Source organism: Podarcis cretensis (assembly GCF_951804945.1).
Source record: "Podarcis cretensis genome assembly, chromosome: 13".
Taxonomy (NCBI): Eukaryota; Metazoa; Chordata; class Lepidosauria; order Squamata; family Lacertidae; genus Podarcis; species Podarcis cretensis.
This window is the reverse complement of record NC_137182.1, coordinates 43,359,118-43,640,800: the sequence shown is the minus strand read 5'-3', so window position 1 is coordinate 43,640,800 and position 281,683 is coordinate 43,359,118. Positions and strand designations below refer to the sequence as shown.

The window sequence follows — 281,683 nt, the reverse complement described above, 5'->3', positions numbered from 1 at the left end:
CAGCGTGATTAATCAAATCTTGATGATTGCGTAATAACATGTTTTGGACATAAGCAGTATAATCTGGCTGCAATTTATTTGTTTTTCAGTTTTCTCTCTATGCTATTATGTACCCAAGGGTCTTCTGAGCAAGCAGTCTATAAGTTTTTTTCAATAAGTAAATGAATACATAAATCAATAAAGGTAAAATGCATGGAACCTAATCACTAGTTATATGTCATATCTGATACCTAATTAGAAGAAATAGGTACTTCTCAATAATAATCATATGTAAGTTAAAATGAAGATGGAAGGAGGTTGGCTGTACTTCTGCCCTCCTTAAAGACCATGGCTACTCATCATTTGATTTCAATGGAAACAGAGAGAGACAGGCAGGCAATACTTCTTAATGGTTTGCAACAGTGCTTCTCTTCTCTTGTTTAAGATGGAGCTGGCCAATGGGAGCACAGTTGAGGAATTCATTTTGCTGGGTTTTCAAACTGGGCAGCAGAAGCGACACTTGCTCCTTGCCATTTTTGCTGTGCTCTACATCCTCACTTTGGCTGAGAACATCACCATAATCACGCTGGTCCATGCAGATGTTCAACTGGCCCGGCTACCTATGTACATCCTGTTGAGCAATTTCTCCTGGCTAGAGATATGCTACATCTCCACCACTGTGCCCCGGATGCTCTTTGACCTGGCATTCCCATGTGGCGTCATCTCCTTCCACGAGTGCTTCCTCCAATACTACATCTTCTTCTCTCTTGGCCAGACAGAGTGCTTCTTCCTGTCAGCTATGGCTTTGGATCGGTACATGGCCATCTGCCACCCACTGCGTTACCCACAAATGATGTCCCGAGACTCCTGCTATGCCTTGGTGGCCACTTGTTGGGTTTTGGGCTTTCTATGGCACATTGTTCCTGTTACTTTGATCTCCAGGTTGTCCTTCTGTGGCCCCAACATCATAGACCACTTTATGTGTGATGCTGGGACAATTCTCCTACTTGCTTGCCCCCCAATCAGAAACATTCCCATCATCTACCAGTTTTCCATGGATGCTGTGGGTATTTTAGGCAACCTGTTCTTTGTTGTGCTCTCCTATGGTGCTGTGATTCTCACCCTGATGAAATCTTCTAGAAGAGGCAGTCGGATGAAAGCTTTCTCCACCATATCATTCCACCTAGTGGTGGTCACCCTTTTCTATGGCACAGTGGCTGGGATGTATGTAGCTCCAAGTGGAGAAAGCCAATCACAGGCCACCAAAGTAGTAACGCTCTTCTATACAACAATCACACCATTTCTGAATCCTCTGATCTATTGTCTGAGGAATGATCAGGTGAAGGAGGCAGTGGGCAGGTTGCAGAGGAGGAAGATGGGACTGGTGAAGAGAAAGTTGACTTGGTAAAAAAACAAAAAAACACCATGTTAGCCATTTTAAGACCTTGACCCACTGCTCTTCATTGACCTGTATCATGATTTTACTGGGACATTTTATAAGATTATGAATTTCTGTACATGAGATTTACTGTAGCAGACCTTAGATAAATATTTTTATAAAGAAATAAAAGAATACCAAAATGTGTTTACTAGGTGAAATACTCCCTAAAATGCCGGTGAATATTAAACAGGATTTAGATATAGGTAGACAGATAGATGAGAGAGAGAGAGAGAGAGAGAGAGAGAGAGAGAGATGATAGATGATAGATGATAGATAGATAGATAGATAGATAGATGATAGATAGATGATAGATATAGATAGATGATAGATAGATAGATAGATGATAGATAGATAGATATAGAGATAGATAGATAGATGATAGATAGATATAGATGAGATAGATGATAGATAGATAGAGAGATAGATAGATAGATAGATAGATAGATAGATAGATAGATGATAGATAGATAGATAGATAGATAGATAGATGATAGATAGATGATAGATAGATAGATAGATAGATAGATGATAGATAGATGATAGATAGATAGATATAGATGATAGATAGATAGATAGATGATAGATAGATAGATAGATAGATAGATAGATAGATGATTAGATAGATAGATGATAGATAGATGATAGATAGAGATAGATAGATAGATAGATAGATAGAGATAGATATAGATGATAGATAGATAGATAGATAGATAGATGATAGATAGATAGATAGATAGATAGATAGATAGATAGATAGATAGATAGATAGATAGAGATAGGGGCCACAGAAAGAGATTGATATAGATCAATTTTTGAAAACAAATGGACTACAAAAAAATCTCTCATGAAAATAAGCTAATTTTGAACTACAGAATAACAGAACAGGAGGTAGAAGGTGCCATACAGAATATGCAACTGGGTAAATCTCCAGGGCCTGACGGCTTAACTTCAAAATATTATAGATCTTTGAAAGATTGGATAATTCAACCACTTAAGGAAGTTTGTAATGGAATTTTGGAGGGGGGGAAAGCACCGGAGTTGTGGAAAGAAGCTTATATTACACTTATACTGAAAACTGAGTCTGAGAAGACACAACTTAAGAATTACCGCCCCATATCTCTGCTTAATGTGGATTACAAAATTTTTGCAGACATTTTGGCTAAAAGATTAAAAAAAGTAATAGTGGAAGAGATACATAAAGATCAAGCAGGCTTTCTCCCAGGCAGACATTTGTCTGATAATACAAGAAATATAATCAATATCTTAGAAAAATTACAAGTGAACACTAATACTAAAGCAGTTTTGATATTTGTAGATGCGGAGAAAGCCTTTGACAACATTTCTTGGAGTTTTATGAAGAAAAATCTTCAGGGGATGGGGGTTGGTCAAGGCTTTGGAAATGGTATAGGTGCAATTTACTCAGAACAAAAAGCTAAATTAATTGTTAATAATGTGGTGACGGAGAAATTTAAGATAGAGAAAGGGACACGACAAGGGTGCCCAATTTCCCCATTGCTGTTTATTTCGGTCCTGGAGGTTCTCCTAAATATGATTAGAATGGACCAATTGGTCAAAGGTATACAAGTCGGAGCTAAACAGTACAAATTGAAAGCATTTGCAGATGATCTAGTATTGACATTACAGGAGCCAGAATCTAGTACCAAAAGAGTACTTGAACTGATTCAAGAATTTGGTCAGGTTGCAGGATTTAAGTTGAACAAGTTTAAAACCAAGGTTTTAGAGAAAAATCTAACTGTGATTGAGAAAGAGAGGTTTCAGAAAGAGACAGGCTTAACGCTGGTTAAAAAAGTAAAATACCTAGGGGTTAACATGACTGCTAAGAATGTGAATTTATTCAAAGATAACTATGAAAAATGCTGGTCAGAAGTGAAAAAGGATTTAGAAATATGATCAAACTTGAAGCTTTCCTTGTTAGGCCGTATTGCTGCTGTAAAGATGAATGTATTGCCAAGAATGTTGTTTTTGTTTCAATCATTGCAAATTCCGGACAAAATGGATTATTTCAAGAAGTGGCAGAGAGATATTTCTAGATTTGTCTGGCAGGGCAAGAAGCCAAGAATAAAATTTAAAGTACTAACTGATGCAAAGGAAAGAGGTGGATTTGCCCTGCCAGACCTTAAACTTTACAATAAATCAGCCGCATTTTGCTGGCTGAAAGAATGGCTGCTTCTTGAGAACACAGACATTTTGGATTTAGAAGGCTTTAATAATGTATTTGGGTGGCATGCATATTTGTGATATGATAAGGTCAAAGCACATAAATTAAGAACCATATTGTCAGGAAAGCATTGTTTAATGTTTGGATAAGATATAAAGATCTACTTGAATGTAAAACCCCAAGGTGGTTGTCACCGATGGAAGCGAAGGCTCAGAAAAAGCTCAATATGGAGGCCAAATGGCCGAAATATTGGGAGATTTTGGAACAAGGAGATAAATTGAAATTGCAGAGCTTTGAGAAATTAAAAGATAAAGTGCGAGATTGGCTTCACTGTTATCAAATAAGGGAGGCTTATAATCTGAACAAGAAAATTGGCTTCCAGGTGGAAAAATCAAAATTAGAAACAGAATTGTTAGATTCCAATACTAAGACACTGTCAAGAATGTATAACTTGCTGTTGAAATGGAATACTCAGGATGAAATGGTGAAATCTGCTATGATAAAATGGGCACAAGATGTTGGACACAACATTATGTTTGCTGACTGGGAACAGTTATGGACCACAGGTATGAAATTTACAGCATGTAATGCCTTAAGAGAGAATATTATGAAAATGATATACAGGTGGTACATAACACCAGTCAAGCTTGCAAAAATATATCATTTGCCCGATAATAAATGTTGGAAATGTAAGGAAAATGAAGGTACATTCTTTCACCTTTGGTGGACGTGCCCAAGGATTAAGGCTTTTTGGGAGATGATTTATAACGAAATGAAAAAGGTATTTAAATATACTTTCTTGAAAAAACCAGAGGCCTTTCTCCTGGGCATGGTCGGCCAATTCGTGTCAAAGAAGGACAGAACTTTCTTTATGTACGCAACAACAGCAGCAAGAATACTCATCGCGAAGTATTGGAAGACACAAGATCTACCCACCCAGGAAGAATGGCAGATGAAGGTGATGGACTACATGGAACTGGCGGAAATGACTGGCAGAATCCGAGACCAGGGAGAAGAGTCGGTAGAAGAAGATTGGAAGAAATTTAAAGTCTATTTACAGAAACACTGTAAAATTAAGGAATGCTAGAGGGAGGTTGGAATGAAGCTAAGTGGTTTTAGCAATAAGGTGGTTAAGGGGTACTGTACGTAAAAATGGATTGTTAACATGTAAAAATGTAAAGTTATAATATATTACGATAAAGTATTAAGATAAATGTAAAAAGGGTAAGGACTTGCTGAAACAACAACTGAACTAGAATACAAAAGAGGGAGGTGTGAGGAGGTCAGGGAAATAAGTAAATGAAAGACAAGACATGGAAAGATTGAAATGTTTTTAATTGCTTTTTTACTTTTTCTGTATTTTGTATTTTTTGTTTCTCTTTTTCTTTTTTCTTTTTTGTAATTCTTTTGAAACTTTAATAAATATTATTATAAAAAAAGATATAGATAGATAGATAGATAGATAGATAGATAGATAGATAGATGATAGATAGATAGATAGATAGATAGATAGATAGATAGATGATAGATAGATAGATAGATAGATAGATAGATAGATAGATAGATAATACATAGATGATAGAAAATCGCAAATTCCTATGGAAATGTGGAAAACTGAATTTAAGGCTGGAGCGATGAGAAGCCAAATTGGCATCCTTACAAGATCAAAAAGAAGGTGAGAGGAAATAGAGGAAGATGAGCTTCCCTGCCATTGTGTTATCCCTTTTCAAAACCATTGTCTCATTTATCTTCCCCAACCACATTCTGTGATTTGCATGTTGTGTAAAAAGTTCGCTTTCCCCCCAGTTGCCACACTAAAGAACAAAGCTTTTTCCCATCTACACGACTACACACATTGCATGGCTGTTCATGCTGGCTTTTCATACTGGAAGCTAGCAGCAGAGTACAAATTAGGGGCCACCATCTCTTTAGAGATGAGAAGAGGAGAAAGCAGTGCTGAAAATGGCGGAGCTCTTTGTACGCATTGACACTGTTGCTTCTACTGGGACTAATTCTGTGTTGTTAGCTTCCTTTGTTAAGTCCCCTGCACAACGATGGCACCATAACCAAATAAAACAATATGGTTGTTTTCTGTGTGGTTATACTAAACTTAAAGAGCCTTGTCTATAATTAATCATAATCATAATATTTGTACCCCACCCATCTGACTGAGTTGCCCCGGCCACTCTGGGCAGCTTCCAACATATATAAAAGCATAATATAACATTACACATTGAAAAGCATTCCATCAATTTAATTGCTCAAAGGTGTTTAGCAAAAGAGAATCCAGGTAAACAAGAAATACCTGTAGGAATTTCCTGTGTTTCACCATGGCAGAGGCAGGCCGCAAACCCCTAAAGAGATGGTGTTTCGGTGGATAATGACAATGTTATAAGGGGCATATTCCCCAGAGCCACCAAATACTTATCAGAGACATTCTAGCTTTTATCTGCACTTTCTTACCACCCAAACAATCCCATGATTGCCTGTTATTGCAGAAGGACAAGGCATGTGATGTCCCCACAGCTGGCTAGATCGAGAGTTTGAAAGCTACTGAGGTACTGAAATGGGACTGCTACCAAGCCAAAGGAAGATGGGTTGGAAGAAGGAGAACACTGAGGGATGGGTTTGAATGGGTGACACTTGCAATGCTCAGATTTTGGTTTTTCAAGGAAATGTAAACAGGCTATTATAAAGTTTTGCATGGAAAGGGAGGGAGAAATAAGAGTAGGGGGAATGATGATGATGATTACCCCACCCATCTGTCTGGGTTTCCCCAGCCACTCAGGGCGGCTTACAGCACATAAAAAATTGTAAAACTGTAAAACATTAGACATTAAAAATTTCCCGATGCAGGGTTGCCTTCTTCTAAAAGTCAGATAGTTGTTTATTTCCTTGATATCTGATGGGAGGGTGTTCCACAGGACGGGCGCCACTACCGAGAAGGCCCTTTGAGCATAGAATCAAGATTTCCCAGCTGCACTCCTGATACTAATTCAAACCTGTTTTCCTCAACTCAGACCCTGAGAAAAAATTTCGAAAAATGCTCGCAGCAGAGGTGGTTTTAGGATAGCATGGCTGCTGGGAAATCTCACTGGGTGCCACACTGCAGGGGTGCCAAAACAATGTTGTAGAATGGAGCACAAGAGGCAGGGGGCACCAAATTTTAGTGGCGCACAGGCACTGCTGAAATTTGAGAGCCCAAAGTCCACCACTGGCAGCAGCCACCTTGGCAATTAAATGGTATATTAATTTTTTTATTAAGCAGCAGTAGCATCACCTTAGTCTTGCATAAAGTTGCAATGTATTGTTTAGTTTTCTTATGAACAACATTTGGAAAGACCCACATTTCAAGGAAGTCATTTAGTGGTCCTGCTTAACCCTCACCTCAAGAGAAAGCTGGGTAGACGATCACTCTGGGTAAGGCATTTTCATATCCTGATCACCCATTTTCCTGCACAAAATCTAAAGTTGTTGGATATTGTTAGCATGTAGAATCATAGAATCATGACAGATGGTCATCCAACCTTGCTTAAAAACCTCCAAGGAAGGAGAGTCCACCATCTCCCGAGGGAGACCATTCCAACCGTTCCACTGTCAAGCAGAAAGCTTTTCCTGATTTTTAATTGGAATCTCCTTTCTTGTAACTTGAGTCCTACCTTCCAGAGCAGGAGGAAAAAAGCTTGCTCCATCTTCCATGTGACAGCCCTTGAGATATTTGAAGATAGCTATCACCTCTCCTCTATTCCAGGTTAAACATACTTAGTTCCTTCAACCATTCCTCATAAGGCTTGGTTTCCAGACCCTTGATCATCTTGGTTGTCCTCCTCTGCACACCTTCCAGCTTGTCAACATCCTATGTAAATAGGACATGTAAATATTTCATTTTCTCGCTACCTTTTCCAGAATATTTTGTCCTGCTTCTGTTTGCCCCACTCCAAGCTGATCTTCTCCTAGTTGATTTTGCCACGCAAAGTCTCCTAGTTGACTCAGCCATTTGAAAAACATAGGAAACTGCCATATACTGAGTCAGACCATCCATCTAACTCAGCATTGTCCACACTGACTGGCAGCTGCTCTCTAGGGTTTCAAACAAGGGTCTCTCCAGACCTACTTGGAGAAGCTAGGGATTGAACCTGAGACCTTCTGCATGCAAAGGAGATGCTCTACTATTCAGCTCCAAATATCTGAAGGGCTATCAGATCAAAGAAGAAGCAGACTTGTTTCCTGTTGATCCAGAGAGCAGAGCTAAAATCAGTGTGTGAAAATCACAGGGAAACAGAACAATAGTAGAGGCTGGCCCATTTTTATTATATAAGTCTGCCGAGAGAAAGTTGCAGGCGACTTTTGACATCTTAATCTTCATCATATTTTGTCTTCTTCTCTTCTTCTTTTGGACAAAGCCAGAGAGATCATGCTGGTAGGACTTTGCAAAGTAAATATTCTTTAGAAAGCATTTCAGACGTGTTTTTGCTTATCAAAATGACCTCTATTGTTCTATGCTCTCTTACCACATCTTTTTATTATGCAAATATATATTTTGATAGCTTGAAGGAAGCTAAGTTTTTATAAAGACTTCTCTCTCAAACAGTTGTATTCACATTTAATGGCTCTACAATACCCCCCACACATGCACAAAAACAGGTGTATGTTCCCTATGGATAATCTCACACATTATGGTAAACACAACTAACTCGGTGTAGGCTTAGCTACCAGGGTTTAAAAATATATCTGTAAGATGCATATGGTGACAAAATGTGATCTGAAATATATGGGAAGCGGGTTACAACAGTCCCCTCTCTCACTCCACCTAGTAGGCATTTCTGCATAGCTTTTGTCCTCCAGACAAGGAGACAGGCAGCTGATGCTTGCTTATGGCATGGGCTGATGGTTCTATTATTCACTTGCAGATGGAGATGGCCAATGGGACCACCATCCAGGAATTCATTTTGGTGGGCTTTGGAGATGGGCAACAGAAACGTTTCCTGCTTCTCGTCTTTTTCACCACCCTCTACATTCTCACTTTGGCCGAGAACCTCATGATTATCACACTGGTGGTCCTGGACACCCATTTATCCCGGCTTCCCATGTATGTCTTGCTGAGCAACTTCTCCTGGCTGGAAGTGTGTTATGTGAGTGTAACTGTGCCCCGGATGCTCTTTGACCTGGCGTCCCCTCATGGAGGAATCATCCCCTTTCGCGATTGTTTGGCTCAGTTCTACCTCTTCTTTTCTCTTGGAAGCACTGAATGCTTCTTCCTCTCAGTCATGGCCTTGGACCGCTACTTGGCCATCTGCCACCCACTGCGCTACCCACAAATCATGTCCCTGGATTCCTGCTATGCCCTGGTGGCTACTTGCTGGGTCCTTGGCTTCCTGTGGAATGTTGTCCCAGTGACCTTGATCTCCAGATTGTCCTTCTGTGGGCCAAACATCATTGATAATCTGCTTTGCGATCCTGGGCTGATTATGTCCCTGGCCTGCCCCCCACTAGGAAATGTTCCTTTCATCTGTCAGCTTTCTATGACTTCTGGGGTTTTAGTCAATATCTTATTTGTTGTGCTCTCCTATGGTGTTGTGATTCTTACTCTGGTGAAAGCCTCTAGCTGGGGAAATCGTAGGAAGGCTTTCTCCACAATATCATTCCATCTAATTGTGGTGACACTTTTTTACGGGTCAGTAGCAGCCGTCAATTTAATTCCACGTGGAGAAAGCCAGTCAGATCTCAATGCGGCCGTGACGTTGTTCTACACCGCTGTTACTCCTTTTCTCAACCCGCTGATCTACTGCCTGAGGAATGATCAGGTGAAAGAGGCACTGGGACGGTTGTTGAGGAACACAGAGAAATGGCAGAGCAGAATTGTGACAGAGTGAAAAAGTGAGAAGAAGAAGAAGAAGAAGAAGAAGAAAGAGGATGCAATACCGAATCAGTCTGTTGAAGAAACCATGGGTGTGTTTTGTTTTGACCAGAAAAATGAACATCCCTCCTCAACCACATTGTAATGTTCAGTTAAGATTCCTCAAAAATTGACCAGCCCTAATACTGGGCAAAGTGAGATCGCTGCTTCAGGCAATGGGTGCTGGATGACAGGGAGTGTTGGTGAGATGTTGGAGCCCAGGGCTGTGTCACCCCCTACATGATTCCACTGTCACTGGGACAACTGGAGGATGCTGTCCTGTCGCCAGTAATTTAAAAAGGTTATATTGACAGTCAAGTTTGTGGGACAGGGGTGTGTGTCATCCTGTCCACAGGCAGAAAAATGTCTTGGACCAGCTCTGCTCCAAAAACTAAGCTGGGGAGAAGGTCAGGGATGGGAGTATTCATTGCCTGTCAACCACAAGACACTATAAGAATGTCTATTTCTTCCTTTGAGAACTAGAATGCAAGGGTCAAACATTATCAGCTCAGAATTATTTGATGTATCTATTATGTAATAAACAAAATTAAACTGATTAACAGTTCCTTTATATAACAACATGACTTGGGGGGCGTTGTGTGTGTCTTACGCTTAGGAATGGGGGAGAAAAATTATTTTTGTTGCATTTTTAATGAGAAATTACCTAATTTCACTTTTAAAATTAAATTTAGTTACATTTTGAAATAAGAAACATGGCAAACTAAACACACATGCCCTTTTTACTCAACCTCAAGGCATTGTTCAGATTTAGATTTTATAAACACTGAATTGGAGAGAGTAAAAATTGCTAATGCTAATATAAAATAATATTAAAAACTATAAAAAATTGTCCAGTAGCACCTTGGATACCAACTAGGTTTGTTCTTGTTATAAGCTTTCGTGTGCATGCACCCTTCTTCAGATACAGTACACTTCTTCAGATACACTTCAGATACAGTGTATCTGAAGAAGGGTGCATGCACACGAAAGCTTATACCAAGAACAAACTTAGTTGGTCTCCAAGGTGCTACTGGTGAATTTTTTTTATTTTTTTATATATTTTGACTGTGTCAGACCAACATGGCTACCTACCAGAATAAAATAATGTGTTAACACAATGAGACATGGTAGATATGGTTTGTCCTGTAGAATCTTTGTTCATGTGCTAGATAAATGGATATCACCCATTTCTCTACAGTGTTATCCCATGAAGAACAGTTGCTTTTTTCCTTCCAAAAAATGAGCTTGTACTTCTTCTTAAAGGTAAAATATTTGTCTCTTGCTTTTTTGGATTGCTCTATGCTTTTAAGAAATGAGCCTCTTCAGCAGCGCAATGCAAGCCACACTTCAGCAAGGCTCTCTCCTATATCAGATGCAAATTGGGTTGTTCCTAAGAGGTAGCTTAGCACCATGATAAAAATAAGGGTCAAGTTGCCCCCCCCCCCCGCCCCCGGAGTGGGGAGGAGATCAGTGCCCTGAATTTGGCTGTTTTTAAAGATCTCCATTGGGGTAATTAGGGGAAGCAAGACAGTCAACCCATTGTTTGTTCCCATATTAGCTTGGATTTCAGTGCCTTCTTCAGGTCCAGCAGGGAAGGGAGATTAGTATCAGTTGCTTGGATAAGCAGCATTTCAGGAAAGGAGGGAAGGTCAAGCTTACTCACTGTCAAGCTATTTTTCTGTATGCAGGGAGATTTTTCTGATGAGCAAGTGGAAGTCCTCCTTCCCTCTTGAACAGCTTCTGCAGGACAACACTATATGGAACAGAATATTATTTTAACATAGTGTTGCAGATTTGGGGTACTAGAGTTTTGGGGTGCACAAGCTCCTGTAATTCTAAGCAGTTAGTGGATGTTAGAAATTACTGGCTGCTAGAAATTATTACATGCTTGGAGTCCTCCTCTGGGTGAGAGATAATTTAGCAGTGTAAAAATGCAGGCTAAGCTTATTTTTCACCTGGGATAGAAGTCCTCAAGCATGACAAAGGTGTCGTTGGACCATCAAAGGAACATTCTTGGATCTGTGAAATGGAAGTTGCCAGAGTAACTGTGGGCCTGTCACACAGGGAAAATGTCCTGAGGAAGGGGAGCCAGTGTTGATCACTCTGATGAAACCTCTAGCCAGGGCAATTGTAGAAAGGCTTTCTCCACCATGTATTTCCACTTTGTGGTGGTCACACTTTTCTATGGCTCAGTGGCAGGGGTTTACTTCACATGGAGAAAGGCAATCAGCTCTCACTAAGATAGCCACAGTCTTCTACACGGCTGTCACACATTTTCTTAACCCCTTGATCCTACTGTCTGATAAATAGTCAGGTAAAAGAGGCACTGGGCTGGTTGCAGAGGTGGTTGCTGGAGGGGAAAGAAACAGTTTAAATGTAAGAACATAGGAAGCTGCCTTATGCAGAAACAGATATTTCATACATTGAGCTCAGCACGCATCTACACAGACTATTAGTGGCTCTCCAGGATTTTAGACAGGTGACATTCTAAGCCCTGCCTACAGATGCAGGGATCAGGGGTGCCCGTTCCTGGGGGCCAAGCCCTTTTGCCCCCCCCCCCATATTTTGAAGGTCACCAGTCACCGAAAAGCACAGAGACAAAATAGAAAAACTAAATCATACATGGAGTCCATGTCTGGAGGAACATTATAAACAGATGCATCTGAAAATATCATAGATATTTCCAAATGAAATCATATTTGTTTAGAACAAAAGGTCCTCCACATGGCTGCAAAGTCCTCTGGCTCAGCCTTCTGCCTGAAAACCTTTAAACAACAGGTGCGTTTTTCAGACACGGCAAGGAATCACTTCTTCTTCTTTTTTGCAAAAAATTTATTAGTTTTTACAATATCAATGACAAACAAAAACATAAAACAAACAAAACATAACAAACATAAAACATATACTTATTGAAAATAACAGTTATTTACTTTGTAAAATGACTTCCTCATTTCCCCTTAGTTGAATTTCATTGCATATCCTTATAACGGTTTTCCAAATCCCAATTTTAATACCCTTTAAATTAAACATTAACATCTTTAAATCTTCTCCTTCTTGTATTAAACATATTATTTTATCAGTTAACATAGATACAATCCTAAGCCCTTTAAGTATCTGGAAGCTATTTCCAGTTATTTTAGCTTAACAAATTTAACTAAATAATCATTAAATTTCTTCCATTCTTCATGGTGTTCCTCCTCCTTCTGGTCGCAGACTCTTCCGGTTAGATCGGCTAGCTCCATACAATCCATCATCTTCATCTGCCATTCTTCTACTGTTGGTAATTCTTGAGTTTTCCACTTTTTAGCTAACAAAATACGAGCCGCAGTTGTGGCATACAAAAATAGATTAACATCTTTCTTGGGCAATTCCGAACCTGTTATTCCAAGAAGAAAGGCCTCTGGTTTCTTTATAAATGTATATTTCAACATTTTTTTCAATTCATTATAAACCTTTTCCCAGAAGTCTTTCACCTTGGAGCAGGTCCACCACATATGAAAGAATGTTCCTTCCTTTTCTTTACATTTCCAACATGTATTATCACAATTATGATACATCTTTGCTAATTTTACAGGGGTCAAATACCATCTATACATCTTTTTCATAATATTTTCCTTTAACAAAGTACATGCGGTGAACTTCATGTTATTCTAAAGCAGCAATGCAGCAGCAAGCAAAGGCTATAGCAGCCAAGTCTGCTGCTTGTGGCTGCAAAGCCAGACAGGATGTGTGTGACTGTTGCCATGGAAACAAAGGGGCAGTCCACTCTGTACTGAAGTGAAAGACAGGAATAAAGACAATGTAGATACATTTCTGTCTGAGTCTGATTCCCCTCCCTGGGGATATGCTGGAGAGCAGGGAGGAGGAGAGCAGTTGGTGTGTTTTTCTCACAGCCTGAGGAAGATCGCCGGAACGGACCTCGAGTGTTTTTCCTCCCGGGAGTCGCCGGAGGGAGGTCGAAAGAATTCAGCCGGTGCCTGGAGAGATAGGCACATACCTCTGACCGGCACTGAATTCTGACATTGGTAGCAGTTGACGGTTGCTACGATCCATGGGAGTCTGCATCAAGGAGACTGTATTCATCCCTCTCCAAGAAGCCTGAGATGGATGCTGATTCTCTGCAGCTAGAAGCTGACCAGAAGAAGCTGAAAGCCAAGCTACGGAGCCCAGGTATGAGATTTTCGGGCTTAAGAGTGTGAATGCAGATTGATTAATTCTCTGCTTCATGGGAGCAACGTTTGGGAAAAACAGCTCCGAGAGAGAAGAGTCTGCATTCCAAACATTCCTGTGGTTTTTCCTGTCCAAGGAAAGGAATGCGGTTGCTTAGCAACGTAAGATAAGGGCTGGATGTCAGGCTGTGCTCGGAGAAGGCACAAACAGCTCGTGTTCCTTTACAAAGGAACTGTTGGAAAGGGACTTTCCAAGCGGCTAGTGTTATTGCTGCCAGGTGCACAGAGTGTAAACGAGCCAGCTATTGGATTTTAGAGGCTTGTGTTTGAGAGTCAATGCAAGGACTCAAAATGGATGTCAAGAAGGGAAGCCTGCCTTCTCCACCCCTTTTGACCAGTGACAATTATGCATCTTGGTCTATTAAGATGAAGGCCTTGCTGCAGAATCAGAGACTGTTTGAGGTGATTGAGAACCCCATCCCTGCAGCACCAACGCCTGTTTGGGAGTCACAGGATATGAAGGCCAGAACTGCTATAATTCTGTGCGTGTCAGACTCTCAGCTTGTTCATATACAAGATTTACCGCACGCGAAAGATGTTTGGGACACGCTGAGAAGGACACATCAGAGAGATGCAGGTTCTTCAGCGTTGCTGTATTTTGAAAAGCTGACTAACCTGAGGCTTGCGCCTGATGGAGATGTTCAAGCGCACCTGACGGAAATGAAATTTCTGCGTCAGCAGATGGTGGAACGCAATTTCCATCTGCAGGAGGAAGTGTTTTGCTTCATGGTGATCAACAGCCTGAATCGGACTTACAAAACGGTTGCCAGTCAGCTGGGGTCTCTCCCAGCGCAAGATCTAACGTCGGACAGGGTCTTTGCCGTGGTTCTGAACGAACATGACAGACTTGCCGCCCTGGAGGTCAAGGACAGGGGGAGACAAGAACGGAGTTCAGACACCCCCACTGCTGTAGCTACTGGAGGAGACGCCGTAGCTTTGAACGTTGTCCGATGCCACAATTGTGGGCAGACTGGGCATCTTCAGCGGTACTGCAAGAAGCCACGTCAGAACAAAGGAGCCAAGGGAAGCTCCACGAAGTCTGAGGCGTCAGGCAGAAGTCATGCCAAGTCACAGGCGAAGCCTGCAAAGGCTTTGATGTCCCTAAAAGCCACACCACAAGTGGGGAATTCCTTCATTTTAGACACGGGAGCGACGGTTCACATGACCCATCGCAGGGATTTGTTTTCGTCGTTTAAGAAGCAAAGCTTCGTTGTACAACAAGCCAACGGTCGAGAGCTGGAAGCCACCGGAACTGGGACTGTGTATCTTAAAAGTCTGAACTTGACTATAAACAATGTTTATTTGGTTCCAGAGTTGAAGTACAATCTGCTCAGCGTTTCGCAGATTGCCAAGAAGGGACTAAAACTGTCCTATGATGATCAACACTGTGAGATCTACAAAGATGGAGAGTTGTATCTTTCTGCCAAAGAGAAAGATGGACTGTATTTGTTGACTTTTGATCAAAGTGATTACATGGAATGTAATTCTTGTGATTCTAACATGATTTCTTTTGCAGGTGTAGCCAAGAAGAACGCCATGCAGGTCACCTCGAGGGTCGACAAGGCATTTCAGCGGGTGTATGCTGATGTGATTGGTCCTTTAGCACCATCTAGAGGCAATGCAAAGTATTACCTAATATGTGTTGATTCTTTCACAGGTTTTGTCTGGATTTATCTTTTGCAGAGACCGAAAGAAGCCTTAGAAAGGTTTAAAGAGTTTTGTGACAAAGTTAAAAATATGCATGATGCTGACATAGATTGTCTTTGCACAGATGAGAAGCCAATTTTTCTCTTACAGGATTTCCAGAGGTTCCTGAAGAAGAAAGGGATAAGACACAAAATCGCTAGTTCCGAAGAAGCTTGGAACAGATGTGTTTGTGTTAGGGTGAACAAAGAATTGCAAAAGGGAATGCATGCGCAATTGCTAAGTTCACATCTGCCACATGAGTACTGGGCTGAGTCGCTAATGTCATTTTGTTACACGTGGTTGAGAAAGTTTTCAAAAGACTTGGGATGTTCTCCTTTTGAGAAACTGTTCCACAGAAAACCTTCTGTTGCCCATTTCAAGGTTTTTGGGTCTCATGTGAGGACAGAAGCTCCGGGTGGAGTAAAGAATGCCAGAGGCATTTTTGTGGGTTATGAAAAGGGTCTCTACAGAGTAATTTTGTCTGAATCTGGTAAGGTGATTCTCACAAAATTTCTAGAGAGTGCTCCTGAACAGGAGCGAGTGATTGTTCACACATTTCCCACAGGTGATGATGATGATTCTGATGATGATGATGATGAGTTTGATCTTATTGGGTTCAGTAGTACTGATGATGACAGCGATAGCTCAGACAGCTCAGTTGTCACAGTCATTGAGAGGAAATCTCACGTAATGACTAGACCCTCAGAAGAGGAGGATGAACCACTGATTAAGCTTAGTACTGGTTCTCCAGAGAGTTCAGAGGCTGAACCAGAAAGCAAGGGAGAGCAGCACCTCTTACGTAGGTCTGAGAGAGCAACGAAGGGTGTACCACCCAAGAGGTATTCAGAAGAGTTTGCCAACCAAGCTATTGCATGTGTTGCTGTTGTAAACGACCAAGGTCAAATTGAAGCTGTGTCTGAGTCAGAGACAAAGGCACAACAGAGAGTTGCAAACCAAGGTAATGCAGAAGCACTCATTCCTTGGAAGTCACACAACCAGAGAGGTACATTGGTAAAACCAGTGGTGGGTAGTTCCAAGGGTGGAACTGAAACAACAGGGGAGTGTTATAAGTATAACAACTGTTTGTTTTCTTCTCTGGATGACGCTTTGCTCGCTGCACGCATTGATACTTTAGGGGGAGTATGTTATTCTAAAGCAGCAATGCAGCAGCAAGCAAAGGCTATAGCAGCCAAGTCTGCTGCTTGTGGCTGCAAAGCCAGACAGGATGTGTGTGACTGTTGCCATGGAAACAAAGGGGCAGTCCACTCTGTACTGAGCACCGGATGTTAGCTCAGTGTGTGTGTCATATGACCTGTACAGGATGTACATGGGTGGAGTTTTGGAGTTTCTCTCTGTTTGTTGAACAGAGCAGACATGTTTTCTCTGTACTGAAGTGAAAGACAGGAATAAAGACAATGTAGATACATTTCTGTCTGAGTCTGATTCCCCTCCCTGGGGATATGCTGGAGAGCAGGGAGGAGGAGAGCAGTTGGTGTGTTTTTCTCACAGCCTGAGGAAGATCGCCGGAACGGACCTCGAGTGTTTTTCCTCCCGGGAGTCGCCGGAGGGAGGTCGAAAGAATTCAGCCGGTGCCTGGAGAGATAGGCACATACCTCTGACCGGCACTGAATTCTGACACTTCACCCCTTTCTCAGCAAGGTATTACTTATGTTGTTGGCCTCTATCTGTCTCAAGACAATGGAGTGTGCCTTCGGGGGTGAAGTCAAATTGCTGTGCTAGCAGCACCCAAGTTATGTCCCTGGGGCACATGCCTGGGCAGTGTGTACTGAGGTCCTGGGCTGCCAAAACAACAAGACCCCACTCTCAGCTTCACTGATGTGGTCCAAAGGAAAGCAGAGCAATACATTTGGCACCAGCGGGGCTGAAGAAGTTGCCAGAAGGAGGTGTACAAGGTGCCATCCAGCAGTCTTAGGGACTCCAGAATTGTGTTGGGTTTACTCCTTAGCCTTTTCTTCTGCTGAGGATGTCCTGCAAGGCAACAGAGCTTTAGTATCAGAATTTTCCTTCTCCTAGATGGGCTACCTTCCCAGGCTGATGAGCCTCACCTGCCCCTCATTTCCTTCTATAGCACATGCAGAAACCACCTTCTTGACTATTGGACCCACTATTGATTTTGTCTGCTCAGTTTGCCAGAGGCTGTCTTCATATGCACTCCTCCAAACAGCAAATCTACTGTCTCGTATAAGAATATTTGTAGTAGCACCCTAAAGGATGCCGTTCGCATTCCAGAGTTCAAAGCAAGGGCAGTCAGACTACAGAACCCATAGGAACCGTTTGGACTCTACCATTCTATTCTTCTGGGAAAGCTCACTCGCTGCCTCTTTCTCAGTGTGTCTCAAAACTGAAGCTTCTCTTTTCTTCCTTCTCTCTCTCTCTCTCGTTTACATTCACCCTAGGGATAGGGGGGAAATTACTGGGATTGCCATTTGGTAACATTCCTTGAACTAGGGGCCCAGAGAGCAGTGGCATAGCATGGTCATGGCCCCAGGTGCACAATTCTGGCAGGCAGGGGCCAGCTTCTGTGAGAATCCCCATCTTGCCCTGGCAAAGGCAGCAGAGCAACCCAGGCCCACAGTGAGCAGGCATGGATGGAGGAAGGCGGGAAAGGGGCAACCCCAGCATGGCCCGGTCCAGCGCTCCTCTGCATGGGCATTGGGGGGATTCGCCTGCCATGGGTTGCTGTGGCCTGCTGGGCTCCCTCTAGCAAGGGTAGGCTTGCTACTCAGCACGCCCCCACTTGGCTCCAGTGGGGAGCGGCTTGCCCAACCTGGGCACCAGCAACCCACAGTATGCTGCTGCCAGGGAGACCCTATTTTAATAACTCTCCTCTGTATCACTTGATAAATATGCTCTCGTAAACATGGCAATTAAAAAATACAGGTCTGTTTTTGTGCTGCACTCTGGAGATAACGTTCCACTGTGGCTTCATCCTATGATTTCAAGACATCAGCCTTCTTCTCAAGATGACATCTCCAGAACTCGATGGCATCTGGAACTGGGAGGCAGTAGCTGTGGACCAGGTGAGCCTTTAATTTCACGTTGGTTTTTCTTTCAAATAGCTCCCTTTCCAAATGGCTGTGCAGCTCCACAGCATTTTCTTCAAGGAACAACAAATGGTTTGGAAGACATGGGTGCCTAGGCATGCTTGAAGTGGTGGGTCTGAAAGGAGGAGCTTTCTCAGCATTGTGACTTGATATTAATAAAATTATACTAAGGGTTGTTGTGCATAGATTTAAAAAATGAACATGTTCCCACCTGCAGATGGACCATCTAAATAAAAATTTCAGCACAAAAGTGAAGGGATTATATGGCATTTGTGATTGAGTGCTGGACTGGTGTGTCTTGGCTCAATAATGGACTGGGTGAGAGCCAACAAACTGAAACTCAATCCAGATAAGAGTGAGGCAGTGTTAGTGGGTGGTTCCCTAGACCAGGTGGATGAGAGACTATTGTTCTTACAGTATTTTATCAGTGAACAGATACATGTGTTGGGGACACCACCACCTATAGGGAAACTGCTCCCTCGGTCCCCTTTTTAAAAAATTAGATATTTGTGGCTCTCTTCCTCACTGTGACCCTTTCCCACTGCCACCCATTCCCTTACAATGCTTTTTAAGCTTCCTTGTAGCTTGGTGTAATATGCTTAGACATGAGATGGACACGAACACTGGAGACGGGATGAACTAGGTGTGTTGAAACATGGGGAAAGAGGAGAGACATATGAACTGAAAAAGGAAAGGCCCATAAGAATAGACTCCAAATCCACAGATTTGTTTATTTACCTACTTACTTAATACAATTTATAACCTGTTCTTCACAATGATGTTGTGCATCTACAGGAGCGGCAAATGGATCTGTCCAACGCCACCGGCCGGAAAGTGACTGAATTTGTTCTCCTGGGCTTCCCCTCCCTCTCGCCCACATTCCGCTTGCTCCTGTGCTCCTTCCTTTCCGCCAGCTACGCTTTCACCCTACCGGGGAACCTCAGCATACTGTGGACTGTGCTCAGGGACACCCGTTTGTCCCGCATGCCCATGTACAACCTGCTGGGCAACTTCTCTGGACTGGAAATGTGCTACGTCACCTCCACGGTACCTCGGATGCTCATCGACATGGCCTCTCCTCCAGGGATTATCTCCTTCCGTGACTGCTTCTTGCAGTTCTATTTCTTCTTCTCCATGGGGGCAACGGAGTGTTTATGCCTCTCCAGCATGGCCTTAGACCGGTACCTGGCCATCTGCCACCCACTGCGCTACCCAATGCTCATGTCTCCCCAGTTTTGCAGCACCTTATCAGCTTGCTGCTGGATCTCTGGTTTCCTGTGGTTTCTGGTGCCCATCATCCTCATTTCCCAGCTCCCCTTTTGTGGCCCCAACATCCTGGATCATTTTGTCTGTGACCCAGGCCCACTTCTAGCTGCCTCCTGCAGCCCAGCACCCCTCACACAGATGTCCTGCTACGTCCTCAGCTCCCTCATCATCTTCGCAACCTTCCTCTTCATTGTAGCCTCCTATGGCACTGTTCTGCAGAAGGTACTGAAGCTCCCTTCCGCCGCAGGCCGCCGCAAAGCGTTTTCCACCTGCACCTCCCACCTGGCGGTGGTCAGCTTGTTCTACGGCTCCGTCATGGTCACCTATGTCAACCCAGAATCTTCAGGAGGGAGCAATAAGGCGGTGACTCTCTTCTACTCTGTGGTAACCCCTCTGCTCAACCCTCTCATCTACAGCTTGCGGAACAAGGAGATGATAGCGGCACTGAAGAGGACATTGCTTCAGGGATGCTGAAGGCCTCAAGTGCAGTTCTCAGGGAGCAAGTGATTCTTCCTCTGCGTACCCTACTGCACAACGGTTGTTGTAAGGGTAAAATGCTGTTTCTAAGCCTCCTGGAAATTGGGCTACAAATGCAACACCAAATAAACCAAGTGAATCAGAGATTCTGAGGAGGAAAGAACGTTACAGCTATGGTTAGCATCCGAGCCAATGGTTGGAATATAATGGACATACCCTATATCTTGTTCATTATTTTTATTTTCTCATACAACAACCCCAACCCTCCCCAGGAGATGAGATTACAGATAGCCATGCGGCCAGTACACCCTAAAATAATGTGTTTCTGGCCACTTATCCAAGTGAATAAACAAATTATGGTTTAAAATTATGCTAGCCAGTAAATTTTGTAGTATGGGGGAGGTTCTGCCCTGTCCTCTTTGCCTAATAAAAGTATGCCAGTCTGTTGTTTAATTTGCTAGTCATTTTTCTATCAAAGCTAACTGCCATACTTTCTTATACCATGTGGCAATTAATATTCCTCCCCCCACCCCAAATCCATTAGCTTGCTATTACTAACCCCATTGCCAACAGTAACTAACCAAAGGGATGCTTGAATATCTGTTTTAAACGTTTGATTCATTTTATCACTGTTTTTTAAGGCAATGATGTTTTTTATGTACATTTGTTTTTATCTCGACTGTGGACTTGGGTCATGTTTTAGCTCCAATTTCATGTGTACACCACTTGGTACCCCCCCCAAAAAAATCAGCTTTCTGCATTGGTTTTTAGTATTCCCTTTTAACTGCAGTTTCTTACTGGTGTTTCTGCTTCTCATTGAAAAGGAATGTCAGTGTAGATTATAAATGTTCTATGGCCAATATGTTCTACACAACCCACTTCACCCCAGTTCTCCATTGTAACCTTGGCCGTTCTTTGAGATACTGAAGAGGGCACTTAAGTGGTCAGCTAAGGCCACTTGTTTACAAATAAATTTATCCAACCAGTTCAGCAACCTCTTCTACTGGAGTCTAACCTTCGCTGGATACAGGATCACAGGCATGGAAAAGATTCAAGGGTATCATCCAGACTGACCCTCCCAAACTCCTAACAATACAGAAAATAGGCATTTGTGGCGATGGGAACTGTTTAATGATTTCTAGGAATTGTGTGTGTTTCTGACAGCTGCTTCATGCTGCAGTGGCACAAGGAAAAGAATGACCGAGGTCTTTGGATAATGCTGCTCTGGCTTGTATTCTGGCTTAGACATGTTGAAACTTATCTTTGGGGGATGCCAAATGAGGGAGACTGGGTAATTTGCTTTGGGGTGCAGAACTGTGAACAGGAGTGTGCACAAGGAGAAGGAGGGAGGCTGGAAGAGATCCTGGAGGACTGGAAACTTGCCTGAAAGGAATAATATGGTGTTAAAAGTGTAATTGTGTTTTATTATTGGTTTTTGATTATGTGTGTTCTAATTGCCTTTGCCAATTCGTTATTTTTCTATAGGGAAGTTGTATTTTGCTGCTTGTTTGTACATCTGGGGACAGATGCCTTGTTCTTGGGAATGGGTAGTGTTATGAGTTTGGGAGGGGCGGTAAACTGTATGCCTAGAGACTTTTAACCCCTGGATCCAGCAAATGTTAAAATATAAGCCAGGCTAGCTTCTTGGTCAGACGATCGCCTGGGTGATGGGCCATTGAGAAGAACATGAATGGTGATGGACCATTAAGGTGCCTGTGTGAGATGGCAAATGGCTGGGGCCCCTCCCTCAACTTGCGGATAGTTAGAAGAATAAAGTCAGAACTGGGAGTTTGGACTTGCAGTGATGTGAGCTAGATGAAAAGCAGCAAGCTGGAAAGACAGTCTGGTTTCTGCTGGAATCCAAGGCTGTGGCTCTGGAAGAAGTAAGGCCTTCTTGGGCTGTTAATACTGTGAACCCCTCCATTGTAGGACCAGGTGGTCTATATGTGTAAATAAACCATATATCATAAAGGTACCACAGTATCTGCAGTGCCTCATTTCCAAAGGGAAACACGAACCCTGGGTAAGTGCCTGGAATCCTTGGAATCTCACACCGCTCAGAGAATGGGGTGGTGCACAACAATATTTACTCTAAGAAATTGGCCTCCCCTGCCTTATTGTGTGAAATGTTTGTGCTGCAATTTTTTTTAGGATGCCAGCAAAAGGCAGACTTATTTCTGTCTCCCATCAGCTGATGGCGGAGGGAGAAAGAAACCTGGCTTTGGCAGGCATTGGCTGGTGCCATGTGATTGATGGGTGAGTTGTCCCACCCACCTGTCATTGGGTGGCCAATATAAATACTACTGATAAATACTACTGATAAGAAAAACCACTGTAAGCTCCTCAATAAAAGACATGGGAACATAGCACACTCCACAACCACCTTTGATGGGGAAAATAATAATATCCCATTGTTTGGCTTTTATTTTTACATTTTTAAACAGTCAAAGAGAAACTATGTCTACTGCAAAAAAAAAAGCCATTATAGCAGCAACTCCAAATGTGATCTGGTGAGTGCTCCAAATCTGGAGAAATCCTCCCTGGTTTCTCTCCAGCAAGCATATAATGTTCTTTCTTCCTCAGCTCACCTGTGGAATATTAGCACAGCTCTGATAAAGGGACTGCCACTATCCAGATCTTTGCATCCCCATCACCCTCTGGAGATAAGGGTCCCCTGAGGCTCTGGCCTGAGGAGCTGACATAACAGCCTCCTTTCACCGGCCAGTTCTTTGGAACTAAAGACGGGATCATGCTAGCAGAGAAGTATTCGGGAGAGGTAAGGTATGTTTGCTTGTTTGCACTCTCCCTCTGTCCAAAGCCCTCAGCCTAAGTAGGCAGCTATTCTGCAGAACGAGGTGGAGGGGGAAGGGGGTCTTCCCTATTCTAACCACTGTACCCTACTGTCCTTCATGGAAGCAACATAAAATAATGGACTCTGGAGGAATTGCACTTCTCTAACCTAGAAGATCATCCACTTTTTGTCTGCCAGAACTGTAAACAGAATTATTAGTTGTGCCTGCATCTGAGCATTCCTTGAAATTCTGAAGACAGGGGAGAAGGAGAGGGATAGAAAGCTCCAATGATGCATATCTAAAGCCTGTTTATTTTCATGCCCTAATTTTCTTCCACGTAGCCATAGAATTGTAGAGCTGGAAGGGACACAAAGGGTCATCTAGTCCAACCATCTGCTATGCAGGAATTACTTCTAATGGAGGAATCACAGCTTGGGTTCCATCATTTTTAGTGGTAGTGGTAGTAGTAGTAGTAGTAGTAGTAGTAGTAGTAGTAGTATTGCATTTATTTGTCACCTTTGCTCCAAGGAGCTCACATGATTCTCCCTCTCTTCACATTATCCACACAACAACCCTGTGAGGTATCTTAGGCTGAGAGCTGGTGACCGACTGAGAGCCAGTGTGGTGTAGTAGTTAAGAGCGGTAGACTCGTAATCTGGTGAACCGGGTTCGCATCTCCGCTCCTCCACATGCAGCTGCTGGGTGACCTTGGGCTAGTCACACTTCTTTGAAGTCTCTCAGCCCCACTCACCTCACAGAGTGTTTGTTGTGGGGGAGGAAGGGAAAGAAGAATGTTAGCCACTTTGAGACTCCTTCGGGTAGTGATAAAGCGGGATATCAAATCCAAACTCTTCTTCTTTTTCTTCTTCTTCACCCAAGGAGCTTAATGGCCAAATAGGGATCTGAACCCTGGTTTCTCAGGTCCCATCCAGGCACACACCCAACTGAAACTTGCTTAGCTTTAGCAAGGTGGTATCTACAGACCACTGGTCCTTATAAGCCTAGTCTGCACTGAAGTTGTAAACTTGAGAAGGTTTGCCTAGATCCAAAGCTCAGTGCATGTTTGACAACAGTAAAATACGAATTCATGCATTGTGTGTTTCTTGCTATAATCATATGCAAATATGTATGTGTGTAATTCAGTTGATTGCTATTTTCCCCTTTCCAGTTTTCCCATGCACTAGATCTGAATTTAACAAATTAACATGACAGATGTCGTCCTTGAATCTGCCCAAACATGCGGTAAGGAGTTTTGTTAAATACTTCTTTCTTGTCCTCAGCTGAGTATTGCTTTTCAGTCTTATTTGTAAATATAAAGTAGTCCGGCAATAGCAGTCAAACCAGATACTGCAATAAGATAAGATGACAAGATAAATCTTGATTATACATGAAATAGCCTTTTTTGTGTCCTCTGTGTACAAAGGCACAGGAGCTGCTTTAATCCAGATTAGACCATATTGCCCATTTAGCCAAAAATCGCTTACTCTGATTGGCAGCAGTCCTGCAGGGTCCAGTCAGAGATCCTTCCTAGCACCTGCACCAGATCCTTTTAACTAGAGATATCAGGAAGGGAAGCTGGTTCTTTCTGCAAGTGAAGCATGTTCCCTGTCAGTCAGCTATGGTTCCTCCCTGAATCAACTGATCGAGGCAGGAAACGTGTTTGGGGTTGTCTTTGACAGAATGGCCCCAAAATATTATCCCAAAAGATCTGATCATGGCTTGGGAAGTGGGATGTGGAGCCAGGGAGTGGCTTGGATGTCAAACTGTTGGAGTTAGACTGGGGCCACATCTATACCATACATTTAAAGTACTTCCACCGCTTTAACACTCATTACTTCCCCCAAAATAATCCTGGGACATGTAGTTTGCTGAGGGTGCTGGGAAATGTAGTTTTGTGACAGCTCCTAGCAGCTTTGGGGACGTTTAATGAACTACGAGGGTGGTCTAAACCACTGAACCTTGGGCTTGCCGATCAGAAGGTCGGCGGTTCGAATCCCCACAACGGAGTGAGCTCCTGCCAACCTAGCAGTTTGAAAACACGCCAAAAGTTCAAGTAGATTAATAGGTACCACTCCGGCAGGAAGGTAAGCAGCATTTCCTTGCACTGCTCTGGTGTCAGTGTTCCATTGAGCAGAAGCGGCTTAGTCATGCTGAGCACATGACCCGGAAAAACTGTCTGCGGAGTGGACAAACGCTGTCTCCCTTGGCCTGTAAAGCGACATGAGCACCGCAACCCCAGAGTTGTTCACGACTGGACTTTACTGTCAGGGGTCCCTTTACCTTTACCTTTAATGAACTACAGTTCCCAGGATTCTTTGGGGGAAGCCATGATTCTCAAAGTGGCATATGAGTGCTTGAAATGTATGGACCCCAGCTTCAAATCTCTGCTTAGTCACAAACCCTGCTAAGTGACTCTGGGCCAGTCACTGCCTCAAACTCCCTCACAGGGTTGTTCTGAGAATAAACAGAATGGGGGCCAAATAATAATAATAATAATAATAATAATAATAATAATAATAATATCTTATTAACTAAATAGCATGTTCTCAAAGAAAGAAGTAAAATTTCTGGAAACATTGAAAATGCTCTGTGTGTATGTGTGTGAGTGTTTGTGAGAGAAAAACACAGACAAACATAAATTCAATTAATAATAATAATAATAATCAGACGGACAAATAGAGAATTCTGTTTTCTTGAAAATTAGGTATTTTTTAAAAAATCAGCATTCACCTGACATCTAATGCCAGCATTGCCTATGTTTCTTTTGCCTCAGATTTCATAAGTACTTTTTTTAAAGTTCTGATTATCCTTTTAATATGTTTATGTAGTTCTTTACTATATTGCTGTAATTTATTGTTGCAGTCTATTCTGGAAAATCACTTTGGGACATTCTGTTGTAGGAAGTGATTCAGTAAACTAATTAAACAAACTGACCTGTCCGAATATCACCATGCAAGTTTAAAACCGCAACAGCAACAGAAGCAATCTCAGATTTGTGTAATAGCAACTGAAACTTTAATTCTTCTCAGAATTAGTTCATTTTAAGTCACTTTCAGGGCCCCTTTTAGAGCTAAAATGTGGCAAGAAAATGTTGTTATGAATGAAAACTTTAAAAAGAATGTTTAAGGCAGTTCCCACCTTCCATACAAGTTTGAACATTTTCTGCTTTTTACTATTATTTAGTTTAATGTACGGACGTATTTGAAATATTTATTTTTTGTATTGTATGCAATATCATTTTTTTAAAATCAAAGCACTTTACTATAATGTCTATATATAATTAGCACATATAAAATGTTAAAATCAGAGGCAATCAACTAACTATAATGGTAAGATGGTGATGAAGATGATAATAATCGGGGGCGGGGGTTGAGCAGGAACTCAAGAGAACTGAGTTCCCTTACCTTTTTTAAATTAAATATTTAAATTTTTTTTGTCTGGGGGCGCTGGAACAGATATACACCCAATGCCTGAGCCAAAAATCCACCTATATCTGTAATCAATAAAGTTGTGGCCATTTCTAATCCAGATCATTGACGGCTTGAGTTTATTAATCACATCTTACATTTAGCCACTGCAATAAACAAACAAACTTTGTGGTGAGTTCCCCTACCTTTTTCCAGAAAAAAACACAGATAATAATAATAATAATAATAATAATAATAATAATAATAATATCATTGCTACAAATATGTAATAGGCAATGTACAATATTAATTAGAGAGAAAAGAAGTGAACAATAAGAAAATGAATATATAATTATAATGCATATTCTCCACCTTTTTCTTCCCTCTGCCCTTCAGATTGCTAACCCTATCAATTCTCAGTCCTATCCTCACAATGTCTAGACAAATCCTGTTTCATTTTTGTTCTCTTTGAACAGTTGCCAGCTTTTTTTTCACCCTAACCATATAATCTTGCCTGCACACATCCGGAAATTGGCAGGGAGGGGGGAAGCAGAAGAGGACTGTGAGGTCAGTGTGTGTATCATTTGGCCAGGCGAAAAACCTTCCCTAGCAAAAGTTAACCATCCCCCCCCCCCCCGCGCGCTCTGTGCCAACAGGGGCAGCACCCTTTGGACCAAGCCAACGACACCAGCTTGACGGCAGGGTTTGTCCTCTTGGGCTTCCCGTCCCTCCCGCCTGCCTCCCGCCTGCTGCTTTGCTCTTTGCTGTCCATTTGCTATGCCTTCACCTTGGTGGGGAACCTGTGCATTGTGTGGGCCGTCCTCCGGGACTCTCGCCTCACCCGCTTGCCCATGTACATCCTCCTGGGGAACTTCTCCAGCTTGGAGATGTGCTACGTAACCACCACGGCGCCTCGGATGCTGTGGGATCTGTCCTCCCCGCTGCCAGGCATCATCTCTTTCAACGGATGCTTCCTCCAGTTCTACTTTTTCTTCTCTATGGGAACCACCGAGAGCTTCCTCCTTGCAGCAATGGCCCTGGATCGCTACCTGGCCATCTGCCACCCGCTGCGTTACCCGATGCTCATGTCCCCCCAGTTTTGCTGCTCCCTATCAGCTTTCTGCTGGGCGTCCGGTTTCCTGTGGTTCCTGGTGCCCATCGTGCTGATTTCGAAGCTCCATTTCTGTGGCCCAAACACCCTCGATCATTTCATCTGCGACCCGGGCCCACTGCTGGCTTCCTCCTGCATGCCAGCCCCCACCACAGAGATGGCTTTCTACAGCCTCAGCTCGATTGCCATCTTTGGACCCTTCCTCTTCATTGTGTGCTCCTACACGGCGGTCCTCAAGGCGGTCATGCGGCTGCCTTCAGCCGCCTCGAGGCAGAAGGCCTTCTCTACTTGCACCTCCCACTTGGCGGTGGTGGGCCTTTTCTACGGCTCCATCATGGTCACCTACGTGGCTCCCGAAGCTTCAGGGGGCGGCAACAAGGTGGTGACCCTCTTCTATTCTGTGCTGACCCCTTTGCTCAACCCAGTTATCTACAGCCTGAGGAACAAGGAGATGAAAGACGCCTTAAGGAGAACACTGTTCCAGGGAAATTAGGGGCTTTGATCCGCGGGTGGTTGGTTTGGACCTTGGTCAAGAGATCGGGACCTTTCCCTCTGTAGGAGCTACCATGGCTGGCTGGCTGGAAACAGGAGAGAGGGGCGAAATCCGGTTCAGTCGCCATTTAAAGGCAAACTTACCTCATTCCTGTTTCCCGAAATAACATCATGTGAAACCAAACACAACTAGCTTTTGAAATCCACATGAATTTTGCAGTTCAGCTGTCCATCCAGAAACATGTCCATAAATGTGAAAGTGTTGATGAAATGCATATGCTAAGTAAAAATAACTAACAAAATGTTATTATAAAATATTTAAAATGGGAAATAGATGGCCAAAGGTGTACATTACTAGCAATGCACACTAAAATGCTAATGATTTTTCATGATGACATTTTTTCTTAAAAAATAGAATAAAATTGCAAACTGACAAAGAAACATGACAATCAGAACCTAATATTGGATAAATGAGACGCTCAAGAAACCATCCATCCCTAGCTGCAGGTGATGAATTTGAGATACTGGCTACATACAAACACCTTTGAAGCACATTGCTTGCCCCAGCTGTAGTTCACTCCTCAAAGAACTACAGTTGCCAGCACCCTTAACAGCTCCCAGTTCCCAGACAACAGTTTCTTTGCTGGAACTCCCATATGTCAATTGCGATTTAAATGTGTGGTGTGTACTCAACTGCTATATATTGTGGTGATATCTGTACAGTGCCGTATCCTATATATAATAATGTTCAGTACTTTATTATTTATCATTTCATCATAAGCTGATTCATGATTTGCTTGCAATATAGGGGTGAGGGAGGCTTCCAACAATATGTAATATATAAACATATGTCAAGGTGGCATATATAAACATATATAAACATATGTCAAGATGGGAGTTGGCGAGCAGGTCAGCAATAACTCACAACGTGTCTGTGAAGCTAACTCTTCATTCAAAGAAACAAAAACAGTGAGCACAGCAGCTCTTCCCAGTAGGTCTTGCCCAAATGAGGCAGTTGTGAGGACTGAAGGTCCCCGCCTTCCCACGCTCTCTAAGTCTCCACCTTCTCTGGTTCCTTCCTGTGGGATGTAATCCATTGGTGCAGTCAAATGCAACATTCCTTATTTTCCTAGAGTGGGCACAGACAGGGGAACATCTTGTTCCCCTGATTTAGAGCATCCTCCCCCTGCATGTGACCTGGGAGATGGGCATGGCTCTGGCTGACTCCATAAAAGAGCCAAGTCACGCAGCCATTTTCTCAGTCGCAGTCTAGTTTTTGTCTTTCTTTTGTCTTGCTGTTCTTTTGCTGCCATGCTGCTCTCCTGCAGCCATTTTGTTGTCTTAATGTAATTTTGCTGCCTGCTGGCTCTCAGCCAGCAGCACATGAGTTCAGTCTCCCTATGAGATGAACTCACCGTTTATTATGTAACCGCTAAGCAAAGCCTGCCTTTCAGGGATCATATCGTGAACTGAAATGTGAGTAAACTTTTTGTTACTTTACTCAGAAACACTCTTGTGTCTTTGTTCTTTTGTTCTTTGTTTGTTGTTTAGTCGTGTCTGACTCTTCGTGACCCCATGGACCAGAGCACGCCAGGCCCTCCTGTCTTCCACTGCCTCCCACAGTCTGGTCAAACTCATGCTGGTAGCTTTGAGAAAACTGTCCAGCCATCTCGTCCTCTGTCGTCCCCTTCTCCTTGTGGCCTCCATCTTTCCCAACATCAGGGTCTTTTCCAGGGAGTCTTCTCTTCTCATGAGGTGGCCAAAGTATTGGAGCCTCAGCTTCAGGATCTGCCCTTCCAGTGAGCACTCAGGGCTGATTTCCTTCAGAATGGATAGGTTTGATCTTCTTGCAGTCCATGGGACTCTCAAGAGTTCTTTTAAGGGGGATTAAAGGGGACACCAGGAAATAAACTTAACTAAGAGATTCAAATGAATCTGCAAACTAGCTTCCAGCTATATTGAGGGGAATCTGCTCCGATACATCATTTACTAGAGTGAGTGAAGGAAGGATAACACTTATTCAATATATCCTTTCCTACTATTCTTAACATTCCCACATTTCCCAGGCAACCTGAGACTTCTTCACATTGTCTGCCTCTGCTCCGCCCTCTTCATGCCTCTTCAGGTTCTGTGAGACCAGAGGAGAGGGGAGCTTGTCCTATACACCGAACCTAGGAGGTGCTTTCTAAATTGCATTTGTTCAAGAAAGCGGTCTCTCCTCAGCAGAGAGGGTCCTATAGCTGCTGAGCAACTAATGTCTCTGTGACTCAAAATGTGGCCCTCTTTATGCTGGTGGCAAGAAAAATCAGGAAGAATGAATTGGATAAAATGTCAGTAAATTGTAAGGTAGATTAGGAGGTCTAAATAGAATTGCATGGCATGTAATCATGGAGGCGCCCCATTTGCAGTCTCACTTGCAAAACACCGTTCTGATGGCTTATGCAGAGGCTTTGCTTACATATGCATTCTTTTTTAAATTGTATTTCTGATTTTCAGTTTTACAAATTTCAAGAATTTTACAATTGTTTTAACATTTCAAAACTTGACTTCCTTCCCCCTTCTTTCTGTGGTTCCTTATATTTAATATTTTCTGCATATCCAAAATTGCTCATTTATTCATCTACCTTAAATATATACTCTTAAAAAACTGCAGGTTATTACAGCAATCCCGCCAATGTTCTTATCTGTTTGTAATTTGTTTGTAAATATTCCATAAACAATTTCCATTCTTTTATTAAAAAGTTTGTTATTTTGATTTCTTATTTTTCTGGTAAATTTTGCCATTTCTGTGTATTCCATTCTTCTTTTGTTGGGACTTCTTCTTCTTTCCTTTTTGGGGCAAATAACATTCTTGGCGCTGTAGTCACATACAAAAATAATTTCTATACAGTTTGGGTAGTTTACACATGTATTCCTTTGTTAAGTGTTTGTACAGTTTTGTTATGGCCTTTGGTTAGTACAATAAAAGCTTATTTTCTTTACATTAAACTCATTCAGAGGTTTGAGCAGGTCCGTATCTCCTGGCCTAATGTACGTAAAGAGATGAGTTGTAGAGCACTTTCTCCTAAAGAAAACAAAAAAAGACCACAAAAATTGCCAGCAATAATTCACTATCTGTCCCAAGCACTTATTTCAGTTCACTGCAGTGCTGAGGTATCTTTTCCCTCAGGCCATCACACTCTGTACTCATCCCAGAAGTAACAAGGATAAGGACCAAACGTATTGGCTTGAATCTACCCTTTTCCTCACATTCTTCTAAGCAGCAACTGCACACATCACTCCAATTCCCAGTTTAGACGGCCATTTCCTCAGGAGGATTCAGCTCCAGAAGCTTCCGTCAGTTAGATCAAGGAAGAAAAACTATATTGGCCTAATTAACTGGTGCCTGGATATGAACTTTTCTGGCAAGCTTTGTTGGGCTACCCTGCGGGAGCCAATTTAAAAGATGATCTGTAACTGCAACATTTAGTGGTGCCAAAGTAGAATGATTTTAATAGAGGAGTCGAGATGCAGTTCACCCACTCAATAGGTCACAGAAAAGTCACCTTGCTCTGTCGTCAGTTGAAGAGAGGGGATTGGTGGGGTGAGTTCTGCTCAAAGGAACTCTTTGAAATTGAGGAAAATATCAGTCACTTTTCCCAGCAGAGAACAGGTGATAGAAGCTAAATTTATCCTCTATGCATCAGTTTTGTTCTGCATGGGGAGGCAAGCTAGTATTTAGAGGGATGATTTTCACTAGTGAAATGGCATGGGGGGGGGGGAGTTAAACCTCTCCTCCACCAGCCATCATATGCCCAATTCAAATCTTCTTCTCTCCCCAACTGTTTTTAAAGGCTTTAAAAAGTGTAGTTTGGACCTTAGTGTAATGGGTTAAAAATGTTCTCCCTATATAATTTCTGTTAAATTGAGGCACATTTTTAAAATAAAACTTTGTGCAGACACTAGGGGGCGATAGAACATAAAGGATGGGGGATACGGGAGAAAACTTGAGCATTAGTAACATGCAAAATATCTGCAGGTATTTTTTAAGTCTCATAGACATACTCAGTTTTGCAAGCCACACCCAATCATGTAAGCCTGTAGTGAAACTCCGAAGTCTACATGCTGGACTGTGGTAATTATGGGATTAGTGCAGGTGATAGACTATAAGAGTGTTCCTTCAGCAATGCTCTCCAACCCGTTTGTTTTTTATAACAAGGAAGGTCAACATCTGTACTCTAGGACTACTCAATTCTCCACACAGCTGTTCAAGGGCTGAAGTGCATTTTACCTCCATTGAGATCACCCACCACAATAAAGCTGTCGCCATGTTAGGGCTTCCTACATAAGGAGCCCATCGTAAATACGTACCTGTGCACAGGGCACATGTTAACACTGCTTGATTTTCTATGTTACATGAGTCAAAGAGAAAGATGTTAACATTTCATCATCATCATCTTTTATTTGTATCCTGTCCTCCCCAGCCAAAACCAGGCTCAGGGCAGCTAACATCCAATATATAACATTGGTATAAAATTGAACATTAATTAAATTACCTCCTAAAAGCAAGTCAGGATCAAATTAAAATCTAATTAGATGGCTTTCCACAGGATTAGGGATGGGAACAGTAAACGCTCACCAGGCCCAACTGTTTACGCTGTTCTTATATGAGCCTGTGAGAATGATGGGAGGCCTCTTTCATACTAGTTCTTATACAAAAAGAGAAGGGGAGTCAGGCTGAGCCCTGACCAAAGGCCTGGTGGAACAACGCCGTCTTGCAGGCCCTGCAGGATGTCAAATCCAGCAGGGCCCTGATCTCTTGTGGCAATCTCCCCAATTCTTACAACCCTTCTTTCCCTTCAGAATGGACATGTGGGCAAACCTTTGAACTATTCCTCAATCAAAATTTGGTAGGTCCATCAGGGACTAAATGGCACTCCTTCCAGGAAAGGTGGATCAGCAAGGCAACTTTTACCCATCCTTCTTCTATAGCAAGGAAAGCTGGCCATACTCCCATGAGGCAAGTTGTCACTGCTCAGCCGTGGTGTCTCTCAGTCTACCCTAGACTGTGAACCTGAAGGAGCTTCTCTACCCCCATCATCCAGCCCAGAGACTGAGGTCTAGCTCTGGGGTCCTTCTTGCGGTTCCCTCATTGTGAGAAGTGAAGCTACATGGAAACAGGAAGGGCCTTCTCGGTAGTGGTGCCCACCCTGTGGAATGCCCTCCCATCAGATGTCAAGAAGATAAACAAGCATACAACCTTCTCTAGACAAGTATACAACCTTCTGTTAAATTAAATCTGAAGGCAGCCCTATATTGAAACGCTTTTAATGTGTGGTATTCTGTTGTTTTTGTATATTCTGTTGGAAGCCACCCAGAGTGGGCTGAGTCAACCTAGTCAGGTGGGTAGAACTCAAAAAATAAAGTAACAACCACCATGCAGGGCTGCTATGAGGATAAAACTGGATCATGTGCTTTACCCTGCTTTGAGCCTTGCTAATTGAAATCTTTTTTAATCTTTGTTATGGGAACCAAACACATTGCCCAAAAAGCAAAGAATGCAGGTTTTTATTGGTTAAAGTAGGGAACAGAAAGCAGAATATGTATAAAAATTACAAAGTCGAACTCAAAACATTGCCAAATAAATACGGATGTTATTATCTCCTGTATATATATATACACACACAATAAAAGACAATGGGGGCTAGTGCTCAGCCAACTGGGATCTACGAAAGACAGAAGAGCCAAACAAGCTCAAATGCCCAAACTCAAGTGAAATGGAAGTTAAGGTAAGAAACGGGCAACAGGGTCGCCCTCCCTAACAGTAGAGATGGGGCAGGCCTGGTGTTGGAAAAGTGGGAAGAGTCTAGGGAAAGACATGGGAGTGAGCTGAGCAGCCCTGCTGATTTTTCAGACTCACTCATGAAGGCTAATTCTTATTACTGCAGAGGATCGAGGCTAGGCTGATGCATAGAGAAGTAGAACTAGAGGGAGCAAAACTAGGGCTTAACCCTGGAGCCCTGCAGTTCCCTCTCTTGTCTCTCACTCCTTCAACCTAGTGTCTTTGAATGTATGATAAAAACAAATCCAACCTTGCTGGGCCCTAGATAGCCAAGGTAGTGTCCTCCAGATGTTGTTGGACAACAACTCCCATCAGCCCCGGCTATCATAGCCAAGGAGGAGAAATGATGGGAGCTGTCATTCAGCAACAGCTGGATGACACCGCCTTGGCTAACCCTGCCCCAGGCCTTTGATTTTCTAGATCCTCTGAGAGGTAGCAGGTTCTGCCTGAAGGCCAAGCACCACCAGGCAGGAGAGCAGTCCCCCCCACTTGCCATCTCCTCCTCCTGCCCCCTCACTTCATTCACTTTGTGCCTGATACGCAATGGTGGCTGCAGCCTGGCTCTGGGATCCTTGCACTTTGCCATTCACCACTAGCAGGAGAGGCGTCTCCACCCGGATGCTAGAAAAAGTAAAACTCTGAAAAAGAGGAATGGAGAGAAGGTTACAGTGCGGAGGAAGGAGTCAATCTTAAGGCCTCCCTCCCTCCCTCCAAACCTTGCCGACTGTAACAGGGACTATTTTCAGGCAAGTTTTGCTCACATATTGGCAAGTTCAGGCAGCATAATCACAGCTGATGAAGAGAACCTTGCACAACAAAACCAATGTCTCCAAAAGACCTGACATTTTGCGACAAGGAAAGTGACAGGAAAAATGCACTGGGACAGTGTTAACACTTGCTTAGGTGTAATGTCTAGCTTTCCTGAAAACAAATCAAAATGAACTACGCATGAAATAGCTGGCACTGTCTAATCTCCTCTACAGGCAAATCAGGACAAATGCTCAAATAAGCCAGTTATCTGAAAACACCCACCCACCCAGATTTACATAACTTCCAACTGAAACGAAGTTTTTAAAGTGCCATTTTTAAAAAGACATAGAGGCTTCCTCTCCACTTGGAATCTTTCTCCCAGAATGACTGATCTGGGAATGGGTGGGGAAAAATACATAAGAACAAGGGGGTGCCAAGACAGACAAGATGACGCCAGTAAGCCTTGAATTGTTGCCTCTGCTTTAAACTGTTTCCACCACTTGTGCATTCAAGTAATTCTGTGCTGTCTCTTCCAACTACCTCTTTGGAGGCTCTGGTTGCATCACGAGCAACATGGAAACAGGTACATAATAGAATTCGAAAGGGCCAAAGAAAGAGCACAGGCGCAACTCACCTTGCCTTGGTGCTGGATGTGATGATGCCGAAGGTGAGGCTCAGGGATGGCCACCGAGTCCCCAATCAAAACCCCCCAGCTTTGCGCCATGTTGTACACAGTGACAGCAAAACAGGGGCCCTCGGTGGAGTCAGTCAGGCCAAAAGTGCTGTTTGAGTAAAGAGAGGAAAGAACAAAATATGTTTAAAAAGAAGCATTAGTCAGGTTGCTGGATGGGTAGACAGGCAAGTGGAAAGATCAAGAGATGAGCAAGATGGATACTTGGCCCACGCAGTGGAGCCCAAGGAGATGGTCATGGTTGATAAAGCTCAAGGACAGACTAATCATCTTGTAGGTGTCAAAGTCCCTAAGATCAACAGAGAGTTCCCTGTTATCCCATCAAAGGTAGTTTCTCCTTATTAGAACTGCCTTCCTCTACAGCAAGGATGGACAACCTCCAGCCAGTGAGCCAATCTCAGCTTGTGTGGTCGTTTTCCCCAAAACATGGCTACCACTCATAAGCCAACATCAGTTGTGATGTCAGCTGAGTTGGCAGGTGGGTGAGTGAATTTGGCCAGCAAGGCCAATCCTGATAAGGATCTGGCTCATAGAGCCAAAAGGTTTTCCACCCCTGCTCTAAAGAACCAACAATACATCAAGCTGAACACATTTCAGAATCAAGATTAAGGTATTTACTTCTGTTTAAGCAAGCGTCTGGTGGCCTCCATAATGATGTGCATTTGTGGGATAAGCTTCCACAGCTTTTTGCTACTTTTAAATAATTATTGAAACCTATCCCAAACCTATCTTCCTAGGGAAGAATATAAGCCCTAACAAACTATGAAGAGAGCGGGATAAAGCTAAGCAGGAAGGAAAAGGTGGATATAGTCCGGGGGGGGGGGGATAGGAAAAGATTCCAAGGCAGGATTTTGGCAGAAACTCACAAGGGCACCTTTTCCTCTGTGGTCAGACTGAACAGCACCTTCCCCAGCACCACAACACCAGAGTTAACGCCAGACCTCAAGGTGCCCAGGGGGCGCTGTTCCAGTTGCACCTTCTGACCCGAGGGCCCTTGGTAGCGCCCATCCCCACACGGGCCCAGCTGGGAGGTACGCAGGCTTCCCAGCATGCTCTGCAGCTTCTTGCCTTTCACTTTTCCCTGCAAGGGAGAAAAGCAGCACGGTGAGTCACCTTTGCATTGTTGGACGATGCTACGTTTGCATGGGTCAGGCAGTGAAAGGACACCAAGTCTTGTTGCCGTTAATAATACCTTGTTTTCAAGGAGGCTGGTTAGCCGCTCCAGGAAATCTACAAGTTGCTGCTCCCGTTGGCGTGGTTCCGGGCAAGCTGGATCAAGGGCTGCTGCCTGTGCAAAGCCCTCCAGAGCTTCCATGTAGTTTTCTTCATACTTATATAGCTGCCCCCAAAAACAACAGAGCAGAAGGTGATAAGCTAGGGTCACGTGGAACATACACTACTATGGAAATAGGAAACTGCAGGCACAGATCAATTAAGTCAGAACAGGGGCAGAGATTGAAAATCGACCCCTTGATGACTGCTTAGATGGTAGCCTTAAGATGTATTTCACTTGGAATTGCCAGCCCCCCATCCTCTAACCCGTCCCACACTTTTCAGAGTTCTCCGCGATAGGTCAAGCACAAGCCAGCCAAACCTATCTTGCCCCATGACCCTCACCGTGGCTCGATTAAGATGTAGATCTGGATTACAAGATGCCGTGGGGTCCACCTTCTCCTACAGAAAGAAGACCAAGAGAAATGCATGAACATCCACCATCACTTCCTCTGTGAGGACACACTCCTCCTGCTCCCCAAGCACTTTCCACCACAGTCATTTTTGCTTTTACCAGCTGCAGCCCAAAATCCCCATCCACCCACCATCTATAGCACACCTTTAGCTACCTCATTTTCTTTCCCCTTAATCGGTCCAGCTCACAAAATCCACAGAACAGTTACATAAGTAACCAATCCTGATATGTGTTGTTCCAGGCATTTATATGCTCACAGGATCACTCTGGAAAGTTATTGCATGAGTACCAAACTTTTTTCCTAGGCTGCCTCTAACTATCCCTATTGGGCAACTTTTGCCTTCATTTTGATCTCTTGCACTTTTCCACTATGTTGGTGGGTCTGGCTGGGGACAGCAGCTGAGCTGAGCAAGAACCACTTTACAGATATGCCACAAAGTCACGATTTAGAAAACCAGGCATTCTTCTACACCAACTACTGTCTGCCTCTATCCTATTCAAAGCAGAGGAGCACAAAATTATGCACCATGATCTGAATGTGCACAGAGGTTTTTCTCTCTCACACACACAGTACTAGAACCCAGGGTTACCCAGTGATGAGGAATATTAGCAGATTCAGGACAGACAAAAGAACTTCACAGACTGCAAGGTTAAACTTTGATACTCACTATTATAATATTTAGCTTTAAAACAGGATTAGAAGAATTCACGGAGAATACAGATCTCAGGGGGTACTAGTCATGATGGTTATATATTACGATTCAGAGGCTGATGTCAGAATATCAGGTGCTAGGGATCACGACCACAATTGCACTCATGCCCTGCTTGTGAGCTTTCCGTGGGCATAACTGGCCACAATGAGAACAAAATGCTGAACTCAACAGGCCTTTGGTATGACCCAGCCTTTGGGCTCTTATTTCCAAATAACGTCTTTTGTCAGATGCTAAAAAATAACAGGAGGTGAATATCCTCATCATCCTGGGTATGAGAACTTCCCAAGAGCATGGCAAACTTATGCTAGTGAAGATTGCAACATCTTTATTTTATTTTGCAAAATGAATTAATTTGTTTTACATTAGAAATATCAAAGCAATTTATGAAACAGGAGGGACCTTTAAAAACAACATGTGTATCTCATTTTTGCCTTACAGCAAGTTGGTTAGGTAGACTAGATTGAGGTTAGGCGTGTATATGCAGCAAAAGGAAGTGGCAGAATGCCAAAATGCCACCTCAACCTGCAGACAGGAGGTGCCCTTTAAGTATCCTTGCCTGTGTAGACAGACAGTATGCTGTAGTGGTTAGAGTGTTGCACTAGGACGGAGGAGACCAAGGTTCATATCCCCACTCAGCCATGAAGTTCTCTGGGTGACTTTGGGCCAGAAACTATCTAACCTACTTCACATGACTGTTGTGAGGATAAAATGGGAAGTTGGGTGGGTGTGGGAAAGAGAACCATATATACTGCCTTGAGCTTCTAGGAAGAAAAGTGGGTATCAATCTAAAAAATAAATTAAAACAGTTACATAACTAGCATTCCATGAAAAGATTACAGCCAAGATTATAGCTCCAGCTGTGCAAGTTTCTCACTTGGAGAGAGGGTTTGCCATTTATTTTATTTGTGTGGTTTTACTTAGAAGAACATTAGAAAATGTGATCTCCCTGCATGCAGTCAGAAGTGACTTAGCCTGTTCCACCCCTTCAGAGTGCAACTTGCTCAGGTAACCCAGTAAGCTTTGCAGGCAAGAAAGGAAATTGAAACTGGGTCTCCCTGCATCCATTACCAGCCCTCTAAACTGCTACCTAGAACTAGCCATTTCCACCTCAGCTCCTGGCAATGTAGAATCTCCGGAAGAGGCTTAGCCTGGGCCCCCAGCCCCCTCCTCCCCACCATACCACAGGCTTCCTCTAGAGTCCCCTCCAGCACCTACTGCTTGGGCATAGGCACTCAGCGCCTGCTGGGAGATCTTGGGGTTCTGCCCTGAATTGAAGAACAAGGAGAGGTAGGCATTGCCCAGAACATCTGTGGAATACAGAGAGCATAATTAGCAGGTTGCACAGCCGGTTCCCTTCCTTGCTCTATCCCATCCCACCTCAGGACCACCTGAAAAGGGGTGCATGACAGACTCACACCAGGAGCGGCCATCGCGCACATCCATCTGCACCGCCAGCTTGGCCTGCCGCACGCTGTCCATCACATTGTGTGCATGCTCATCAGCAGAGTTTGTGCGCAGCTGCCTCAGCACCATAGAGAGATTCTGCAGAGAGGCCTTGTTCTTGCACTGAAGAGAAAAGGGGCAGGAGAAAGACAAGGCTTCTGCAATTAGCAAGAATTCAAATCCTACCTAGTGAAATGCAAAATATGACTCTCACTTCCCCGAAGTATTCCTTGAGGTATGTCCTTTGGCTTAATAGTCCTGGCTTGAAGCTGCCAAGCAGCTCTCCAAACTAGAATCACCGCCTGCCCAAGGGAGGACTGAGGGGGGACTTACATGGCTAAGCGCTCCAGAGAAGCAGGTGTGGGCAGCAGAGACATCACCCTTTTTCCAGTAAACTTCCCCTAACTGATTCCAGGCTTCTACCAGTTCTGGGTCCAGCTTGACAGCTTTGGAGAGCAGCTCTTCAGCCTGGGCATTATAATCTGGGGACACATTCAAGGCTTTCCCCTTCAGCATCAGTGTGTGAGCTCGACCCTTAGACAGGCCTAGCAGAGGATGGGAGAAAGAGAGATGCTGTAAGTGAACTGCAAGTCCATGAAATCCACACTGTGCTAGAAATTCAGTCACCAAGCTCATCCAAAAGAAATAATAATAATAATTTTATTATTTGTACCCCGCCCATCTGGCTGGATTTCCCCAGCCATTCTGGACGGCTCACAGTAGAATATTAAAAACATGGCAAGATATCAAACATTACAAACTTCCCTAAACATGATCATACATAACCACCCTAATGCCACCAGGAGCACAAATAATCAGGAATGCACAATAAAAAGGACACCTGCAGAGCCTCACAGCATATGAGGAAGGAGGAGGAGGGATGGTATACAAGTTGGAGAAAGGAGAATGCTGGTTCTGTTGAGATTTACCTTCTAATGCTTCCATTTTCTGAAGAGTCTTCTCCATCTCTTCCTGTACATCCTGCTGCTTTTTCGCAGCATCTTCCACCTTGTGGCTCTCAAAATAATGGTCTCGGAAATGATATAGCTGGTCAACCAGTTCCTATCAGGAAATCGCCAAACAGGGAACGTTACCATCAAACCAGAGCAACAACGTCTTGCTGATACACAAAATGCACCGAAAACAGAAGCTAAACACACACTTGTCTATCGCTACCTTGACATTTGATGGTGGTTAACGGATGCCAAAGGAAGCATGTATGGGAAATTTGTGCAAAATGAGGTGTCTTTAGTTTTCCATTCAATATCGTTCGTTTCCAGGTTCCAGCAGTCTAGAGTTGCTCAGGCACGAGCCAAAAAAAAAACCCCAACTTTTAAAGACATGGCTGAGCACTCCACACCCTTGATTTCAATAACTAAGCTCTGAAAGTGATAAGAAAAGGGGTTGAAATAAATGACCCTCAGGGAATTGGACTAGATGCCCCCCCCCCGCCAACGTACTACGAGTCCTGGTCCTCAGTGGCTTGAGAGGCGAGCAAAACCGAAGTACAAAGAAGAACGGGCAGAATCCTATGCAGGCAAAAGAAGGGGCAGGTTGCACCCCCTTCTCTGCATGGTTTCCACATCCACATTCCTCCAATCCCCCTCTCGCTACATCTCCTCCCTCATCGCTTGAAGTATTGTAATGGGGGGGGGGTGATTCCTGCTGGAGAAGCATATTCGGCAGCATATTCCCAGTAAAATGAGATCCGGGTGGGTCCTGACACAGTTAAAACACCTGCACGGAGCAGGATGGAACTCCTGGCTGCTGCTTCCATGTTTTGCCAACTCGGGAGGAAACTGTTCGGATAATATATTGACTTTAGCAGAGGTCAGAGGAAGAAGAAAAACGGTAGGCTTATGACACGGCGAGATGTTTTGCTCGCCCTACCTGCAAACCTTGCCGAGCTTGGGGGTTTTCCTCTTCTTCCTCAGCCATGATCGCTCGAGACTCTCCTCCGTTTCCTGTTATTCTCTTTGCTTGCAACCGCGGAGGCTCCTGCAGAGACATCTAAAGGACTGGAGGCCAAACTGCAAGCCACAAAGAGAGGAATCGACCATTCTTCCGGAAGCAGTAGGAATCATCCTGGCCGTGTTTAAATAAATGTTTTGCATTACACCTGCGTGACAGAGATGTACCTTCTTTTCTTATGCTGTTTCATTAAAAAGATAACAGCCGTTCCTTATATTCGTTAAAATAAAATACAAACAGCTTGTTCCCTGCCCAATGGAAAATATTCTGTACGTGCTCTGAGACACTGTTTCTGAAAGACGAAGCTGCAGCTATTCAAAAGGAAGCCTGTCATATTTTTCCTTGTGTATTTTCAGCTGTATCTTATGTGAATTGCTCACAGGTTTCTGCGATACAAATGCCATGAAATTACATGCTGTATTTACATTTCATATTAAAATGTTTTCACTAGCAAGACAGAATCCAATCCTTTGCATAGGTAGGGATGCTTAAACCCATTAACTTCAATAGTTTTGTGCAAAAATCATGAAACAGGTTGTGTCTGGGTGCTCAGTGAAATTTTATTTTTATTTTGTATTCCTCCTCTGCTTTCTTTCCCAAGAAATGGATGTTTGTAATTATGGTAATACAGACTAGTTACCCTTTATGCATCTTAATCACTCCATTCTATATATGGTGAGGGTGACATCAGAAGTGTGAATACAAAATCAAATGGTGATTAATGCAGGTAAAATGCATAGAATCAAAGGGGCTGGAAGGATCCAATTATCTGATTTGCAGAACAATACAAACTCATCTGAAGTCTAGTAAATGCCTAAAATTTTAAAACAGGCTTCCTTAACCTCGGCCCTCCAGATGTTTTTGACCTACAACTCCCTTGATCCCTAGCTAGGCAAGACCAGTAGTCAGGGATGATGGAAATTGCAGTTTCAAAACATCTGGAGGGCCGAGGTTGAGGAAGCATGTTTTAAAATGACTAAATTTAAAAAGCTAAAATAAAAAAATTCCTTCCAGTAGCACCTTAAAGACCAACTAAGTTAGTTCTAGGTATGAGCTTTCGTGTGCATGCACACTTCTTCAGATACGAAGAAGTATCTGAAGAAGTGTGCATGCACACGAAAGCTCATACCTAGAACTAACTTAGTTGGTCTTTAAGGTGCTACTGGAAGGAATTTTTTTATTTTGACTATGGCAGACCAACACGGCTACCTATCTGTAACTTTAAAAAGCTATTAGAACTTAGGTTGTATCCAATGCTAGTCCTACTCAGAGTACATCCATTTGAATTAATGAACCTGTTAGTCATGTCTATTCTACTCTAAGTAGGACTAGCATTGGCTACAACCCTAAGCTCTAACAGCAAAAACTGCTCATAGTGGTAAGTACCAACAAAAAGTGTGTGCACACTAATCAGAGGCAAACACACCAGGCATATTAGATTTTTCCTCCCCACCCCACAAAAAAACCTCAACCCCACCTGTTTCAATAAGCAGTGAACAAATTAAACACAGGCTTGCAAACATGTTTATGCACGTAATTGGAGAAAAAAGTACCATTACATTACAACACAAATGTGGCAGTTCAAAGCAATAATCGGGAGGAAAGATCACATAACACATTAGTTGCAACAATATAGTAATTAAACAATTAGGCTGTAATCCTGTACATCTGTACCCAGATACCACAGAGTTCAATAGACCTTATTACCAGGTAAGTATATGTAAGATTGCAGCCTTGGTGCCAGAAAAAAATGACATGGTGAAGCAAGCTTTCACATTTCACTTTAAGGAATCATAATTTGTGTGAGAGCCAGAGTCATAATCGTATGTTGCAGGGCAGGAATTAATCTTGCTGAGTAATGGAACAATTACAGCATATATGCAACAATATCTAGAGATGCGGGTGGCTATAGTAACCATTAGCAACAACTGGAACACTCTGCTGAGAGAAAGAAAGAAGCTTAGAAAGGAATTGGTTTTAACTGGAGCATTTACTCCTTTAGTCCTCACTGCAGGCTCTCTTCCTTTAAAATTTGCTACTTCTGAGATTTCAGGAAATTTAACGCACATTAGACTTCACTGAGATCTGGCCTGTGGGTTCTTTTAAAAGCCTCAAGTCTGCAACGAGCATTTCAGTCCAACAAGCATTTCATGCCTAACCTGGATATTCAAAAAGGCCTAAACTTGTCAACATAAGTTACAATTTATATTCTCTTAATTTTATATGCCTTGTTGCCTCCTGCTTGCTGTTCCAAACCATTGCCAGGAGAGGTAAAGAAGCTGTTGCCAGACTGGCCCAGTGGTGGAGAGGCAGCAAAGAAGGGTTTGAAATGGAAGTCCCCATCACCACGCCAGCCCTGGATAGGTGTTGCATTCTCAGAGAACCTGGCAGCATTACCTAGAACATGTGAACAAGAGATATTGTATTAGGGGGATTTAATCTATAAGTAAGCCAATATTACCCACAGTAGTATGTTAACACAGAGAATACTCAATATATGCCTACAGTTTTACTAGAGCAGAGTAGACTGATGGATTGATTGTTAAGCCTCTCTGGGAATTGTAGCTCTGTGAGGGAAATTTAGGGATCTCCTTTTGACTCCTTACAAACTACCATTCCCAGAAATTGAGGCAGGAGGCTATGGCAGTTTAAAGTGGCAAGATCCTGCTTTAAATGTATAGTGTAGATAAGGAAATGATTAGGGCATATTCAGTGAGGTGTGGCACTCAAGAGAATTAACCACAAAAATTGGGCAAAGTTCCATTTGCTTTGCTAGGAGAGACAGAAGAAATGAGTTGATAACATCATCACCATTGTCATCATAATTTATTATTTATATGCTGCCCATCTGACTGGGTTGCCCCAGCCACTCTAAGCGGCTCCATGTGTCTGGGGGCAAAACTATACTTTTCTAATATACATAGGATTTCCCCATCATGCCTATGTTTCTCTCATATTGCTCTTTGTGGGGAAAAAGTTAATTGCACTGAGTATGCTAGTACAAGTTTAACTACCCAACTGAAAGGCCCCTGTCCTTACCCAAAGAGAAACCAAACACAGGCTGGGGCATCATAGGAGGCTCTTGGCCTGCCTCCTGGTTGGCCACAGCAATGTTGCGCAAGCGTAGGCTGTCATAGAGGCCCTGCAGTTTCTGGTACTGCCGATTGCGCTCCATGAGTTTCTCTGAGAGCTCAGTGAATTTCTTTTTGTATTCTTCCAGTACTTTCTTTAGGGAGGAGACCTCACTCTTCATGGAAGTCAGCTCCACATCTTTGCTCTGGAGTTGCTGGGTGTAGACTTTCTCCATCTGCTTCAGGTGACCTTCTGCCTTGCTGTAGGTATATTCTTGGTATAAGCGCTCCTGATGAACCTGCAAGGATAGAAGATAGAGTAAGCAGGAGCATAAGAGCCACTGTGATGTCAGGGCTGAGCAATATGTGCTTGATGTATTCCCCCCTCCCTTGATTCTTTTATTCTTCCTCATTATTTTTCTTCCTTTCTCTTTCAGCTGAAATCTCTAGCAGAAGTTGAGCAGATTGGAGGCTAGAGTAGTAGTACAGTCAAATCTCAGTTGTCAAACGTAATCCATTTTGGAAGACAGTTCAACTTCTGAAATGTTAGACAACTGAAAACTGAAGCGGAAGCCTCAATAAAATAAGAAACCTCAAAATGGAAGTCACGTAACACGTTCGGCTTCCAAAAACCGGAGCAGTTACTTCTGAGTTTTAGGCGTTCAGGAGCCAAAACATTCCAAAACGGAGGCGTTCGGGGACCAAGGTTTGACTGTAGCAGTAGTAAATTTAATGTCTATACCTCCCTTCATCTAAGGATCACAGGGTGGTTTACACAACACAAACATGCATAACATAGTAACAAAACAAAGCAAAACAAGAAAAGAAAAGAAAAGAAAAGAAAAGAAAAGAAAAGAAAAGAAAAGAAAAGAAAAGAAATAACCCCCAACACATAGAGTTTAAAAGGCCATAAATTGTTTAATTAGCCAAAGGTAGTTTCTTAACTATTTTATGTCTGGTTTTTCTGTTACAAATCCACCCCAATCTGCATCTCCTATTGATAGTGAAAAGACAGAGTACAGCTAAATTTTCAAAACCTTAAAATTCCATTGGTGGAAACCTGTTCAAGGAGTGTTTACCTGGTATGTCCAGAAAGCCAGAGCCCTGGAACTGATGTCCAGAATAATCTCTGGTCGCAGTCCAGATAGGACCATGGCTTTGTATTCCTCAGAAGGACTGAGTTCTGTTCGAACAATATCCAGTTTACCAGAAAGAGCACTGGTGCAAGCAGGGCAGACTGCAGGTGAGCGGCTAAATTCCCCACTGCCATGTTGGTCACAGAAAATATGTGAGCAGGCTGTGACCCATGCGTAGCCTGAAAGTTTGACTCGGCATTTGCGGTAATTGCAAAGAAGCATATCCTCACAGACTGACATGTTTGATGGAGCCAGTGCAAAAGTTTTACAAGTACTTTTTATGCGATGGAAAGGTAGCACTCACCATACCACACCTATAAAATGAAATAAGTATTAATGCTAGGATTTTGAAATTGCTTATAGGCTATGGCTGCCTGGCGGAGAACTGGACTTAAGATCATTATATGTTCATTTAGCAGATCTGCAATTCAGATTACCTAAAAGATTGCCTCCTCCTATTACAATATATGTCTACCTGAACCTTAAGATAGTCTTCTCAGGCCCTGCTCCTGGATCCCCTAATTGAAATGAGTTGGATGGATTCCAAGGACAGGATCTATTCAGTGGTGACACCTCAGTTACAGAATAGCCTCCTCAAAAGATGTCTGGTGCCTTTTTCAGCACCACATTAAGACATTTTTATTGACTCAGGCTTTACTATTGCATTTTGAATTCATGCAGTAGCTCACCCCCAGCCACCTGAATTCAGTGGCATATTGCCCACAGCTATCATGGCCTTTGACAGTCAATAAATTTGTCCAGTGTCTAAGCTCATCTAAACAATTGACCATTGCCACATCTAAATCAATAAACAAAAATCATGTGACAGCAAATTCCATAAATTATGTGCTGGGTACTGAAGCATGTCTTCCAGACTTGGTTGTAGGAGATCGTTTTTATAGTATTAAAGTCTATAGACTAAAGTTTATAGACTAAAGTCTATAGACTAAAGTCATGGACTTTAGGGAGGATGCTAGGCAAGTCATTTTCTCTGCCTCAGTAAGATCCCCATCTGTAACATGGCATTTATTTTGTCCTGTTTCACAGGATTGTTACAACAATGAAAGCAGTAAGACTTTTAAGTATGTTGCAACTTTGACATACGATACGAAAAAACAATCCGTAGTACTTTCTTTACTGTCAGTGAGTTCTAAAGGGGGAATATATTGTCAATTGGGGGGGGGGGGGGGTTGGAATCACAAAAGGAGTTGTATCTGTTATTCAGACTTGGAATAATCTCAGTGAAACTAATGGATCAAAGGTTGTATCTGTCGAGTTCCACTCATGCAATAGGACTTCCCCTTCCACTCAAGCACCCCCAAAATCTCCAGAGATCCTCCGAAACGGGCTTTAAGGGTGCACAGGGGGCTGCTGAGGAGATGGAAGTTTTGTTGCACAAGTAGAACAACAATGCTGAATACAACCCGTGCTTTCTTTTCATTGGGTTACTCAAAGGTACGCAGTACCGGCACTTCCTTTTAGCCTCTTGGGTTAAAAAGTGTGACACTTAATGTAACAACTTCATGACAAATACAGGCACCAATGTTCTAGGTGGGAAAGCACTGGATACAACACATACTAAGTTCCATTAATTTCAGTGGGCCTACTCTGAGTAGATGCAGCCCAAGGAGTGCAAAACAGCCAAGAGACCAATCATCCAGTTCACGTTTTAAAGCATATTTGAAGCACACTGTCCCTTCCAACTCTGCAATTCTATTGTTCTTCTCCTTGAAGAATTCTAGGCACTGCGCTTTTCCCTACAGTTGCACTTTCCAACAAATAACAGTGCCCAGAATTCTTTGAAGGAAAGGATGCTCTTCACCCTCCACACCCCATGCCCATCCACAGAGGATTTTTTTATAATATTTATATACTTTAAAAACACACACACATTAAGCCCACTTTTTATTCGCAACACATCAGTTCAGTACTAAAACACTACCCATTCTTCTTTTTTCTTATAGTGGGAGGTAAGTCCCAGAAATTTAACAGACTTTAAATTTCCCTTCAAGGAGCATAAAATCCTGCTGGATCAGACCAAGCAGCCCCGTCTAGTCCAGCATCCTTTTTCTCACAGCAGCCGACCAGAAAATGCCTTTGGGAAGCCCATCGACTAGATAAGATTAACCAGATGTACTTCAGCCTCCCACACAGTTGTCACGGTGTGAACAAAAAGTGGCTCTCCTGAGTAAACAATAAAAGTTCAGCGAGTAGCTATTTTTGGCGGGGGGGGGGGGGCGGGGTGCAAAAACAAACAAAACCCTGTTAAAGAAAGCCAGGAAGTTGATGCTTTTGTGACGTAATATATTGAACTCTTTCGAACGAGGTATTTTACTGACATGAGTGCGCAGGCTTGTGAGGCAGTTATTTACAAATGGAAGTTAGAAAGATGGGGGAGGGGGAATAGGCAGCGAAGAAAAGGCGGGAAAATATGTAGCACGCCAAGGTTGGAAAAGAAGAAGGATGCTCACGCGCCGCCTCTTGATTGGTCCCCCCCCACCCCGCGTCTCCAACGGCCGGAGCTCGCGCTGCTCTTCAAACCTACTTTTAATTCCACCTCTTTTTGCCAACGCTTCCCCTGAGGCGCTAAAGAAGGCGAGGGGCGGGAGAGGGGGAAAAAGTGGATAGGAATGCGAAGCGCCAGGGGCATATCGCTGGCGGAAAGAAAAGCGAGCTAAGCACGGAACTGTTGTGTTTTTTGTTTTTAAGCTGGACCTCTCTACGTCCCCGTCACAAAAATTAAAATGCCCCTCACGTGCCAGTCAGTGAATTATAAAAGTTGCAAGCCGGAGTTCTGCAAACAACCAAAAAATGGTTGGATTGCGCGCGCGCGCACACACACACACACACACACACACACACACAGAGCCCTCACGCACGCTCCCCAGCCCTATGAATCCCAGCTTAGTGTGGTTGCTCCATTTCTGCTTTATATACAGTACTAAGAATAACTAGGCAGTGGAGAGTGTTTTAAGTCATTGCCTCTCTCGCACCCATGCAGTACTTAATCCATTTAAGGCAACTTCAAGCACAAAAACCATTGTCTGGAATGGACTTTATTAGTCAGACAAAAACAAATCACCAGTGCAAGTTTTAAAAGTCCATCAGAATTGTTCCCGAGCCTAGTATGTATTTTTATGTAACACAGTAGAAGCCACAGCCAACAAATAAGTTTGAAGTTTCCTGTCCCCACATCAGCCCTTTTCAAATTGAACTCTGTATCCATAACATCTCTTTGCACCTCCCAGTTCTAGTAATGTACTGAAAACCACCATTTGCCAGTCACAAAAAAAGTGTTATGGGCCGTAAAGGTATCATGTATATACACAGCCTAATTTTGATGCTTTTATTCCAGGCAAAGCTATGCGCCCTTTTGCTATAGCTTTAGTCCAAGGCTGGTAATATTCAGAAGACTGGATTCTTGTGTCTGTTTCAGTATGCGTGAAGCCTCCTAATCGCAGTACCAAGTGGCTGAAAACTTATAAAAACTGACCAACTCTTCACGGTGGAATATTTGTGGTTTGGACTTTTAACAAATCATGGCCCCTTTCCATTTTTAAAAGGCTTATTTTAGATATGCAGGTGGCATTGCTCCCATCCAAATAAAACTGAAAAATTACACTCCATTTCAGCTCACTGAGCACAAGCCATGTTCGTATTTTCACCAACCCAATAACACTAGGTAAACTAATAATACCCTGTGTGTTGCAATTCCAACTCGTTTCCTTGGTTCTCTCAGGAACATTATTCCAGCAGCACACTTAAAATTTAACCTGACTCCATTTAGACCAAACCTATGCTATCCTGCTACAAACCTGTATAGCCGTCCTCTCCCCTCTCATGGCTTTTAAGGTTTGCGTCTCAACTAAAGGGTAGACTATTTTAACTAGCCACTTGATATGTTGTGTCTCTAATAGACTTTGTTAATATGAATATTGCCAAGATGTCACAACTATAAAAGATGTCACATGCTTTGACAATGCTCTAAAATTAAAGTGTCAACTTAGAAGAAAAACTTTGTCATTGGCTACACTAAGTTAAGCGCTGTGGGTTAAACCACTGAGCCTAGGGCTTGCCGATCAGGTTGGCAGTTCGAATCCCTGCAACCGGGTGAGCTCCTGTTGCTCAGTCCCTGCTCCTGGCAACCTAGCAGTTTGAAAGCACGTCAAAGTGCAAGTAGATAAATAGGTACCACTCTGGCAGAAAGGTAAACGGTGTTTCCGTCCGTGCACTGCTCTAGTTCGCCAGAAGCGGCTTAGTCATGCTAGCCACGTGACCCGGAAGCTGTACGCCGGCTCCCTCGGCCAATAAAGCGAGATGAGCGCCGCAACCCGTCGGCCACAACTGGACCTAATGGTCAGGGGTCCCTTTACCTTACCTTACACTAAGTTATATTCAAGAGAAAACCCACTGAGATTATGGAACATAACTGATTAAGGTCTAATAATTTCAATGGATCTGGCAGAGTACAACTAACTCTGGAACAGTCCTACTCTGGCTTCTCCTCAGATCGTATAAATCTTTCGCCTTTTGTTTTCAACGTTGCAATGACTTGTGAATTTGTAAAAAAGAAAGCACCCTGTTCACAACTATGTACGGTATTTTGGGTGAGGGTATACAAAGCAGGTTTATGGTATCAAGATGGGAGTTTTTATCTCCAAATGTTGGTTTTGGAAAACAGCTTTTTCTCAGAGTAAGATACAACATGTGCTGGAGGGAGCTATTTTCCATGTACACTTGCTCACCCATCTTCAGATATATGGCACTCTGTTTTCCATAACCATATTGATGTAATTATACTCTAGCAACGAATTTGTGAAAATCTGAAACTCGACCATTTCTTAATATGAATTGTACACAATTTCAAAAGGCATTCAACATATACTCCACTTAGTAAATGTGGACAATAACGAGCTACAACTTAATTATTAGGACAATTTTTTTATTGTTGGTGGTCACACATAGAGAGTACACACATCAAGAGAGTAAGGAGCCACTATCTTGTTTTCACATGTTACAGCAAATTCATCCATCTTCTGTACCACTTTTTTCCATGGTGAAACAGGGAAATACTGTTCTCACTTTAATGCCTGTGTTCAACAAACCTGTGGAAAATGATTTAAACATTTAGAAATGTAATTCAAGCTTCCTGTTAAAAAGCTAGGCAATCACAGCTCAGTTATTCCATTAAAAAACACTCCTTTTGGCTTGCTGGCTCATGTTTTAAAGCTTCATGTTTGCGTTTTTCAAAATGTCTGGCCCCGCAAAATTCAATAGTGCCAACAGACAGCCAACCCATCCAAAGGCACATTGAGTGAAGAAAGGCCATCTTTAATATTTGATGACACAAAATCTCACTGTCTACGGCTTGCGACAGCAAGAGGAACAGTCATCATGCATTTACTTTTGAGCGCACTTACCAACCCCTACTCCACCCACCCCTATTTATACTTCAACCTTCCACTCTTATTTTGATGATCCACTCCTTTTAAAGAACCTGTTGCCCTCCTGAGGATGCTGGACTGTAACTCCCATAGTCCCTAGCAGCTGGTCATGCAAGCTGGAGTCTGAAAACATCTGGAAGGCCAAAGGTGCTTTAGAGACACTGACACTGCCTAGTTTGTTTGAATCCTGCCCATTAGATTTCATACTATGAAAGAAATTCTACTATATAAACAGCAACTTCTTACAAGACAGGAATCAGTGGTTTGGATGCAAATGTCTTCTGCTAAGTGGCGAGAGAAAGCTTCAGTCCTTACATTTTGCAGTGGCTCAGGATGGGGAATGTGCACTGTTGCTGTCTCATCTCTTTAGAATCATCTGCCCTATAAAAGAAAGAGTGGCAGATCTTTAGTTAGCAAGCATCCTTCTTTAGATCTGACTGGTTCTTGCTCCCCTCTCTACTGTAGAAAATTTGGTTACCGTGGAGTGGGTTAAAGTACCATGTCTCCATAAAAGCAATTTAAATTTTATTCCACTGTCTAATTTCTATTGACTGGGTGTCCGTCCGTCCATCCCCCCCCCCCCGTCTATAGCAGTGCAAATATCAAGCAAACTCCCCAACCTCTCTTCATAAGAGGGTGAGAGAAGACCATTGTCACTTGACCTACACAGGAAACCTATCACAAGATAGGAAGAACTCAGTTTTGCACATTCTTGTCTGGTGGAGTGGGAGGGACAACCCATATGAGGTGAGGATCCTCTCCTCCCTGCAGGAAAATAAGTCACTACGAACCAAACACCAGTCAAAACTTAAATGCTTTTTTCCTTACATCCCACGCCTTGGTGTTCTTGCTTCTGTTCAGCAGAAAATTAAGAAGTTTTGGGTTAGTACGAAGAGCTAAGGACCTGGTACAACTTCCAGTTTGAGGAAGAAATCAGCAACTAAAAGCTTGCAATCAGATTTAATCTAATTGGTCCAAATAAATCACCATCTTAACCATTTTTAGAGAAGTATGCCTAACACTTTGGGGGAAGTAACTCTTGAGTTCATCACATATATGCCTAGATAAATATATTTAGTTGCCCTATAAAAACAAGAATGGCATATATTTTATAAGATAAACAAGTCATTCAGGTATTGTTGCAATAGGTTACTATACTGTTTATGTTATCTAAACAACATCAAGCCTTAACAAAAAGAAAACATACACTCATCAGCATTTTTATGGAAATATTGCTTGTGCCAAGGAGAGATCTGCTCAGAGCATGTGCATAATCAGGGTTAATCAGGTGAAACACGGACAGAACATGCAGTTCATCATAACAGGCTCCCCAAGTCTCTTGCCATCTCCTACTTAGCAACCAAGATACCTCAATTTCTTACTTCAAGAGAAACCAAGGTCATACCTTTTTCTCAATATCAATTCCGACTTCCAGAAATCCTAGTATTTTCAGTGTTTGTTCAGTCCATTTTGTATTACAGCTGTTCACTCTATGCAACTCTTCAGGAGACGTATTTGGTGTTCATTTTCCTCCAAACACATGCTCTCTGAAATACAACCACTAGTTGTTATTACTGTTTGCATGTGTCTGGCAACAATATCCTTAAGCAGACATACACTCATCAGCATTTTAATAGAAATATCACTTGTGCCAAGGAGAGATCCGCTCAGAGCATGTGCATAATCAGGGTTAATCAGGTGAAACACGGACAGAACATGCAGTTCATCATAACAGGCTCCCCAAGTCTCTTGCCATTTCCTACTTAGCAGCCAAGATACCTCAAATTCTTACTTCAAGAGAAACCAAGATCATACCTTTTTCTCATTATCACCAAATGGACCAAACTCCATGACTTCCAGAAATCCTAGGAATTTCCTGAATTTGTTCAGCCCATCTCTGACTGCAACGGTTCCCTTCAAAGAATTCTTCTGAAGAAATATTTGCTGCTTCTCGAAACCCATGCTCTATGAAAGAAAACCATTATGAACTGAACATAACTTTTGTCAGCCTAAAAGTTGCAGATATGGGCAATGTATCATCATATTGTCCTCTTCTTAGCAATATGTGCACACAATTCAATGACTATACTGAGAAGCAGAAAACTGGAAGATGTTAGGCAGAGCATGGGCAAATTAATAACTATCCTTCTCCAGCAGAAACATGTGCTATTAACAATCAGGCCAAATCTAATGAGGCTAGAGGTTTTTAGCATCATAACTAATGGGTTTATTCCTTTTTTCCCCCTTTTAGGTATGATACTAACACATTCAATTTTTTTATCATAGAACTTCTATTCAAAATACAAAAAAACCACCCTTGAACCAACCTCTCCATTTTACCATTCTGTACTTTTAAATGAAAGTAATCCACATCATCTTTATGTGCCTCTCAGCCTTTCACCACATTGTTATTATATGCGCAGGCATTTGTACACAGCAAATGCTGGAAACAAATGTGTACTGCAAGCAAGTTCAATTTGCCATTTTTATTTATATGCAGGGCTGCATCTGAAGATAGTTGCTGATTTTTCTTTGTTCGTATTATGTATGCATTTTGTGTTTTTAGCTTGTATTTTTATGTTGCGAACCGCCCTGAGATCTAAGAATGAAGGGTGATATGCAAATTTAATAAATAATATTTACAGAATACACTTGCATAAAAGATCCCTAGGACTACATACGTCCTACCAAACCATGGAGTTGCAAGGGTTCAAATCTCCACTCTGCCATGAAGGTTACTCTCTCTCAGCCTAACCTCATAGGGTTGCTGCGAGGATAAAGTGGGGCAGGGAGAACAGCATATATGCTCCTTGGAAAATGCAGTGATATATAAATGCATTAAACACATACTTTCACAGTGCAAAACCAGAGGCACAAGAACTCCCCTTCACAAAAGGCTTACCCAAATGCACGGACAAGTGAGTGCATTCCAGAAGCACTGCTTTGATGATGCAGATGCTTAAGGTAGGAGCCGTCCATTTTTCTGCAGGCTGTAGAAAGCAAGAGAGATGGGGAGAGCATTAAGGGAGCACACAAGCAAGCCTCAACTCTCATTTGGAGAGGTTTGGCTCCAATTAAGTCATTAATGTAAAGTGGAGGAAGAACACAAGACTACAGAAAGGCTTAAGAAATACTGCCTTCTAAGGCCAGAGATTTAATTGCCTACTCCTACCAGGCCTTAAGAACCTTTGGCTTCTTTTTGCTATTTCTGGGGAATTGTTTATAATGAAGCATCTACACAACAGGCCCAAGCAAACCCACACTTATTTTTATCCTACTTTTGCACTAAAACCATTTTCACACCACCCATCAATAGGACCCAAACATGGCATTAAGCTTCCTAGTGTAGTAAACTTTGCTAGATATCTTGCCCCCCTGAAAAGACCCACCGTGAAGTTTTCCCCCCTCCTCATTACCAACTCAATGGGCCAGAAGAAAACTACTTCGGAGCGAGCGTGCCCAGTTTCCACCCCCGGACCAAACCCTAAAAGCTTCGTCTTCAACATGTTGCCCGCATTTCATATCACACCGACGCAATTAAGAAAACGAACACGTGCTCTCCGCGGAAGGGAACAGAAGAGCGAGCCTTGATTTCCACTAGGATCTTTTTCACGGGGAAACACTAGGCACCGACAGCGCTTTCAATGGTGCAGTAATCGGACAGTACCATGCTGCTTTGGAAGCAAGCCCCACTGAAATCAGTGAAGAGCATACTCACGAGCACTAATGCTAGAGTGGGGGGCAAACGATCTGAAAACAAAAATCTAGCAGCCCAGCCCCCACCCGCACCGTGACTCTTTCCAAAGGCATTACAAGAACGGATGGCAAGAACTAACCTGCGATTAAGAATGGATTCGATAGCACAAACCACAAATGCTTACCCAGCGCCAAAGAACCGCAAGGCAGAGGAAGCAGGTAGGCGGGCCAGGAAATACTGGCAGACCGCCTTGGCATTGGCTGAGAAGGCAAGCCAATCATCTCTCGAGAGACTGGGCGCTTTTGTAACACTAACGCAAGAATACAATTTGAGTGAAAGACTGTGAACGAGTCGTGATCTTACTGTTGCAAGTAGGTGGCGCTAATAAGGCCTTTCCTTGGCTTTGCTGCATCATTCAACCCAAGAAGAAGGATACAGATTGTAAAGAATGATTACTTTCCATCAGCATTCTAAGGGTTAACCGTTAAACTAGTGGCTGGAATCTGCTTTTTTTTTTTATACACAGCTGCAATCATAGCTATGTGGGTGCCTGCGGTAGTTTCCCAGAAAGACAAAAAAAATAAAATATCTTAACAGCACTTTTCATGATATTCTTAGTGCATAATAGAAAGCAGTTTTATTTGTATTATTGTTAAATTTCCACCCTGCCTTAATTCTAAATAGCTTAACACAGCATAGATCATAATATAAGAGCCTGCTAGATAGTATTTGAAATTATTTTATTCAGAGTTTCAGTCTGGGTTGGGGTGGGTTTTTTTAGGACAAGGAAAGAAGGGGCAGAGATCTAAGACAAAATGTTGTTCTAGTTCTGGTGTTTGTGCACATTTCAAAATATAGCATCCTGATGCAGTCAAGGACTGGTTGCCACATCTAGAAACTTTTCAAACCACACAATTCATAATGTCTCAAGATTAGATTAGATAAGTCATGTTCTCAAATATCTAAATAGCAATACCCCAAATGGTTGTAATGTTCTTACAGCAACTCCATACTGCTCTGGAAAATTGACTTACTTATAAACGTTGTTTCAAATGAATTCATTTAATTATTGTTTTCTTATGAAGCAAGGGCCTAGGCATGGACTAATGCAAACTATGAGTTCTATGTGTCAGTCTTATATGTGGTGTTGCTTCATTGCTTCTTTTTAGTGTCTAAGACAAAAATGTTGTTCCAGTTCTAGTGTTTGTGCACATTTCAAAATAAAGCATTCTGATGCATTCAAGGACTAGTTACCACATGTAGAAGCTTTCCAGACCACACAATTCAACAATCTCTTTAGATTAGATAAGTCATGATGGTCAATAAATAGCAATACTAAATAGCAATGCTTTCGCAAACCCCAAATGTTTGCATTGTTCTTACAGCAACTCCTTAATGATTTTATGACAAACCAACTTTAAGCAAGCATTTTCGAATTTGACCTTCTGGGTGTTGACATAAAAAGATCCAGCCCTGCTGGATCCAGACAGACAAAGGCCAATTTATAGTTGTGTCCACAGTGGTCAGCTAGATGCTGCCTGGAAGCCCCCAAAACAACATAGTGGCAATAACTGATATGATAAGGCTACAAGGTTAACTGGATGACCAATTTAAGCCAGGGTCAAGCAACAGAAAATGCGAAATACATCATCATTATCACAGTTCTATATCTGCAGGTGAGGCAATGGATGTGCTGAGCCTTGCCTTTCCTAACTAATGAACTAAATGAGAGCCAACAAATTGAAGCTCAACAATTCGTTCCATCTCTTAAAAAAAAAAAAAAAAGGCTCAACTTGTCCACAAATGCTCTGGAGGGTGGCAGATGGGAATGGGCCTTTTCTGTAGTGGCTCCCCATTTGTGGAATGCTCTCCCCAGGGATGTTCAGCTGGTGCCTTCATTATACAGCCTTAGGAGTCAGGCAATAGTGTTCCTCTTAAACCAGGCCTTTGGCTGGTTGACATCCGATACCCTTTTAAAGGTGGTGTGGGAGAGGAGGTTATTGGTTAAATATAAAGCATATTTTGGGGGCCCTTGGGGTCCCCCACACCTTGAAGCCCTTCTCTGTGCGCCCCCTCCAAAGGAGGTGCCGAGAGTGGCAACAAGAGAAGAGCCCTTTCTAGTAGTAGCCCCTGGTTGTGTCATGCTCTTCCTCATTAGGCTTGCCCGCCACTGATGTTATTAGCTTTTGAATGCCAGGCACATACATTTTTCTCCTGGCTTCTGATTCTTTGAATCAGTGCAATTTCTATCTATTGCTTTTTTTAAAAAAAGAAATTATATCCCACTTTCTACATCATAGGTCTCAAGTGGCCTGTAACAATTAAATGTACAATATACACAACTTAAAACATCACTTAAACTTCCAAAATGTAAAGTCTAAAGAATATAAAATCTCTCTCTCTCTGAAAAGAATATTAATCACTGGCTTTGACCAGTTTAACCGTCTGAGATGCATTCAGGATCCAAAGGCCTCCTGAAAAGAACAGTTTTGAACAGACCTCTTGAACTCAGTAGGGAGAGTGTGTGCCTAACCTCTTGTGGCAGGAAGTTCCACTGAAGACACATCTCCTTGTTGACACAAGACATGCTTGTGTTCCATAGAGAAGCACTAATCATGCTCCCCCAGTGATCTCAGGGATACCTCAGGCTATCTCTGAGGTACCCTGGACATAAAGTATTCAGGGATTTGCACAGAAGTACCAGAACTTTGAACCAAGCCCGTAGATGATGCAAGGTCAGTGGAGATCTTTTAACAGTGGTACCATGTGTTTGCCCCTTCATGGATCACTGCCTTGCCGTGGTGAAGGGGCTTGAAGAACTCAGAGAAGCTATGAACTATGCCGAGCAGGGCACCCAAGATGAACAGGTCATAGTGGAGAGTTTTGACCAAACGTGATCCACCTGGAGGAGGAACCGGCAAGCCACTCCAGTATCCCTGCCAAGAAAACTCCATGGACAAAGACAACAGGCATATAAAAGTTATGACGCTGGAAGATGAGCCCCTCAGGTCGGAAGGCGTCCAACATGCTACTGGGGAAGAGCGGAGGGCAAGTACAAGTAGATCCAGAGCTGATGAAGCGGCTGGGCCAAAGCCGAAAGGACGCTCAGTTGTGGATATGCCTGGAAGCGAAAGGAAAGTCCAATGCTGTAAAGAAAAATATTGCATAGGAACCTGGAATGTAAGAACCATGAACATGGGTAAGTTGGAGGTGGTCAAAAATGAGATGGCAAGAATAAATATTGACATCCTGGGCATCAGTGAACTAAAATGGATGGGAATGGGTGAATTCAGTTCGGATGACCATCATATCTACTACTGTGGGCAAGAAACCCATAAAAGAAATGGAGTGGCCCTCATAGTCAACAAAAGAGTGGCAAAAGCTGTACTGGGATGCAATCTCAAAAATGATAGAATGATCTCGATACGAATCCAAGGCAGACCTTTTAACATCACAGTAATCCAAGTTTATGCACCAACTACTGGTGCTGAAGAAACTGAAATTGACCAATTCTATGAAGACTTACAACACCTTATAGAAGTGACACCAAAGAAGGATGTTCTTCTCATTATAGGGGATTGGAATGCTAAAGTAGGGAGTCAAGAGATAAAAGGAACAACTGGCAAGTTTGGTCTTGGAGATCAAAACGAAGCAGGGCAAAGGCTAATAGAGTTCTGTCAAGAGAACAAGCTGGTCATCACAAACACGCTTTTCCAACAACACAAGAGACGACTCTACACATGGACATCACCAGATGGGCAGCATCGAAATCAGATTGATTATATTCTCTGCAGCCAAAGATGGAGAAGCTCTATACAGTCAGCAAAAACAAGACCTGGAGCTGACTGTGGCTCAGATCATCAGCTTCTTATAGCAAAATTCAAGCTTAAACTGAAGAAAGTAGGAAAAACCACTGGGCCGGTAAGATACAATCTAAGTCAAATCCCTTATGAATACACAGTGGAAGTGAGGAACAGGTTTAAGGATTTAGATTTGGTGGACAGAGTGCCTGAAGAACTATGGATGGAGGCTCGTAACATTATACAGGAGGCAGCAACGAAAACCATCCCAATGAAAAGGAAATGCAAGAAAGCAAAGGGGCTGTCCAATGAGGCCTTACAAATAGCGGGGGAGAGAAGGCAAGCAAAATGCAAGGGAGATCGTGAAACATACAGGAAATTGAATGCAGATTTCCAAAGAATAGCAAGGAGAGACAAGAAGACCTTCTTAAACAAGCAATGCAAAGAAATAGAGGAAAGCAATAGAATGGGAAGAACCAGAGATCTGTTCAAGAAAGTTGGAGATATGAAAGGAACATTTCGTACAAAGATTTCCATAATAAAGGACAAAAGTGGAAAGGACCTAACAGAAGCAGAAGACATCAAGAAGAGGTGGCAAGAATACACAGAGGAATTATACCAGAAAGAAACGGATGTCTCATATACCCCAGGTAGTGTGGTTGCTGACCTTGAGCCAGACATCCTGGAGAGTGAAGTCAAATGGGCCTTAGAAAGCACTGCAAATAACAAGGCCAGTGGAAGTGATGGTATTCCAGCTGAACTATTTAAAATTTTAAAAGATGATGCTGTTAAGGTGCTACACTCAATATGCCAGCAAGTTTGGAAAACTCAGCAGTGGCCAGAAGATTGGAGAAGATCAGTCTACATCCCAATCCCAAAGAAGGGCAGTGCCAAAGAATGCTCCAACTATCGCACAATTGCACTAATTTCTCACGCTAGCAAGGTTATGCTTAAAATTCTACAAGGAAGGCTCAAGCAGTATGTGGACCGAGAACTCCCAGAAGTGCAAGCTGGATTTAGAAGAGGCAGAGGAACCAGAGACCAAATTGCAAACATGCGCTGGATTATGGAGAAAGCTAGAGAGTTCCAGAAAGACATTTACTTCTGCTTCATTGACTATGCAAAAGCCTTTGACTGTGTCGACCATGGCAAACTATGGCAAGTTCTTAAAGAAATGGGAGTGCCTGATCACCTCATCTGTCTCCTGAGAAATCTCTATGTGGGACAAGAAGCTACAGTTAGAACTGGATATGGAACAACTGACTGGTTCCAAATTGGGAAAGGAGTACGACAAGGCTGCATTTTGTCTCCCTGCTTATTTAACTTATATGCAGAATTCATCATGCGAAAGGCTGGGCTGGATGAATCCCTAGCCGGAATTAAGATTGCCGGAAGAAATATCAACAACCTCAGATATGCAGATGACACAACCTTGATGGCAGAAAGTGAGGAGGAATTAAAGAACCTTTTATTGAGGGTGAAAGAGGAGAGTGCAAAATATGGTCTGAAGCTCAACATCAAAAAAACGAAGATCATGGCTACTGGTCCCATCACCTCCTGGCAAATAGAAGGGGAAGAAATGGAGGCAGTGAGAGATTTTACTTTCTTGGGCTCCATGATCACTGCAGATGGTGACAGCAGCCACGAAATTAAAAGACGCCTGCTTCTTGGGAGAAGGGCAATGACAGGCCTAGACAGCATCTTGAGAAGTAGAGACATCACCTTGCCAACAAAGGTCCGTATAGTTAAAGCTATGGTTTTCCCAGTAGTGATGTATGGAAGTGAGAGCTGGACCATAAAGAAGGCTGATCTCCGAAGAATTGATGCTTTTGAATTCTGGTGCTGGAGGAGACTCTTGAGAGTCCCATGGACTGCAAGAAGATCAAACCTCTCCATTCTGAAGGAAATCAGCCCTGAGTGCTCACTGGAAGGACAGATTGTGAAGCTGAGGCTCCAGTACTTTGGCCACCTCATGAGAAGAGAAGACTCCCTGGAGAAGACCCTGATGTTGGGAAAGATGGAGGGCACAAGGAGAAGGGGGCGACAGAGGACGAGATGGTTGGATAGTGTTTTCGAGGTTACCAGCATGAGTCTGACCAAGCTGCGGGGGGCAGTGGAGGATAGGAGTGCCTGGCGTTCTCTGGTCCATGGGGTCACGAAGAGTCGGACACGACTAAACGACTAAACAACAACAACACCATGTGTTTGTGATGTTTGTGGTGGTCATCATGTTTCAGGGCCTGTTCAGGTTTTCCTTTGCACCTCAGTCAAACCTAATGTACAGAGGTGTTGTGGGGAGAAAACAGAGTTGGGGATCTTCCTGGACAATGGAAGCTTAGATGAAAACTATGTTCTGCACATCCCAATCCCAAAGTGGGGAGAGACTCCTGTGATTCCTGAGCTTACCCAGGATTCAGTTTCCTTGGACTGTGCTGTACACTGTGCTGTACTGTATATACAACCTTAGCATAGGATGGGGGATCACAAAACATTAACACTTGAAGAGATCTTGCTCCCCCATTGAGTTTACTGGGAAGCCCCCAACTCAGCTTTGTGTCCTGCACAGAGCAAGACAGAGAATGAGAGAGAGACAGAGAGACCCAAGGATCTATGCCTTAGTCTAAGGTTTTCATTTCAACAATAACAATAACAATACAAGATAAACAAAGTTCCAACTCTATGATTCTATGGTTCTTTTTTTAATAAGTTTGAATTTTAAAATTACATTCTTAATTACTCATGCACACTGAAGCAAACACACTGGTCTGGCCATGGAAATCCCTCTCGAGATTAGATTAGGTAAGTCATGTTGGTCAATATCTAAATAGCAATACTTTCGCAAACCCCAAATGTTTGTATTGTTCTTACAGCAACTCCTTACTGATTTTATGACAAACCAACTTTAAGCTAGCATTTTCTAATTTGACCTTCTGGGTGTTGACATAAAAAGAGCCTTGCTGGATCCAGACCAAAGGTCAATTTATAGTTGCTAGATGCTGCCTGGAAGCCCCCAAACAATAAGGTGGCAATATAAGGCTATGAGGTTTACATGATGACCACCGTAAAACAATTAAATTATTCATCCAGTAAATCTCTGAGGGACAAGCAACAGAAGATGCAAAATAAGTCAATTTGTTAGTTGCTTTATCTTGCCCAGGGCAACACTCGCAGTACCTTTATCCATACCCGTATCAGATTATTTCATATCTATTTCCCCATGGCCTCCTAGGTCTCTTCCAAATCATCAGAATCAAATTGCATTTCAGTTGTCCCTTGCAAAAAGTCCTCCTTTTTGTTCAACATCAGTTTGAACCTAATAAAATTTGTTGAAAGTTCTACAGCACTGGTACATGCATCCATTCAAACGTAATACAATTAATGGGAAGATTACATCATTATGTCCCCCAATATCCTCTATGTGAGATGAGGGGTTGAGTACAGTGGTACCTCGGGTTAAGAACTTAATTTGTTCTGTAGGTCTGTTCTTAACCTGAAACTGTTCTTAACCTGAAGCACCACTTCCCGCTAATGGGGCTTCCCTCTGCCGCCACGCCACTACTGCATGATTTCTGTTCTCATCCTGAAGCAAAGTTCTTAACCCAAGGTACTATTTCTGGGTTAGCGGAGTCTGTAACCTGAAACGTCTGTAACCCGAGGTACCACTGTATTCCAAATATGGCCACAGCATACATGTGTAATAATGTGGTCAAGTATTATTATTATTTATTAAAATTCTGTATCACCCTTCATCCTAAGATCACAGGACAGTTCACTTTATAAAAAACAAAAAACAAACATGACATAAAGGTAAAGGTACCCCTGCCCGTACGGGCCAGTCTTGACAGACTCTGGGGTTGTGCGCCCATCTCACTTAAGAGGCCAGGGGCCAGCGCTGTCCGGAGACACTTCCGGGTCACGTGGCCAGCGTGACATCGCTGCTCTGGCCAGAGCCAGAGCCAGAGCCAGAGCCGCACACGGAAACGCCATTTACCTTCCCGCTGGTAAGCGGTCCCTATTTATCTACTTGCACCTGGAGGTGCTTTCGAACTGCTAGGTTGGCAGGCGCTGGGACCGAGTAGCGGGAGCGCATCCCGCCGCAGGGATTCGAACTGCCGACCTTTCGATCGGCAAGCCCTAGGCATACCAACAAACAAAACAATACCCACCCCATTTTAAAAGGCTACAGATTGTTTAATTAGCCAAAGTTTTGGGAGCAGAGGACTTAATTCAGATCTCTTTTATGAATAGATTTTACAGACCTGGGATTCAACTCTTATGGAAAAACTAACTGCAGTACAACAAGAATATCGTACCGAGGGGGGAGGAATCTTCTTTTCTTACGAAATGGTTTGATTTTATTGAATATGCACAATCCACTGAACATCCTTTCTGTCCATCAGCATCACATGGAATATCATGGAACAATTCATTTGTTTGACCACAACCCTAGAAAATGGTATATATTCTAAGTTCCGCTAATGCTATATTTTTGTTCCTGGAAGACTCTGCACTCTGAGAAGGGGAGTGGGAGCGTTTTCTTGTGACTGTTATCTTCGTTTATCATCTGAAAAGAATCAATAAATGTGTCTTTTAGTTCCAATGTAGGTGGAGCGGTGTATAGTTTCTCATTAACCCATAGCCTCTTCTATCCTATATAAACAGCAACTGTTCACACATTTCCTTCATTCTCCACCAAGTGAAGCAGTTGCCACCTACTACAAAACTTTCTGTGTGAATACCACGAATACCGGTAAGTCTTGGAGGGATACTGGGCAGGAACGGAGAGAAACTTCTTTAGAATTTGGGGCATAAGGGAGGGAGTATTATTTTGTGGACCTGCGGTCTAACTACCTCTTTATAATTATAAAGGATATTATCATAAACTCTAAGGTTTTTATTTCAGCAATAATAGTACAAGTTAAATGAAGTTCCTTTTAATAATCCAACAACCAGTCTACTAAAACAGACCATGTATTCTAGCAAAAAAACTTGAATCTAAAAATGACATTAATGCATATTCAAGCAGAATCTTTCTCTGCACAGCTGAAGCAAAATCCCAGGGTGTTCCAGGTGGTGCTTCTTTGTGGACCTGTAGTTTAACTACTTTTTATAATTATTGAGTGCCAATGATATTCCCTGTGTGATCAATATCACTTCACTTCAATGTCACTTCAATGACATGGAGCCTTCTCCAATGGCGGAGGAAGGGGGGCAGCCCCCCCGGGTGCCATCTCTGAGGAAGTGTGACAAGAGTGTTCGCCACTGAGTGTTTCTGAATAGCAATGAGTAGGGCTTCATGAGTCACCAGGAGACAATGGCTATCTCAATGCTTTGTGAAAAATTATTTCATAAGGGAGTTTTGCATTGTGTGGAAATGTATGTTCTTTTGCCTATCACTGACTCTGCTGTCAGGTTATTTTAATAGGACCTCTTGAGCTCTAGAGTTATGGCAGCAGAAGAGGGAGAGAGGAATAGCCACTTCTTTAGTGTCATGCATAATCTTATAAACTTCTGTTATGCCCCCTATTTTTATATTCCTGAATCAAAAACACCCAAATGGTGGGGTTTAGTGGCTGATCAGACTACCAACTCTTCTTGTGTAGGGTGAGGAAGAGATTCCTGAATCAATAAAGAATTGGGAAATCCCTTCTCTTCCCCCACATCCCCCATAGATGTGTACTTCCATCCTCTCCTAGCTCTGAACCTCAACAATCTGGCACTATAGTACTATTGCTGCAGTTCCTGTACTGAGGTTGAGGGTAGGCAGGTGAGTTTATCTGCCCCTTCCAGTGCTGTATGGGTGAAAAAATGGTGTCAGTTATGCACACAATGAGAATTTGCTCCTCTTTCCAAGATATTCTGAGCTGTTAGGCAGTCTCTTCCCATCACAGCTGAGATAGGAATTAATTAGAACAGCAGTTACCAGCATGGCACTCATGAGTGCCTGGGTGCCCTCGGATGGTGCCCACAAAAGGTCTCGGTAAATATCCCCTCAAAATCAACTGGCTCAGCCTTGGAAGGGGTGGGTGGGTCTCCTATCAAATGGAGAGATAAATAGATAGAGAAATATGTCTTGACAAGCAGAAGATGTTTGGTTCATCTTTCAAAGCACCTCACAATTAATTAGTAATCATTTACCTTTGGCATCATATTTGGCACTGGCAGGTATATTGTGTTAAAGCACTGAGACTGCTTCCCAAGAGGTCAGCAAATTCTGTTAAATCTTTCATTATTAAAAATAATATACATTAATAATAAAGTAATTACAAAGAGTAAATGAATGATCAATTTGTGAAATCTTACTGAATACATTGCTTTCTTTTCCTAGAATCAAGCACCATGCCAGAGATAGTCCCTAAGAACAAAGCCCCAGGGGTTGATTTCTGTGGGGTAGATGAATATTACTACATTGTCCGCTCAGACATGGGCTGCTACATGAGGTCCACCAATTTCAATGAGGGCAAAGACCTTGAAGTGTTTAGCCTGCACAGTTCCTGCATGGGAGGAGATCACTACTTAGCCCATGAGGATGACCTATTCTATATCATCAAAGGAGACAACTATCGCCGTGTCAGCAACATGAATAAAGACTTGGATGCTATAGTATACAGCCTCCATCCCAACTGCCGTGGAGGGGACCATTACCTCTCAGCCTTTGGATCCTTCTATATCATTTTCCAGAAAAGAGGTGTTTACCGTCGGGTCAGTAATATGCATGAAGATACAGATGCAGTTGAATACACACTTCACCCAACTTGCAAGGATGGTCTCTATTACTGGGGCATCAAGGATTACTATTACTTTGTAAAACCCCATGATGAATGGGGGGTCCAGTACTATAGATGCACCAACTTCCACGAAAATGTGGATGCTGAAACATACTCCTTCCATAGGGATGTTGTGAACATGCTCCCTGGAGGAATGGCTATTACCCAAGGCCCAGCTTATGGTAAGTGGGAAGCTATCAAGACCATCTCCAATGACTCCAACACTCCCATTGTATGGAATAAGAAGATCACTAAGAAAGTGGGATACAACAAGCAGAAGATGAGCAGTGTGGAGCACAACTGGAAGATTTCCATGACTGCCACATATCAGTCGGGTGCACTCACTGAAGCCATTGCCAAGTACCAGTTCTCTCTCACTGCTGAGTATGGTGGGAAGAGTGTCAACACAGAGCAGGAAGACTGGAATGAAGCCACTGAGATCGAAGAAGCTATTAATTTGACCCTGCAGCCTAATGAGAAGATGTACATATGGCAATATCAGCTGGGTTTGGGCAAGGAAACGGTTTTGTTCTGCCGTGATATGAAATTTACGAATGATTCTACTCCACCTACAGAGATTCCTTTGCCACCTTCCAATAAGTGAAAAGAAAAGTGTTAAGCCAAAAAGCACCTTCAAAGGCTTCCTCTCTATTATAACATTTAATTGATTACTATGGGCTAATATTTAGACAATCTTGAGCTCTCATAAGGGGTAGCTGAGTAGCATATAAACATGCATAAGCTAAACACGAAGTGAGATTAATGATTACTAGACATATTATATACTATCATATGGGCATACACATCCTGCTGGGCTACAGTTAGGAAAGCATATCCTAGTTTGTGCACGATGCAGTGGACCAAAGCTGAATGCCTTTTAGATAAGCTACTATTTCCCTGGTGCCTATGAATCACTTTGTCAAATTTGTGCCTTCATCTTAATTTGTACCTGCTGAACTCTGGAATCTGTCCCAGTGTTATACGAATCAAATAAAATGAATAATTAATGGTTTAAAAATGTGTTCTGTGCGCTTTTCACACTTGTGTACAAAATGATTTTCAACATATATTTTCCAGAAGACACAAATACAGTGGTGCCTCGTACTGTACCTTCTTCCTTTTGCAGAAGCTCTTTCCAAAGGGTATTGAGGAAGTTGGGAGCTCTATGTACAATTTCATGCTTGTGTGCCATCAGAAACCTTCACTTTTTTACATCATAGTTTTTAGCTGTCTCCAATTTTGAGGGTTGGCTTAGTTCAGAGAAGGGTCCAGGGGCCTGATCCAGCACCACAAGCACATTTTTATTTCCACTTCCCAACCAAACCCACAATCCCACTAATTTGGCGGCAGCAAAACCAATCTAAAGATCAGACACAGTGTTCAGGTGGTCAGATATATTTATGCATGTGTCCTGTGTTCACAGGCATGAGAGTGTGAGGTGACCAAAGCCACTTTGGGTCACTCACCAATGGCATGCTGGTCCTGGAGAGCTTCCTAGGGGTGAATGTGCCTTTATAGCTAAAAAGCAATAGCTCTTTTAACCCCGCCCCTCCCTGTCCTAGAGGTGCAAGGAAGGAACATTCTCTCTACTCTGGTTGCCAATTGATTACTAGCCCCTATTCAAATGCTGGTTTCGACTTACGTGGTTCAGATTCTCAGTACCGCAAGGACCTCCCCTTCCCATATCAACCTACCTGAACTCTGCAGTGATCACTGGAAGCCGTTCTCTGTGCCCCCCCCCTCCAACGGAGGTGCCGAGGGGGTCAGCAAGAGAAGAGGCCTTGCTACTGGTAGCCCCTGGTTGTGTAGAGCTCTCCCTCATTAGGCTTGCCCGCTAATGATGTCATTTGCTTTTGAATGCCAGGCACATACATTTTTCTCCTGGCTTCTGATTATTTGAATCAATGTGATTTTTATCTATTCCTTTTATTTCATTTATTTTAAGAAATTATATCCTACTGTACTTTCCACATCATAGGTCTCAGGTTGTCTTTAACAATAAAATGTACCATATACAGAATTTAAAACATCACTTAAACTTCCAAAATTTAAAACCTCAAGAATTTTAAATCTCTCTCTCAGAAAAGAAAAACAACCACCAGCAGTGACCATTTTAAACTTCTGAGAAGCATTCAGGAAGCAGAGGCCCTCTGAAATAAAACAGCTAGATTGGGGTGGGAAGCGACCCTAGAACACAGGAACTATTCCTCACTCTAAGGTTTTTATTTCAACAATAACAATGCAAGATAAATGAAGTTCCAACTCTGCAATTCTAAGATTCTATGGTTCCTTTTATTAATCCAACAACATGCCTACTAAGACAGATCATGTATTTCAGCAACTGAATTTGAATTCTATAATTACATTCTGAATTACTCGTGCACACTTAAGCACACACACTGGGCGGGCCATGGACTCCCCTAAGCTCTAGATATTAAAAATGGTAGGATTTTGACTTATTGGGATAGGACAGGATAAATACAAGCAGCAGAGGAATTAGCCTATGGAAAATGACCTGGCCTAGCTTGAACTATTAAGAAGCAATACAGGGCTATTCAGGGCCCTTGGGAAGGCAAGAGAACTGTACTTCCCCCGCTGCCCTGAGCTGTGACAGAGACAGGGGATTTGGAAGGTTGCTGGGGTCACTAGGTGTGATGCTGCAAGAAGAGTTTTGAGGGGGGGGGGGCTTTGGCAGAAGACCTCAAGTAGCAGCAGGGGAGGAGGCACCACAATTTGTGCTGGCTGGCTGAAGTTATTTTGTGAGAGTTGCCTTGGATTCCAATGCTGAACTCATGTAGAAAACAAGCCCCTATTGGAGCTTGTTAGGGGCTTGTTAGATGGACTCCCTCCAACTAAATTCCTCTGTAAATATGTGAATAAATCATGTTTCGTAAAGCTTTGGCAGCATCCGCCCTGTCTTCAAATCTTAAAATGAGGTTGAGGGCCAAGCAGATCCCATCAGCCAAGGTCACTCAGAGTCCATGGGTTTAGGCGATAGGGAAGTTGCTTGCCTTTGTTTAGCCCCATCAGAAGGCAAAGGGGGGAGGATTCTGGCCACCAAGGTGGGGTGGGTGTGGGTCAAGGAATTGTTCATAAAGTGCCCCCAGCTAAAGCCCGGTGGCAAGATTTGGATTTGGAATATGCGACAAGAGATGGAGTAGGCTGGACCACCAAGGGGAAGCAGCAGGAATCCTGAGCTTCTGTTTTGAAGTGGCCACAGAAACTCTTTTGGGACTTGTGGGTATGAGTTTGGAGACTGCGACTGTTATGTACTGAAGTTCTCATCCTGGGCCAGCAGGGGAATACTGTAGATAGTTATGCAAATGAAGGATCAAAGGTGACGTTCAGTGATTAGATAGTTTTTATGCAAATGAAGGATCGAAAGTGACGTTCAGTGATTGGATACTTTTAGAAAGTTGCTACAGTAACGTTGTACTGGAGCTCTATATAAGCAGGCTGACTGAGCCCTTCAGTTCAGTTCTGTTCTGGCCTCTGAATAAAGAAGAGCTGTTTGAAGAATCGCTGTGTCGTCTGATATGTTCACCCACAACTTAACAGCGACCATAATCCTACAAGAGTCCTAGGAAGACTGAATGTGGACTGGGAACTGTGGAAGGGATGTTTGATTTACTTAAGGGGAAGATTTCTGTGGAAACTCCAGGCAAACTACTGCAGCAAAGGGAATCTTTGTAGGCCCTGGCAAAGACCTCCTCCCCTCTTGGTGACAAAACGAGACCAAGGACTCACACATCACGACGTCTACTGGGATTTAAAATGGCCACAACTTTTATTATCAATTTCAGATGTAGGAAACCTTGGCTTAGGCATTGGGCATCTATCCCTCTCAGCCCTGCAGCCAGGGGAACTGAGGCACAGCAGGGTTCATCAGATCAGAGGGGGCACTGCAAAATGCATGTTTACACAGCAAGCCCCCCCCCCGCGTGCGCACCTTTGGGGCGTTCACTGTGCCAGTCACTCCCTTCACAAACCTCCTTTAATGGGGAACCCTGAAAACACTGTTGCAAGGGGGGAAGAGTCACCATTTCGCACTCCCCTATAAGAAAGATAGACTAAAGGATTCCGCCTAAGGTCTAAAACCACTAAAGTTGTGACAATTGCTATGGGGAAGATGAAACCTGCCATGCGGGGGGAATTCCTTCCCGGTCCTTTAACAGCAACCATCATAGGACCATAGCAACGCCTGCGAACCTGAAAAGGTTAACCTTTAATAAAGCTGGTGATCACAAAGAGGGCCAGGTGGGTGAAGCTCCAGAGCCAACTGCGCACTCAGAGCAGGCTCCGCCCCATATTCCAACCCTGGAGTGGAGCAGAGTGAAGCCTGCTCACCTGCGGTCTGCTCACCTGGCCCCGCCCCCAACAGCGCTGCGGATAGGTGTGTTTGATCAGGGGGTTTGGCGGAACCCCCAACGCTCCACGGCACCGGAAAGGTGGGCCATATCCTGCAAATCCCAGTGAGGATCGGGGTTTGCTGCACGCCAGGGGCCTCAAATAGCACACACGGAGCGCTTATTCGGACTCTAGGGACTGTGGAGTGATTTACATAGAGGCTTATATAAGAATTGCTTATACAATCTTTCTGTGTGTCCAAAAGTTGTTTGTGATACATAACAATCTGGCACATGTACCAGAGATGACAACTGGAGAAGGGGGAATATTATGGAATGATTCATTTTCAACAACACTAGAAAATTGTATATATTCCAAGTTCTGCTGATGCAATATTTTTGTTCCTGGCAAACTCTACACTCAGGGGAGTGGGAGGGTTTTCTTGTGGTTGTTATTTCTGTACATTGTCTGAAAAAATCAATAAATCGTCTATTTGGTTCCAATGTAGGTGGAGCAGTGTGTAGTTTCTCATTAATCCGTAGCCTCTTCTATCCTATTTAAACAGCAAGTGTTCACACATTTCCTTCATTCTCCACCAAGAGAAGCAGCTGCCACCTACTACAAAACTTTCTGTCTGAATACCACGAATACCGGTAAGTCTTGGAGGGTTACTGGGCAGGAACAGAGAGAAACTACTTTAGAATTTGGGACATAAGGGAGGGAGTATTTTTGGGGACCTGTAGTTTAACTACCTCTTTATAATTATAAAGGATATAATCATAAACTCTAAGGTGTTTATTTCAGCAATAACAGTACAAGTTAAATGAAGTTTCTTTTAATAATCCACCAACCAGCCTACTAAAACAGACCATGTATTTCAGCAACAGACCTTGAATCAAAAAATGGCATTAATGCATATTCAAGCAGAATCTCTCCCTGCACAGCTGTAGCAAAACCCCAGAGGGTTCCAGGGGATGCTTTTTTGTGGAGCTGTAGTCTAACTACTTCTTTATAATTATTGGGAGCCAATGATATTCCCTCCCTGTGTGATATTGAAGTGACATGGGGCCTTCCCCAATGATGGAGGAAGGGGGCGAGCCCCTCCCCGGGTGCCCTCTCTGAGGAGGCGTGACAAGAAGGCACACCTCAGGGGGCTCGCCCTGCCACTCCCAGGCGCGCACCTCCATCGTGCTGCCACTGACACGTGCGGACGATCCTCTGCTCGCGGCTGCACTCTCCTCCGCCATCCGTACAGCACCCGAGGGGTTCCATCGGCAAACCAGCCAGTGGCGCATGCGCAGCGCCGCTCAAGCACCATACAGTGTACCCTAACCCTCCACCACCGCTGCATCCGCAAGCGAAGGTTCCCTCTGATGACTCTGCAGCTGCGAGCAGAGGATCCCACCACCATACATATGATGTGCACGCATGCATGATATGTAACAGTGCACACATGGTACATAGCAGCACACGCGCATGCGCCAGCAGGCTGTTTGCCCCGCCCCCAGCCCTGGGTGCCTGTTTTCCTTCCTTTGCCACTGGCTTCCCAAAGGCTTTAGGCATTGGTATCTCTGATCCCTCCAGCAACCAGAACTCAGTCTCCACTAAATGTCATGAAACACCTTGCAGGATGAGATCATGATGTGATCCAGAGGCAGAATCCCCATTCCGACCAGATTCTGAACTCATATGCAACATCTTGGGTTTGGAAGGGACACCTGTCTTTGAGAATGCAGATGGAAGGGGGTTCTGGGTAGGGGAAGGATTCAGCAACAGAGAAGCCAGAGCTCCCTGGAACATTTCTTTTGTAAATAGCTTATCAAGATTATTTTATATTAGGAACATCCATCCCGACCTCCAGATCTCTTTCAGAATACAATCCTATTCAAACTGAGTGTTTCTGAATAGCAATGAGTAGGGCTGCATATAATCACCAGGAGACAATGGCTATCTCAATGCTTTGTGATAATTTATTTCATAAGGGAGTTTTGCATTGTGTGGAAATGTATGTTCTTTTGCCTATCACTGACTCTGCTGTCAGGCTATTTTAATAGGACCTCTTGAGCTCTAGAGTTATGGCACCAGAAGAGGGAGAGAGGAATAGCCACTTCTTTAATATCACGCATAATCTTATAAACTTCTATTATGCCCCTATTTTTATATTCCTGAATCAAAAACACCCAAATGGTGGAGTTTTGTGGCTGATCAGACTACCAGCCCTCCTTGTGCAGAGTGAGGAAGAGACCCAAAAACACAGGATCTATACCTCATTCTAAGGTTTTTATTTAAGCAATAACAGTACAAGTTAAATGAAGTTCCTTTTAATAATACAACAACCATTCTACTAAAACAAACCACGTATTCCAGCAGCTGCGTTTGAATTTAAAAATGACATTCATGCATATTCAAGAACACTTTCCTCTGCCGAGCTGTAGCAAGATCCCAAGGTGTTCCAGGGACTCACCCAGTGCTCCTTTGGAAAATTGAAGACATGGTAGAGGGGGTGCAGATCTTACAGCATGGCAATCCCAAGCAGGATGCTCATCTAGTCTTAACAATCTGCACCTCCTGGCCACGTTGGTGTTAGAAGGAACAAATCAGACGCCTCAAGAAAATAAGAGAAGGAATAAAGAATTGGGAAATCTCTTCTCTTCCCCCACAGCCCCCATAAATGTGTCCTTCCATCCTCTCCTAGCTCTGAACCTCAACAGTCTGGCACTATAGTACTATTGCTGTAGTTGCTGTACTGAGGTTGAGGGTAGGCAAGTAAGTTTATCTGCCCCTTCCAGTGCTGTATGGGTGAAAGGGTGGTGTCAGTTTATGCACACAATGAGAGAAGCAGCTTCAGATCTGAATTTTGCTCCTCTTTCCAAGATATTCTGAGCTGTTAGGCAGTCTCTTCCCATCACAGCTGAGATAGGAAATGAATTAATTCGAACAGCAGTTACCAGCATGGCACTCATGAGTGCCTGGGTGCCCTCGTATGGTGCCCACAAAAGGTCTCGGTAAATATCCCCTCAAAATCAGCTGGCTCAGCCTCTCCATTTAATGGGGCTTCAGTATTGAAGGCCCACTCTTTAATATGTTCTGAACAAGGAAGAGGTGCAAAGAGCTTCTCTTTGCGAGCAAGCACAGCAGTAATGGATATAGGTGTTTTAGCCACATTGAGCCTTCAAACAAGATTTTCTGCAAAATCTGGATCTTTCATTTCCCAAACAGCCATTCCCTAAAATCACAAGGCAAACTGCTTTTAAAACTGATCAGCCTGTCAAATACAATTTATATTCCTTGGAAGGGGTGGGTGGGTCTCCTATCAAATGGAGAGAGAAATAGATAGAGAAATATGTCTTGACAAGCAGAAGATGTTTGGTTCGTCTGTCAAAGCACCCGACAATTAATTAGTAATCATTTACCTTTGGCATCATATTTGGCATTGGCAGGTATATTGTGTTAAAGCACTGAGACTGTTTTCCAAGAGGTCAGCAAATTCTGTTAATTATTTCATTATCAAAAATAATATACATTAATAATAAAGTAATTACAAAGAGTAAATAAATGATCAATTTGTGAAATCTTCTGATCTAACTGAATACATTGCTTTCTTTTCCTAGAATCAAGCACCATGCCACAGATAGTCCCTAAGAACAAAGCCCCAGGGGTTGATTTCTGTGGGGTAGATAAATATTACTACATTGTCCGCTCAGACCTGGGCTGCTACATGAGGTCCACCAATTTCCATGAAGGCAAAGACCTTGAAGTGTTTAGCCTGCACAGTTCCTGCACGGGAGGAGATCACTACTTAGCCCATGAGGATGACCTATTCTACATCATCAAAGGAGACAACTATCGCCGTGTCAGCGACATGAATAAAGACTTCGATGCTGTAGTATACAGCCTCCATCCCAACTGCCGCGGAGGGGACCATTACCTCTCAGCCTTTGGAGCCTTCTATATCATTTTCCAGAAAAGAGGTGTTTACCGTCGGGTCAGTAATCTGCATGAAGATACAGATGCAGTTGAATACAAACTTCACCCAGCTTGCAAGGATGGTCTCTATTACTGGGGCATCAAGGATTACTATTACTTTGTAAAACCCCATGATGAATGGGGGGTCCAGTACTATAGATGCACCAACTTCCACGAAAATGTGGATGCTGTTACATACTCCTTCCATAGAGATGTTGTGAACATGCTCCCTGGAGGAATGGCTATTAGCCGAGGCCCAGCTTATGGTAAGTGGGAAGCTATCAAGACCATCTCCAATAACTCCAACACTCCCATTGTGTGGAATAAGAAGATCACTAAGAGAGTGGGATACAACAAGCAGAAGATGAGCAGTGTGGAGCACAACTGGAATGTTTCCATGAGTGCCTCATATGAGTCAGGCACACTCACTAAGTCTATTGCCAAGTACCAGTTGTCTCTCACTGCTGAGTATGGTGGTAAGAGTGTCAACACAGAGCAGGAAGACTGGAATGAAGCCACTGAGATCGAAGAAACTATTAATGTGACCCTGCAGCCCAATGAGAAAATTTACATATGGCAATACCAGCTGGGTTTTGGCAAGGAAACGGTCTTGTTCTGCCGTGATATGAAATTGAGGAGTGATTCTACTCCACCTACAGAGATTCCTTTGCCACCTTCCAATAAGTGAAAAGAAAAGTGTTAGGCCAAAAGGCATCTTCAAAGGCTTCCTCTCTACTATAACATTTAATTGATTACTATGGGCTAATATTTAGACAACGTAGAGCTCTCATAATGGGGAGTTAGCGGAGTAGTATATAAACATGCATAAGCTAAACACGAAGTGAGATTATTGATTACAGTACTAGACATATTATATACTCTCATATGGACATACACATCCTGCTAGGCTACAGTTAGAAAAGCATATCCTAGTTTGTGCACGATGCAGTGGACCCAAGCTGAATGCCTTTCAGATAAGCTACTATTTCCTGGTGCCTATTAATTCCTTTGCCAAATTTGTGCCTTCAAATTAATTTGTACCTGCTGAACTCTGGAATCTGTCCCACTGTCATACAAATCAAATAAAATGAATAATCAATGGATTAAAAATGTGTTCCGCGCACTTTTCACACTTGTGTACAAAATGATTTTCAACATATATTTTCCAGAAGACACAAATACCTTCTTCCTTTTCCAGAAGCTTTTTCCAGAGGGTATTGAGGAAGTGGGGACCTCTGTTTACAATTTCATGCTAGTGTGCCGTCAGAAACCCTCACTTTTTTTCATCATAGTTGTTAGCTGGCACCAATTTTGAGGGTTGGCTTCATTCAGAGATGGGTCCAGGGGCCTGATCCAGCACCACAAGCACATTTTTATGTCGCCTTCCCAACCAAATAAAAAATCCCCCGAATTCGGCAGCAGCAAAACCAGTCGAAAGATCAGACACAGTGTTCAGGTGGTCAGAGAGATTTATGCATGTGTCCTGTGTTCACAGGCGTGAGAGTGTGAGGTGACCACAGCCACTTTGGGTCACTCACCAATGGCATGCTGGTCCTGGAAGCTTCCTAAGGGTGAATGTGCCCTTATAGCTAAAAGCAATAGCTCTTTTAACCCCGCCCCCTCCCTGTCCTAGAGGCACAAGAAGGAACATTTCTCTTTACTCTGGTTGCCATTTGATTACTAGCCCTAATTCAAATGCTGGTTTTGACTCATGTGGTTCAGAATCTCAGTACCTCAAGGACCTCTTATATCAACCTACCTGAGCTCTGCAGTGATCACTTGAAGCCCTTGTCAACAGAGGTGCCAAGGGGGGCAGCAAGAGAAGAGGCCTTGCCAGTGGTAGCCCCTGGTTGTGTAGAGCTCTCCCTCATCAGGCTTGCCCACCGCTGATGTTCTTAGCTTTTGAATGCCAGGCAAATACATTTTTTCTCCAGGCTTCAGAGCCAGTGTGGTGTAGTGGTTAAGAGCGGTACTCTCATAATCTGGGGAACCGGGTTCGCGTCTCTGCTCCTCCACATGCAGCTGCTGGGTGACCTTGGGCTAGTCACACTTCTTTGGAGTCTCTCAGCCCCACTCACCTCACAGAGTGTTTGTTGTGGGGGAGGAAGGAAAAGGAGAATGTTAGCCGCTTTAGACTCCTTCGGGTAGTGATAAAGCGGGATATCAAATCCAAACTCCTCCTCCTCCTCTTCTTCTTCTTCTTCTTCTTCTTCTTCTTTGAATGGATGCAATCTTTATCCATTCCTTTTATTTATTTATTTTAAGAAATAATATCCCACTTTCCACATCATAGGTCTCAGGTTGTCTTTAACAATAAAATGTACCATATACACAATTTAAAACATCACTTTAACTTCCAAAATTTAAAACCTCAACAATTTAACATCTCTCTCAGTAAAGAAAAACAACCACCAGCAGTGAGCGTCAGCACAACAGCACTTTCTCAACCTCACGTTGGACCAGCCCTCAATTAAATATAGTGTGACCACCTCAAGGTACACCAGTTACAAGAATTTCTACAATTTACCTCAGATTATCTAGTGGGGGACTTTTGTGAGGTAAAACTTAATGATTTAGAGACTCAGGCAGGAGTTGATCCAACAAACAATAAAAGTTTTATTAAGCAAAGGAAGTTTATGACACAAAGTGGGTCGGGAAACGAGTTCTTTCAGGTAGAATTTAACTTATTTACTTTAACTATAAGATGTCTCAGGTTTAAACATAACACTTTAGGCACAACTCTTCTTAAACTTCAGTTACTAAACATCAGTTGGTTCACTTCAGGTAGATAAATATTCAGGTTTCCAGAAGAGATGGCAAAATGTTCAGTTCAGTTTCTGTCACTTAGATAATACAGTGACCGCTCCCCACATCAACTGGGGGGGCGCCTTTTGCGTGGTCGTGTACAGCCCCCCCCCATCCCAGTGCATCTCCCGGTAGTAGGGGCTGGCTTTGCCCTCCCCAGGCTGGATACCTGGAGGTCTCCGCCTACCTCAGCCAATCTTCCAATCCCACCTGGGGAGGTGTTGTCATTTTTTTTCTTTTTAAATGATATTTATTGAAGTTTAAAATAAAGAACATACACATACACATACGAAACATAAAAAAGAAAAGAAAGAAAAAACAAGTATAATTTCCATCCTTATTTTCTTAAGCCTAATTTCATCGACCTCCTCGTGCCTCCCCCGTCTGCATTCTAATTTCATTATCTAGTCAGCAAATCCCTTCCCTTATTTCCCATAGCTTTTAGCAATTCTGTTCATTTTCTCTAATAAAACCTCTGTAAACCACATAATTTTAAAATCCATATCCATTCTAGCTTTCATTAATTTTATAATATTTATTAAGATAGTCTTTAAATTTCTTCCAATCTTCTTCCACTGTCTCTTTCTCCTGGTTTCGGATTCTGCCGGTCATCTCTACCAGTCCCATATAGTCTATCATCTTCATCTGCCATTCTTCCAGTGTGGGTAGATCTGGTGTCTTCCAATACTTTGCAATAAGTATCCTTGCTGCTGTTGTAGCATACATAAAAAAGGTTCTGTCCTTCTTTAACACCACATGGCTAACCATACCCAGGAGAAAGGCCTCTGGTTTCTTCAAGAAGGTATACTTAAATACCTTTTTCATTTCATTATATATCATTTCCCAGAAAGCCTTAATCCTTGGGCATGTCCACCAGAGGTGAAAGAATGTGCCTTCACTTTCTTTACATTTCCAACATTTATTCTCTGATAAGTGGTAAATCTTTGCAAGCTTGACTGGGGTCATGTACCACCTATAGATCATTTTCATAATATTCTCTCTCAAGGCGTTACACGCCGTAAATTTCATGCCGGTGGTCCACAACTTTTCCCAGTCAGCAAACATAATGTTATGTCCAATATCTTGTGCCCACTTAATCATAGCTGATTTAACCATTTCATCTTGTGTATTCCATTTCAGCAGCAAGCTATACATTTTTGACAAGTTCTTAGTATTGGATTCTAACAATTCTGTTTCCAATTTTGACTTTTCCACCTGGAAACCAATTTTTCTATCCAGCTTATAGACCTCCAAAATTTGATAATAATGAAGCCAGTCTCGCACTTTATCTCTTAGAGTCTCAAAACTCTGCAATTTCCACATATTACCCTCCTGTTCTCAAATTTCACAATATTTTGGCCATTTAGATTCCATATTAAGTCTTTTGAAACTTTTGCCTCCATTGGTGACAGCCACCTTGGAGTTTTGTTCTCCAATAAATCTTTATATTTAATCCAAACATTATACAATGCTTTCCTGACAATATGATTTTTAAACCCTTTATGAACCTTAACCTTGTCGTACCACAAATATGCATGCCACCCAAAGAAATTATTAAAACCTTCCAAATCTAAAATGTCTGTGTTCTCAAGAAGCAGCCAGTCTTTTAGCCAGCAGAAAGCTGCTGATTCATAATAAAGTTTCAAATCTGGCAGGGCAAATCCCCCCCCCCTTTCTTTTGCATCAGTTCCACCTGGGGAGGCGTTGTCAGAGGATCGGCCAGGTAGGGGGAGGAACCGCCCACAGAACAGAACGTGAATCTTACCTGCGAAGCAGTGCCAGTTGGCTCCAGAACTTCTCCCACCCTGCCCTCCCTCAGTTTAGCCTCCTTTTGCAGGTTAACCTTCAACCTCTTCTCCACAGGTACGTGGGTGCTGCTACGTCATGGTCACTGTTGAAGGGCTGGAAATGAACTTTCCTGCATTGGCAGCTTTTGCCTTTCCTTTAGTCACAACCTTGGCGGTTTCAGGCCTTGGGCGGAATCCTTTAGTCTATCTTCCTAAATGGGGGGCGGGTGCGTGAAGCGGTGACCCACGGCCCCCATGCGGTGGTGTTCCCGGGGTTCCCTGTTAAATGGGTCTTGAGGGGAGGCATTGGCCATATGCCGAGAGGTTGTCATTGCTCTCCACTGCAATGGCGGCAAAACGAGGGGCGGGCTCTCTGCTTGAACATATTGTGGCGATCACACAGGGCCCCCGGACGTTTGACGGTCTATTGACCCTGTGCCACCACTGTGATTGCCTTCTTCGCTGCCACCACCCCGCTTCTCATGGGGACACATGGAGTCCAGACAGTTGTTAACATTAACAAATAATCAAGTTTATTTTTAAATGCAGGAACAAGTGTATGGTTTCAGTTTATTATTATCTTGTCAGTTTCTTAATCTTAGTTCCTAACAACTCCAAACTGATTACTCCAACTATCTATCTGACTCAACCTAACAATTCCTCTCACTCTCTCACAATACAACTCTATCAACCCACACCGAATCCTCCTTCTTCCTTCTTCAACTCTCAAACCTCAACTCTCAACTCCCAAACCTCAACTGACTCTCAAACAGCTCCCACTCTAACTTTTACTGCCCCCTTGCATTCTCACTGGCCAATTACATCACACCCATTTTAAGTATTTCTTTATGACCCATCCTAGGAGGCAAACGCCACACGTATGTTCTCCAGAGCCAGGCCAATCCCCACACATTCTGGATAACCCAAACGTCTCTCTGATCCCCGGCTGGGGACTGGGAAGGATAAACGCCCAATGCCTGAGCCAAGGTCTCCCTACATCCGAAACGTAATTAAGTTGTGGTCAATTTTATTCTCATAGCACATTGTCTTGAGTCATTATTCTGCTCGGGGGTCGCCTGGGGTTGGAGGGGACTCCGCCTGTCCACGCAACGCTTTCAACTCTATACCACTTCCTTCACAGCTTAATCCTTTGGCCAAAATGACACCCAGGTAGCCTGAATTCCCACAGGATCTGCCTCTCCTGGCTCAGACTTAGCCCTCCCAGGACACTCCTGTCTGGATATCTTCCCCACGCTTGTGGTCCATAGAGAAGCATTAACCATGCTTCCCCCGGTGACTTCAGGGATACCTCAGGCTATTTCTGAGGTATCCTGGATGTAAAGTATTCAGGGATTTGTACACGAGTACAAGAACCTTGTGTACAACAACTCTGAACCAAGCCCGTGGCTGATGCAAAGTCGGTGGAGGTCTCTTAACAGTGATGCCATGTGTTCATGGTGTTTGTGGTGGTCATCATGTTTCATGGCCTGAGACATTTTGGCATCTGAGGTGTGCCTCAAAATAGCCCCCTCCCCCAATTTCCACCAGGGAAGAACGGGTGAAGGAAGATGTACATCAGGGACAAGGGAGGAAGAATATTGACCCCTGCTGCCTCAGTACATCCTGCCGCCTGAGGCAGTCACCTCACCTTGCCTCATGGGTGGAACAGCTCTGTTCTGTCTTTGTGTTCCTCTTTCAGTTAGGGAAGGTGTTATGTACTGAGTTGAATAGGATCCAAACTGCAGCAGTCTGATTGGTCCTAGAACAATAGGATTCAGAATGCAGCAGTCTGATTGGTCCTAGAACAATGCAGCAGTATGATTGGTTGGCAGGAACCACCCAATCATGCTCCAGATTGAAGTGAATCCACAACCTGATTGGCTTACAGTAGAATTCCAGAATTAGCCAATCATGTGCAGCCCATTGTGTAAATAATGTATATAAAGCAGATACTTTGAGGAGACATTCATTCATTCCTCCTCACCACTATGAGCTGAATAAAGAGCATGAAATCACTTTGCGACTCTGAGTATATTTCAGAAGGATAGATTTCCTTATTGCATTGTTGGTAGATGAACACTTTTAATTTTTACATATTTTTAAATAGCATTTGGTTGATATTTATGGTGTTTTTCAACTAAAATCTCCCAGGGCCAAAAAACATGTGATGCAAAATAGAAAGCACATCAGGATTTGTACTTATTTATATAATAATGAAGTTAATGGAAATCAACATACATACATGGCCCCTGATTAACCTTAGGAAACAAATTTTCCTTTGTGCCTCAGACAAACCTAGCTTGCAGAGTTTATTTTTGCTTACAAATCCTGTCTTAATGGTGTATTTGTGTAGGAATAGGGTGAGCCTGTGACCTCGATTCAGGAATGAAAGTATTAACCACAACAAAACAATGGCCAGACTGCCCAGGTAATGCAATCAACGACCATTATCAGGTATCCTCTGCTGTAGACCGCCTCCTTCTGTGATGTATGTATGTTTTAGGGGGGTGGTCTTGGGCTACAGGGTGGGCAGTTTTAAAAGTTTATATAAAGACTGTGCCATTGTTCAGAGTTCCCCTCCCTCCTGTGTGTGGTGAGTGGGGACCCTGTTGCAACAGTTTAATAAAGATCAGGCTTACTAGCTGCTTTGCTTCTCAGTATACTCTGGTTGGCCTCTGTTATTTTCTCCCACCAATAGGGAACCCTCTTCAGGACTCTATACGGGCTCTTGGATACCCCATAAGGGAAAAGGAGCTGTTTTTTACTTATTACATTGGACTGAGGGGTACTGAACACTGTGGTGTACTGTATATACAACCTTAGCATAGGATGGGGGAACTCAAAACATCAACATTCCAAGAGATCTTGCTCCCCCATTAAGTTTTTAGAGAATCCCCAAACTCACCTTTGTGTTTTTAATTATATTTTTAATTACTCATGCACCCTTAAGCACACAAAATGGGCTAGCCATGGACCCCCCCCCCAAACTCTAGAAATTAATAAATGATAGGATTTTGACTTATTGGGATAGGACAGAATAAATCGGAGGAATTAGCCCATGCAAAACGGCCTGGCAGCTGTGACAAAGACAGGGGATTTGGAAGGTTGCGAGGGTCACTGGGTGTGATGCCACAGGAAGAGGAGGGCGGCTTTGGCATAAGGCCTAGAATAGTAGGGGTGGGGGAGAGGCAGAAAGATCTGTTCTGGCTGGCTGAAATCTTTTTGTGAGAGATTCCTTGGATTCCAGTGCTGAACTGCTCTTGGGGTTTATTAGGGGCTTGTTATATGGACTCCCTCCAACTAAATTCCTGTGTAAATATGTGAATAAATCATGTTTCTTAAAGTTTTGGCAGCATCCGTCGTGTCTTCAGTTCTTAAAAGGAGGTTAAGGGCCAAGCAGATCCCAGCAGCCAAGGTCACCCAGAGTAAATGGGTTTAGGAGATAGGGAAGTTGTTTGCCTTTGTTTAGCTGATGGGTAGGCAAACTAAGGCCTGGGGGCCGCATCCAGCCCAATCGCCTTCTCAGTCCAGCCCGCAGATGGTCCGGGAATCAGCCCGTTTTTACAGTAGTAGAAGGTGTCCTTTTATTTAAAATGCATCTCTGGGTTATTTGTGGGGAATAGGAATTCATTCCAACCCCCCCCCCAAATATAGTCCTGCCCACCACATGGTCTGAGGGACGGTGGACCGGCCCATGGCTGAAAAAGGTTTGCTGACCCTGGTTAGCTCCATCAGCAGGCAAAGGGGGGAGGGTTCTGGCCACCAAGGTGGGGATGGTGAAGGAATTTTTCATAAAGTGCCCGCAGGTAAAGTCTGGTGGCAAGATTTGGATTTGGAATATGCGGCAAGAGATGGGGTAGACTGGACCACAGAGAGAAAGCAACAGAAACTCTCTTAGACTGGGGGTATGAGTTTGGAGGCCCTGACCCAAACCCCAGGAGAGTTCTAGGAAGACTGAATGTGTGAATTAACCAGAATAGACTGGGAACTGTGGGCGGGACTGTTGGATTTACTTAAGAGGAAGAATTCTATGGAAACTCCAGGCAAACTACTGCAGCAAAGGGAGTTGTTTCTGGTTCTTGGGATTGTGGACTGATTCACAAAGAGGCTCTTCCTGCAAAATCAACAAGTATTTTGCAATGTTGCGAAGCCATTTTTGTATTTCCTTTTCTTGCATGCTGGTTTAAGGATTTCTTAAGAATTGCTCATATAATATTTGTGTATGCCTGAAAGTTGTTTTGAAATGCAGAACTGACTGGAGCATGCACCAGAGAGAAGAGCTGGCGATGGTATATTGGTGGACTGGAAGAAGTGGTTACTAGGTTAGTGATGATCTGTACCCAAACACCACCAGAAAGTTATTTGTGTTTAGTCAGAATCTCCTAAAGGAATGGATGTTACCCATGGTAGATGGGAAGCTATCCAGACCATCTCCAATGATTCCGGTACTCCCATTGTGTGGAATAAGAAGATCACTAAGAAAGTGGGATACAACAAGGAGTTGAGCAGTGTGGAGCACAACTGGAACATATCCGTGACTGCCTCATATGAGTCAGGCGCACTCACTGAGGCTATTGCAAAGTACCAGTTCTCTCTCACTGCTCAGTATGGTGGGAGCAGTGTCAACACTGAAGAGCAAGACTAGAATGAAGCCACTGAGATCGAAGAAGCTATTAATTTGACCCTGCAGCCCAATGAGAAAATTTACATATGGCAATATCAACTGGGTTTGGGCAAGGAAACGGTCTTGTTCTGCCGTGATATGAAATTGAGGAGTGATTCTACTCCACCTACAGAGATTCCTTTGCCACCTTCCAATAAGCGAAAAGAAAAGTGTTAGGCCAAAAGGCATCTTCAAAGGCTTCCTCTATTATAAAATTTGATTGATTACAGTGGGCTAATATTTAGGCAATGTAGAGCTCTTATAATGGAGAGTTGGCTGAGTAGTATATAGACATGCATAAGCTAAACACGAAGTGAGATTAATGATTACTAGACATAGTATATACTCTCATATGGACATACACAGCCTGCTAGGTTGCAGTTAGAAAAGCATATCCTAGTTTGTGCACGATGCAGTGGACCCAAGCTGAGTGCCTTTTAGATAAGCTACTATTTCCCTGGTGCCTATAAATCCCTTTGTCAAATTTGTGCCTTCATCTTAATTTGTACCTGCTGAACTGTGAAACATGTCCCACTATTGTTATACAAATAAAATAAAATGAATAATGGTTTAAAAATGTGTTCCGTGTGCTTTTCACACTCGTGTACAAAATTATTTTCAACATATATTTTCCAGAAGACACAAATACCTTCTTCATTTTGCAGAAGCTCTTTCCAAAGGGTATTGAGGAAGTGGGGACCTCTGTTTACAATTTCATGCTTGTGTGCCATCAGAAACCTTCACTTTTTTACATCATAGTTTTTAGCTGTCTCCAATTTTGAGGGTTGGCTTAGTTCAGAGAAGGGTCCAGGGGCCTGATCCAGCACCACAAGCATATTTTTATTTCCACTTCCCAACCAAACCCACAATCCCACTAATTCGGCGGAAGCAAAACCAATCTAAAGTTCAGACACAGTGTTCAGGTGGTCAGATATATTTATGCATGTGTCCTGTGTTCACAGGCGTGAGAGTGTGAGGTGACCACAGCCACTTTGGGTCACTCACCAATGGCATGCTGGTCCTGGAGAGCTTCCTAAGGGTGAATGTGCCTTTATAGCTAAAAAGCAATAGCTCTTTTAACCCTGCCCCCTCCCTGTCCTAGAGGTGCAAGGAAGGAACATTCTCTTTACTCTGGTTGCCAATTGATTACTAGCCCCTATTCAAATGCTGGTTTCGACTTACGTGGTTCAGAATCTCAGTACCTCAAGGACCTCCCCGTCCCATATCAACCTACCTGAACTCTGCAGTGATCACTTGAAGCCCTTGTCTCTGCGCCCCCTCCAACGGAGGTGCCGAGGGGGGCAGCAAGAGAAGTGGCCTTGCCAGTGGTAGCCCCTGGTTGTGTAGAGCTCTCCCTCATTAGGCTTGCCCGCCAGTGCTGTCATTTGCTTTTGAATGCCAGGCTCATACATTTTTTTTCCTGGCTTCTGATTCTTTGAATTGATGCAATTTCTATCTATTTCTTTCACTTTTTAAATTTAAGAAATTATATCCCATTTTCCATACCACCAGACTCAAGTGGTCTGTAACAATAAAATGTACCATATACACAATTTAAAACATCACTTAAACTTCCAAAATTTAAAATCTCAAGAATTTAAAATCTCTCTCTCAGAAAAGGAAAAACAATCACCAGCTGTGACCATTTTAACCTTCCGAGAAGCATTCAGGAAGCAATGACTCTCTGAAATAAAACAGCTTTGACCACACCTCTGAAAGTCAGTAGGGTGAGGGTCTGCCTAACTTCTTGTGGGAGAAGGTTCCACCAGTCATCATTTGTGAGAGGGAACTGTGGGGGGGGGGAGACCCAAGAACACAGGAACTATTCCTCACTCTAAGGTTTTTATTTCAATAACAATGCAAGATAAATGAAGTTCCAACTCTGCAATTCTAAGATTCTATGGTTCCTTTTATTAATCCAACAACGTGCCTACTAAAACAGACCATGTATTTCAGCAAATGAGTTTGAATTATATAATTACATTCTTAATTACTCATGCACACTTAAGCACACACACTGGGCGGGCCATGGACTCCCCTAAGCTCTAGATATTAAAAATGGTAGGATTTTGACTTATTGGGATAGGACAGGATAAATACAAGCAGCAGAGGAATTAGCCTATGGGAAATGACCTGGCCTAGCTTGAACCATTAAGAAGCAATACAGGGCTATTCAGGGCCCTTGGGAAGGCAAGAGAACTGTACTTCCCCTGCTGCCCTGAGCTGTGACAGAGACAGAGGATTTGGAAGGTTGCTGGGGTCACTAGGTGTGATGCTGCAGGAAGAGTTGGGGGGGGGGGCTTTGGCAGAAGACCTCAAGTAGCAGCAGGGGAGGAGGCACCACAATTTGTGCTGGCTGGCTGAAGTTATTTTGTGAGAGTTGCCTTGGATTCCAGTGCTGAACTAATGTAGAAAACAAGCCCCTATTGGAGCTTGTTAGGGGCTTGTTAGATGGACTCCCTCCAACTAAATTCCTATGTGAATATGTGAATAAATCATGTTTCGTAAAGCTTTGGCAGCATCCGCCCTGTCTTCAAATCCTAAAATGAGGTTGAGGGCCAAGCAGATCCCATCAGCCAATGTTACCCAGAGTCCATGGGTTTAGGCGATAGGGAAGTTGCTTGCCTTTGTTTAGCCCCATCAGAAGGCAAAGGGGGGAGGGTTCTGGCCACCAAGGTGGGGTGGGTGTGGGTCAAGGAGCTTGTTAGGGTTTGTTAAATGGATTCCCTCCAACTAAATTCCTATGTGAATATGTGAATAAATCATGTTTCATAAAGCTTTGGCAGCATCCGCCCTGTCTTCAAATCTTAAAAGGAGGTTTTGAAGTAGCCATAGAAACACTTTAGGGACTGGGGGTATGAGCAGAGCGGTAGCCAGGTGATATTGCACCCCTGGCAGAACCATCCAGATTGCGCCCCTTAGCCGCGGACAAATTAGCTCTTCTTTCCGCCTCTCCTCCAACCCCCACCCCTCCACCCATTCAATTCACCCTTTATTTAAAACCATTTCTTATGAGGCAATAATTGATATTTATGGACATATTTTTAGTCGATTTTGCGCCCCCTGTCACCTGTGCCCCTGGCGGGGCCCACCTCACCACCCCCTAGCTATGGCCCTGGGAATGAGTTTGGAAGCCCTCACCCTAACCCCAGGAGAGCCCCAAGAAAACCAAACTTGTGAATTAAGCAGAGTGGCCTGGGAACTGTTCTTCAATGGGACTGTTTGATTTATGTAAGACGAAGAATTCTGTGGAAATCCAGGCAAACTACTGCAGCAAAGGGAGTGTTTTCGGCTCTCGGGACTGTGTCCTGATTCACAATGAGGCTCTTCCTGCAAGATCAACAAGTATTTTGGAGTGCTGTGAAGCCATTTTTGTCTTTCCCTTTCTTGCATGCTGGTTTAAGGATTCCTTAAGAATTGCCAGTGCTTTTTTTCTACCAAAAAAAAAAAAAGTTTAGGGGTACTCTCATTTTCCTCCTCATATTGAAATACAGCTCCTCAATGAGGACCTTAGATTCACAAAATGTTTAGGGGTATGCGTACCCCTGCGTACCCCCGGGGGGGAAAGCACTGAGAATTGCTCATATAATCTTTCTGTGTGTCCAAAAGTTGTTTTGAAATGCAGAACTGTCTGAAGTATGCGCCAGAGATCCGAAGCAACTTTTTATGCTCTACCTCAAAATGGCTCCCCTCCTCCATCCCCTATTATTTATTTATATAAGAATAGAAGTAAATGAAAATCAACACACACAAACCAGCCCCCTTTATTAGCCAGAGGAAGCAAGCTTTCCTTAGCACCTCAGCCTTACCTAACTTCCAGAGTGGCTATGGGTGGGAAATGGGGTTGTGGATCTTCCTCGATATTGAAAGCTTGGATCCAAATCCTGTTGCGCACACCCCAATCTGCAAGCGGTGAGAGGCCCCAGCAGTTGCTGCACTTACTCAGGGTTACTCAGTGGACTAAGGGTTACTGGCGTTTGCCAGCTAACCTCTAATAAACCAAACACCATGGAAAGGCTTCAGCTTGACCTAAAATAGGCAGGCGCTCACTACCCCCCCCCCAAGGCCAAATAAAGAAGAGGGCTGTTTAAATAGGATAGAAGAGGCTACGGATTAAGGAGAAGCTACACACTGCTCCACCTACATTGGAACCAAATACACGATTTATTTATTTTTTTCATACAATGTATGGAAATAACAATCACAAGAAAACCCTCCCCCTCCCCTGAGTGCAGAGTTTGCCAGGAACAAAAATATTGCATCAGCAGAACTTGGAATATATACAATTTTCTAGTGTTGTGGTAAAAGAAATGGATTGTTTCATAATATTCCACCCACCCTCTCCAGCTCTTCTCTCTGGTGCATACTTCAGACAGTTCTGCATTTCAAAACAACTTTTGGACACGGAGAAAGATTATATAAGCAATTCTCACACAGCAGGGTAGAGCCGGGCGGAGCCAGCTTATATAACCTATCAACACCTCTCTGCATGAGGCGAAATCGCCATCGGCCCATGTCATTCTCCCCGCGGGAGATACAACCTTTTGCCATCTTCCACGGTTGGAGGGGTGTGGCAAATCCGTCCCCCCTATAAATGAGGGAGATGGCATTCTGAACCAACAGACCCTGCTGTCATCTGTTTCAAGGCCCTCTATGCTAAGGTTACCAGATGTTTTTCAATGAATCCTGGGACACTATCAATCAATACTACACATTCATGTTTCCCTTTCCTCCGAGGCTTCTATCTCCTTTCTCCATGAGCCTGGGCAGCCCCTGAGTTGTTGATTCTTTGGTGGTGGTGGAGGTGGTGGGGTAGAAGTTGGGAGGCTGCTCCGATAGGCAGCATGAAGCCTCCCTTCACAGCTTAGTTGCTGGGGTCAGGGAAGGTGGAGGCAGCCCGGAAGCTGCAACTTAGAGCCGCTGCACCACCATCATATGGTGACTTCCGAGCAGCTCCTGAAGCCAGCCAGAGCCAACTGCTGCAGGCTGCTGAGACTGCCGCTGCTGCGTTTCCCGGGGACATGAGATGAAATCCGGGGACATTCCGGGATGGAATTTGTCCAGGGACTTATTCACAAATATGGGGACTATCCCAAGGAAATGGGGATGTCTGGTAACCCTACTCTACGCGATTACGGGTAGGACTTGGAGGGACACTGGCAGGAGGGAAGAACGACTACTTTCCACTTTGGGGCAGAGTTTCCAAACTTTTCATGTTGGCAACACATTTATTAGACATGCATCATTTCATGCCACAGTAATTCAGTTTTACTAGCAAACCAGAGGTTCAACTTAACCCCTTTCCAGCCCCAGGAGGAGCATGGGGAGTGAGTATGATGTGACCAAGAGGCACAATCACCCTCTTTTTCTTTCCTCCTTTCCAATTGTGAAGAACGAGAATAAGAGACTGGGATAGTGTGTAACAATACTTAAGCATACAATGGTACCTCGGGTTGCAGCCGCTTCAGGTTACAGACTCCACTAGCCCAGTAATAGTACCTCGGGTTAAGAACTTTGCTTCAGGATGAGAACAGAAATCATGCGGCAGCAGTGGGAGGGGAGGCCCCATTAGCTAAAGTGGTACCTCAGGTTAAGAACAGTTTCATGTTAAGAATGGGCCTCCAGAGAGGGGCCGCTAGGGGCGCATTGGAAGATGGCCGACAATACCATCTCTCCGGCTCACACGAGGTAATTAAGAGGCTGATATGGGAGTATGCAGCCTCCCTCGTCGCCCCAAGGAAATGGGGGACGCTGCCTTGCCTGCTGTGCCCATAAATCACCCCCAGATTTGAAAGAAGGGGGTGAGGGCACTAGGCACAAAGCCCTCGTATGGGTCTGGCTTCTCCCGGACGCTGTGTCTGATCATGCACTGGTTGCAGCAGCTCGAAATAAACAATTAGAGGAAAAATTTGGAGAAAGCTAATGCACATGCTTCAAGAGAGGCAGGAGGTTTTATCTGCTAATAATTTTGCCACTGAAAGGAAGAAGATGGAGATGGAAGATTACATCAAAGCACTACAGACATGCTGGTATGTGGAAGGCAACGGAACGGAAAGGAGGGGGGATAACGACTTTTTATTTTTTGTTTCATGTGATTACCTAATAACCCCCTCCCTTAGAAAATCTGTCACAATAATTAATTGGCAAATGGGGTTAAAAATGAGCTGTGTGGGAAGAAATAATATGAACTCAAAGATTTTATTCTGTGAAGGACTTGGAAAAACAAAGGCTCTATTTGTGACGCAGCAAGAATTGAGTTTTGATACAGAAAGACAGACATCTGTTGCAGGGAGTTTTGTCTTAGGGAGGGCGAGCCGAAGATTTGTTATCTGGATGGTACTGTGAACTGGAAGGGGCAACCCTCCTGATAAAGACTAACTTACGATGCAACAGGTCTGGAAAGTTAAAGAACGGGCTTTAGACTGTATTTCATCGGAATGACAAGATGGCGATCGCCCGCTCGAGTGGAAACGCCTGGACTATTGGAGGAGAGTGATTCACGAGAGAGCAATAAAGAATCCACACAGAAATATAAATGATTGTTTTTTTAACCCACTTGCGGAGATAATTCGGAGGTGAATGGAAAGGAAAATGAATAACGACAAGGATTGTGAAGAGGGACTGAAAATATCATTCTAAATATGAAAGCAGCAGAAATAATTGAGGATTGGACTCCTGACGATCAAGAAGCATGGGTACTCCCCCCCCCCCACAAAAAAATTGGAATTTATGTGATTTGATTTGGTTTGATTGGTCGGTTAATAAAAATTTTATTTTTTTTAAAAAAAAGAATGGGCCTCCAGAACGAATTAAGTTCTTAACCCGAGGTACCACTGTAGTGACATAATACTCAAGCACAGTTATGTAACCTAACAATAGTTCCCCACCCCCTCTGTGATGCTGTGTTCGATCAGGCCAAACTAATTTTCATTTTTCACCTCTTTTAAAAAAAAATTTAATAAAAAAAACAGAGCAGGAAGACTAGAATGAAGCCACTGAGATGGAAGAATCTCTTAATTTGACCCTGGAGCCCAATGAGAAGATGTACATATAGCAATACCAGCTGGGCCTGGGCAAGGAAGCGGTCTTGTTTTGCCGTGATATTAAATTTACAGCTGATTCTATTCCACCTACAGATATTCCCTTGCCACCTTCTAATAAATGAAATATGGTAGGTCAACAGGAACCCTCAAAGGCTTCCCCTCCATTTGGGGTTATTTTAGGCTGCATCTAGAAAAGTACGTCCAAGTTTGTGTATAGTTCAGGGGACCCAAGTTGAACACCTTCTAGATAGGCTGCCATTTCCATGTCCCCATATATCCCTTTGCCAAACTTGTGCCTTTATTTTGCTTTGTATCTGCTGAACTTCTCAACCTGTCACACTATTGTAATACAAATCAAATTAAATGAAGAGCGGCTGGGGAAACCCAGCCAGATGGGCGGGGGTTTAAATAATAAAAAAATTAAATTATTAATAAATGGCTTAAACATCTGTGCTGATCTGCATTTCATATTTGTGACAACATGATTTAGAACATATTTTTTCCGGAAGACACAACTACTTTTTTCCTTTCCCAGAAGCTTTGTCTGAAGCATATGGAGGAGTTGGAAGCTCTGAAAATAAATCCATGCTGGTATACAGTCGGTGACCCTCACCTTTTTGCATCATTTTTATCCTCACTGAGCAAAACACAAAAGGAATCTCTCCCATTTCTAGTCTGGAATTCATACATCTTTTCAAACCCCTAAGTTCACTACAAAATTGTATTTGTGTCCCTTCTACTCCCTTATAAAGTCACCATCAAGATGCTGTTCCACAGAAGGTATTCAGGGTATGCATGGTCATCAAAAATATATCACAAAGACAACTGACTGGCTGGGAACAAACGGTTGTATCGGCTTCTTCCCCTTTGCTTCTGAAATAAGAATATTGAGGGATCCCTTCAAGGGATTCAGCTTCTTAAGGAAGACTGGATCTTCGGAGAGAGCGTACCTTTTAAGGCTCAAACCGGTCGGAAAATGAACAGAGACCAGGATATACGGAAGCAAAGCAGCTATAAGCCTGATCTTTATTAAAGCTGTTGCAACAGGTTGCATTCCCATGCACACACAGGAGAGAGGAAGAGGACCCCGGACAAAGGTGTGCAAGCCCTTATATAGACTTTGAAATTGCCCACCCTGTAGCTCAAGACCACCCCATGGATACATCATACCTACATCACAGAAGAGGTGTAGCCCAAGACCACCCCCTTAATACATCAGAGAAGGGGCGGACGACAACAGAAATCTGAGTATTTTGTTTTTTCTCCTGTCTGCTAGGTTACTTGATTGGATTACCTGGGCATCCTGGCCACTCTTTCATTATTATAACTACTCAGTTCCTGAATCCAGGTCACAGGTCACAGGCTCACCCTATTCATCTCTTAAAAGTGCCCTTGAGACAGGATTTGTGAGCAAAGAAACAATGGGGAAGCTCCCCATTTCCTTCCACCTTGCAGAGAAATATTTGAAGTCAATTTGGAAGAGAGAAAATGGTTTCAGGACTTTTCTGTGGGTTTCAGATATGTAGCTTACGTATTTGTATGTGTTTGCTTGATACATTTATGAACATCTGATATATGGATATATACATTATCTTATATCTTAAATCTTAATCTTAAAAATCTTATAACTTCATAGGTGGCAACACCATTTTTCATCCCCACTCCTCCTCCAGACAGCATAAACCCACTGCCTCTAAGGGGAGAAAATGATTTAATGAGTAGGCCATGCTGTACTATGTTAACACAAAAGGGGTCTGATTTCCGTGTTCATTTTTGTTATGTACTGAAGTTCTCACCCTGGGCCAGCAGGGGGATACTGTAGATAGTTTTCACTCAGGTCCACATATGCAAATACGGAATTGAAAGTAACATTTAGTGATTGGATAGTTACAGAAAGTTGTTACTGTTGCTTTTGTAGTTGAGCTCTATATAAGCAGGTTGGCTGAACCCTTCAGCCCAGTTCTGTTCTGGGCCTGTGAATAAACAAGTGCTGTTTGAAGAATCACTGTGTTGTCTGATATGTTCACCCACAACTTAACAATTTTTGCCTGTGTATTGTTCATGGATGCTTTAGGAGTTGGGAAAGGAGAAAGGGCTGTATCTTGTCGTTCAACACATGGGGTTGTGTCCAGTGTTTATTCCAATGGCTCTATTCTGCATATGCCTAATTTGGGCCCATTAATTTCAGTGGGTCTAAACATGGTATAACTTAGTTGGACACAACCCATACTTTTACATGAGGGCTGTCAGTTCAGTTTCTGGCACCTCTGCCCTAGATCTTTGAGAATCGCTGCTCATCAGAACTGGCAGCACTAACCTAGCTGACTTCCTGATCCAGCATAAAAACTCGTTATACGGGTGTTGCAAGCCACTCTACCCTTGTCTCAGATTCCCTTCACCCCAAATCTTCAATGTAAGGATATAAACTACATTGCAGAATCATTGCAAGCCACTTTTTCCCATCAGCCTTACCTACTGAAACATGGGCATAACTTCTTTCAGCCTCAACCTCCACACATTTGCAGTACCAAAATAAAAAAGAAAACATGGACAGATTGCTTTTCCCCTTCAAGATAGTGTGCCGTCAGGCAATTTTTTTAATGTTGTGAACATTAAAACGAAAAAGCGGAGAGGAAACATTTATGGGGGGGGCCCTCACATAAGATGGACTAAATTCAAAACAGCATGTCTACTTTTCTAGGATGGGGAGAGGCTGCCAAATAATATAACAATATGGTTGCAGTGGATTTCTGCATAACTCTAACCAGTCTAATCAGAGACAGCCAAAATGTTACGGCAAACAGAAGAGCTCCCTCTCCCCAAATCAATTCTTCTCCCTTTCTGCAATCTGTGCAACTAAGAGCCAACAAATGTGCCTACACTGACGCTTAGTGGATAAATGTCGCCATAATCTCTATGCATTTTAGGCTGGAGGCAGACAAAAAGTTTTGACTCTGTGCAAATATACAGTTTGAGCAATGATCCTAATATGGGAGCATTTATTATTGCAACATTCCATTTTCTAGTGTGGATTAAGCTCAGAGGACATGTGCTCTGTGTGGTATCAGCATAAGCTGGCTATGCACAGTGGACCACTAACCCACCTCCCCCATCCTTTCTCGTCCACTGTGCAAAGGGAGCAGCATTCTCCAACCTTTCCAGATTACAATTCCCATCAGCCCCAGGCAGCATAGGCAATGGTCAGGAAACATGGGCATTGTAGTCCAAAATATCTGGAGGGCACCAGGTTGGGGAAGGCTGGTATATTAGCCATCAGAAACAATGGGTTGTATATCTTGCTGGTTTCCCCCCTCTTTCTTCCTTGCATATTAAGTCTCCTACACCTGTACAAATGTAGTAAGAGCAACCTGGCCTTAGATAGCTCATAAACATAAGAAGCATGGGACGCAGGTGGCGCTGTGGGTTAAAGCCTCAGCGCCTAGGGCTTGCCGATTGAAAGGTCGGCGGTTCGAATCCCTGCGGCGGGGTGCGCTCCCGCTGCTCGGTCCCAGCGCCTGCCAACCTAGCAGTTCGAAAGCACCTCCGGGTGCAAGTAGATAAATAGGGACCGCTTACCAGCGGGAAGGTAAACGGCGTTTCCGTGTGCGGCTCTGGCTCTGGCCAGAGCAGCGATGTCACGCTGGCCACGTGACCCGGAAGTGTCTCCGGACAGCGCTGGCCCCTGGCCTCTTAAGTGAGATGGGCGCACAACCCCAGAGTCTGTCAAGACTGGCCCGTACGGGCAGGGGTACCTTTACCTTTACCTTTAAACATAAGAAGCTACCTGTAAGTGAATGTTTAATCCCACTGTTGAGGCAACAGTTATTGCATGATCTTACCTACAGCACTTAGTGATTTAATCTTCCACCTAGAAGAGAGACATACTTCAGATTAACATGTTTAAAAGATCCTATTCTAGAGTCGCGTCCCCCCTCTCCCCGCCTTGCCTTTATAGAGCTGGTATACTGTCAGGGGTCAGTTGTATGTAATCTCTTTGGTTTCTGCATGCAGGGATTCTGCTAAGGGTGTTGACCCTGCCGAATTTTCAAGGCTGATGATAGATCCCAGAAACTTCAGTTCCAGCATCCCACTACACTACTTGAAATGCACACAGATGCACTTCCTTTTAAAAAATATAATAATTTTTATTAGTTTTGCAATTATAATCCAGTGATAGCCTCATAATGCCAATTTAAAATACAATTACTAATATCAATCATTCAAATATAAAATTATATAATTTAGGATAAGATGGGGCCTCCACGTGCTGGAATTGATTGTTTTGATGATTTTCTTTATTTCTGCGTTCCAAAATCTTATTGATTTCAATTACATTCCAGTCATGATAATAATCCCTTATATTATAAACTGCAATATTTATAAGTGTTGACACTTTAAATGATTTACAAGACTACAAGTGAAGATCTCATACTGTATCATTGTTCTTCCTGTATGACATTTATTCTATCCCTGGCAGGACTCAAGACAGCTTCCAGATAAAAACAAGGGGGGGCACCAATAATGGGGGGGGGGATACACACCGATAAAATTTAAACTATTTTGATATATAAATTTTGTTTAAAACATACAAATAAAAAAAAATCTGTTTAATGCATACTTTCTGTGTGAGACAGGGGTTAAGAGCTAACTTTGAAAGAGGACTCTGCATTTTCTTTTCTTTCTCTGTTTTTATTTAGATTAATCTGTTTTTAATGGTATTGTATTATGAAAATACCATAAAGAAGGCTGATCGCCGAAGAATTGATGCTTTTGAATTATGGTGCTGGAGGAGACTCTTGAGAGTCCCATGGACTGCAAGAAGATTAAACCTATCCATTCTTAAGTAAATCAGCCCTGAGTACTCACTGGAAGGACAGATTGTGAAGTTGAGGCTCCAATACTTTGGCCACCTCATGAGAAGAGAAGACTCCCTGGAAAAGACCCTGATGTTGGGAAAGATTGAGGGCACAGGGAGAAGGGGACGACAGAGGACGAGATGGTTGGACAGTGTTCTCGGAGCTACAAACATGAGCCTGACCAAACTGCGGGAGGCAGTGGAAGACAAGAATGCCTGGCGTGCTCTGGTCCAGGGGGTCACGAAGAGTCGGACACAACTAAACGACTAAACAACAACAAATTATGAAAAAAAAAGCTTAATAAAATTTTATGGGAAAACACCAAGGCACCAGCCCTTTGATTAAAAGCAGACAGTTCCTACAAGCCTGCTGGTCTATACCTGCCAGCAGAAGGACAGCAAGGAGGGAGATCTAGAGTCCAGGAGCATCCGTGGAGAAGGTCCTTCTATATAAAGCTGTTGAGTAGTTCAACCACTTATAGTGTTACATGCCACCTGCAACCTCCAGGGAGTGGCAGGCACTTATTGAGGGCCTATGTGTCCTTTGCAAATTAGGCACAGTTAAAATGGTGGTGTGTTTATGATGTATGGTTTATTTACACATATGTAACCTGGATCTACAGTGGAAGGGCTTCCAGCATTACGCCCCAAGCAGGTCCTGTCTCTCTCATGGTGCCAAGTTGGATCTAGAGCTGCCAGCCTCCATGGTGCTCTGACCCCCTCCCCGGCTCTCACTTGCAAAATGCAGCTATTTCCCCTCTTCTGCTTGCATCTGCACCCACTGCAGTTCTGACCCTCTCTCCTGGCCTTTTTTCCTTTCTAACTAACCAGCTGTTGAAGGAGGGAGACATTTTCCCTCTGGCACAGGGACCCTCCATTGTCCCAGCTAATGAATCATCTTTAATGCACCACCAGCAGGCTTTCTTCTCCTTAATGGTTCCTCTGCCAGGCAGATTCCTGGACTGGAAAAACTGGTTTGGCTGGTCTTGTATTTTCAATGCCCCAAATTTCGATTTGGGGTCTAACTTTAATTAGATCCTGAAGTTTAGTGGGATCTGCCCCCCCCCCCCAACTCATAACAATATATTTGAAGGAATACATTTCTGTTACTTGCAATACAATAACCTTAAAAACAGAGAAGGAACAGTCCTACCATTAGGTAAAGGGAGGAGACCACCTCTGACAACTCATTCTGAGCATTAGGAAATTTTATGCTTGCTTCTATTATTATTATTATTATTATTATTATTATTATTATTATTATTATTACAGTGGTACCTTGGATTACATACATTTCAGGTTACAGACGCTTCAGGTTACAGACTCTGCTAACCTAGAAATAGTGCCTCAGGTTAAGAACTTTGCTTCAGAATAAGAACAGAAATCATGCTTTGGCAGCGCAGCAGCAGCAGGAGGCCCCATTAGCTAAAGTGGTGCTTCAGGTTAAGAACAGTTTCAGGTTGAGAACGGACCTCCAAAACGAATTAAGTACTTAACCCGAGGTACCACTGTATTATTATTATTATTATTATTATTATTATTATTATTATGTTTTTCCTCCAAGGGAGAGGTGCTTGTGGGATATTGTTTCAGGTGCCACAGTAACATGGCCAGTCCTGGTTAACCTGTGTCTGAAAAAGTGGGGGTGGGGTGTCCATATGCTATTCTGCATCAGATAGCAAAATGTCTTAGGAGGGTGTTGCTATCTGTGTTTCTCGCCTGCATTTGTTCAGCTCTGAATGCCTTTTATTAATTTCATTTCCTGACTTATGCAAGAGATTCATGTGCATGACGAATTTGCATGCACGGATATGATCGCAGTCACGGGGATCAGTCATGCCTCATGCTGCCCACCACTTGTGATTCAGTTCTGCCAGCTTTGCAAATGAAGACAGGCGGTTTGTACTATTTGTTTCTGCTGCTGAATGGAAAGTTGAGAGGACAGTCCAAATGACAACAACAAACCGCATCACCCAGCCTGAGTCATCATGCCCTAAGCCTAGCATAGCTAAACACTCCACCGATGCTCTTTTAGGGCATTCTAGATGTGGGCTATTAACAGGAATATGAGGGATGGTCTCTCTGAAGCAGGCTCTGCTTCTAACCTGCAGACACTCATGTTATAAGAATTTTAAGGTCTTATATAAAATAGATGTTCATAAATGTACCAAGCAAACACATATGAATATGTAAACCACATGTCTGAAACCCACAGAAAAGTCCTGAAACCATTTTCTCTCTCCCAAAATGACCTCAAACATTTCTCTGCAAGGTCGAAGGAAATGGGAAATCTCCCCATTGTCTCTTTCACAAATCCTGTCTTAAGGGCACATTTAAGATATGAATAGGGTGTGAGCCTGTGACCTGTGACCTGTATTCAGGAATTGAGTAACAAAAGAGTTTACCTTTACCTTTACCTTTAACAAAAAAGTGGCCAGGATGCCCAGGTAATCCAATCAAGCAACCTAGCAGACAAGAGGGGGGGGGGACCAACGCACTCAGATTTCTGTTGTAGTCTGCCCCTTCTGTGATGTATGTATGATGTTTCTGCGGGTGGTCTGGAGTTTGAGGGCGGGCAATTTAAAAAGTCTATATAAGGGCGGGCACACCTTTGTTCTGGGTCCTCCCCCCCCCTGCTGTGTGTGTGAGGGGGGGAGCACCCTGCTGCAACACCTTTAATAAAGATCAGGCTTACTAGCGGATTTGCTTCTCAATATTCTCTGGTTGGTCTCTGTTATTTTCTCCCACCGATAGAGAACCTACAGAAGGACTCTATATGGGCTCTTGGGTACCCCATAAGGGAAAAGGAGCAGTTTTTCCCCATAACACTCATGTAGTGAGACACCAAATACAGAGTGCATTGCAGGGGGTGGGATTAAATGACCCTTTGGGTCCCTTTCAAGTCTACAATTCCATGCTTCTATGAGAGGGATGGAGCCTGCTGCCCAGATGCTCTGAGCCAACCACATTTATTATGCATGTTTATGAGTGCATGAAAAGAGCCTGAAAACTGACAGATTCACCCATGTCTAGTCCCAGGATGGGCTATGTGTCTTCTCTGCAGACCATCTTCCGAGAGAGATATTTTGGTGCTGAGCTGCATGGTATCTGCTTTCCTCCTTTTGCCACTTATCATGAGCTGTAAGTAGCAAAGGGGGATTTGAACCCTGATGAGATGCCCAAGGACTCGTAGTGCTGGGGTCTTTGCTGCCTGTGCCCCAGGAGTTCATGCAGGAGTGGGCTGTAGATGTGTGCTGTAGCTGCATTATGTATGTTGTTGTGTAAGGAGACGGGAGGCTGTCCTGAGTGGCAGGTCCCGCCACCAATGTGAGTTCACTGGCTTCCCTCCATGTACAGGCAGCATGTGGTTGTTGTCGTGTTTGTTGTGTACTCATTTCAATCTGCCTTTTTGGGCATGCCTTCCACACACACAGTTTATGTTATGTACTGAAGTTCTCACCCTGGGCCAGCAGGGGGATACTGTAGATAGTTTTCATTCAGGTCCACATATGCAAATAAGGAATTGAAAGTGACATTCAGTGATTGGATAGTTACATAAAGTTGTTACTGTTGCTTTGTAGTGGAGCTCTATATAAGCAGGTTGGCTGAACCCTTCAGTCACTTCTGTTCTGGCCTGTGAATAAACAAGAGCTGTTTGAAGAATCGCTGTGTCGTCTGATATGTTCACCCACAACTTAACAGTTTATAAAACACAATGGGTGGAATCCAACACTAATGCAATCAAGCTGTCAAGAACTCTGGTTAGAATGGCAACTAGTATTTTGATGGTTACCAGTATCAGGCAGCAAAAAAATTAATGCACATGTTCTAGGTGACATGTTAAATCGGGGATCTCCATGTATTTTGTCCTTCCCATTTTCAATGTAGCAGGAAGTTCAGGGAGGTCTTTATGGGGGAGCAAGTATCTCTGGGAGGAGGAAGTGCCCTCAAGTAGGTACACACTATACATTTAAAGGACATGATTTCACCCAAAGAATCCTGGGAACTGTAGTTTCTGCCTCTCTATAATACAAGTCCCAGCACTCTTAATAAGCTATGATTTCCAAAATTCTTCAGACTGAAACCCTGAATTAGCAAATATTAGTTTAGGAAGACTGAAGCACAAAATAGACTCGAATAAATTACTATCAAGTCTGGCAACTGCATGAACAATTAAAGTTTCACAAAGTGGAGGAATTGCTTTCCTGAGATTAGACAACATAAAAACCATCTCATCAGCAGATGAATTGATGGAATGTTCTGCTACCTGAATGCCTACCTGCTTCTTATGACAACTGGGTCTAGTTTTATTCTCCAGAGTTCCAGTGACCGATACAAATACCAGTGAGGACAAAGGATGCCCTGCTTAGTTCCCGTCTGATCAATAGATATAAGCTGACCAATACATTTAACCTGCGAACTATAACAGCCAATAACAGTTTGTGGGTCTGCATCCCTGACTATTCACCATGCTGCCTGAGTTTGATGGGAATTAAGTGTCCAACAACATGTGGATTTTGCAGGCTTCCCTTCCCTTATAATGATGGAGGTTTGTGAGTGTCAGTGATTTGATTAACCCTTAGAGTCTTTGCTTATAATATTCTTCTGCCCTTTTTTCTCTTATTGAGCAGGCTGCGACTTTGCAAGAGGCATTCTCTGCTGGCCTCCCACTTGTCCTGGGATGTAGCAAGACTGCCAAGGAAGAAAATTTTTAAGGCATTTTATCAACATTTATGACACCCAATACATCAATGATGTGCAGCTGAGTGCGCCACCTGCTGGCTGTGCAGACATGCAAGATGCCAGGGGGGTGGGTTGCAGCTTCTAAATTAGAGCCTGAGCTTGGAGGTTTCTCTGGGAAACACCTGGTTATTTGACTGTACTCCCCGGAATACCAGAGGAACTACATCCTTGGAATCTTCCACAAGGCTTTTGCCAAGCAGCGCACTGAAGTTGTGGGAGGAGATAATCAGGTGGAAATGCTCTTCTCAAAACCCGGAGAAGCCCAGAACTTCTCAGCATGGAGGGAAAGTGCAAAAACAAAGCCTGGGCTGATTTTCCTATTTGCAAAGCAATTTTTGTATGTGTTACTACTTTGTCATCCTTTTGGAGCTGCATTGTAACTTTGTATTTTGCTTTTCCAGACTCTTGTGCTTTAATGTTCTAATTTTTTTGACTTTGCGTTTCCTTTCTTTTTGTTATGTCTGCACATCTTTGATAACAAATCAAGAAAATTTATTTATTTATTTATTTTGGAGGGGAAAGCAATCTGTTTTAGTCTATTTTATTGTAGCCTTAACTTTCTGTTTAAAATTATGGTTGAAAATTCTTTAGTGCAAATTTTATTACAGTGGTACCTCGGGTTACATACGCTTCAAGTTACATATGCCTCAGGTTACAGACTCTGCTAACCCAGAAATAGTACCTCGGGTTAAGAACTTTGCTTCAGGATGAGAACAGAAATCGTGTGGTGGCAGCGTGGCGGCAGCAGGAGCCCCATTAGCTAAAGTGGTGCTTCAGGTTAAGAACAGTTTCAGGTTAAGAATGGACCTCTGGAACGAATTAAGTACGTAACCAGAGGTACCACTGTATTTTATCTTTTTCGTAAACTGCCTTGAGGCTTTTTCTACAGTCAAGCGGTATATAAATTGTTTCATTTTAAAGAAAGATATGAATGGGGAAATGCTTATTTTCATGTGAATGTGGTTTTGGAAATTGTAATATTGAAAACTGTAAATAAAATTTATATTTTTTAAAAAAATAAACTTTACTACATAAACAAATAAGTAATATGAGGTCTCTCCATCCACCGCACCACCATTGTAGGGAAATCTATGAGGAAGACGTTTGTATCTTGAGGAGATAGGTATTGGTTTGTACTAATCTTCCTCCCTGCTTATTGTCACCCTGGGAACTGGCAAGCGTTTTTGGATTGGATTTACTGCTTGGGCTCCAGGGTTCAGATACAGCAGGATGAGGAAAGATAAATTTCTCAAATGGGCTCTGATCCTTGTGCTTTGATGTAGGCCCAGACTCCAGCCACTGGAGTCTCTCTGTTATCGATCCCTAGAGCTCCTGATAAATGAATGGGGAAGTATCCTATCTTGTTTGTGCTGTGTGTTATCTTGCTTAAAGACTGTTTTGGTCGTGCTGCCTATTTAATAAAAGCACTGAACTTCCTTCCACTTGTGTTGCTGTTGCCTTTGAATCCTCAAAGAACACTTGCATTTGGCAAAACAAGTGTTGAGGAAGGAACCACTGCTCCATTTCACTGCATTGCAGGTCTGGATTCTCATCTTCCCTGGGAAGGGAATTCAGCAGAGCTGCTGAAGGGGACCGAGAGTGAAAACTACAACCACCAGATCAGGTTGTCACTTGATACGACATCGCCTTATAGATGTTGTCGCCTGAGGAGACATCACAGGAGAATGAACATGAGGCTACCCATACTCCTGAGCATTTTAGCATCAGCCAGAACTATATGGAAGAACCTTCTCTGTCTAGATGAAGTTTCTCAGATCTCTGTGCATTAGCAAGATCTTGCCATACCGTAAGAACCAGGGCACCGCCACCCATCCCCATCCCCATCCCCGAACTACCATTTAAAGAGACCTAATAGACTACTTGGGATGCGGGTGGCGCTGTGGGTTAAACCACAGAGCCTAGGACTTGCCGATCAGAAGGTCGGAGGTTCAAATCCTCGCGATGGGGTGAGCTCCCATTGCTCGGTCCCTGCTTCTGCCAACCTAGCAGTTTGAAAGCACATCAAAGTGCAAGTAGATAAATAGGTACCGCTCCGGCGGGAAGGTAAACGGCGTTTCCGTGTGCTGCTCTGGTTCGCCAGAAGTGACTTAGTCATGCTGGCTACATGACCCGGAAGCTGTATGCTGGCTCCCTCGGCCAATAAAGCGAGATGAGCTCCGCAACCCCAGAGTTGGTCATGACTGGACCTAATGGTCAGGGGTCCCCTTTACCCCTTTAATAGACTACTACAGTGGTACCTCAGGTTAAGTACTTAATTCGTTCTGGAGGTCCGTTCTTAACCTGAAACTGTTCTTAACCTGAAGCATCACTTTAGCTAATGGGGCCTCCTGCTGCTGCCGCGCCACTGGAGCACAATTTCTGTTCTCATCCTGAAGCAAAGTTCTTAGCCCGAGGTACTATTTATGGGTTAGCGGAGTCTGTAACCTGAAGCGTTTGTAACCTGAAGCGTATGTAACCCGAGGTACCACTGTATAAAGCTTGGGGGCTGCTGTTCTTATGAAACAGGCAATCTTCTTGTCCTGAATCTATCAGAAACATTTCCAAAGGGGACTATCTGCCAAAGAAAGGAATGAAGACACATTATTTTACATTTAAAGAGCACACTTAATTTAATACTGAGCTGTCAAAAAACAACAACACCCCACTAACATTTCCATGTGTAAGCCATAGCCGATTTAAGCATACTGTACAGACAACTAACCTCTATCAAGCATATTCCAGGAATTTAAGCCAATGAATTGAAAACCCTGAGGGAAGAGGAGCAATTGTACCCTTACAAAAACTAAAGGAGAAGCTTCACAAAACTAGAAAAATGACAACCCTATCCTGTAGTTGGTCAATCCAATCCATCTTCAAACTTCAGATTCATGAGGTAATTACCGGTATATTTATTTACTGTATTTCAAACTGCAGCTACTTAGAAGGACCAATTGCCCTTGGAAATGCTTCCATCTATAGGGGCCTAGGACATACCCCTAGGGTGAAAAAGGAGAGGGGAGACCTTTTGAAGCCTCATGAAAAAAAATATCCTGGGTGAATGAGTGTTTTTACCTTTATTTTACCCCTTTAGAGGCTGTTGGAAGAGAGAGAGAGAGAGAGAGAGAGAGAGAGAGAGAGAGAGAGAGAGAGAGAGAGAGAGGCAGGCGGCTCTCTTGTTGAGAGAAACATTTTGATCCAGAAATTTTTGTACCTTCATAGTGGAGGAGGAAAGTGGAAAGGCTAAAGAACAATCCCAATGTCTCTGCCCAGTTTGTTCACATCCCTGTTTGTTCTGAGGAAATAGGGTTACCATACATCTGGAAAAGCTCAACAACTTGGCCAAAAAAAGCTCAACAACCGTTTTCACTTTTTGAAATAATGGCAACCATAATCTCTCCACATAGACATGGAACTGGAACTTGTTAGATTCCTCACATCTCACCCTTTAAGTCCCTGAGGTAGGAGAGAACAGACATAGAGAGGTGGAAGGCTTAAAGGAATCTCTTTGTAACCCCCCAACACAGACAGAACACCCTGGATGTTCAGATACCCACAATCCTAATAGTGGGTCAGTGTGTAGCAGTTTTTATTTTGCTGATTTTGGCTAAGGAAACAGAGCAACTGTGCATCAGCAGGGAACTGGAATGTGCCTTCCTGTCTTTTATTTTTTAAGCCAGGAATTTCTCTTTCATATTGTCCACAGAAACACATGACAAACCATAGGGCTGAGGCAGGCTGTGTGCTGTTTATGCAGTTTTATGAGCATGGCTGAAACAGAGCGGAATACATCTGACAATTATTTGTAAACAAACCTTTCAGGTTAAAAAGTCCAGCTGTGCAATGATTTCATTCTAGATTATGATATAGGCTTCTAAATCAAATCACATTAGAAGCTGAGGTGGAAAAGGAGAACTTGCATCAGTGAGATTGCAGTCACAGGAAATGTCCTGCACAACATCCCAACCAATATTTGACTCAAACACATTACAGATGTTGGTGGGACACACAAAATGGCCTCCATAGGAAATCACCTATTCATGGACATGTCAATATGGAGGAAGGTGTTCTGGTCCAAAGCTATATATGGCCTTGGAAATCATAACCTGCACTTTTGAGTTCCTCCCAGAAACTTTGGGTAAAGGGTTCCCCTGACCATGGTTTTCACCTGAGTAGTCAGGTTCCAAGCCAGAATCAGCAGCATCCCTAGACTGTGAAACAACATTTTCAAAGGAAGTGCTCCTTTCAGCCCTGCCCTGTCAAATTTCCCCCATGAGGCTAGATCTGATAAGAATTTAGCCTGTGGAACCAAAAATGTTCCCCACGCCCTGGCATGGAGCATTGGCAGTGCCACTCTTTTTATGAGGCATATGACGCCTCTTCTATTAAAAACAAACAAAAACAATGGCTTCTTTATAAGGAAGTTTCTCACAAAAAGATTTTTTTTCACACCAGGGGCCTCTCTCTATTTCAGTATGATTGTTTTTGTTTTCTTAAATTTTGAACCCCAAAAGAGAAGAATTTGAAGCGGTCCTCTCGGACTTCCTAGCCCAAGGAACCTTTCCTAGTCACTGGGATCTGGTAAGGCAAACAAAGAATAACCCTTACAAAATCTTTTGTTTTGTTTTTTTAATGTGCAAAGGAAGGCGTTCTTGACTCCATGATTCTCACAGTCCTTCTTTCGAACCAGGAATGGCACACTGGAAGCATTAAATTGCACTCAGATGCCTTTAGTGCAATAGTAGACTGGATAAGGACAGGGTGCTGAGGTGGCTCAACATTGGGGTTCACCATTCTTCATCTTGTCTTACACACACACGCAAATGCACACGTGTTTTCAGAGAAGCCGCCAAGGAAGCCCTTCCTCTCACCACCACATCCAGCCATTGACTCTCTCACTCCTTGTTGTCCAGAACTGGAAACAGCTAGAAAGGAGACAAGCAGCAAGGCAGAAGAATCTTATTTGTTGAGAATGTCCTGTTTGTTTAGAGGAGGAGGGGTGAGCGAATGTTCACATATCCAGTATTGGTTCATAGAGAATATGAAAGGTCGGTGGGAGAGGCTGGGAACTGAAAACAACAACAACATATGGGTAAGAACATGGGATAAAAGCCACTTGTAGTGCGGTGTAATGCACTGAGAGGGAAAAGCAATTTGGAAAAGAAGGAACAGGTAAGGTTGCCACTATTATTATTATTATTAGTAGTATTAGTATTATTAGTATTAGTATTACTGCTGCAGCTGCCGCTAATTCCACTACTGTTGCTGTTGCTGCTGTTTATGAATGAATGTATACCTCACCAAATACCCCTGATGAGACCCACAGGCTGAAAGTCCCTCATGAGCTGAACTGAAAAAGATGAGAAATGCCCACACGGTGTAAACATGACCTCTCTGTTTTATTCCCTAGGGTAATTTACAAGCTTTTCGATTGGAGCAGTCATGTCCAAACAGCACCTCTTCCTTGCAGCCTTCCTCCTCTTCCTCCTCCAACTTCCACCAACAACTCCCAGCCCCTGCCAAATATTCCACAGATCCATCTGCATGAAGCAGGACAGCTTTGTGCCCGGCCACAGCTTCATTGGCGAGGGGGTGGACATCACCTCACTGGAGAGAAAGGGAGCGTTTGTGGTGGACACCAGCCAATGGCAGGGCCCCAACGGGACGTGCATCCTCTGCCGGAATCCCTTGATGAAGGGGAAGCTGCAGAAACTCCCCTTAGCTGGCGTGGACTGGCGAGTACTTCATACGTGCCATCAGGATGTCAGCAGTTCCATTGAGAATTTGGATGTGGATGTCGCAAATTCAATGGCCAAGGAGGTGAAGAACGACTGGAAAGCAGAGCTGGGGTTAGGCACAGTGTTAAGCAAAGCAGGGCTGGAGCTGCCTAAGATGCGGGTGGCCCTTGCTGGATCTCACTCCCGGATGGCTATTTTTGCACATGAGAAATCCCGCCAGGACAGCCATATTTTTGTGAGGCAAGAGGTCTCCTGTGCATACTACAGGTGAGCACCAGTACCCTACAGAGCCATAGTTGGCTGGTCAGAGTAAGTAATAAGATAAGAGCCAGTGTGGTGTAGTGGTTAAGAGCGGTGGACTCGTAATCTGGTGAACCGGGTTCGCGTCTCCGCTCCTCCACATGCAGCTGCTGGGTCACCTTGGGCTAATCACACTTCTCTGAAGTCTCTCAGCCCCACTCACCTCACAGAGTGTTTATTGTGGGGGAGGAAGGGAAAGGAGAATGTTAGCCGCCCTGAGACTCCTTAGGGTAGTGATAAAGCGGGATATCAAATCCAAACTCTTCTATAGGGGTCCTTGATAGAGACAGCCCATTTCGTTGAAGCACAATATGCTGTAAAGTTACCAACATTTGACAGCAGAAAATTGATACATGTGTTTTAGGTAAAATCAGTGTTTTTGTGCTTCTCGTTTTCTGAGTTGCAAGAGTTTCAAGGAAGCCTTTACGAGGGGAAGAAGTATCTTTGGGAGGAGGAAGAACACCTGACTTCCCCCAAAGTAGCCAGTGAACTGTAATTTCCCCCTCACAAAGCTACAATTCCCAGCACCCTTAATAAATAACAAATTCCAGGATTGTTCAGGGTGAAACTCTGAATTGGCAAATATATGTTTTGTTCTAATATGGGGAAATTGAAATGCTTAATAGATATGGAGCAATTATTTCAAGGCCAGCAATGGCATAAAAACCATATAAATTTTCACAAAGGGGAGAGATTGCTCGCTTGGGATTGGACAACATTACAATGATGTCATTAGCAAATGAACCTATGGAATGTTCTACTCCCAGAATGCATACCCCCGTGATATTAGAATGGATCTAATTCTTTTATCCAGAGTTTCTATGACAAATGCAAATAGCACTGGGAACAAACGATGCCCTGACTTCTCTTAAAGTAGAGAACCCCTTTGTGACTGTTTCTGATGACAACCCCAAGTATTGTTGGCCAATTAAATATAAAATTGTTTCCTGAAATAAATAATAATAATAATTAAAACAACATTTCCAGAAACACCCATTACACACTGTCAAACTGTGAATGTGTCTAGAGAGATAAATAATTTCCAAATTCTTTATCTTTACCCTTTGGATCACGTCAACAATGTTCCATCTAGGAATAAAGCCTGTCTGATCAGTAGATATAAATAAACTAATATGTGCATTTTATCCTGCAAACTATAACTGCCAATAACAATTTATTAGGCTGCGTCCCTGACCATTGGCCATGCTGGCTTGGGCTGATGGGAGCTAGAATAAAAAAAAGATGGACCCCTCAGGCTTCTCTTCTGTCATACAGATGGAAGTATGTGGTTGTGGATAACACTATTTATCTTTGCTTATTCTGCTCCTCTTTTTTTCTTCTTGAGCAGGCTGAGACTCCGCCATAGACGCTCACTCCTAGCCTCCCATTTCTCCCACGCTCTGGCCAGTCTGCCAAGGAGGAATAACTCTGAGGAATACCAGCATTTTATCGACATCTATGGCACCCACTACATCAGCAATGTGCAGGTGGGCGGGCGATTGCGCCACCTGCTGGCTGTGCAGACATGCAAGATGGCCCTGTGGGGCATTACTGCTTCCAGCTTTGAAAGCTGTTTGGGCTGGGAGGTTTCTCTGGGACACAAGTGGTTATTTGGGTCCGCTTCCCTGAGTTCTAAGTGTGAAGATCTCCGGAGGACTTACATTCGTGGAATCTTCCATGATGCTTACGCCAAGCAACGCACTGAAATTGTGGGAGGAGAGAAGCGAGCAGAGATTCTCTTCTCTAAACCTGGAGCCCAGAACTTCTCTGCATGGATGGAGAGTGCAAAAACAAAGCCTGGGCTGGTTTCCTATTCTCTCCTACCCTTGCACACCTTGTTGAACCAAAGGGATCCAAGGAGGGATTTGCTGAAGCAATCCATCATGCACTATATAAACCAGAGGGCCCTGAAGAGGAACTGTTCACAACCGTGTCCGCGCTGGAGCTCTCAGAGCTCAGATGAGGAATGCACCTGCCGCTGTCATCACGGCAGCTTCCACAGCAATATGTGCTGTGCCTGGGAGCGAGGCAGAGCACATCTCAAATTTATTGTGCACAGAGGATACAACCTTAGGGGTAACTGGTTAGGTATCACTGATGGTTATGTCAAAATTTTCTTCCACGGTCAGGAAAGGAGGACCATCGTCATCCCACATAACAATAACCCCTGGTGGACTGAACCTATTGATTTTGGGGCTGTCACACTGTCAGGCCACGACGTCTTTGAAGTGCAGCTCTGGAACAAAAACCTGTGGGGTGATCGTATTTTAGGCCACTGTGGCCATAGCCTGCAGGCTGGAGCTGGTACTATCTGGCACAAATGTCCTGCGACACATGGGCACTTTGATTATTATTACACGCTTGTTTGTGGTCACACATTGAGTGGCCCTTCCTGTCATAATTACGTCCCCTTACGGCTGCCCACTTCTTATTTCAATTAGTTCCCTCCCCAACCATCCTTTTCCGTATGTTTCAGGACCTTATGCTGAAGAAGTAGGCAGGTTCATTGAAAGAATCAGCCAAAGTTACTTAACAGCTACCCTATCTGCATTTAATAGCTGCTTACTGCAATCTGTGGTGAAGATGAACAACAGTAAATATGTGTATATATGTGTTTTGTTTTACAATTTAAAATACTCATTTTACATTCTTAAGATATCAATGATTTCCCTTCTTCTCTTTCCATGGTTCACTGTACATATCATAAATCCCTGCATATTTTACAACAACTATACCATTCAGTATTCCATTATTGCATCCATCAAAACTTGTTTTCACTATTGAATTTATCTTAATGCTGCCAGCATTTTCAGCTGTACGCAATTATTTTCCATATATTCAATAAACGTTTTCCAATCTTCTATAAACGTATGTTCTTCTTGTTCTCTTATTCCATATGTTAAGTCTGCAAGCTGCGCATAAACTGTCAACTTAAGTTGCCATTCTTCTTTAATTGGAACCTTGCTTGTTTTCCATTTGGGGGCTAACAAAACGCAAGCCGCAGTAGTAGCATACATAAACAACCTTTTTTGACACCTGGGAATTTCAGTTTGAATTATCCCCAACAGAAAGGAACAGTAAATATCGCCTTTAATTTATCATGGTTACAAAAGTGCTTAAGATAGAGTGCATTAAGGATTTTTGAAAAACTGATTCAAGAACAGAAGCAAATATGGACCTCATGCAATATGCAAGAATGAATAGTGGTGGACAGATGGCAAGGAGGGCAGAACCCCTTAACCTCTGTGTGATTTGAGCAAAACATTTCTGGGCTGAACTCATGATTTCTGGATATCATGAGCTCTAGGCACGTCTAGCACAGATCTCAAGTTTCAAACCCCAAGCTAAAATTCTGATAGTTACATGGGATACAACGGGGACAATGGCTCCCCTAATCAAACAGGATTAAGATTCTTCTGCTTTATTACTTGCCTCCTTTACAGCAGTTTCCAATTCTGGAAAACAAGGTTTGAATTATAAGTGAGTCACAAAGGCTGAATGTGGTGGTAAGGGGAGGAAGGGCTTTCTTGGCAGCTTCTCTGACAACATTGTGTGTGTGTGTGTGTGTGTGTGTGTGTGTGTGTGTGTGTAAGACAAGACGAAGAGTGGTGAACCCCAATGTTGAGCCCTGTCAGCCCCCTATCCTTACCCATTCTACTTTGCAAACACTAAAGGCATCTGGGTGCAACTTATCCATTCTGCCATCCCCAGTTTGGAACAAGGACTGCTAAAATCATAGCGTCAAGAAGGCCTTCCTTTCCGCATTTTTTCCAAAATGGATTTTGGGCAGTTTGTTCTTTGTTCTCCGTAGCAGAGCTGAGTGGCAAGGACAGAGACTTGCCAAGTTGGCAAGCCTGAGAGGATCTCTTCCAACCCTTTTCTTTTTGGGTTTGAAAATTACAGTCAAACCAGGAAAACAGGAACAATCATACAGGGATAAAGGCCCCCAGAAGGAAGAAAAGGAATCGTTTGTTTATGTGAGGAATTCCTTATAAAGAAGCCATTGTTAAAAAATTAAAATCTGGAGGCAGCCTCATAAAAAGAGTTGCAATGTGAATTCTCCATGCCAGGGGTGAAGGGCCTTTTGGCTCTGCAGATGTTTATCAGTTTGAGCCTCACAGGCCAAATTTGATAGGTGGACAGGGTTATGTTGCTGAAACTGGCTTTGAACCTGAATCTGTAGGGGACAGCCATGGTCAGGGGAGCCCATCACCCAAATGAGGATGGTTCAAGAGTTACTCCTGTTCCTTGAGAATATAGTTCTGGTCACGGTGACACATGCCTTAGTTTCTGGGAGGAACTCAGAAGTGCTGGTTCTGATTTCCAAGGCTATATATGGCTTTGGACCAGGATACCTAAAGAAGCAGCTTCATCCATACAGACATGGTCCATGAATGGTGATTTCCTATGGAAGCTGTTTTGGGTGTCCCACCAACATCCGAGGTGGGATGTAGCAAAGGGCAAATCCTGTGACTGCACTCTCTCTGGTGCAAGTGCTCCTTTTCCCCTTTAGCTTCTAATGTGATTAGATTTAGAAGCTTTTATCAAAATCCACAATAAAGTCATTGCATAGGGGGGCTTTTTAGCCAAAAGGTTTGTTTACAAATAATTGCTGAGCATATTCAGCTCTGTTTCAGCTCTGTTCACAACACAGCCTGCTTCAGCAGGTTTGTCATGTGTTTCTCTGGATATGAAACGAAAATTCCTGGCTTAAATAATAAAGGACAAGGGAAAACATTCCAGTTCTCTGCTGTTGCACAACTGCTCTGTTTTCTTAGCTGAAACCACCAAAATGAAATATTGCCACAGTGTGTGAGAGAGTGAGGGACACACACACAGAGAGAGAATGTCTTTATCAGAACATCCAGTGGTTTTTTCTCCATTTTGAGGGGTTACAAAAAACAAAGCACTTTCCTCAAACCTTCAGGTCATCTCTGCCAGGTCCTCCCTCTAGAGACTTAAGGGGTGAGATGTGTGGTGAGGAATCTAATAAGTTCTGATATTGTTTATGTTGAGAGGTTGGACAGTTCTCAAAAGAGACAACTGGGTAGAGGTATGGGAATAATCTCCCAGCTGAGAAGTTTCCCCACTTTCCCCCTCCACTATGAAGGCGCTAGAATTTCAGGATCAAAAAGTTTTCCACCCTAGGGGCAGGTGGTTGTTGTTATCGGCATCCATCTGTCTTAAGAGACAATGGAGTGTGCTTCCGGGGGTGAAGTCAAACTGCTGTGTTAGCAGCACTGAAGTGATATTCAATAGTGTGCAAGCCTGGGCAGTGTGTATGTCCAGATGACAGGGCTCCACTCTCGGCCTTGCTGATATGGTCCAAAGAAAAGCAGAGCAACATATAGAGGCTCCTATTTGTGGAAACATTTAAAAGGGCAGTTGGCACTTCTGAATTGCTGCCATTTGAAATAAATAATTACCTCATGAGTCCATAAGGGGTTTGAAGGACTCCCCTAGAAGATGGATTTGAATTACTCTGCAGGATGAAACTACAATATTTGTTTCTAGCTTCTCCCTTCACTCTTGAAAAGACACATTTCAATTCATTGGCTTAAGAAACTCCTGGAATATGCTCAGTAGAGGTTAGCTGTCCATATATTATGTGTAACCTAGCTATGGCTTGCACATGAGAGCAGATACAACCTCCTTGGAGAAGCCCACATTTTACCACTGGATCAAATCAAACAGGGACTGTGCCTGGGGGCGGGGCAAAGCACACCTCAAATTTATTGTGCACAGAGGATACGACCTTAGGGGTGACATCTTCAGTGGCACCGATGGCTATGTCAAAATTTTCTTCCAAGGTCAAGAAAGGAGGGCCAAGCTCACTGTAGATAATGGCAACCCTTGGTAGTCTGAAGCCCTGGATTTGGGACTTTAATGCTGACAGGCTACAATGAGGTCAAGCTAGAGGTCTGGGACAAAGATAGCTGGTACGATAAGCTTAGCATCCAACCTGAGTCCCTCTCTTCGCCATGGAATTATATTTTTTTAGTTTGCATTGAATGCAGAACAGGTGGGGTCCCTCTGACCTGTGGGTCAAATGTGAGTCACCAGGGGTTCAAATTTGGCCTGCAGGGCCATTCCCCCAAAACCATACACACCCGTCCCACTATATACTGTATATGTGATGTCAGTATGGGGCAGACAGAGATGGGGCTGCCAGTGCATAATCAGGAGCCTTATATTAGGCTCCTTATCATGCATGTTGATGGATTGATGGGTGGTTGAGTGAAGGTCAGCAGAAAGCAGGCTTTGGCGATGCAGCTATGCATTGTGTTTTGAAGTCCCAACTTTAGGACTTCAAGGCGCCCAATCACTTGACAGCATTGTGGTGACTGGCAGACTTGCCCACTTGTCATATTTGGGCCATGAGGCTAGCTGTGATAAGGATAAATAAAGATATGTCCTCTTGGAGCCAAATGGTTTCTCCACTTCCTGGCACCATTGCAGCTCTTTTTATGAGGTCCCCTCCAGACATTTTGGGTTTTGTTTTTTTTTTTTAAAAAAAATGGCTTCCTTATAAGGATTTTCCTCACAAAAATAAACAGTCCCTTTTCCCCAGTAGTGGCCGCTCACTATCCTGGTATGATTGTTCCTGTTTTGTCTTAAATTTTAAACCTCAAATAGACAAGAGTTTAAAGCGGTTCTCTCAGGCTCACCCATGTAGAAAGCTTCTCCTTTCCACTGGACTCTGTCAAAGGTAAGAAAGAACTACCCTTCGAAACTCTCTTGTATTTTTTAATGTGCAAAAGCTTTGTGACTGTAGCAGTCCTTAAATGGCAGGCTGGAAACATTAAATCACACCCAGAAGAAGCCTTTAGTGTTTGCAGAAGTGGGACAGATGAAAAGATGGGGTGTTAAGAGGGTTTGAGATTGGGGTTCACCCTTCTCCTCATCCTCCTCCTCCTCCTCCTCCCCCCCCTCTCTCTCTCTCTCACACACACACAACCCACTTTTCTGGAAAGCCACCAGGAAACCCCTCCCTCTCACACAGACACAGAAACACACAACACACAGGCCTTTGTTATTTTCCTATAATCCAAGACATGTGTGCCAGAATTGGAAGCAGCTGCAAAAGAAGAGAGCAGTAAGGCCAAAGAAGCATCCTATTTGCTAAGAACGTGATTGGAAACTGTCCTGTTTGTTTTCGGGGCAGAGGGGTGAGTGAGTTTATACCCGTCCAATCTCTGTTTAGCAAGAATATGAAAGAGAAAGTAGGTCAGTGGGAGAGGGAGGGAATTGGAAAAATAGCCTGCGGGTAGGAACAGAGATGGAAAGACAATTTGTTGTAGCACCATGTAATATATACTGAGAGGGCAAAGCAGTTTGGAAATGACAGAACGGGTAAGGTTTGCCACTGCATTCATTTATTATGATGATGATGATGATGAATGAGTTTATATTGCACCGTATACCCTTAATTAAACCCACAGGCTGGAAGCCTCCCCCCCTGCCCAAATGAATATCATGCAGAGTATATTTGGGTTTACACTGAATTGATGTTCTTCATTCCGAAGATGAAAAGATATGTAACACTTAAAGCTTTACTCCTTGTTGCAACTCTATGGCATGGGAAGTGACATCTGCTGGGTTTCTGCCCATCACCAAGCTATTAAAGATAGAGGGCAGGATAGGCGGTGGTGCCAGGTCAGGAAGAGCTTCTGGTGCCCAGGTGGTACATGCCAGTTTTTAGATTGCAGTCATAACTTCCATGCATAGTTCCAGGGCTTCCTCTTAATGTTTACGTTCCTGCTGTACGGTTGGTGGCCTCCTCAGCCATGAAGTTCACTGGGTGGCCAGTCCTTGGGCAAGTTGCTGAACTTCATCCTAATGAGGGAATAGCCCATGTGGTGCTCTTCAGACATTGCTAGACTACAGTCACTTCCCTGACCACTGGTGGTCCTGGCTGGGGCTGAAGGGAGTTGCAAGTCCAGCAACATCCGAAGAGCACTATGTTGGTCACCCGTGCCCTTAAACCAATGTGGATAAGCTGTGGCCTTCCAGGTTCCCATCATCCCTAGCCATTGGGACATGCTTGTTGGGGCTAATGGGGGCTGTCATGAACCAAAGTGTAGGGCCAAAGGTTCCCCACACTGGGCCTCAGGTACATTAGCAGTGGCCATGGGTTGCGGGGGGAGACCTACTTGGCATGTATAATGTCCCAGGCTCACTGGCTAGTAGTTCCAGTTCAGAAGGATCAGGTAGGAACAGGTGATGTGAAACACCCTCTGCATGAGACCCTGGGGAGAAGCTGCCAGAGTGGACAGCCTTGGGTTAGATAGACAAATAGTGTGACTTGGTAAAACACAGCTCCCTGACGCCCAGTACGATGAGATAAAAGTTCCTTTAAGCAGGGCTGAGTGTTTTGTTTGAAAAGAGGGGCTCACAGGTGTGGGAAATGCCTAGACAGTGCAAAGAAGCCCTCTCTGTTTTGTTCCGCAGGGTTATTTACAAACCTCCTGCCTCTTGGAGTGAAGGATCTGACCAGAGCAATCATGTCGCAACAGCACCTTTTCCTAGCAGCCCTCCTCCCATTTCTCTTCCTACTTCCACCAACAACTTCTAGCCACTGCCAGACGTTCCACAGATCCATCTGCATGAAGCAGGACACCTTTGTGCCTGGCCATAACTATATTGGCGAGGGGGTGGACATCACCTCTCTGGAGAGAAAGGGAGCGTATGTGGTGGACACCGGCCGATGGCAGGGCCCCAACGGGACATGCAAACTCTGCCGGAATCCCTTGATGAACGGGCAGCTGCAGAAAGTCCCCTTGGCTGGCGTGGACTGGCAGGTGGTCCGCTCGTGCCATCGGCAAGTCAGCAGCTCCGTGGAGAATTTGGATGTGGATGTCGCCAACGCGATGGCCACGGAGGTGAAGAATGACTGGAAAGTAGACCTGGGTTTGGAGATGGAGACGAACAATGACCGGGAAGAAGACCCGGGGCTGCCTAAGGCCCGCGTGGCCTTTGCTGGGTCTCGATCCCGGATGGCTATTTATGCGCATGAAAAATCCCATCAGGACAGTTACAGCTTTGTGAGGCAAGAGATTTCCTGCGCATACTACAGGTGAGCACCAGTAGCCCTCTCAAGAGGGACTTGCGTAGTCGGCCACAGCAACTGCCCTGGTTGACAGTTCGTTTCTGGGCCCAATTTAAGGTGTTCACATTAGTGTTTAAAGTTCTAAGCGATTCAGGACCTAAGTACCTGAAAGACTGCCTCCTTCCCCATAGAGACCCTCTGGTGTTATGAGCAGCAGAGGGGACCCTCTTGGTTTCTCCGCCACTCTCACAAGCATGGCCTAGGAGAAAACATTCTCTGTGACAGCTCCTACGCTGTGGAATCCCTCCCCACAGAAGTGGGTCTGGGATCTTCATAATTCAGCTTTCAGTGAATGCTGAAGACACACCTCTTTACCCTGCCATTCATTCATTCATTCATTATTTTCAGTTTTATACATTTCAATGATTTTACAAACATTTTAACATTTCAAAACTCAACTTCCTTCCCCCTCTTTTTGCGGTTCCTTAATATATATATATATATATATATATATATATATATATATATAGTCTGCATATTCCAAATTAATTCAATTTACTCATTTATTCTTCTATTTTAAATATATACCCTTATAAAACTGCAGGTTATTACAATAATCTTGCCAATGTTCTTATCTGTTTACAGTTTATTTGTAAATATTCCATAAACCATTTTCATTCTGTTATAAAAAGTTTACTTTGATTTCTTATTTTTCCAGCAAGTTTCGCCATTTCTGCATATTCCATAAGTTTTTGTATCCGTTGTTCTTTTGCTGGGACTTCTTTTTCTTCTTTCCCTGCCTTTTGACACTAGCTGTGTACATTTTTAGGACCCACCTTGTTTCTGTCATTGTTAAGTTGTTTTATACATCCTGTTTTAATTGTAACCATTCCAGGATGAAGAGCAGACAATAAAATAATAACAATCTTTGCTCCTTCAGTACAGAATGCTATAAAGTTGCTATAAATTTTGCTTACAAGATTGTGCTCCACTTTTTCTCTGCCTGTGCAGGCTGAGACTCCTCCAGAGACCCTCACTGCTGGCCTCACACTTCTCCCGCGCTGTGGCCAGGCTGCCAAGGAATAACAACTCTGAGGAATACCAGCATTTTATCAACATCTACGGCACCCACTACATCAGCCATGTGCAACTGGGTGGGCGACTGCGCCACCTGCTGGCTGTGCAAACCTGCAAGATGGCCTTGTGGGGGATTACCGCTTCCACCATCCAGCGCTGCTTGAACTGGGGTGCTTCTCTAGGAGTTGACTGGCTGTTCGGCTCCGCTTCCCTGAGCTCCAAGTGTGAAGATCTCAAGAGGGCCTACTCCCGTGGAATCCTCGAGGACGCTGATGCCAAGCAGCACATCGAAGTTGTGGGAGGAGATAAGCAGGTTGAGATGCTCTTCTCCAAAGGTGGAGAAGCCCAACTCTTCTCCGCATGGATGGAGAGTGCAAAAACAAAACCTGGGATGGTTTCCTACTCCCTTCTACCCTTACACACCTTGTTGAACCAAAGAGACCCAAGGAGGGATTTGCTGAAGCAAGCAATTGTAGGCCATATCAACCAGAGAGCCCTCAAGAGGGACTGTCCACAACAGTGTCCACGCTGGAGCTCCCAGAGCTCAGGTGAGCAATGCACCTGCCTGTGTCAGCAGGACGGCCTCAACAACGATATGTGCTGTGCCTGGCAGCGAGGCAGGGCCCGCCTCACGTTTGTTGTGGTCAACGGATCCAAGCTTTGGGGCGACCACTTCACAGCCACCGATGCTTATGTCAGGATTTTCTTCCAAGGTCAAGAAATGAGAACCAGCGTCGTCAGAAACGACAACAATCCTCAGTGGTCGGAAACCCTGGACTTTGGGACGGTCACATTGGCAGACCACAATTCTTTTGAGGTTCAGCTCTGGGACAAAGACGTCTGGCGAGATGACCTTCTGCAGGGCTGTTTCCACCGGCTGGAGGCCGGGGCTGGGACTATCTGGCACAGATGTTATGCGCCTCATGGATACGTCGAGTATTATTACTTGCTGGAATGTGGCCGCACGTTGGGTGGCCCTAGCTGTCAAAATTATGTCCCCCTACGACTGCCAACTTCTCATTTCAACTAGGCACCCCCTGCTAATTCAGTGCTTTTTCCTTGTTCCATTCCTTTCTGGACGGTGGGATTTGTAGTCCAACAACGGCCAGAAGGCCACAGGTTCCCCCACCACTGAGGGGCAGAGTTGAGACAGACCCTATTAAGCCAGATTCAGAAGGAATCTGGCAGATCTGGGGCCTAGTTGGTCCACATTGTTATTAACATACAAAGCATCTTTATGCAGAGCAAGACCACTTGTTTGTCTGGCCTTATACTCTGCCTGGTAGAGGCCAGGTTCTCAGGATCCCTCATGCAGAGATCATCTCTAAGACTGTTTCCTATCTCTGCTGTTTTCCTGTAGTTATGAGTCAGTGTCTGGAGATTCCCAGCCCCCACAAGAGTGGGTGAATCACCAGTTTCTTTCTCTCCAGCTCCTGCGTTACAAATACATATTTGTGTTTACACATGTGTTGCTTTTATGCACCTCACCCTGCAAAATCCTCCATGGATTACAGACATTCTGGATTAGAAATTTGGTATTTTAAAAAATTAATATGTTGCAAGGGAGCAGATATAATGAGCTCTATTCATTATAGTGGTGATGAAAATACTACCTTCTGTGGGACATGATAAAGGCCCACAGCAAACTCCCTAGACAAATCTGTCTATCCCACCTCTCTTGATACAAATGCCCAGAGTAACAAAAGTGAATTTGTTTTTAGACCTGTAGAGGAAGAGGTGGAATTCCACACCACAGGCTCAGCTGGGTCCAGTTGCTCCTCTTCTGGAACAATTTGCTCCCAAGAGATGAAGCTATGGCTTTTAAAAGAGGCTATGAAAGAGGATCAGATAAATTCATGGAGGTGAAGGTTATCAATGACTACTAGGCATGATGGCTAGATTCTACCTCCACTGTCAGAGGTGGGAACACTGCTATTGAGCTCAGGACCTGCTTCCAGCCTTCCTACGGGCATGGTTTATGGTGTTTTATGCGCTTTTCTTTGTGCCTTGTGTCCTTAGCAATCATCTTAGTGGTTTTCCCACCTGTAATTGGGATGTTTTGGTAAGCACCATATGGTACACCAGATAAGCACGCTTGGTACCCCTGGAATTTTGCACTGCTCAAAGACTGGGGTGCTGTGTAATAATACAAAAGGAAAGGAGGTCTGTGGGAGAGGGTGGGAATTGGATGGGGGGAACAGCTTGCAAGTGTCAATGATCAGAGTAGGGAAAGAGATGAGTACCCTCAGTTGATTTCCTTCTTCTTTGCAGCATATTATGTTATAAAGTCACCAGCATTTTACAGATGTTTTACGGCATTTTACAAGCTGTCTGAGGACAAACGCCGGCTCCCTCGGCCAGTAAAGCAAGATGAGCGCCACAACCCAAGTCGTCCATGACTGGACTTAACGGTCAGGGGTCCCTTTACCTTTTGCACATGTTCTAGTGCTTCTTTTATGATTGGACGTAAAAGGAAGTTGTTTGGAAAATAAATTGATGGAGTGTTCCCGAATACCTACTGGATAAATACAATCTAATTTTATTCTCCAAAGTTTCAATGATCAATGCAAATAGCAGTGGGAACAAAGGATGTCCTACTTCGGTCCTGTCTTAAGATGTGCACTCAGGTAAGTGAATCCATTTGTGGCTGTTGTTGCAGACAACCCCAAGATCAATTAAAGATAAAATCATTTCTAAATTTAGGTGTGTTTTGTTTTGTTTTTTTAAAAAACACCTTTTCGGAAACACCCACTCCACATAGTCAAAATCTCTGAATGTGTCTAGAGAAACAATTCCCCCCCACCCCAAGTCAGATTCTGTGTCACATTGAGTGCCCTTTGGATCAAGTCAACCATGTTTTCTCCAGGAATAAAGCTTGTCAGATCAGTAGATATAAACCAACCAATACAGTAGTACCTCGGGTTGCATACACTTCAGGTTACAGACTCTGCTAACCCAGAAATATTACCTCGGGTTAAGAACTTTGCTTCAGGATGAGAACAGAAATCGTGCAGTGGTGGCGCAGCGGCAGCGGGAGGCCCCATTAGCTAAAGTGGTCTTCAGGTTAAGAATAGTTTCAGGTTAAGAACAGACCTCCAGAATGAATTAAGTACTTAACCCGAGGTACCACTCTATGTACATTTAACCTGAAAACTATAACTGGCAATAATAATTTGTTAGGCTGCATCCCAGGCCATTGGCTATGCTGGCTGGAGCTGATGAGAATCATCATCATAATTAAACAATTGTACTTAACATGCCAGTCCCCCACTATATATGTGATGTTGATCTATGGGACAGGTAGACACAACTGCCAGTGCATAATCGGGAACATTATAGTATGCTCCAGATCATGCAGAGGCAAGAGAAAGCAGGTGTTGGGTCCACAGCCCATCAGTTGAGCCAAGGTCAGTGGAAAGCAGGCTTTGGCAGTATCGCTCTACATGGAGCTTTGAAGTCCCAACATGCCCAATCACCTGACATCATTGTGGTGACTGACAGATGGGTGTCCCCGCCCCTTTGTCACATTTGCTCCACAAGGCTAGATCTAATAAGAATAAGGATCTGGCCTGTGGAGCAAAACTTTTCCCCCACTCCCTAGAACAATTTTATGAAGCCTCTGCCAAACTTTTTGCATGGGGGGGGGGGAGAAAGTCTTCCTTATAAGGAATTTCCTCACAAAAGTAAACGGTCCATTTAGTGGCCACTCACTATCCTGGTATGATGGTTTCAGTTTTGTCTTGAATTTTCAACCTCAAAAGAAAGGAGTCTGAAGCGGTCCTCTCAGGCTCACCAACCTGCGGAACCTTTCCTTTGCCACTGGATCTCTCTGCCAAAGGTAAGAAAGGACAATCCTTCCAAAAAATATATATTTATTTATTATGTGCAAAAGAAGGCCTTCCTTCTTGGCTCCATGACTGTAGCAGTCACTGATGTGAACTGGGAATGACAGACTGGAATGGCAGACTGCTTTTGGTATTTACAAAGGTATGGCGTGGATAAAGAATTGGGCGATAAGAGGGTTTGAGATGGGGTTCATCCCTCTTCTTGCCATATATATATATATATATAGAGAGAGAGAGAGAGAGAGAGACATCAGGAAACCCCTACATCCACCACCACAACCCCCCCTCTCTCTCACACACAAATACACTGGTGTTTGTGACTCCTATAATTCACACTATTAACACAAGAATTTGAAAAAGTGGGAAAGAAAAGAAGAATCCAATTTTCTGAGAATGCGACTGGGTGCGGTCCTGTCCGTTCAGGGGTGGAGGGGTGAGTGAGTGTCCACCAATCCAATCTTGGTTTAGAGACATGCAGAAGACAAAGCAGATCAGTTGGCAAGGGAGGGAACTGGTGGGAACAGAAACCGAAAGGCAGCTGTTGTGGTGCCACGTACTACACTGAGAAGGCAAAGCAGTTCGGAAATTACAGAGTGGGTAAGTTTGCTACTATATTCATTATTTATTATTGTAAATGAGTTTATATTCCACCATGTACTCCTAATTACACCCACAAGCTGGAAGCCCCGCCCCACAGACACTCCCAGCATAAAAGATTTAAGATGCAGAGTGTATCTGGGCTTACACCAGACTGATGTTCTGTGTTCCAAAGATGTGAAGAGATGCAACAATTAAAGCTTTCCTCCTCGCTCTATCCTGGAGGAAGTGACATATATTGGTCTTCTACTTGTCACCAAGCTAGGAAAGAAAAGGCAACAGTGCTAGGTCAGGGAGAACATCTGGTGCCCAGATTATACATGCCTGTTTTTAGATGGAAACCGGGACTTCTATGGTTAGTCCCAAGGCTTCCTCTTCATATTTCTGTTCCTGCTGTACATTCAGTCGCCTCCTCAGCCATGAAGTTCACTGGGTGGCCATCATTAGAACTTCTGTCTTATTATGGAATAGCCAATGTTCAGACATTGTGCTCAACTAAAGCAACAACCCTGACCATTGACAGCCCTGGCTGGGGTTGATGGGAGTTGCGAGTCCAGCAACATCTGATTTCAATTTGAACTTAGCCTGATCTTTTATTCCCCTTCCTTCCCTCCCCCTCCCCTTTTTATGAAGATTACCCGCTCTGGGATCCCACAGTTACGGTAATTCTCCCCTGGTCTCCTCGCTGGCCCAAATAGGACTAATTTAGCCAGCTAGTTCTGGTGATCATCTAACGTGTATTGGATGGATTTCCCCCCTAAATTGATTTTTGAATTCTGAATTTATTGTTCACGTTTTATACTGTATTTTATGCTGTTTTTTTGTTGCATCAATTAAGTGTTTTAAATTTGTTGTTATCCGCCCTCGGCCCGTTTTTCTGAACTGGGAAGGGGGTATAAATAAAATATAATTATAATTATTACGAAGAGCTCCCTGCTGGTGACCCATGACCCAGCCTGTGCTCCTCCAGCCTGTTGCTAAACAATAGGTCCTACATTCCTTGCAATTGAGCTAGGGCTGGTGAGAGCTTTAGCTCCACAACATCTGCAAGGCCAGCGGTTCCCCACACCTGGCCCAGCATATACCATTAGGAGTAGCCATGGCTCAGTGGTAGAGCATCTACTTTGTAGAAGCCAATAGGTTCAGTTCCTGGTACCTCCAGTTAGAAAGGGTCAGGTAGCCACAGGTGATGTGAAAAGAGGGACTCTCAAATGTGGGAAATGCCTGAATGGTGCAAATAAGTCTTCTCTGTTTTATTTCCCATGGTAATTTGAAGCCATCTGCCCCACTGGGGGTGGGGAGGATCACAGCAGAACAATCATGTCCAAGCAACACCTCTTCTTAGCAGCTTTCCTCCTATTTCTCTTCCAACTTCCACCAACAACTTCCAGCCACTGCCATCGGCTCCCCAGCTCCATCTGCATGAAGCAGGACACCTTTGTGCCTGGCCACACCTATATTGGTCAGGGGGTTGACATCACCACTCTGTAGAGAAAGGGAGCGTTTGTGGTGGACACCAGCCAATGGCAGGGCCCCAATGGGACGTGCATCCTCTGCCGGAATCCCTTGATGAATGGGCAGCTGCAGAAACTCCCTTTAGCTGTTGCGGACTGGCAGGTGGTCCGCTCATGCCATCGGCAAGTCAGCAGCTCTGTGGAGAATTTGGATGTAGATGTTGCCAATGCAATGGCCACGGAGGTGAAGAATGACTGGAAAGCAGATTTGGGATTGGACATGGAGCTGGGGTTCGGCGCAGTGCTGAGCAAAGTAGGGCTGGAGCTGCCTAAGATGAGGGTGGCTCTTGCTGGATCTCACTCGCGGATGGCTATTTATGCACATGAGAAATCCCAGCATGACAGTTACAGCTTTGTGAGGCAAGAGGTCTACTGCACACACTACAGGTGAGCATCAGTATCCCTCTAGAGATACAATCAAAGTAAATGATGAGCGGGTGTCCTCAACTGGAAGTTGGATCAAAAAGATATGGCAATTCCAGCAGAGGTTTCTATTGAACTGTGTTCAGCCCCCACAGGGTTCAGTTATTCATTCGTTCTTACTATTCCATTGTTAGACTTCTCTCTCTATTCAGATAGCATTCAACAAAACTCCACAAAGCTCTCATACATAGAGTTACTGAAGACTCAAACAAAGGAGGAAGCTTTCTTCTTGCTCTGGGCAAAGCCAATAGAAAGAAAGGATAATAGGAAGTGGGAGGCAGATCAAGAGCTTGGTTGCAGGCTCATATGTTCAGGAATTAGGAAAATGGGCTAGAGGTGGTTAAGTGGCCAGGTCGGGCAGGGCGATTCAGATCAAGAGCTCAGCCCCAGAAGAGCCAGGGGTGGGTCCTGGGAAATAATGCACACCAGTTGATTGACTGATTGTCACCATATCTTTAGTCAACACTGTCACTGGAGGCTCAGGTAACCTTGGTGGCTAGCAGCATTTTGCTCCAGCACTGCCTGCTTCACCAGTTATGGGCCCTGTTAAGTTGCTGGTGAACATATCAGACGACACAGCGATTTTTCAAACAGCTCTTGTTTATTCACAGGCCAGAACTGAACTGAACTGAAGGGTTCAGCCAGCCTGCTTATACAGTGGTGCCTCACAAGACGAAATTAATCCGTTCCGTGAGGCTCTTCGTATAGCGGTTTTTTCGTCTTGCGAAGCAAGCCCATTGACAGCTTAGCGGATTAGCGCTATTAGCGGTTTAGCGGCTTTTAGCGATCAGCTGTTAAGCGGCTTATCAGCGGATCAGCTGATAAGCGGCTTAGCGGCTTAGGAAAAGGGGGGAAAGGGGGAAAAACCCCGCAGGAACTCGCAAGACATTTTCGTCTTGCGAAGCAAGCCCATAGGGAAATTCGTTTTGCGAAGCGCCTCCAAAATGGAAAACCCTTTCGTCTAGCGGGTTTTCCGTCTTGCGAGGCGTTCGTCTTGCGGGGCACCACTGTATAGAGCTCCACTAGAACGCAACAGTAACCATTTTCTGTAACTATCCAATCACTGAATGTCACTTTCGATCCCTTATTTGCATATATGGACCTGAACTATCTACAGTATCCCCCTGCTGGCCCAGGGTGAGAACTTCAGTACATAACAGGCCCCTTTAGAGAGAAATTATTTGGCCACTGTCTTCCATGTTCTGGTAACTCCCAGATTGGATTACTGCAATGCATTCCATATGGGGCTGCCCTGAAGAACATTTAGAAACTTCAGCTGGTCCAAAATGCTGCAGCCAGCTTACTGGCTGGGATTTTTTCAAAGAGGGCCAGATTTGATGAAGTGAACATGTGTGAGGGATGACCAAAGGTTTTTTGTAGGGTTGAGGTTGTTGAGCTTTTTTTAAGATTGAAGGTGTTTTTTTTTAGGATTTTACCCCAGGAGATAAACTGCCACAGGGGCCGGATTAAATCGACCAGCGGGGTGGATTAGGCCCCCAAAACAGACATTGGACATGCCTGGTTTAGCTCTAACATGTACCCCACTACATTTTAAAGCAGCTTCATTGGTTGCCAGTTCGTTTCCAGTTCCAATTCAAGGTGCTCAAATTTGTGTTTAAAGTCCTCTTGTATGTGTACGCTTCCTCTCTTCTGATTCGCAGGAAGCTCTGGGGGCCTTTACAGGGGAGGGATAACATGTTGGAGAGGAAGAAGATCCCCGAAACTTTGCAGGCTTCCCTTCCCTCAAAAAGATGGAGGATTATGGGTGTGGGTGGTGTGGGCAAAACTATAAACCTTGCTTCTAATACCCTGCTCCTCTTTTTCTCTTCTTGAGCAGGCTGAGACTCCCCCATAGACCCTCACCGCTGTCCTCTCACTTTGCCCAGCATGTGGCTGAGCTGCCAATAAAGAACAACTCTGAGGAATACCAGCATTTTATCGACAGCTATGGCACCCACTATATCAGCCAGGTGGACCTTGGGGGCCGAGTTCGCCACCTGCTGGCTGTGCAGACATGCAAGATGGCCTTGTGGGGGGTTACAGCTTCCAGCATCGAGGACTGCTTAAAGTGGGGGTTTTCTTTGGGAAACGACGAGGTATTTGGGTCCACTTCCCAAAATGCCTGGTGTGAAGTGATCCAGAAGTTCTACAGTCATGGAGTCTCACATGAAAACTATGCCAAGCAGCAAATTGAAGTTGAGGGAGGAGATAAGCAGATCGAGATTCTCTTCTCAAAAGCCAGAGGAGCTCAACTCTTCTCGGAATGGAAGAACAGTGCAAAAGCACAGCCTGGGCTGGTTTCCTATTCCCTCCAGCCCTTGCACATGCTGCTGAACCACCAGGACCCAAGGAGGGATTTGCTGAAGCAAGCCATTGCGAGTCATATTAACCGGAAGGCCCTGAAGAGGGAGTGTCCGCAGCGGTGTCCACATTGGAGCTCCCAGAGCTCAGCTGAGCGATGCACCTGCCTTTGTCAGAAGGATGGCCTCAACAACAACATGTGCTGTGCCCGACAGCGGGGCAGGGCACACCTCACCTTTGTTGTGACCAGAGGATCCAACCTTTGGAGCGACCACTTCACAGCCACCGATGCTTATGTCAGAGTTGTCTTCCAAGGTCGAGCGCTGAGGACCAGCATCGTCCCATCTGATAACGACCCCTGGTGGTATGAAACCCTGGGCTTTGGGACTGTCATGCTGAAGCATGAAAACCCCATTCACATAGAAGTGTGGGACAATGATGGCTGGCGTGGTAATGAACTTTTGCAGAGGTGTACCGGTAATCTGGAGGCCAGGGCTGGTGCTCAGTGGTACACATGTTCTCCACAATATGGATACATCAAGTATTATTACGTCCTGGAATGTGGCCACACGTTGAGTGGCCCCACCTGTCAAGAATATGTCCCGCTCCAGCTGCCAACTTCTTATTTTAACTAGTGTTCCCATCCGCCCATCCAAACCAGTGCTATGTCCTTCTATATTTGAGGACCTTATGCTGAATAGGTGGGGGCAGGTGCATGGAAAAAATAGGATCAGGGCATCCGGTGGCCTAACTGATGTTTCTTGCTATACTACAGATCCCAGCACTCCCAGCCAGTATGGCCTATGATTAGTGGTGATGGGATTTGTAGTCCAACAATGGCTGAAATGCTACTGGTTACCTCCCCTGAGATAAATCAAGGAGCAGAGTTGGGACAGATCCTGTTAAGACAGATTCAGACGTAATCTGGCAGTTCTGGGGTTGGGGCCTAGTTGGTCCATGGGTGGTCACAAGGAGCAAAGATGCTTTTATCAGATGAGCTCTAGCTCTTGAGGCCCCTTGACAGCAACCACATAATTGTTTAAACTCCCCCAACCCTGCCAAAGGTTCTTATAATCATACAAAGCATCTTTATACGGAGTTAGACCACTGGCTCATCTTACCTAATACTGGCAGAGGCCAGGCCCTCAGGATCACTCAGAGATCATATCCAAGCATGCTTCCTTTCCTATCTTTGTTGTGTGTTTTTTTGAAACAGGGTAAGCCGCCAGTTTCTTTCTCTCCAACTCCTACGTTACAAATACATATTTGTGTTTACATATGTGCTGCTTTCAACCTTGCAAATCCTTAACTGGTTAAGGATATTCCAGATTTGAAATGTGGTATTCTAGAAAAATAAACATATTGCTAGGGAGCCAATATTCTGCGAACTGCCCTTGCAGACTTATGATTAAGGGCAGTATGTAATAAATAAATAAATAATATCTATTCATCCATGGTGGACTTTGTGCTCTCATATTTCAGCAGCGTCCTGTTCGACTCAGTGAAACTCAGTGCCCCTCCCCCCCCCCACTCCGTTCTGGCCAATTAAAGAGATTACTTTCTGCAGGGAATGATAAAGGCCCATAGATAATGAACAGTGAATGATAGTGAATGATAATGATAGTGAATTTGTTTTAAGAACTGTAGAAATAGCAGTGGGCTCGGCTGGGACTAGTTTCTCCTTGTCTGTGGAGCAAATTGCCGAGGTCACCAATTCCATACCTAGGTTCTACCTCCACTGTTCAGTATTCTTTTGCGCTATAAGAATTAAAATTATGCTGGAAAGTGGAAAATGCTGGATGGAGACTAGTCTGAATTGGGTTATGAAGCCGCTGTTCGCTTACGCTTCACCTCTTCCCATTGTACTCAAGATTGCTGGCCGTGAGTCGTTCCCAAATCCCAAGCGAGCCACGGAGGCATCCGCCGGAGGGGGGCGGAGTTCCCCCCTTTCCGGCTTCTCCTGCCCAATCTCGGACTTCGCCGGGACCCACATCGCTGGGGACTCACCCACCTCCAGGAGGCGGCACCCTGCTAGGGTGATGCTCGGCCCTTCTCTCAGACCTTCCCAGAGGCGCAACAAGGGTGACAGACACCCAGCACGTGGCCTCTTCGGAGAGCTTCCGCCCAGCCAACGGAAAGTGAAGCCTTATTCCAATATATATTGTGCGGTGTTTACTCGCCAACAAGATCATGGTGTGGAGAATCCATTATATTGGAATCAATATATTGGCCCGGTCCTTCCTGGCCTCAATCTTGGAACTGTAACAAATAATAATAATAGTGAGATAAAAGAAACACCAGGGAGGGAAATGCTAAACTGTGAGCTGCGACCATCATGCAACGCTTCTAAATTTGCATTTCCCCACCTCCTCAATGGTGCAAAAGCGTCAAACAAGCTGGAGGTCCCCTACGCGTGCGCACGCAGATTGCTTTTTATCGATTCGCCGGAGGCGTAGCATGCAAAACAGACGTATGCAAATGAAGTAAAAAGGGGTTGGTCCGTGGAACGTTCCCCGGGAGCAGGAAAAAGGCGCTGTTTGCAGCCGCGTAATAGCTGCAAAAAAAAGAGAAGGCAACGCGGAACAGGTAGGTTGGAAAAGCGGGTCTGCCTATTCAAGCGCGCGGGGGGGGGGTTAATGCATAAAAATAGGGAGGGAAATCGATGGAAAATATTGCACAGAGCGGTAGATTTAAAAAAAAAAAAAGGAAGCGGGAGGCAGATCACTAGCTTGCTTGCAGGCTCAGATGTTCAGGATCAAGGAATTAGGGAAGTGGGCTGGAGGGGGTTAAGAGGCCAGGTCGGGCAGGGCAATTCAGATCAAGAGCTCAGCCCCAGAAGAGCCAGGGGTGGGTCCTGGGAAATAATGCACACCAGTTGATTGACTGATTGTCACCATATCTTTAGTTTTTATTACGATTAGCAAGGTTTGGTCACGCTGGGGGGTCGGCATCACCGCGGTGGCTGAGGAATCCGGACTTCCCCGGAGTCGGGTTTCTATCTGCGGGATCATAGTGGGGCGGAAATGGTGTCTCGAGGGCATGTGACGAATGCATTTCACCGCAGCTGATTTGAAACAGTCCTCCTGGGCCAGATAAATGTTGGTGAAGTTCGGTAGGTAAAGCACAGGTGAAACCCGGCAAAAAGACCAGCGTGATTATTGCAGCAGGAGCTTTGTAATTGGGTGCATGAAACGCCCTCTTGTGTGAACATAACAGCAATGGTTTGCTTGTGTGTGCTTGTACATAATAATTGTGAACATCAGGGCCATAAAGGCAGTGATGTGCAAGAGTTACGGCTTGTGACATTTCTGTGTTTGTTTCATTTCGGTACCTTTTGGCCACCATGTTTACAATTCCTGTCCCTGTGCATGTATATCTGAGCAGCATCTACCAAGCCCAGGAAGGGTCCCTCTGCCAATCTTCTGCTCCTCTTCCTTGTCCTCTCCCGAGTGGGAATGGGACCCAGAGAGAGGGGAGTAGCCACAGGCTTCCCTGTTGTGGCTTCATAAAGGTCTGAGGGAAGGCAGGAGGAGGGCCTGACCCAGTACAGCCAGGGAGTAAATACCACCGGCTCCTGACAGAACTGCCAGTGGCTTAAGAGATCTGTTGGGGCAGCCCACCCTGCTTTCCCAGGGTTCCTTAAGTCTGCCATCAACCTGAGAGGACTTTGCATCATTTGATTTAGTATTTTAAAATTGCATCTTGCCTGGGAAGCCTTGGCAGAAAGGCAGTCTGTGGCACAAAGGTGTGCCCACTCAGACAGAACAGCCCCATTGGCTGTGCCCGGCCTGAACGCCCCCCCCCCAAAGCAGGAAGTGATGCTACAACTTTCCACACATACGGCCAAGTGGGATCTCAGTGGCTTCTGTTGCAATATTTTTTTTGGTCTATACCTGTATAAGGTGCCACAAAACTCTTAGTAAGTATTTGCCATAGTAAGGCATGTAGTTCTGAAGCCTGTGCTTGAAGAATCATAGACTTGTAAAGTAAATCATAGACTTGTAAAGTTGAGGATCATCTAGTCCCAACCCCTGCAATGCAACTGTCTCATATGGGGATCAAACCTGCAACCTTGGTGCTATCAGCACCACACGCTAACCAACTGAGCTTCTTGCTGTAGAGGTCATCTGCAATGATCCCCAGTGACACTTCAGCTTCCTTGTTTAGGTGATTGTGTGAGGTGTCGACTCAGCCTTCTTTGCATGCTCTGACGCCGCCGCAGGGATGAGACGGAAGCGGAAGGCCCCCGAGCGCCAGAATGGGGAGCCCAGCACTGCCAGGGCTGAGTTGGAGCTGCGCTGGGAGTGGGAGACCCCTGGCAACAGGTGGCAGCAGTTCTTGCCTGAGCAGAGCGAGATCCTAAGCCAGGCAGCGCGGTGAGTTGGCGCAGGAAGCTGCTTAATATTGGGAGTCGGATCACTGGGTCACTAGACATTGGCTGGCAGCATCTCTCCAGGGGTTGAGGGTCTTTCCCCAACCCTATCTGGAGATGCTGGGGATTGTGGCACTCCAGATCAACCTTTCTCAACCTTGGATCTCCAGATGCTGCTGGACTACAACTCCCATCATCCCTGACCAGTAGCTAGGGATGATGGGAGTTGTAGTCCTACATTTGGGAGGGGGCAGTGGTTGAGAAAGGCAGCTCTGGATGCTAGCACAGTGTTTCCCAACCTCGTGCCTCCAGCTGTTTTTGAACTACATCTCCCATCATCCCTGACTAGCAAGACCAGTGGCAAGGGATGATGGGAATTGTAGTCCAAAAACAGCTGGAGGCACAAGGTTGGGAAACACTGTGCTAGATGACAACTCCCATCATTCCTCACCTGGGAAGTTCCCTTATACCAAGCCAGACTATTTGTCCATCTAAGTCAGTGTTGTTTTCATTCACTGGCAGAAAGGGTCCCCTCCCCCCAAAAAATCTCTATTTGGAGATGCCAGGAATTGAACCTGGGACTCTCAGCATGTGGAGCAGCTGCTCTCCAAGCCAGGCCCCTTCACCACATTGGTGCTCCCATTATTGACCCCCACACATGGAGAAGGCAGGCCGAATTGAGTCAGGGCGATGACATTAGAGGCGTCTGCGTTTCCTACAGAGCCGGGAAGCTCTCTGCGGACATCGGGGAGTCCTGTGTGGACCTGCGCAAGATGCTGCAACGGAATAAACAGACGGGGCTGGAATCGCGTGTGGCTGCAGCAGTGCGGGATCAGGATTCTTGTGAGCAAACTTTTAATTTTCTTGCATTTTCTTAGTGGATCCCGCCATCGGACCAAGAGTCTTTCCTTTCCCACGGACCAACTTTGACAGATGAGCAAGCCCACACATCTGTCAGTCGCCTGATGTCCTTATTGTCAGGAGCTGGTCCTGCTCTCGAGTAGGACCTTGGCAGAGACACATGCCTGACTGGCATGTTCCCTCCATCCTGGTCAATCGTTCGGGAGCTTCAAAAGCTTTCTTCTGCCCAAACATCACAGCAACCGATGCCAACAGATATCTGCACACTTAGGGATCTGCAGAGTCTTTGCATCTTGCGTAACAGACCTCAGCAACTCAGCATTTTGGCTAATCTACTTTATTTACATATAAACACACACAGAGCACTGCAACATGGCTCCCTCTCTCTCTAGCATCAGACAGCAAAGAGAAAAAACAAAGGACAATAGTCCCACTTCACAGAACACAGTAACACAAACATCCTGCCTCCGTCACTTCCCACTTTGTGGAGTCAAAACATACACCGTCATGTGATAGACAACAATCCCATGACTGCAATCATGGAGCAGGAATTCTAACACTTATGACATCAGGCAGAACTTCAGAAGGGCCATAGTGCGCGCCTTCAAAGGGGTTTGCTATGAAGTCCATTTGCAGTTTAAACTCTGAAAGCTTCCAGGGGTCTGGTCTGAAGTCGTGCAGTGATGCAACTGCCGTGAGGAAACTGAGCAGGTTGGTCCGTCTGGTCGGCGCATGGATGAGAGACAGCCCACCATGAGTTCCTGGAATAAAATGCAAAGTGCTTTTCATGGTGCTTTCCCTGGCTGCAGCACCACCTACAGTGTCACACTCCAAATGCAAGACAGGTTTGCTGCTCAGTGCGGACAGGGGTGTGTCAGCAGGTTAAATGCAGCCCATGTTGGGTGGCAGAGCCTTGTTGGGCAGGAAACATCACTGCAAGTTTGGCCCGTAGCGCAAGGATGAGGAAAATGTGGCCCTGCAGACCATGTTGGACTACAGTGTCCATCATTCCTGACCATGTTGCCTGGGGCTGATGGGATTTGGAGTCCAGCACCATCAAAACCACCCCTATTGTGCCCTTTGCCCTGAAGGCAAGTGTTCCTCTGGGCACATGTTCATTTGCCCATTTCTCCCCACTGAAGGATTGCTAGAAAATGCCTCCTAGTCCCTTAGGACTTGCTTCGCCAGCTTTTGACCAAGATATCTTCTCTCCTCCTGCTCTCTGCCTGCCACTGTGCTGGTCCAGATTTTGTTTGGTGCTGGCAAGGAGACGAAGAAGGCAAGTGGCTTCCTTACGCTGTGGACACCTGCCTGGCCCTGCAGGCTGCCAGGAACGGCCACGGAGAACCTACAGTGGAAGTGATGGTTGGGCGGACACGCTACAAGCTGGACACAGCCCAAATGGTGCAGACCAACAGCCGGACTGGGTTTGAACGTCTCATGGAACGCAGGGAGTCAGGTACAAGGATGTAGGGTTTTATGTTGGTGATAATACTTTGCATTCTTCCAGTCCTCATTGAGGCTTCAGAGCAGCGTTGCAAGAAAGGCCAGCAAGAAAGGTTGGGAATCTTAGGCCTGTGGACCTAGCATGCCTGTAGGACTCTCCCTGTGCTGCAGCCCTGCGTTGCAACCACCTTGAATGTTTTTGCCAGGCAAAAATGTTTCCTTCCCTTTTCATTGCCCGGGTGCAGAATGGAGAGGGGGGCAGGGCTGAAATGGCGAAATTAGCAGTGAAATCAAGAAGACAAAATGGAAACAACTGATGGATTATCCATCAAATTATCACCCATATATGAAGTCGCCGGCAGGATTTGAAAAATAAGCAGTGGATTACTGAAAGAGTTAATGGTAGCAGGGTTTAGACAACAACAAAATATGTGTTATAAAACAGCTAATAAAAAGAAGTAAAAAAAAATCAGGAAAGGAGGGGTGGGAAGACAAGAGGAAACTTTGTTTAAAAACGTATATGATGATAAATGTTTTGAAATATTTTTGGAGACTTCATAAAAATGATATGAAAAAATGAGAGGGGTGTGTGGAAGATATATAAAGGTAAAGGGACCCCTGACCATTAGGTCCAGTCGTGGCCGACTGGGGTTGCAGCACTCATCTCACTTTACTGGCCAAGGGAGCTGGCCTACAGCTTCTGGGTCATGTGGCCAGCATGACTCAGCCGCTTCTGGCGAACCAGAGCAGCGCACTGAAACGCTTTTTACCTTCCCGCCGGAGCGGTACCTATTTATCTACTTGCACTTCGACATGCTTTTGAACTGCTAGGTTGGCAGGAGCAGGGACTGAGGAACGGGAACTCACCCCGTCACAGGGATTCGAACCGCTGACCTTCTGATCAGCAAGTCCTAGGCTCTGTGGTTTAACCCACAGCGCCACCCACGTCCTTGGGAGGTATATAGATGGGGATATATTTATGCCAAGGTAGAACCAGTTCATAGCCTCCCAAAATCTCTCTTCCACTTTTCAGAACCTGCAACCAGCAGGCCTGCTCCATCCTGGGCTTTTCTCTCTCTTTCAGACGCTGCAGAGACTGAGGACGGAGGATCCCAGCCAAGCAACAGCATCTCAGGGACCGAGACCCCCGTTCCTGCTAAGAAGGCCCGGGGCGGAGGGGATACCACAGCATCTCAAGGAGACACAGATAACAAGGGTAACAGCCAAATGGAACAGGTCTTAGTGGATTGGCCTATCAGCCAAATCCCCCAACAACTTGAGCCTAGCAGCTCAGACCTTGGGGATATAAGCAGGTGATGATTTATAGCATGAACTGAAGCACCTCTCTCAGGAGACTGCTGGCTGTGTTTATTGCCGGAATGTACTGCCTGCTTTTAAGCAGCTCGGAATTAACACTCTCAGGAACTAGAACCGTGTGTATTTTTAAAGAAATGCTGAGGTTCTTAAGAGGCTAGCTAGTAGCGTCATAGATGCCAAGTTTGTGAGGGATCAGGGTGAATTTAATCGGCACATCTGTGCTCCAACCCACCTCCTCCTTTCCCTTCGCAGAGGCCGTGAGGACGCTGATAGTGAAGGGAAAAGCACCCGTGGATCCAGAATGCTCTGCCAAGCTGGGCAATGTAAGGCACCTACTGGCATGAATGGAAAACCGTTGGCCCCAAATTTGCTGAGACTACCATTCCTGACCATCGGCCTGTCAGTCGGGGGCTGAAGGGATTTGGAGGCGAGACCACCTTGGCTAAGCCTCATAATAGCAGCCCCTCCTGACTGAAAACATATAAAACGCACGTTCAAAAACAGAAGGGAGGTGGTTTTTAATTTACAGCGGTAGCTTGGTTCTCAAACTTAATCCGTTCCGGCAGTCCGTTCCAAAACCAAAGCATGCTTTCCCATAGAAAGTAATGCAAAATGGATTAATCCGTTCCAGACTTTTAAAAACAACCCCTAAAACAGCAATTTAACATGAATTTTGCTATCTAACAAGACCATCAATCCTTAAAATGAAAACAACAAACAATGTACTGCAGTAACACATTCAGTCAATCAGTAATAGTAATAATAAATAATAATAATAATAATACCTTTATTATCATTGTACAACCTGTGTAGCTGAACTGGGTTCCACACAGTCAGAATAACAAACAAAAAAGAGCCACCAAAAGGCAAAATAAATAGCAAAAACAGATAGACCTCAGCATAACACTCAAATTGGAAGCGTGGCACTCAAATCAGAAGCATAACACTCAAACAGAGCAGGTTCAGCTTCCGGAAAAAGTTCACAAACCAGAACACTTACTTCCGGGTTTGCAGTGTTTGGGTTCCAAGTTGTTTGAGTACCAAGATGTTTGAGAACCAAGGTACCACTGTATTGTACTACTCTTTGAGTAACAGGGATGAGCCTGCCCTATGGCCTTTCAGATGACTATAAATTCCCTCATATTGCCCCAGGGCTGTTGGCAGTTGGAGCCCAAAAACAAGGTTGGTGGTGGGGCACAATAACAAGTACCTCCATTCTGAAGTAAAAGCTTACCAAGGACTTAAGAACAGGCATGTTGGGCCACAAGAATTGGCTGGTCAATCTAGCTTGGTAGCTTGATGCCGCTTGGCTAAAATTTTTTAAAAGGTTAGCCACCCCTGTTCATGCTATTTTCTAATCATTTTGCTCTGAAAATAACCATCTTTTTTCTTCTCTCTTTCCTGCTGCTCTTCCTTCCCAAACAAGGCCCATGTTTATTGTGAAGGAGACGACATTTACGATGTGATGTTGAATCAGGTGAGTGGGCTTGTAGGCTACTTTTCACTTGCATTTTAATGGATAGTTAAACTAGATGCCTGTAAAGCGCAGGGTGATGGAAGCAAACGGGGAGACTCGTGTTCAAATCCCCACTTAGCCACAAACCTTGAGCCAGTCTCCCTGCCTAACCTACCATTTCAGGGTTGGTGTGAAGATTAAAGAGTTGCGGGGAGGGGAGGCATATATACTTTGCTTGGGAAGGGAGAGCATCACTTGCTCACGAGACATGAGACACTTTTCTCAAATTGCACAACAGCCCAGATCCGGAGCTTTGGGGGCTCTGGAGTTATTTGAGACCAGGAAGTGGCTCCACCTCTTCCTTTGACAGCCGCAAGTGTTCTTCAGCAAGTTCTGAACTGAGGGCCCCTCAGCTGTGCTTCTAGGGGACCCTGATTGCTCCTCAAGTTCCTCAGTCTGTGGAGTATCTAGTTTGTCTTCCAAGGACCCCATGCTAGGCATGACTATAACATATGCACCAGATGAACTTTTCCAGGGAGGGGTATTCAATAAGTGGGGTGCTGCTGCCACTGATCTGCTCTCACCGTCTTCCTTCTCCTTGGTTCCTCCCAGACAAACCTCCAGTTCAACAACAACAAGTACTACCTAATCCAGTTGTTGGAGGATGACAGGGCCCGGAACTACAGCGTCTGGATGCGTTGGGGGCGTGGTGAGTCGGGACAGGGTACTTGGGGGCGATGGTATGACACAGTCGCTGAGGATGGAGCCCCTAGAGGCTGTATAACTTTTGGAGTTGTATCCAAAGTTAGTCATACTCAGAGCAGCCCCATGGAAATCAATAGACATGGCTCGCTTACTTGCGTTGATTTCAAAGGGTCTGCTCAAAGTTGAACCTCTGGTTGCTTATGATGGGTTGCAACAAGATGGGAAATCTCACTTTCCAGTCTTGTTTGTGAGCTTTGCCCCAGCAATTTGGTTGACCACTGTCGGAGACAGAGCATTGATTTGGCACCGTAGAGCAAAGCAGTTCTTATCTGTTTCCCCCATTCCAAAGTGTGTGGTTGTGGCTCTGTAGAAACCACCCCTTGGAGCCACGGCTCTGGGACTTTCTTCTCAGCTCCAGAAAGCAACATGTTGTCTCTTCCACTGTCCCACACTCTGCAGTGGGTTTTCTTCTTCTTAGCCTTCCCCCATTCTCTCTTTGTCTCTTTCCTTCTCAGTTGGTAAGCCAGGTCAGCACTCGCTTGTGAGTTGTGCTGGAGATTTAGCTAAAGCCAAAGACATCTTCACCAAAAAGTGAGTCACATTGGGAATTTTGGAGGTATTTCCCCATCCCATCCAATGCCTGCCCTCCTTGAACAGGTCTCGCGTCGTCTTTCCTCTATCTCTTTTAGGTTTTTGGACAAAACCAAGAATGAGTGGACCAAGCGTTGCAGCTTCCAGAAGGTTCCGGGCAAATATGATATTCTCCACCTGGACTATGAAGCCAATGATGCAGTGAGACTTCAGGGAGGGAAAGAGCAGGGAGGGGACGTCTTGTGGCTGAAGAACACTCTTCCTCATAATCTTTTGCTTTACATTCTTTCCAGAATGAGGAAAAAGCTGTCTCGCAGAAGACAGCCTCGTGCCACAAGCCTGTGTCACAGCTGGACCCACGAGTTCAGGCCTTGGTGGAGATGATTTGCAGTATCCGCACCATGGAGGAAATGGTGGTGGAGATGAAGTATGACACCAAAAAGGCTCCTCTAGGCAAGTGGCACTAACTTGTTGCTTTTCTATCTAACCACTAGAGGGGAGAGTTTTCTCATGCTCGAATGTATTGGATGGACCATTGGCCTGATCCAGCAGGCTCTTCTTGTGTTCTTACGTTTGGAGTGAAATCTGGAAACAAATGTATTATACTATATAATAAAACCCTAAGGATGTCGTCACGCTGCAGTTCTCAATGGCCACCAGTAGACTTTTGCCCTTTCTTTCTCCTTCCCCCACAATAGTGGCAGCGGCAAAGTGTAAAGGGAAGGGTGAATAGTTGTGGTTTGGGCAAGGGGGTCATGTAGGTGAGTGCCATGTGCAGGGGTGGGAGCCCCTAGTAGTTGTTGCTGTTGCTGTTTTAATTCCACTGCTCCAAACCATTGGGAGAATTGTTGCTTTCCATTTCATTTCAAATGGGCTGCATGCTTGGGCAGGTTAAGCATAAAGCCCAGTAACTTTTGGGGGACAGACAGAAACACCTTGGGCTGAGTTCCTCTCTCTCCCATGTCCCCTCCAGGAAAGCTGACGGCTGAACAGATCAGCGCAGGGTACCAATCGCTGCAAAAGGTAGAGGCGTGTCTCAAGCGGAAGCAGACGGGTCGTGCCCTGGTGGAGGCCTGCAATGAATTCTACACGCGGATTCCCCATGATTTCGGGTTAGTGCTGCCAGGCCAGGAGCAAGCATCCTTATCTTGAGCTCCCAATGGCTCAGGGATGGGACTCGGTTGTCTCTCTGTACTCAGAACTCCATACAGCATTGTTCATCTCCTCCCACAAATATTTGGTGCTTCTCAACCCACTTCCCAAGCCATTCGCAATCATGCAATATATGCCTCCCCCACACCTTCCTGCCACGTTGTGCATGCAGAAGGACCAATCGCCTCATCCACCAGGCTCTTTTTATGTTGTCAACAACAACAATCTTCTGCGTGCTTTAAGAAAATATTGATCAAATCAAGCATTAGAAACTAGAATAACGTGTACAAAAATGTAGATAACTCAACAGTTTTAAACCAAGTATGTATGGTAAAATTCCCAGCGTGGATAGGCATTCCTTAAAGCTTGTAGCAGCTGTTGAAAACATCAACAGTGAAGGTACCTGCCTAATATTTCATAACTGGGGAGTTGCAGAGAGCAGTTGCTGCCACACGAAAGGACCAATTATTTGCAAGTGCAGAACAGTGTGTGTAGGAGTGCAAAACCCAATGCATGTATATACCCCTCCCCTTCGTTTCTGCAACCTTTCTTAAAGTCTGTATCCCCACCCCATCACCTTTTGCAGACTGAGGACCCCTCCACTGATCAGCACAGAAGAGGAGCTGCAGGAGAAGGCCCAGCTGCTGGAGGTAAGAGCGCTCAAATGCAAACGCACAACTGAAGTGGGGGGAGTGAATGGGATGCCCCGAGTATCTGGCCAGCAGAATGCCAAGATCATGCTAGGAAAGGGAATTTCATTTAAAAAATAATAATTATTTTTTATTAAAAGCAAAGAAGAACAGCAATAACAAAATAACCCATAAGATATAATTAAGGCTATGACATAACATATTCTTTCTTCATTCTTCATTCTTATTTATTTTACTAATAGTCTCAACAAAATTGCAAATATATATTTTTAAAGGAAATTGAATTTCCTCCCCATGCAAATTTGGAGCAATAAGTGACTGGGCCTCAAGGCTCCTAACTCCCCTCATTCCAGATGGGGGGTGGGAGAAGGAACTGGTTGAGACTATCCCAATCAATCAATCAATCAATCAATCAATCAACAAACAGAAGATGCCCACCATGGATGGATCAATTTGGGTAGTGCTGGTGGTCCTGCTGTCCTGTGAAACGCTCCTACCCCTCCCGCCTGCTTTCCTTTTGCCCCTCAAGGCTCTTGGTGAGATCCGTGCTGCCATTAAACTGGTGCGGTCAGAGCAGCTGGACAAGGAGCACCCGCTGGACCGGAACTATCGCGGCCTCAGCTGTGAGATTCAACCTTTGGAGAGGGATAGCCCTGACTTCACAGTATGTGGGGGAAGGGGAAGGGGACTGGGCCGGGAGGGGAAGTCCCAGGAAAACTCTGCCCATGCTTTTAAAAAATTAAAATATTTGGGGAGTTGTTGCTTCTCCTCTGATAGCTCCCTACTCCTTCTCAGGTCTTAGAGCGCTACCTGTTGTCCACTCATGCTCCCACGCACCAAGATTACACCATGACGCTGCTGGAGGCCTTTGTGCTGAACAAGGAGGGCTCCGATCCAGACTCGACCTTCCGCTCTGACCTCCCCAACCGGTGAGTGGAAGGAGTGGGGTGGGGGGGAGAGAGAGACACCCCACTTGAGCCTGTTTTTATTTATTTATTGCATTTATATAGGCCACCTTTCCCCTAAGAAGCTCAAAAGTGTGGCCTACATATCCGTCCTGGATAGCTCAGTTGGTTAGAGCATGGTGTTGCTAACCCCAAGGTTGCAGGTTCAATCCCCGTATGGGACAGCTGCGTATTCCTGCATTGTAGGGGGTTGGACTTAGATGACCCTCAGGGTCCTTTCGAACTCTACAGTGCTATGATTCTCTTCTCACAACAACAACCCCCCTGCGAGGTACATTAGCCTGAGAGCGAGCAACTGGCCCAAGGTCTTGCAGTGGGCTTCATGACTCGAGTGGGGATTCGAACCTGGCTCTCATGAGTCATATCATTCTTGAATTGTAGAGTTGGAAGGGCACCCCCAAGGCTCATCTAGTCCATCCCCCCTGAAATCTTAGCCCAGCACTGTAACCTCTAATCCAGCCTTTCTCAACCTGTGGGTCCCCAGAAGTTGTTGAACTACAACTCCCATCACCCCTAGCTAGCAAGGCCAGAGCTCAGGGATGGTGGGAGTTGTAGTCCAACAACATCTGGGGACACCATGCTAGCTCTCAACCTAGAGATCCCCATTGTGATTCTCTTCTGGGCTTCTTCCCCTTTCTCAGGACACTGCTGTGGCACGGATCGCGCCTGGGCAACTGGGCAGGGATATTGAGTCACGGGTTGCGGGTGGCCCCCCCGGAAGCCCCCGTCACTGGCTACATGGTGAGTCTCCCCACTCTGTCCTCTGCTGAGCTCTTGGCCTGTTGCTCCTGGCACAGCTCACGGCAGGGCTGACTTACTGACCTTCCTTTCCTTCCCTTCAAGTTTGGGAAAGGGATCTACTTTGCTGACATGTCCTCCAAGAGTGCCAACTACTGCTTTGCCACCCGCGAGAAAGACGTTGGCTTGCTGTTGCTGTCGGAGGTGAGATTTGCATCCCATTTTGGGAAGAGGGGGCAAGAGCGCCTGCACACATAGACTACAATTCCCATCAGCTCCAGGTTTTATATGTAACTGTGTGTTTTTGTAATATTTCATTTTAAGTTGTCTGTTGTTTCTTCAGGGATATTCTTTTTTTTGTGAGCACACCGCTTAGAGGTGTTTTAATACCAAGCAGTATCAAAACTAAGTAATTAAAAAAAATCACAATTTATATGCACACACAAAAAGGGAATGAAGGGCAGATGAAATTAATGGACTATGCAGAATTAGATAAAATGACAGGAAGGATTCGAAACCTGCAGGTTCAGAGATTCTTGGAGGACTGGAGTAAATATGTGAATTATTTGAAAAGTAATTGTAATCAGCAGATTACGCTAGTAGGACTACAAGAAGTTTTGTAAGGAGGTCTATGTGAAATATTGCAGAGAAAAGCATGAAGAGAATTATTAGTGAAAGACTATTAAAAGTACAGTGGTACCTCGGGTACATATGCTTCAGGTTACACACTCCGCTAACCCAGAAATAGTGCTTCAGGTTAAGATCTTTGCTTCAGGATAAGAACAGAAATTGTGCTACGGCGATGCAGCGGCAGTGGGAGGCCCCATTAGCTAAAGTGGTGCTTCAGGTTAAGAACAGTTTCAGGTTAAGTACAGACCTCCGGAACGAATTAAGTACTTAACCCGAGGTACCACTGTAATAGTGAAACTAATGAAATGCAGATTAAGTGATAAAGACTGAAAAATCTTCAGATGTGGTGGATGGAAGTCCAAAACATTGTATAAGATAAGAAAACATGATGTATGTTTTTTGCAAACTTTATGTAAAAATTAATAAATATATATTAAAAGAAAAAAGGGGAATGAAGGGAACTGTAGTGCAAAATAACTGCTTACCCCAGCTCTAGCCTTCCCTGGAGTGTAAATAAGAACATAAAAGACATAGGCCCAGTTTAGGCTGACTTTCGGCGGGAAAGGACTTGTTGAGGAGTGACAGTGGGGTGTTATGGGCTCTGTGGATGGATTGAACCCTCTGACTAGCCTTTAGCTTACTGGCAAGAACTGCTGGTTCAGTACAAATTAGCCATAGTGGTTAGAGCATCTGACTAGGACCTGGGAGAGACCAGGGTTCAAATCCCCACTTGGGCCGAGTTACTGCCTCTCGGCCTAACCTACCTCACAGGGTTGTTGTGGGGAGTAAGTGAGATGGGGGAGAACAATGTCCCCCACTCTGAGCTATTTGGGATCCAAATGCAAGAATTGATAACTAATATTAAAACAAGTGCCTCTGTGCAGTTAAGATGGCATTGAGTTGAGATGGCACTACCCCATACATTGCTTACAGGACAACTGGACATATTGCATTTAAAAAAAACAAAAAACACCAAACATTTTAACTTTTAAAATGTGCAAGGGAAAGGGGGAGATGTGACTGGGCCAGACCTGGGGCTTAACCTTGTAAAACCAATATCCCCACAACCCATCACCACCACATATTCCTCCTTCCTCTGTTCGCTTCTCAGATTAGAGGCCATGTACAGGAGTTCAGCTACAGTGCTTTAATTATTCAAGTGATGTATGCATGAGCTGGGGATGAAGTCCTGCTCTCCCTCCTCCGCAGGTAGCTCTGGGCGAATGCAACGAACTGTTGGAGGCAAACCCCGAAGCGGAGAAACTGCTGACCAGCAAACATTGCACCAAAGGGCTTGGCAAGATGGCGCCGTCCCCGGCCAACAGCACGACACTGTGAGTTTGGAGTGGGTGCAGGAAGCCTACTTGGCTGAAAATTCAAAGGCTGTCCTTAAGGCAGCAGAGAGATTTGTGGACCAGGGCATTTCCATGCATCTCTGAATAAATAAAAAAATTCCTTCCGGTAGCACCTTAGAGACCAACTAAGTTTGCACAAGAAAGCTCATACCAATAACAAACTTAGTTGGTCTCTAAGATGCTACCGGAAGGAATTTTTTTATTTTGTTTCGACTATGGCACTCCTTGCGCAGGCAAGGAACATGTGTGCTTGTGTGACTTTCTAAACACTGTGTTCTTGTTTTTATTCCCTGGCAGCCATGGGGCTCTGGTCCCCCTGGGCCCTGCTGCAGAAACCGGGGTGGTGAACCCCAACGGCTACACCCTGAACTACAACGAGTTCATTGTCTACGACCCACGGCAGGTGCGCATGAAATACCTCCTCAAGGTGCGCTTCAATTTCACCCAGCTCTGGTGAAGTTCAGCAGGCAACGCAGAGGAGGACGGCAGCAGAAAAACCACAGGCCTCGTTTTTTCCAAGCTGACGTCTCAAGTGCCTTCAAGCTGAGAGACTTGAGAACTTGACCTCCTTCCATAGAATTTTATTCCTAGAGTGCAGTTGATTAAAACTTGATTTAATACACTGGCCTTGTTAAGGGAGTTGACGAAGGCACCCCTTTTGTAGGAAGCAGGCTATGTCTTGTGTTAGGAAGACTGTGGAACAACTAAGGCCTTGGAGCAGCAGTGGGCTGTATGCCTGCAAAGCCTTTCTCAAGTCATTTCAAAAGCCCTTCCCACCCTTGGATTTAAGGTGCTTCACCTGTTTCCTCACCCTTCTAAGCCCACAACTGCCGCTTCTGCAGATCAGTAGTAACACGTCTCTTCTGATGCTTGCCAAGTGCTCTGGAATCACCTTGAAGCAAGATGAGACGGTGAAGGAAGGCGATGCCTCAAGGCCTTTGAAACAGTGGATTGCAAAGGCCCCGGTGCCTCCTTTGCTGAGTGTTTCCCAGTCAGCTGAGTGTCAGGGGGGTACAGGACTCCCCTTCTTGCTATATGGTTGTGGAGTGGTGGCCTCAGTCTCTACTGGCATGTTCTCTCCCTCCTCCCAGGAAGACATGCAATGAAAGAATGGGGGCCTCTTGTCTCAGAAAGCTTCCCCATTCCATGCCTTAAAGCAGAGTTTCAGCTCAGGACATCTCTCTTATTACCCAAAAGGCAATTTTGGTCACACAAACCCTTTTGTCAACTGCATAGGATGTCACGTGGGGACAAGTATAAAGGTGACCCGGCCAAGCCAAAAGGAGCTTCTGAAGTCTTGCCACAAAGCACAGGGACTTTCAAAGATGCCCCTATGCTGTGCCTTGAAGGCCCAATATCCAGGCTTCAAAGTGCAGCACCAGCCCACGTTGCCATTTCTCAGCCCTGCTGCTCCTCACTGTTTACTAAGTACAGGTTCTTCAGCACAGAGGAACACAAAAATGATTGACATTGCTCCATTTTATTTCTTAATTGACTTGTAAAATAAGGGAAGGCACATTAGCAAAATAAAAACACTATACAGAAGGCATCAGTGGTTGCAAATTTGTCATCACAGTATTTTGAAGGCAAAGGGGGTGCAGGGGAAATCTGTACACACAATAGATTTAGCCCTTCTGAAACTTGTCTTTCACCTCTGTGGTTAGGTAGAGGTGAGCTACAAAGGTTGATTGGCTGAAACCCAGACTCCAGCCAGGTTTCTAAGGTGGTTCCTCACATGGTTATCTGAACTCTGTGGCCTACAGTTGCTAAGCAAGCATAGGCTGCGGCAGAATCATGGCCTCCACATCAACTAAGAAGCCATGCGTGAACTGCAGATTCCAGCTGCTGAGAGGGTTGGGGGCAAGGCTGAGGAGGTAGCAGCGAAACAGCTGCATTCATGTCTGGAAAGGAGAAGTGCCAGGCTTAAGAGGCTGCTGACAGGAGCTCCCTCCAGGAAGCCATGTCCCTCAAGCAGAGACGGAGCCCCACTCTAAGGAGTAAATGTTGCCCAGAGTGTCACCCACGTAGAGAAAAAGGGAGGAGTCTGCATCGATCCAAGGCTGGAGCTGTGAAACTGGCCCGTGGCATCGGAACTGGCCCAGCTGTGTACAGGAAACAGGATAGAGAACAAGGAAGGGTTAGGAGAAAAGCTTTGCATACAGAAATGAAAGATGGGGAAGAGGTTAGGTTTGTTGAATTCATATAAAAAGGTAAAGGGACCCCTGACCATTAGGTCCAGTCATGGCCGACTCTGGGGTAGCGATGCTCATCTCGCTTTATTGGCCGAGGGAGCTGGCGTACAGCTTCTGGGTCATGTGGCCAGCATGACTAAGCAGCTTCTGGCGAACCAGAGCAGCGCATGGAAACGCCGTTTACCTTCCCGCCGGAGCAGTACCTATTTATCTACTTGCACTTTGTGCTTTCCAACTGCTAGGTTGGCAGGAGCTGGGACCAAGCAACGGGAGCCCACCCCATCGCGGGGATTTGAACCGCCGACCTTCTGATTGGCAAGCCCTAGGCTATATGGTTTAATGCACAGCACCAGCCGCATCCCTTGAATTCATATATATATATATACAGTATAGTGCTTTATTTACTTCCTGAAGCAAATTGACAGCCAAGTTTTTAAAAAACCATTCATGAAGGCATACAAGATAGGACTCCTTACCCCAAAAGAATCCTGGGAACTGTAGTTTAACCATTCACAGTGCTACAACTCCCAGAACACGTCTACTATATTTCCCAGGATTCTTTGGAGGAAGCCATGTGCTTTATAGTGTGTCTATATTGGACAGCTCTAGTCTAAACATACTAACCGTGCCAGTTTTGGAACATAAAGGCTAAGTCTGTGTGCATACTAAAAGTGCGATATAAGATGCCCCACTGGGAGAGGAAGGGGAGTGTGAAGTTACTCACCAGTTTCATAGTGTTGCCATCCCAAATCTTCACATCTCGGTCATGTGATGCTGTTACAATCCTGTCTCCGAGGACATGCAGGGCTGTGATTTTGTCACTGTGAATCTAGTAACAACAGACGCAGAAGAATTTTTAAAGTCTGCTAGGGCTTGGAATGTGCTTCCTTGGGGCCACAGGGAGAGAGAGAGAGATCACACTGCCTTACCCCACCCTCTCTGTGACCCCTGAGGATTCAGGCCAATTAAGGATGTCCCAGTTCTCAAGCCCCGAGAGCATTTTTAAAGTCACTTTGCATACTCACAGTCTACTATTACACTGCACTTACTAAAATGTATCTGTGCTCAAAGTGGTTCACATTTTAAAAACAAGCCAGTTTAAATGCAGCATGAATGTATGCAATGCACTCAGGACAATTTCATCTCATTAAAAAATAGCATGTAAAGTAAGAGTCTGGTTTGTGGTACAAAAACAGCAAAGTTGGCAGAATTCCAGTGAACTTTTTCACTGTTCCCCCCAAGGCAGGATTTTCTTGCTCCACCAGAAGAACAAAAGTGTATCCATGCCACAAACATAAGATCGTTTTGTAAGCAACTTCTGCTCTTTTGGTTTACACTGCATAACCTTGGGGGCATTGTAGGTTTGTCGAGGAAGCTTAGAATTTCCTGCTAAGAGCCCTAAAACGACCTTCCTTTACAGAACTGCAGTTCCCCTCGATGTGGATGCACTGCAAGTGAACTCTATGGAAGCATCTCCAAACTGGATCAGGCCCCAGAGGTAGGCAAGGGCTCAAAATCCCGGTCACTTCCACAGGCACGTGACTCAAAATTGCACCTGGGAGGCATCCCGCTCGCTGCTCAGGCTGATGATTCAGGTGGGTCCCCATTCATCCTATCTTCTCCCCCCATCCCTAGGACTTGCCTTTTTCCTCTGCCAGCCATCAGCCTTCCATTTATCCACTCTCTCCTCAGTCTGCCGGGTCTGAGTCCAGAGGCATCCTTCAGAGTCTGCGCATAATAGGAGTTTACCTGCCCCAATGGAAAAGCCAGAATTAAGAGTGCATCTCTCCCTCCAACCCTAACTCCACTCCTTTCAAATCAGCTGGAGCTCTGATAGATCAGGCCTATAGTCCAGCATTCTGTTCTCACAGTGGCCAACCAGGTGCCCACAAGCCCGTATCCAAAATCTATCACTTACGCATCCACCTTTCTAATGCAAACTGATTTCTGCTGTCTTTTACAGGGCTTTTCGTATTCTGTGCTGGAGTAGCCAATAGGGTGCCTGCCAGATCTCATTTGACTACAACTTCCATGCTTGCTGAGGCCTATGGGAATTGCAGTCTGGAGTTTTGGGGAGAGTGACCTTCGGCTACCCCTATGCTGTGCCAATCTCCACCCAGTTACAACCTACGAAATTATTGCACCTCGTTGGAATCTTAGATATCAAAAGTTTTAAGCCCATTAAATGTGATTTCATTCCAGGGGCAGGCCATCAACACGGGCTCCTCTGGGGTTGCCAAGCAGGGGATACCCCTATAGTTTCAAGTATGTCCACACAACACTGAGCAACAAAAAGCTTCTGAGTGCAAGAGTGGCATTTTGCTTGAGCAAAAGTCTCTCTCAAAATATAAAAGTGAGACTGGGATAAGCAGGAACCTGGTCTCGGCCTCACCTTTGACCTGCCGGGCAACAGTGACCCAGACAGAGGGCCTTTTGGGTACCCATGGTATCTTCTCCAGGGCGTCTGTGTCCTCTAACTTCCCAGATTCGGTTACCCTCTAAAGGAACAAACAGAAGACAGGTCTGGTGAGGAAAGGGCAACTCAAGAAATTAGCAGGCCTCTCCTGGCAAAAGACCCACGTCCCACCTGCCTTGGGAGTTCTGAGCTGGTCAGACCAAGGGCACAACATCACAGAACAACTGAGGCAGCCATGCCACAATGACAACTGAGCTGCAGGATCTCCTTTTGGACTGGACAGCTAGGTGGAACAATTCCTGCAAAAACCAGACATCACCGGAAGTACCTGGAATGAGGGTGGGTAGCAGGAAGCTCAGATGTGGGATGAGCAATCTGGGAAGGCCTGCAGAACCACATTTACCCACCCCCAGCCCCAGGCCTGAGGCCTGCACACAGAGACACATATGTGCTTGCTTAAAGCCACCAATGGAGCTCCTTTCTCAGCTGATGTTATCCCTGGGCACTTCTTTCAAAATGTTACAAGGGATCAGGAGACTTGCACATAAGTTTTCGCTAGGACTTGGGAAATCTGGGCTCAAGTCCCCCACATGGAGCTCCCTGGGCTTCCCCCTTCACCCTAACCTACCTCACAGGGTTGCTGTGGAGATGAAATGGGGGAGAACCATATAAGTCACCTTGAGCCCCTTTGAGAAAAAGATGGGACGTCAATCCACCAATAATAAGCGGGGGTTATGCAGGTAGACAGCATCTTAAAAACAGAGACATCACCTTGCCAACAAAGGTCTGTATAGTTAAAGCTATGGTTTTCCCAGTAGTGATGTATGGAAGTGAGAGCTGGACCATAAAGAAGGCTGATCGCTGAAGAATTGATGCTTTTGAATTATGGTGCTGGAGGAGACTCTTGAGAGTCCCATGGACTTCAAGAAGATCAAACCTATCCATTCTTAAGGAAATCAGCCCTGAGTGCTCACTGGAAGGACAGATCGTGAAGCTGAGGCTCCAATACTTTGGCCACCTCATGAGAAGAGAAGACTCCCTGGAATAGACCCTGATGTTGGGAAAGATTGAGGGCACAAGGAAAAGGGGACGACAGAGGACAAGATGGTTGGACAGTGTTCTCAAAGCTACCAGCATGAGTTTGACCAAACTGCGGGAGGCAGTGGAAGACAGAAGTGCCTGGCGTGCTCTGTTCCATGGGGTCATGAAGAGTCGGACACGACTAAATGACTAAACAACAACAACATGCAGGGAGATGCAGCCTGGCAGGCCCAGAGCTCAGCAATTGGCCAAATCCTGTGGCGATTCCCACCTGGGCCTTGCCTCAGTGGCCACTCACCATCTTGAACAAGGTCGGGCTGTGCACGGAGTCCCAGATGTGAAAGATATGCCCCTCCTCCTCCTCGGACACAGATATGTCAAAGCTCACATGCTGCTGGATATCCCATACTTTGTCTGTGTATCTGGGATGGAGATGAAAAAGATCTGTATTGGAGCCATGGAACGTTCAACCACCTAGAAATGTCTTCCTCCGGCCCCTTGAGGGCCGCCGTTCTCCCAACTCACGGGTTCTGCTGGAAGCTCTCGGCTCCAGGCTGCAGCACCAGCAGATCTCCGTCAGCCATTCCTAGCACTATGGGGCCGCTGGGCCTGAGCACCCCCACACAGAGCGCAGAAGACTCCTCTGCTTGGCGCAGGCACTTCTTGCGGGTCAAGCTGTGCAAGGGGAAAAGGGAGAAATACACAGAGAGAGAAGAATACAAAAAAACTCAGGATCAGCAACATGCTGTGGAGACACAGCTGTGGAGAAGCAGAGGCCCGGAGGAGCTCTCTCTTGGTTATGGGGCTGAAAGCTCCATTGTGCAGTCAGGCACTCCCAGGACAAGTGGCTCACAATGGAGACCCAGCAGTCCTGGGACGGTTTGTGCAACCTTACCTGATGGTTCCATCGCGCTGCCTGCTTATGTACCAGAGGCTGATCCCATCAGCTGCCACAAGGATGGTGCGGGTGGAAATGAAGGCTAAGGCACTGATGCAACGCTGGCCGGCCTGGGTGGTGAAAGAAGCGAAGCCACTCATGCAACCGTTTGCTATACCGAAGGGCCGGACAAAGCCCAAGGTGCATTTGGATAGCTCAGTTGGTAGAGCACAAGACTCTCAATCTTGGGGCCGTGGGTTCAAGCCCCACAATGGGCAGAAGATTCCTGCACTGCAGGGGGTTGGGACTGAATGACCCTCAAGAATCCATTCCAACTCTATGGCCACCAGGTGGTGGCTTCTCCCTCCAAGCCTTCTTTCCGGCACTGGAGAGGCGAGAGGTGAGGAAGCTGTGGCCCTTCAGATGATGTTGGGGAGTCCAGCGCCCTTGGACTTACCTTCACTTTCTCCACAGCCTTGGCTTTGTGCCAGAGGACCAGGTCTCCGCGTTCCCCACCAGACGCAACGAAGTCCCCATCGGGGGACCAGGCCAAGGCCGTGACGGCACCGTGGTGAGAGGGAAGGTCTTTGGCGGCTCCTGTTGGTGAGCAAGGGGGGAAACAGCTCAGCAAGACAATGATCAGCTGGGGCCAACCAATTTGCAGTTTTTAAAAGCGTATTTGGTCACATGCACACGTGCAACTTCTCCCCAAGAATGCTGAGAACCGTAGTTTGTCCAGGGCACTGGGAATTGTAGCTCTGTGAGGGGGTAGTTCGCAAGATTCTTGGGGTGTGTGCTTGAAATGGATGGTGTTTGTGCGACCCTAATGAGCGCAGTGAGGGGAAAGGGTGGAGCCACAATGTGTCGTCGTGAGAGGTCAGCTGGAAATCTCTCCACCCTCCACTCCAAACACAGTTGGTTTAATCGTGTGGACACAAAATTCTAACAACAAATGAACACACCCAAATTGGTCATTAAATGTGGGGAGGCCTGTAAGCTCAGCGGGAGAGCTTAACTGCCTTGCATGCAGAAGGCTCCCGGTTTCAATCGTTAAGGAGGGCTAGGAAGAATCTGCCTGAATTTCTGGAGAGCCCAGAGCCAATCCACATAGACAATACTGAGCTAGGTGGACCAATGGCCTCCCTCGATATAAGGCAGATGGGCTCTTTGGTAACGGACGCAAAACACAAGCAACTGTGCTCCCAACCAACCTTTTGGTTCGACCTACAAATGCAGGAAGAGGAGGGAGCTGCGAGAAGGCCCCCTACCCCGATACTAACCCTTTTCCTTGGGGGCAGCCCACACTCGGACTGTGTTGTCTTTGGATATTGTCAGGAAAGAGGAAGATGCTGGGGAAGCAGCAGCCCCACAGATGGCAGCGCAGTGGCCAGGGAAGACGTCAGGTTCCGCCAGCTGCGAGGAAACAGGAAACGAGTGAGCAAGGAGCTGGGAGGCAGAACAGGGCTTGGGTCTAGGTGCCAAGAGTTGCCCACGAGGGAGAGATTATTATGGTGTAGGTGCAGGGCTTTCCCAGTAGTGATGTATGGAAGTGAAAGCTGGACCATAAAGAAGGCTGATCGCCGAAGAATTGATGCTTTTGAATTATGGAGGAGACTCTTGAGAGTCCCATGGACTGCAAGAAGATCAAACCTATCCATTCTTAAGGAAATCAGCCTTGAGTGCTCACTGGAAGGACAGATCGTGAAGCTGAGGCTCCAATACTTTGGCCACCTCATGAGAAGAGAAGACTCCCTGGAAAAGACCCTGATGTTGGGAAATTGAGGGCACAAGGAGAAGGGGACGACAGAGGACAAGATGGTTGGACAGTGTTCTCGAAGCTATGAACATGAGTCTGACCAAACTGCGGGAGGCAGTGGAAGACAGGAGTGCCTGGCGTGCTCTGGTCCATGGGGTCACGAAGAGGCAGACATGACTAAACGACTAAACAACAACAACAGGTGCAGGGCAGACCAGGTTGGCTCCTATCCACTAACAACAAGAATGATACCTTGATCCATCAGTTAAGAAGAGTTTAAGCCATATTCTAACCTAGTTCTCAGTAAGTGTTCCAGCAGCTCTGAAGTTCAGCCAACTTTTGTCACTTTCCCCTCATGCATGCCCTATTTGTGAGAGGCAGACAAGCCCAGGGTGTGCCCAAGCTGTACCTTTGAAGCACATGCCAAGCACACTTTCCCTCAGAGGATTCTGGGCCCTGTAGTTTGTTAAGGGCTGCTGGGACTTGTCCTTCTGCGAAGGGTAAACTACTGTGCCGAGAATCCTTTGAGGGAATGAGTGTGCTTGGAATGTGCTTTAAAAGGTGTGTTGGGTACACAGCCTCAGAAGAGGTGATGTGTATGACATTTACGAGACCTTCAAACTGCTGCTGTGGCTCGTTTGCCCAGCCTTACAAGTGTAGCCAAGAGGTTGTGGGTTGTTTTTTTGGGGTGGGTGGGAATAGAGCCTAAACGTTAAGATATTTATTAGGCAACTATGGATAACAGGCTGCCCTTAACGCAAGTAACTGCAGAGTCTTTGAGAAGTCAAATCACCAGCCAAATTTTCAAGGGCATTTTTGTTTAGGGCAGCCTTCACCAACCTGGTGCTCTCTCCAGATGTTCTGAACTACAACTCCCACAGAACACTGGCTAGGGGCTGGTGGGAGTTATAGTCAAAACATCTGGAGAGAACAAGGTTGGCGAATGTTAGTTTAGTACATCAAATCTACACACACACACACACACACACACATTCCCCCCATCTCTCACCTTCAGGGGCTTCCAAAGTTTCACTGTGCCATCACCGCCAGCTGCAGCCAAAATAAACTCTTTTTCCCCTGTGAAAAGAAAAATAAAAAAGAAATGTACTAACAACATGTTTATGAAGTTAGGGCAGAGGGTAAAAGTGAGGTCAGCTGTTCCAAGTGACAATACCCCTCACTGCCCAATTTTAAGGGCAATACTTCCCCACTTTGAAAATCTGTTTTCACATTTTTTCTTTAATTCTGGCTATTTATAAAATCATATCTGACCAATAATAAAATTATTATTTCCAGAATTCACTAAAATCTTCCTCATCTAACTGGCAACTAAAATCAGCCAACTTTCTCACGGGGAGGTGACTTTGCAGGAACCAAAGAAAGGTCTTCAGTCATGTAATTAAGCTAAGCTTCTTCAGAGAGGTCAAACTCCTCAGCAACCCACAGCCCCCTGTCAGACCTTGGTATTCTTACATTACCAAGTTCAAAATCTGCTAGACAGCTCAGATCTACAGTCTTGAAAGGGCTGCTTGCAATACCTTACTTGGAAAGTGAACAATTTGAGCATTCAAACTTGTACATATTCGTGTGAACCTTAACCATATGCTCATCTAAAATAAATGCAAATCTGCATTTATCATATGTATCATATGGTCAAGTAACAGAGACCAGAATTTCAGAGCTCATTTCCCTTCCCTGGATTTTCAAAAAGTGGTGGCTGAAGTATCTTACGTGGATCTCTGAAGCCTGCACAGTGGTTGGCCCGGTCGGGGTGAGCCAGGAAGCGAGTCATCTCCAGCCCCTGTCGGTTCCACGCCACCAGCATCCCATCCCTGCCCACGGAGAACACATGTTCTTTCTGTCACAGGAACCAGAAAGAGTAGCAGTCAACAAGGGATGAACCAAGGCCATGCAGATTTATCCAGAGGACGACTGCAACAAGCGTTCCAAGCACAGAGTTAAGGCAGGGATGGGGAACCTCAGGGCCAGGGGCCGCATCCGGCCGTAGGATTCCTCCCTGCAGGCCGCACCCCTCACTTCACTGCCCCAAGTGGTTTTGCCTGGATGGAACAGGCCCTTGCATTCTGATAGTGCTTCTTGCTTGCATGGATGGAGAAGGGGGCGTTGTGCGGGGAACATTTACATTTGTTGCTCCACCCACTTTTGCCTCTGGCCCCACCCACCACTGGCATGTGGCCCCAGGAAGCCTGCCCAGAATGGAATGTGGTACCCAGGATGAAAAAGGGGAGCCAAGGCAGGATAGGCCACAGACACAAGGTCAATAATAGAGTTGGGGAGACTAGAATGGACCTGGGAGGACCTGGGAACAGCACTGAGGTTTTTTTAATGGCATCCGTAAGACACTCAAGGCCAAACTATGCAAGATGGTAAGATGTATCTGTACTCAGCTGGGATAGCTCAGGCCCACGCTGGACAAGAGATTCCTGCACTGACAGGGGCTGCACTAGATAAACCAGCTCCTGGTGCCTTCCAACTCTGCAATGCTCTGATTTAACCTGTACAGCAGTGTTTCTTTGTTTTTGCTTTTTAATGTAAGGATTCGCTGTGGCGGCTGGTATCTGTGGGAGATTTCCTCCCAATGCAAATATGGCATTTTCCAAAAAAAAAGGAGGGATTCTCTTCAGGAGGGGAAGAGAAGGCAACCTAGATAGGTTTTTCTCCCACCCACCGGCCGTTGCTATTTGCAGCCTTCACCCACCCTGGCGCTCCCCAGAGGTTTTGGAGTACAACTCCTTCCAGCCCCACCCAGAAAAATATGCACATTAAAAGCAAACATGTCTTTAACGCAACATCTGGTTTGTCCCCTCAGGTTCCATTTCAGGCAGATGAAGAAGAGGATGTTCTGTGACTTGCTGCCTCTTCATTTTAGAATCCGCAAAGCCCAACGTAGCATGCTTTGCAGAATTCAGGAACGCGTCTAGGGCCAAGGTAGGAATATGAAGGACGAAGCCTCAGAAGGATTCTATTGCCTACCTCACTCATGACACTGCATACTGGGCTTTGGTGGCCCAGGAATTCCTGGAGGCGCTGGCCAGTTTTGGGATCCCAGAGGCAGACGGTGCAGTCGTTGGAGCCAGTGAGCTGTTTGGGGAACAATGCAAAGGACAGGCAGGAAGTTAGAAATGGTGGGATGTACATCAGAGGCTGCTAGATTTAGGAGACCTGCCATGGGTGATACTCCCAACCACCTCAATTTCCCCATTGGAAGATGACAGGAGGAATCAGATGTTCCAAATAATCAGCCAGCAAGTTATCACCAGGGTACCAAACACATCAAAGCCAGTATCAGCACCTAGCATCCTTGGGGCAGCTGCCACCGTCCCAACACCCTGACAAGGGCCCTTCACTGGTGCCTGCTCCGAGGCCTGGGGTTGCCAGAGAATTCAGAGGAACGTAGAAAAGGAAGTGAACAAATGCTGCAATTCACATGTCTGCCTGTTGTGGGACTCATTCACGTTGTTTGTAGGTCCACAAAGGATATGTAACTGATGACTTTTTGCCATCATTTTGACACTCAAATAAATGTAAGTTACGTAAGTTATGTAAACAGCTTTGTAATTTATGTTTAACAGAGAACATTTAGCAGAAACCAAACTGCAGTGTAATGGAAACAGTGACAAGTATGATGAATACAGGTCAGAACTGAAATCCCTGCCTTCTCCCATCCCTACTTGGCCATCCTTTGAATCCAAATAATAAATGTCTACTATTGGCCCTGCTGGCTGCAACTGATGAGAGCTGGGAGTCCAAGACAACCCAAAAGCAGCTTGTTAGCTCCCCTTGTGCCCAAACACTAGCTTTCCTCCCCACTCACTGCATGCAGGAGCCAACTGCATGCAGGATGAGCTACTGCAAAGAGCTGCTAGGTTAAATAGGTGGGTGCCCAGACCTGCCCTTTGGGAAGGGTGTAAGCTGGCTCTGTTTGGTCCTCCCTCCTCCAATTCTGGGATTCTTCGTGCATGAAAAGCCCACCTACCCACCCACTCCGTGCAGTGGCTGTCCAAACTCACCAACATGGGGCCTGCCCAGGCGCAGCAGGAGATCCAGTCCTGGTGGCAGAAAAGCATGGAGCGCCAGAAGGAAGGGGTCTTCTGGGAGGGGTCCCTGACATCCCAGAGAAACAAGGCCTGAAAACCAGAGCAGAACACAGTGAAAAAAATAAGAATCTACGTTTTGTTAACATTACACCAGTCTTTTGCCCTGTTCCTTACTCTGCTCCGCCTCCAAAAGCAGTATTTCCCCCCGCCCCCACTTTCTGCCTTTTCATATCACAGGGATGACCAACCTCTGGCTTGGAAGCCGAATGTGGCCCTCTAGGTTTTTCCGTGTGGCCCTCAGGACTCTCCTCGGGCCACTCCCACTCCATGTCCCTGCTCTGCACCGTCCCTTGAATACTTTTGCCTGGCTAGAATGTGTGTCACTGAACTCCGATAGTGCTGCTTGCTTGCCTGGATGTAGGAAGGGGTGGGGTGCAGACACTTGCCCACTGCACAAGAGGCAAAATTCGTATCTGTTGCTCTGCTTACTTCTGGGCCTGCACATTACTGGCATGGGTCCCTCAAAAGGTTGCCCCAGAGGCAATGCAGCTCCTCAGGCTGAAAAAGGTTTCCAGCCTCTGCCACAGCATCTCCTCTGCCAAGAAGTATGTTGCAAAGGATTCTGGGGCATCTCGTTTGGTGCACAGGCTTGCCCACTGAGATATTAGTTAGGCCAGCTGAGCCTCACAATTGCTCTGAGCGCCTATCAACATCTATTCAAAGGTGTGCATTGCAAGGGGAAGATCAAGGAAGCTGCTCTGTGCCACCCCTGCTGGGCCTTGTGGAGGAGCCCTCTCCTCAAGACAAGGCTGCCTTACCCGGTCTTTGCCTCCTGTGGCAAGGTAGCGGCCGTCAAGGCTGAAGGCGCAGCATGTAACCCCCCCGGTGTGACCCCGGAGGACAGCAAGGGGCAGGGTGTCAGCATCTGCAGCAGGATCCGTTGGTCTCAGAGTCTCTGAAAACCACAGCTGGACAGTGAAATCCTCTAGAAAAGAGAAAAAGAATATGAGGGGGGAAATTCTGGTGAAAGAATGGATGCCTCAGACTGAGGGATCAGGAGGGGAGGCCTCCAGGCCTCTATGTCTGACCCTCGGGACTCTACTCAATCCTCACTGACCCAGATGGAAGACAGGGCTGTGCAGCCAGCTTCTCCTTTGCCATGGACACCCCTAACAACATGGCGACTGCAGCAAGCTGCTTCCATCTAGGTCTCTGGCCTTGCTCTCCCCACAGACTTTGACAATGCAGGACCCTAGTTGCTCTGATAGAAGTTGCTCCACTTTCATGACCAGCCAAGTCACTGGGCCAGAAAAGAAAGCCAACTTTTTGAAGGCCTACTCTAGAAAGTGCAGAAGCAAGCCAGGGAGGGGCACCCATCCCTGAGGCACCAATCACTTCCTAGGCTCTGGAGAAATCTCAACACAAGCGGTTCTCGAGTAGGCTGGTATAGCCAGAGAGGGAGAGGGGGAGGGAGAAAAAAGGAAGGAAGGAAGATAGGAAGCTCTTACCAAGAGTAACTGGGTCCATCTAAACTCAATATAGTCCTACAATGACTGAAAGTGGATCGCCAAGGTTTTTCAGACGGGGGAAAAAACACAATGGGCCCACATGATAACTGGAGCCTAAGCCCAAAGCCCGCATCAGCTCTGCCTCTTACTACAAGCTTCCCTCTCTCCTTCCACTGTCATGCAGTTTGCAAGGCAAAAGAGAAGCTACTTAGGTCATCTAAATCAACCCCTGCATTATCCAGCCCTGCAAACTTTCCCTTCCTTTCATCTACAGCTTCTGGCTGAAGCCCTAAGGAGAGGCAAGGATGGAAAAAGGCAAGCAACGTAACGCCTCCCACGAGGGGCTTCTTCTCCAAATCACCTGACACCGATGCCACCAGCTTCTCGAAGACGGCGAGGCCCGTCACGGCTCCTTTGTGGCCTTGCAGCTTACGGAGGCAAAGGCGGCTGTACTGGGAAGTGTTTGTGATGTACAGGGACCCGTCGCTGCTGCCCCCAACCAGGTGGATGCTGTCCAGCCAGGCCAGGCTACAGAAAGCAACCCCCGTTGCACCACTGTGGGGCAGTGGAGCGTCTAAGAGAGACAGAAAAAAAATGGAAGAACTTGGGAGCGCTGAAGACCAGTCCTCCAGGATAGAATTGCACCTAGGCAGCAATTCTTACTGGGGAACCAAGTAAGATGGGCAGCATATACATCATCATCATCATCATCATCATCATAAACACCAGGAACAGCAAATATGGTGCCCTTCAGATGTTGTTGGACTGCACCTCCCATATTGCCTGACCTTGCCAAGGCTGATGGGAGCGGAAATCCAACAACATATGGGAGGCCGCAGGGTTTCGTCGAGGATTCAAATGGCTTAAGGAGACAAATGCAAAACGTACGCCAAAGTTGTGTGAAGACCCGGAGGTCTCCCGAATGGTGCCCCACAGCGAAGCGACTGCAATCGGGATTGGCTGCAGTGCACAGAGCTGGGGAGGAGACTGCTGACAGCAAGGTTCTCCAGAGTTGCCCCTGGTGACCTGCCCAAAGCTGGACCTGCAAGAAGAAGAGGAGTTTGGATTTGATGTCCCGCTTTATCACTACCCGAAGGAATCTCAAAGCGGCTAACAATCTCCTTTCCCTTCCTCCCCCACAACAAACACTCTGTGAGGTGAGTGGGGCTGAGAGACTTCAGAGAAGTGTGACTGGCCCAAGATCACCCAGCAGCTGCATGTGGAGGAGCGGGGAATCGAACCCAGTTCACCAGATTACGAGTCCACCACTCTTAACCACTACACCACACTGGCTCTCAGTATGCAACTCAGAACGCACAAAGTCAGTTATGCTAGGCACAAAGACATGCACAGATCATACTGAGAAGAGATCCCTCTTGCAATGTTAACACTCTCTCTCTCTTCAGTGGCCGCATCCACACTGTTTAAAGCACTATTATCCTACTTAAACACTTCAGGGGTCCCTTCCAGCTCTGTAATTCTGTGATTCTACAAGGTGTGACCAGAAAATTTGGTGAATGGTCACAGAAATTGGACAGCGAGAAATATTCGAATGTACATGCCTTACAGGCCTTCAGTGTAGAACCCCTCTGATACAATGCTCCGTTGACAACGTCCGTAGAACTGTTGGAAGCTTCTGGAGAAGTCCTCTTTTCGTACTGGTTTCAGTTCCCTCGTCACAGCACTTTGGACATGTGAAATGTTGGAAAATCTGTGCCCTTTCAGTACAGATTTCAGTTTTGGAAAAAGAAATCCGGTGGGGCAGATCGGGAGAATATGGAAGGTGGGACAACTCAGTAACCTCAGTGATGATTTCATGTGGACTATGCAATTCTTTCGCCATCATTTGGACGGACAAATGTCAATCCTGCATCAATAACTCAAGAGCTCTGTCGACATTTGCCGACGTTCTGCTTGTCGGCAGTCTGCCAGACCAAGGGTCATCTTTGATGGTTTGCCACCCTTCACAGAAACACTTAAATCACTCATACACTGTCTTTCGAGTTACAGATTCCTCTCCGTACACAATTGTGAGTATTTTGTGGGTTTCCAATGCCGATTGTACGTTTGAATATTTCTCGCTGTCCGATTTCTGTGGCCATTCTCCGAACTTTCCGGTCACACCTTGTATGAACAGTCATAGCTTCCCTGCTACCCTCCCAAAGTATTCTGAGAACTGAAGTTTGTTAAGAGTGACCACACCATGGAGCTACAATTCCCAAGATTCTGGAAAGGATACACCATAGCTGTCAACCGTCCCTTATTTGGCCGGAAACTCCCTTATCCCAGTGCCATGTCCCGCTGCTGTCCCAGATTGATGACGTCCCTTAAATTTCCCGGGTTTCATGCTCGCCTGGCTCGGGAGGGAAGCAGCGGCTCAGGGTACTCCGCCTCAGGAGAGAGCGCGCACGAGCCGCCGCGTCTCTGTCTCACCCTTTTCCCCCTCAGGGGCGCGTCGTGAGGAGATGGGTGGAGGCGGGCGAGCAGGCAGCCCCTCTCTTGCAAGAGTTCCGCCGCACTGCCAAAGGAAGCGGGAGGCCGCAGCAGCAGTGGCGGCTGAGGAGGCGGCATGAGGGAGGAGGAAGAGGAGGGGATGGGGAGGGACGCAGAAGGGCGGCGCTTCAGCGGCCGTCACGGCGCCACAACAGCCTCATGCTGGGCTCGTGGGTGGCGTGGGAGAGAATCTCTCTCCCTCCCTCTCGGGCGGGGAAGGGCCGATAGAACTCATAAACTAGGCAAAATCCCTTATTTTGGCTGCTGATCCCTTATTTTCGAGGCTGCTGGTCCCTTATTTTCAAATCTGTAAGTTGACAGCTATGGGATACACCCAACTCTCTGTATATTTCTTCCCAACATTCCACCCATTCCCAATCAATACAAAATAATAATAATAATAATAATAATAATAATAATAATAATAATTAATACCACCTTGCAATCTTCTCCTGCTGTGAGCAGTTCACCACCTGGGAGGAACAGAGCAACAGAGACACAACCCGAGTGACTTGAGAATGTTTTCAAGACAACAGCCTCCTGCCACGACCAGAGATGGACAGATCCCATCAGGGTTCCTGCTGCCAAAACATTTCCAGCCGAGGAGAAGGAAATGGAATGGATGGAGGCATCGTGGCCTTTCATCACCTGTAAGGGGAAACAGGAGTCAAAAAAGCTGCTCTGTTCTGTAGGAGGTGCATCAAGATGGGGAACCTGCGACTCTGCAGATGTGGATGGAGTGAAACTCTCATCGGCCCCCTCTGCCAGCAGAGGCAACGGATCAGGGGAGTTGTGGTTGTCAGAAGTGAAACAGCAGGGATGCTTCAATTTGTAACTTAAAGGTTAATTCTGTTATCAGAGGCTTAGCAGAGTGGCATGATTTCTAGTGAGGTATCCCATGCTCTGATTGGCTGTGTAGTTCTGAGAGAGTTTTCCCCTGTATATTTGGCTGAACGTCTCCCTATTTTCTGTTTTTCAAATTATATGCTGCTTTGTTCATTTTCCTCAGTCAAGTGTTATCAGGACTTTTCTCTCCAGACTCCAGCTGTGTTATTTAAATGACTTTACTAATAGGAGTTTGGCAACATCTGAAGATCACAGATTCTCCCATCTCTGAAACAGACTAAATCTGAAAGCTGCCTCTGTTTTCATTGTCTTGATCTCTTTAACCCACCCCTAACCAACAATATTTAGAATATTTCCCCCTTCCTCACCGAGGTCACACTCATCTCATTAGCATCCAGGACGGTGACAGTTCTGTCCCACCCTCCGGTAGCGACCAATTGACCCTCGGGGTGAAAGGCCACACAGTTCAAAGGACACAAGCAGTCTCGTTCATGTGTCAGCTGACCATGAGTAGATTCCCAGAGCTGAAAAAGAAAATTACAAACAAGCATTATCGCTACTGCATACTAAAAGGATTCCTTCCCTGTTAAAAAATAAAAGTGTGTCACTACTGGCAATCCATAAGTTTTTCCCATCCCCTTAAGGAAGCGTTCTGTAATTACTTGCACACGACAGAGTATCTGTCCCCACCTATATACCCTGATTATGCAAGTAAACTGCTGGCAGAACTACAATCCCCAGAGTGGTTTATCAATCAATCCACATTCCCAGGTTACTCTGGAAACTGTAGCTCTGTGAGGTGTGTAGGGGTTTCCTAACAACTCTCAGCACTCTTAAACTACAGTTTCCAGAATTCTTCAACTTTTCAAACTGTTTAAAGCAGTGTAATAGTGCTCTAGCATGTGGCCTTTGTCAAAATGGCCGTCATCCCCCTCAAAGCTGGGACAGAAATAAGATGGAAGGAAAAGTTTGGAAGAGAGCAAATACCTTGAGGTGGCCATCCAGGGAGACAGTAGCGAGCAGCTTGCAGCCAGCGTTGGTGCAGCAATCCGTGATCTGGGTCTTATGGGCATCTGTGCCCATGAGCCTAAAACACCCCACGAGCAAAACGAAAAGAGGAACATGTCACTTAAAGCTGGCACCCAGCTGAGCAAAGAAACAAACAACTATCAAAGAATGTCAAAGAAACAAACAACTATCTGACTTTTAGAAGACATCTGAAGGAAGCCCTGTTTAGGGAAGATTTTAATGTTTGATGTCTTATCATGTTTTTAATACAGTGGTGCCCCGCAAGACGAAACCCGCTAGACGAAAGGGTTTTCCGTTTTGGAGGTACTTCGCAAAACGAATTTCCTATGGGCTTGCTTCGCAAGACGAAAATGTCTTGCGAGTTCCTGTGGGTTTTTTTCCTCCCTCCCCCTTTTTCTAAGCCGCTAAGCCGCTTATCAGCTGATCCGCTAAGCCGCTTAACAGCTGATCCGCTAAGCCGCTTATCAGCTGATCCGCTAAGCCGCTAAACAGCTGATCCGCTAAACCGCTAAGCCGCTTATCAGCTGATCCGCTAAGCCCCTAAGCTGCTAATAGCGCTAATCCGCTAAGCCGCTAATGGGCTTGCTTCGCAAGACGAAAAAACCGCAAGACGAAGAGACTCGCGGAACGGACTCTTTTCGTCTTGCGAGGCACCACTGTATTCTGTTGGGAGCCACCCAGAGTGGCTGGGGAAACCCAGCCTGGTGGGCAGGGTATAATAAAATTATCATCATCATCAAATCCTTGGGTGAACAGGAATGTTTTTAAACACCATTTGGATGTTGATAACGGAAAGGAAAATAAACGTCATGAGGGAAGAAACTTGCAGCATACATTGTTCCTGGGTCTGCCATTAATTGGTACGTGGACTGCCAGATCTAAATCTGGGTCCCCTGCCTGCTGTTCCAGCACTACAAATCCATGGGAAACATTTCCCTCCAGCCAACCTCATGTCAGACCACTGCTGCTCATTTTGCCTCACAGGTAAATAACGAGCAGCCGTCACCATCTGTGCTGTGGAACCGGCTCAGACCACCGTTTTGGAGAGGCTTACCTGCATCCTTCCCTCAGGCTCCACAGCTCCAAGCGTCCGTTAAAGGCCCCGAGGCAGACCGTTACCTCCGACAAGAACTCACAGGCTGAGATCCCATCACAAGCACTCAGCAAGGACTTCAGTTCCTAGGTATTTGGGGAAGGGATGTGGAGCACGTCAGAACTTCAGAACAGTCTTTGTAAACCATCACACACCCACACCCACACCCACATCCACACACATGTCAATCAAGCTCCTGGGCTCACAGGTAGAAAATGCAGAAGGTCCCAGCATTCCCTGGCTGGGAATGCCACTGTCTGAAGCCCTGAATAACTGCAGCCCATCAAGTGCAGACAAGATGGACCAGTGGTTTTTATGTTCTCCGCAAAGCGGCAATTTAGGCCTGGCAGCTACTTGGTGTGTGTTGTGTGAGGGGGTGCTATTAAGTGGGACACATCAAACCAGGTTTTTACCTGCCCAGTCTCTACATCCAGGAGGTGCAGGATTCCATCAGCAGTGCCCACAGCAGCCAGCTTTCCAGAAGGGGCAATGGAGACACAGGAAGGAGTGGCAGGCAGGCTCAGGACAAGGCTGTTGGGCATTGGGCGGGGGGGAAAGAGAACCAAAACAAGATCCGTGAGCCTTACAGAAAAAGGAAAAGATGAAATACAGCGAATACTTTGCAGAATTACCTGTTTGCCTTCTGAGCTTCCTGGGGCTTATTAGCCCATTTCAGGATAGGCCTCCCATTGTCAATGAGCTCATTCATAGCCTGAACACACAGCGACGAGCCGTGCGGTTCGTTGGCTGCCTGCTGCAGAAGCAGCAGAGGATTCTGGGAAAGCAGCCCCATGTTTCTTTGCAGGAAGGCCCGGAAGGTCCTCACAGTCTCATCAACCTCCAAGTCAGACGCAGTCTCTGAAAAGGCCAAAGAATCCTTTTTCAACGGACTGGATGAATTCACATCTCAGTATGCCCATCTGACCTGAAACGACCCTTTGCGTTTCCACAGTGCTGCCTTGCATTCTGGCCCAGCCCAGGAGCAGCTTTGCCAATACCCAGCCTGCAAATTTCTCATCTCAGTCAGGAAGAGAGCAGCTTAGTCTTCAAACCTCTAATCCAACAAGGGACAATGGCACTTTATGAACTGCTACCTCCATCCCAACCACTAGGGGGCATCAGTGGCTCACCATAGAGTGCGTAGGCCTCAGAGAGGCTGTGGAGGAGACCCAGACGGACATGAGCGCTCACAAAGCTCAGGTCCGTCAGCAGAGAACTCAGCACTTCAAAGTTTTCACTTTGGGCCTAATGGACAAAAGAGTGTGGTTTAAGAAGGCATCTGCAGAGCTCACAAATTTACTTGACAGTTCTAGGCCGTAAGCTAATAATAACCGCACATAAAAAGACTGGGTGACTGGAACAGGTAGGTTGAGGATCAAAATTCCTTCCACAATGGAGAGCAATTATTGCTTTTAAACATAAAACATTGCTTTTATGTTGCCGCACACCACTCTCAGGTTTTGCAAGAGGGTGGCATACAAATAATTTTGATAAATAAACGGGAGGATGTTCATTTCGCTGAAGGATACAGTGCAGATCCACACCTCCATACAAGAGCTCTATTCTCAAGTCTCTCCACCCCGTCCCCAATTTTCGTCTTGGTAATCTTGAGATCTACAGTTGCAATCAAAATTATTCAACTCCCATTGCAAATATTATCAATATTTACAGACTGAGCTATTTGCAATGAGCAAATCAAACAAAAGCATCAATGAAATAGCTCAACACAGCAGATGCTTCAAGTGGCTTCCCTAAATTCTGCTGAAAATGCAACTTATACTGGCTTCTCCAGTCTCAATATTATTCAACATGGCCTCTTAGTTCCCCAGTCGTCAATGGCTAGCAGAGTCATCACTTACCATGTGATAGGGGAGGGCCATCAAGGCCTCTGCCTCACAGTTCTGGTTCCAGGAATCGTCCAAGCCTACCAGTTTCCACCAATGAGCTGTAAGAACAAAAGAGATGCGAGACAACTGCTCTGTTAGCACCCACTACAGGCCACTTGGCTGAACTGCAACACCCCTTGCTGACCTATTGAGCCGGCTGCCACTTAAGAGATTGGTTGGAGTACTACCAAGGTCTGCTGAAAGGTGGCATATTTCAACCCACTGATTAAAAAAGAAAGAAAAAAGCAGCCAAAGACCAAGAATTCCATAGTACCAAAAAGGTGAGAAGGGTTACCTGCCAAGAGCATATGAGCTGTGTAGTCCAAGCCTGAATTCTTCAGATAGCGCCGTTCTACTGCCATCCTCAAGGGGGCGCTAGAGAGATGCAGCCGAGAGCCTGAAGGCCCTGAGGGGGAGCCACATGCCCCAAGCAAGCTGTGGGGTGACAGCAGAGAGTGATAAACCCAGCGCTTCCCAAAAACAGAGCCAGGATTTTTTGCTCTCAAAAACTACCTAAATGTGCTTGGATAGTATTCTCCCATCCAGGGCCAAGGATGGGAGCCCGAGTCTCAACTCCCCAATGACAGGAATAATAATAGTAATAATAAATTATTGATGATGATGATGATGATGATGATTAATACCCCACCCCTCAAAGAAGCACCAATTTCTCAAGAAAATTCTCCAAAAGATTATTCTGGGGAATTTAATATCACTACGCACCCCCTCAGGCTCCGCAAGAAGTCAAAGAAGGGGGCCATGGGTTGGCTCCTGGCTTGTCTTTCGACACAGATGGCGTGCTCCATGGTGAAGTCAGTCCCATTCAGGTCCTTCAAGTCAGCAAGGATGGCGTAGAGATCTCGCTCCATGAGACCTGCAGAAGGTCACGACCACAGTCATCTATCTAAGAGTAGGCGGGGGAATCTGCGCCCTCCAGGCCTATGATTCCCAGCATCCCCCAACAACTGGCCTGATGTAGATCAAGTGCCACTGGAACCCGAATAGCTCAGTTGGTTAAAGCATGGTGCTGGTAATGCCAAGGTTGCAAGTTCGATCCCCGTATGAGACAGCTGCATATTCCTGCATTAGAAGGAACACTCAGATCCAACTGGAGGTTGCCTGCTCTGGGGTTGTAGAGCTGAAGAGAAACATGGCCTGGCCTCATGCATCAACCAGAGGTCTATGTAGCCTGTAAGCTACTCTGAGAATCATTTAACTGGAAGGCAGGCCATCAGATAAATATAATCAGAAACACTGGCCATCTCTGCCTCAGATACATCACAGTAGGACCCTGCAGACTGGTGTGTGTGTGTGTGTGTGTGTGTGTGTGTGTGTGTTGTGTGTGTATGTGTGTTGCGGGTGGATTTTGCTGATAATAGTGCATTAGTGGTGATTTACACCAGACCGTCCAAACAACATCCTGCTTTTGTTTGTCATTCTACATTGCTACCCAAGCCTGGACACTGAGGCCTTCTGGCGGTTCCCTCACTGCAAGAAGTGAAGTTACAGGGAACCAGGCAGAGGGCCTTCTGGGTAGTGGTGCCCGCCCTGTGGAACAACCTCCCATCAGATGCTGAGATGACAAAAAACTATGCAACCTTTAGAAGAGATCCAAAGGCAGCCCTGTATCAGGAAGTTTTTTACGTTCGATGTTTTTTTTTGTGTGTGTGTTGGAAGCTGTCCAGAATGGCTGGGACAACCCAGCCAAATGATGGCGAGGGTGAATCCATTGCTGAAGTCTGGAGGGGTACTCTTGTGCTATAGTGCAACAGAAGCACAATAACCCACCGCCTCCCCTGTCACATCTGTGGTATTTGAAAAGTTGGAAGGATTTCAGATTGGAAACAAAGCAATGTGTCTTCCCTGAAATATTTACAGGTAGAGGAATTATCGAAAGCAGACAATCGCCCAGAGACCATCACAAACACAAATCATCACAAATGGCAGCATGGGAAGGATATCTGGTGTGGCCCTCACAGGCCCAATAGCCTCTGGTCTGTGCCCAATGTCACTGTTTAATTTCCCCCTCGTGTGGGACTTACCATCTCTGCTGGCCCAGAGACACACAAGGGCAACAGAAACCATCTCCTCCCCATGATCTTGCTCCAGGCAGCCCAGCAGGTGCTGCAGCAGCAAAGGTAGTGACACAGGCAGTTTCTGGATCCTCTCCGAGAGCTTGTGGATAAGGGGGGGAGGAAGGAGAAGAAACAGATGATCCAACTGTGCAGAAAGACCAACTGTGAGGTCTGGAGCTATGTGATGCCTTGTCACTCCTCCTCCTCCTCCCCAACCCATGATCCGTCTCAACAGCTGCCTCACCTTCTCATACAGGGCAAAGAGCCGCAGGTCCTGAGTCAGCAGGGTCAGGTACAGAGGTTGCCGGGAGCCTCGCTTCAGGAGCACCAGCCGCATCTGTAGGGAAACAGGGGGAATCAAGAGTCTCAAAGCGTCCTCTGCTTGGGCAGGGGGACGACCTCAGGCCCCAGGCACCCCCCAAAAGCAGCTCCCCAAGCCTTTCTATTTATCCCTTGGGGCCTTTACCAGCCCCTCCGGCTGTTTTTACCTAGCTAAAATGTGTGCTTCAACTCCAGCAATGCCCTTTGTTTGCCTACAGAAAGGAACGTGTGACTGTGTGAACGAACCAGGCTACTATACAACATGCACAGTGGTACCTCAGGTTATATATGCTTCAGGTTACACACTATGCTAACCCAGAAATAGTGCTTCAGGTTAAGAACTTTGCTTCAGGATGAGAACAGAAATCAGGCTCTGGTGGCGCGGCAGCAGCAGGAGGCCCCATTAGCTAAAGTGGTGCTTCACAAAAAGGGAATGAAGGGCAGATGAAATTAATGGACTATGCAGAATTAGATAAAATGACAGGAAGGATTCGAAACCTGCAGGATCAGAGATTCTTGGAGGACTGGAGTAAATATGTGAATTATTTGAAAAGTAATTGTAATCAGCAGATTACGATAGTAGGACTACAAGAAGTTTTGTAAGGAGGTCTATGTGAAATATTGCAGAGAGAAGCATGAAGAGAATTATTAGTGAAAGACTATTAAAAGTACAGTGGTACCTCGGGTACATATGCTTCAGGTTACACACTCCGCTAACCCAGAAATAGTGCTTCAGGTTAAGATCTTTGCTTCAGGATAAGAACAGAAATTGTGCTACGGCGCTGCAGCGGCAGTGGGAGGCCCCATTAGCTAAAGTGGTGCTTCAGGTTAAGAACAGTTTCAGGTTAAGTACGGATCTCCGGAACGAATTAAGTACTTAACCCGAGGTACCACTGTACAGTTTACAGATGTTGTTCCGCCCACTTTCCCCGCCCACCAGTGGCATGTGGGCCCCCGGGAGACTGCCCAGGTGGGTGATGCAGCCCTTGAATCTAAAAAAGGCTCCCCATTTCCATTCTAACCACTGGATAATTTATCATTGGAGGGGGAAAGGGGAAAAGCATGGGCACAACGCTTTAGTACGTTTTACCCCAACCAAGTTGCTCAAGGTGGCCCCTCTTATCCTCGCAACCATGCTTGCACGGTAGGTTAGGCCAAGGAGAGACAGTGGCTGGCCCCAACGTCACCCAGTTACACAGCAGGGTCTGGATTTGAATCCAGGACTCGGTAGTTCTCCAGCCACTACTAGGCCATCCTCTGGCTCTGAATAGCCCAGGAAAACCACTCCTTTTCTCCCCTGCTTCTTTCTCATTAATAATCAGGAAGAAACACAGGTGGAGCAACAAGCAAAGACCAACCACTTCACAGCTGATCTGGAACCTGCACTGGGATATAGGTGGTGCTCAAGAGTGAACACGGTGCAAGGAGCGAAATTATGTGCAAACACAACATTTCATTTTTCCATTTACTTGGTTGTTGAAAGCCGACTCCTCCAACTTTTTGCCATACAAGGCCAGGTCTTTGCGGACCATGGCAACTCGGTCAGGGGGGTCCAGAGGTCCAAGGGGAACAGAGAAGGCGTCCTTCCGCTGCTTGAGAGACCCAAGGAGTACAGATTCCTCAGAGACGCTGAGGACAAGGCTAATTCGCTGCAGGGAGAGTCAGAGAAAAGACAGAAGGTTCATGCAAAGAGGAGGTGCAAGGGAACTTTGGGCCATCATCTGTATGTGGCTGGTGGGAAAGGATGCATGCTATATTCACACAGGTGAGGCTAGATATAAAGCTCACCTGGGGCAGCTCCTCGGGCAGCCAATCAGAAACCAGCTGCCCACCAGCCGTGTAGGTAAGGTCAGCGCCATCCACCAAAACCACCAGAGATTGGCGTCGCTTCAAAGACAGGGCCACAGAATGGAGGAGGGAATCAAACTGGCCAACCAGCCCCCTGAAAGGAAACAGAGCAGCCCTCTTATTCTCTTACACAGAAGCTTGCAGCCGAAGGAACGTCACCCCTGATAAACCAGGCTCCTCAAAATGGCCGCCATGCTAACCTGTAGCTTTTGGGTGGGGCTGGAGGATGCGCCAGCAATTTCCTCAGCTGGGCACACAGGTGGCCCAACATGACCTGGGCTTCGGCCTGATCGGGCCGGGCTTGGGTGAAGTGGGTCACAACATGGTAACTGGGAGCAGGATCTTCTTTCTGCTGCGGGGCCTTTGCTCTGAGCACCTGGGAAAGGGCCGCCTGAGGTAAAAGGAAGACAGCAGAAGAGGAGGATTCAGCAACAGGTCCGAGCCAAGCCAAATCAGACCTGGCCAGTGTCAACCCCATAACTCATTCTCCTAGTTTTTAGTCCCTGCTAATATTGACAAACAGCAGTGTCATGCAGTAAATGAAAAGGAACCATGCAGAGTCAAAGATCCATAGTAAAAGAAAAACTTTATTGAGGCAAAAACTTCGTTCCATACAATGCACAAGCAGAGTAAGAGAGCAAAGAGATAAAGCAGCTCACTGAGCCCACGAATTTATCTCGCCTGGCTCCACGTGACCCTGAGTTAGTCAAAACAATATAAAGCTTCCAGAGTCTTCCAGTACAGTCCAGAATCTTCTATAAACTTCCAGTATTTTCTAGTAGTTTCTGCCCTTAGTCATGACAAATATGTGCTTTCCATGGGTTGAGGAAGTCACTATTCCCTCAGGTCTCAGGTTTCTTAATTCATTTATATCTCACCTTTCCTTCAAGCAGCTCAAGGTGATAAACATGGGTTTCCCCCTCCCTACTTTATGCTCACAACAACCCTGTGGAGTAGAGGTTAGGCCGAAAGACAAGAGAGAGAGAGAAGGGGATGACTGACCCAAAGTCAACCCAGTGAACTTTCAGGGCCAAGAGCAAGATTTGAACTCTGGTCTGTGAGGTCCTAGTCCAACCCTCTTCAACACTGACCCTCTTTTGATGAAAGCTTTACTGCTGCTTGAAAAGAGTGGCAGAGCTGTAAAGCCCAGCAGCAATTAACGTTCCCCACTGCAAGCATCCCAGTGGAATGATCCTGCAAATAGCATGCTGTCATTCCCAGGGACAATGTCAGTAAACAAAAAATTTAATTTAATTTAAAAGGTAGCTAACCACACCAGCAGATTCTAGCCAGCCATTCCGTTCCAGTTCCTCTATCAACCCAGTCTCCACTCCATCCCCAACCCCTACCCAGCATTCAATGAACATGCTCAGTTCCTGTTAGGACATTTTGAGGTCCTCCCCTCCAGCATTTTTTGGTTTATTGTTCTTAAAGTCTCATTTTTTGTATGACTGCAAACCAAGGCATTTCCCCGACCCTGCAAATGTATCTCCTTGGTGCACGGATGGTGTTCTGGCTACCTACACACTTTGAGAATCGAGTTCACTATTAGTATCTAGTGACTCCTTCCCACCTCCAAAGCTTGCCTCCTTTACTTACCAGGAAGACAGTCTTCCCCTGGCCAGGCTCGCCGCTCACAATACAGAGCTTTCCTCCACGCAGCTGGGCAGCCACAGAATGGACGAGTTTTGCCCGGGCACAAAACCTCCTCTGCTGCAACTCCTGGAAAGAGTCTTGCAGGCCAATTTCTTCCTCCTTTTCTGGTTCGTCATCGGCCAGAGTGGAGCCATCTCCCTGGGGGGTAAGCAGGGACGGGAATGATGAGAAAGGCAGACAGGTACCCAAGGGTGATTGGTTTAAAAACAAACACCCGTGGCTTCAAACTGCAGTGTTTTAAAAATGAAATAAAAATTTGCAAGAGTGGTTGATGTTCTTCACTGTGCCTCTGAAAAGCCTCCATTACATTTCTCTCATTACTCATTTAGTCCATACCTCTGCAATTGAGGAAGCTTTCACCTAACATGTACTGGAACTCATGACCTTGAGATCAAAACGTATTATATTTCTTGCTGGAGGGCATGTTGTTGTTGATGTTGGGAAGGGGGATATTGGGGAACTCTTCCCACTCCATAAACTCACCATTACAGAGAATGTTTGTAGACATAACTGCTGGGAAAAAAGCTTCCCTCTACGCAAAAAGTCCGTTAAGAAAAAAACCAAACACGCTTGCCCAGTCTTTGCTTTTTTCAGTCCTTACCTCTATAAACTGGCACCGGAGGCATTCCCATACATCCTGCAGTACCTTGACACCGAAATCCTCAAGCCCCTTGACGTACGGCCTGCCCTGGGCTACCCCGCCCCATTGACAAACGTATCTAAAACAGAAGAAGAAGAGAGAACCCACAAATAATGAAAATGTTTGCGGAAGGGTTATGGGATCTCTCACTGCCCCCACCAATATCACCTTCCCATCACCTGCTACATGAAGCCAGGCTGCCATGATTCTCAATGCTCTCCTTCAGGTCTCCCAGCCGGCGCTTGGCCTCCTCTGACTCAGCCACGAAATCCGCCCTCCACGTTTCTGGCACGGAGCTGCCAAGAGTGACAGAGGAGCAAAGAGACACTAGATTATGACAGACCACAATTCTGAATGAAAGGGAAACCCACATTCTGTGAGATTTGCTTTCAAGATTCATGTTTTCGAAAGAACCTGGGTGTTTGGGTTGAAAAGCCAAAGCTGGACAACCAAGAAGTTTGGATACGAGTTATACATATATGCATATACGGTCGTACCTTGGTTCTTGAACGCCCCAGAACTCGTACGTTTTGGCTCCCAAACGATAGAAAATTGGAAATGCGTGTTCTGGCTTTTGAACTTTCTTTTGGAAGCCGACCGTCGAATGGGACTTCATCGGCTTCTGATTGGCTGCAGGAGCTTCCTGCAGCCAATCAGAAGCTTCCTGCAGCCAAGCAGAAGCTGTGCTTTGGAAGTCAAATGGACTTCTGGAACTGATTCCATTCGACTTCCGAAGTACAACTGTGTTTATTGGGGGGCGGGTTATGGAGGGCTGAGAGAGCTTGTTGCTGTTATTGATATTGTTGTATCTTTAGTTTTAGATCTTATGATTTACGTGGAAATTGTTTCCATCTAGTTGTGTACGTTTTGATGTGTTTTATTGTTTATGACTTCTGCTATGTTTGTAATTATGTAACTCTTGTCATGTTGTAAGCTGCCTTGAGCGTAGTTGCAACTATGGAAAGGCGGCATACAAACAAAATGATAATGATGATGACTATAGTCCATTGTCCCTCCTGCGCCATGCCTTCCTTCAAAGGAACTGGTCAGGAAACCAGTTTGGCTTTCCAATAAACATGTACCAGTTCAGTCTCACTTTTATGATGAGAGTTGCTTGTGATCAGCAATTCTACAGTCACACCATATATGCAATTTAACAATGGAAGGGAAATTTGTCACCCAGATTATTTCAGTTGTCTTTCACTCTCTTCTTGTGGGCCTACAGCTAGAGGAATCTCAGGCCATGTTACAAATCAGATTTAACATCTTTCCAAACCATTTTGTGGCTTTGCTTGTACGTATCATGCTTGCATACCACGGGATACTGGAAAAATGTGATTCTGCAAGCACATGCAAAGGAAGAGATAACCAAGAGAGACAAGGAGGCCAATGAATTAAATTCTGAGCACCTCTCACTAGAGTTGCAATCCTCTGAGGCTAGCACAAACAGCATAGCTATAACCAGAGTGTATGTTTGGAGCAGAGGTGTTGTCACAGTACAGTACAGTACTGTACTATGGAGGGAATGGAGCTTCAGTACCCTGGACAGCTCCTTGCCTCCCAGCAGAAGCACTAAAAATGGTATGAACACATGCACAAGTGTGTTTTTAATGTCCATAATGTATGCCAGATGTAAAGCTTGAGTGTTGTAGTGGAGACAGAGTAAGATCAGGGAAACATGGGATTCAAATCCCCACTCAACCACAATGCTCTTGGAGCCAGTTGCTATCTCTCGCCCAGACCTACTTTGCAGGGCTGTTATGAAGATTTTGAACTTGGTACCCAGAGTAGAGAAGAGAAGGCCTGAGGGGCCCACAAAAACTTACTAAGAATAATAATAAGAAGAAGAATTTGGATTTGATATCCTGCTTTATCACTACCCTAAGGAGTCTCAAAGCGGCTAACAATCTCCTTTCCCTTCCTCCCCCACAACAAACACTCTGTGAGGTGAGTGAGGCTGAGAGACTTCAGAGAAGTGTGACTAGCCCAAGGTCACCTAGCAGCTGCATGTGGAGGAGCGGAGAGGCGAACCCAGTTCACCAGATTACGAGTCTACTGCTCTTAACACACACACACCCCAATTTTTCTGATCCCTTCCCCCACAGGTCTACACATCTCTAATCCCGATGTCCTTAGAGAAACAGGGTAAATGAATAAAATCAAGGTTCTGTTAAGCACAACTCACAGGAAGTCAAAAAGTGAGGGATCAGAGGAACACAGCCCCATCCACAAGCCCAATCCTACAGTTTCACCAGATGCTCACACAATTCAAAGCATTTTGTCTACAGCTAACAAAGAAGACTAGAGATCTGACGGGCTTACTTTACTCAAAAGAAACACATGAATCTTCAGGATGCACAATTCTCCTCCAGAATGCCAAATTTCAGCCCAACGTGGCATCTGGAAAATGTTGCACCAAAACCAAGTGCAATTTCCATTGGGATCAGCAAATAACCAGAGTTGGAATGTACCACGAGGGTCATCTAGTCCAACCCGCTCTGCAATGCAGGAATCTTTTGCCCAACACGGAACTCGAACCCGTGACCCTGAGATTAAGAGTCTCATGCTCTGCCGACTGAGCTATAAAGCAGAACGAAACTAATGGTGCTTTTGTGCAATAACTATCTGTCAGAGGCTTAGTGCTGTCCAGCTGGCCATAGATAAGACTCCGGGCTCCCAGCCAGTTCCAAACAATTGATTTATTTGACAAAGTTCAAACGTACATCTCCTCCTCCTTCCCCTTGTGCGCAGTTGCTCCCTCTAATGTTACTTCCTCCTTTTCTGCACCCAGCATGCAAGTCTGCGAAAACTCCTCCCCTTACTTCCTCTGTGTACAGCATGACTTGTCCCAGGCTCATCCTCCTCCCCCTCTACGTCAGACTGACTGTCAGACGACAAGCTGCTGATAATCTCTTTAGGCTCTCTATAACTGCTGGTTTCTGTCCTTTCATCTTTTCCCGTTTGCCTCTCCCTGACACTATCATAGGTTATGGCAGGTTAATTGATTTTTTCAAAAACAAACATTAAGCTACACTACATTACAGGCATATGGAAATATTTTAAAACAAAATGCGTTACTCAAGAAAGTCTGGCTGCCGGAGGTAGAAGAAGCTCCTGGATGGTGCAGCAGGGTTCTCACAACCGTTCAGGAACTGAACTACCTCCAGCTCAGTGATGGAGCGGCCCGCTGGGTAAGATTTCACCTGCAGAGACAACATACAATCTTTGCAACACGCAACCTCAAGGACTCCTAAGAGCTGTTTTGAGGTCATCTTCTCTTTGACTGCATTCTTGCTCTTTTAATGTCAGTTCTCCCTCACATCCTCTTCCCCTTCCCATTGAAGTTTAGTCGGATTCAACATTCTCTGCCTGCTAGCACAAGGGTGGGTTCTAATGTGCAACAGCTGTGCTTGCAGGAAATAATCGAACAACAGGCTGTGCAAAGTTACCAGCTACCTGACTACTATGCATTCTCTCGTGTGACAATGTTCCACTGGAGCAAAACATTTTCACAGTGGTACAAGTATCCCCCAAAGTGACTTTAATATAGAGCTGCATTAGAAACAACCCTAAGTCTCCTAGGGCAGCAAATTCATTAAAAAAAAAATATTTATCCTGCAATGTGTTATATCCATGGACAGTATTCCCTTTGATAGGGAATTCTGAGAAGGTTGCTAACAGAATAAGGGAAGCAGGGACACGCCATGAGAGATCAGCATCTTTTGCCACTTCCTTGCTTACTGTTCCCATTCCACACGGTCATTCAAAAACTAAGAATTGATACCAGAGTTTACTTACTGTATTTTTCCATCTATAAGATGCCCCCATGTATAAGACGCCCTCTATTTTGGGGGACTCAGATTTAAGAAAATGGGGGGAGATGACCCAGAGTATAAGACGCCCCCTAATTTTTGACATTTTTAAGGGGGGGGAACCTAGTCTTATACATGGAAAAATACATGGTTCCTTCTCCTTCTCCCTCTTCCAATTAGTATTCTTTCTGTGCCATGCCTTTTTTAAGATTCCAAGGCTAAGAATAGGGAGTGTATTCTTTTCACAGTTCTGTAAGCTATGCTGGGAAAACCCTTCAGGAACAGACATGCACATACCAGAATGCTATTCATGGGACAAGCAGCAAAATTTCTATCTTGTGTATGAAAAGGAGAAAACTGCTAACCAGACTGTGCCCATTTTGTTTGGGAAAGAATGCTTCCTCCTGGGCCCTAAGTGCTACTGAGCAGCACTAGAACTGGCTAACTCACAGTCTCTTCACTCACCCACTCAAAATGGGCTTCATCTGGCAAGGAATACTCCGTAGGGACGTGGCCGTACCGCTCCCCAAGGATCCCAATGAACAGCTGACTCCGACAGACTTCTGACAAGCAGAGCTCCAGCTGCCTAGAAAGAGATAATGAACCTTTAGAACATCTGTCTGCTGAACCTCCAATCCCACCACCGCCTTCCTAAATGCATTTATAGGAGACAGTTACACAGGGAAGAAAAACAGGTCATGGTGTTCTGACAGAACTCCCATGCTGCCTTGCTTCCGATGCACAGAAATTTTTGCTGCTGTGTTTTCTTCATTCGCTCAGTCAATAGGGGAAAGGCCACAGTCCAGTGGTAGGGCACCAGTTTTGTGTGCAGAAGGTCCCAAGTTCAACCCTGGCATCTCCAGGGAGGGTTGGAGAGACTTCCTGCCCCAAACCCTGGAGAGCGGCTGCCAAGTCAGTGTAGACAGCACTAAGCTAGAGGACCAAAGGTGTGGCTCAGTATAAGATAGCTTCCCATTTAACTTTTCCAAAGAACGAATTCAAAAAGATGCCCCCAACTGCACAAGAGAAATTACGGACATGAGACTGGGGGTGGGCATCAGGCTCCGGCCCAAACATTAGGCAAAGTGATGCAGCCGCCTCAGGCAGAAGGAAAGAAGGACTGGAGGAGTAGAACTGTGTATGTACCACATGGCCTGCCCTCTACCCTGTAAGCTAGGCTACTACTCTCCAAGTGTAGTCAAAGGGTGCTGTGCTAAACTAAAATTCAACTATCAGACAAGCTGACTTAGAACTGAGGAAGTTTGGAGCACCCCCAAATAACCCTGGTCTTTCCCCTCCTCTCCTCATACTTGTTCTGCTGGCTCTCGTGCTCAGTGATCCCCCAGCGGAGGTCGATGTCCTCTATTGCCAGGCAGAACTGGGCTGCCCGGGCTCGTAGCTCAGGGAAGACGGAGCGGATCAGCAGGTCCCGTTCGCCGTGCATGTCGCGGAAGGTGGAGGAGACAAAAATCTTGACGGAGCGCCACCTGTGAGGGAAATGATTCAGGATACAAAAGGAGTTATAACCCTGAGAGGTCCAAGCACCACAAGTGCCCACTCAGCCATTTTGATCAGGCAGGTGCCTTCACTGTACAGTCGTACCTTGGAAGGCGAACAAAATCCATTCTGGACGTCCTTTTGACTTCAAAAACACCCGGGAACCAAGGCGCAGCTTCCGATTGGCTGCAGGAAGCTCCTGCTGCCAATTGGAAGCCATGGAAGCCCTGCTGGATGTTCAGCTTCCAAAAATAGTTCGCGAACCAGAACAGTCACTTCCAGGTTTGTGGCGTTTGGGAGCCAAAACATTTGAGAACTAAGCTGTTTGAAAACCAAGGTATGACTGTACTGTTTTTGCTGCCTGGTAAATACATTTTTGTTTAGCCTGTTCAGTTTGTAGAATGTGGACTGGCATTTAATGTGGATTTTAACTTATAGTTGATTTTAATTTTTTTGGATGCTTTGAATAGTTGTTTTTAACCTGCTATTCCTTCTGTGAATGGCTTCGAGGTTGCTGTTGGTTTTTTTTTTTACAATCAATCAGTATATAAATTTTACGAAGCTCCACTTGTAGGGCAACCCATACATAAACCTCAGTTCACAGTTACCTGCTCTTGGGGGGTGGTATCAAGGAGGCAACCCCAGTTTCCACCTCAGCCACCACCGCCCTCCGCTTCTTGGGCAGGCCATGGAGCTCGTCGGCCTTCCCAACATGCTCTAGGAACCGGGAGTTGCCACATTCGGCCATAAACCTGCAAAATACAGAAAGGGGTTATTAATCCAGCACAAAATGCAAAAAACAAAACAAAACCCAAAATGAACAAGGTGCTTCTCAGGTTTCTGTTTCCATGGCTGGCTGCATGCCAAACTGCTAGTAGCCACCAGCCTCCAAAGCTCATAAACACACACTTAAAAAAAATCATTTTCTGGCTTTCAGCAATCATTTGCAGAATTAATCTTCAGCTATCCAAAGGAACAAAGACGGCTGAAGTTCTCTCAGTAAATACACATTGGTAAATAGTGTCCTGCCAGCCAGCATTTCCTCTGCATTTCCTCAGTTCTGAGACTCACCTGAGCACTTGCTCATTGAACCCGCTTATCACAACATTCCTGGAACCGGAAGTACTTGGATTCCTAAAATTGAATAGGGGAAGGAACAGTACTCAGTAAAGTTTATGGGGTGTGTTCCACCAGACCCCCATGCTTCCCCCCCCCCTCTTTCTAATGCTCCAAACCCAGGCAGAGCTTTAAAAAATAAAAATAAAAGTGGGAAATGCAAGTACCGTATATTTCTGTGTATAAGACGAGGTTATTTTATTAGAAAAAAATGCTAAAAATTTGGGGTTGTCTTATACATGAATAGTGAAGGATGGGACAGGCGATTGGTGGGTGCCTCGAGCAGGAGATTGTCAGCGGCGTTTAAGGGGGTGAATGGTGGCTGCAGCAAGGTCTGTTTGCGATTTGCTGCTGCTGAGCCAACCGGGCGTGCGATTGTTGGCTACTGGCTTCGTGGATGCGTGTGACTGGCAGCGGCGGTTTGGTGGGTGAGCAATTGTTGGCCATCCCCCCCCCCCAAGCTCAACAACTGTGGGCAATCTCCCCCCCAAAAAAGCTCAATAACTCTGGGCAATCTTCCTACAGAAATAGGGGTCGTGTTATACACGGAAAAATACGGTATATTAATGGGAAGCTGCCTACTACATAAGGGCAGAAAGTATTTCAATAAATGACTTCATTAGTTAATAAATAGTTTGAGATACAATTAAACAGTGATAGAATTAAATGACTGATTGATTAATTAATTAATTGAATGAAATGATACAATTAAAAATGACTGATTTTTCCTTGTTTTTAGCAGTTCCTGTAAGATGTCTTGAGTCCCATCGGGGGGGGGGAAATAAATATATAATAATTATCTTCAAAGAAGGGTTGTAGCTCTCTCTACCAAGGCAGGGGGCAGGGGAGAGACAGTGATATTTGGGGGGGGAGCTCCTATTGGCCAGTAATGTGCATGAAGAACTTGGATACATTTACTTAAGAACATGATGCTATCACTCTTCCCAAGAGCACTGGATTAAGTGGATGGGATTGGGAAAGACTAATAGCTGAAGCAGATTTCCAAAGCTAAGCAGGGTATGCTATGGTTTCAAAATGGATGGGGGAACCACATGTTGAGATTCCTGCATTGGAGGGGGGGGGGAGGAATTGAACTAGATAATTCTTAGTGTCCCCCCATCCAACCCTACAGTTCTAAGATTGATTATATGCTCCGGTTCAGTATGGAGAAGAGGAGGTTAAGGGGTGATATGATAGCCATGTTCAAATATATAAAAGGATGTCACATAGAGGAGGGAGGAAGGTTGTTTTCTGCTGCTCCAGAGAAGCAGACACGGAGCAATGATTCCAAACTACAAGAAAGAAGGTTCCACCTAAACATTAGGAAGAACTTCCTGACAGTAAGAGCTGTTCGACAGTGGAATTTGCTGCCAAGGAGTGTGGTGGAGTCTCCTTCTTTGGAGGTCTTTAAGCAGAGGCTTGACAACCACATGTCAGGAGTGCTCTGATGGTGTTTCCTGCTTGACAGGGGGTTGGACTCGATGGCTCTTGTGGTCTCTTCCAACTCTATGATTCTATGATTTTATGATTCTAAGGCAGTCCCCGCGACTTCTCCCCTACTTACGCTGCATTCGCACAGACATTGACAAAGAGGCAGTCGGAGGACACATGGTGGCGATACAGCCAAAGGGCAGAGCCAAGGAGCGGGACGTGGGGCTCAGCGCTCAGAAGAAGAATTCTGTCCACCTGGTGTGGGAGAAGTGAGAAGCAAGCAAGCAGGAATTAGGAAATTGTAGGAAACCAGAAACCCCATCAGCAGACTAATCTCCACAGGGCCTTCCCCATTAACCGGCAGCGTTCACTGGTGAACTGAAATTAAATCATTCAGCAGCTGCGCTCTGCAAAACCATGGAAAGCTCGGAGGAGTTGGGACACCACACCAAGGCTCTCTGTCGCCAAAGGAGATACACAGATCTGCTAACACTACCCTAGAAGAGCATTGTCTATGATTCATTGCATCAGGGCCACACCACCCCCCTCGCTGTCACTGCCCAAAGGGTCATCATTCTACAGCCCAGCACGCTGCTTCCAAAAGAAGATAGCCTCGGGGAGGCTCACTGCACAAGGCGAGTGGCTGTTGCTGTTTGGCAGCATCATTCCTTAAGTCAGAAGTGGGCTGCCCTCTCAGCCCTGGTCATAAATCTTTGGATCCCCACCTCCTCCCATTTATACAGGCTGCCCAACAACATAGTTCTCTGGGCACATCACAAGTGACAGAAGAATAAAGCAGAGCTTTAAAATGCAAAAAACAAAGCCCAAAAGGAGCTCCTTTCAAAGGAAGGATATAGGTAAAGGTAAAGGTACCCCTGCCCGTACGGGCCAGTCTTGACAGACTCTGGGGTTGTGCGCCCATCTCACTTAAGAGGCCAGGGGCCAGCGCTGTCCGGAGACACTTCCGGGTCACGTGGCCAGCGTGACATCGCTGCTCTGGCGAGCCAGAGCCGCACACGGAAACGCCGTTTACCTTCCCGCTGGTAAGCGGTCCCTATTTATCTACTTGCACCCGGAGGTGCTTTCGAACTGCTAGGTTGGCAGGCGCTGGGACCGAGCAGCGGGAGCACACCACGCTGCAGGGATTCGAACCGGCGACCTTTCGATCGGCAAGCCCTAGGCGCTGAGGCTTTAACCCACAGCGCCACCTGCGTCCCAGAGCGCCACCTGCGTCCCTTAAGGAAGGATATAAATTTGGTCAATTTTAACCCAAAGAGAGAAATATAAGTCCTCATATGAAGAGGATCCCAAATTATTTTTAAATGCCTAGGTGAATAAATGGGTCTTCACCTAGCACTAAAAGCACACACTACAGTGGTGCCTCACAAGACGAAATTAATCCGTTCCGTGAGGCTCTTCGTATAGCAGTTTTTTCGTCTTGCGAAGCAAGCCCACTGACAGCTTAGCGGATTAGCGCTATTAGCGGTTTAGCGGCTTTTAGCGGATCAGCTGTTAAGCGGCTTATCAGCAGATCAGCTGATAAGCGGCTTAGCGGCTTAGGGAAAGGGGGGGGAGGGGAAAAAACCCGCAGGAAATCGCAAGACATTTCGTCTTGCGAAGCAAGCCCATAGGGAAATTCGTTTTGCGAAGCGCCTCCAAACGGAAAGCCCTTTCGTCTGGCGGGTTTTCCGTCTTGCGAGGCGTTCGTCTTGCGGGGCACCACTGTAATGTCTGGTGTGGTACAAGGTAGGTTCAGACGCAACCGTTTAAAAAGCACCCGTCGTTAAAGCAGGCAGCATGTTTTATTATATACGTTATAAAAATTGCAAATGGCAGACTCCATCCAATAAGATTCATTTGTTGGCAATACTAAAAGCTTTGTATTGTTGCCTGGAAGAGATACTGTGCATTATGGTTTCAATGTGTGCCACCTTTCAGAGATTTTCACTCTGAAAGGCTGCATATACTCATTTGAAATAAATGAATTCCAACGCTGTATTTGCTGAAACAGATATACGTACCACTTATAAAGGAAATGAAGGACTGCTCTATTGAGTCGTGTTCAAATTAAAATCAATTAGCTAACCCCTTCCTTTCATTCTTAAGGTAGCCACCCAAATAAAGAGGTTGTAGTCAATTAATTCATCCACAATGCAAGCCCAGAGACTCACCTTTTGGTGGCGAGCGATGAGGTCCATGATGACGTCTCTGGCTCTGTGATCCTCTTCGTAGTTGTAGTATGCATTCTAGCAGTGGAAGCAAACAAAACAGGGACAGTGAGCGGGTGCAGAAAGCCCCAGATTCAAGCCTTGGCATCTCTGGGTAGGGCTGGGAGAGACACACACACACACACACACACCCCGCCTCCCCATCTGAAATCCTGGAGAGCTGTTGCCAGTCACTACTGTGGACAACCTGAGCTAGATGGAACAATGGTCTGGGGGCTCAGTGTTAAGAGTTGCTTCTTGGGTTCCTGAGGCAAGGCCTGTTGCACCTAGAAGCAGCGGGCAAGCCTTCCTTGTGAGAAAAGGGAAACCCAGTTGAAAAAGACTCTCACACAGGAAATACTGCAAGCACAAACTCCCATGATGTTGTATAATTTGGGGGGGGGGCGCAATAAAAAAACATACATTGCAAAACCAGCACAGACGGAGTGCTTTTTGAGGGCTCCTGTGCACGTTTTTGTTGTTGAAAAAATTGTTTTATTAAAAAGTATGTGCATTGTCTCCATTTTCAGGTCGTAAGAGCTTCTACAGATCAGTTACATTCAATGTGAGATATTGAATAATGCTGTAATGCTTAAGATGCTGTATACAGTACAAAGCTGGGGGAGAAGAAAGGTGGGGAGAGAGGGAAGTTGACTAAACTTTTGGTTGGGTCAGAAGGACACCCTTGGCCAACCTTCCACATGCTGCACGAAAGCAGTCGTATCCAAAACAAAAAACAAAAACCCAGGTGTGTGCACACACACACACACATAGAGACTGTCCTCTTTCTCAGCTAATTTGCATCTATTTTTTCTTTTTTAAACGTTGTTCAGGTGCTATGCTCAGTGGTGGCATTTTGCCAAAACAAAAAAGGGAGGCTGCAACAGGGGCCTAAGGTTTGTCATCCCTCCTTTTTTAAAATATATATATATATGGAACACTTCCTCTTTGCAAGCTCAAACTCAAACAACTCAGCTCCATTTTAAATTTATCCCTTGTGATCTGGGATGCAAAGTTCGTAAAGAACATCCCCTTAAGAAACTGAAAATGCCAGGTAAGTATAGAAAGGGGTAGGGAGATGTGACCGATTCTCTCCCATATTATGATTTGCTTAATGCTATTTGGCACGAGGCAATTGCAGCTCAGTGGCAGAACACATACTTGGCATGCAGAAGGTCCCAGGTTCCACCCTGGGCTCTCCCAGAAGGGCTAGGAGAGGACCCTCTATGAACTGTTATCTGCCAATCAGCAGGTGGATCAATGGGCTGACTCAGTTTCCTATCTTCCTCATCTGTTATGATTCAGGACCTGGGGGAAGGAAGAGGATTAAGCCTGCCTTGGGACCAGGAAAATGAACTCCACACAGAACCCAATTCCAGGTCTTACCAAATCTCGCAGAGCTTGCACATCCATCAGCACAGAGCCCGTCATGGCAGCAGGCCTGAATTCTTGTCCTTCGTAGCTGAAGAGAATCTGGGCTTCCTCCGACGCAAAATGCACCATGGAACCCAACAGCATGGCCACGTCCAGCTTCTGGAGGAGAGACAGTAAGTCTTTCCTTTAAAAATATATATGCAAAGCTCTGGTCCCTTTGAAGGCCTCCCTTATGGCTGGAGAAGCAGTCGCCTCGACATGCCCAATATTCGTTTGGCTCTAATGCGGAAAAAGCCAAACCGCTTCCAGGAGATCTGTTCACTGAGCACCCACATTTATTTGCTTCTGGGGAGTTTAGACGACGTCGTGTCAAGCAACTAAGGAGCCCTTATTCCACACTTCCCTTGTCACACAAGGATTTTGGGGTGGGGGGAGGGGAGTGAAGCACGTCTGCAACACTCCAAATCTACTTTAATTGCTGGTACTGGCACATGACTGAATCCCACCTAAAAGCAGCTGCAGTCTGGAAGCAACCCTCAATTATCCTAGATATAATTACATCTGCCAGAGGCAAGCTCAAATTGCCAGTGGATTTGCCAGGAAGAAATTTCAGGAGGCCGTTTTACATGTGATAATCTTGCAGCTTCCAGACACAGGTTTTTAAATTAAGGGACTGGCAGGAATCATCTTGCCGCAGAAACTGGTCTCTGAGCTGGTGCTGTGTGAAAAATAAGAAGTTTTTTGGCCTACCAAGCTGAAAATTCTCTTTTACTGACCAGAGGATTTTATTACTCATCAATCAACATTACCTTTTCCTGTACAGCGGGCGTTTCATTTTTTAATTATTATTTTCTTTTATTGATTAACAACAACAAAAATGTAACAACTGAGGTTTACAGCTGTTTTAAAAATTAGGTTATAAGCCACCATCTGCAATTATTTTTAAGTCAAACAGAGGGGGTACAAATACTAAAATAATAAATATTTGAAGATTAAATGAATCGAATGTACAGTTCCTGCAAAAAACTGGTACATTTTGCTGGAAATCTGGTAGTACCGGGGGGTGGGGCATGTTTGGCGGGGCAGGGCTGTTGTCATATTAATAGGGCAAGAAGCTGAAGTACAAGAAGCCCCATCAGTATTGGCATCCCACAGGCTCCTGAAGACACACCTGTTCAGCCAAGCAGTTGCCCGAACTTAGGATTTCTTATTCTTTTACCTGATTTGTCATGCTTTTAAACTAGTTCATTTACACATTTTAAACTAAAGATGTTTTAATGCTCTGATGAATTAGTATTATGCATTTCAGTCAGGTATGGGTTTTAGGATTGATTTTACATTTGTAAACCGCTTTAAAAGCCATTCGGTATGAAAGCGGCATACAAATGAATTAATAATAATCAGTGGATCCGAAGCCAACGACAAGCAGAGTCAACTAGTTAAAGGTTTCCCCTCCCTCCTGAGTTCTACGAGGGCAATACAGAGAACTCAGAAGGAAGATGGCAGCCAGGAACACCCTCTAGGCTGGTTTTAAGAAAGGAAATAGGCAGGTGGGGGACAAGCGAGGTTGGCAAGGAAGTGTCCCATTTGCCCTAACGCAGCTCCTGTTGTGGAACGAGTCAACAGGGAAGGGAAAACAGAGAGATAGGTTGCTTTTAAAATGAACAAACCGTAAGGGGGAGAGAGGCCCGTCCAGTGTCATCCTGCCCATTGGTGTTGGGGCAGCAGAGACCCTGGGCCTTCACGTAGGGCTGAAACATGTCTGAGTTTTTTATCAGGATGAGGGTGCGGCCAGGGATGGGGGGCAGATTGTGCCGAACGGCAATGTGGATTGCTTTCTCCAGAGCCTCCTGGTAGCGTTGCAGGAGAGCGTGGCTGCAGCGAATCTCTCTGTAAAGGAAGACAGACGAACAAATGAACACACACATGCCAGTCAACACCTGAGCCACCACTGCAATGATGGAAGCTTCCTCTGTAGTGTTTTGCAGCAAAGTGAGATGTAGTGTTTTTTTTATTTAAAGAGTAGGTGAAATATATAAACAACCTTGAATGTGTCTATTAACAAAAAAAAGACAATAGCTATGCCACAGTACTCTTCACTCCAAGTACCCCTCTATATCGGACCTCACATCCACATCTATTCCAGCATCCTTTTCTCACAGTGGCTGACCAGACGCCCACTGGATGGTTAAATCCAGTCAAGGGCGACTACGGGATTGCGGCGCTCATCTCGCTTTCAGGCCGAGGGAGCTGGCATTTGTCCACAGACAGCTTTCCAGGTCATGTGGCCAGCGTGAATAAACCGCTTCTGGCGCAACGGAACACCGTGACGGAAACCAGAGTGCATGGAAATGCCATTTACCTTCCCGCCGCAGCGGTACCTATTTATCTACTTGCACTGGTGTGCTTTCGAACTGCTAGGTTGGCAGGAGCTGAAACAGAGCAACAGGAGCTCAACCCGTCACGGGGATTTGAACCGCCGACCTTCCGATCAGCAAGCCCAAGAAGCTCAGTGATTTAGACCACAGTGCCACCCACGCACAAAACCCCTCTCCCCTCCAGTAATTCCCAGCAACTGATATCCAGAGGTATACTTCCTCCAACAGTGAAGGGAGTAACATAGCATTATCCCCCTCCAGGATTTGTCTAATCCTGTTGATAGCTAAAAATGAAACTCCCATCTTCCATTGCAATGCATCTCTGGGTCAAAGAGGCTGGAGACAGAAGGCCCCGCCTCCAAGCGTCTCGGAAGCATTTGATTGGCTGCTGTTGGCAGGATGCTGGGCAAGAGTGACATTTTGCCTCCTTGTGGAAGCACGTACTTCCCCTCTTGCTTCCCTGCACTTCTGATGTGAACAGTCCGCCTCTCACTTCTCACCACACAGCCAGCCCCACCTGGCCTTCAGGAGTTTCCTCTTCTCACGCTTCACCATACTGAAGATAACAGGGATCTCCAGACACCCACGCAGGCTTCGCCGTGTCCAAGACAGCGATGACCTCCCATAGGAGATGTTCAGCCCATGTCGCTGTATGATCTTGAGGATGATGTCTTTGTTGCTAGGGAAGGGGGTCTCTGTAGGGAAGGGGGAAAGAGAGGGGGCTGGTAAGGTGTTTATCCCAGCCAGTAACCCGCTCCCTCCGAAGGCTGCTGCAAATTTGTACAACCTACAGAAAACCTAGCTGCCCTTGCTGTCATACTAACTCACCCACCCCACTCAGGTGTCTAGAAAGTGACTCAGCCTAACTCCATCAATCCTTTCTGCCTTTCTCACTCTCATAGACTCTGCCCCCTCACCATCAACCTCCCCTCTCTTTAATTTTCCCTGTGCCGCAGTTAGATCACCGACACCTGAGGCCAGCAGTGATAAAATACATTTTGTATCTAGGGTGGGGACAGGCTGAGGGACAGTCCAATACACAGCCTTGAGTACTTCTTTGGCGGCCCTCAGCAACATTTCACACACACCCAGCCCTGGCACTGCCTTCCCAAAGCCAGGTAAGCAAGCCGCTAGGCTTTGGGAAGGAGGCGTGAGGGCTCTGACAGGATCCTAGAAGAGTCCGGTGCCTCACTTATCCAGCTCTGGGAAGGCAGCACAATAGCTGGAGGGGCATCAAATTTGGGGCTTGCTTTCTCCCACCCACCCCACAAGTGCAACAAGGCAGTGTGCAGGCCATGGGCTCCGTGCCAAAGTACTGTTGTGGACCGCTTGGTATGCAAAGCTGGACTGCCCTGTTACAGGGCCTACATGTCAGTGGCCCCTGGTGGCAGAGGCAGAAGTGGGAGGAGCAATGGAAAGGACCATTACTTTTGTACTGTAGGCTACATGACAGCAATGCAGAAGTCAGGTTTACACACACACACACCTCCTGGGCAAGGCAAGAGGTACCAGCATAACCTAAGGTCACATTCCAGTCAGGCAAATGCACTCGAGACGAGTGTAGGACAGAGCTGCTGGTGGGTGTGGCCTGGAGATATCTCTGAGGGCCATACAGAGAGGCCTGGTGGGCCACACGTAGTTCCAAGCCCAAGGATCCTCACCCCTGTTTTCTATCCAATTCCCACTGGTGCCTTTCAACCTGGGTAATGTGCAGGCCTTACCCGCCTCTCTGAGTTCATTTTCCAGATCTTTCAGGACCTTGAAGGCTGAAAGGAACCGGAAAGGGAGCTGCCTGCTGCGAATGATGGATTCCTGGGAGGGGCAGAAAAATGTCAACAGGAGAAGCAAGGGCAGTGCTTGCAGATTAAAGGGCAGATTAAATCAATGCACTGCGCATTAAAGTTGCTATTACAACCGAGGTACTGAAAATTAAGGCTGTCCATCAGGGGCAGATTTTGCTGTCGTGCCAATAGTCCCCCCCCCCCAAAAAAAAAAAAAAATACTTCAACATTTCTTCCATAGGTGCAAATGGAAGCCATACTCTTGTTGCAACACAAGAATGGTCAAAGCGCCAAGGCAAAAACAAAAATAAAACAGCGCTCAGACACGGAGCTCTAAAGCACATATCTATGCCTAGAAACGTGGCAGAAAAGGGATGAGAAGCTTGAGATTCAGGTAGCAAGTGACCTTTCTCTAGGAAAGAACCTGGAGAGTTTAACCCCATAATCCTGGGTCAGAAAGACAAATCCCCTGAGCACCTTCCTAAGCTGCTGTTAAAAAATAAAATCTGTACGAGGGCCTCACCTTGTCCTCCAGGCGCTTCAACAGTTGCATGTGGTGTCGATCGCTGACCCCGGTCCGCAAGATGTTGCGCAGATTCCGCAGCATGGCCATGAAAGGCAGCTTGCCTGCATCTGCAAAAGGCCAGCAACTGAAGCTTGGAAGGGACTCAAACTTTGGGCCAAAGTCAGAACTCTGCACCAACATCCCCTGCCTCTCATCCTGAAGCTAGAGATTTTCTGAGATTTGGAGGGTTCCCCAATTTTGAAACCAGGCCAAAGTTTTCACATTGCGGAAGGCATGCTCCTTCTACAGGCAGAATCCTAGGGCTCTGGTGGTAAGCAGAAACACAACATACTTAAAGCATTTGTACCTCACTGTTCAACCAAAATGGTTCCCAGAACAGCATATAAGCAATCAAGAATGAGCAGAAGGGGGGAAAGCAGACAAAGCGGGGGGAGGAGAAAATAGCTGCTGATTCTTGAAAGTTAAATAGTATTTCTGTATCATGACTGGCTGGAACAGAAGCAACTGAGGGTCTGGGGGAAGCCGGATGGAGCTGGTCTGCTCAGCAGACCAAACTGAACCAAGTCCTGCTTCTCCCACAAAAATGTATGTCAGCGAACAAAATATTTATTTTCTTCAGTTGCCACAGGTGTGAACTGGGATATTGGGACACCACTTTTCAGCAGATGGGGAAACAACCACAACAAAAATCATCTTCTCTCTCACACCTACCAATCAGCTCTTCCCAGGCCTTGGCCTTGTTCCCCAATTGGCTAAGGTCCCGCTCCCAGGTCTGAGGCCTCGGCAGCCTCATGCGAGTGCCAGCAAGGCTGGAGTCCCAGGGCCCGGGGAGACGACTTTGCGAGAAGGCATTTAAATCCGAGGGGTACCTGGAGAGTTAAAGCAAGAGGAGGAGATTTAGGGCGAAGGTGGGCTGGTGAATCATGGCCCATATGGATCATTTAGTATATGCTGATTGCTGGAATTCTTGCAAAATGATTTATTAGCTCAACCGTGAAATTTAACAGGGTAGGTGGGTTTGTCAAATCAAGGTTTATTCATTTAATTGTCATGCATGCCTCTGCTTCCACTGCAAGCCTGACACAGCTCTGGGGCTCAACAGCGCCATCTAGGATGCAGTTCAACAACCAGCTGAAGCATTCTGTCAGCTGACCCCCTCCAAGGGCCAATCCCTGCCCACCAGGCCCTATAAAAGCCCCATCCTCAGAACCTGCTGTTCAGTCCAAGCCACATGCTTCCTTTCGGAAGGAGTGAGTTCAGTGGCAGAGCATTCCTTTTAACATTTGGAAGGTCCACAGGTTCAATCCGTGGCATCTCTAGATGAAGTAATAATAATAATAATAATAATAATTTATTATTTATCCCCCCGCCCATCTGGCTGGGTTTCCCCAGCCACTCTGGGTGGCTTCCAATAGAACACTAAAATACAATAACCTATTAAACATTAAAAGCTTCCCTAAACATGGCTGCCTTCAGATGTCTTCTAAAAGTCTGGTAGTGTTTTTCTCTTTGACATCTGGTGGCAGGGCATTCCACAGGGTGGAGCCACTACTGAGAAGGCCCTCTGCCTGGTTCCCTGTAACTTGGCTTCTCGCAGCGAGGGAACCGCCAGAAGGCCCTCAGCACTGGACCTCAGTGTCCGGGCAGAACGATGGAGACCCTCCTTCAGGTATACTGGACCGAGGCCATTTAAATCAGGTGGAAAGAAACTCCTGCCCAAAGGCTTCCAAGAGCCACTGCCAGTCAGAGTAGAGAATACATAGACCTTACCTGCTCACACTTCAGAAACCGAAAGGCTACCATTGGCCAGGAGGAGGGGGGATTCAATGCTACCCAGGAAGCCTCACCTGCGTCCCAGGACACTCATTACAAGCTGGGCCGGCTCAGAGATGTGAAGGCGCTGGATCAAAGCCTTTAGGGAGAAGAGGTCCTTGGGGGCTGCTGGACACACCTTTTCCTTTTTCAACTCCTCTTCAAACTGGTGGGAAGCAATTGACAAGAGGACTAAGAAATCTCAAAAGCCACTTTGCGTCTTCAGAGAAGTTTTGAAAGGGGCTCCCAGAGCCCTTTCCTTGAAGACAGGAGACCTCGACACAACACTTCAAAGTTTCCTAGCCCTGAGCTGTACACAATTAGAGACTTTAGTGTTAGGAAGGGAATGTGGTACCCAGGACAACACTTTCCTCTGCTCCCCCAGGTATGTCTTACCTTCCTCTGCAGCAATCTGGCTTTTGTTGCAAATAATGTGTTCCGACCAGGCCAGTGCTCTTCCCAGTTAGAAGCTCTTGGCTCCTGCTGAGGAAACGAAATGAACAAGCATTAGCCACATAAACAAACAGTGCAGGGTCCCTAGGCCAACTACACATCACAAATACACCTGGTACTACAGATATGCCCCAATATGGATAAGCTTCTATAAGCCTGGTGTCTGCATTTTACAGTTTCTGGTGCTCAAAGCTCACAAAGCAGAAGATAAATACCCGATTGGAGCCGAAAGAAAGAAAGAAAGAAAGAAAGAAAGAAAGAAAGAAAGAAGTACAGGGTTAGATCCAAGGGAACAAGACATTTCTGTACATTTTTCCAGCACAAGAGTTTGTCACGTTCCACATGAAGATTTTTTCAACGAGCGATTCCTGCATCTTACACAGGAGTAGCTATAGACTAGTTCTTTCCAAACCAAAAAAGCAAAAAACAAGACCTTTGCATACTTAGCCCTATAGCCACTTCCTGGCCCTGGGCTCAAAACCTTCCAACTCATCCAGCCCAGTGATACAGGCTCTGTCCCCACCCAACCATCAAAATTGCAGCTCGCTTCCCTCACACTAAGAGTATTCCTTGCTGCAGAAACCTTCCTCCAAGCCGTTAGAATGTTTCTGAACACTCCGTGGTATCACAGCAAGTCAGCTCATGTTTAGCCTATATTAGAAAGTACAAAGATGATCAGGAACTCTGAAATCAAAGCACCCACCTTCCTGGGTTTCGGCCGACGGTTTCTCTTCCCCTGGCTCTTGCAGTTATTGTATTTGGCCAATTGGTACATGTCAAACTGCCGGAACTTATCAGCCATTGCAGCACGAAGGCAGCAAGGCATTGGAGCCAGAGCTTTTCCTTCCCCTGCTAGGCTCTGCATGCAAGAGAAAAATAATAGCACCGTGTGATCACCAGGACGAGAAACAGTGCTGCATCCTGGATTACCACTGGAACTCTCTGCTAAAGGATTTTGCGCATTATCTCCTTACCTGATAGAGTTTGGCCACCTCCTTCCAGTCTGAGGGAAGCTGCACAGTGTGGCAGAAATACCGTCGCAGATGTGGGCGGCAGGGCAAAAGGCGAGCAGACAGTGCCAGGAGAAAATTGGCCGTACTGCGGATATTCAGTTCCTGGCGAGTGTACAGGGCAACCTGTCATTGAGGGAGAGAGAAAGTGCACAGAAAAGTATGTCAAGGAGAGCCCAGGGAGCTTTCTAGAGATGTTGAAGTGAATATGAGGACATCACTACACAAAGATGAGGCAGCTGGTCTGGACATTTTCCTAGAAAGGTGGAACTCATTTGTATCCTGTGTTTGTCACACCTCTCGGATTCTGGCACAAGGAGGACAATGGCACAACTACTGTGCCAAACCTGACATAGAACACCATCATTTTTGTTGGGCAAGCAACTGCACCCAGCAATTCCAGGTTAGCACTGAAAGCTCCAACGCAGATAATGCTCTTAGCACAGATTCCATGCTTTTGGAGATGCAAGTTTCTAGCCCTCTGTGATCACACAATAGAAGGAACAAAAGCAAAAATGACACAAATCGATATGAGGATTCTTTTTTTGCTGTCCTTTAATTTCCACATTCCTTCTGCAGCTCAAGATCTTTCACGTACCAGTTCCCACCTCCCACCTGGAGACAGTTTCAGAACCAGTCTATTTTAATTTGTTACAACCAGATAATTTGCCAAGGACAATGGCAGCTTCTGGAAAGGAACAGCATCCCAGAGCCTAAGAAAGAAGATCTACCTCCAGGGAAGAGCTCTAGAGAAATGAAATTAACTCTGCAAAATTTCTTTTAACATTCTCAGAGTTCCTGGGGGGAAATGTTGTTTAACTGCTCTGGGAATTGTAGCTCTGCGAAGGCAAGAGAAGTTTCCAATCAACTTTCAGCACACTTAATAAACCAGAGTTCTCAAGATTCCTTGGGGGAAGCCACTGCTGTTTACAGAGATGTGGCCTAACGACATTTAGAAAAACTGCTGCATGCCACTCTGAGCCTAAAATAAAATAAAATAAAATAAGAGTCAACATTAAAAGGACACAAAAGAGACTAGCGTACAGATAAAAAGAGCCACGTTCTTCTGCACTTTAATTCTCATTTATCCTTATGCAATAATTTAGGTACCCTATTGGAAGAAATTCTCCCACTTGCGATTCTCAACAATTGGCATTCAGTCACATTGCCGCCAACAAATTAACAGCCAGTCCACTATATAATTGACAATATCCTCAGTTTGTTTGTTTTTTTAGAGAAAGAATTATTATAATGACATTTTGCAACAAGAGTGCCGTCAGCACTTGGGGAATTCAATGGCATTCATGAAAACAATCTAGGTAAATATTAAACACACATTGAGAACAGGCAAGCTTTTCTTTCTGACCCAATGATTGCACTTCAATGCCTCTCACACACACCCTTGTGACTTTTTGGGTGCAACCCCCAGAAATCCAGGCTCCCAGTTAACTGCCCCCTCGTACCTTGAGAATGAATTCAGGATCGTGCTCTGCTAGGCTCTCACACACTTGCATCAATGCTTGCTGAAGCTCACTGGGAGGATTTCCAAACTTCGGCCCTTCCACCAGCGAACAGCAGGCCAGGCTCAACAACATCAACTAAAAAGGGGGGGAGAGTGGTTAGAGGAGAAAGCCTTTGGAAGCCTCTCGTGAGAGTTTCCTTCAAATTTCAAGGTTCTAGTCCAGTGGACACCAATCACTCTTAAGCTCCTAAGAATGGATGAAAAGCTGGAAGCTCCGGCTTCACTTAGGGCTAGATTTAGGGGCAGGTGACTGCCTTGGGCTTGGTGGGTGGGTGCTGGTTCCAGTTTGCAACTCAGCAGTTGAAATGGAAACCTAATACTAACAGCAAATCTTCACCTCTATATCTAAGAACACTCGGCTGCATGGCCCATGTTGTATTGTGTGCACTATTTTCCAGTGCCCATCCAAAACCACTGTGTTCCTACTAGGAACAAGCCAATTTGTCCATTTCAGTTTCTCTTGTTTCTCCAAACTCAGCTCCCAACATCAGTTTGCAAGTTAATAAACAACCCTCAAGAAAGTTCATATACATTTCAGTGCAAATTTCTCCTAATATACACCTGCCTGTATGCCATTTCACCTACCGCACACATTTATTTATTTATTGCAAGTACTTCCATATGCAAAAATGCATTCCGTGTTAATTTCACGAATATATGCAGTTTTATGCAACTTGACCCCATTATATGCTTTTTTTTCATATACTGTTGTGTGCACTCCAATCTCTTCGTGGTAAGAGACTCCAGGAGTGGCCTCTGCTTTCCTGGGGTTTAGATCCCTTGAAATGAAGGTCAATGGAAACTGCAGTGTCTTTGGGATATTTTGGTTTTATCAACACAACCCAAGCATAGGTTGGCGGGGATCAGCACAGCATTAACATCCCAGCAGATCTTTCTTTCCCGTTACATTTCCAGGGAAGTTGCAAACTCAGTTTTGCATCCAACACAGAACAAAATATGTCTCCGTCTCTCCAGCATCAGCAATACACTTTCTGTGTGTCTCTCTCACACATACTTTCACATTCATTCACACACACACACACACACACACACACACGGCCCGCATCCAACCAAGCGTGGTGGAAGAAGACCCACCCATTTGTCTCTATAGCAACAGAACTCACTCTAAGAAACAGGTGATGGGTAAAATTAGCTGAGCTGCCACAAAGGAGCTAGTCTGACTTGTTCTGCAACTCTGATAGATTCTAACACTAGATGCACAGAACCACAGGTTTGGAAGGGTCCTATGGTCATCCAGACTGACCCCCAACCCATAACAATCTGTTATTTGGCTGGAGAACTGTACTGCAAAATCTGGAGGAATATGAACTTAGACAGTATTCCAGTTCACATAGTACTTTGGAAATTGCAAAATAGGCAATCTGTTTTTAATTGCAAGGTGAATCCAATGTCTCCCCAACCCCTAGTTCCTACCAGCACAAAACCTCTCACCTTTTGATCTTTCACTTGCTGCTCTTTGCTCTCCACAGGCAGCTCATCAGCCAAAAAATCGTCCTCTTCCGACTGCACTTTCAGGTCATCTTCAGGCAAAGTCAGAACGTACTCTGGGATTGTGCCAGCAGCTTCTGCCTCATCCCTTTCCTCCTGCAGGGGAAGAAATCCCACTGTCCCTTAGTCAAAGTTGCAACCACTCTACAAGCAGTATCCAATATTCATTTTCCAGGTGTCTTTTACCAGTGAGTATAGAAGCACCAAGGAACACGGGTGGTGCTGTGGGTTAAACCACAGAGCCTAGGACATGCCGATCAGAAGGTCGGCGGTTCGAATCCGCACGACAGGGTGAGCTCCCGTTGCTCGGTCCCTGCTCCTGCCAATCTAGCAGTTTGAAAGCACGTCAAAGTGCAAGTAGATAAATAGGTACCGCTCCGGTGGGAAGGTAAACGGCGTTTCCGTGTGCTGCTCTGGTTTGCCAGAAGCAGCTTAGTCATGCTGGCCACATGACCCGGAAGCTATACGCTGGCTCCCTTGGCCAATAAAGTGAGATGAGTGCCGCAACCCCAGAGTCGGTCACGACTGGACCTAATGGTCAGGGGTCCCTTTACCTTTACCTTTATAGAAGCACCAGCAAAGTTGTCAGGCACAAGGCCCATGCAAATGCTTCATCTGAAACCCCGAAAACAAAACAAGAAAGCGTCCACAACCAGGAATGTTAAAGTGTGTATTAATTGTGGCCACATCTGGTATTCCCAGCCACTCTGGGCGGCTTCCAACAAAATGTTAAAATACAATAGTCCTTCAAATATTAAAAGCTTCTCTAAACAGGGCTGCCTTCAGATGTCTCCTAAAAGTCTGGTATTTGTTTTTTCCTTTGACATCTGGTGGCAGGGTGTTCCACAGGGCAAGCGCCACTACCAAGAACCCTTCACCCAAGTAAAAACAGCAATGAACGTGCGTGGACTATGGCTGAGGATTCCCCCTCAAGCTCAGGGATGGGTAAACTGTGACTCTGCAGATGTTTTTGGACTTCAAATCCCATCAACCCCAGCAAACGATCAGGGATGATGGGATTTGTAGTACAGTGGAGGGCCACTGCTTTGGCTGCTGGCCTGAATTTATGGAAGGAAAACTCTTAAAACCCAGGTTTTCCTAATTGCCTAGATGGGTTTTTTTTCCCCCCGGCTATAAAACTTTCCTCCATTCCCTTTGCCATCCAACCCAACCTTCTCCAGCTGGCCAAAGTTACTGCTGCTGAAACCTCCCTCACACAATATCCTGTTGCCATGACAATACTCCAGCAACTGGGCCTGGCCTGTATAGGTCCTTGTCCAACTGATGTCTTACTTGCAGCTGTGGTTCTTCCAGTTTGGTGCTTGGTCCAAAAGCCTCATCCTGGTCTGTGTAACCCGGTGGCAACCCCAAGGATGTTGAGGCACAGATTCTTTCCTGAGGATCCAGTCGGGGAGAGAACTGCACGTCCAAAGGCTTTGATAAAGCAACAGAGGTGGAGATAGGACGCAGCAGGCGAGCCTTGGTTTCCTCCAGCCCCTGAACAGCCAAGTGGGCAGGCTGCTTCAGAAGGGAATTCTCCAACCAGAGCAGCCTTGGTTCAGAGAAGGCAGAATACGACACAAGTTTCTTCGTGTCAAATGCTGCAGGCTGCCTTGCCTGGAGTAGGGAACGATAAACGAACAATTAGTGGCAGGAATGAGGGTGTTCATGCAATACCACCCACAAATGTATATACAGTGTGTGGAAAACACTTGGCTGTACAGTGGTACCTCGGGTTACATACACTTCAGGTTACAGATTCCGCTAACCCAGAAATAGTGCTTCAGGTTAAGAACTTTGCTTCAGGATGAGAACAGAAATCATGCTCCGGCGGCACAGCGGCAGCGGGAGGCCCCATTAGCTAAAGTGGTGCTTCAGGTTAAGAACCGTTTCAGGTTAAGAACAGACCTCCAGAACGAATTAAGTACTTAACCTGAGGTACCACTGTACAAATCAGCAAGTGTACACTCTTTCGCACAAACATGTGTACCTATATAGAGACAGCCTGCACCTGTGTCCAGCGGTAACACATGAAAAAGCCTAACGCTAAGCAGAATCCCATTCGCCTTTGCACCTGCCATACAACTCTCACTTCCTTTGGCTGGCGACGGAACACAGGGGGAGGGGGGGCAGGTATAGCAGCAGCGGCACACCGGCCTGCAGCACAGATCTACACAATCAGGTGTATCACACAGGGCCTATTTCCTGGTACTACACTGCTTCTGAAATGTTGAAACCTTTTTCCTGCCTCAAAATCTCCCCACCCACTGTAGGGATGTGCAGGAACTGAACTGATCCTACAACACCCACCCATCTGGGAGCACCCAAAGGTGGAAAAGGAAAAGAAACCCCAGCTATCCTAGTGATGACGCCTTGTGGCTTCCGTTTCTGAGCACACCTAAGAATTATCGTTTTGTGAAAAAACTGCCTTTCTAGCATGGTCACAAAAGTGTCTTCCCCAGGATTCTTTGGGTGGGGAGGGCTTTGCTTTGACCATTAACCCCATCATGGATCAGACATGCATCCAAATAAACCATCTCTTGTGAAATAGTTATTGTTTGTGGTGTTATTGCTACTAGGATTACCACAGCCGTGCTTACCTGTGTCTGCTCAAGGACAGAGTCAAGCCATTTGAAATCCAGAGCATTTGGCGTTGTCAAGGAGCCCGCCACGACCTGGCTCTGGGCACTGAGGGGCTTCAGGGAGGCTAGCCATGAAGCAGACGGGGTAATGGGCTGCAAGAGTCGGGCCTGGACTTCCTCCAGCTTTGGAAGGGTGAGAGAAGCAGGGGCGCAAGCATGAAGCAAGGGCTTCTCCCCAAAGAGAGAGGCAGAGGAATCCATGGACTTCACTGGGAAGGCCGCTGGGTGCTTGGACGTCTGCAAAGAGAAAGAATAGACTTTGGAACTCAACATGAACAAGCCCTATGCAGATTTGAGACCAGGATACCTGAAAGAGCATCTCATCCCTTATAAAACCAGCTGAATGCTACACTCTTAATGCATTTTTAATATTTTGTTGGAAGCCACCTAGAGTGATTGGGGAAACCACATTAAAGAAAGACATAAATTATTATTATTATTATTACTACTCTGCAGGAGAAGGCTGTGCTGCACATGCCACCACCTCAGGTGGGTCAGCTCCACACTATGTCATAATCGGGCCTTTGGTGTAGTGGCACCTACAGTGATACCTCGCAAGACGAAATTAATTCGTTCTGCGAGTTTTTTCGTCTTGCGAAGCACAGACTTTGGAAAAGCTTCAAAAATACCAAAGTCTTCAAAAACCTCAAGAAAGGCTACCACACCACGTGCTATGAGTTGCTCCTCGAAGTGAATGCACGGTTTTAAGAAAAAGGAAACAAACTTGCAAGACAAAGGAAACAAACTTGCAAGACGTTTTCATCTTGCGAAGCAAGCCCATAGGGAAATTTGTCTTGCGAAGCAACTCAAAAAACGAAAAACTCTTTTGTCTTGCGAGTTTTTCGTCTTACGAGGCATTCGTCTTGCGAGGTACCACTGTACTTGTTGGAAAACCACCACCACCCCACCATTATTTATTAGACAGGAACTTCATTGTATTTAAAATAATTTCTTTTCTAATCAGCTGTCTTAAGTGGAGATCTTCAGCCCACTCAGTACCCGTATTGGATTTGTAATTGTTTTCATGACTTTGCAATTCCGAACGATGCCTTCAGAATACTTAAGAGGGGCATAAAATTCTTGCAGAACTGCATCTCTGGTGCTCAATAAGTGGAAGATCATTATCATTGTTTATTACACTGTTCTTGGCATTCTGAACCAAGGGAAAGTTTATTCTGAATTTGTTAAGCAGGATACCCAGTGGCGATCAAGCAAAATCATATACAGTGGTACCTCGGGTTACATACGCTTCAGGTTACCAAGATTGCTAACCCAGAAATAGTACCTCAGATTAAGAACTTTGCTTCATGATAAGAACAGAAATCGCGCTGCGGCGGCATGGCAGCCCCATTAGTTAAAGTGGTGCTTCAGGTTAAGAACGGTTTCAGGTTAAGAACAGACCTCCGGAACAAATGAAGTATGTAAACAGAGGTACCACTGTATTTGCTCTGCAACTCTTCAACAGATTTGTGTCAGATAAGAGTGGCAAGATTTGCAGTGGCTGCTCAAAAGCTTTTATTAAAAGGCTGGCTGGTCACCTTATCAAGGCTGCTGTAGCAGTGGAATACCTGCATGGGCTAAGATGACCACTGAGGTCCTTTCCCAATTCCTGTGTTTCTACCTTTGTACCTTTAAGTTGCACATAGCATGTAGAAAAAAAGGTAAAGGGACCCCTGACCATTAGGTCCAGTCATGACTGACTCTGGAGTTGTGGCACTCATCTCGCTTCATTGGCCAAGGGAGCCGGCGTACAGCTTCCGGGTCATGTGGGCAGCATGACTAAGCCGCTTCTTAGCAGAAAACAAGAGCAGCACACAGAAACGCCGTTTACCTTCCCGCTGGAGCAGTACCTATTTATCTACTTGCATTTTGACGTGCTTTCGAACTACTAGGTTGGCAGGAGCAGGGACCGAGCAACGGGAGCTCACCTAGAAAGCTTTCTGCAAATCAGCTGCACAAGTTAATGAACAAACTAGGCACACTCTGTTAGTGTGAATTTAACATGCAGGTGTTTTAATGAACCATTTCTTAGACCCCCCATACTGCCACTTCTTTAAGCGAACGTTACTGGGTTTCAACCGGGAACGAGAAACCTATGGCTCTCCCAATGTTGTCGGGTCTCAATAGATCTGAGGAAACGCTTCACACAGGCTCTCAGTGAGAAATATTGCAGTTGTGGGGCGGTATCCTTTCAACACTTGGGGTGTAAAAGACCCTAGGTTTAGGGTTATGCATCCTTTTAGCACAGCACCCCCTTGTGGCACCATAGCATGGTGAAAATAACTAGATTTATTTATTTATTTATTTATTTATTTTGGAAAAGCAGAAAATTTGAGGGAATGAAGTTGGAAGATTCCCTAGAAGTCCAAAGGCCCAGGCAGGGCCCACCCACCCTGCCACTCATAGCTGCAGCCACAGCATTCCACCCTATCTAAATGTTCACTGAGTCACAAGGCCTTGCACAACCACCCCCAGCCACAACCCCCAGGCTCTTCCTGCCTCCTGGTTAATTCAGTTAATTCCCTTGTTTATCTGAAGCCACTGTCTCTCGGTTCCTGCTTTCAGTTCCTGTATTTCCCTGCAGCATTGGCGCCCGCCACAATGAAACTCCCTCCCTTATCTCCTATTCTGCTCATTTAACAAACAAACGCGTTGGGGCAAACATCCATAGGGAACTACCATGTATACCAAAGCCAGACCACTGGGTCCATCTGGCTCAGTAATACATACACTGACCTGCAGCGACTCTTCCGGGTTTCATGCAGTGATCGATCTCTCTCCCCCAGCCCCAAAGCGGATATACCTGCAACTGAACTTAGCAACCTATGCATGCCAAACTCTACCACTGAGCCACACCCATCGCTCGGAGAAGCTTTAAGTTAATGAATGTTAAAGGCACAGGAGCCACACACACACCCAGCAGCTCCTTATCGCCGCTTGCCAGTCGGCAACCAGAAACCATGGTTTGCGCCACAAACCAACACCTCCGCGCGTTGCAGGAAACCAATTCCACCCGAATTCATTCAGGCTTGCAAATTCGGTACAGGCTGGCCAAAGAGTCACCTCTATAAGCTGCTTCCTCCCTCCATTTAGATTTATTATGATGATGATGATATACCACCCACCTGAGCTGATCACAATCTTTCTCTTTCTCGCATTCCACAATCTTTCTCTTTCTCTTTCCTTCTATCAGGGATTTCCCCCCCCCCTCTTCTGCGAAATTTGCAAAAGGACTCTCAAGGCGAGGTCCGCCTCTGCTGCAACCTACAGCCTCTTTCCTTGAAATATTAGCCGGCGCCACCCCCTAACCGCCTGTTTTATCGGTTTTCTTGGAGAGGTCGGTGCTCACCCACCCCAGAAAACCGAGTCGCCTGCACGCCTCCAGCCAGCCCTTCCCGGACGCGGAAGCTCAAGCAGAGAAACCACAGCCGGCGTAAGCACCGCCTAGGCGGAGCCTGGACTGCGCCCAAGAAGCGTCTCCCTCCCGGCAGCAAAAGCCCACGCACCTCCGGAGGGACCCAGGTGTCCAAGTCACCCGATTTGTTCCACGCCTCCGCGCTAGAGCCCCCGGAGAAAGAAGGCAGTCCCGGCTGGTGGTTTATAAGGCGTCACGTTTCAGAAAGAGGCTTTGGGCGAGGAAACCCGGGAAGCCTGACCTCTCTGGTGCGCTACGGCTTTTAACCCGTTAGAGCTCATGCTGCACAAGGAGAACCCAGGAGTCCTGGCTCTTGAATCCGGAGAGCGCACTCACCGTTCAAGGGAGGAAGCGGCAGTCCTGGCTCCAGCTTCGACTTAGTCGTTTTGTTTATAAATCACTCGACTGCAAGGGCGTCCATGCAGTGCACAAAATGGGATACAAAAAATAATTTAAAAAAATGAATCGGTTATGACTATAAAATCAAATGCCAATTAAAATAACTCATGGGTTTCTGTAGTAATAAATAGTAGTAGTAGTAGTAATAATAATAATAATAATTTGTATACAGTCTTGTACCCCCAGGTCTCAGGGTGGTTACAACAGAAAATCACCATATAAAAACACAAAATACATAATAAAAACAAAAACAGCCCAATAACCCCTCTTCCCCAACTTTTTTTTAAAGTCTTTGTTAGGTGTGGAGAGGTCAGTAGGAAAGGGACATAATCAGACCTTGATTGGAAGAGAGCCCTGTAAAATTAAGCCCACAATTAAAGAATTGGGGGGGTGGGGCGTGAGGCATCAAAGGCATGAAGTTTTACTTGAGAGCCCCCCTCTCAATCGTATTATAGTATATAGTTCCCCACACTTTTTCTCTGGGCCACACTTTCAGAATAAAAAATTGCTCACACCACACCGAATTTTTTATTGATAAGTAATACATTAGAAAACAAGAAGAAAAACCCCTAGTAGTGCTTGATTTGTAGCACTGAACACAGCTACTTTATAAAATGATTGTGGGACATCCATAAAGTATGCAACAATGCAGCTACATTTGGCGAAAACATTGCCAAAATATAAACAAGCCTCTTACATACGTGCCTTAGGTATGTATACAGACTCAATGAGAGGTCTAAACTGAAACAAACTCATCTCGTCAACACAAAGAAGCTCTTTTCTGATCTTTCATATTTCATATCTGCTCGCAGCAAATATGCAATGAAGGACTGTAGAAGAATAGCCAATGTGCTTGAAGATTCTTTGGGGGAAACCCTGACCCATTTAAAGTGGTATGATATTGCTTTAAATGTATAGCAGAGGGTGGCCCTTTAGGAGATGTTTGATATGCATGAATCAGCAGGTTAAGGAACACCAGCAGGAACACAAGCATTGTCTGCAGACTGCCTTTAAAGCTGCAGTGGCCCATTTGAAAATCTGGCAAGGGCCTTGCAATAGCATTATAAAATCCAGGAAGAAAAGCTGGCAACCCCAATGGGAAAGTGAAGTAATGTGCCTTAAGAGCAGGATTAATCACAGCCGTATTTTTTAAAACAAGCAAAACACCGCCTACGATAACATGTGTTTTAAAGCTAAATAGTGGGCAGCTTAATTGTTGTATACACATCATTTTGCAACTCATTGCTTAGTAGCTCTTGCATGGAACCCTATCTAGCACAGGGGGTGGTGAGCTTTTCTCAGAGGGTGGGCTGCATTCTCTTCTGAGGGGGCAACAGTAGGCAGGGCCTAAATGGGTGCAGCATCAAACCTAAATATTACCCTCTTTCTCCTCCAGGCAGTCAAGCAAGTCCAAGGCCTGCCAGTCAAAAAGATTCCACCCCAATCAAGACTGAAGAATTCATCTCTTCCTTCTGATAACTTCATCACACTGAAGGAAGTGGGGAAAATCCCACCCTCGCCCACAGCATTTTGCCTCTCTGCTTGTTCCTCACAGAAGTGCTTTCCTTTTTAACAGCTGCACAACAGACAGAAATTCAACCAATGCAGCTTTAACCAAGAATAGTGGAAATGCAGTGGTGGTTTAAAAACAACACTGCTTCCGTTTAGTTTTTGCTTGGTGCGGTTCCATTAGAAGCACCAGGCTGGTTCACACAACTCATGGCTATTTCTTGGTAACTGCAGCATCAAACGGTATTAACACCTCAGGCAGAATTCTCACATTGCCTCCCTTGCCTTCTGCTGCTGCTGCAGCGCTGCCACCACACAATTTCTGTTCTCATCCTGAAGCAAAGTTCTTAACCTGAGGTACTATTTCTGGGTCAGCAGAGTCTGTAATCTGAAGCTTCTGTAACCTGAAGCGTCTGTAACCCGAGGTACCACTGTAGAGTTGGAAGGGACCTTGAGGGTCCTCTAGTCCCTGAAGTATACAGCAGGGGTGTGGGAACGAGGTATTGCCAACCTTTTGGGGGCCATGAGGCAGGTGAGATGACCCAAAATGGCTGCCACATCACCTACACCAGCCACCATCACAGTCACTCTGAGAGGGAAGCTCTTTGCACCGCTCAGTTCAGAACAGAGGTTGCGTGTCAAGTCTCAGCATCCAATGAAATGTGAGCACATTTAAGGGATGTGTTCAATGTAGGGGAAGCTCAGCCACAAGTTGAGCAGGGAGACAGAACTTTCTGTTTGTGCCTTGTTGGTTTTTTTTTTTTTTTTTTTTTTTTTTTTTTTTTGAGGGGATAATCATTTGGACTTTTTGCAAGAACCATAGAAGGTGGGTACCCTGGCACCCATTAGTGGTCCTTTTAGGCTACAGCTCTTATAATCCTCAACAGCCGGCCATGCTGGCTACGGTTAAAGGGAGCTGGAGTCCAGTTAATGTGCAAAGGACTGCCAGCTCCCCTTGCCCCTGCTGCACAAGCACAGAGAAATCACGCATGCATGTGCGAACCATTCCTAGAGTTTCTGCCCCTATTAAAGCTGTGCAGGTGATTCCACAGAAAACTGGGGAGGCGTTTCAGGAGTACTGATATGGCAACTCTGTCTAAGAATCAGCAGGGATCTCCACACTAGCCGTATCTAAGGGCGAGGGCTGTTTCCTCCTCAGAGAAGGAGGAACTTCTAAGATGCAGGCCCTGAGGTCTGCGTAAGCCTGAGGCAGTGTCCCGACGCTGACCCAGCGGTCATGGGTCGGGTTGTAGCAGTGGATCAGGTGGGTGTCGCGATAGGTGTTGTGGCTGTAGCCTCCCATGATGTAGAGCTCTCCGTCCAAGACGGCGGAGGCGGCGATGACGTGGGCCTGTGGCAGAGGGGCAAGAGCGGCCCACACGTCCAGGCCCGGGCTGTACACTTCGCAGGCCAGCTGGTCGGCGTAGCCCCCGTGTCCATCCCGCCATCGCAGGCCTCCCGCCACGTAGAGGTGCCCACCCATAGCTTCCATGTTGTGGCCTGCGCGCTCCTCTCGCATCGTGGCCAGCGGGATGGGTGCTGCGCCCGGACGGTACTGGATCAGGGAGGACTGGCAGCGGCACGAGCCGTCACTGCCCCCAGAGACGTAGATGACTCCGTCCAGGATGCAGGCTGCATGGCCACAGAGCGGAGCGGGCAGAGGTTCACATGGCCTAGTGGGAAGGAACAGGGAGGAAATGTATATTATTCACACAACACATGGTTAAACCAGGGCATTCATAATGGCAAGAGGTGTTCCCCCGACCACAGCAACAATAGGAGCATCAGAGTGCCAGCCCTTTCCTCAGAAACAGTCAGTTCCCCAAAGCGTGTTGGAATATGAAGGTCTTCATCGGCTGGCGGAAGAACACAAGGAGGGAGCCAGTCTAACTTCTCTAGGAAACTACAATTCCCAGAGTTTCTTAGGGTAAGCCACAACTGTGTAAAGTGATGTGATGCCACTTTAAAAGTGTATCCTAAGTTTCTAGCATCTGTACAACCTGAAAATTAAGGCAAAATGTACAGGCACTATTGTTGTCATTTTTTGTGCTCCTGAGAAACTTGTGTTCCTCGTTTCAATATTTTACTTTGTCACTCTCTCTCACACACACACCCAAAATCATTTGTTACCTGGGTCCCACCTCAGTCTTTTACTCCCCGGGTTAAAATTTATCCAGTTCCTTCACTCTTGGACTTGTTTTCCTGATGCTTACCCTCCTCTGAACCCATTCCATGTGTCTATATGCAGATGAAAATGCTGCACCCGGTACTGGACTCCAGGTGAGGTTTGACAAAGTCCCCCCCCCCAACGCACAATTCCTCACCTCCAGGCATTGGTCTGGGGGTCATAGCACTCCACTGTATCCAGGCAGTAGGCATCGTTGGAGCTGCCTCCCAGGGCATAGAAAAAGCCATCCTGGTAGAGCACCTGGAAATAGCTCCGGTGACTTGTCATGTCGGCCAACCGCTCCCAACTCCCACAGAGAGGGTCGAACCTGCAAGAGGGGAGTGTCAGGGAACAAAGATGGCGCTTGGAGGCAACCCCACATCCCCGCAACTCTGAATCTGTTCCTAAAATTAAAGGTTCAGAAGCATCCCTCATTATGTTGTCTGTCCTTCACATCTTTCCACCTTTTCCACAGTGGCTTTAGAACATTCATGTCAAATTTCTGGACAGCCAAATGCTGCCAAAGGCAACATGTCCCTTCCTGTTTGAGGAACCTGATCAGAGAGCAATGGATTGCTAGAAGGGCAGCACACCAACAATCTATTTTTCATTCTCTTGAGCCAGTCAATCACTAACATCCAGGGCGTATGTTACTGGAACCCAGGGATGGGCCAAAACCTAATGGGGCTGGTGGTGGTGGAAGCTGCAGCCAATCAGGACTGAGACACAAGGGGATCTTCTAATCTTTCTCACTGCCTGTGTACCAGGCTTTGATTGGCTCCCAGCCCTGATTGGCTAGAGAGCCCTATAAAACTCTGCAGGTCAGGCCAGCACCAGTTATGGACATTCTGACTGCTGCACGCCTTCTCTGACACCTGCTTTTGCCCCCACCCCTCTTTCACCCCCTTATCACCCTGTTCAATAGACTACTTTTCCAAACATCCACTCTGGCCTACGCAACTGTACTGATGATCTCCCAGCTGAAATACTGATTCTGAAGACCTGTTTATCCTTCCCATGCCCCACCCACAACTCTTCTCACATCGCGGAACTTGCAACCTGGTTCTTTCCCTCTCACCCACTCTAATTCCAAAGGCAAGAATCCTCATCTCACTTGAACACTGAGCACATGGTGTCCCTGGTCCCATAGTAGTCCTTTCCACCAAAGATGTACATCACGTTGTCCTTGACTGCCACAGCATGCCGGAAGCGTGCCCCCTCTGGGAGCTCCCCAAGACGACGCCACTCAACCTGCTTGACCAATCCGATGCTGCTAATGAACCGGTGTGCGAACCATAAGTCCCGGCTAGGGCTGCGAGTGGCCATATTCTTTGCCAGCGTATCTCCTCCGCTGATGGCAATCACCTTCTCTGGGTACCTCACCCGGCAAGGGAGTTGCTCCAGCTTGGAAGGGCCTGGTGGGATGCTAGCTAAGGACTCGACCATGAGGCTATAGAGCTTGCCTGGGGAGGCCATCATTTCTACCGCACGAACCTGTTTGAGCTCCCGGGTGGACATCAGAGGGAACCTGATGCAACGTAGGACTTGCTCTGCACGGTCCATCCGTCCTTCCCGGTCAGCTTCCAGCCATCGGACGGCTCCTTGGAAGGCCTCCAATTCATTGAGGATATAGAGGGCATCAGAGCTGAGGAAGTGCACAAGCTGGCTGGCTGGAAGGTCCAGGAACTTGGGCGTCCTTGTGACGTGAGCAAAGTTCCTCAGCACGAAGTTCTCGGCAGCGCTTTCCAGATCATGAAGGCCGTAGGCACGTGCGAAAGAGAGGACATCCAAGCTGGATTCAGGAGTCAGCTTGTGGCGGAAAAAATCCAGGCAGAGTTCCAAGATGCCGGAGACCTGATACTGGAGGGCAGCCTGGGCAGCATCAAAGAGGTTGTCCCATCCGCCTGCCAGTGTTCCTGAGTAGACGAAGGAGATGACCAGGCCCAGATCAGTTGAGGTGAAGCGTGTGCAGAGAGGGGCGTCCGCCTGGCGGGATTCCTTCATGCCGCTGGTGAACATGCCGTGGAAGAACTCGCAGCCGCAGGCCAAGGCTAGTCGGTGAACTGGAAGGAGGGAAGATGAGATCAGGGGACCCAACAGCCATATCTCAGTTAGGAACCTATAGTCCCCAACCCAAAACATCTAGCCTTCCCATTCTATCCCACCTCACAGATCCCTTTCCTATCAGTATGTGGGACTTCCCCTCAAGCTCTGCCTTGTTCACCTTGATAGATATCTTCCTCAGCTTTAAGCTCCAGGTCCCAGCCGATGCCTTTCTCATAAAGCTCTTCCAGGCCCCGCAGTGTCTCCCATTTCTCATCCTCTGGACTCAGCCTGTCCTCTGCCTCTATCCCAATCAACACTGCCTTGCAAATCTCGGCCACGCGAGGGACGCCCAGGGCCTCCGCGGCATCCAAGATCTCCCCAGCCTTCTCCGGTGTGGCCTCCAGCTCCCCAGCGTAGGCAAAATTCAAGATGGCCTCCCAGCCGCATGGCGTGGTCACACCATCCAGCTCCACCGTGCCGTGCTCCCCACATTCCAAGCGTTGCCGGAAGACTGAGCTCACTGCAGCAAGGATAGCGCTGTGGGCGTCATAGTCCCTTAGGCCCAGGGTGACAACCACGTCCACGAGATGGCGCTGTTCTCTCAGCTGCTGAGCCACAGCAAAGAACCCATCGGCGTGGCCTTCATTCCGCAGCTCCAGCTGCTGCCCCACAGCGCCCTCTGAGGGGCTGTCAGTGCATGACATCGCCTCTTGAAAAGAAGACTGCCCTGGGGGAAGAGAATGAATGGAAATCATAAGGCAATGCAGCACTGGGGAATCATAGAACTGCAGAGGGGAAGGGACCCTTGAGGGTCATCCAGTCCAGCCCCCTGCAATGCCGGGATCTCATGCTAGAGTATCCATGACAGGTGGCCATCCAACCTCCAATGAAGGAGAGTCCACCACACCACCTTCTGAGGGAGTCCGACCCAAACCATGGGCTTCGTGTTGCAAGAAAGGAGATTCCGACTAAACACCAGGAAGAACTTTCTGAAGGTGAAGGAATGCCGTAGAACTGGAGACGGAGATGCACAGCTGCATCCCAAAACACGCCCTCAAGTAACCCAAATTTAAAACACTACCACAGTCCACACCGCAATTGCTTGTGTGGTGACAGAGCTTCCTTTCCCGACAGCTGCGACCATGATAATATTTCACACCAAAAAATAATAAAGATTTCCAGTGTAAAATATTCTAAAATAGTTGTCTACGGCTGTGTACACACCATGCATTAAAAGAACATTCCTCGCAAAGAATCCTGGGAATTGTAGTTTACCCCCTCACAGAGCTACAGTTCCCAGTGCCCTTAACTGTCCTGGGTCCTGCCCCCAAACAGAGGCTCTTACTTGTCTATAAGTTCAGAGAAATAACAGCAGCAGACACTAGACTCGGGAGTCATGGTTCAGGAGTTCAAGAGCAAGCAAGAAGTTCAGAAATGGACGGAAACTATTCTCCATGCTCCACCCACTAAGCTTTTAAAGAAGAGGTGCAGCATGCTCACTTGCGAGACTCATTCATGTTGCGGCAAGGTCGGGGTTGCAAACGCACACTCCGGGTGGGTGAGTCGGATCCCATTTGCAAAGGCAGCGCCTGGTTTTTAGGTAGCAAAACCGAACCCTCCCATTCATTCACTCTCACCTCTGGTTCCATCTGCCCACTTGGCTTCTTCAAGCCCTTCCCTACCTCCATGGAGGCTCTGGGCTCTGCAGGAAAATCAGCGGGCAGGCTCCATAGTTCCCTGTACTGATTGTTAAAGCACTCTGGGAATTGTGGCTCTGGGAAGCGTATAGGGCTCTCCTAACAAACTCTCAACACACTTAACAAGCCACATCTCCCAGGATTCTGTGGGGACGACGACAGGGAAGCCATGACTGTCTAAAGTGATGCCGTTGTGCTTTATATCATAGGCGCCAAGTCGCACCCAACATTGTGGGGGCCCGTTGCACATGCATGACGGCACACATGTGCCACACCCCCCCCCAACCTGGCCAGGCGAACTCAGCCCGCCATCCCTCACCGACCCACCACCAGCTGCCTTAGCTTTGTGAAAGGAACGTGCGGAACATAGATGCTTAGCCCCATGCGTCCCTTTGACGATCCTCAAAAGGACATGACAGGGCCAAGCATCTTCATCCTGGCATGTCCTTTTGAGGATTTCCACAGGATTTGGGGGGACGGATCTCAAATCTTCTTAAATATATTGGGAGGAGACCCACGGCCCCTGTAAATGGCACCCCTGCTTTATATCTATGGTGTGAATGTGTCCCATGTCTCCTCTCTGAGACACTTTGCTGCCTGAGGCGAAGGATAAAATGGCGTCTGTACTGTTCCATGTGGAGAATCTAATTGAACTGGCACAACTGACTACTATTTCAATATTAGCAAAACCGGTATTCTCCACTGCACCTGAGGCAACAAGCTACTAATGGAGAAGCAGGCCAGGCCTCACAGCTTTGTTCTCTAATAGAAAACTACAGCCAGGAGCCTTTAAAGCCCTAAACAACCTCGGTCCTGTATACCTGAAGGAGCGTCTCCACCCCCATTGTTCAGCCTGGACACTGAGATCCAGCTCCGAGGGCCTTCTGGCAGTTCCCTCACTGCGAGAAGCCAAGTTACAGGGAACCAGGCAGAGGGCCTTCTTGGTAGTGGCACCCGCCCTGTGGAATGCCCTCCCACCAGATGTTCAAGAGAAAAACAACTACAGTACCAGACTTTTAGAAGACACCTGAAGGCAGCCCTGTTTAGGGAAGCTTTTAATGTTTAATAGGTTATTGTACTTTAGTGTTCTGTTGGAAGCCGCCCAGAGTGGCTGAGGAAACCCAGCCAGATGGGCAGGGTATAAATAAATTATTATTATTATTATTATTAAACTGCTGAGCCCTATGAAACCCATCCTTGAACCTGAGGTGGTTGCCTCCCAACACAGTGTTGTGGACCAAAGCTGCCTCAGTGGAAAACTCAATCTATTTTGACACCGGTAACATGGCAGGATCGTCCACTTCTCTCAATCACCATGTGTCTCTCTCCCAAATGAGAAGAATGGCTGGAAAAGGAGAAAGGAAGGGGAAACTAGCCCTGCTGCCAGCCTGCCTTCTAGCACCCTCATTTCCCCTGCAGTTAACACTGGAAAACCTTTGGCGGTGTGGGTGGGTGTTATGTAGATGATGCATAAAAAGCATGTGTGCTTTAATTACAGCTGCAAAGAGTGTGCATGTTACACTTGCGTGATGTGTGTGTGATCCGAATCGGAGAACATGCGGTGAAGCTGTGTGCAAATTTCTTGGAAACCAGAGTGATCACAATGTTCTAGCCAGTGCGGCATTTTTGTGGTGTCTCCTCAGGGACATACCTGTGTTGCTGTAATGTGTTGTGCGTGCATGAGTGTGTTGTATGACTCAGTTTGTGAGGAGGAGGGCTGGATGTCCGTTTGTGTTGTGCTTTCGCACCTGGTACATTCTTAGAAAACTGCCGTAGGCGCTTAAGTTGCAAAACCTTAGGCTGAGATGCAGTTAAGACACCTGCCTTTCTTGAGAGCTTAATTGGGGAAAAGGCAGTGTGCATATATCCAAACCCCATAGGACAGACCACCATCCCCCACAGTTAACCCTCCCCCTTGCCCCACAATAAAGCTCTTTCTAAATACTCCCGGCATTGCTGAGCTGCTCAGTACCATCCTGGGGGGTCCCAAACTCAAGTCTCTCACCTGTTGGGCCTGTCCAGGCAGGGGGGGCTTTCCTTAGCCTATGAAGAACCCGTAGCTGGAGTGTTGACCTCTGGGGAATTTGGCCCACGTGGAAACTGGTGAGGTTAATTATAGCCCGGCCTGAGCTACTGAAGGAGGAGAGGGCAGGCAGAAGTCAAAGCCAGATGTAACTGGTTCAAGGAACCGAAAAATTCAGGCTGAATCATTCAAGTCCCCCCCCCTTTTTTTTACAGCACCTTGAACATTGCTGGGAATGTTTATGTCACTAAAAAGCTAGAGATTATGGAATGTGGGGCTGGAAAAGACAGGAAGCTTTTTATATGTGGCATTTTTCCAGGGTCTGAGGATGACCTTTAAAGCATATCTTTGTCCCCTACAAAGAAACTTGGGGACTGTAGTTTGTTAAGGGTGCTGGGAATTATAGGTCTGTGAAGAATAATCTTTTTTTTTTGGTGGTGGCAGGGTGTGTGTGTGGATATGCTTTGAATGCTCTTCCACAGACTGGTGGGCATGCAGCCATGAATAATATCCTCCTTTTCTCTTATATTCAGAGATTATGGAATTTTAAGTAAGGTGATAGGGGCAATGATCTTCAGGGGTCTTTTCAAGTTCTGTGGTTCTATGTGACTGGAGAGCTCAGCCTCTGAAAAACGTGAGGAAGGAGCAGAGTACGATGGAGGCGGCTGAGCTGGGGACAGAAATGTGCCCAGGTTCTGGCCTGAGAACTGGGAACGGAATGAGAAATAAGTATGGGCGTGCCCTCTTTAGGACAGGGCTACACCTCTGGAAAAGGGCTCTTTAATCTCCTCTTCGCCAGCTTCATTTGCATCATAGGGGAATTCCCTCAACACTCTCGGAAAACTTTTTGTCCAGACTGGTTTTTCCAATGGGCCATAAAGAGAACAAGGGGATTTGCATGGGGGTGGGGGCAGAAACACCTGGAGCATGAGTAGGCAAACTAAGGCCCGGGGGCCAGATCCAGCCCAATCCCCTTCTAAATCCAGCCCGCGAACAGTCCGGGAATCAGCGTGTTTTTACATGAGTAGAATGTGTCCTTTTATTTAAAATGCATCTCTGGTTATTTGTGGGGCATAGGAATCCCTTCATTCCCCCCCCCAAAAAAATATAGTCAGACCCCCCACAAGATCTGAGGGACAGTGGACCAGCCCCCTGCTGAAAAAGTTTGCTGACCCCTGACCTGGAGCATAAACACAGAGAGGAACTGAGATGGGGGGAGGGGGGGAGAAGGCAGGTGGAAAGAGGAGCACTTCGTTTTTTATTGCTTTCAAATAAAGTTAACAAGTAAGTTAACAGATATTTACGTATAAAGTGGTACCTCGGGTTAAGAACTTAATTCGTTCTGGAGGTCCGTTCTTAACCTGAAACTGTTCTTAACCTGAAAGCACCACTTTAGCTAATGGGGCTTCCTGCTGCTGCTGTGCAATTTCTGTTCTCATCCTGAAGCAAAGTTCTTAACCCGAGGTACTATTTCTGGGTTAGCGGAGACTGTAACCTGAAGTGTATGTAACCTGAAGCGTATGTAACCCGAGGTACCACTGTATATGGAACTTGCTCCCCCAGGAGGCAAGTCAGGGCCACCAACTTGGATGACTTTAAAAGAGGATTGGATAAATTCATGGAAGAGATAGCTACCAGTGATTACTAGCTATGATAGCCATGTTGTGCCCTCTGCAGTTGCTGGCTGGCTGCAGTGAGAACACGATGCTGGACTAGATGGGCCATTGGCCTGATCCTGCAGGCTCTTCTTAAGTTCTTATGCGTGCGCACACACACACACACACACACACACACGTGGGTGTAGGTGTAAGTGTATACTTCTGATAAAATTAGTAAAGGGGGGGGGGAGAGAATTATCTGGGGTAAAAGACATATCAGTGCAAAATAAAAACAAGAACCAGTCTAGGTTCTGGTGAATTACAGGCTTTACAAAACTGGAAAAGGGTTAGCACTAGCAGTCATCTCCAATATATTTTAAGGAGGTAAAGAACTACAAAACTTTTAGAAAGCATCTGAAGGCAGCCCTGTATTGGGAAGTTTTTAATGTTTGACATTATGTTTTTATTTGTGCTGGAAGGTGCCCAGAAACTCAGCCAGATGGGCGGGGCATTATTATTATTATTATTATTATTATTATTATTATTATTAAACAGGGCTCATTCTTTTCCCTCTTAGATTATCCCAAAGCATCCTGCTTGGAGTTACAGACTCCCATATACTTCATATAACCCTCTCATAATTGAGGGCGCCCTTTCTTTCTCTTCCCACCTCGCCAGTACTTGGCATAAAGTATCCTTGTTGCTACAAACCATACGCATTAATGATTTCTCTTTTATCTTTTGGAACAGCGTCTCCCAAGTATGTTAATGGAAACAATTTGGGTTGAGGATATCATCTGCGTTCCAAAATAATTTGGATGTCCCTTACAATACCTTACCCAATACTTCCTTGCGACACACAGCTGGCACACCAGCGAAGGGACAAGTCCATCAGCATTTCTTAAAACATTGCACTGCAGACGGGCCGCGGGACAGTTTGTTCTTTGCAGATGGCCTCGTTTTCTTCTCTCCAATGCTACAGCCACGTGGGTCAGAATTAAAACTCGGCTCCTTCAACATTCCGGTGACTCATTACCACACACACACAAAAAACGTGGGGCAAAGGGGGAAAGTGGCGTTTCTAAGGAGGAGGTGGGTATTGTCAGGTTTATACCTGCTCTGTGGCATAGCTTGAAAGCAGAACTGTTCTCAGGGCAGAACTGTTTACCCATTAACATGCACATTTGGTGCAGTTTTCTCGGAGCACAGAAGGAGTAGAAGATATGTGAGGTTTCAGCAGTGGCGTAGCGTGGGGGGTGCAGGGGGGCCGGCGGCACCGGGCGCAACATCTGGGGGTTAGGGTTAGGGGGCGCAAATCCACGGGTAAGGGGGCGCAAATCCATGGGTTAGGGGGTGCAAATTACTTGCCTTGCCCCGGGTGCTGACAACCCACGCTACACCACTGGGTTTCAGCACTTTTCTTCTGCAACACTAGCTTTCAGCGTTTCCCCTGCATACATGAACAGGGTTTCCCCCAAAGAAGCCTGTGGGTTGCTAAAGGTGAAGGGAAATGTAGCTCTGCCAGGGGTAAACTACAACTCCCAGGATTCTTGGGGGTTCTTTAAATGTATGTAGCCTTTTATTGTTGGCTATACCGCCTCCTGAAACAGCACTGTGGGTTTTAAACTCTCTGACATACAACGAAGAATTAAACCAGGGGTCAGCAAACTTTTTCAGCAGGGGGCCGGTCCACTGTCCTTCAGACCTTGTGGGGGGGGGGCAGGACTATATGTTGCCATGATTTTGACCCACATTTTTGGCAAAAACCCTTATTGTGACCAACCCCAATGTTGCCCAAATGTGATGGGGGGGGTGTTCCCTCATAAAAAAAACCACGCTGCTTCCTTTGCGTTTTACGCATTGACAGTTATTGTGTCTCTCGTAAGGCAGGGTGGGGGGCTGAGGTAAGTGCGCCATTCCTGTCAGCCCTGGAGAGCGTGTGCACATGTGTGGGTGAAGGGAAAAGCCATTGGCCATGCTAAGTCAGGCCGGCACTGCTCAAGCAAAAATGTTCTTTTCCCCGTGTGAGGGAAGACAAGGTAGCAGCGGCTATTTACCTTTCCATGGCTCGCACCGTGTAGCTAATGAGCAGCTTCCCCAGCAGAGTGCAGAACTGCTTTGGAGTGCAGCTGCCCAGGCGCTCCCCACTTCCTCTGGCGGGGAGCACTGCCGCTACAGATACCAGTGGGTGTTGCTCCTGAGGCGGCTCCAAGCCCCTGCTGCCGCAACTGCCCTTCCTGAGGTCAGTCGCTGGCTGCTCCATGGTGGAAATCCGAACTGTGGTTCCTTTTCCCCCTTCCCCACCCTGGAAGAAAAGATTGCTGCACACAGCAGACGGAGAAGGGGCTTGTCTTGAGCAGCCGCCTGCCTCACTTTTGACCCCCCCAAGCCTGGCTGAGTCGCAAAAACCATTGTGCGCGCTATGTCGGCTGCCTGGATTCCCGGACTATCCCCGGGCTGGATCTAGAAGGCAATTGCGCCTGATCCAGCCTGCGGACCTTAGTTTGCTGACCCATAAATTAATCAGTCTCCTGTATTTTTCAGGCAGACTAATGTGCTCCCCTCAATATGTTGTTGGGCTATAGTTCCCATCATCCCTGACCGCTGGCCGTGCTGTGAGGAGCCAGTGTGGTGCAGGGCTTAGAGTGCTGGATATGGGGACCTGGAAGACCATGGTTCAAATGTGGTCTGATGTTTTAATATATTTTTAATCTTTTGTTGGAAGCTGCCCAGAGTGGCTGGGAAAACCCAGCCAGATGGGCGGGATATAAATAATAAATTGTTATTATATAATTAAATTCAAATGCCAACACAGCCACCAAGCTCACTGGGTGACCTCAGCCTATCCTGCCTGCCACACTAAACGATTGAGGCCTTACAACCATTAAGGCCTGTGGAACCTGAAGGAGTGCCAATTCCGGCAACCGAAACAGTCGAGAGAGGACACGTGTGGTGATAAGGCAATCTCACTGGTCCTAAACTTCTACACAGATCTGCAACAGTTTAAGGACACATTCCAGCTAGGTGAAACTACTCAGGATAGGAGGTCCGGGGAGATTTCTGAGGGCTAGACAGAGAGGCTAGAGGGGGGTAAAATTGTATATGGCTCCTGCACCAGCCCATTCTTGATGTAGAAGGTCACTGGTTCAATCCCTGGCATCTCAAGACATAGCTGGGAACATTGCCTGTCTGAAAAACCCCGGAGAGCTGCTGCCAGTCAGTGTAGGCAATGCTAAGCTACATGGACCAATGCCCTGACTCAGTACAAGGCCTGTTTCCTGTGTCCACCCTGCAAGAGGAAAGAAACAGCAGCCCCCACATCTTCTCTTATTCTGGACCAGTGGTATAAAATGGGTGTAGTAGCACAACTGGGGTCTTCTGCAAGGAAGGGAGGAAGCCCTAATGAAGACGTCTTACATAGGAGCTCCCCTAAATCTGAGGGTGCCTCTGCCAAATATCGAATGTTCTGCCCTGGACTCTGAGAGGAATTCTCCTTTTTGTTTTGTTTAAGAAAGTACGAAATAGGATGCAATCCAGATCTCATCTGAACAGTTTGAAGCATTTGGGGAAATTCTTATTGTTGTCGTCACGCAGCCAATGGTTCTCTCTCATCTCCGTTTTACAGGTGAATTAAACACCTTTTATACCAACCGCATTAGTCTTTAAAAGATGATTAGACAAACTCACAGAGGAGAGGGCTATTGATGGCTAGTAGCCACGGCCAAGCTCTTTTGCCAAAGCTGGAGGCAGCCGTGCTTCTGAATACCAGTTGCTGGAAAGCTCAGGAGGGGAGAGTGCTCTTGTGTTCGAATCCTGCTTACAGGTTTCCCATGAGCCTCTGTTTGGCCGCTGTGGAAAAAGGACACAATACGATATGACATGATACGATAATCTTTATTGTCATTGTCCCATACAGAACAACGAAACTGAAAAATCAGACATTCAAAAACCAACAAGCCTGCTATCCCAGCCATCCCAACCTGGTTAGCCCCCTAAAAACTCTGATACCCCATTTTTAAATACAATATACTCCCATACAGACTCCTTACAATGCGTTTAAAACCAAAATCGCATTTGGGTAGAAACTGTTTCTCAGGCGGCTAGTCCTAGACTGAAAAACCCTGTAACTTCTTCCAGAAGGCAGAAGCCGAAAGATCATTTCCGGGGTGCGCACTATCCTGCACTATCTCTGCAGCTTTCTTATGGCACCTGGAAGCATAGATTTGATCCAAGGTGGGAAGAGTGCACCCAATTATTCTCTCTGCAGTCTTTACAACCCTGGACAGCATTGTTTTTCCCTCACCATGCAGCTCCCAAACCACACACACAGACCATAAGTTAAGACACTCTCCACAGTACAATGGTAAAATGCCATCAACGGGTCCTCTGAGAGATTGTTTTTCCAGAGGATTCTCAGAAAATATAACCTCTGCTGTGCTCTCTTCATCAGGTCTTTGCTGTTTTCTCCCCAGGTTAGGTCATCTCTCAACTCCATTCCCAGAAATCGAAAGACTGAGACCTGTTCCACGCACTTCCCCTCAATAATACCTGGCAGGGGAGAAACCATGATCACAATTTACATTTCCTAAAGTCCACAATAATCTCTTTTGTTTTCTTTAAGTTAAGGAGTAAGTTGTTTTTCCTGCACCACTCCCCAATGGACTATATGGGCCATGGGCCTGATCCAGCAGGCTTTGGGGAGGGGAAGTTTCCTGTGACCTTTCTTTATATATACTCTCAGGGAGCTCCCCTTTTGTTTTGGTTGCCCTCGCAGAGAAATGTTTTTGGCAGAAATGACTGGCAGAATCCGAGACCAGGGAGAAGAGTCGGTGGAAGAAGATTGGAAAAAAATTAAAGATTATTTACAGAAATATTGTAAAATTAATGAATGTTAGAAAATGATGGAATGATGTTACATGGCTTTAGCAGAAAGGTGATAAGGAATTAGGTACAGATGCATTAATGTATTAAAGGGGAAAAACAAGGTTAGAACATGTTAAGATTAATTACAGGACAGAAAACAGAGGAAGATGGAAAGGAGTTGCTGAAACAGTTAATTGAAGTGGAATACAAAAAGGGAGGCGTGAGGAAGTCAATGAAATAAGTGAATGAAAGTTAAGACTGAAAAGATTGGAAGTGTTTTTAATTGTTTTTAATTGTTTTTTTGTTTTGTTTTGTTAATTTAATGTTTTATGTAGTGCTTTTGTATTTGTCTTTGTACTCTATCATGTTTAATTTTTCTTTTTTCTTTTAGTAACCTTTTTGTTATTTTTAAACTTTCAATAAATATTATTTTTTTAAAAAAAGAAATGTTTTTGCAGTTTGTAGATACAGCTTCCTCAACACCCAACAACCCTCTAAGGCAGAGATTTCGCCTTTTGCACCTAACCAGTTTCAGCCGAAGGGGTGCCAGGGAGAGTGTGAGACTCATTATTTCATCAAAATATGCGTGTGGTTATTACCACAAAGCAAGTGCTGGTAACATGCTTTCCGCCTCCAGGGTGTGTGGAGTCACTCAGTTTACAGGTTGCTCCCTACGCGGCCTGCCAAAAAGTTCTGAGCCTTCTGCAAGCTTCCTCTGGCCTAGACAACCCGAAGGGGTGTTGTAAGAGGAGAGCCTCGGGCAGGGCGGGAGTTTCGGTGATGGTGCGTGGGCTTGTACATGCTGCATGTGTGCAAGAGCATGGCGAGGGGGCGGGGACATGGATTCTGCCCCAAGGATTAGGCCTCATCCCATGGGTTTATCAGATGTGAATCACATCAGTCGGGAGCGCGTTCCTCTTTGCACTTGTGAGTTGGCGTGCAGCGCTGCAGGGAGGTGAACCGCCATCAAGTGTGTGGTCTGTGCGGCATCTTTGAGTGAGTAGAAGAGTGGATTTGGGGTTGACCTCCCGGTTGGTGTGTCACCGAGGCCTGTCCCTGTGCCTTGCAGCTGTGGAGAAAAGCTCTCCAGGTGCCACTTTTTTCGCCCACCTGCAACTGATGCAGTTCTACCTACAAGAGTGCTTTGAGAGTTCGACTTTAATGCTGTGCAGCAGGCAGAAATTTAACAGGTGAGCCTTATTTATTTCTTCGTTCCCATGCCATTGCATTCTTGTGCTGAATGTATTCCTGTCATGGAGGCACCTGACAATGAATACATGGCAATCCTGAGGCAACATGGCCCAATGGAAAACAGAAACCCGCAGGGCACCTGCCCCTTTAAAAGAGGGAATTTCAGTAGGTCGCATAGGAAGGGGCAAAGCTGTCTATTTTGATTTCTTTCAGTTTCTCATTTTTCCAGTCTTCAGTTCACCACATAAGTTTGCTTAACAAACAACAACAAAAAGTCATTTTAGTGTGAATTTCTCCTGACACTATTGCATGCCGTTTTCCCTAATATACACACATCTGCAAACCAATGTCCCCATATATAACACATTTTTAAAGGTCATTTTCACCTAATGCATGCCTTTTGAGGCACACTTTTTACCCTGACATATTGCACACATTTACTTGGTTGGAGAACTGCATTGCAAAATTCAGAGAATTGCACCTTTTGAAATAAACGGCTAGTCCAAATTTTCGCAGGGAAAACCTGCTGAATCGGAACAGCTACCAATAGTTTTCTTTTCTTGCATTGCTTCAGAAATAGGTAGGTTCGCTTTTAAATGTGAGCCGAACGTGAACTACCCCCTCCCTAAGCAGGTGTAGGTTGTTGTGAAAGCTTCACCTGCTGAAATTCCCTCTTTTACACAACTATTAAAGGCGCAGCTGCATTGCTTGCGTGCGTGCGTGCGCACATCTGGTCACCCTTCGCTGAGGTCCTGGGAGCATTGACTGTGTGTGTGTCTTGGCGTGAGTCATGTGTTCTGTTCTTCCTGTGTGTTCCAGAGGTGGGGAACCTGTAGCCCTCCAGATGTTGTTGGATTCCAACTCCTTCTCTGAACGTCCATCTCCCATCAGTCCCAGCCAGCATAGCTGATGGTCAGGGATGAGAGGGGTGTGTGTGCAGTCCATCAAATCTAGAGGCCCACCTGTTCCTGGTCCCTGTTGCGCACCTGCAATACTTTCAGACCCATTATCATTTCCCTTCCTTTTGATTGTTGACCTGTAGCTAGATAATTAAGGGGACTTACATAGGGAAATTTGCTTCAGAATAATTTCTGGTGCTCTAGAGCAGCTGTCTGCAACCTTGTCAGACCCACTTAACCCAAACATGCATATATATTTTTACCCATTTCATGTCTGTCTTTCTTTTAAACCATAGATTTGTTCGGTGGTAGTGCTGCTGTTACAGCGACCCACCTCAGATTTGGCTGAAATAGTGGGTCCTCAACCCACCCACTGAAGACCAATGAAGCACTGATCCAACTAAGCTATTCTCCTCAAATGTAGTAAACAAAGCTAAAAGCTTTGAGACTGCTATGATTTGGGCTATAGAGTAGACCCACTGAAATTAAGGAACCTAAGTTATTCATATTAGTCATAGAGAGCCATTTCCATTAACTTCCATGGGCCTACTCAGAGTAGCACTAGCATTGGGTAAAACTCTTATTTGCATTTGTATTGGGCACCCATTTGTTGCTACTAATGAACTTACGAAATGTAAAATTCTCTGCAGAAATATAAAGAACCACACACACAAAAATCCCAGCATGCATCACTGCTGCTGTGTGAAGCTGCCAATTGGTGAGAAAATAATTGGTCACCTGTGCCTTAATATTTTTTTCAGAGCCTGGAGATTTTTTTTTTTTTTTTTGCAAAAATTTGTTATATTGTTCATTGATCTTTTATATCTGTACTCAGCCCTTCCTCTCAAAGCAGCCCAGCGTAGCAAACACATGAGTGATAAGAAATAAACATGCCGCTCAGTAAGGTAGTAGTTATGTGTGTAAGTGCTGCTTTTAATTACATCACTATCTCCCCTAGTACATCTTCCAAAATGAGAGTCATCTAATTGCCGCTTTGCATATTATGTAACATTTGGCTTTATGCTGTGTTGCCAACTTTTGCCTTTAACCAGGAATTCGTTCTGCAGAGGTAAGCGGAGGATAATCCCATCCCCCTCCATGCCCTGCTAAGCTGATAATTGTTTCATTATGAAGTCCAAATGTAAAAAAAAGGAGGCGTGCCTCCACAAAACTAGTGCCAAGTTAGAAAACGTAGTTCCCCTGAGAGTGTGGAAAACCTAAAATACAGTCCATAGGCAAGGCCACCTGAATGGGCTGTCACTCGATTAAAGGAATATGGTTTGAGTTTTTAACAGAGCAGTCCATTTATTATGTGTAACATGATTATACTGCCCTTCCTCCAGTGAGCTCAAGGTGGTGGGCTGTTGTCTTCCCTCAGCCTCATGTTATTTTCACAACAATCCTGTGAGGTAGGCTAGGCCAAGACAGAGAGCGAGCAGCTGGGCCGAGGTCAGCGAATTAGTTTCACCACTAAACTCTTTTGTTTATGGGGAGGATTGTTGGTGGACTACAAATCCCATCATTCCTGACTGCTTCCATCAGGAGGGCTCCCTGACACCGTCCCCTCCAAAGGAGTGGGGTGTTTACCTGTTGGTTTTCTAAAACAAATGCAATAGGAGCACTGCCAATAAAATAAGGTGGCCGGCAGCCCTTTGCCAATAAAGAGAGGCAAGGCACATGTCACCACCTGTGACCTTTTCAGGCATCTGAGAGCTGCTCAAATAATAGAGCCGAGCAACTATAAAAACTATTTTCCGACACCACTGTCTGCCTTGTATAACTTTATGGGAGAGAATCCCAAGGACCAGCCCTTAACAAATGACCACGTCGGACGGCTGGCTGCCTGCCTACGATACACAACAGCAGCAAGAGTTTTGAGGTCAAAATGGGCACGTGTATTAATTATTTTATTTCGACGGGTAAATATGCATTGCTTGTCGCCGCAGGCCATTGCAAACAGTGTGGGTGAAAACATGTCTACAGAGACATAAAACACGAGCTCTCTAGGGGTTTTGTTGTTGTTGTTGTTCTCATTTAAACATACAAACAGGAGCTAAAATCATTTACATATTAATAACTTCTGGAGAATGCTCTCAGATTAATGAGTTGCCTTGTTTTGCTGAAAAGAGAATCCTATTGCTTTCAACTGGCCTGGTATGTACAGAGTAGAAGCTGAAAAATATGGCCAGGTCATGTGTCGTCTCCCCCCCCCTCTCTTTATCAAGTCATATTTGCCTGCAATCCACCCCACCAACTCCTGTTCATGAAGCGATCCTCTGCACACATGTAAAGACTGCCTTGAATGTGCATCCCTCAGCTTAACTGCTAAATGAGCCTGGCTTAAGTTTTCCAATCAGGTAGACGCTGATTCAAGGAGAAACGTGTCCAGCGGCAATTTATCTCTCAAGAAACTACAGGGCAGGTATAGATTACGGCTAATGCCATCTGTGCTTGGTTTCAGGGGACATCCCCAGACCTTTCTGGGGATGCCGGGAATTGAACCTAGGACCTCTTGCGTGGGAACCACTGAGCTCCAAACATTTCTTTGGGGCACTGGTGTGGATTGAGCTTTGGAGGAGAGGATAAGCCAATGGGCAGGGGTGATAGTGGCAGACATTGGCGGGAGACCCACCTCTAAGAACTTCCCCAGCTGTACCCCCAACCCTGAAAAGAATATGGAGACAATCAAGTTTGCTGGCTTGCCCCTACTTCGTGCGGCACCCCTCCTTTAAAATTTGGGGGGCATTGGCTCCCTGGCTCCCCAGATGATGCCCCTGGCCACATTCTTTCCCCCACACAAATACTGGAGAAGATAACTAGAGCCACACAAATATTTGAGAAGACAACTAGATCACTGCAGGAATTGGGCCCCTTCCAGAAGTACGTAATTTCAGGCTCCTACTCTACATTTTAACACTACTAGATAGATCGATCGATAGATAGATGATAGATAGATAGATAGATAGATGATAGATAGATAGATAGATGATAGATAGATAGATAGATGATAGATAGATGATAGATAGATAGATAGATAGATAGATAGATATAGATATAGATATAGAGAGATAGATTAGATAGATAGATAGATAGAGAGAGAGAGAGAGAGAGATAGATAGATAGATGATAGATGATAGATGATAGATAGATGATAGATAGAATTAGGCTATAGCCCAGCTTACTTACGGGGATATATGGAGGAAAATGGGGATTACATTATTCTCAACTGCTCAGTAAGAAGTATGACGGTTCCTGCCTTCCCTAGGGTTCTGGGCAATGAGTGCAAAGAAGCTGGGTTTATTGACAGGTGCTTGGGCACATTTTGTTAAAATTCTGTTTTTTTGGGCTGTTGAAGACCTTCCTCTTTCAAGAAGCCCTTTATAAGTTGCTTTTAATACATTTCTTTGTTTTATCACTTTATCACTTGTTTGCCACCCTGGACTTCTTTGGGAAGGGCAGGCAGGGCATAAAACAAGCAAGCAAACAAGCAAGCTTATTACTTTAAACATCTTTAAATGAAAAATATCAGGTCACCTGCTGAGGTTAGTTTATGCTCTTTTGACTTACAGTGTGACATGGTGCTTTTAGCTCCACTGCACCGCACCCCAGAGTTCATAATAATAATAATAATAGAATAAGAATAAGAATAAGAATATTCACTATCCCCCTGCTCTGCTTTCTTAACAAAATAGCTTCCTCTGCAGATGATCTCCATGGAAAGCCTCACTTGATTATTTTTCCATACCAAACTGCTGCTAAAGGCATGAGGAGGAGGCCAGGCTGTTGTTGTTGTTGTTGTTGTTTCTCTCTCTCTGTGTGTGTGTGTGTGTTTGTGTGCCCTGGTGAAATCCATGCGAAATATTTTCGGTAAACAATGAGTTCTCACACAGGGTTGGCTAGGCCAGCTAGGCCCTGCTGTCGCCCTGCGTGAACTGATGGTGCACCCTAGATAAGAATCAACGAGATTGCCGGTTTGCAGAGGCAGCAATAAAAATCTCTCCTGTTGCTGGCAGGTAGTCAGTCATACATGAAGCATTTATGCATCAATTGCTTCAGGTGTCTTGTTGTACAGTATCCTTTTTGCCTGCGGCATAAGATCGGACCCTCTTACCGCTGAGTCCCTGTCTTTATAATACTGTTTTTACTGCTTGTTGTTTTTTTTTTTTTAAAATAGTATCTCTGCTTTACTGCTTTTACGTTCATAGAATCATAGAAATGTAGAGTTGGGAGGGTTATCTACGCCAACCCCCAGCAATGCATTATTATATACTGCTTAGAGTTTTTACAGTACAGTGGTACCTCGGGTTAAGAACTTAATTCGTTCTGGAGGTCCGTTCTTAACCTGAAACTGTTCTTAACCTGAGGTACCACTTTAGCTAATGGGGCCTCCCACTGCTGCCACCTGATTTCTGTTCTCATCCTGAGGTAAAAGTTCTTAACCCGAGGTACTATTTCTGGGTTAGCAGAGTCTGTAACCTGAAGCATCTGTAACCTGAGGTACCACTGTACAGAAATCCTTCTAATTAAATGCAGACATATAGCACCTTTGAACTTGTACATATGAGTCATCCCAGTATGTGTGGCTCATGGGGTGCAGGAGGTAATTCGTCCCCCCCCCATGGGCCGCCATTTTGCATCTGGCTATGCCCCCCCCAGCTTCCCTCAACATTATTTTCCAACTGGTTGGTGGACCTCGGGGTTCCAGCAAAGAAGAAAGTAGTTCCCACAAGTTCCCACATCTTACCCAGATAATGACACCCAGGACTGTTTTGTGGCAGCGCATTGTAAGGTCAGCTCAGGTCAGCTGGGGTGCTGGGGAAGCTGCCTTTTTCAAAAGTTTGTCTGCCTTGATGGGTCTCCTAATGGAGTAACAACCCCTTGCTCGTTTTGTGGCTTCCCCAGAATGCAATTTGAAAACGACTGCGTCGTTGTGTCAGCGACCCATGACCCAGGCGGCTCAGTCGCAGCATGGAACAGAACCCCCCCCCCCAGCCCTGAATAGCCCCAATGAAACCTGCCTGCCACATCGATCGCCTCACCTGGGACACGTGTGTTCTCGACCCCATTGGCTGGGTCCCCTGGCGCATGGGCCCGGCGTGCGCCCAGCCAGGCTGATCCCCTGTGGCTCCAGTCTCCCCGTCGCCCATTGTCTTTTTTCAAGTTTCCATTGCCCTGTGCAAACCGGCCCCAGTGGAAAGAACGTTGTAGGGGCAGCAGATAAGGCAGTGCAAATAGGATTTTTAAGTCATGCGTTGATGTGTAAGGAGTGGACAGGATGTGCCTTCAATCATCTCCCTCTCCACTCCCCCCCCCCCCACTGCTGTGCACTCGGAAAGTTTGTCTGTTTGGAGAAGGGGTGGATATATGGGAGGGATCAGGGCAGCCAGGAGCTGTTGGGTCCAGTTTTGGAAAAGCTAGGCCTGGCATTATCTGGGACCTTTATAAGGCAAAGGGGGACAGGAGTTGAACCTGCTGCCTGGAGAGAGATAAGTTGCCAAAGGCTGGCTGAGTGGAGAGACACATCGGAGGAGCAGGTAAAAAAGGGAGCGGAGACATCTACATACCTGTCCCTGCATCTCTGTCTGTCCATCTCTCCTGTGCGGTTTCTCTCTCCGCTCCCCATGTAACCATTTACCCTGTCTTAACACCTTTCCTTTCTTCATCTCCTCCAGCCGGTGTGTGAGAGAGAATCAAGGGGGAGAGAGAGACTGCTGAGTTGCATTTTAAGCAGCCAAGTGGTCAGAGTCTTCGTTATCCTGCATAGTGCTCACACTCCAAGAGCAGCAGGACCAAAATTGCACATGTATTTGCCTTCGCTTTATTCATTCGTACAGGTTGCGGTGTCCAGCTGATTCCTCAGGTGCAAAATTACAGGCCCTATTTTAGTGCAATAAACACGCTGCCACCAAATCTTGCGTCCCCCAAGTCCCTTTCTCATATTTAGATGTCTGTTTTAGATGGGGGGGGGTTGCACTCTGTATATCCTTAGGGACACTCATGTCTTTATTGCGAATTCATATATTGTTGGGCTGAGTCCTGTGAATGAAAAAGAATGTTTCAGAGCCCAAGAATGGTTTGAGGTATACAATTAAGTGCCATCTTTTAACTATGTCATCTCTGCTGCTGCTTCCCCGTGCTTCTCGTCTGACAGCTGAAAAGAACAACCCCGCTTAGACGATGGAGGAGGAGGACTCATCATATAAGACCATCTTTTCCCTGGGGCGGTTTAAGATCCGCAAGCAGCAGAATGGACCCCCCTCGGACCAAGCCAAGAGTGCCCCCAAATGCCCGGCGGAGCTCCCGCCACCTTCGCAGATGGAGGAAAACGGATCTCTTTCAGACCCTCCGGATTACGAGACCACGATAGACGCCTGCCCTCGCTATGAATTCTACGCCCTTTCAGCACCTCCTGGGCGGCGGAAGGTCCGCCCTTCGCTGGACATGCTCAGAAACGCAGATCTGGTGAGACCTGCTAGAGGGTGCTTTTCTGCCAAAGGTGGCGTCTGCCAAAGTTTTCCAGAAAATGTACATCACTGGGTGCAACAGCACACTTTTGAAAACAGCTGGCAAGGAAGGACCTTTTGCTGCATGTTAAATGGAGGATTGGAACCTGTGGCCCTGCAGATTTTTCTGGACTACAACTCCCATCACCCCTGGCCATTGGCCAAGCTGGCTGGGGCTGATGGGAGTTGGAGTCCATCAGCTTCTGGAGGGCCACACGGGGCCGGCCCACTCATGAGGCAAGGTGAGGCAACCACCTTGGGCAGCAGGATCCACAGGACAGCAGATCCGGCCTCCAAGGAAAGCATTGCCCACTGTTGCTGCCGCAGTGACAGAAGCAGGCCCAGCACAATCATTGGAGGCCTGATCTCTCTCCTCCTCAGCAGCCTTCCCCTAAGCCACCTCTACGGCGGCCTGTTGGCAAAATGGAGGCCCTGCTGGTCTCTTCCCACCCTTGGTCTCCAGGTAGATCTTTATTCCACTCGTGTTGCTGGTGTAGATCTTCACTCACCCCTTATTCGCTGGCAAGGCATGGCTGTGTGCCATTTTGCGGTCCGCCTCAGGTGCTAAAATGTTTTGAGCCGGCTGTGATGCCAGAGGTTCCTCACCCTTGGTGTAACTCAATAGGATGGGCCTCTTCACTTGGAGACAAAGGTTTCTATTTCTGCAGAAGACCACTTGGGCAATTAAAATATCATCCTCCTGACCGACCCAAGTTCTCCTCTTTTCCTTCTGTCCATGCTGGCCATGTTACAGGGAACCAGGCAGAGGGCCTTCTCAGTAGTGGCACCCTCCCTGTGGAACGCCCTCCCACCAGATGTCAAAGAGAACAACAACTACCAGACTTTTAGAAGACATCTGAAGGCAGCCCTGTTTATGGAAGCTTTTAATATTTGATGTATTACAGTATTTTAATATTTTTTTTGAAGCCACCCAGAGTGGCTGGGGAAGCCCAGCCAGATGGGCGGGGTATAAATAATAAATTATTATAATATTATTATTGCACCAAGCAAGACTTCACAAGAAGCGAATGCAAAATTAACAGAACGCTGGCATCCTCTCAAACTTGAGATGTTTTATACTGTCCCTAAATTTCAGTGTGTGCTTGTTAACTCCCTCATCCCATTCCCTTGTATTGTTGTTTTTCACAGACAAAAGGAGATCCCAGTGCTACGGAGGCAGAGGAGAAAGATGTGGAAGCCGACGAACCGGAAGTGGAACCAGTCCGCTTTGGCTGGGTGACCGGCGTCATGGTAAAGTCAAAAAAATGAGTGGATTAATTGGATTGCAGGGAAAGGAGAAGGGTGCCCATCTAGTCTCAGGAGTATAAAATAATGTTGGGAAGATGCAAGCAAAGCAGCAGCAGTCAACGAATTGGTCCTGAATTATATATACATAAAAGGCAACCAGAAAGACATACAACATAGATTCAACCTTTGCTGTTCTGGTGCCTCCCAGATGTTTTGGGATTACAGCTCCCCTCACACTCAGCCAGGGCAGCAGTGCTGTCTGGTGCTGATGGGAATTGTAGTCCAGGACATCTGGAGGCACCAGAACTCTCAGTTTCTAACTTTTCAAATCTTAAATTCAGTTCTCCACATTTTGCAGCAACTTGTGATTTATTTATTTTGACGCTTCATGAAAATTCACCAGCATTTTAGTGTGAATGTCCTAACCAACCCCTTTAAGATGTGCAGTTTGGACTAATGTACGCAAGCAATTCCCCCCAATATAAATCCACCTTTGCATGTTATTGTCACCAAGGTCTTCACTTTTAATGCACACTTTCGCCAGTTATGCAAACACCGTTGGGTTGGAGAACTGCATAGCAAAATTTGAATGAGTGCAAATTTTGAAAGATAGTGGGGTGTTGGTTCGCATCTTGTTCCAGAAGCTGAGAATTTGCTCACATTCATACTGAATCGAGTTTCTCCTCCATCCCTAGTGTCGGTGTGCTATTAGATTCTCAGCTTTTTTCTCCTTCTTCTATTTCCGAAGATCCGGTGCATGCTGAACATCTGGGGTGTGATCCTTTACCTTCGTTTGCCATGGATAACTGCACAAGCCGGGATAGGTGAGAGCCTTTTTACCCATGGACAGCTGGGACTAAAAGGAAAAGAGGCTGTCCTCTTTTTGTGGTGTGTTTTTGTGTGAACTGTTTCACACAACCCTTTTGTGCTTGATCCTTGATTCCTGATGTGGACACCTGTACATGTCTGAAAACACATTTACATCATGTATGCATAAGGTGGAGGGGACAAGAGGAAAGAACCATAGAATTGTAGAGTTGTTGGGGACTATCTAGCCCAACCCGCTGCGATGCAGGAATCTTTTGCCCAAAATCGGACTCGAACTCATGACCCTGAGATTAAGAGTCTCGTGCTCTACCAGCTCAACTACCATATGGGAAATAAGAGATATAAATGTGTTGAGGTTGTCAGGTTGTTCTGTCAACCAGGATAACCATCAGTAATTAATGAAAGTGGGTTTCAGCTATTTAGAATCTGATTTTTTTTTATGAAACCATTTTCAAATATTTGTGTGAAATCTTGAGTTGTAGCCAGTGCTACTCAGAGTAGACCCGCGGGAGTTAATTAACATAACTAAGGCCCCCATCTGCTCTATACATCTAAAGCAGTAGCTTACCTTTAAACATTCATAGCTTCCCAGAGCTATATTTCCACACTTCTCTGTGAAGACAGACTGTTAAACCACTTGGAATTGTAGCTCTGTGCAAGGAACTGGGAGTCTCCTGACAACTATCAGTACCCTTAACAAACCATAGTTCCCAGTACACTTTGGGGGAAGCCGTGGCTGATTAAAGTGGCATGACACAGTTTTAAATATATAGTGCAGATTGGGCTTTTGGGGCTCATTAATATCAACAGGAAGGGACGCGGGTGGCGCTGTGAGTTAAACCACAGAGCCTAGGACTTGCCGATCAGAAGGTTGGCGGTTCGAATACCCGTGACAGGGTGAGCTCCCGTTGCTCGGTCCCTGCTCTTGCCAACCTAGCAGTTCGAAAGCACGTCAAAGTGCAAGTAGATAAATAGGTACCGCTCTCGCGGAAAGGTAAACGGCATTTCTGTGCGCTGCTCTGGTTCCCCAAAAGCAGCTTAGTCATGCTGGCCACATGACCCAGAAGCTGTATGCCGGCTCCCTCGGCCAATAAAGCGAGATGAGCGCCACAACCCCAGAGTCGGCCACGACTGGACCTCATGGTCAGGGGTCCCTTTACCTTTACCTTTTAAACTTCTAGTTATATTATTATCCACAGAATGTCTTGTAATCCAAAATATTTCTGCTGTGAATCCAAAAATTTTCTAGACGTATTTATAATCCAAATGTTATTTGTAATCCAAATGATATTTGTAATCCAATATCTGCTGCTTCTCTCAGTGTTTATTCAGTTTTTATTCCAATACAGGCCCTGTTCTTTAAAAAGGAATCCTCTTTTTTTTCCCCTCCTACTCCAGCTCTTGCCAGGCACTTCCCCTCCCTGGGATTACCTCCCAGTTATGAAAAAGTGTCCTCCTGCCAAGCTTTGGTAGGACGTGGCAAGATCCAGGGTCCTTTTTAGATTCATTTATTTTTTTTAATTGCAATTTCCCCAAGCCTTTCAGTACTTTCATTCATAAAATCTGCATCCCCATTCATAAAAACTGAGAGTACTCCAATGACTTCCTGTACACAGTATCTTCCTTTTAAGAAATCAAAGAACAAAGAGCAACAGTTTCTTCTTGTATCATATATATATATATATATATATATATATATATATACACACACACACACACACACACACATATATAGTTATAGTGTTATTAAGTAACAAAGTAACAAAATGCAGTTTAAAAAGTATCTAAAGACTGATGTGTGTCCAAAGTTTTTTTCCCATTCACAAGTCTGTACTGCAAAATCTTCCCTTCAAAAGACGGAAGCTGACTTCCTTTTTAGATTCCGTCTTTGCCAAATCTAAATTAAATCCAATTCTTTCTTTTTTTGAAAAGTCCATTGTTGTTGACAATACCTTTTTTCCTTTGAAAGTCTGCTGCTTCAGGTGGCAATTCATTGTTTCAGGTTTCTGAGCTGCACTGGAGCCACGGGCAGGCTCAACCCGCTGTCTCATCCCACCCCCACTTGCTGCTGATGCAGCGGCGGGGCTCCAGTGATCGCAGAGAGCCTCTTCATGCCCGGCTGGTCCCCTCGACACCCCACTGCCCGTGGGGCTTTTGGGGGGTCCTAACAGGGGACACAGATGGCGCTGTGGGTTAAACCACAGAGCCTAGGACTTGCCAATCAGAAGGTTGGCGGTTCGAATCCCCGCGACGGGGTGAGCTCCCGTTGCTTTGTCCCAGCTCCTGCCAACCTAGCAGTTCGAAAGCACGTCAAAGTGCAAGTAGATAAATAGGTACCGCTCTGGCAGGAAGGTAAACGGCATTTCCGTGCGCTGCTCTGGTTCACCAGAAGCAGCTTAGTCATGCTGGCCACATGACCCGGAAGCTGTACACCGGCTCCCTCGGCCAATAAAACAAGATGAGCGCCGCAACCCCAGAGTCGGCCACGACTGGACCTAATGGTCAGGGGTCCCTTTACCCCTTTATCTTTAACAGGTATTCAATGTTTTTGAGTCCACGGCTCCCTTGACAACTGCCTTCTTTCTACCACACCCCTGTGGGGCTCAAGAGCCCAGTTGTGTCACCCCTTGCCTGCAGAGCTGGCAGCCTCTCACCCTTTTTTGAACACCCTCCCTTGCGGAGTGTGTTCACTCGGCCTCCTCTCCCTTCTCCTTGGGAGTCCTCTGAGCTGGCTCCCACCCCCTGCCCCAAAGAGAGGCGCCTCCTCCCTGACTAGCCCCAGAGGCACAATTCGCCTGGGGAGCTTTGTAGCCAGGACAACTGCAAGAAACAGCCCCACAGGCCTTTGGGAGGCAGAGACGTGAGAAGGCATCAGGGGAGGGAGGGAAGTAAAGAGGGACAGAGGCCAGTGCTGCCTACAGCACCCTTGATCAAGGCACCCCAGGGTGCCACGGCACACTGGTTGAAAACCACTGGCCTGAACCATTAGGTTCAGAAAGTGGGTGCTGGTGAGGTCTGTTGGCGATGCTGACAGGATTGCTAACTCACTCAGTTATCTCTTTTCCTCCCCCTCCCCAGGGTTAACCTGGCTGATCATTTTAATGTCTTCTGTGGTGACCAGCATCACGGGGCTCTCCATCTCCGCCATCTCCACCAACGGCAAGGTCAAAGCAGGTAAGCCATCTTCCTCTTTGCCAAATGGAAGCCAATCTTTTTGCCCCTTGCTAGGCAACGGCCACATTCATACCATACCTTTAAAGCAGGAGTAGGCAAACTAAGGCCTGGGGACCGGATCCGGCCCAATCGCCTTCTAAATCCGGTCTGTGGATGGTCTGGGAATCAGTGTGTTTTTACATGAGTAGAATGTGTCCTTTTATTTAAAATACATCCCTGGGTTATTTGTGGGGCATAGGAGTTCGTTCATATATTTTTTTCAAAATATAGTCCGGCCCCCCCACAAGGTCTGAGGGACAGTGGACTGCCCCCCTGCTGAAAAGGTTTATTGACCCCTGGTTTAAAGCACCCTGAGGCCCCTTTCAGCAGCCGTGACTTCCCTCAAAGTATTCTTTGTTAAGGATACTGTGAGTCAATAGAAGACCCCCTATTCCCCTCACAGAGCTACAATTCCCAGAGTGGTTTAGCAGTCAATCCCTCTTCACCGGGAACTTGGGAACTGTAGCTCAGGGGGGTGGGTAAGGGTCTCCTGATGAATCTCAGCACCCTTAACAGCCTACAGCTCCCAGAATTCTTTGAGGAAACCTACGACTGTTTAAAATGGAGCTTTACGTGTATGGAGCAAATGTGGCCATTGATAAAGGTGGAATGAGCGACAATTGGCAAGTGTGTGGAAACAATATGTGAAAGTGGGTTGCTGTGGTGTTGCCACAGACAGCTGCAACAAGGCTGGAGTCAGGAGTCAGCGTTCGCAGACACCTGCCTCCCTGTGGGGCCCACTGCCGGCACTACTGCCTGTTCCCCTGACCTCTCCGAATGTCTGAATGCTTCCAAGAGTGAGGAGAAGGCTCAGCAGTTTCCAAATGCATTTCTCATTCCTTCCAGGAAGAGATGCACATTGAACCCAGGCTTGGAGGCAAGCAAATGAGTTCTGTGTTGACAGTGGGGTGGGGTCCACCCAGGAGAGGAGCCCCAATGTGGGTATCTTCCCCTAAAGGTAAAGGTAAAGGTCCCCCTGCCCGTACGGGCCAGTCTTGACAGACTCTGGGGTTGTGCGCCCATCTCACTTAAGAGGCCAGGGGCCAGCGCTGTCCGGAGACACTTCCGGGTCACGTGGCCAGCGTGACATCGCTGCTCTGGCGAGCCAGAGCCGCACACGGAAACGCCGTTTACCTTCCCGCTGGTAAGCGGTCCCTATTTATCTACTTGCACCCGGAGGTGCTTTTGAACTGCTAGGTTGGCAGGCGCTGGGACCGAGCAGCGGGAGCGCACCCCGCCGCAGGGATTCGAACCGCCGACCTTTCGATCGGCAAGCCCTAGGCGCTGAGGCTTTAACCCACAGCGCCACCTGCGTCCCCTCAATCTTCCCCTAGTGTCTCTCAAAATATGGGGCCCACACTAAGCTACACAACTTTGCTGGGGGAAATGCTTCCTTCGGAGAAACTGGCTTGAATCCGAATTGCTTCCTCTGAATCAAGGTTTCCCAAACTTGGGTCTCCAGCTGTTTTTGGACTACAACTCCCATCAACCATGACCCCTGCCAGCTAGGGATGATGGGAGTTGTAGTCCAAAAACAGCTGGACACTCAAGTTTGGGAAACTCTGCTCTAAATGGGCTTCTAAGGGACTCCATGTAGCGGCCAATCGGCTGGTCGGTGGTTATAGCTGGCCCCTTTGAAGGTGCATTCCCAGCATCAATCAGTTGCTTGACACTAGCTGCACATCTTCAGAGCCAGCCCTCAGGAGTAAATAACATCTGAATTGTCTCCTGGCACAGGGGGTACCTACTTTCTCATCTCCCGCAGCTTGGGCCCAGAGCTGGGAGGCTCCATCGGCCTTCTCTTCTCCTTTGCCAACGCCGTCGCTGTGGGCATGCACGTGGTGGGCTTCTCCGAAACTGTCAAGGACCTACTTGTGGTACGTGTGGCACGCGCTCCCATGCCATCCTGCCCCATGTATTGGCCCCCACATCCATTTCTTTAGCAACAGTTTGACCTGCAGAAATTATCGGGTGGCCCTGTTGAGCTCTAGGCTATTCTAGTGTTGGTTGTGGTGTGTTTTTTCTGGCCAAACTGGCAACACTGCATAGGCCCTTCTTAGACAACGGCAACAACAACAAAAGTAAAGACAATATTTATTTTTAATTTATATGCCGCCCATCTGACTGGATTGCCCCAGCACTCTGGGTGGCTTCCAACATAATATCAAAACACAAAAACCTTCAAACATTTTTTTAAAAACCTCCCTGTACAGGGCTGCCTTCAGATGTATTCTAACACTCAGATAGATGTTTATTTCCTGGATGGGGCAAAAATGGGGAAGAAAAGTGACGTCACATGGCAGCAGTCTCCTCCCCCAATTTGCACATGCTCATTAGAATATTCTAGTGGAGACGCTTATGCTGGGAAGAGGAGCCCTAACCCTAACCCTAACCCTAACCCTTGCCTGAAACCCTGGGTTGCACAATGGCAGGGGGCACCACTCAGCCCCTGAGCTGGCAGCTCTGTTCCCCTGTGCTCTCAGCGATGGACATGAACCAAGGACCCAAAGAGGAGAAGGCAATCCCAGGGGAGCAGGTCAGACCTGCCTTTGAGGCCTATCTCACCTTCACTCTCCTCCGACAGGAGTTCGACGGGGTGATGAGCGACCCAACAAACGACATCCGCATCGTGGGTGTGATCACCATCACTGTTCTCCTGGGCATCGCCCTGGCTGGCATGGAATGGGAGGCCAAGGTAACTGGAAAGGAAACAATGTTTGGATTTGGGTAACGGGGTGCAGTTAAAACAGAGCACAAAGTTTCAGGAAACCAGGAGTCCTGGGGCTGTGGCAGTTGGGTCTGTGCACCAGCTTTGATTTTAGAAAGAGCAGCAGAAGAATTCTCATCCTGTGGAAAAGAGAAGAGAGAGTGTCAATCAAAAAGAGACCCTGAGAATCAGGACCAGATAGGGCTGGCTTCCAGTTGGGTGAAGAAAAAGTTTGTTAGGAAGCATGGCTTCATTTAATAATCCCTCTCTTTCCAGGCTCAAGTTGTCTTCTTCTTCGTCATCATGATCTCCTTCATCAATTATTTTGTGGGAACCTTCATCCCAGCCACTCCAGAGAAAATGTCTAAGGGGTACTTCAGCTATCGAAGTAAGGGCCACGTCCTCCACAATCTGTTGTGCCCCAAACAACCAGCTTCCTCCCAGAACCTTTCACCCTGTAAGATTTGCCCTGCTGGGACAAAACAATCCCAGCCTACCTAAAATGGGATCAGCTGACTTCTGGGGCTTGCTTCCCCTTGCTTTCAGCCCAGCTGTATCTTTATCTGACTCCCCCACACCTGACATCAGGCGTGTGCCTTGGCTTGGCCAAAACAGCCTTGCAGGTCAAATGGAGAAGCCTGCTGGGCTAAACGTTCCTCACCAGGGCTAAATGTTCCTCTTGGTAGTGGCGCCCGCCCTGTGGAACGCCCTCCCATCAGATGTCAAAGAAATAAACAACTATCTGACATTTAGAAGACATCTGAAGGCAGCCCTGTTTAGGGAAGTTTTTAATGACTGATGTTTTAATGTATTTTTAATTGTTTGTTGGAAGCCGCCCAGAGTGGCTGGGTGGGGTATAAATAATGTAGTATTATTATTATTATTATTATTATTACTATTACTATTACTATTACTATTACTATTACTATTACTATTAATATTAATATTAATATTAATATTAATATTAATAATCATATCATCATCACCACCAGCAGCACCACCACTGATTCAGAAATTTGGTTTGACTTGATTATCTCTTTAAAAAGCTAGAACATTCTGCTCCCCCCCCCATTGCGTTTGAGTAAATCACCTTTCCTTTTCTCTCCTCCTTTTCCAAAGCCAATAACTTCTTGGACAATATCGGCCCTGAATGGCGAGGCGAATCTGGCAGCTTTTTCGGCATGTTCTCCATCTTCTTCCCTTCGGCTACAGGGATCCTGGCTGGTGCCAATATCTCGGGAGACCTCAAGGTAAATTGTTCCGGGTCTGTGTTTTGCTTCTGCTTAATTTAGTCAACAATGAATTGCATTTATATCCCACCTCTCATCCGGGCAGCTCAAGGGGGTGAGGTTGTTTCTCCCCCTCCCCATTTCATCGTCACAACAACCCTGTGACATAGCTGTCAACGTTTTCCTTTTTTTAAGGGAAATTCCCTTATTCCAAATAGAAAAGGGAAAAGGGAAAAATTGACAGTTTTGCCCTGTGAGGTGGTTGCTATGTGTAACCATGGGCCCTCACCAGGTCTGCTGGGCCCCAGGAATTGTTTGAATCTGATGCATGTATATTTGCTTGCTCTCCCTTTCCCTCTGAAGCTGCTAGCTGGAGTTGCAGCAGCTGAAGGGGGCGAAGGGATGTGTTGTCAAAGACCTAGTCTGACCTGGTGGAATGGCTGCTGGTGCGAACAGTTCTGGGAGGGGAGGGACCAAAGGGCAACCAGGTGAAGAAGGCCTTGCTGCCTCATCTCTGCCTCCGAATAGCAGTGAGGTGGAAACGCCCTTGGCCAGTTGCGCCCTAAACCCTGCTAAACAATTGCTCATTGTGCTGTTTCCTCGGCAGGACCCGGCAGTGGCCATCCCCCAGGGGACACTCATGGCTATCTTCCTGACAACCTTGACGTACCTGGCTATCGCTGCCACCATAGGTAAAGAGCTTGCCTACAAGAATGGTGCATGCCAGGGCTGTGCCAAGACACTTTTGCTGACCCTGAGGGGCCTAACGGGAAGATAACAATGGATTTAGACCATGTTTGCTGCTTGGTCTCCCAGTGACTTATTTTAAAACGTGAACACCTTACAATGCTGACTTGTTCCTACGAAAACACACATCATTCATTAGAAATATATTCCAAACAAACCTCTTCCCTGACCTCAGGGATGGAGCAGGGTGCTTTAGTAACTCACTGCCACAGGAATCTCAGGTGGTACATTTCACAGCAACGTAATTATCCAAGACTACATACACCAGGGGCTTTTTTTCAGCCGGAACTTGACAGAACTCAGTTCTGGCACCTCTCAGGTTGGCTCCATTGCCATTATAAGAGAACAAGGGAGGTGTTCGTGGTGAGTTCCGGCACCTCTTTTTTTCTAGAAGAATAGCACTGCATATACCACGGGTAGGCAACCTAAGGCCTGTGGCCGGATGTGGCCCAATTGCCTTCTCAGTCCAGCCCATGGACAGTCCAGGAATCAGTGTGTTTTTACATGAGCAGAATGTGAGCTTTTATTTAAAATGCATCTCTGGGTTATTTGTGAGGCCTGCCTGGTGTTTTTACATGAGTAGAATGTGTGCTTTTATTTAAAATGCATCTATGGCTTATTTGTGGGGCATAGGAATTTGTTCATTCCCCCCCAAAAAAAAAATATAGTCCGCCCCCCCCCACATGGTCTGAGGGATTGTGAACCGGCCCATGGCTGGAAAATGTTGCTGACTCCTGGCGTACACCATATATTTAAACCACACAACACCCTGGGAGCTATTGTTTACCCTTCACAGACCCAGCGCCCTTAACAAACTACAATTCCCAGAATTCTTTGGGGTAGAGGGAACATGCTCATATGCATCATGTGCATGGAGCCATAGTCTGAGGTGGAATGTTTTTACCTGGTGCCTCCCTGCCTCAATTCCATGTATTAAAGTGGATCAGAGGTGCAGGTGAATCGTCCTTTGACACGGGCAGGGCAATAGTGTCTCCCACGGCACCTGAAGGCAGCGGGATCTCATAGAGGGCTGGCAGCACGCCGCACGGCTCGGTCTGCTCCCTGCCACCTGCCCCATAGCAGCTGCTCGACCTCCTCGCTTTGCCCCTCCCCTGCCCAGCCCATGGGGCTCTCATGGCCACAAGAAGCCCTTCACCTTAAAATAAATAAATAATGGCGGCCTTTCCTCTTGCCAGGCACCTGTATGGTCCGCGACGCCTCCGGCAACCTGAACGACACCCTGGCGTCTGCCAACTTCACCAGCGGGGACTGCGTTGGCCGCGCCTGCGAATTTGGGTGGAATTTCACTGAGTGCACCGTGGCTGGGACCTGTGAATATGGCTTGGCCAATGACTACCAGGTAGGGGAAGCCGGTGTTCCTGCCTCTCCTCCCCTGGCTCTCTGTGGGACTGGATTGAGGCCTTGTAGCTGCATCTTGGATTTACTGGGGTTCTCCTCCCCCTCCCATAATACGGTTTTGTCGTTGCCTCACTTGTCTCTTAGACCATGAGCTTGGTGTCTGCGTTCAGCCCCCTCATCACAGCTGGGATCTTTGCCGCCACCCTCTCCTCAGCTTTGGCCTGCCTCGTCTCTGCCCCCAAGGTCTTCCAGGTAATTTGGGGAAACCGTGTGTGTGTGTGTGTGTTATACCCAAGCTCTACTTGGAGTTCAAGATGTAAGGAAGTCTGTGGAGGCTGACCCACTGGGCCCCATGGGGCACTGCCCCATCAACTTGTCTGCCCATACCTGCCTTGCCCGCCTTTTTTGCTTACAACTACCCCAGAGGTGACCTTGGCAGTCAACTTCCTTCTAAACCCCACAGAACTCAAATTACAGGAAACCCCTGCATTTACACGCTTTTCGAGTGACTGCGCACATGCACATTGCGCTGAACCCGGACGTGACCCACAAACCTCACCAAAAGCGGCAGGAGCAAAACAGGCAGTTTGCAGGCTTTCTTGATGGCGTTTCGCCAGCGCTTGTAGTGCCTCGGAACATAAACTCCACTTAAAAATGGGGGGAGGGGTGTTTGCCTGTAATTGACCCTGCCTGTCATCAGCTCTAGTAAAACCTATGGTTTGTTTGTTTCATGAAAAACCAACAAAAAAACTCAAAACAATTTATGCAAAGATAAAATGAGAAAATTGAATTTGCAGCAGTGCTTTAAAATGTAGAAAAGTTAAAATACTAAAACGGATCAAAGTTATTTCAACTTTCTAAGGGTCTGGGTAGGCTTGTCTCAACAAGAATGTCTGGGTAGGGACGCGGGTGGTGCTGTGGGTTAAACCACTGAGCCTAGGACTTGCCGATCAGAAGGTTGGCAGTTTGAATCCCCGCGTGGGTGAGCTCCCGTTGCTCGGTCCCTGCTCCTGCCAACCTAGCAGTTCAAAAGCACATCAAAGTGCAAGTAGATAAATAGGTACCATTCCGGTGGGAAGGTAAACGGCGTTTCCGTGTGCTGCTCTGGTTCGCCATGCTGGCTACATGACCCGGAAGCTGTACGCCAGCTCCCTTGCCAATAAAGCGAGATGAGCACCGCAACCCCAGAGTCAGTCACAACTGGACCTAATGGTCAGGGGTCCCTTTACCTTTACCTTTAGGCTTGTCTCAACAAGAATGTTTTTAGCAGATGCCGAAAAGGGAGCTGTGGAGGTCCACCCTTTAATCTCAATAGGCTTTGCTGCCTTCCATCCTGCAGAGGAGGGGGTTGGACTAGAAGACCCTCAGAGTACCCTTCCAGTTTTACAGTTCTATGATAGCATGAGCCTACCGGTCTCAATGGGCACTACCCCCTGCTGATGGGAGTTTGAAATAACTATGAAGATCTCTCCCATTGGACATCTCTCCCCAGTGTGGTGTAGTGGTTAAGAGCAGTGGACTCGTAATCTGGTGAACCGGGTTTGCATCTCCGTTCCTCCACATCCAGCTGCTGGGTGACCTTGGGCTAGTCTCACTTCTCTGAAGTTTCTCAGCCCCACTTACCTCACAGAGTGTTTGTTGTGGGGGAGGAAGGGAAAGGAGATTGTTAGCCACTTTGAGACTCCTTAGGGTAGTGATAAAGCGGGATATCAAATGCAAACTCTTCTTCTTCTTCTCCCTTCTCATTTGTGCTCCTCTCCCCCCCCCCCCCAGTGCCTTTGCGAGGACAATCTCTACCCCCTCATTGGCTTCTTCGCAAAGGGATATGGAAAGAACAATGAGCCGCTGAGGGCCTACGCTCTGACCTTCCTCATAGCTGTTGCCTTCATCCTCATTGGTAAGCGAGACCACCTCCCCTCCCTTATTTATCAGAGCCGCAATTTCCACCCCCAAAAGCTATTATTTTGTGATTGACACAGTGAGCTTCAGGGCTGAGTGGAGATTCTAACCCTGGTCTCCCAGGTAATTGTCCAATATTCTAGCCAGGACACCACACTGGCATTTGGGTGTCAGGCCAAGGCATTCCAATTTTCCCAGGCTTTGGGTCATTCGTTGAGATCATAGGGTGGTATTCAGCTATGCTGAGTTTTATGCAGAGTGGAGCTCTTGAAATTAATGGACCTCACTCAGCCATGTGTCTTAATTTAAATAGGTCCACACTAACTAAAACTAGCATAGTACCCAAACTGTTGCATGCTTTCTGGCATGTCTCGTGGTGTTCATTTTTTAGTAGGGCGGGGGTACAACAATCCTTTTTATAATTTTAGGGATTTTGCTCCATCGTTTTTCTTAAATACTTGATTTTTTTCCCCTTATGGGGGCCATGCTACTTTTGTCAGTCACTTTGTGACTTTTTTGTGTGTTTGGGGTTAAGGAATAAATGGGTGTACAGTGGTACCTCAGGTTACATACACTTCAGGTTACATACGCTTCAGGTTACAGACTCCGCTAACCCAGAAATAGTACCTCGGGTTAAGAACTTTGCTTCAGGATGAGAACAGAAATCGTGCTCCAGCAGCGCAGCAGCAGCAGGAGGCCCCTTTTAGCTAAAGTGGTGCTTCAGGTTAAGTACAGTTTCAGGTTAAGAATGGACCTCCGGAACGAATTAAGTACTTAACCGGAGGTACCACTGTAATAAATAAAATAATAATAAACAAACAAATAGCACAGACATGAACGGTCTCCCTCTGGAGGTTGTGGACTCTCCTTCCTTGGGAGGGGGGTTTAAGCAGAGGTTGGATGGTCATCTGTCATGGCTGCTTTAGCTGAGATTCCTGCATTGCGGGAATGACCCTCAGGGCCCCTCACAATGCTATGATTCTATGAAATTAGCAGCGTTGAGGGCTAGCTGCTTGAGTAGAGCATACAAGAGCACTCCCCCCATCCCATCCCCTGTACAGTGCCTCCTTGTTTACCTTTCCTTTCTTTGCCCCTGCAGCGGATCTGAACACCATCGCCCCCGTCATCTCCAATTTCTTCTTGTGCTCTTATGCCCTCATCAACTTCAGCTGCTTCCATGCCACCATCACCAACTCCCCAGGTAAGGTGCGTGGTGGACAGGTGGGCCGAGTGGGAGGTAGAAATGGTGCATGTGTGTGTGCGGGGGTAACGAGGCGGGAAAGAGCAAACATGTCCTGCTGGGAAAGACAAATGAGCCAACAGGCTGGGCAACTTGTGCCAGGCAGGAACGGGTTGGTCTGCGTTGCGTTCACAGCGAGCTTTTGTCAGATGAGCCACTGCCAGGAAGGCTGGGGTGAGAAGTGAAAGGGGCAGAGGAAGGTCCTGATTTGGGCCACGGCACTCTCCTTAGGCCACACTGCCTCCCCTTCCCCTTCCCCTTCCCCTTCCCCTTCCCATCTGAATCTTCCTGCTTAAACAGCTTGCTGCATTTCCTTCCTGTGCTCCCCTCAGAGTGAGGAAAGCAAGCTGGAAAAGAGGTTTGTGTTTGCAAGGGTAAGAGGTGTGTGTGTGTGTGTGTGTGTTTGTGTGTGTGTGTGTAGAAGTGTGTAAGGTATGTGTGTTTTTAGCCTTAATGATAGTAATAATAATAATAATAATAATAATAATAATAATAATAATAATGTATTACTTATACCCCGCTCACCTGGCTGGGCCTCCCCAGCCACTCAGGGCGGCTCCCAACAGGATATTAAAAACACAATAAAACATCAGACATTAAAAACTTCCCTAAACAGGGCTGCCTTCAGATGTCTTCTAAAAGTCAGATAGTTTTTTATTTCCTTGACATCTGGTGGGAGGGCGTTCCACAGGGCGGGCACCAACAAGGCCCTCTGCCTGGTTCCCTGGTTCTCGCAGGGATATTCAGTCCCTGTCCACTTTTCCCAGAGTAAATTTAACCATTAGCAAAGATCTCCTCTCCATATTCTCTTCTGTCTTCTCCATTTTATCCTCACAACAACAACCCTTTTGAGGTAGGTTAGGCAGAGAGAGAGAGAGGCCCAAATTTAACCCAGTGAACTTCATGGCTGAGTGGAGATTTGAGTGTCTTCTGAGTTCTGCACAAGATTCTGGACCCGCATGGCCAACCAGCAGATGTTTGGAGGGGAATCAGTAGCCTCAAATACTTTTGGGGGGCCATGTGTGTAGAGTTGTGCTAGGTCAATGACGGGATAAACCAGGGTGACATCTGGGCTCCCTCTCTGCGTGCAATGCCTTTTGATCTCATCTGTGTTCCCCCATCATCACCATCCTCCAGGCTGGAGGCCCTCTTTCCGCTACTTCAGCAAATGGACAGCCCTGTTTGGCGCCATTGTCTCCGTGGTCATCATGTTCCTGCTGAATTGGTGGTCGGCCCTCATTGTCATCGGGATCATCGTCATCAGCTTGGCCTACACCACCTACAAGAAACCAGGTGAGGGGAGCCTGGCGTTGGATCTGAGAAGCAAAGGGTGGGGTGGGGGTAGAACGCCCCAGATCTCCACACCTTCTTCCCAGCTTAGTTTATAGAAAGAGCTGTGAGCTTCAGGTCCAAATGTCAAGGAATTCTGGTCAAGGCTTATTTATGAATTCTTCATCATTGTGAGGACTATACCACGTTGCGGGTGCTATGCCTCTCCCACTTAAGGCAGCATGTGCCTCGCCAGCGCCAACCACTGGAACCTTATCAGCTGGAGGAGATTTTATTTCTTAAACCAATTCACCGAATCCCAAAGTATCATACCACGTTAAACAGCCATGACTCCCCCCCCCTCGCCCCAGATAGTTTCTTAAGGGTGCCTAGAGTTGCTAAGGGAACTCTCTCAGAGCTACCGTTCCCAGAGTAATTTAATAAAAATACCTTTATTGTCAATGTACAACCTGTGTACAATGAAATTAAATTTAACAATCAATCTCTCTTCCCTGGGAACTCTGGGAACTGTAGTTCTGTGAGAGAAAGATAGGGGTTTCCTAACAACTCTCATCACCCTTGACAAACTACACTTCCCAGGATCCTTTGGCTTTAGATGTATCATGCAGCTGGGGCCCAATCAGCTGATAGCCAGGGCTTGAATAGCACCATGTGCAACTCCTTTCAAGCTCCTTTCAAGCAGTGTGCTGGCGAGGGCCAATGGGAATTGTAGTCTGAAACTTCTGGAGGGTTGGGAAGCCTGGCCAAGGAGGGCAAATAGCCTTATGCCAGGCAAGATAATCTCCCTGTGTCCTGAAGCAGATCCTTCAGTGAGGGATACCCCTCTAGGTCCTTCCAGTATCTGAATCCATCGCAGAAGGTAGGACTAAAGCTCTTATTCATTTCTCTCCCCTGCCCACAGAGGTAAACTGGGGTTCCTCAGTGCAGGCTGGCACCTACAATATGGCCCTGTCAAATGCTGTGAACCTGAATGACGTAGAGGACCACGTCAAGAATTTTCGGTAGGGAGCTACTCTAGTTTATCAAGTGAAGAACAGAAGGCCTGTGAGCCAGATTTCCTTGGTGCTGTTCCCTTTTCTGGGGTGGGGTGGGGTGGGGTGGGTCAAAGACTGGGGAGGCACAGCACAATCCCGTGCATCGTGTTTACTCAGAAGTAACTCATACTGTGCTCATTGGAGCTTGCATTTTAGAATTGCAGCCTTCAGCGTAAACTCGGGGTTAAAAATGGTCACACCCACGCCATCCATTTAAAGCACTCTTATACAGTTTTAAACAGCCATGGCTTCCCCAGAGTAGCCTCCTCCTCGAGAGGTCTGGAGGGCGGCAACATGAGAATGGGCCTTTTCTGCAGTGGCTCCCCATCTGTGGAATGCTCTCCCCAGGAAAGTTCACCGGGCGCCTTCATTACACACCTTTAGGCACAAGGCAAAAATGTTCCTTTTTAACTAGGCCTTTGGTTGATCTGAATTACATCCTATGCCCTTTAAAAATGTTTGGTTTTTTTGGTGGGGGGCTATTGGGTTGTTGTTGTTGTTGTTTTTATTTTTATTATGTATTTTGTGGTTTTATATATCTTGATTTTATTCTGTGAACCACCCTGAGACCCCCCCCAGGTATAGGGCGGTATATACATTCAATAATCAAATCAAATCTTGGGAACTGCAGTTTGCTAAGGTTAGGAGTTGTTAGCAGTTGTTAGGAGGCAACCCCCCCCCCTCACAGAACTACAAATCCCAGTAACCAACTAAGTGGCCCCTAGTTACAGCTCTTTCACCTTCCTAGGCCTCAGTGTTTGGTCCTCTCGGGCCCACCCAGCTTCCGCCCAGCCCTGGTGGACTTTGTCAATGCCTTCACCAAGAAAGTGAGCCTCATGATATGTGGGAACGTGGCTGAGGTGAGTTTACCTGCCCTGAGAGGGCCTTGTGGAAAGAAAAGAGGCTGGGGAAATCTGACGAGCTGGGATGCTGCCATTTTTAACAGACTATCTTTTTATTGCACGGTCAGCTGGGAGACTCCTCATGCTTTGAAAACTACAATGAACAACTCCAGTGGCTCAGCACGCGCAAGATCCGCTCTTTTTACAACTTCATCACAACAGGGGACCTGAGAGCTGGAGCCAGGAGCCTCATGCAGGTGTGTGTGGGTGTGTCTTGACCTAAAGGGGTCATTTTATCGTTGGGAGTGGGGCAACAAAGGCAGAGGCAGGTCCACACCATAGATTTACAGCGCACATCCAAAGTACACAACTTCCTCCAGAGAATCCTGGGAACTGCAGTACAGTGGTACCTCGGGTTATAAACACCTCGGGTTACAGACTCCGCTAACCTGGAAGCAGTACCTTGGGTTAAGAACTTTGCCCCAGGATGAGAACAGAAATCATGCGCCGGCAGCGCAGCGGCAGCAGGAGGCCCCATTAGCTAAGGTGGTACCTCAGGTTAAGAATGGTTTCAGGTTAAGAACGGACCCCCGGAACAAATTAAGTTCGTAACCAGAGGTACCACTGTATGTTAAGGGTGCTGGGAATTGTAGTTCTGGGAGGGGAAAATGACACATTCTTTGGGGGGGGGAGCTGTTTGCTTAAAATGTGCATCAGATGTGCTTTAAGTGTATGGCACGATCTGTCCAGAGATGCCAAAAAGCATGAAGCATGTGCGTAGTTTGAGAGAGGAGCTCTTAATTCCTCTGTACGCATGTGGATGCTAGGGTGCTCCCTCATGCATCAAGAGGGGCCAGGGAGTTCACCTTCCTGTCCTTCCAATTCCTGCACCTCATCTAAGTTGGGTGAAAATGGACCAAAAGCCCCAGGTCCAATCTGTGACTCAAACGAGGAACCTTCAGACCTGTGTGGGACTTCCCTGTGTGGTGAGCCACAGAACTGCATGTTGCAACATCAGCCCCCGGCAATTCAGTGTCTGCAAGCCCCTGGACTGGCCTTGCCCACTAAGACTGGTCCTCGGGTCCTCCTGGACCATAAGAAGGTTCCCTGCTCGAGTTCAGTCTTCCTCAAGAAGCAAGGTCTTCCTGAGACCTATTGAGCCATCTGGCTTGGCCTCTGGTCCTGAATTCTGCCTCCTTTCTCAACCCTGGTCCCAGGGTTTTCCCTTTGTCTTCGCCTTCTCTCTGGTTCCGAATATTGGCCTCACTCCTGGTTCTCAGCTCACCTCAGAGATCAGCCCATGATGCCCTCTGAAAAGGATCTCGAGGAGGAAGAAGGGGCAGGAAGAAAGGCCTCTGCTTGAGACATTGAAGAGCAGTTGCCAGGCATAAGGACATGAGCCCTGCTGGATTTCTGTCCTTTATACGGCTACAAGTTAATGGCAGCCCCTTTGCGCTCTCTCTCTCTCTAGGTCTCAGGTCTCGGGCGACTCAAACCCAACACCATGGTCCTGGGCTTCAAGCAGGATTGGCAGACCGACAGTCCACAGAACCTGGAGAACTACGTGGGCATAATACAGTAAGGGCATGGAGGCGACGGGAAGGGGAAGCAGCAGAGGGTTTAGGAGACTGGGCTCAAACGGGTTTCAACAAGACTTACCTGATGCTTAGAGCAATGTGTGTTTGCAAAGCCAGTGGGCTGTATGGCCCATGCATGCCGGATGGAAAGACCCCTGCAAGATAATGTTTCCTCCCTTTTATAGCAGGGTTGGGGATGCTCTAAGCTTCTGGTTGTTTTTGGACTCAGTCCATCAGCCCCCAGCCAGCATGGCCAGTGGGGAAGGGTCACCTGTTCCACATCATGCCTTGGCTTGCCTGGAGGGAGGGAGGTAATGTGTGTCGAAACCTCTGGCTATTGAGTGGCTGGAATGGAGGCACCTGCTTTGCCTCTGGCCCTTGCCCCACCACTCATATCTGGCCCCTGGAAGGTTGCCCATGAGGCAGTGCAGCCCTCGGGATGAAAAGGCTTCTCCACTCCTGGTTTCAACCAATTCCAGCAGCAGCAAAGAGTTGTAGTCGGGTGGGCCGAAGTGCATACAAAATGTCTGGCAATGCTTTTCCTTGGCCCAGAGGCCCTGCTTTCTTGAAAGGACTAATTGGGCGGAATACAACTTTGCGCATGTTCAGAGGCGCTCTCTTCACGAGATAACCTCATTAAGTAGGGAAAGACCATGCTGCATGTTGATCTCCACAGCTCTCTCTTCTCCCCCTTTCCCCTGCTGCAGCGACACTTTCGATTTCAGCGCCGGAGTGTGCCTGGTCCGGATGCGCGATGGACTGGATGTGTCGCGGAAGGTGAAAGCGCAAGGTGGGTGTGTCCAGGGAAAGGGGGCGGGGCCTGAAAGTGCTGGAGGCTATAAAGCCTCCGTCTGGTTCTGGAAGAAGAGGGTCCTTGAAAGAGGGAGCTGTCCTTGGTGGCGAAACGCTTAGCGGCTCTTGTGGTTTCTTCATTCTTCTCCAAGGCCGGCAGAAGCAAAATAGATTTGGCAAAACAGTAAATGCTATGTCTAAAGAGAGAAAGAGTGGATGAAATCTCTTAATTTGCATCATTCGTTCTGGTGTTGTTGGCTTCTTTAAAAAAAACACCACACAGCCTCGACTAATCCTCTCTTCATCTCTCTCCCCAACAGTGAACATGGGCTTTGATGACTCGGAAGCAGCGCTGGGCAAAGAGAAGCGGAAGTGTAAGTTGGACGGCTTGAGTGAGGCTGCTCTAAAAAGAAAAAATGTGGTTTAGTAGAATGAGCTAAAGGACTATGAGTAGACAAAGCCCTGGCAGGGGTGCTCTGGCCATATCTCTACTTGGGCTGAACAGGGGTTTGAATGAAGGTGTCCCAGGCCCAAAACTAAGGAGCTTCAAAAATGAGGACGAGAAGCCTAAAACATACTGTTTAATTGTAAATTTTAATTTGGGTTTCTGATATTTTTATGCTTTAGTGGGTTTTTGGTTTTTTACTGTGTATTTTAATCACACAGCGCATATTTGAATTGTGGATATCTTAGTTATGGATGTTCATATGTTAACAATTGTGCAATTGACCTTTATGCTAGGAAACCACTAAGAAGCCAATTTTTGCACCAAGCCTTAGATTAGTTACCATAATTAACTAATAATGTGGGAGTGCTAGAGGGGAATTGCTGCAAAGGCTCCCCCCATTCATTTACTCTTCTCTGCAGGTGACAGCTACAAGGTAGTTGGTGCTGACACACACCTGGAAACCTATTTCCAGGGCAACCAGAAGAAGAAAAACATTGACATCTATTGGCTCTTTGATGATGGCGGTATGTATGGTTCCTTCCCAGTTTAAGTTTGCACCTATCATCATCATCATCATCATCATTTCTATACCACCCTTCTTCCAAAGATCACAGGGTGGTTTACAATACATAGCATACTAACAACCAAAGCAACAGCCCCCACACATAGTTTAAAAGGTCCTAGAATGATTGTTTAATTAATAACGAGCTATACATCTGAGCCCACCCCAACTCTGGTTTCCTAGCAACGTAATTTCCCCCTCACTGACCGTCTCCCAAGGAGAGCCCAAACCGTGCAGTGTGCTCCCTTTCTAGAGGAGCGGAGGCCTTGCACCCCATTTCCTTCTGGGGGCAGAGATTTGAGCACCAAGAAAAGGCTACAGGGGGCACACAGCCGTTGCTTCTCTTCCTAAATTTGGAATCCATCTTTGTGGGTGGAGGAGCTGTAAGCAGAAAGGGAGAGTTGCGTGGTCCGAGACTCAACAGGGTGGAGAGCACTGCCGTTGCAAGTTGGGATCCACTAGTGGATTTCCATCTGGTTGGCCGCTGGGAGAAGAGGGTTTTTGGACCAGATGGGCCTTTGGCCTGATTCCCTGGGGCTTCGGTACATCCTTATGACTTTCCATTTCCTGCTTCAACAGGGCTCACCCTCCTCATTCCCTACCTCCTCACCCGCCGGAAACGTTGGAGTCATTGCAAAGTCCGGGTCTTCATCAGCGGGCAGATTGCGAATGCTGAAGAGCACAGAGAAGAGTAAGAGGCTGGGATTGGGGGCTGGAATAATGAAAGCCAAATAAAAAAGCTTCTGCTGTAAAGGAGGAGGAGCTTGTGAGCTTCTTGGAAGTTTAACGGACGGCTGCTCCAGAACTTCAGGCAAGGTCCACTGGAAGATAGTTTGCCCTTTGGTGCCTGATTCTCCCAGGCACTACAAATGCGTGGGCCATAAGTCATTGTTCTGCTTTTTTGCCTGTGTTCTCCTTAATTCCAAGCTTTTATCCCTTGGCTTTCTTTTCTTTTTCCACAATCAAGTTCTTGACGTATATTAATTCATTATAAACACACATACACGCGTACATGGGCAAACACAGAAAGTGAGAGAAATTCATGCAGAAGAGAGACTTTTGACAGGTCCATCTTTTCACACCATCATGCCACAGGAGCCAGAAGACATTCCTTCTTGTGCACATTTATTATGCGGTTTATTTATTTACACGCCACTTAAATTTACGCTGCATTTCTTGTATTTAAAGCACAAACGAAAAAGGGGGCAATGAAACAATTAAAAAATTGCAAAAAAAATATATTGTAAAGGGGTAGGAACCATCGCAACCACAGTGAAACATCTTTGTACCTTCTGGTCTCCTTGAGGTTAGTAGAGAAATACTTGTCCCCTTTTCCCCCCATTCCCAATTTCTGTCTTTCTCATCCTGATTTGCAGGATCCATCTTTTGTTGACCAAATTCCGCCTGGGATTCACCGAGGTCGTGGTGCTGCCTGAAATAATGTGGAGGCCGGAAGAAACAAGGTGAATGCCCTGGGTCCCCGCTCGTTCTCCGCTCCCTGAGGTCTTGTCTTTGTCCCACAATCCCTCTGCCCCAGCCTGAAACAGACACTCCTGTTCTAACTCAGCAGCCCTCAAAGCTAGTAGCCTTTTTTTCAAAAAAAGAGTCTCACAAATTCAGCCCTTGATTTTCCTATGCCTCTTGACAGTACCGCTTTGGCGGAACACTTCAAGCAAGCAAAGGCAGACTGGAAAACAGATGTCTAGACCGTTTGTGTATCTATATAGATTTAAAGCTAACCTCTGTACATTCATATTTTGAAAGCAACAGGTTTGGTGCTTCCCTGCTTCCCCCACCTGGGAGTCTGTGCAAAAAGCCTCGAGGTTCCACTCCCAAATTGTTTTATGGGCCTTGATTGTTGTTTCCACTTAAGAATACAGTTCCTTCACGTGCTTTGGGCCCTTCCTCCCGTTTCTCCATTTTGCTCCGCTCTGTCTTCCTAACTTTGGCTTGACTTGTTCCCCTCCCCTCTCCACCACCTTCCTACCATGGCAGTCGCAAAGAATTTGAGGACATCATAGCTCCCTTCCGGCTCAACGAAGGCCAGAAAGGCCAGGAAACCGTGGAAGAGATGCAAAAGGATGCACCGTGGAAGGTCACGGATGAAGACCTCCGAGTCTACAAGAAGAAGGTGGGGGTTTTTGTGGATTCTGTCCCCAGTGTTTGAGGGTCGTGGCAAGGGAGTGCCTTAATTCAGTTCGTATTAAAAACCGAACCTACCTAATTCACGCTTCCTAAAACAATGTGTGAACCAAAACAGAGAGCCGTCCTTCGTAATCCGAAGTGGTAGGAGTCTTCTGGACGCCGGTAGCTTCCCATTCTGGTTCCAATAGGGTGAAAGAGTCTACTGGGGTTTAAAGGAGCGTGAAAGGGGTGACCAAAATTCACTTTTAACATGTCTCTCCTCCTTTTCCAACATGGCATCTTCAGTCTGAACAGCACATGCGTCTACATGAGATACTTCAAGACCACTCTAGGAATGCAGCCCTCATTGTCATGTGAGTCACTTCCCTACTTGCTTCTTCAAACGTTGAGATCCCTGAACGGGGTTGTTTTGCCCCCGTTTGCCCCTGTCCCATGATCCTTCTGCACACACCCCACTGGGTTCCTTCTGATTTCTGATAGAAGATCCATACCAGGTGGTTGAGACATAAGGTAACAGATACAGCCTTCATAGGAATGGGGAACCTGTGGCCCTCTAGATTTTGTTGGACTACAACTCCCATTATCCCTGATCAGTGCCCATGCTGCCTGGGGCTGATGCGAGCCATAGTCAATGACATCTGGAAGGCCACAGGTTCCCCATCCCTGCTCTGGGGCAGGTTTCCCAAACTTAGGTCTCCAGATTTATTTATTTATTTGGACTGCAACTCCCATCATCCCTAGCTAGCAGGACCAGTGGTCAGGAACGATGGGAATTGTAGTGCAGAAACAGCTGGAGACCTTTGTTTCGGAAACCCTGCTCTAGGGGCTTGTAGGCCTGGTGGCAAACTCTCTCAGGGCCCAGGGTGACCCCAAGCAACCAGCTGCTGCTCCCCATTTCTCTGAAGGGTGGGTGAAACAACAGTCATCATCCCCCATGTTGTGGTGGTAGTAAGGGCCACATATATTCCAATTCTGCCCATGAAGAGAATTCGGCCCTGGGTGCAAAAAATCAGGAGCTGGTCCAAAAATAAAAGAAAATTCTTGGCTTTCTGAACACAAGTTCCTAGCACACAAAACTACCTTGATACTAAACATTGGGTTCATCTAGCTCAGTATAGTTCACACTGCCCAGCAGCAGCTCTTAGGTTTTTGAACAGGGGACGTTACCAGCCCTACCAGGAGATGTGAGGCATTGGACCTGGGACCTGCTACGTGGAAATAAGATAATCTACCATTCAGTTACAGTCGTACCTCTGTTCCCGAACGCCTTGGGAGTCGAACGTTCCAGCTCCCGAACAATCGGAAGTGATTGTTCAGGTTTTCAAACGTTGTTTTGGAAGCCGAACGTCTGAGGGGGCTTCCGATTGGCTGCAGGAACTTCAGAAGCCACGCTTTGGAAGTCGAACGTTTCAGAAGTCGAACAGACTTCCGGAACGGATTCTGTTCTACTTCTGAGATATGACTGTATAGCTCTTCCCTGGAATAATTGGTTCCAGAAGAGTGGGACAAGCATCAGTATCTTACAGCAGTAACCCCTTTCTCTTTCTCTCAGTGCAGAACGTTGGCTGCCATAGGCCAAAAGAGGCATTGAGGGCCTGTTTTTAAAGAAAACATTTTTAATGGATTTGTTACTTGCAATAATAATAATAATAATAATAATAATAATAATAATAATAATAATTTATTATTTATTATTTATACCCCACCCATCTGGCCAAGTTTCCCCAGCCACTCTGGGCGGCTCCCAAGCAAGTATTAAAAACAATACAGCATTCAATATTAAAAACTTCCCTAAACAGGGCTGCCTTCAGATGTTGCAAGCAGCCCACCCTCTCACACATGTCTTCCCGTTTTATTTATTTATCCCACCTTTCCTCCAAGTAGGCATACATAGGTAGTTCTCCTCTTCCTTCCCACATTATCCTCAGAACAACCCTGTGAGGTAGGATTAGGCTGAGAGTGAGTGACTGGCCCATTGGGGATTTGAACCCCCTTCTCCCGCGTCCTTGTTAAACTCTCTTAACATTCTCCCTCCCCTCCCTCTTTCTAGGAGCCTCCCGGTGGTACGGAAAGGGGCCTGCCCAAGTGCCCTCTACATGGCCTGGCTCGAGATGGTCTCCAAGGGCCTCCACCCGCCGGTGGTCTTCATCCGAGGCAACCAGGAGGATGCTCTCACCCTCTACTGCCAGTAGGAGGCAGCGCTGTATCAAGGGAGTGCTGTGCGAGAGACTATTTGAAGCCCTAATTGTGACACTGCAGCCTCATTGCTAACACAAGACTCCAGAGACACCTGCAAAAATAAGCCAAAGGACTGGTTTCTGTGTCTCCAAAAAGCAGGGACGTGTTCTGAGGGGATTCTGCAACCGAGCGTTAAGCTTCTCCATTTCCATTTTCCAGGATTGTACCTGATGGACTTGAAAGCTCTAAAGTACCAATTTCCTGGGGGCTCTGTGCCTGGGAGCATCTGTAAATATTAAATACATTTTAAATATTGTTGGTTAACGACGTCTAGGGCTCCTGCCCTGTGAGTTGCTCTTGGCTTTTTCAAGCAAAGCCGCCAAAATCACAGAAAGGGAGCCGCTGGAGAGTGCAGTACCAGAACAGGTTTTAACACCAGGGACTAGACGCTTGATGTTGATGCGGAAATCCCAGGCAGGGGAGAGAAGGTTCAGCGAATGTAGCAAAGCGGGAGAGAAAGGTGAGTTTAGGAGAGGAATTCTAGAAAGGAGTATTATTCCCATTTTAGAGAATGGCAAACTGAGATCTGGCAAATTATCTAATGCCAATGAGAGTCTGATCCTCTCTACCTACACCGGAGTGTGGGGAACACAGGCCCTGGGGCCAAATGTATCCCTTCAAGAGAGAGAGAGAGAGAGTTTGGATTTGATATCCCGCTTTATCACTACCAGAAGGAGTCTCAAAGCAGCTAACAATCTCCTTTCCCTTCCTCCCCCATAACAAACCCTCTGTGAAGTAAGTGGGGCTGAGAGACTTCAGAGAAGTATGACTAGCCCAAGGTCACCCAGCAGCTGCTCTTAACCACTACACCACACTGGTGGTGAACAAATTTCTCCTCTTTCCCATTTTATCTGAAGTTGTCTCTAGGGCTGGGCAGTATATCAATTTATCGTCCAAAACCGGCTTGAAGACCATATAGTGATATTGGTTTAATAATTTTTGACCTGGTGATATATCACGAATCATACGTGTGTGCTGTGCAAAAATCACGATGCGGCAAAAACCGGGAAGCTAGCCTCTACATAGCTTCATCCTCATTTCAGACGTGATGTGTCAGGATACCACGGTGTTTAGCTGGTGACATATTGTGATGTCGAAAACCAGGTATCGCCCAGTCCTAGTTGTCTCTCCTTTCAATTGCTCACCTTCAACACCCGAGCAAAGCGGTCCAGGCAGTTCCCTACGGCGATGTCGATGGTTTCTCCAAATATACGATATCGGTGAATATACGATATCAGAGAAGTGTGACTAGCCCAAGGTCACCCAGCAGCTGCATGTGGAGGAGCGGAGACGCAAACCCGGTTCACCTGATTACGAGTCTACCGCTCTTAACCACTACACCACACTGGCTCTCAAGGCTCATCTTATGTTTATCTGGCCCTCTAGATTCTCCCCAGACAGCACTCCTTCCCTAGCCACCACCACACTGTCTTCCAAGGGCACACCCCTCAAGAGTTCCGCTTCACACCCTCCTTGAGTATTCCTGCCTCGCAGAAATGTGTTCTTGAACCCTGAGAATACCTCTTGCTGGCCTGGGTGACGATGGAGAGGTGTGTGGTGTACAAGCTAGCAGACTGCACAAAAGGTAACAATTGCATGTGTGGCCCCCCAGCAAAGAAGATGGCCCTCAGGCTGCGGGGGGCGGGGAGATTCCCCATCTCTAACCTCCATGGTCCCTCTTGGTTAGGTCTTGGGTTGCTCAAGTAAGCCCATCCACAAATCACACCTTAGTTTTTGAAAGGAAGAAGGTACATTGCACCCCCCTTTTTCTATTCACACAACAGCTTCTGAGGTGGGACGCGGGTGGCGCTGTGGGTTAAACCACAGAGCCTAGGACTTGCTGATCAGAAGGTCGGTGGTGAGCTCCCATTGCTCGGTCCCAGCTCCTGCCAACCTAGCAGTTTGAAAGCACATCAAAGTGCAAGTAGATAAATAGGTACCGCTCTGGCGGGAAGGTAAACGGCGTTTCCGTGCGCTGCTCTGGTTCGCCAGAAGCGGCTTAGTCATGCTGGCCACATGACCCGGAAGCTGTACGCCGGCTCCCTCGGCCAATAAAGCGAGATGAGCGCCAGAACCCCAGAGTCAGTCATGACTGGACCTAATGGTCAGGGGTCCCTTTACTTTTAATAGCTTCTGCGGCCTAGGACAGAAAACACCACAGGAGCTTCTAAACAAAAGCCAAAGTGTTTATTCTGGTTCAAATTAGTTTCCCATCAAATGTCCATGGCGATTCAAGCAACCCTGGTATTCCTGCCCGCAATGTCTATGTATCTGGCTGTTTATCGCCTTCAGGAGACATGGCTTCCATGCGGAGAGAAGCAGTGGTCAGTCACGCCAAGTCACCTCAACCTCATCCGTACGATATCTGTGGAAAGGTGGGAAAAGGCCAGATTGAGGCTGCATTAGGGCAGCGCTTTGTTCTGTCTTCCCAACTTACCTGTAAAAAATTTTCATGTTATGGTTCCCTACTATTGAGGGCAGGGCTGGCAACAAAAATAAGGTTCCACCATCTCCGTTTGATAGCTGCTGAAGCAACATCGGAGCTCTGCTCTCCTGCAGTACAGCCCGAGCCTGGGCTTGCAGCAGGCCTCGCCTGAGATCTGCACTCAAGATACCCTCCCCCACCTCACAAAACAAGGCACAGTCACCTCTGTGTAATCCACGAATCCTGAAGCGCAGTGATTTGCCCTGATCGGAACATCTCCCAGCCAGCTTGTGCAATCATGGCCCCGTTGTCAATACAGAACCTGGATGGGAAATGGGCAGAGAAGAATAATGGTTAAAGGGGTGTCGGCGATGCTGGGACTTCTGGGCTCACTCCTAGCTTGGAGTTTTACTGCCTCTGTATTAATAAAACAATAAGCTGTATGGGGCCACACATCCACAAAATGCAAAGATGACATTTAGGTGCTTCTAGGTGAAGCTCAATGCAGTATCATTCACAATGCAAGTCCCCTTATCTTGCGGTACGAATTTAACATCTGCAGTGGGGGAGCAAACTCTTGTCTTGATTGAGGCCCAGGTGAATAGAATCAAACTTGCTCAGCCTATAATTTGCATATCTGACAACGTGGGCCCACAAAAGCTTCCAAAAATAAGGCTTGAAAATGCCACGAGATTCTTGGTTGCTTTTGCTGCAAAAGACTTTTTAACAAAAGGGCGCAGCTACCCCTCTGCGTTAACCATGTTTATGAATCTGAAAAAAACAGCTTTGGAAAACCATTCTGCTGCAGACTCATGAGAGCCCCAATCTGGGAGGGTCTTGGAATGGAAGCAGGCAAGTGGAAGCTCACCTTTCATCCGTAGCAAAGAGTTTTGCTCCTCTTTCCTTGCACATGACTCCCATCATCTCCTGCAGCCTCTCATTACCTGGAGAGGAATGCAAACAGACAACATGCCAGAAAAAGCACCTTTGTATGTTCAGCAAATGCTCACCTCCAACGAGGGAAGAACCTAACTCAGGCACAGGCAAACTCGGCCCTCCAGATGTTTTGAGACTACAATTCCCATCATCCCTGACCACTGGTCCTGTTAGCTAGGGATGATGGGAGTTGTAGTCCCAAAACATCTGGAGGGCAGAGTTTGCCTATGCCTGACCTAACAGGTGGGTGGGTGGGTGGGTCTCAGTCTTGGCTGTCTATAGCAAACCTAGCCTTCTTCAAGATCAGGATAGTGTTCTTGAACTTTGGGTCTTGTTGGACAACTCCCATCATCCACAGCCAGTTTAGCCAACAGTCAAGGATGATGAGAGTTGTAGTCCATCAACATCTGTGGACCCAAGGTTAAAGAACACTGCTCTGGTGGACACAGGTAGTTTGGATTTTATTTCCACAGAACAGTTGTGGGTATAAAACGAGGAACATAAGAAGAGTCTACTGACCAGGCCAACAGCCCTCTCCCCACCTGTAATTCCTAGCAACTGGTATTTAGAGTCATATACTGCTTCTGGCTGTGGAGAAAGAACATAATTATTGTGTCTAGTATCCAGTATCTAGTAGTCTTATCCTCTGTGAATTTGCCTAATCCTCTTTTTAAAGGCATCCAAGTTGGCGACCATCTTGGATTAGAAATGGTAACTTGAGTTGAAATACATATGTGAAAATCTCCAAATTAGAAAGTATCAAATCAGAGTTTTTAAAGAAGCATTTGTTGCTGGATGAAACACAGGTGAGAAAATTAAGGATTTTGAAGACAGAAACGGTGGGGAACCACTTAGATGTGACACTGTTCAACAAAGGCTGAAAACAGAGGGTCCCAGCCCAGTTTTGAGAACATACTGGGAGCAATGAGAAAGCACTGGGGAGGTGGAGCGACGCAGATGGAGCCACTGTGTAGGTCAAATTGCTCTGAGGACTTGTTTGGGGAAGGAGAGATGGGAGGAGAATTCGGAACACGAACGGGGCAACGGCTTCAGCCATTCACACCACACTTGCTTGGTGATACCTACAGCCAACGCCACCCACGATCAGTGCCTCACTAGAGCCTGTGTGCGCCATGGCCCGTTCCGTTATCTCCACCAGCATAGCGAACAGAGTCTCCTGGTGGGCAGAGAGAAACCAAAACAGACAAAACAATTATGAAGACATCAATTTTTGAGTCTTGCGTGTAGGCCACAGGTTGAGCCCCAGGCCCTGGATTTATGTGGGCATCATAATTAGGCGCCCACTGCCACAGTGGGTGCCCTTGCCCACCCACTGGTCCCACCCTCTTCCATCTCTGGGCACAAAGTGTGTCACCCTCTCCTGCCTGCCCTGATGGGTAAGGAGAGGAACCAGGCCCTTCATAGTTGCTAAGCAACCTCTAAAGAGGCCTGCTGCCTCTTTCTTGGTTGACCTGGAAAAGCTGATACACTAAGTTGGTCTAGAAAGCACCATTGTTGCTCGTTCCTCCTCAAATAGGACTGAAAAGCAGCCGCTCAGGAGGATGGACTAGAAATGCTTTTGCCCAACAGTGGGTGGCCTTGAAAGGGCCACAAGCTCAGCGGTAGAGCATCAGAATATCCCTGGTTCAGTTCCCATAATCTCCAGACAGAGCTGAGAGAGATCTCCTATGTGAAACCCTGGAGAGCATCAATACCTGCCCTTGTAGATAATAATAATAATAATAATAATAATAATAATAATAATAATAATTTATTTATTTATACCCCCACCCATCTGGCTGGTTTCCCCAGCTGCTCTGGGCAGCTTCCAACAGAACACTAAAATACAATAACCTATTAAACATTAAAAGCTTCCCTAAACAGGGCTGTATTCAGATGTCTTCTAAAAGTCTGGTAGTAGTTTCTTTCTTTGACATCTGGTGGGAGGGCATTCCACAGGGTGGGTGCCACCACCGAGAAGGCCCTCTGTCTTGTTCCCTGTAACTTGGCTTCTCGCAGTGAGGGAACCGCCAGAAGGCCCTCAGCGCTGGACCTCAGCGTCCGGGCAGAATGATGGGGGTGGAGATGCTCCTTCAGGTATACTGGACCGAGGCCGTTGACCTAGATGCACCAATGGTCTGTCTCAAGCAACTTCCTATGTTCATATGACAACCCTAGAGGCGGCATATGAGCCCCATCCTAGGCCTTGGTCTGGTTAGTTCCTCACCTGTAGGGAGAAGCAGAGGTCCTCTGGAGTACATTCTTTTGCAGCTAGCATCCTGTGAGCCACTTCCTGCGCAAAGAGAGGAAGAGAAGGGGGAATGAAGAAGGGTTGCCACCGTTTTTGCTGGCAAGGCTGCTGTGCAGCTACAAGCTGGCACAAGCTCGACCCATTCTCCTGCCTATAGTCAGACTATAGTTTGAAAGAAGTCCCATGCCTGTCATCCAGCATTCAAGGGCAGAAGAAACCCCGACACACAAGAGAGAAAGCTGACATGGATAACAAGATTTAACCTTACCTCTATATGGGATAAGATCCCAGAGAATGACACATCCATGCCTTTCACTGTATAAGGGAGTTCAACCAGCTTTTGGCCCCTAGGTAGGAAGCAGAATTTGTTAAGTCCCCCTCTCACAACCCAAGGTTGTTTTATAGGTGTCCAGTCCCCTTAGAATCCAGTTTGTCTGTGTCCGTTTTTTAAAAATACACCACAACGCGCTAGGCCTCATTAAAATTGTGGGGAAAGGAATCTAATACGTGCACCTTGGGACAAATTTATACAATTGTCTGTGATAGGAAAGAAGTGGTGTGTGTGTTATATTTTTAATATATAAAATGAGTCTTCCCAAGGATATAGCTAGGCATTGGGCAACCTGAAACCTTGTTGATGAGAAATATACACCGTGGGGGTATTTTAGGGATTTTCCTGCCACAAATAATATTGTGAACTCACATTTTTTATTATTATTTACTTGTACAATAAATTTTATATTATGTTAAATCATTGTTATTCATTATTTTGCTTTTTATCGTTTTTATAATCATCACACTTTCCTTCTATGTGATGCTGTTAGCAAGGCACAAGAGTCAGGTCCCCTATTTCAGGGTATCGCCAGCTGCCACACTCGGAGGACTTTCAGCATCCTCTTCTGCAGTGCCCCCCCCCCCCCCGCCGAGTGAGGATGTGGTTCTCCTGTCATCCTCAGACTCTGGGAATGACTCCCTCTGTAGCTTCTGCTACTCTGCAGCCACACAGGTGCACAAGACTGCAGAACTGGCCACAGGGCCCTTGAAGGGTTGCAGACAGTCCTCCCCAGGGACATAGAACCACTGGAAGAAAAGACTCTGCCAGCCTTGGGGTAACTTAGGACCTTCGCTGGGAGAGCATCTTCCATACCTAAGCCAACAAGGCTCACTGGGAGCTGTCCAGGGTCCTGATCTGCTGGGCCTTGACCTGACTTGCCTAGACTTGAAGAGACTAGAAGAGGTGCTGGTAATTGTGACTACTTCCCCTGTGGGGGCCCCGATCCCCAGCAGAACAGGGTCTAGGTCCCTGCCCTGCAATCTGGTAATCTCAGCTTTGCTTAGTAAAATTAATTATATATATAAATTTCGCATATTGCATACAAAAGGCTGAAAATGGGGAATATAGCATTTGTGGAAAGCTCAGGAAGCTCGAAAGAAGCCTGTTAGGACGGACTTTTAGCAATTGGCATTCAATCCCAATTTGGGATGTGCCCCAAACAGGACACTTTTCCTTTTGCATTTATTGGCAATTCCTAGTCCCTTTTCTTCTCCCGAATGCTGGGTGTAGATCAAACTATTACTGAACAACTTTCTCTGAAGCTGGGGTGGGGTTGAGAATGAAACAGAAAACCCAGTGCAACTCATGCAGCTAGTGAAAAATTTAACATATTTGCACAAAATGTGTGTATGTCTTTTTTCTTTCTTTTTACATTACTCACTTCTTGGCCATCTGTTCAATGTTGTAGCCCGGGCTGGGATCATTTGAGATCTAAATCGAGAGAGGCATCACAGCTGTCAGAACTCTATACGGCCTCATAAGGCACCATCACCCTTCCCATCACACAGAACCAGCCAGATTGACCATTGGGGAGCCATCTGGCTATGTACGTTACTCATCCCGTGAGAGGAGCCCTACCAAATGAGAGTTTCACCTGTTGAGCGACAGTCAGAGAAAGGTGGAGAGGGATAGAAATTGCACACGAGGAGAAACAGGGAAGCTATCACTTGGCTCTCGCCTTCCATTTTCTGCATCTCTGGCAGCTGATGTTCCCTTCTCTGCCCCCTTCCAAGTTATAAGGAAAATCAGCCACCAAGGTGAAGGAGGAGAGATGGAGAAGGGGAAAGTAAACAGGAGAGAAGCGGCCAATTATTTCTCCATCACTTTGTGTGTCGCTTCTATCCCCACCCCTCTCAGTCTCAGGCAGGTAAGGTAATGGGCACGAGGAGGGGGGACTGGCCTGCTCTTAATTATTTATTACATTTATATACCATTTTTTCCTTGAAGAAGAAGAGTTTGGATTTGGTACCCCGCTTTATCACTACCCTAAGGAGTCTCAAAGTGGCTAACAATCTCCTTTCCCTTCCTCCCCCACAACAAACACTCTGTGAGGTAAGTGGGGCTGAGAAACTTCAGAGAAGTGTGACTAGCCCAAGGTCACCCAGCAGCTGCTCTTAACCACTACACCACACTGGTGGTGAACAAGTTTCTCCTCTTTCCCATTTTATCTGAAGTTGTCTCTAGGGCTGGGCAGTATATCAATATATCGTCCAAAACCGGCTTGAAGCCCATATAGTGATATCGGTTTCATAATTTTTGACCTGGTGATATATCATGAATCATACGTGTGTGCTGTGCAAAAATCACGATGCGGCAAAAACCAGGAAGCTAGCCTCTACATAGCTTCATCCTCATTTCAGACGTGGTGATGTGTCAGGATACCATGGTGTTTAGCTGGTGACATATCGTGATGTCGAAAACCAGGTATCGCCCAGTCCTAGTTCTCTCTCCTTTCAATTGCTCACCTTCAACACCCGAGCAAAGCGGTCCAGGCAGTTCCCTACGGCGATGTCGATGGTTTCTCCAAATATACGATATCGGTGCTCAGAATACGCAATAACCTGAGTGTGAGGTGGAGAGGAGAGGAGAAAGAGATGACGCTCAGGACACCTCCAGACCATACGTCTAAAGCACACTCAGAGAGAGTGCAGGGTAACACCTTAAGCGCTGAACTAGGGTTGAAATCTCCAAGCAGTGGGACGGGGAGGAGCCAGCCAATACAAAAGATGAAATAAATTAAGAGGGGGAAGAGCTTGGGAGGGGGGGGGGAAGACACCTATATTTTCCCTCCACTGTCAGAGGAGAGAGAGCTTATGAAGAGCCTTTCTGGATCAGGCCAAGTGCTCATCTCCCAGCATCCTCTTCTCACAGTGGCTAAACAGATGCCCATGATGGGGAACCCCCAAGCCAGACCCGAGCCCAAAAGCCCTCTCCCTGCCTGCAGTTTCCAGAAAGATACTGCCTCCTACAATGTCAGTAGAGCAAAGCCATCCAAGTTAGTAGCTTTGTGGGACTACGACTCCCATCATCCATGACCACAGGCCATGCTGGCTGATGGAAACTGGAGAACGTCAACAACATCTGGAAGGCCACAGGTTGCCCTCTCCTTGCTGCAGCGTTCAAAACACAGCAAGACTCGGGATGGAGAACTGTGGAAAGGGCAGGAAATATACATTTTGCCCCCCAAAATGGCTAAAGGGTTCATCGAGAAGCACCCAAGTACAAAACTCTGAATACCAGCTGCTGGGAATCACACCTGGGGAGAGTTGCTGTTGTGTTTGGGTCTTCCTTGTGGACGTCCCAGAGGCATCTGGTCGGCCACTGGGAGAACAAGATCTTACCTGTGTGTTTCCACCACTGACGTACAACACGGTCGGGTTCTGGGCACCAGTTATCAGCCGCCCCATCTCAATGTGCCCCACGCAGTGATTCACCCCCAGCAGAGGCTTCCCCCACAGCTGGGCCACCGTCCGTGCCACAACTGCTACAGTCACCAATGGGGCACCCATGCCTGGACCTGGATAAGGGAGGGGGAAAGATGTTTTTAAGGCCAACAGGACCGGATGGAATTTGCCTTTCTCACATCCTAATAATGACTGTGTTTTCCTCAATACTCTCTTCATTGTTTCCACCCAAGAACTATTAGTGTTATTATCATAAAACTGCTACCTTATCATAAAATATCAAGGTGGGATATGTGGCCCTCCAGGCTTCTATTTCTGGCCCTCAGACCTCTGCTCAGGCCCTGCCCCCTCACTGGCCGTGCCCCACACCAGCTCAAGTGCTTGCGCCTGGCAGTTTCCTTGAACTGTGGTAATGCTGCCTCTTTTTTCCTGAATGCAGAGAGATGCATTTGAAGGAACCTCCGACCTGGTCTTCAAGGTCACCCGTCTGGTAAGTCTCCTTGAGGAATCCAAAATGGTGGCTGCCCAGCAAGAATTTAGTGAGGGACTCACCCTTGGTGAAAGCCACTGCATCAATGTCCTGCGGCTTCAGCCCAGCCTCCTGCAGGGCCTCCTGCAGCACGTCAAGGATACAAGCCCGGTGGTGGCACGCAGTGTCACTTGGCAAGAAACCTGGAATGTGGAGGAAGAAAAAGGGCATCAGGACAGGGAGACATGGAAAGGTTAAAAGCTGAAAGCAGATCTCTTAAGGAGGGCTGTGTAAATTCAGTGTATCTTGCACCCCCCCCCTCTGTCCACACTCCTCTGCACACCTAACGAAAGCCCAAATTGTGTATCAAGAGAAAGCATTACACAAATGTTTGTAGAACTTAGAATGGCAAGGAAGAAGCATACTCAGGGCTGTCTCTGTGTATGCTGAGATTCTGCTGCAGCAGATAATTCAAATCCTGAAGATTGCAGCTTTTTTAAAAAGCAACAACAGCAGCCATGTTCCTGAACCTTACGATGGAGAAGCTATGCTTTGAAAGTGCATTGGCAAGGTCCCAGAAGCCAGAGAGACAGTCAGATAGTGCCCTGCCCTTAACTAGCAAAACATGAATTAATAATGCTAAAAAAGCTGGAATTATGCAAAATATAATTCCAGGAAAAAAGAGAGAGAGCAACTTATTCAAAGTTGTTCAGTTCCCATCTCATGTATGGGTTCTGGCTCGGTGTAGGATTTGGACGAAACACAAAATGGGACATTCCTTCAGTGCAGGGTACAGTACATGTGTAGCGGAGGAATCACGTGGTAGAACGGCTACACTCACCCTGCCCCGGAGGGGTGACATATGTTCGCCGAGGGTTGCTCAGCACCTCTCCATCCCGCACGATCCCCACTCCAATCTTGTTGGCACTGCCCTCAAAGCCTATCACCACAGGCATAGCATCCTGGAAAGACAGACAGACAGAGAGAGAGAGAGAAAGAGAGAGAGAGAGAGAATTTTTTACTTTGTTGTAAAGAGGCACCATGTTGCCTCCAACCCACCAGAGGCAGTTTTAGGGTAGCATGACCAGTTTGGCTGCACTGGGCAGTGCACTGCATGGGGCACCACAACGATGCTGTAGAACTGAGCACAAGAGGCATGCGCCGAATTTTAATGTTGCACAGGGGGCCATAGAAATTTGAGAGCCTAAGTCTGCCACTATGAAGAAAACAGAGTACAATCACAAATACATATCAGAACCACCACCATCCCTTAGCCCCCGTTTCCCACTTCTCCCTTCCCTGCCCTACCTGGTAATTTATTGATTTATTGCATTTACACCCTTGTGCAAATTAATTGAAACAAACAATGTAATTTATTATACAAAACTCACATAGACAAGTACAAAACTCACATATACGTACATTAGTAATGGATTTGACCTCTGCCATTTTTAAGCAGCATTTGAACACGGTTTGGCATGGCGTCTACTAGCTTCAAACAGTCACTGTTGATTTTTGGATCCCTGTACCACACTTGAATCGGCGCCTGAATGAGCTTCTCCATAGTCATACAGTCTACAGCACAGAGGCGACTTTTGCATATAGCCCACAAATTCTCAATTGGATTTACGTCCAGGGAATTCCCTGGCCAATCAAGTACAGTGGTACCTTGGGTTACATACGCTTCAGGTTACAAACTCCACTAACCCAGGAATAGTACCTCGGGTTAAGAACTTTGCTTCAGGATGAGAACAGAAATCGTGCTCTGGCGGCGTGGCAGCAGTGGGAGGCCCCATTAGCTAAAGTGGTGCTTCATAACGACCAACTGACTTTCCGTGTTTGTTTTGAGTACAGGGTTACGAGTAAGACAGAAAACATGCTTTGTTTCAATTAATTTACACAAGAGTGTATGTCCCATCTGCAAGGAGCTCAAGGAGGTGTGCCTGATTCTCCTGCTCCTCATTTAATCCTCACAGTAACCCTGTGAGGTAGGCCAGGCTGAGAGGTGGTGACAGACTCAAGGTCATACAGTGAGCTTCATGGCAGAACCCTGATCTTCACCTGACACTCTAAGCAACACATCACACTGGCTCTCCATGCTGTTATAATAAGCAAGCAGTAATAGCCATGCAGTTGACAGGCACAGATGCCTGTCCACTTTTTTTGCCACCCTGGTGGACATGTGAAAGAAGGTGGCTAAAGAGCATGTGCTTGACATTTGTGTGACCTGAGATTTTTCTTTTTCTATCCAAGATTTAGCTCAGGCTTTAGTTCCAGTGGGAGAGAAAAAAGGGCAGTTCCAGCTCTGGCTACCAGGTTTTAATAAGGTCGTTGACAAAAAAGAGGGTATTCAGGATGGTGTAGGTTTTGCAAACTCAGACCAGGTTGAAAGGGCTGAGCCAGTTTAGCCTGGAGAAAATTAAGAGATGTTGGCAGCTGCCTCCAAACATCAGTTACTTTGAAGATGGAGCAGACTTGTTCTCTGTTGCTCTAGTGGTCAGAACTAGAATAAATAGGTAGAAATCGCAGAGATTTGGGCCAAATTTTTATGGGACACTTATTAACTGTAAGGGCTCTTTTACGGTGAAGCAGGTTGCCTTTGCAGGTGGTTGTGGACTACAACTTCCATCATCCCCTCACCGCTGGCTGCACTGGTTAGGGCTGATGGGAGATGGAGTCCAATAGACTGTGCGCTGTTGGATTAACCCCTTTCAAGGACCTGAAATGAAGGGTTCTCGCCTTGATCTCGTCTCCCATCTGCGGGAGAGAGTTATTGCACGTGTGAATCGGGGACCTCCGGGGGCCCTGCCTCTTCCTCCTAGCGTTGCGGAGCATTTGCTTAGCGTAGCGCACTGGGAGCTGCAAAGAAGAGGAGCAAAGGAAATAGCCAGAGGCGGGCTTACAATCTCTTCCCCCCCAGTTCAGAGGGTGGCGATGGGCTCCACGTGGGTTCTCTGTCTCCCCGCTTCCGTGTCTTTGCCCTGATCCAAGTTTGCAGCTGCGGAAACTCAAGACTGCGAGATGATGATGATGATGAGAGGAAGAACCGGGGGCGGGGATGGGAGGGGAAAAGGCGGGGAGGGGGGGAAACTCGGGAGAAATTTAAACTGCAGCGCCGCCTCCTCTTTGATTATATATAGGCAACGAAAAGGAGGCAGAGAATATAGAGATAGAAAAAAGTCAATCAGCTCTCGACTTCTGGTTTTCATTCGGCCACCTCCATATGCGGAGGGAACGCAAGCATAGGCATTTTAATAACAATTTTTTTAAAAAAACATTGCTTCTTTTTAAGAGCCTTGCTGGATTAGACCCCCTTCTTATCATCACAGAAGGCAGCGAGATACCAACCCCTGGCATGAACGCATGGCTCTCCCCACCTGCGAGTTCTAGCCACTCACTGGCAGTCAGAGCGCTGCTGCCTTCGGCAGTGGAACATTATCATCTTTTTTTTTTTTAATCCAGTGCAAACTCCTCCGCCACGCCTGATTTATTTTATTTCGCTTTGCCCCCCCCCCCTCCCCCACAGTTCAACTGAGAACCTAAGGTGTTGGTATAACTCCAGTAAAACTTGTGAATCCCCTTTGGGGCGGAGGCTGCCCGGAGAGAATCCCGCTACGTCATCAGTCACCGAACTTCTTCTACTCCCTCTCCACGTGACACCCTCTATGATTCTTTAACCCTTTCATGTCACTACTGTCCATACACTTTCCTCCACCAAAAGCAAGGCAATCTCCCCTCTCGCTTTCATAATTAGAGCCCCGCCCTCTCAGGCCCTTTTCAGTAGCCTGTGTCACGTGATACAAATCCACTCCACGTGCTGCTCTCCCGGGCTCTCCATTCTCCTGGCGCGCGTGCGAGCTCTGCAGTCTCCGCCTTTGTCTCTGGGGAGCGCAGGGATCCTGGTGCGGTAAGAGCAGGAGGAGAAAAAATTGGAAATAATTATTATTTTATTTTATTGATTGTATTATTTATACAGAAACGAAGGGGGAAGCTGGTCTTCTGTCTTTGCAGAGGAAGGGTGTATTGATAAGGTAATATCTCCTCCCCGCTTTTTGTTCCCTCTTCTCCCTGGAAGGCCTTTAAAGGTGCCCTTAAAAGTTGTGCGGCAGGTGAAATCTCAGCTGGTGCAGAATTCATTATAGTTGCATGGGGGGGGGGGACCCTGCAACCAAGTGGTGCATATGCGATCGTAGTTGCATAGCAGGTAAAAATCCAGTTGGTGCAGAATTCATCGTGGTTGCATGACAGGTAAAAATCGAGCTGGTTCAGGCCCATACTACTGCATCTTGCTAAGACTTGAATTGGCTAGAAGCTTAATCCAGTCTAGTGTCTATGCCTTATATATTTCTGTGCTCTGGGCAGCTATAGTAGAGAGTGGTGATGTCTTGTCAGGGCACTGTCATTTGATCTGGGGGAATTGGCTAAGAATGAGCAGATATTTGTGGAGCAAAAATACACTTTCCTGGGTGAAAAGTTGCCCATGCAGTGTTTTTAGGTTAGCATTATTAGGGGACTAATTATTATTATAAATAATAATAATAATAATGGGATTCGTCTTAAGAAGAGACTGCCGGATCAGGCCAAAGGCCCATCCATTATCCTGTTCTCATAGTAGCCAGCCAGAGACGTATGGGAAGCCCACAAGCAAGACTTGAATGCCAACAGCAGTCTCTCCCCACTTGTGATTTCCAGCAAATGGTATTCAGAGGCAGAACACAGCCTTCTCATCTTTATCCACTGTGAATTTACCTAATCTTTTCAAGCCACCAAAGTCAATGGGGCTTATGGCACTGAAGGTGCCTGTTTGGAGGACATTTGGGAGTGTTTACCATCATGATCCTTCCTCCCCAGGAGACGACGTCGCTGTTCAATAGCCTGCTGCAGGCGAGGTTGTGCTGCCAGCTGCCTAGGGTAGGATCCAGCTGGGCACCTAAGATGCCAAAACGGGGCAAGAAGAAGGAAGGTGAAGCCCTTCCTGAGGAGAAGGAGACAGTGGCAGGTCAGTGTCTTCAGTCTTGGCAATAAAGATGGATTTGAATGTGGACGGGGCTTATATGACACTTGAGATAGATATTTTTAGGACTCACCCTGTTCTTGTGGCTTTAATTTGTTATATATATATATATATAATGCTGTAACCTGCTTTGGTACTATTTTTGTGAGGGATGGATAATAAATTAAATTGTTATTTTTATTACTACTACTACTAAGAATAATCTTTCAGATGTTTTGTGTGTCGTAGTCTTTCTCTCAAACCTACTACAAGGTGGGGAATTGAGTGAACTTGGAGGGCTGGATCCAGAACTTACCCAAACTCTGTGAGACATTTTTGATAGGTGGGTGGATTTCCTGATGTCATTATGGCACCAGGTGATTGACAGTTGCAAGCCTCAAAGAGCAGGCAGGTTTACCTTCGATTTTAGTGCTGTGGGCCCATCTTTCAATGAGATGTCACTATCTTTCAATGTAACTAGCCTTCCCCACAGTGTTACTGTGAATATAAAATATTGGGATGGGGAGAAAGAGAACTTTGTACACTGCCTTGAACTCTGTGAAGGAAATGTATTAATGAAGCAAGCAATCTATTTTATTATTTATAAATGTAATAAATAATATTGCATGCCCAGCGGGTTGTATACTGCTTTGTAGCTGAGTAGGAATTTGAATCCTGGTCTCCTAGGTCCTAGCTCAACCCTCTAACCAACACACTGGCTCGTAATCCTACGTTGCTAGCCCTGGAGTTACCTAAAACCGCTTCTCTGGTGGAGGTGTTTCTCTGCCCCAGTCTTGGTTCCTGTGTGGCATCTTTATATGTGTGTGTGTTTTGTGTGAATGAATGAATGACACACATGTGCTTGGATCCAGTCTTGCAAATAAATCCACAGAACTAACCAGCCTGCCTCACCGCCCAAACCACTAGGCTACATGCCAACACTGACAATATTCATATGTGGACAAAAGAAAAACTGGTGCTTATAAACCACCACTATCTAGTTGCTAGGGACGCAGGTGGCGCTGTGGGTTAAACCACAGAGGCTAGGACTTGCTGATAGAAGGTTGGTGGTTTGAATCCCCGCGACGGGGTGAGCTCCCATTGCTCGGTCCCTGCTGCCAACCTAGCAGTTTGAAAGCACGTCAAAGTGCAAGTAGATAAATAGGTACCGCTCTGGCGGGAAGGTAAACGGCGTTTCCGTGCACTGCTCTGGTTCGCCAGAAGTGGCCACATGACCCGGAAGCTGTACGCCGGCTCCCTCGGCCAGTAAAGTGAGATGAGCAGCGCAACACCAGAGTTGGCCACGACTGTACCTAATGGTCAGGGGTCCCTTTACCTTTACCTAGTTGCTTGGAGGAAAATGTTGTTTGCTAGATGAAATCAGACAAGTAGGTCTTTGCAAACCTTACATGGAACCCCAATGTTTCTCGTGACTGATGGAAAAGCAAATTATTTCTTATTCTGCACTCTTTATTCTTGCCAGAACCAGAGCCTAAGAAGGCTAAGAAAGGTGGGGCAAAAGCTGAGAAGGAGGCCGATGGTCCAATCCTGTACCAAGACCCCCCTGACAAACTCACCTCTCCCAGTGGCAAGAAATACACCTTGAAGGTCACCTCCTGGAATGTTGACGGGATCCGAGCCTGGTTTAAGAAGAAGGGGCTGGAGGTAAGGCATAAGAATAGGCTCAACTGGTAGAGGCTGACCCCTGAGGGGAAAGGGGGGGCACTGCCCAGTTATCCCCAGTCTCCCCTCACAGCCCCATCTGCCTGCCTTCCTGCTTGCATCCTGTACTTCCAGCTTCTTCCTCCTCCATCTCAGTCTTTCCCCCTGGAGAGAAAATGAGAATTGCATTGGCCAGGCCTCTCCTTGACTGGCCGTTCCCCTGCTTTATGGGCTCCCTGCCTTCCACCCTCCCAGAATATGACCTGGGATCCATTTATCCCATGACTGTTCATAGATCTTGCCCCCCCCCCACCTCCATGAATTTTTTGATTCCATTTCAAAGAGGCCGTCGTCGCCACATCTCGTGGTCTGTGAATTCCACAGATTGGTTCTGGGTTCCATGAAGGAGTCCTTCTGTTTGCGTGTCCTGGATTTGACGCCAATTAATTTATTCGGGTGACTCCTCCAGAACGCAAGTAATGGTGTGGGATGTAGATTTTTCCCATCCCATGTGCCTCCCTTCTCTCTCTGTACTTTATTTTGAGCATAATTTTGTAAAAAGCGTATCTTGAGTCTCTTTGGTGATTTTCCCCACCCCAATATCTAAAGTAGAAAAAGCCTCACATGGTATAGTTCAGGAGTGGGGGACTTGTGGTCCTTCAGTTGTTGCTGGACTCCAAATCCCATCAGCCCCAGCCAGCATGGTATGATGGGAATTGGAGTCCCAGACCTGGAGGGCCACAGTTGAGCTACGTTGGGGAAAAGCCTCTGCCTGGCAGTTTGTGTCCCTCCCTGCTCCCCTTCCACCTTCGTTACAGCCGTTTCCCCTTAGTTGCACTTCACCATGGCTACCCATCCCATTAAATGTTTCCTTGGAGATGATGTAGCCCCTCAAGGGAGAGTTGCATTCCCACCCTCTCATGGAGAAGCAATTAGGAGCCAGTGGTATGGCAACCAGACATCCTTCTGGGTAAACCGGGGAATGCCCCTGGGACTGCAGGAAGCAAGCAACTGAGCCTGTGAAGGCCAACAGCCAGGGCAATCTATTTGTATCCTACCTTTCCTCTGCGTCTGAGGGAAGAGTTGAGCCACAGTGAGGCCTTCTCTATCGCAGGCCGTTAGACTGGGACTTAAAGCAACCTTTTGCTTTTCCCCTCCCAGAACAGACTTCTCAGTAGCGATGTAGGAGTGCAAGTGAGGGCTGCAACAAAATGTTGCTGTGCAGAATGCTCCCATTCTGGGTGCCAGCCAGCCACGCCCTTTCGCAGGGTGCTCCATTCTGTTCTCCAATCTGGCTTTCTTTGTCATCTACCCCCGCCCCCCCCCCTCAAATACTCAGCATTCCTTTGCATGCTCAGACTTTATTGGACTGGGTTTTTTGTTTCGTTTTATAGGGAGGTTCTTCCTCCTTACGTTTTTGCTCCCCTAAAGATTATTTGCAAATATTGGGGATCCCCAGGTCTTGCTTGATGCTCCTATTGTTTCTGTGCAGTACTGTTTTGGTACATAAGAGCCAAGGAATTTGGGAACTGTGACGGCTATTGGTATGTGTCCGTTGTACTCCATAATGTCAGTGATGACTGGCAGTGGTTTTCTGGGTTTCAGATGTGGGTCTTCCAGCCATTTTTCAAGATGTTGGGGAAGCATGTTGAAGACAGCATATAAGTGAATAAATACGCTTTCTTCCCAGTTTTATCATCACAGCACCGCTGTGAGGGAGTTTTGCCTGAGACGGAACAATTAGTCCACAATCAGCAAGCTTCGTATCTGGGTGGGAATTTGAACCCAGGTCTCTCTGGTCTTAAAGTTGACCCTATTACTGCTACAGTTGTACCTTGGTTGATGAGCACCTTGTGACTCGAACGTTTTTGCTCTTGAATGCTGCAAACCCGGAAGTGAATGTTCGGTTTGCAAACATTCTTTGGAATCCGAACATCCGACGCAGCTTCTGTAGCTTCTGATTGGCTGCATGAAGCCGCATCTTGGTTTCCAAATGTTTTGAAAGTCCAGTGGGACTTCCGGAATGGATTCTGTTTGACTTCTGAGATAGGACTGTGCTACTACACCACACTAAAGCTCAGCCGATAGAGCATGAGGCTCTTAATGTCACAGTTGTGGGTTCGAGCCCCACACTGGGCAAAAGATTCCTACATTGCAGGGGTTGGACTAGATGACCCTCATAGTCCCTTCCAACTCTACAGTTCTATGACTCTAGGAATCCCTTCAGTACGTAGCTAGTTTCATCAGCAAGCTAACCCAGTCCCCTCTCTCAGTCTGCTCCCCACCCTGCTAAATCCCATTTTTCTTTCTCGTGAGAAGATGGGAGACCTGACCTAAAGCCATCTCTTCCCACAGTGGGTGTGTGAGGAGAAGCCGGACATACTCTGCCTCCAAGAGACGAAATGCGCGGAAAAACAGCTGCCGGCCGAGATCCGGGATCTGGCCGACTATCCCCACAAGTACTGGGCCTGCTCTGACGACAAGGAAGGCTACAGTGGGGTGGCCCTCCTCTCCAAGGCCAAGCCTGTCGATGTCACCTATGGTATCGGTAAGGACTTCTGAAACCCCATGACAAACTGGAGGTGGGGACTCTGCCCTAGGGGCTGAATGTGGCCCTCCAGGCCCCTTGTCTGGCCCTCAGAACTCTCACCAGGTCTTGACTCTCGTCTGGCCCTGTCTTCACACCTCAAGTGTTTCTATGTGTCCTTGAACTCTGATGGCTTTCGCTTGTCCAGATGGAGGATAGAGAGAAACGTGCGTAGAAACTGTGTGAACGTAAAGCTTGTATGAGTTACTTCACCCACTTTCCCCTCTGGCCTCCCCCACCACCAGAATGTGGCCCCTGGAAAGTTGTCCAGACAGAAATGCGGCCCAAGGGCTAATAAAGGCCCCTCACCCCTAAACTACACTCTCCTCTGCCGCAAATCTATCCTGTTTTGTCTGCAAGTCCTATGTTTCTTTTGCTTTTGAATGGCGCCCTTTTTTATTTTACAGCTGGCATGGACAATGCTCAAGGATCATGGGAATTGTAGTCCCAAACATCAGGATTTTTACAATTTTCGCTGTAAATCAGTTTGGGACAATTGGTCAACTGTTGGGTCTTGCATAGTCCCTGGCGAGGTGCTTTGAAAAGAGCTCTGTAGCCAAAGGGAAAAAAGGTCAGCTGGCGACAGCTGGTGTGGCGTAATGATTAGAATGTTGGGCTATGACCTGGGAGAGCAGGGTTTGAGTCCCCACTCTGCCTTGTAGCTCGCTAGGTGACCTTGGGCCAGCCACCGTCTCTCCGCTGGTGTACGTAAGTGTAAGAAAAGGGGTATATAAATCAAAACAAACATTGTGACTCAAACTTGGCCTGCAAGGCCTGGGGGAAACCTAGGTTCCCCACCAGATCCAGTTGCCCCTTCTGCTACTCCCGTAACCGGCGACTGTTTCCGTTCTCTTCCCCTGCTGCAGGCGAGGAGGAGCATGATAAGGAAGGCCGGGTGATCACGGCAGAGTTCCCCTCCTATTTCCTGGTGACGGCCTACGTCCCCAACGCAGGCCGGGGCCTGGTGCGACTGGAGTACCGCCAGCGCTGGGACGTGGCCTTCCGCTCCTATCTGCAAGGCCTGGCCACCCGTAAGCCCCTTGTCCTCTGCGGGGACCTCAACGTGGCCCACCAGGAGATCGACCTGAAGAACCCCAAGGGCAACAAGAAGAACGCCGGCTTCACCCCTGAGGAGCGGGAGGGTTTCGGCAAGCTGCTGGAGGCCGGCTTTGCCGACACGTTCCGCCACCTCTACCCTGACACCCCCTACGCCTACACCTTCTGGACCTACATGATGAACGCCAGGGCCAAGAACGTGGGCTGGCGGCTCGACTACTTTGTGGTCTCCAAAGACCTGCTGGAGAACGTCTGCGACAGCAAGATCCGATCCACGGCCCTGGGGAGCGACCATTGCCCCATCACCCTGTACCTGGCCGTGTGATGGAGATTCAAGGGGATGGAGGGCGGTTACTAACATGGGTCCTCTGCAGCTTGAGCCGAGAGGTGGATAGAGACACCCAGCCCTAGAAAACCTGAAAGTCCTTTGTGGGATTTGAGATTCTGTTCTTTCAGTATGCCAGGGGTCGCCAACATGGTGCCATCCAGATGTCCGGCTCTTGAGAGGTGCAGTCCACATCTAGAGAGCATTATGGTGGCAAACTCTGGCCTATGTTCATGCCCACTCTAGTGGGGGCTACAAATTTCTCTGTTATTTCTTTGTTCACAGCAAGGTATCTGCACTGGGTTGCCTGCTCCTGATCAGGGAGACCGCCTCTTTTGCAATTCCGCCTCTCCCCAAGGATGGTTTGGGGCTTGTGAAATGGTGCAGTGCGCTGGGGGAACCCAGCACTGCAGAAGTTCATGCACCCCCCCTCCCCCCGTTGCAAGTCAGCAGGGTCCCATTTTCCACTGTAGAGCAGATGGGAGGGAAGAGGCAGGAGATGCAGGATAAGCCATATGGTGTCTTTCTGACTCAGGGCTGTTAAATATGAGGTTGGTATCGCCGGTTCAGCAGCTGGCAACCCTTGTGCGATGTGGTTCTCGAAAGTGGAAGTTTCTCTGGTATTTAGGAAAAGCTGGAATTTTCCCTCCGTCAACCTGACGCTGTTTTCCAACTCCTTTGGCCTCTAACTGCCCATCCTCCCTCCCTTATTTTTCTACCTAGCAGCTACCTGTTTTCTCCTTACAAAAGGCTGCCCCCCTCCTCTAGGCAGCAATGGTGCTCCGAGACAAAAGATTTAACTCTTCTGGAAAAAGTGTATTAAACTTTCCTTTATATATATATAAAATGTGAATTTCTACAGCTGTCCTGGTTCTTTTTGCGGCATCATTCTCAAGGTTGAAGGGGCAGCAGAGGCGAATGGGCACTGCCACACCAACCCTCAGCCTGCCTTCCCACTTCCAGCCAGCCCAAGGGGTCACCTGACCTGTCAGCCTTCTCTAATTTAGTCTCTGTTACCCCTTGTGTCACTCAATAGGGGAGAGGATGGGGACATCGGGACAGGCTCCACCTAGTGTCTGGCTCCCACCCTCCATTCCAATGGGCTTCAGCCACTACAGTTGGAGTATAAGTGATGGTCTTCCTCCCTGCACCCTGCTAATGACTATTTACTTCATTTTTATCCTGTCCATCTTCCAGAGTCACAGGAATTACTTTCCCTGTCTGTTGGGTCCTCCAAGAAACCTGTGAGGGAGACCTCTGGCAATGACTGACTCGTCATCCAGTGACTATCAAACGCAAATGGAGATTTAAATGCAGCTCTCCCTAACACAAGGGTAGCCAACATGGCGCCCTCAGTTCAGATATTCTTGGACATCATCTCCCTTGACCTTTGGCCATGCTGACTGGGGCTCATAGGAGTGGACAGTGGAGGGTCCCACATTGGCTACCACTGTAACAGCCTCAGCCTGACAGCAACCCTGGCTCTAGATTACTGTTTACCAAGTCACCTTTTTTCTCCACATGCATACAGCCTATTGCAGCTGAATTTGTTGATTTTCAATGCTACATACTGCTTTTCAGGTAAGCAACACCAAGTAGTTTGCAGAAATCATTTTTTTAAAAAAAAAAAAAAAAAAAAAAAGCTTATCTAAACATATTGGAGGGTTGGGACGTGTGGCAACACAAGACCAGGGGGCTTTGCAGTTAAAATGCCACATTTCTTCCCAAATCACACTGCCAGCAAGCCTTCTGTTGAGGTGATGTAGAGGCCCTGCCTGTAGGCTTGGAATGGAATCCCCATGAGGCATGGTTAAGGGGCAAATTTGGATGATTACGGGGCAATTCAGGGAGCTCTTTCAACAAGCAGAATTTCCTAGTGGACTGTGTCCACATCTTAAAAGGGAACATTCTCAACAAGCAGAACATCCCACTTTAAATGCCTGTCAGTGCTAGTCAAAAGCAACCCAGCCTGATGGAGAAGATGGTCTTGACATAGTTTAAGGGCTTTTTAACCTGTCATTTAGATTTCCGCATTTCAGTCCCAAAATGGTTTAGGGCTAGGATGGGGGGGGGAGGACCTGTAGCCATCCCAGTGTTGCTGGACTACAATTCCCATCACCCCTGAACAGCGGCCATGTTAGCTGGGGCTGATAGGATTCATAGTCCAACACCATCAGCAAGGCCTCAGGTTCCCTCATCCCTCAATTCAGGGCAGCCCCATATTAGTAACTGAACAAGGAATCAAGACCAGGAGAGTTTTTGTTTGAAGGGCACAGGATTAAATCCACCTATAAGGGAGATCCCATCATGCCTGGCCACTGTATGTTGGCAGGGCACTTGTGGGGAGTTGTGGGCCCAAACATCTGGAGGGCACCAGGTTCAAATTAGGAAACGGCACGTCCCCAATTAGCACACCCCCCCTCCAAAATCCAGATATGGTCCAAACCACACTCCCAAGAAAACAACCACCCAAAGGGCATCCGCCTCTCAGAAGACGTATGGAATCTTTTACTTTATTTACAACCATCCAATCTGCATTCCTCCTTTGGCTGTGTGGAGGCAAAGGAGAGCGAGAGGCAAGTTTCAGCATGACTGAAGGAGAGACAAGGTGCAGGCACACAGGTGGGAGGGAGCGAGGGAGTCACCGGGAAGGAGAGCGAATCTTAAATAGCTCTATGTACACATCAGTTATTCTTATATATACAAAGCTGCAACAGCAACAAGTTTGGGGCCACAAGCTCAAAGCCATGGGGGCACGAGGAAGGGGGGAATCTGAGGAAGGGACTTAAAAACACCCCATTGACAAAAGCCAAGACATGCATGGAAGCAGGACTGACACCCTTTCCCCTCTGGTTGTGCTGCCAAGACTGGCCTCCCTCCCATGAACGTCTCTCGCAGGCCTCAAATGACCTAGGCCAGGGAGTGGGGTACGTTGGGGCCTCCAGCTGCTGCACTTCAAACAGGGTCCAGCAGCAAGGAATGATGGGAGCTGCAAGTCTAGCAACATCTAGAGGCCCCAAAGTTCCCCGATTTGAGGAAAGGAGTACCACCACCCAAAATAGGGTAACACAAAAACATGTTCTTGGAAGCGAGTCCAAGGGGCAGGGGCGGAAAAGTTATGTCCAGGATCAGAACACAAAAGAGATGAGGTTGGAATTTCAAGCCAGGAGGAACGATCGCAGACGGAATTGCAGATAGAAGAGGGGAAAGGACTTAGCTGTCCCACCCAGCAGTAAATACGGGAAAGGGAATCCACTCCCCTGGATCCAAGGGTGAAACTTGACAAGTCGCAGTGCATGATTAGGATGGGGGGGGGGCGGGTTGTTAAACCAGGCACAAATCAGTGACATGATGCGTAAGATGGGGGAGGGTCCCTCAGCCCCACCCTCCCAAGTAGGGATTTGGTTCTTGGAGGGGCAAGAGGGGGAAATTCCTCCACCATGGAATGTGCAAACAAAAAAGGGCGGAGAGGGGGAGAGAAATGAAGTAGGATCAAGGGACTTTTTTTAAAAAAAGTGTCAAAATGTGGTACCGGAGATTCTGTCAGCATGAGCCTTCCAGATCTCAGGATTGCCGCTGGTCACAGAATAGAGGGCTGTTGACTGGGTAGGGGACATTTAGCCAAACGCCAGGCGGTATTAAGGGACAGGGGGGTCTGGGGAGAAGAAGGGCCTGGAAGGAGTCTGGAGCGCCCACGCCAAGGTGCAGGGTACTGGCCATTAAGTAACCGAATTCTCCCAAGCGCCACGGGAAGCCAGCAGCTGAGGATCTGGTCGCCTTCCTCTCATCGCAGGCTCGCCGTTAAAGGAACGTGCAAGGTGCCTCGACTCTCTCGCAGCCTGAGCTGTCCTTCGCAACTGCCCCAAAGTCACAGAGCAAAGAGAAAGGATGCAGCACTGATGTCTTGTAGCTCCTTCCAGCCTGGGAAGTGTTTCAAAAGCAGCTCAAAGAGAAGCCAACGGATTCTGAAAACGTACCGCTCTGCCAAAAATGTCCCAGCCGAGTCACTGTAGTCTTTTTTTTATCTCAAGTGGTTGAGCCCATCACAACTGGGATTGGACCGCTTCAATCTAATCATCCGACCACTCTGGCCCCTGTTGCTCATATGTCCCAGCGCAGTCGCCGTAGCTCTGATGTCTCCCACACACGGGAGGCACTCAGGAATTTGTGCCAGTTTCTTGGAACCCACAATGTCTAATCATGCATAAGCCCCTCTTGACGTTGGTCCCATTTAGTGTTCTGTTGCCCCCGGAGAACTCTGCTGTTGCTGGGGTAGGCCCCCCCCCCCCCATTTCCGCAGGTTAAGAGAGTTCTTCAGGTCAGATCATTCGTTTTTGGCACCACCAGATCCAGGGTGAACGACCAGGAAAGAGACTCCTGGGTGAGGGTTGTAGCAGCTGCTGAGATGACTGAAAAATAGGGTGCTGGCACAGCAGGAGGGTGGCCCTGGAAGGTCCCAGCCCCAAAGCGGAAGGAGGGGGGAATAAATGAGGACGGACAGGGCTGGCTCTCAGTAGATGATGTGCTGGGAGCAGCAGCAGCAGGAGCTGGAAATGGAGGAAAAGGCTCAGGAGAAGTTCTGGACAGGGTGGCTGACCCTCATGCAGGCCCAGTATGTGGCTCGACCAAGGCACACCAAGGCCAGTAGAATAACCAGGGCCCAAGAGGCGTAGATCCCGCCGTATATCTTGGCTTGCTTCCACGTACCAAACTGGAGACAAAAAGGAGAGGCAAAGAAGAGTCAGCAAATGGTGAGGCTGCCAAGCTCACGTTCACCGCCAGTCAAATGGATAAAGAGGTTTTCTGTGAAAGAGGGAGGGTACTGAGGGTATTGGGAGGAGCCCAAGGGCACACCCTTGCTCAGGGTGCAGCATAAACACCTATGGGGCACAGATAGGCTAGTCCCATGCCAGAAGGGGATGGGGCTCTAACTTGCTGCTTCACACACACCGCAGTGCTGATATATGTGGGGGAGGTTAGGACCAAACTCCGGAAATCACACTCTGAGTGGTCCAACATGCTCATGTTTCTCTCCAAAACATACCCACAAGTTTTGCTTCCTAGGGACTTTTCAGGAGTCGCTGTTGAATTTCCCTTGAAATGTCATCTGCCTCTTTTTAGCGTTATGATTTTCTGTATGTGCCCCGTAATTCTGATACCTCAACAAAGCCATTCACAAATAAGGAAGTGTATTGAGGATTCCATAATGTTCTATTTGAAGGGAGCTTGCCAAAGGCTTCGGTGAGCCCTGGCTCCAGGCTGTACAGTCGTACTTTGGAACTCAGACGTTTTGGCTCCCAAACGCCACAAACCCGGAAGTGAGTGTTCCGGTTTGTAAGCGTTCTTTTGGAACCCAGACATCCGCTGGGGCTTCTGATTGGCTGCAGTAGCTTCCTGCAGCCAATCAGAAGCTGCAATTTGGTTTTCAAACCTTTTGAAAGTTGAACTACTTCTGGAACGGATTCTGTACGACTTCGAAGATACGACTGTACTGAGAAATTAGCAGCCTGTACAAAAGCTGCCCCAGGCCCGGATCTAATGCAACTTCCTAATATTTTGCACTGAAAATTGAGCAGCGATGGCTAGTTCAGTTTCAGACAGCAAACGCCAGAAAGGGCCGCACTGGGACTGTGCCTTCTTGCTCACACTCACCGCAAGTCCTGTCGCTGTCACAGCCATCAACACGCCTAGCAGGAAGCAGCAAAAGCATCTCTTCCGCGGATAGCGTCGCCCAATGGAGGATCTGGGGGCAGATATAGGCAGCCTGTGCTTAGGGAGCCTCAGTTCTCTGGGGGGATTTGAACACTCAGATCTTGGGGAAGCACTTCAGAGGAGTTTGCCGCACTGGCTGGCCCAGAGCAAGCAGCCAGCCTCTGCTCAGGTGACTAACAAAAATGCAGCTTGTGCTCTTGAGCAGCCTGGCTCAAAATACATAACACACTTCCAGGTTCACCTGCCTAAGAAAAAGAAGTGCCAACCCCACTCCCCCAATCCAGCTACTAGTTCATCAGTGGAATGGTCCCCCTCAAGAGGTTATGGGCTCTCCTTCCTTGGAGGTTTTTAAGCAGAGGTTGGGTGTCCACCTGCCATGTATGATCTAGTTGAGATTCCTGTATTGCAGGGGCTGGACTATAGGTGACACACAGGGTCCCTTCCAACTCGACAGATCTATGCATTCTATGAAATGCATATGGCAGCTATTCAGAACATTCCTTCAATCTCCCCCTGCCCCGTTAGTGCGGCTTGTGGGTTAAGGAAGAGTGGAGTTAACTCACACTTTACGGCAGTGAGGACATCGTGCTAATGTGCGGTCCGTGAACTCTGTCCACTGAAGGGAGGAAGAAAAAACAAACAAAAAGAAAACATGAAGTAAAGCTAGTCAACCAAATCTGAAGAAAAGAATTGCCTGCTCCAACTCCAGAGGTGCCCACCTGTCAAGCACACCACCTGCTCACCCGGCTCCCAAGCAGCAGCTATTCAAGCGGGTCTGCCAGGGTGCCACAACAGAGGGGGCAAGATTATCCCTTGCCACCCATCCCAAAAGGAATCCCAAAAGCAGAACAAGACACTCCTTAACTGCTAGCACACTGATTTGTGAATTACACTTTTATCCTGCCCTTCTGCCCGGGAGCCCAGAGCAGTGGACGTTGCTCCCCCACCAATTTTTCTGTGTATTCCTGCAAGGGACATTCAGCCAAGAGATCCCGATGCCCAGAGGCCACCCAGAGGTGAGATTTGAGGCTGACATTTGATCATGGGCTTCCCAGGCCAAAGACAGGCAGCCAACCCAGTTCCCTCCACATGTTTTGAGACTGCAACTTCCACCACCCCTGACAATTGGCCACACTGGGGCTGATCTGAGCTGTAGTCCGACCATAACTGGAAAGCCCCACGTTGACAACCTCCGCTCTGTCCATTACATAGCCCACTGGTTCAGTTGCTGGCTTCATCCCACCAATATTCTGGAGAAGAGGTATTTGAGGTAAAATAACAAGCTACTGTTTCGTTTCCAAAAGCTGGAGACAGTGGGAAGATCCTAAGTCCTAGCCTTCTCTCTTTCCAACCCACTCCACCTCCAATGACCCTGGCCTCACTTCCAAGCACTCCTTACCAAGAAGTTATTTTTGCAATGTCCACAGTTGACGCGCACACCGACTGGCTGTGGCTCAGGACTCAGGGGTCCTGGATGCACTGGGCCCAGGTTAATGATCCTTTTACTGGGAGCAAGGGGGGGAAAGAAGAAGAATTAGATTAGAGGACTGCTCTGCCTTTCCATGCCTGTACCAGTGGTACAGCCTGGAAAATGCCACACCACACACTTCCCAATCCCAACATTACTCCTTTATTCCCTGCTTGTTGCCAATATTGTCCCGACATGCAGCTAGGTCTGTCCTCCCAACAGATCCAGCTTGCCCAGCTAAATTCAGTCCCCCAGCAATACAACTATTGATCATGGCAAGTAAAAAGAAGTGCTCCATCTCTCCATTCCTCACCTCCTAAAACAAGCATCTATGGCCCCCTGCTTTTGTGACATTGTTTTCACTGTTCCAGCACACAACAATCTGATCACACAATGCAGCAAACGTTTCCTAGTAAAGATGTTTTTCTTCCCAGGATACAAGGATTCTTAATTTTTATTTCAAACAGCATCAGACTCCTGGCTGCATCCTGTTCACGGGTGGGAGGGGTTTCAGATTAAGGCTTCAAGTGAAATTAAGGCCATTTATATCCAGGCAGCTGGTTGGTCCTCAAGACTGTGCGCACAATATAATAACAGTTAAAAAAAAAAGAACTAAGTCACCAGAAACTAACCAACTCAGAGCTTATATAACAACTCGTTTACAGGTGCCTCCTAGAAAAGGAAATACCCCTGGGAAAAAGGAGTCAGTAAACAGCTCTCTGATGGTATCTAGGTCGGGGTGCAGGAGGGCAAAAGGGAAGTCAGGATCAACAGATCTCTGGCAATAAACTTGCAATAGATAAGCAAAAGTTTCTGACTGCCTTAACAAAAAGAAAAATTCTGGCTGATTCTTTCCTTTGATGTTAAGTCACCTGAAACAATGGTGTCAGGTGATTGACAGGTGAGAGGGACTACCCAACTGTCACAGTGGCCCACAGATGTGTGGGAAATTTAGGACCTGGCTGGCTGGCCAGATCCTGTAAGCCACCACTCCATGGAGCATAGTGGGGGTGGATTTCTAGGGTACCCTTCCCCCCACAAGCATATCCCAAGTTCAGAAACCAAACTTCTTTCATCTGGGTTGCAGAACTGGGGGTCCCATCCCAAAACTCCCCAATGGAATTGCAGCAAAGCCACCGGGCCCCTTTCTCAGCACCTCTCCCAGCCCATTCCATTACCAGTATATCCGAGGACAGGCAATGCGCTGCGATGTCACTTTGCAGATCAGGAGGCAGTTGCAGGGACATCTCACGTACTTCTTACCAGGCGGGGCATTTTTGATAGGCTATAGCAGAAAGAAGGCAAAAGGACACAATCCGTAAGAAGCAAACACACATCCTGGTTTAAGAGTGAGGGGAGGAGGGTGTTAGGGACGTGAAAGGTCTATTTTGCTAGGGAAAGATCTTGCAGGGTTTCTGTAATTTATGGGGTGGGGCTGCAGAAGGAAAAGGCACAGAGATGGGAGTGCAAGGATGGCTCAGTGGCAGCAGGGTAAGAAGCAGGGGCTAGGTGAAATTCTTACTCAGGACCCAAAATAGCAAGCTAAGGCTTGAGAAAAAGGGGTATTCATTGCAGCAGAAAAGATGGGACTTTAGGCCAGAGAGTCAGAAGGGCAAAAGGAGGAGAAAGGCACAGAAATTTGCAGGTCGATTTCCACCCCAGGTCAATTTTTTATTCCATTTTTGGTCCCAAGTATCTTGAACTATGTATTATATGACAAGCAACAGTCAGTGCTAAGCAAGGGTTCAGAGCAAGTATTCTGGAACTGGGAGTCTCTTTTAGCCATAAGGCTTTGTAGCTGGTCATAGATAAATCATTAAACTTGCAGCCACACCCCTTCTCCCAATGCAGAAGTAGAGATAAGTATTGTGAAGTGCTTTAAACTCTAGTACGGAATGCAACAATACCCACACCACCCAATTTAAGCAGACCGTGCAAAGGAGGGCAGAAGGAATACTAGTTCAACTTACACTGCAGAAGAGAATGTATGAAAATCACAATGAACTAAGTCACACTGGACTCCAGTGACTATGCCTATAATCTGTTGTGAAGGGTTAGAAGAGGAATGAGGGCTGTAGACTTACAGTGTTGCTGGACTTCAATTCTTGTCAACCCTGCCACAAGCATGGACAATGGCAAGGAAGGATGGGAGTTGAAATCCAGGAACATCTGGAGGACTGCAAGTTCCTCACTTTGGGTTAAGGCACACAAGCCTCCCCCTGCTGCTAAATTACAACTCTTGATTATCCCTGCTGATGTTGTAGTCCAAAACATCTGGAGGGCACCAGGCTGGGGAAGCCCGATATTAAGGAATGTTTCAACACGTGAAGAAATCAACATGTGAATGAGGTTTGAATGTGTATTGGATTATGTGATGGTTATGTTGGAAGTCTTCACTCTGCTTCAGTGATTTGTCACTGGGGCGATAACAGACAGCTCTGAGGAAGGGCTGGTGGTGAAATTCACAGTATGCAAAACAGGGATGGAAGATATGCATATTTTGATTGGTGGATGGAGGCTTAGAATTTTCATTTGGACAGTGCGATTGGCTGGGGCTGCACTAGTGGGGGTTAGTAGTAGTATATATATGGCCTGGTGTGCAGTAAAAGGAGGGGTCTGGGAGCTGGAAGGAGAAGTTGGTCAGAAGAAATGGACAGCAAAATAAAGGAGGGCTGGGGAAGAAGACAGACAGTCCAAGAAGCCAGAGATCTGGTTTTGTTGAAGATCACTGAATCACTTGGCTCAGTGAGTTAAGTGGAGAATCTGCCTGCAGCCCCGAGGGAAGGAGAGAGAAGCAGCTCGGAGTGTTGAGCTCTGCTGGCGGTTAGGAGTGCTGGAGAGAAGACTTCCAGGGAACCACAGAAAGATAGATCTGAATGCCAATAGGTCAGCAGAGGACTGATAGAAGAGGCTTCTAGTGGTGGCCTCCAATTAAGCTGGTAAGGCTTAATTGGAGAGCGCAAAAGGACAATCTGACTAAAGGGTTTCAACAGAGCAATTATTTCCTTAAAGCTGACTTGTTTAATCTTTATAGCTGACCCTAAGCTGCTGGTATTTATAGTGTATTCCCATTTAATGATAAAGTACCATATTAAAACAACTAGATAAGCTTGTGCATTTCACAATCTTGAAACATGAATTCTTTCTTCAATATAATAACTGTCTGAATAGCTTTGCACTGTACCTCTACCCCACAGATGCTGTGTTATTGTTAATTTGAGATTCCAGAGGCAGAAAGCGCAACAGGAATGTGGCAGCAGCACAGCAAACCTGTATAAACCTAGCTCCAAAGTCCAACAGACCATCTCCTCTTGAACCACACTCTTGTGTTTGTCAGCATCCATAAATGAGATTTCACTTATTGGATGAGAAGCTGAGCTAACTATGGTCAGACAGGTTTCTCCAGGAGATTAAAAAAAAAGTCAGATTAACTCCAGGTAATTATTCTGGGAAATACATGAAACAACAGAATAGAGATCTGTAGCTCTGATTTAAAACTTTGGAGGGTGCCCAGACAGCAGTGCATCACATCACACCAACTCTGTGGAATCTGCTTGTCCAAGCATCAAGGCCACTGCTGAGCTGCAATTTCAGCTTCAAGATTTATGTTTGTACGCCGGACTAGGCTTTAGTGAAATTTTGGCGTATTACCCTCTCTCTCAAGTTAACAAAGAATATTCTAAACAAAGGAGCAGTGCAAAGGGAAGAATGGGGAGAAGCAAAGCCATGAAAGGAAGCTCTGCGGAACTGTCCTCATAGCAAGACTTCACACCAGCCAGGCACCCTGTGTGTTCAAAGTGGTCCATGCGCATTATCTTAGTAGTGCTTCCAAGAGCCCAGTAAGTCAGAGTATTATTACCTCCAGAAGCTCAGACCTACAAGGACCTAGGCGTCCTTGAAGAAAAAGGAAATCCCCACTAATTCTGTTGTGGAAAGGAACCATCCCCAAATCCTTCAGTAACAATGTGAGTGCAGGATAAGTTTTTTCTCATGCTATATATTGGAAACATATATGAGGGACTGAGTCAAGGATGCACATCTTTCACCTTCCATTTTCCTTCCATTAAAACTGTTGGGACTGGGGCTCCCTAAATCGCCCCTCTCATATCTATTTATTGTAAGGCTTTGGGGAGGTTGGGAGGAGGTGGCCTTCTTTTTGGGAAGGATGTTTGCTGTTGCACTTTTTTGGTCTCTACTGTATTTTGAGATTCTTTTTTTCTGCAGGGGTTGGTGTTTCACCTGCTTTTTAAGTGTGTTTCTGACCATCACCAACTTTTCATCTGTAAAATGAGTACGTTTCTTATAATTCCCAGGTTTATCCCTAAACTCCAAAGAGGTTGGGAACACCTGTGTCAGAGGGCCTAACACTCTGTTTGGTTGACTGGTGAATGTTGACTGGGATTGCAGAAAGAAGCGATTCATCTCATCCAAATTCATTGCCACCTTTATTCTGATTTTTTTTTTTTAACTTCTTTCTTCAATCCCAGTCAACATTTGTGGAGGAAGCTCCTCAAAAGGCAGGGTATATTTTTTTAAAATAAAAAACTTCAAAAGGATCCTGGAGTGGATCCAAGATCTCCATTTCCCATATAAGAAGATGAACGCTGCTAGATAAGACAAAAATGCCTGTTCCCCGACATTTGGGTATAAATTATTATTATTATTATTATTATTATTACTACTACTAACCAAGTGCAAGTAACTGCCTTCTCCTTGCTGAGCAAATTTTAATTCAGAGGTACGTTGCCTCTGTAGCTGGAGATTTCACAGTCACCACTGACAATTTATAAATCTCTCCTCCTCCATGTGTCTGCATAAGCCACTTTTAAACCTACCTAAGCTATTCACCCAACACCCAGTCTGGTGTCAATGGTTAATTATGTAGGGGTGTGAACAGGAACTGGTATGTCCTCTTGGTTATCCTGAATGTCAGTCGGTTTTCAATGTGTGACCCTAGGATCTAATATTATGAGAAAGGAGAGAGAAAAGTTCCTACCCATTTTACTCTTTTCCCTTTATGTCCCAAGTTAAAACGAAGTCAGCTGGTTGCTTTCCATCAGCCTAGCGCAGCCACCAGCAAGCTGGTGCCCTGAGATGTTTTGGATTACAACTCCCATCAGCTGTAGTTGGAAACACGCTTGCCAAAGGCTGACTCAACAGTTACCTGGCAAACCAAAAGCTTAAAGACAAAACTGATTTATCCCACGTCAGGCCACTTGTTCACCTGGCTCAGTACACTGACTAGCGGAGGCTCTCCTGAGTTTCAGGCTGGAAACCTTTCCCAGATCCACCTGGATATGCCAAAGTTGGAACATCACATCTTTTAGAATGCATGTGATGCAGGTATTTTAACACCAAGCTAGATCAGTTGTGCATCTTTTGCCTGAGCTCCAGTCTCATGGTTAAATAAACAGTCCAGCTACAGGAAAAAAAGACCCCACAACTATATTTATGTGTCCCTAATACGCCACCTGAGCTACAACTTGGCTATTAGAAGTGATGTTGTGGGTAGCAGCTGAGGGTGAGAAATAATGGCTGTTGAGCTAAAGATGAAATAAGTCTAGAGCTTCGATAATTGAGACAAGATCAGAGCCAAGGATCTCCTGGCACACATCTCCTCCTCTTCACTGTTACCTCAGCCCCACTGCCATCATACCACCCGCCCTTCCAACAGTGCTCACCGTGGCCTCGTTGCAGACGCTGCATTTCACGACATGCTGATGCATCTTGCCCTCAACATTGATGGGGCTCTGGCAAACCCGGCAAGTGATCATGGGAGCACTGCCGCTCTCTGGAGACGCCATAGGCGAGTAGGGCGGGGGGTCCTCTCCGGGAAGCACAGCTGCCTGGCCCCCATCGTTGACCCCACTGAAGGAAGGAAACCCTTTCAAGAGGAAAGAAAGAAGTGTCTGTGGAAAGGGAGCATGGGCTATTGCTTCACTGTCCCAGCCCCTCTTCACTCTTCTTCAACCAGAGCTGCATCTCAGCTGCCTTTTCCCAAAACAACACACATCGCTTTTCACAAATACTTCAACAATCCCTTTAAAAAAATAATAATCTGTCCTCGGCTCTGCCCAAATTCATCCCACGAGACTCCAATATCTGCAGGCACTTGGCTTAACTCTTCATCCACTGCGCCCCACCGGGTGGATCAGAAAAAGACAAAAATGCTATTCATTTGTTTATTTTTGCAATCGGATCTCCAAGTGTCAGCCAACATATTATTGCCTCCTGTAAATGCTCAAACTCAGGCTTGGGGGAACCCCTCCACAGGGTGATCCACCTCTCTAACATGTTGCCCATCAGACTACTGTGAAGCCAATCATGCCCTCACCTGTCCCTTTTTCTTATCTACCTGCACCCTACAAAAAAACCTTCCCAGACCAACCCTGAACTTCTCCACTTACTGCCTCACTAATTGCTGGGCAGGGGCGCCTAGAACCCCCATTGCCTGCAGCCCAGCCCCTGCAGCACATGGCCCCGCCCTCATTCGAAGTAGCCACGCCCACGCAGCTAAAGACCCCGCCCATGATGCTTTAACTCCGCTTTTTCTACTTAGGAGGCTTCCCTCGCCTTCTCCCCCCAACGCCCCTCCATTGCCCCCCCCTCAATTGGAATCTCATGCATATTAATGAGGGGGCGTGGCTCACCCTGAGGCGGGTTCGGCTTCCCCGGCGGGTTCGAGGCGGAGGCCGAGACCAGCCCTGCGGGCCCGACCAGCCCTCCAGCGCCGAGGCCGCCCCCATCCCCGGGCTCGGCTGGTAGTAGCGGGGAGCGCTCGCCGTCCGCAGCCATCGCTGCTACTGTTGCTCCTGCAACCGCCCTGCTCTGCGTCCCGCTCGGCTTCCGTAGCGCGCGACCCCGCCCCTTGCTCTCTCTCTCCCCCCACCCGCCCTACCCTAGTCACGTGACGAAAGACATCCTGTTCCTGTTGACTGCAGAGAGCTTCGTCACGTGAAGAGAGCCAGGGAACTCGTTTACTGATTGGGCACTCGTGGCCGAGCCCGTGCAGCTCCTGCGCGCCATGATTGGGCAGGAAACGTGCCCGCCTACGGCATACACTTGCCCCTCATGTCACCCTCATCCCGTGACTCTCTTCTGGCCTTTTCATTGGCTGCTCCTACAGCCCGCTCCCTCTTGTCCCCTGAGTCATTTCCTCCCGGCGCTCCGCTGATTTACAATACGGCTGTCAGAGCGGTGCGAACTGAGGAACGGTTGACCCACGTGACAAGCAAGCCGAGTGTTTTCA

The 281,683-nt window shown here is 46.2% G+C and overlaps 16 protein-coding genes and 2 long non-coding RNA genes across 28 annotated transcripts; 10 read left to right on the top strand and 8 right to left on the bottom strand.

Moving 5' to 3' along the window:
• Positions 1-424: 424 nt before the first annotated feature.
• Positions 425-9,472, top strand: LOC307201634 (olfactory receptor 11G2-like; the record flags this gene model as incomplete). The annotated part of the gene is made up of 2 exons (XM_079950916.1): positions 425-759; positions 8,842-9,472. 2 exons carry the CDS (start codon positions 425-427, stop codon positions 9,470-9,472), a joined length of 966 nt encoding a protein of 321 aa, XP_079807042.1.
• A 9,807-nt stretch (positions 9,473-19,279) lies between these two features.
• On the top strand, positions 19,280-20,215 carry LOC307201633 (olfactory receptor 11H12-like; the record flags this gene model as incomplete). The annotated part of the gene is made up of 1 exon (XM_079950915.1): positions 19,280-20,215. One exon carries the CDS (start codon positions 19,280-19,282, stop codon positions 20,213-20,215), a length of 936 nt encoding a protein of 311 aa, XP_079807041.1.
• A 6,984-nt stretch (positions 20,216-27,199) lies between these two features.
• On the top strand, positions 27,200-28,123 carry LOC307201291 (olfactory receptor 11H6-like). Its single transcript, XM_079950347.1, has one exon. It carries the CDS (start codon positions 27,269-27,271, stop codon positions 28,019-28,021), a length of 753 nt encoding a protein of 250 aa, XP_079806473.1. The 5' UTR covers positions 27,200-27,268; the 3' UTR covers positions 28,022-28,123.
• A 5,425-nt stretch (positions 28,124-33,548) lies between these two features.
• On the bottom strand, positions 33,549-42,043 carry TTC5 (tetratricopeptide repeat domain 5). The gene is made up of 10 exons (XM_079951597.1): positions 41,016-42,043; positions 40,055-40,187; positions 39,459-39,670; positions 39,098-39,248; positions 38,898-38,989; positions 36,900-36,956; positions 36,475-36,621; positions 36,149-36,363; positions 35,226-35,373; positions 33,549-34,479 (listed from the first exon to the last, which is right to left on the bottom strand). Exons 1-10 carry the CDS (start codon positions 41,133-41,135, stop codon positions 34,360-34,362), a joined length of 1,395 nt encoding a protein of 464 aa, XP_079807723.1. The 5' UTR covers positions 41,136-42,043; the 3' UTR covers positions 33,549-34,359.
• Positions 42,044-42,604: 561 nt separating this feature from the next.
• Positions 42,605-47,761, bottom strand: CCNB1IP1 (cyclin B1 interacting protein 1). Of its 6 annotated transcripts, none has more exons than XM_079951673.1 (4): positions 47,643-47,761; positions 45,247-45,617; positions 44,136-44,466; positions 42,605-43,493 (listed from the first exon to the last, which is right to left on the bottom strand). In XM_079951673.1, the coding sequence occupies exons 2-4, from the start codon at positions 45,541-45,543 to the stop codon at positions 43,300-43,302; spliced, it is 822 nt and encodes a 273-aa protein (XP_079807799.1). In that variant the 5' UTR covers positions 45,544-45,617; positions 47,643-47,761; the 3' UTR covers positions 42,605-43,299. The 6 variants fall into 6 exon arrangements, with proteins under 6 accessions (XP_079807799.1, XP_079807797.1, XP_079807798.1 ...); XM_079951671.1 differs by lacking the exon at positions 47,643-47,761 and adding an exon at positions 46,970-47,624; XM_079951672.1 differs by lacking the exon at positions 47,643-47,761 and adding an exon at positions 47,246-47,623.
• A 2,028-nt stretch (positions 47,762-49,789) lies between these two features.
• LOC307202067 lies at positions 49,790-62,804 on the bottom strand. The gene is made up of 10 exons (XR_013832797.1): positions 62,790-62,804; positions 62,402-62,575; positions 61,245-62,063; positions 55,421-55,982; positions 53,650-53,737; positions 52,563-52,712; positions 52,153-52,294; positions 51,063-51,128; positions 49,845-50,408; positions 49,790-49,804 (listed from the first exon to the last, which is right to left on the bottom strand). It is a non-coding gene; the product is annotated as an uncharacterized lncRNA (long non-coding RNA).
• Positions 62,683-65,615, top strand: LOC307201999 (uncharacterized protein; the record flags this gene model as incomplete). The annotated part of the gene is made up of 3 exons (XM_079951603.1): positions 62,683-62,700; positions 62,907-62,994; positions 64,573-65,615. Exons 1-3 carry the CDS (start codon positions 62,698-62,700, stop codon positions 65,613-65,615), a joined length of 1,134 nt encoding a protein of 377 aa, XP_079807729.1. The 5' UTR covers positions 62,683-62,697.
• On the bottom strand, positions 65,456-74,799 carry LOC307202071. Its single transcript, XR_013832801.1, has 2 exons — positions 74,103-74,799; positions 65,456-65,705 (listed from the first exon to the last, which is right to left on the bottom strand). It is a non-coding gene; the product is annotated as an uncharacterized lncRNA (long non-coding RNA).
• On the top strand, positions 69,855-74,434 carry LOC307202004 (uncharacterized protein). The gene is made up of 2 exons (XM_079951611.1): positions 69,855-70,011; positions 72,970-74,434. The coding sequence occupies exon 2, from the start codon at positions 72,981-72,983 to the stop codon at positions 74,010-74,012; it is 1,032 nt and encodes a 343-aa protein (XP_079807737.1). The 5' UTR covers positions 69,855-70,011; positions 72,970-72,980; the 3' UTR covers positions 74,013-74,434.
• A 29,345-nt stretch (positions 74,800-104,144) lies between the features above and the next one.
• LOC307200458 (uncharacterized protein) lies at positions 104,145-118,079 on the top strand. Its single transcript, XM_079948998.1, has 7 exons — positions 104,145-104,389; positions 104,628-105,222; positions 106,604-107,695; positions 109,910-109,922; positions 111,777-111,957; positions 113,707-114,331; positions 115,316-118,079. The coding sequence occupies exons 2-7, from the start codon at positions 104,660-104,662 to the stop codon at positions 116,409-116,411; spliced, it is 3,570 nt and encodes a 1,189-aa protein (XP_079805124.1). The 5' UTR covers positions 104,145-104,389; positions 104,628-104,659; the 3' UTR covers positions 116,412-118,079.
• A 3,023-nt stretch (positions 118,080-121,102) lies between these two features.
• Positions 121,103-125,516, top strand: LOC307201993 (perforin-1-like). The gene is made up of 2 exons (XM_079951596.1): positions 121,103-121,724; positions 123,598-125,516. The coding sequence occupies exons 1-2, from the start codon at positions 121,393-121,395 to the stop codon at positions 124,694-124,696; spliced, it is 1,431 nt and encodes a 476-aa protein (XP_079807722.1). The 5' UTR covers positions 121,103-121,392; the 3' UTR covers positions 124,697-125,516.
• Positions 125,517-126,489: 973 nt separating this feature from the next.
• On the top strand, positions 126,490-141,844 carry PARP2 (poly(ADP-ribose) polymerase 2). Its single transcript, XM_079951693.1, has 19 exons — positions 126,490-126,647; positions 128,229-128,437; positions 129,155-129,276; positions 130,541-130,753; positions 131,825-131,956; positions 132,310-132,380; positions 133,484-133,534; positions 134,126-134,222; positions 134,734-134,809; positions 134,908-135,010; positions 135,103-135,262; positions 135,783-135,921; positions 136,548-136,611; positions 137,141-137,275; positions 137,407-137,540; positions 138,218-138,317; positions 138,420-138,518; positions 140,154-140,278; positions 140,597-141,844. Exons 2-19 carry the CDS (start codon positions 128,286-128,288, stop codon positions 140,754-140,756), a joined length of 2,133 nt encoding a protein of 710 aa, XP_079807819.1. The 5' UTR covers positions 126,490-126,647; positions 128,229-128,285; the 3' UTR covers positions 140,757-141,844.
• Positions 141,761-196,769, bottom strand: TEP1 (telomerase associated protein 1). Of its 3 annotated transcripts, none has more exons than XM_079951513.1 (56): positions 196,611-196,769; positions 193,063-193,341; positions 191,756-192,079; positions 190,406-190,558; positions 188,895-189,029; positions 187,396-187,557; positions 187,125-187,280; positions 186,365-186,451; positions 186,004-186,134; positions 184,868-185,025; positions 184,154-184,263; positions 183,571-183,661; positions 182,367-182,544; positions 181,142-181,361; positions 179,484-179,630; positions 178,062-178,136; positions 176,024-176,145; positions 174,415-174,477; positions 173,952-174,095; positions 173,157-173,333; positions 172,312-172,432; positions 171,113-171,237; positions 168,214-168,330; positions 167,996-168,113; positions 167,338-167,532; positions 165,939-166,129; positions 165,679-165,832; positions 165,360-165,539; positions 163,814-163,906; positions 163,537-163,669; positions 162,218-162,368; positions 161,790-161,929; positions 161,468-161,553; positions 160,739-160,853; positions 160,241-160,466; positions 160,022-160,139; positions 159,570-159,694; positions 158,474-158,573; positions 157,855-158,010; positions 157,079-157,288; positions 155,036-155,189; positions 154,509-154,721; positions 153,458-153,624; positions 152,613-152,729; positions 151,576-151,683; positions 150,313-150,439; positions 149,591-149,658; positions 148,106-148,238; positions 147,283-147,422; positions 146,844-146,956; positions 146,474-146,623; positions 146,247-146,370; positions 144,884-144,989; positions 144,134-144,240; positions 143,216-143,320; positions 141,761-142,401 (listed from the first exon to the last, which is right to left on the bottom strand). In XM_079951513.1, the coding sequence occupies exons 2-56, from the start codon at positions 193,303-193,305 to the stop codon at positions 142,267-142,269; spliced, it is 7,797 nt and encodes a 2,598-aa protein (XP_079807639.1). In that variant the 5' UTR covers positions 193,306-193,341; positions 196,611-196,769; the 3' UTR covers positions 141,761-142,266. The 3 variants fall into 3 exon arrangements, with proteins under 3 accessions (XP_079807639.1, XP_079807638.1, XP_079807637.1); XM_079951512.1 differs by lacking the exon at positions 196,611-196,769 and adding an exon at positions 196,458-196,557; XM_079951511.1 differs by lacking the exon at positions 196,611-196,769 and adding an exon at positions 196,230-196,414.
• Positions 196,770-199,208: 2,439 nt separating this feature from the next.
• Positions 199,209-206,395, bottom strand: KLHL33 (kelch like family member 33). Of its 2 annotated transcripts, none has more exons than XM_079950701.1 (5): positions 206,343-206,395; positions 202,819-203,367; positions 201,709-202,657; positions 200,752-200,922; positions 199,209-200,100 (listed from the first exon to the last, which is right to left on the bottom strand). In XM_079950701.1, exons 2-5 carry the CDS (start codon positions 203,342-203,344, stop codon positions 199,524-199,526), a joined length of 2,223 nt encoding a protein of 740 aa, XP_079806827.1. In that variant the 5' UTR covers positions 203,345-203,367; positions 206,343-206,395; the 3' UTR covers positions 199,209-199,523. The 2 variants fall into 2 exon arrangements, with proteins under 2 accessions (XP_079806827.1, XP_079806828.1); XM_079950702.1 differs by lacking the exon at positions 206,343-206,395 and adding an exon at positions 204,278-204,372.
• Positions 206,396-213,722: 7,327 nt separating this feature from the next.
• LOC307201963 (solute carrier family 12 member 3-like) lies at positions 213,723-247,076 on the top strand. Its single transcript, XM_079951541.1, has 27 exons — positions 213,723-214,011; positions 221,063-221,373; positions 222,564-222,665; positions 223,411-223,486; positions 226,569-226,664; positions 228,441-228,580; positions 229,288-229,398; positions 229,687-229,798; positions 230,530-230,660; positions 231,247-231,331; positions 232,583-232,746; positions 232,890-232,997; positions 234,519-234,642; positions 235,744-235,845; positions 237,022-237,177; positions 238,076-238,175; positions 238,957-239,068; positions 239,179-239,307; positions 240,522-240,628; positions 241,335-241,417; positions 241,740-241,793; positions 242,287-242,391; positions 243,009-243,120; positions 243,806-243,892; positions 244,425-244,560; positions 244,860-244,927; positions 246,625-247,076. Exons 2-27 carry the CDS (start codon positions 221,089-221,091, stop codon positions 246,764-246,766), a joined length of 3,027 nt encoding a protein of 1,008 aa, XP_079807667.1. The 5' UTR covers positions 213,723-214,011; positions 221,063-221,088; the 3' UTR covers positions 246,767-247,076.
• A 1,901-nt stretch (positions 247,077-248,977) lies between these two features.
• Positions 248,978-259,750, bottom strand: OSGEP (O-sialoglycoprotein endopeptidase). The gene is made up of 12 exons (XM_079950775.1): positions 259,535-259,750; positions 257,473-257,593; positions 256,715-256,834; positions 256,100-256,275; positions 255,224-255,319; positions 254,140-254,189; positions 252,693-252,771; positions 252,401-252,466; positions 251,260-251,350; positions 250,106-250,181; positions 249,461-249,559; positions 248,978-249,177 (listed from the first exon to the last, which is right to left on the bottom strand). The coding sequence occupies exons 2-12, from the start codon at positions 257,585-257,587 to the stop codon at positions 249,138-249,140; spliced, it is 1,008 nt and encodes a 335-aa protein (XP_079806901.1). The 5' UTR covers positions 257,588-257,593; positions 259,535-259,750; the 3' UTR covers positions 248,978-249,137.
• A 676-nt stretch (positions 259,751-260,426) lies between these two features.
• APEX1 (apurinic/apyrimidinic endodeoxyribonuclease 1) lies at positions 260,427-268,115 on the top strand. 3 transcript variants are annotated; one of them, XM_079950442.1, is made up of 5 exons: positions 260,427-260,538; positions 261,483-261,630; positions 263,108-263,289; positions 265,642-265,834; positions 266,740-268,115. In XM_079950442.1, the coding sequence occupies exons 2-5, from the start codon at positions 261,567-261,569 to the stop codon at positions 267,252-267,254; spliced, it is 954 nt and encodes a 317-aa protein (XP_079806568.1). In that variant the 5' UTR covers positions 260,427-260,538; positions 261,483-261,566; the 3' UTR covers positions 267,255-268,115. The 3 variants fall into 3 exon arrangements, with proteins under 3 accessions (XP_079806568.1, XP_079806569.1, XP_079806570.1); XM_079950443.1 differs by lacking the exon at positions 260,427-260,538 and adding an exon at positions 260,584-260,835; XM_079950444.1 differs by lacking the exon at positions 260,427-260,538 and adding an exon at positions 260,859-260,879.
• Positions 268,116-269,751: 1,636 nt separating this feature from the next.
• PIP4P1 (phosphatidylinositol-4,5-bisphosphate 4-phosphatase 1) lies at positions 269,752-281,311 on the bottom strand. Its single transcript, XM_079949151.1, has 7 exons — positions 281,085-281,311; positions 280,116-280,318; positions 275,613-275,719; positions 274,366-274,471; positions 273,530-273,582; positions 272,907-272,997; positions 269,752-271,965 (listed from the first exon to the last, which is right to left on the bottom strand). The coding sequence occupies exons 1-7, from the start codon at positions 281,227-281,229 to the stop codon at positions 271,822-271,824; spliced, it is 849 nt and encodes a 282-aa protein (XP_079805277.1). The 5' UTR covers positions 281,230-281,311; the 3' UTR covers positions 269,752-271,821.
• Positions 281,312-281,683: the final 372 nt, after the last annotated feature.

Excerpts from the sequence above, each read along its gene's own strand:
- LOC307202004 (XM_079951611.1), top strand. The coding sequence starts at position 72,981 with ATGCCACAGATAGTCCCTAAGAACAAAGCCCCAGGGGTTGATTTCTGT.
- TTC5 (XM_079951597.1), bottom strand. The coding sequence starts at position 41,135 with ATGTCTCTGCAGGAGCCTCCGCGGTTGCAAGCAAAGAGAATAACAGGA. Across the intron at positions 38,990-39,097 it reads GCGCGATGGCCGCTCCTGGT|ATGTTCTGGGCAATGCCTAC; the intron begins GTGAGTCTGTCA and ends TGTATTCCACAG. Across the intron at positions 36,957-38,897 it reads TGAGTGCCTATGCCCAAGCA|GAGAAGGTGGACCCCACGGC; the intron begins GTAGGTGCTGGA and ends TTCTTTCTGTAG.
- LOC307201993 (XM_079951596.1), top strand. The coding sequence starts at position 121,393 with ATGAATGGGCAGCTGCAGAAACTCCCTTTAGCTGTTGCGGACTGGCAG. Across the intron at positions 121,725-123,597 it reads GTCTACTGCACACACTACAG|GCTGAGACTCCCCCATAGAC; the intron begins GTGAGCATCAGT and ends CTTCTTGAGCAG.
- APEX1 (XM_079950442.1), top strand. The coding sequence starts at position 261,567 with ATGCCAAAACGGGGCAAGAAGAAGGAAGGTGAAGCCCTTCCTGAGGAG. Across the intron at positions 261,631-263,107 it reads GGAGAAGGAGACAGTGGCAG|AACCAGAGCCTAAGAAGGCT; the intron begins GTCAGTGTCTTC and ends TATTCTTGCCAG. Across the intron at positions 263,290-265,641 it reads TTAAGAAGAAGGGGCTGGAG|TGGGTGTGTGAGGAGAAGCC; the intron begins GTAAGGCATAAG and ends CTCTTCCCACAG.
- KLHL33 (XM_079950701.1), bottom strand. The coding sequence starts at position 203,344 with ATGTCATGCACTGACAGCCCCTCAGAGGGCGCTGTGGGGCAGCAGCTG. Across the intron at positions 202,658-202,818 it reads TGAGGAAGATATCTATCAAG|TTCACCGACTAGCCTTGGCC; the intron begins GTGAACAAGGCA and ends CCCTCCTTCCAG. Across the intron at positions 200,101-200,751 it reads CCCCAGACCAATGCCTGGAG|GCCATGTGAACCTCTGCCCG; the intron begins GTGAGGAATTGT and ends CCTTCCCACTAG.
- LOC307201963 (XM_079951541.1), top strand. The coding sequence starts at position 221,089 with ATGGAGGAGGAGGACTCATCATATAAGACCATCTTTTCCCTGGGGCGG. Across the intron at positions 241,418-241,739 it reads GCGGAAGGTGAAAGCGCAAG|TGAACATGGGCTTTGATGAC; the intron begins GTGGGTGTGTCC and ends TCTCCCCAACAG. Across the intron at positions 244,928-246,624 it reads AATGCAGCCCTCATTGTCAT|GAGCCTCCCGGTGGTACGGA; the intron begins GTGAGTCACTTC and ends CCCTCTTTCTAG.
- TEP1 (XM_079951513.1), bottom strand. The coding sequence starts at position 193,305 with ATGGATTCCTCTGCCTCTCTCTTTGGGGAGAAGCCCTTGCTTCATGCT. Across the intron at positions 147,423-148,105 it reads GGCTGCCCCCAAGGAAAAGG|GAGCCGCCAAAGACCTTCCC; the intron begins GTTAGTATCGGG and ends GCTCACCAACAG. Across the intron at positions 146,371-146,473 it reads GAGAGCTTCCAGCAGAACCC|ATACACAGACAAAGTATGGG; the intron begins GTGAGTTGGGAG and ends TCTCCATCCCAG.
- LOC307200458 (XM_079948998.1), top strand. The coding sequence starts at position 104,660 with ATGTCCAAACAGCACCTCTTCCTTGCAGCCTTCCTCCTCTTCCTCCTC. Across the intron at positions 105,223-106,603 it reads GTCTCCTGTGCATACTACAG|GCTGAGACTCCGCCATAGAC; the intron begins GTGAGCACCAGT and ends CTTCTTGAGCAG. Across the intron at positions 111,958-113,706 it reads TCTCCTTTCCACTGGACTCT|GGTTATTTACAAACCTCCTG; the intron begins GTCAAAGGTAAG and ends TTTGTTCCGCAG.
- OSGEP (XM_079950775.1), bottom strand. The coding sequence starts at position 257,587 with ATGCCTGTGGTGATAGGCTTTGAGGGCAGTGCCAACAAGATTGGAGTG. Across the intron at positions 251,351-252,400 it reads ACCTCTGCTTCTCCCTACAG|GAGACTCTGTTCGCTATGCT; the intron begins GTGAGGAACTAA and ends TCTGCCCACCAG. Across the intron at positions 249,178-249,460 it reads GATTCGTGGATTACACAGAG|ATATCGTACGGATGAGGTTG; the intron begins GTGACTGTGCCT and ends ACCTTTCCACAG.
- PIP4P1 (XM_079949151.1), bottom strand. The coding sequence starts at position 281,229 with ATGGCTGCGGACGGCGAGCGCTCCCCGCTACTACCAGCCGAGCCCGGG. Across the intron at positions 274,472-275,612 it reads GCCTGTCCTCGGATATACTG|TAAAAGGATCATTAACCTGG; the intron begins GTAATGGAATGG and ends CCTTGCTCCCAG. Across the intron at positions 273,583-274,365 it reads ATTGCAAAAATAACTTCTTG|TGGACAGAGTTCACGGACCG; the intron begins GTAAGGAGTGCT and ends TCCTCCCTTCAG.
- CCNB1IP1 (XM_079951673.1), bottom strand. The coding sequence starts at position 45,543 with ATGTCAGTCTGTGAGGATATGCTTCTTTGCAATTACCGCAAATGCCGA. Across the intron at positions 44,467-45,246 it reads TGGCTTTCTGGACATACCAG|GTTCATCAGGAGCGCTTATA; the intron begins GTAAACACTCCT and ends CTATCCTTGCAG. Across the intron at positions 43,494-44,135 it reads TGTGTTTGGTTTCTCTTTGG|GTAATGCTGCCAGGTTCTCT; the intron begins GTAAGGACAGGG and ends CACATGTTCTAG.
- LOC307201291 (XM_079950347.1), top strand. The coding sequence starts at position 27,269 with ATGTACATCCTCCTGGGGAACTTCTCCAGCTTGGAGATGTGCTACGTA.
- PARP2 (XM_079951693.1), top strand. The coding sequence starts at position 128,286 with ATGAGACGGAAGCGGAAGGCCCCCGAGCGCCAGAATGGGGAGCCCAGC. Across the intron at positions 133,535-134,125 it reads ACGATGTGATGTTGAATCAG|ACAAACCTCCAGTTCAACAA; the intron begins GTGAGTGGGCTT and ends GGTTCCTCCCAG. Across the intron at positions 140,279-140,596 it reads CCGGCCAACAGCACGACACT|CCATGGGGCTCTGGTCCCCC; the intron begins GTGAGTTTGGAG and ends ATTCCCTGGCAG.